Raw genomic sequence first — 288,358 nt, 5'->3', positions numbered from 1 at the left:
AGTTTTATTATACCGAGTTGCATAGCAAGGAATACACAATAGTTAAATATAGGTACATTATCACATACTTAATCACTATGATATGAATATTTAAAATCGAAGAATGCAATCAGAATTAGAAGAAAAGATACATACCGAACTCAGTAAAAACGTTTGAAAAACTTAAATCCTAGAACTGTCGAACAATGAATGACCTTTTAAATGGGTAATAGGGTTTTAAAACTTTAACTCGCAGAGTTTTAAAACTAATCAATGATTAAAGATATCCGTGTCTTTCGAGGAAACCGATCCATTGTTGAACTTGTCAGTTAATCTATCGTTTGGTGAGTAGGTTTTATCGAGATTAGTCCGATGTCGAGAAGCTTTAAGTAGTGGGCTTAGATGACAGCGGATTCTATATGTACGATAGACACTTTAAGAAAGATAGTTAATGAAAGCCTGATTTTTCTATCGGTAAAAATCTTTTTTTTAGCATTTGTTTAGCGGGTTGTGTACGGAAAATCTTTTTAGATATCTGCGGATATAGGACAATAAAAAAAATACTTACATTAATAAATTAATTTCGAGCACTGAGTACTGTGTTTTTCCGAATTTTTGATTAGGGCTACTATGTAGAATATATTTTTATTCTTTTTTTTGTCTCTCTATCTTTATCGAAGTGCGAAGATCTTTTACTTAAAAGGAGATTTCTAGTCTCTCTAGATGTAAAATTTAGTGTACAAGTAGTACAAGTTACTGAAATAAACTTTTTTTTTATCTATCTTCATAAAAAAATACTGATATTTATTACTGATACTAAGTTTAAAAAATATATCATCAGCAATTCTAAATATTATCAGCAATTAAAGCTATTTCATAGAACTTTAGCGTTATTAATGTCAACTACAATAACATGTTAAATGCAGGGTTACTATACATTTTAATTGACTCAGAAACTATCGTAGTTAGTTGTACAAATCAATAGGGGATGCTTTTAATCATTTTAAGGCGAGTCACGATCACAAAAATACTTGCACATGTATGCATGTGCAAGTGTTTTCGTGATAGCTGGGATCTGTCTGATGAATACGGTAGTTAATAAGGATAAGGAAAAATGATTAAACTTGAACTTATAAAAGGTTTATCCAAAATGTTAATGCTATGAAATATTTTTCATAAATAATGTTGAAATTAAAATAATTGCAGAATTAAACTTTATATCACACTTTGACACATTTGATCCCAACGAAAATACGATACTAGTGACGTCATTGTGTCGTACACTCAAATGCGTTTTTGACATTTTATAATATAAAGTAGCTGATTTCACTATAGGTACCTCATTGAAGTCAAATTTGAAAACTCTATTCTTCAGATAAGGTAATAGGAAACATTTGGAATTGTCAATTGACATTTTACGCTAAACAATACAAAGTTACGTGGAAAAGTAGTAGGTACCATGCTGTAAATCTTGAATACGTCACAGTATGTTGATGTAATCCCTTATAAGTTAAATATATTATGTAGAGATGTAAAGTACGTGGATTGGCATTTGTTATGCACGCCTCTGCGTTAGTCACATATTCTTAGTCTAGATTTTTCTTCGGAATAACGCCTTGATATACGTGTACCTATCTTATTAACCAATCGACTATATTTATTAGTTTTAGTTTGACCATAAACACAAAAATCACCAAAGCAAATATTAGTAGCTGAATGCTCCCAACCTCTTCGCTTTAATCTCCAAACTTCGAAGTAACTACGATATTTCTTTTTAAAATAGCATAAAACATCATCAATGCATACACCGTGGGAGGTTGTGTGCAGAACACGACCGCAGCAAAAGAACATGTAATATTTGTACTGCTTCTAGCATTTCTTTTTTATCCGCAGTCCGTATGAAGAGTTAATTAGTTTTGTCGTTCGTCTGATTACATTGAAGTCACATTGCTCCACAAGAAGAATTTATTACACATGTCGTCATGTTGTGTGGTGTAGCAAATCCTCGCACTTTGTTGGTGTTTATACTTTTATATTAAACTACTAAACTGAATAGGTTTAGTTTACATGGCATTTTCTTCGAAAACCTTTGTACGAATCCGCATTTGTTTTTTGACAGTCTTAGTAAACATGCTTCAACCAATGATCGGACTCTTTACAGATTCCTAAAAATGCATTTTTTTAGTTGACACAAAAGTGAAGTTTGCGGTAAAATTCTTCTCAACCTCATTTATTGCTCGAGGGCCACAAGTCACTTCACAAACATACAAATCACGGGGCTCCAAATGCACTCAGCACCGTCAACTATCTGTGTGCCTCACAAATATTTGTTCTCGACACCCGGCGCGGAGGTATGGCAAGGCAAACTTTCGTAGCGCTAACTGTACCGACACAACATTTTATTATACAGCTGACTATTTCAAAAATTTTCAATATAAAATCTCCAATGTTATATTCCGTGAGGGGCAACTATCTGGCTTATGGTATGCGTGGAAAAATTTACACGTCCATGTTTTATAGGAACAAAATATTGTTAGTTCGTAACAAAATAGGTCATGAATGCTTACTATAATACAGAAAATATGACGGCAGATTTGTTTTTAAGCGCTGTTTTTATAAAACGGCTTTAAGTGCTGGCATCGTCATTTTAATTGCATTACGTCTGCTTGTACTGTTCAGTATTCTTCAAAACATTTTTGACTTCTTAATAGCAGTTTACAGTTATCTCTTTTATCTCCAATCTGGAGGTAGGCTGTAGATAGACTGAAATGTAGGTTATTCCGAGTAGTCCAGATGCCGAACCAAACTTTGGGAATAAGTTCGGCTTTGTTGATAAATATAGAACCGCCTCGATCTATTATAATACAGTTTGCAGGCCCTACGACTTGGACGGCGAAAGTTCTGGGACTACACCGCCTCTGGGCAGCGTTGATACGATAAAAGTTTGGCTTGCAGATTCTCATCAAACTATCCGCTGTGTGCGAAGTAGGTGGCAGAATCGTAATCGATCGGTGGCGCGTCTTAGCGAAAAGGGTTATCGTAGCCGATGAACGAATGAACCGTCTCAGACCGTTAACGTATACGTCATTCTCTTAAGTCGATGTGAAAATTAGAAATGCATTTACAAATTAAATGAGACATAAGCTTCGTTGAAAACTCTCGCACCAAAATTTCATAGTTAGGTAATGAAAGGAGAGCTTTGCGAACGTGCAAACAACCACAAACTACGGACACAATGAACAATATTCAAAACAAAACAAGTATCTGAGGATCACACAAATATTTGTTCCGTGTGGGAACCGGACACCCGACACCTTAACAAATTGTGTCACATACATACGTAGTACCGTGGCATCGCTTGATTGTTTGATATTCAGATGGCTCGCTGTAGTTACAACTAGTTGGTCGAAGAGCGCGTTGTGAACAAGGAACCTCATACAATATTCATAGTGTTATTCTGAGATCAGTACGTAAGTGCACTGAAAATTCTGCGTAACATTATGAATATTTAAACTATTATGTTTATTATACTTCACAATTCACATATGACTGGTTTCTGCACGCGGGGTCGTCCGAAGAAAATGCTTTCTGCATATGATTTTAGAAAATAACGAAACGTAGGTAAAACATTTTGAAAATGATATTCCCCTTTCCCTTATGTAAAATAGTGTTATATAATTATGTTTGGGACACATAAATATTGGTATATGTGAGTTAGTACGGAAAATGGACACCCAATTAATTGCGCTGAAAAAAGATAATAAGTATAGTACCTACTTACATAGTCATAATAAATAAATCAATTTGATTAAAAACAGAACGAGATATCTTTTGTTTTATTTACGCCGTGGACATCATTGTCGAAATTCGAAAAGGTGTGAATTCTTCATATCTTTGTTTTTCCTTGAACAAAGCTTCGATTATGCCGCGTAGCAATTCCCAAATTTAATGTAGGTCCCAACCAAACAAAGAATTTTATTGACAGCAGCACCTCAAAAGACTATTTATTTATTTTTACACCATCGACAAGTAAAATTGTTTTATAAATTTTCGAAGCTAAAAAGCAATAAGGCTTCTTAGCTTTTCTAATGAATGTGCCTGCAACCCTATGTTAATTTATACAACACCTACATATTGCATGCTCAAACGCTTTGATCAGAAGCAAATGAGTCAAATGACGCGTTCCAATTACATTTCAATGGTTAGGTAACGTTCACGTTACAGCTGAATTATTAGCACCTCTAGGCTCTCCCGACAAAATCGAATCGATCGTACCTGACTCGATCGAATTCGATCGAGTCAGGTACGAGCTAATGTCAAATCGTACTCTCAAATATAGAACGTACGATTGAAGGCGGGCTTAAAGTGAAACAAATTAATGGTATTTTTTTTTAAAGACAGACAGACTTTCACAAACATACAAACAACGGACACAAAACACAACCAGAACCAAAACACTTATTTGTCGATGGCACAAATAATTGTTCCGTGTGGGACTCGAACCCACGACTTCCCGACGCAATGGTGTTGGCGTGGCGACATAAACCACCGCGCCACGGAGGCAGTTACTTCAGATAATTTTCATTAATAAGAAGCGTTGAATTATGCGTTATTTAAGAATTTAAAATATTTTTTTTATTAACTAGAATAAGAGTCGAATGAATTTGAATTTCGTTTTGCCGGGAGTAAGCCAGCTGGGCCAAAATAAAACTATTTTAAGTAAAGCTTACACCGCTCCGAAATCCTAGATAGCTCTTTGACTCTTCGCTAATTAAAATTCTGAAGGCAGGAAATTCATAACGTTAAATACCCGTAATAAGCACCGGTGAAAACTTTCTGCGCTAATTCAATTTTCAGCGCGACAAGCAGAGTACCTACCTACTCTCCAAATAAAAATAAAAAATACTGAACTCTGCCCGCCTGTAATTATTGTAAATGGGTTTGAAATTATATAATTTTTAAAAACCTGCTGGCATAATGAGGTTGTAGGTGTTTATAATGATTGAGTAAGTAGCTGGTAGGTACAAACTTTAAAATGAAAAAAGAAGTATTGAGAACAAAAAGGTTGACAATAAATAGTTTTGCGCTGCAGTATTTCTAATGTCAACCGAAACAATAATATTTTTCGTATAAATTTCACATTCTCATTCCCAACTATTTTATATTTTTGAAGTTCATCTCATTTAACATTTCAAGAAAATCGTTTAACTTAAAAATAAATTCATTTATAAAGCAATGCAGTTCGGCATGACTTTGTTTTCTTTTGCCTCCAGCTGGTAACAAGATCGCACACGCTTGTTCAATTAGCTCGTTTGAAATTAGAACATCGTTGTCGTCGTCGAATTTTGCAAACAGCCAATCACGTGAATTCTTGGAATTTCTCTCGCTTGCATCAGGTACAGGTTTTAAACTCGATAAAGTAAAATTTTCTAGCGCTTGTTTATACTCCGGTGCAGGTAAAGCTTTGTTAACATTCCTTGCTGAGCGTTATGCATTAACAGCTCTCCAGTTTTGGGAGCGATCAAATTCCTAAAATGTCACAGGTATGAAGAATAAAGTTGAACATTTCATGTAGGTATTTCGATGTCACCGTCCGGATTTTCAAATATCTAGTTCAGTTTTTATAACCTGCAAAATTTCGTTAGTCCGGAATTTTTCGATTCCAGCATCGGCATGTTTTCTCGGCTAAGATAGGTTTCATAAGCGTGGTATCATTAAAATTTTGTGCAAAGCTTAAATACTTAATTATCGTAAAAGTGCCTACCTGAAATTGCAACAAGTAAGTAGAGTATTTCTTTAACGACATATTACGCAGAACGCTTGTTCATATTTTCATGTACTGTTTATATATTTGAGTCTTCAATTCTCTTTATACCTTTCAGATATTCCTGTCATCTCTAATATCGAATCTAGCAGTACATAAGTCTAGACTAGAAGGTATAAAATATAAAAGGTGTCCTTAATAAATAACGAGGTTCGCATTTCAGTATTCAAAGAATAAACTCATGTGTACACAAGCACAGCTGTGCCCCGGCCCCGCGTCCTCGCAGGGAAATAAACAGACTTAACAAGTTCAACATAGGCATTAACTCAATAACTCGAACATTTCCTTTTTCTTTATAACTTGTTATATCGATGACCTGTAATAAATTGACAACAAACGAGTTTCAAACTGCCTGTTAGAACTTGTTAGTTTGCTGTTTGTGCAACTGTGAATTCAATAAACACGCTCTCGCTGATTCTTTATCAATAGAGGAATCACTACAGACTTTATGCAGTCGTAGTGCAAGCTTATTTCCTAGGAAAATCTTCTATTGTTACCTTCTTTACCGTTACTTATCTGGACTCAATATCGTCGTCTTGTGTAAGAGAAGCCGAGGAGGTATCTTATTTGCCCGTACGTCGTGGAATGTTATAGGCTATATACTGTTTACTAGAGCCATAACATTTTACTAGTGACATTATAATTAAGTAGTTACACTATGACATTATTTTACTCATTGTATTCGATTTTTACAGCTCTATACTAATTTTTATGACTGCCGATAACCGTGGTTGTATCGTTTTGTGTAGTATTGAATTACGCGGGAGATTCTTTTGAAATTGGTGCCAATAGTGTCACAATGTTTAATGGTGTGCTTATTACATCACTAGCTGACCCGGGCAACTTCGCTTGCGTCACATTAGAGAAAATTTTCCCCGTTTTTGTAACATTTTTCGTTGCTACTCTGCTCCTAATGGCCGTAGCGTGAAGTTATATAAGTAGCCTAAAACCTTCCTCGATAAATGGGCTATCTAATACTGAAAGAATTTTTCAAATCGGATCCGTAGTTCCTGAGATTAGCGCGTTCAAACAAACAAACAAACAAATAAACAAACAAACTCTTCAGCTTTATAATATTAGTATAGATAAAAAGTTACTTAAGTTAGTAAATTATTATCAAATCACAGATTTAAGAGCTATATTTTTGTCCGTAAAGTTTCGGCCTCATATTTAGGGATATTAACGGTTGCCATACCTCTACACCACACTATTGCAGTCGACTTACCACCCTAATTTCCGACTCAATAAGCTGTTGATAATTAGCGTGAGTACGCTATTACCCGGCCCCCGGTTCCGTTCACACTTCTTGGTCGAATTCCATGGGATTGTCCCGTCGCTCCCCTCGAAATATGTCCTCTGTTCTGCCATCAATTGAACTTTTATATTTCTAGTCTTTTTTTACTAACCCATTTCTGTCCCACTGCAGGACAAGAGTCTCTTCCCAAACGAGGGAGAGGGGTTAGGCCTTGAGTCCACCACGCTGGCCAAGTGTGAGATGGGGACTTTGCATGCCCTCAATAAATGTTTCTTCACGATATTTTCCTTCACCGTTAGAGCAAGTGATAATTATTTCTAATGCACACATACTTCGAAAAGTCATTCGGTGTGTTGCCTCGGATTCGAACCTGCAACCACTTGCGTGGGAGGTGCCAACTTAAACCACTCGGCTATCACAGCTTTTTTCGAAATCTACGGCAGAATATTCCCAGTTCTTTTTCAACCTTCACCTAAATATTCCAACCCGAACTCGCTGTGAAACCTGGTGTCAGTTTCAGAATATATTTGATTAGTTGATTACAATCTGGTCGAGTGTTGTCGCCTTTGTCCTAGATATTCGGAAACTGCAGCTTTACACGTGTCGCATCTGTTGCGACATAAAATGCAAAGTACATGTCACAGCCGGGGCTTTTTAAAACAATTCCTGTAATTGTTTCTACCCACGGTGATATATTGGTGTTACTTTAATTAATTGCTTTTACATGTCTATTAGTTTTTTGATTTTGCTTGAACTTTAAGTTTGAAATACCAATAGTCCTTTGCTAATTTATTCTGTTACATATGTAGGTAATAAAATACGTAATAAGCTAACACAAAAAATATACCTTCATATGAATCAATCATTATCAATCATAGTTTAAGTAAGAGATATTTTAAACAATGTAGCCGTATTTCAACCGATACAGCCTAAAACAGAAATATTATAATTCAGGTGTCCAACAAAACGTTTTTGTGCTCACTGTGGAACATAAATATAAATGGTAATGCGGCACTCGAGATAGAGATAGCGGTGTCGGAAAACCGCATGCCATTGAAGGCAATGTATCTATTTAAAGCTCACTAGTACTATTTTAGTACATTCCGGGAACTATTAAAGTATTACCACTTGTGAAAGAATGACTGTATGTAGTGAATGTAAGTACGAAATCAAATATCGTCTCAAACTGTTTCTTAATGTTTCTAAATACTGAAAAAATACAAAACATTTGTAACTTATAAATGAAATTAATATTACTTGTTGTTTATTCAATAAATTCAATGCTAATAAACAATTGCCTTCTTTCCGTCAGACTCTCCAAAAGCTAAAGAGCTAGTGAGCTATCGTGTGCTCCTCACCAATACCCAAACCGATGTAGGAAAAACGTTTTAGTGTAGAATAATAGGGATTGTATGTAAATTGGCTGAAGTATGAGAAAAGTTCTTAAATATGTGGAAGAAAAACAGCGCTGCGATCAGACCCATTCGTAAAAAAGCCTGCAAAATGGTTTACATACATAAAATAAACGTACAAACAGTACATAATAAGATATCATACAAGTTCACTCAATTAAGAACAAATACTACATAAACATTTTGTAAACCAGAAAAAAGCTCACCATAAGTTAACCACAAAAGAACAAAAGCAGTATTTCACATAAAACAAGACGAAACTCTCAAACTCTTAAAATTGATTAGGAATGTAAAGGAGTATAATAGACGGTGAAGCAATTGTTTTAACTTCCTGAATGGCACGGCAAACAGTAATAAAAGTTATACCACGACAAAGGTGCAAAAAACCGTCCCACGCTCGCTTCTGCTTTCAGCGAATACGATTTGTGTTTGTTTTGAAAACATTGCAATTTTTCAGGTGGTGTTTATCACTTTTGCTATGAAACCCTGCTTTTAACTAGGTCACTTTGCTAAATCAAAAGCATCAATTAATCATTCATCAACTTTTAAACGTTCAATTATTTGGTATATAGGTATTTACGCGACAATTTGTAATGTTACGTTAACCTATCAGCAAAGCCTCTGCGACCTGGCTTAAAAGTCCAGCGAAATTAAAATATGTGGGTTAAGTAAATAAAAAAACATGTTTTGGATTTGACAGCTCTGAAGCGATTTAATCGAATCGGCAGAATCTTTTTGTTTGCAAACTGACCGTTGAAAGAGGGAAAAATCGATTACACGGGCACGTTGAATTTTAAATAAATCAGTGTATGTGGCACACGGGTAATGAAATACAGCAATAGGCGGGACCAGCGGCGAGCAGCGGCGGGCAGCGGCGGGCCGCACGGTAAATATTAGTTACCTGTTAGTCGGATCCTACCCGTTGTCCACATACTCGTTTTACACTACATATTAGCTTAGAATACAAATTGAATTGGAGACACGTAGATATGTCTATTGCCTTTTCCGTAACCTACTTTTCGATTTATGTTTACACAAATCTACTGTTTAGAGGAAACAAGTAAAAAATAAGGTTAGTTCATTATTAATTAACTAAATACATCAGTAGTACGCAAGTATTTTGGTAAAATACAAGATTATTACACCAAATATTATCATACAAAAGAAGAAGGTACAATGAACGGCCTTGTGGGTCTTTAATCACGAACGAAAGTACGAGGAAAAACATTCTCGTGATATAGCGACATCTACTCTATACACACCAAGACATAGATTACTTTCATTCCTTTAATACCGTTCTGTAATTATTTTAACAATATCTCTCTCTTTTTACAAGAACGGGTGAATACTTAGCACGAAAACGTAATAGAATAATTAAATACTTATCGGGAACTAATTGAAGTTAGCGCGATTCATTGATTAAGCTCATTTGCTTTGTGTAAAGCATTCTTGCTCTTGAGTGGGTATCGGTTTATCGGTATTATTTTCACCGCAATTAAAAATATTTCCGAGGTGTTTATGATCTGATCAAATAAAAATCAGGTTTAAAAGGTAAAGTTAAAGTTTTAGCTCATTTATATACATCCGTTTCTAAATATCACATGTTTTTGTACAACAAATTGTAAAGAAAACATTCACCTAAAAGAATATTTGAAAAGCAATTAAATAGCGAGCTGACCGATGTTTAATCAAAAAGTGGCTTACACCAGCCAGCTTAAAAATCCCTGCAGATACTGATACTAATATATTCTATATCACGTCTTACAAAGAAATCATAGAGCCGCCGTTCTTTGTACGTTGGCCGAACAATGAATCGTTTCACAATAGAAGCAAACGTGCATATACTTGGCTCTAGGGTAGACGTAACTATGTCTGAAAGCCAGGTAGTCTATTCTGAAAATAAATCGAAAATATTTTCTGTGAGAACATTTAGTACATACCTACGGTAAAGACGCCCTACATGAAATGTATCTAGCCATTTCCTTACTCCTTCAATATCGACGCCCACCTGTTGAACATTCAATTGAATTTAATCAAAAATATAGACATTTTACATACCTAAAATACAGGTTTTCGAAGTAAATACGACCAATTAAACGATCAAATGAGTGAGTAATAAATATTGGTATTTCACGGGTCATATTTAAGATTAATTAATGTTCAAAAGTTCAACCATTGAATAATTCATCTCATTTAAATGGTGTCCATTAAAAGGATTGGATGGCGGGCAGCGCAGCGTTCAACAAACAAAGTGTATCCCCGCGTTACATGTAAATCCTATTGGATTGCTGGTTAGCCATCGTTGGAGGTTTGATTGGGGAATTGTCACGTACCGGGAATTAGTATTGACGAGTACTCGTACTATCCAGGTCAGCGTAAAGATTAAGTTCTGTGTGCTCATGCAGGAACATTTATTATCACAACGAGTTATAATTTTTATCACTTAAATAAGTTTACCACTAATATTGTTACGTTACCTTTACTCGCAGCTATCTGTCAATTTTCTAATCTGAATAGTAATCTCAGGTTAATAAAAAGTGGAGTTTAACTTAAATGGCGAAATGATTCATTGATGCTCGTAAGATTAAATTATGCTGCCAACGCCGTCGACGTCGTCCGCTAAATCTACTAAAAGTAATCAAAGTTTATTTAAATTTTAAATATTATATTTCCGAGATAGCGGTTGCGGTGACCCAAACGGTGGTAAAAATCAAAAATATAAAATCTCATATTTCTAGGATTGATTTCCAAACCAAATAAATATGTTTCAGTGGATTTCTGTTACGAAAATCCCGAGAGCCTACAGTTTTGTGACGAAAGCAGTAAATGGTAGACGATCGCCCGTATTCGGTGCGGGATATTTAGCTGACTCGTCAATACGTATGCTCGCTGGGTATTAAAAATATAATGATTTTTTTTTAATAAGAGCTTAATTATTCAAGTTCAATGGAGCGTTAATAATATGCACTATGTGACAGACAGATACGTCTCCGCTACTAACGTCACATAGGCGATAGAACATTTTCAATTAAAGTACGGGTAAGATTCGAGTTGACAAGTGTGGAGTTTTTGGAAATGAACTCTATCACCAAGTACAGAGGAATTGTAATCGCAAGGATAAGCTGAGATGGGTGCACACTTCTAAAACTGGTTCGTGTGCAAGGGAACAAGTGTCGCAGTGGTTCGCTGAAGTTATGGCCTTTTGTACATGGCGATAAGAAGTTTTGATGTGGGCGGGTTATCGATCGGCGCCGAGTGAGTGCGCGCCCACGACTCCTGCCAGTAAACAGACAGCACGCTCACAGTAGAGGCGGCGATTCGGGATGCATACGCTGGTCGTGGTGTTGGTGGCTGCGGCCGCGGCGTGCGCCATCGCACGCCCTCCTGGTGAGTTAAACATGCCTTTATATTATCAAAACTATCATAATTATCACTCTAAAAATTTTTATCATCGCTGATATGCGTTTCCCGTTACGAAACATGTGATTGCGAATTTTTTTTATGTTGTGCTTGCGTAAAATAATTAAATAAAAATAATCAGGAGTGATAAAATATTCCACTTCAAATAATATCGCCAGTTCAAACTAAGCGGTAGCTGACACCTGTTACATGTTGCGTCCCGAGCACTCACTAATATTTTATTGCAAAAAAACTATTAAACTTAAAAATACTTCTATGTATGAAAATAATAATAAACATATTAATTTATCAGAAGGAACTATAATTTTATCACAATTGATATTAGAAAATATTTATTTAGCTAAACAACCGTGACTTAGCGAACATCGAACAAAAAGTAAGTAAAGCTTGGGTATTGATAAAGTAATAAGTTTAAAGTAAGTTGAAAGTGAATGTTGATACCAGGAAGTAGTTGTAGAGCAGCTGAACTCGATTTCCCACGATCCTGATTCAATTTATTGAAAGACGACGGATAAACTGCCAGTTAAAATATTTTCTCTCACTTTTCATATTTTTACAGCAGTATTTAACTAGTTAAATTACAAACTGGCGTATATTTTTATTATCAAAAACAGTTATTTTAATGTAATATATTATTATTTTACTATAATTTAGATTATTCATATTGGGAAAATAAAGTTTAAACAAGCTTACTCGAACGAAACACTATTGCTAATGATAATAAACGCTCGTTTAACTTGTAGATAACATAATCCGTATCGTATCTTTGTTAGGTTCATATAATGAAAAACATTAACATCGTGACTCATGAAAACATGTACATATGTATGTAGCCTTCAATCATGACATGTGGGGTTTTCTATATAAAATGTATATAATAATATGTGATAATTTACCATTCTACGATTGACTTTACACAAAATAATACATGACAACCTTTACAAGGGCGTAGTGTCAATGAAACCTAAAACATTATTTAAATTATACGCAAGCGTATTTAAAACAAGCATCAATGATAATTATGCGAAGTCTAAAATCATAATTTTGTATCTCCCAGCCGTAATATTGCCTTTTCATCGTTAAACAATTAAGTTTAGTGCAATTATTTCATAATTGATGCGCCATTACGAATTGCGCAAATGAAAGCACTTTCACCTCCCAAAAAACGAAAAAATCAATGGCAAATAGAATTTTTCCCGCTGAGTGAAAGGACGACTGCTTTTACGTGTAAAGTGATTTTCACCCGCCTGCGTTAATTTCCCTCCGATAAATGATATTACAATGGATCTGACCTCCCTTAAAGCTTATATGTTGTATTTTCTTCACAAGGCCTTTTTATTATCGTGTAATATAAGATATATGAGTTCTAACACCATATCAAAATATTTGGCATTACGGCGTCGTCACTTACTTTTATTGCTGTGATACGCACATAAAATCAAATCTAGTAATCAAACAAGTGAACATTCCCTTCTAACGTGATAATATTTACTGATAAACTTCCGAAAGCTAAAGAAATGAAAAATCTTGGTGGTTTCGGCATTCGATACACATTTTAGGTATTTAGTATGAACATTGAGCAGTCTCATGCATTCATAATTCTGCTGCATCGCCGGCGGCCAGCAGCATTAGCGTACCGATCAGCTCCGTATCTTTTTATTTCTCGCTCTTAAATCTTTTTAATGGCCAAATTATCATTTGCATAAACCCAGAACCTCCGCGGAACAATATATTGTAATATATTTTGCTGTAACAGTTAAACAAATGAATAATATCGAACAAAGTTGCTAAACCACAAAGTTAGGAATCCGGTAATATCCGCTTGGCCTACGGTCAGTTTCCTTTGCAAATAATTCAAATCACACGTGTAAATTGTAACAATATTGTTGATAATAAAACAGCGATTAAAATTGCATTATATTCGCTTCATATTCTGTTAGTTACTTTAAACACCATATTGTAAATGATTGAAAGACCGCACTCCGTTTACTATCATTTTAAATTGAAATACCTTGAGATTCGACATCATATTATTATAGAAGCCTTTATAAAATGAATTTAGAAGGTATATTCTGGTATATTCTAAAATAAACAGGCCGAAATTAATATTCATTTCTGATATATCTTAAACGGCGATGCCATTTGAATATTGAGACAAGAATAGAAACACAATTTCGGTGAGTGAACGAATCTGTCGCCGAAAGTGAAATTTAAAAATAAATATGAAACATAACAAAGTAGGTCATCAGTAACAATCTATTGCACCTATAACTGAATAGTTTGAACACGTCATCGAATAAAATGACATGACAAGCCAATTTTCACCGACGTTGGAAGGCTATGTGCGGTGTAGATTAACGCATAGTTTGAATTTTCGCTTAAAACTTTTCAATTGAATCGTTTTGTAGAGCATCATAATGTCAAAAACCCTGTTACACTTAACAAAGCTATGTACCTTTTTAAAAAAGTATTACAATCACACTAGCGTTTTTTAATAGCAGTAAAAAACATATTTTTGAATAAAGTGTGGTCAAGATTCCGATTTATATTTTTCAGATTTTTGCACCAAAGTGTCTTGTTCATTTGGTAAAATAAATAGCTTTACAATAAATATCGTACAACCAATTTTAAAATTTTACATAAAAGTATTTGTGAAATTCAAAGAAAGGTGTTTACGAAACGTAATAAATTCAAAGCTAATTTTGAGAGTTTTTTTTGTATCAAATTGAACATTATATTTTTGAGCTTCGGTTAAACCGAAACATAAACATAGCGGGAACATAAAGACAATAGCATTAAAACATTACGCTATACAAATCGTCTAAAATACAATATAAACGACTAAAGTAGACCGGCCATAGTAGAAGTAAATTGGTCAATTCTTCTTTTTGATTTACCTATATTATTATCAATAGGGTCTGAGCTAAAGTTACAAAAAGACCTCTGGCTTGGCGTAAGGTTAATTACCTTGATTCATTAAAACGAAATTGCAGAGTGCAGCGCAAAATTTTAGCCAGACCTGATCTTACAGGATCAAAAATTATGTGTTGCGAGTTTAGCTGAAATTTAGAGATGAATAAAACTAACTGAACAGCCCAAATGAATCAAATTATTAGTTTAAATAGATTTTTACATCAACTTCGAAAATGACTTTAAAACTGTGTTCAAGTCTATAACGAGTCTTGGTTTTGCAATTCCATTTATTGTTTAAATTCCCACAATTTTACGCGGCATCACGCGTAACGACAAGTGCCCACCCATCCTCGTCCCTTTATTCGCTAATCGTTTTCTAGCGGATTAACAATATAAACAACAATAATACAAGCGCAACAATAAATTCATTTTAAATCATGCCTAATTAAAATCAGTTTTTCTCAAATGCCTAAGGTAGTCATAGTTTTCTCATAATTAACAGTATGCTTACTGAAAGGATAATGAGAGTTTTCTTATAAAAACTATACGAAACACTGCGCCATATATCAAGTTTTGAATGTTCTAGAGTTTTCCAAGAGTAGTACTTAAAGTCTGTTAAAGACTGCATTAGAAACTTTTCCTTAACTCGCACTTGAAGAAAATTAAAGTTGCTTCACAACTCGTTTTGCATAACTTCGTAATTTAGACCACATTAGGAGTGGTGTTCAAGATGGGGAATAAAGCGTTTATGTTTCGCAGGGCCGTCAGACACCCCAGCGCTCTCCCAGCTGCCTTACCGCTCGCCGCTTCAACCGCCGCGCCGCTTCCTCGGCAACTACCTGATGCCTCGACTTCTGCTGCCCAACTCGATATTCGAACGATTCGACGAAAACGTACGACCAGAGCCCGCACCTGTCGAACATGAATGGCTGAACAAGGTATGTGCTCACTTTTTACAACAGGTTGCCGATGGAACGTGAACAGCCCACATTTTCCACTGGAGTAATTCTTATAGTTCTATTTTCATTAAGGTTACAATTGCATCCCACATACAACGACCAACACCTACGGTGTACCGTATTTAGCAGAAACAACTAAGCTATTATTTGTCAGATGGTCGCTTTTTCAACAATATCATATTATTATTTACCTTGAGATAAGTTTTCAAGGAAACAGCTTTACTGCAGCCTTCCTAGCATAATAATATCTAGACTTAAAGGAATCTCGCTAACACGTGTAACGACTTTAAACATTTTTAATCTATTTCTTCGTAAACTACGTTTAGAAAATATTTCATTTAAGAAGGATTTCAAACATCTTTTTATAAATTTTCTAGTATAGGATAGAAGAACATTATACTGTTTTTGAGGAGACTTAATTTTTTTTAATAGAAAACCGAGTAAAGGTCTTTTAATCGCTGGAGCGCTATTACTCCGCTTCTGTTTCGGGTGCACAAATAGATAGAGGAAAGTTTTTAGTACCAATTTTCATCTGTTATGAAATGAAAACTATACTCTTAAAGCTGAACTGGACTTTTTAATTTGATAACTTTGGAATTTAAACCCAACGACATTAATCTGCTTATTAAAAGAAGTTTCCCATAATCTGACCAATCTTGTTACAAATTATTATGATCAATGACAATAGCATCTACTTACTTACATAAAATATTTAATTTTGATTTTAACCAGTAAGGTTACCAAAGTTTATAACGCTCCGCTCTACCGTTACCGCCTCTTTAATGTAGACGAGTTTGTTAACAAAATTTAATATTGTGTAGGTTTCGTGGAACAAAATATAATTCATGAAAAGTTCTTACAAATACAACCACAATCACATAATGCTTCATAAGCATCATAGTTCAAACGGGCTGCGTTACTTACAGAAAAAGATTTTACTCCACGGTTAAATGTAAAGCAGTGAAGTAGTCTTAAAGAAATAAGCAATTTATTTTCCCGGCAGCGGTAAGCTCTTCCCACCAAGAGGTACTACAATTAACATTCTAAGATTTGCTTGGTGTATTTAATAAATTCAAAATTGTATTTATAGTATTCGACACAATACACATTGTGGTTTGAAAACTAAAACGAGAGCATTTATATTGCATTGGAGCTTTAAAAATGTAACTTTTGCCGATAAAACGTATCTAAGCTGAAAAGCATCGCGGATTCAAAAGGCGCTCTTAAGCCGATCTCTACGTGCCACCTGTAAATACATTTCTCGAGAGAATTTTTATTTAAACGCCGGCGTCGTCTGAGAAGTGGAGAAGTTCAAAACTAGATACAAACACACATATTGAATGCAATATAATATCGATTTGTTAACAGAATAAACAGTCAACACTTAGTCCATTATACAATGCATAATTTCGCTTGACAAGACAAGGGTGTTCGAGGGTAGCCTATAATAATTACGGCAGCGAAAGTAACATGTATCGCAGTCCGTATGTTGCAATTATCCGATGACTAAATTATAAGTCTAAGTAGTCGGAACATCGCAAATATAAGGCAAATGATAGCGCCGTGGACTTGGAACCAATTATACACACGTGTACACGGGAACAGCGTTGTAAAACCAATCGCTTTGAATAAAATACAACAAAGATTTGTAATTTGTATAGGTAATATTATAAATATGAGACCTGCATACGTGCTGACCCATTTCTTCTGGTTTACTCTTACCAGGTGCACCGAGATAGAGCGTTAATAATTGAACGCTTAACCAGAAACTTTGTTCGAACTAGAACATTCTTGGGAAATTGATTGTATCGTATAAAAAACACCTTGAAAGAATACTAAAATAAAAACAAAGTTGTAATAGTGGTACATAAGCAGATTAAAAACAATGACCATTAGTACAATAACCCTCTTATTCATAAACACACTATAAACCTATTTTAGTTAAACAACTACTAAAATATGTTTTCTCTCTTTTATTTCGCTAAGGAGTGAAAGAAACAAAACACTTTATAAGCCTTTCATAACTTCATATATTTTTATGGATAAGAGGGTATGTATTTAAACCTCAATGATTTCGGGAATAGTATGCAATGTGGAAGTAGTAGCAGGCTGTGAGTTCCACTCGCTATAACGGACGTCCGTTTTGTGGCTGCACCATTTGTCTCTTAATCCACTATCCAAGTTTAACTTGCTGAGCATTGAGCGAAACACTAAAGTGTGCTAACCGAAACACTACTAACTAACTACTTATACACTTTTCGGGTTAAAAATAATAGACTATTGTCATCACTCTGAAAATATGTAAGAACGCTTAAGCAACTAAACTAAATTGACAATAAATCAACTTATTTATAATATTATTAACCTCAGTATTTAGTATTTTAAATGAGTTTAAATAAATAAAATGTTAAGTTGACTTTCGGACTAAATAAAAATTATAATATTTTTTGATATTATGGTAAGGTCTGCGAATAACATCTATTTTTAAGCATCAATAAAACCATCCAACCATGAAGGAAACCTCTTGACAAGATCAAAAGTGGCTATTTCCAACTAGTTGAAGAGTGACCTACAAGTTGAGCCTTGAAGTTATCGAGAACTATTAAACTTGTACCGACAACAGACAGGCTTCGTAATTGCAATGAGTCGCGACCATTGCCAATCGTTACCCACACAACAAGGCTGATCTACTAGAAAATTTATAACGGACTCGTCAACATAATTCAATTTAATGGAGTTAGCCTTACATGTTAACAATACGAAGAAAACGTTCTAATGTTTATCATTGTTACAAAACGTTTGTTAGTCGTTAGTAGGTAAATGTATAGGGTTATTTCAAGGTAAATAAACTAAGTAGATTCTAACGCCACCTCAATTCCAACACAGGAAATAGATCGTATAAACCAAATGGAAGAGGAAGAGGAATCTTTGACTCCCTTCGACGACGAGTTCTCTCGGTGGATGTCGCAGGACCCTTACATGCCACGGCCTTATGAAGGACCAGTCGCGCCTCGTGACTTGCCCAACTACATACCGGATTCTCCCGGCGCTGACTACGTGCAGCCCCTGCAGTCGCCCAGGGAGGACATTATTCCAGCAGTGATACCGAACGAAACCATGGCAGTAAAACTACCTAACCCGATTGAAGCAAGAGAGAAGAAGGAAACTTTTGCTTTGACGCCTCTTGACAAGGGTTACTATGAACCTGAAGAGAAAATTAAAACACAACGTAAGTCGCAAACATTCCAACGTTATTTTACATAACAGAGGTTCTGATCTTCCTAGTAACTTGAAGGACTTGTTTTAGAATCCGACGGTCCGCACGAGGGTGGTCAGGCTGATTCCGTAGAATTGACACCACCGCGTCGTACCCGACAAAATCCTAATTTGGGGAGGGCAAAAAACCTCATTACACAAGACCTTGACAATTTGAGGAATGGACTGTAAGTATAAGTTTCCTTATTAAGCTTTAGATGTCGTCGATATTGTGCAGAAATATTGTCATATAGGTATCATGTGAGACTACTAATAAGAGTTTTCTATTTGTGTATTAATTCATTCTTTTCTTCGTAGTTCTATTCATTTTTCAGAAAGTTTCAGACATAATTTTAGCGAACATTACACATGCGACATAAAATGCTTAGAAACAAAGTAAATCGTAGATCGATGTTAAGTATACTAAGCTTCTTAGACTGTGTAGTATACGTCATTTCCAGCTGAATGTTAGAAATGTGTTCTAGCCATACCACATTCATAAATGACCAAAGCGTAGTATGTGCTAAGTACAAAGATTCTAACATAGTATGAGGCCGGACGTGTCGGAAATATTCAACGAGCTTGGGTTTCTGAATATTTCTTATTATAATATCTTCTCTTTAGGGTATCATACAAACGACAGTTTCGCCGGTCGCTGCTTATCTTGCTGCTACAATATATCATTATATAATTCCACATAGCCAAACTTAAATGCTATTACAGAATACAAAGCAAAGCTGTAATAGCACAGAAGTCGATTGTTACGTGCCGACTTTGCTTGTACACGCTCACAATACTATGCATTACCTTTTCTTCTTTATCGAGCTTTTTCCGACGAAATACTCTGTGATACACTTTAAAGAGTAAGTACAACACTTACTCTCGCCGTAAGGTTCAGTTGATTTACATATAGATATGATAAACTAAATAATGAACACACAATTACTGGACTGTTATGTTTTAATGAGGTGCAATATACATTACATTGAATGTAGATAATAGGCCTACGCTTGTTTAAGTTAACGGTGACTACCTCCATTAATATCGGAGGTTCCATAAACGAGAGAATAATTAGTTTACAATTAATCAGAGTGTTGAAATGCCTAGACCAGTAACTACAATGTGCAAATCATTTTACACGTAGTCGAGCATAAAAAACTTAATGAAATGGAAACAACCGCGAATTTAATAATGCCACGAAAACATGAGTCATTTGCATAATTATTGTAATCTAATGTTATATGGAAATAACATATTAGTCAGGGTTACATTCCTTTGTAGCACACGTGCCAGTGACTATAGAGACAAAGCACAAGCAGACTTAAAACTATTAACATGTTAATTAATAAATCAGAATCACTAGAGGTCGAGATTTTTACGAGTTTTCAGTTAGAATTACTGAGTCTAAAGTTGGACCTAAAACTAATTTAATTACAATTTATTTAGAAACGGTATGAAAAAACAACTGAATCGGGCATATTTTCTTTTTTAACAAAGACATATAGTAGGTATTTGGTTCAACACGTATTAGCACTTTGTCGTAGACTGCGGGAGGTGTCATTATTCAACGCCTAAGGCCAGGGCCTACACAGCCATGGAAGGGTTTAAGGCCGAGAATCAACACCACTCGCCGTTATATAATATATATTGCACTTTCGTTTTTATTTATACACCATACAATAGGTGCATATATTATCGGTATATTAGGTTGAAATAAATAAAAATTCCACGGGTACTGAGTAATACTTGTGTAATAAAGGCAACTTTTGTACTAAATTCTTATCAAAGCAAAGTTAAAAGTATATTTGTCTAGGTTTATTTGTTTTATAGTGAAAGTTCTAGCTAGATGGAACTTTTTTAGTAAGTGTACTTGAGATAAGCGAGGTGATAACCCGTCGGCGTCGCGCGGGGTTCACTTGACGCCCTCTGTCCTCAGATAAATAAACGTTACGTACATAAAATATCGAACTAGAAGTCAAACAAATTAAAAAGTAAGCGCCCTGTGCACTATAGCGTGTGTACATGTCTCGCAACAAACCGTTCTCCCTTCTAGAAAACGACTTCTGAGAAAACTAAACATTATTTACTGAAACTTTCTAATACGACAGCTGTTAACTTATGAGTTCTCGTTTTATTTCAGTATTCAGTAGCAAGCGGTGGTATTTTGTTTTATAATGTTCTCGTTTAGCAATAAATTCTACATGTGTTCGTTATTATATTCTCCTGGGTCTCAAAAGCATAAGAAAGCAAGAAAAAGCCAGTTTATAAAAAATCTATCCTGCCTGTTCGACAGTTCATGAAGAAAAACCGAAAATTACGTCAATTTGAAGTCATGCATACGAACATTTATATTGTTTATATTATAATTTATCCATGATTATCCACTAATAGTATATTTTCACCACACATAATGTAGCCTGTTTTACTTTTCTTATTATATGTATTATCATACACATAAGTATTTAATGGGTAAGAACAATATCACTGAAGAACACCTCATTCCGTTTAGCGTTGTAGGTTGCGTAGAAGAATGTAAGTAAAGTTGCAGCGTTTGGGTAAAGTAGTCCGTACAGCGCGAGCGGTTGTTAGTAGCGTTAACTTTTATATAGTCCACAATGAAGTATTAATTGCAGGGCAAATAAGGACTACCGATTACCTGTCTCCTTACTGCCAACCAACCTGCGCTGGTTGAGACTAAATCACCCCACTGATGAACCTATAACGAGGTGAAACCAAATACATATAAACACTTAGACAATACCTTAGCCTCCACTCCTCAAGTCCTTAGTTGCGCATGGAAATGAAATTAATTCCGAGTGAATGAATAAACACTTTTATTGAATACAGCGTTAAAAACATTCACTTATGTGTTTTTACTTTTGAAACAACCAATTATTAGCAGTGTGTACACCTGTGCAAGAGTTATATTGCACTTGGAGATCGATCACTGTACTTAGGATCGTGTTTTGTTGTACCAAGCATTACTGCATTGCGATTGTCTTACGGGTAACGATCAACTCTAAATTGTATTAGTCGCCAAGCTGACACTGACTATTCCAAATTATTATAATTATTTTATTATTTTTTCACTGTATCACACATTTTAGTTTTAAAACCCAATTGGCATAATATTACATTTATTACAGTATACAACTTGGGGTCGTTATCTACGTACTTATTGTATTTATTTTGTCAGTGTTACAAATTAAGCCAAATTATTTCTCAGACGGAATTCTAATATGCGGAGTGTAGAAAACACTTTCAAGATTTATTTTGAAATACTTATTTTAGAAACAAATAAAACACTATTCAAGACTACTAAGAATGAACTCAATATACCTAAAATCAGAGTGCCGAAAGTCGTTTGTTCGATCATTTGAAAGAGCAGTCATAAACATCTCTGTTGCTCTTAAATGAGACAAGTAAAATATGTGTCGCAGTGAGTATGAATGGTGCACAATGTGTAATTTACAGCGGGATTGTGAGACTGGCGAGATTAAAGTGCGCTTAACGTTGAGGGAGTTCCTGTCATGCACACCGGGCCTAACAATGTAACGCATCGCTCAAACGACACTTTGAACGCTCGCCATTTACCAACATACGTATTACAATATACACCTGTTATGCAAACCTTTGGCGCACAAATTTCAAAGGTTGTTCTATTCTAAGCTCGCTCTAGTAGTGCTTAGGATAGGTTGACTTAACATCTTTTGAATTCCACGCTCCGCATATATTCTACTGAGACGTTAGGGCTCAAATAATTGGACAAATCATATTATTGCTATTGAACCGAGCATGTTGATCTACCTCAAGAGGTTTTTTTTGGTTAAATCGAACCTGCTCTACCAGCATGCCTACCTAGTTTGAGCTTGTATCAGTCACTGAGCTTAGTCACTATCGTTTCAAATACGTTTAGGCATTTGTGTTTAGAGTAGATTTGATTAGTAACGCATACAATCACTGTACACTGATCACTGTCACGTTACAAGTGCCAGTTGTAGAAGCTGTAGTTAGTATGAGGACCGCTTGTGATATATCTGACGCTGTCCAGTACCCGCGAGGCGCCCGAGGGCACGGACAAGCCGCGGCACATCCACGTGCTGGAGTCATCCAATGACCCGGCCGACTCTATCTATGGCATAGCTCTTATTGCCGCCGTCGGCACGGCACTGACCATGGCTATCTTCGGCTTTGCATTTGGATGGTATACGTAAGTGAAATGTCAAATAGTTTACTCTTCTTACTAAATTGTACAGAATGAACAACACATGTAACCATTTCACAGGCTTTCGAAAAAGGCTAAAGCTGCGGCCGATGTGGACTACCCCGCGTATGGTGTCACGGGACCAACCATAGATCCTTCTGGTGACAGGAAACTGGCTCATTCCGCTCACATGTACCACTACCAACACCAGAAACAACAAATTATTGCTATGGAAAGGTAATCATTATGACACATTGACAGCGGTTCTCAAGGGATCGGACTAAACTTTAAATATATTTTTTTGTATTCAATTATGTCTTCGTCGCGTTGTCGATATCATTTTGCTACGATTATAACGCTCTATACTAAATATTGTTAGTATTTTTACGATTATTAAAAACAAGTACACACACATATATGAGACAACTTCTTTACAGGTTCTATCCTAGAACGAATCAAATGAATGAAAAATGAAAATGAAATGAAATGAATGATAGTAAATGAAATTAAAATTTTCAGGAATGGTTTAGAGCAACGCAACGGTTCCGTGTCCGACCCTGAATCTGAGGAGGAGAACGAGGAGGGAGACTACACTGTGTACGAGTGCCCCGGATTCGCCACGGTAATTACCCTCCCGGTCATATCGCCAGTTGCCCACGCCACCGCCCACCGACAACTAGGATTTCCTTAAGACATTTTATTGTCCCTTTATTTAGAAAATGCCAACTTTACAGCTTGACAGGGTCCAACCACGATATTATTTCGATTATAATATCACTAGGTCAACGATCTATCTCAACCAATTAAATGTAAGAGTAGGGTTTACAATAGTCACGTTTAAATTTTAGGCTCGAGTCCATCCAGTGGCGACTTATAGTTATATCAATAGCGACGAACTCAATGGAGTGGACTGTGCAGACGTCCAACAAAGTTCTATAGTCGACGAGTTTTTGTGTTCACTGTTCATCTACGATCACGCTTTCTAGACGGTTATGTTTTACATCAAAATCCCGATTGGTCAAAACCTACAGCATTAGGTACTACAGAAACCGGAATAATATATTATAATATTATCCCGATTTCTTTACTGATATTTCAGATTTAGCTATTTATTTAAATTTTATTTGAAACGAAATGCCGTAATCATTCTTTTTGGTTTGATTTACGGGAATTTGATATTTTTTTCTTATACGACTTGGTAGTATTTTTATTATTACACTCACTGTCACTTTGGTGATATTGAAGATCACAATCACCATAGTCACATAATGTTGTCTTTTTAATATTTTTTAGTAAAAGACGTTAATTATTTCGCTATCAAGATGGTAAAGGTAACATCATAACTTTTAACTTTCGCGTTGCATGATTGATATGTTTACATGACATGAAGGTACAATAAATACGACACGGACGTCATGCATTATTTACCTTGTTTGCTTGACGTTTTGAATAGGTTGCACCGACCTTGGTCTCAGGCAAACAAACATAAATTATGCATGATCGCATTAATTCCCCTGCCGTATTACGTACGGTGTAAGGGTCACACATTTGACATTCGGCACTATTAGAAAAAAATGTTTCCTCCATAACATTTACAATACTTGTGTAATAATACCTGTGTCGAAAACATGTCATCTTGTTAAGCACAATGTGTTTAAAAGTTTCATTAATATTTTCAAACTTTTGGTTAAACATTAACACAAGTGTAATTTGAGACATGATGTGTATTATCGTTGCAATCATGAATGCGCATAACAAACTGGTGTGCTGTGACTAAATTTCCACCCTATTTGATTTATTTAAATTGAGCTAGTCTGCTCACGTACACATTAGAAAATAAAGTAGAGTTGTTGAGGCATGTTAATGAATCGTACGTGTATGAGCTTGACAACATCACTCGCTGAGCGCATTCATGACTTGTGTATTCGCATTTTGTTATTATAGCAAGGTGTTTTACTCAGTGCCTTTATTAAAATATTATTATGTGGGTCCACAGACGGGAGAGATGGAGGTGAAAAACCCATTGTTCTCAGAGGACCCGACCCCCGCTACTCCTGGCAAATGCGAACTGGTGAAGCCCCAGCCCAAGGATTAATTGTTAAACATCTCCGCATCAAACCGCGGCCTCAAACATTATTGGCAAACGATCTTTATAGTATTCTGGCAAATATTCACATATATCTTATGTCTGTTTACACGCACCACAATCGTAAATCAAATCGTAAATAATTCGTAGAAAATGTATACGTACTATAAGTAATAGCGGTTCAATGCGAACGTATGGTCAGAAACAATATGATATGATATCAAGAACATCGGACACTCACAACTTGGATATAGTATTATAGTAAATAAAATAATTTATTTTTCGCATTTAAAGAGATATATTTAGCTTAGTCGAGTAAAGATTATATTATTATGTAGACAGTGTATATGTAGGTACAGCAGTTACAAAATGTTATAAACTTATCAAATCTATAGTATCGCACATTCAGATGTTTAAAACATTTATCTTGTTGTTAAGACACCGAGTTTATCACAGTGGTAGACTAGCAGTTAAGTGTAACACCCCTATGCCAATATACTAATCGTATAAATGTACCTATTATACACCTAACGAATTTATTGTTTCGTAATATTATACTACGAACCTACGATACTTATTCAATAGATGCATCATACGAATACAAGGTAACCTTAACATCTAACGAGTCCACGGTATATCAAGTCCCTTTCTAAATCGACTGGCTTCTAAAAATATTAAATGATAGTAAAATTGCCCTAAAAATTTAATAATTTTCGATTGATTCGGCCTAAGCGTAAAATGTTTTATTAAATATACAAAATTAACCCCCGACATTTGCCACTAAGTAGGACTTTAGGAAGGACGTTTTTAAAGTTAACTTGTTCATTTAAAGACAAGAACTATACTTACATTATCGTACCCTAAGAAAATCTTGGAGCTTAGACTGTAAATTTATAACAACAAACTGACTTACGATTTTGAGTGGTCCATATATTGTACCTATTTATCATATGTGCTGTGTACGGCTAAACGTTTAATAATACATCAACATAACAACTTATTTATTGACGAACTAAGATCTTAAACACCGCGGTGGATACCAAACTTCTGAGTAATAATGCAGGATCTCATATAATATATTATTATCCCCGTCTGCATTGTAAATATCGTCAATGGCTTATGTATTTCGATGTTGTTTTACTAGATATTAACATAATATATTACGAGTCTTGTCTAAGAAACTATCTCTATTATATATGCATATGATTATTTGCTAATATTTCACATTTAACCAATGGCAAGTTACCTTTGAAAATAGAGACATATGTTTACCCGTACAAGTTGCATCCTTACATATCTTCTACAATATTTACCTTTGTACGATTTCCTAATGTTTATTATTACAGTATAATATAAGTATTTACTAATTATGATACTACATGTGTATTACAACGCAACAAACTCACAACACACAAACCTCACCGTAGGAGTTGATACACTGTTCCTAAGTACTATCGACTATCTACTAATAGCAAAAGAGAAATATATATTTAGTTTTCTATTATAAAGGTGTCTCATATCTATGTAATCTGTAGTAGGAATCATACTGATTCATATTTTAACAATGTCCTATTGATATGACTCAATGAACAACTGTTGCAACGTGTAACTTTTAAACAAGCAAGTAATAAAACATTGAACAGCTCTAGTGTCGGTCATGTGCATCGGTATTCTTTGTCTCATATCAATAGATCCTTTCTTGTTTTGTATTTAACTAGACGTATCGAAAATGTAATCCAAATGAACTAAGAGTTTATGATTGGGAGCATGTAAAATCAATTAGATAGGAAATTCAATTGGCTCTAATATTATTGGACTTTTTAAAATATATATTTTGTATTTCGTACATTGCATAATATATTATGTACTTTAGTCACTATTGAAAGATTTGTTTTCGAATGCGTAGGTGTACCCACCAATATTTACTATTTCAAAACTACTTATAATTTCTTCTTCTCACAAGAACCCCTTTCTGCCTAATTTTCAAAGGAACGTCTGATTTTGTCTAAGTAGTTTTGAAATTATATTTCTTGTATCGCTTGTCTATGCATCAAAAGGAACTAAATTCTTTAGAATATAGTAAAGATATATATCGTGAAAGTAAACAACTTCTGAACAATGAACGTTCATATAATCACGTAATCAAGTAGCGAATCATATTAACCATGTATTTAACAAATTATATCGATCAGGTATGACCTGAGTGTAACGAATTATTTTTCGAATGTTTTATGTACCTTAATCTTTCTGTCAATTGATATTGACTGAGGTCTCGCCGTGCCATGTATCCTAGTTGTTACATTATATACTTACATCCGACATTCCACTACATTAGTACTGTTGTCAAAAGAACAAGTCAATGTTATATCTATTAACGTAACTAAAAATTCAATTTAAATGTCTGCCTTACACCCGGCCTATGTTACCGGCCGGGACGAATAGTCTATTATGCTCGTATGGAGATGTTTCAAAAACAGAAAATATTCGACTGTAGCATCTATTTATTCAAATTAAACTTATATATAATCGTAAATGTTCCCCATTCATAAACCGAAATGACTATGCTCTATATATTTAAGTATGCCTAAATCTCTATCAAATGGAATTATATTATAAACTATCAAACATTGGTGTATCTATTTATTTGTAGTAGAATTATTTCTGAGAATATATTTAGTTATAAATGGATTAATGTGATATATTACATTACATATATGTATACAAAGCACGTCTTGTTATTCATTTAACGTCCTTTATTCCCTGTAGAACTACAAAATACTAAAGAAACACACATAAAAAACTTTTGAACATTTCAATTCAGTATTAACATACATATTTTAGTACAAAATTCTTATTTACTTCTACCATAACACAAATATAGCCTGGAAGTGAACAGTTCACTGTGTAATATTCATACAACATTAACAATATAGTCTATGGCCTTTAAAGTCCTTATACAAAAATAACACTACAGTAGTACTATGTATATTTAGGACAGACATAAAGAAAGATATCAAATACCGTTCTTGATAAATATCTTAAAAAAGTTAAACTGCATTTATCATTATTAAACACTATGTAAGTATGTGTCGTTAAAAATACAATACAGTGTAACTATTCCAAGCATACAAGACTTAATGTTACATATAAGAACACACGCCTTAAGACATCTTGTCGTAGACAGCTACGAATCCGCCTACGACGTAGCCCTACTACCGTATCGTAGAATAATCAAATCTTTGTCGTAAGATGAGACGATATTAGCAACGTTTTCAAAGGTTATCTCGTTCAGAGCAGACGAGATAAGTCCTTTAGTTCAAGCGGATTAATTATTGAAAGATGAAGACATAGTTTTGTGAATAATCTTGGTACTGGCAGCCTTCTGAAACTTCAGAATAGCTCATTTATTACAAGCATATTGCATCTACGTAAGACTTTGTACGCGGTGCAATAAGGAATTATGATAAGATAACTCCTTACCTTTTATATAAAGCAATAAGGAATTATGATGATATAAGGAGCATTTTCATTTAGCTTCATATGATTACTATGCGGGCAGGAAGATAGGTGGATTATAGTATGAAATTACTTTGTTGGACGTTTATATTAAAAATAAACTTTATAAAGATTATTTAAACTTAGGTTCTTGACAGCAAAGATTTTAACAGAGTGCATAACCCGCCATTTTGTGATAATACATAATATATGTAGTGTTTATGTATAAGTATTTAAAATTAGCAAAGGTATATATTTTTCACTGGTGTAGATGCTCTACGCGGACATTTGAAACAAACGCCTTGCCAAAATGAAAGTATGGAGTACGAGTAGTACCTACAGACAAAGGTTGGGTTGTATTCAGCCGTGGGAAAAACTTGACTGTACTTTATAATGATGATGTTATAAGTATGTACACGATAGTGCCTATTACGGATTCGATGTCCTCGTTAGTACACACGACTGATTGCATCACTGGAGCGTTTTCGTATCTTGTAGAATTCCGAGAAAAATCACGACCTCTCTTGCAGTTTACAAGGAAATATCACAAAGAATATTCAAAGGTTTCAGGCCACGCGCTTCGAGAAACGCTACAATAACTCTCTTAGTTGAAATCGCCGTGTATACATATGTGTATAGGCACATCTAGTTTGTACGATTCTCATGAACTTTATTGTTGAGCAGCAAAAGGGAGATCGAAAGTAACGATGCCGCCTTCGAAGAAAATATTTTTCTAGAAATTCTGCGTTCATTTTTGTAAGCGACTCAAAAGAGGTAAATCCTTCGAATGAAGACGAAATATCAGTAATAAAATTGAGACATCATATTTTCGGACGGTTTGGGGATTTCGCTGTTATTTTTAGCTCAAAAAGGTTATTTTAGACCTGTAAGTACTAACAACAACCTTTTAGATAACAATGCTCAATATCTCAATTATAAAGGTTACATTACGAGCGACGTAATTAGTTGAAAAAGTTTTCTAGAGTTACCTGGTTTTCTAGTCTAGCGCCCCTCATATTCCCTTCGAGCTCCTTACTCGTAAGAATGTAATTATTAGTATCGAAAGTTATTTAAACCATGACTGCTAGTTACTTTAACCGTCGTCTATTCATCCTTTGTTTAGTTCCCCTATTTAAGAAGTCTTTGTACGAGCACGTGTCAGAGTATCGTAAAGGCATTGCACATTATGCAGGTAGATTGTGTTTTTATCGCATTGGCGTTTACTCAAGGTATTTTCAACTCCAATCTTCTTTTCCGGGCGCTTTTAGCTTTGCGCGAAAAGCAACGAATTTTTACGTAAAACACGCTCTTAAATCTCATATTTTGTTTTTTGTAAATATGCTTTTGGGCGGTCGTTTGTGATTTTGTGTTCGCGATTTATGTGAAGTCGAAAATATTGAAATATTTGTTTGCTTGTATATATAAAAATATTGAAAGCTACGTTAATCGCAGCTTCATCGACATGTGTAATATTTAAAAGATTTTGAAGTAGATCCATTAATGCAAACTGCATACAACTAATACGAAAGTTAAGAACGAACAAAATGGATTGGATGAATGTGAATAGTCAAAGTCCGGATCTTGATAAATGCGTCTTGACCCAAATTTTACGTATCAGGTTTGATTCAAAGAGCGTCTATTTGTATCTAATTTATTAGGAGGAATGATTTCTACAGAGATTTCGTAGAATAAGAAGACTGAGATGAACAGTGTTTGACGTTGCCTGTATATTCGGTCACTAGCTGACCCGCGCAACTTCGCTTGCGTCACATAATTTTCCCCGTTTTTTGTAACATTTTTCGTCGCTACTCCCCTCCTATTGGTCGTAGCGTGATGATATATGGCTTATAACCTTCCTCGATAAATGGGCTATCTAACACTGAAAGAATTTTTCAAATCGGACCAGTAGATCCTGAGATTAGCGCGTTCAAACAAACAAACAAACAATCAAACAAACAAACTCTTCCGCTTTATAATATTAGTATAGATTATACCTCAGTGGTTACGCCTATTCAACCCCTTAAAAACAAATAAAAGTAAGTACTTAATTGATAGCAAACTTATATAAAGTACATCTTCTTGATCTATTTATTACCAAGAGTGGTTGACGAGGCAGGCGGCCGGTCGTAAAGACATCGGCCAAGTCTTTTTACACCATATTTTTGAGAACGAAAGTATGCTGAGCCGCGTCTACTTAACGTGGGAAACAGACATAACAAAAAAAGAAGATTTTTATGCTACTTAAAATTGTTTTATTCTACTTAAAACTTTATACACATACCTACATATATAAAAACAATACAGTTAACGATGATGCAAATATTTTATTATTTTTAAACCCTGGCTGTCCTACTAGACAAAGAATTCCTCCCAAACGAGGGAGGGGTTAAGCCTTGAGTCCACCACGGTAACCAAGTCCAAATGAAGTAAATAAATATTATCGTTATGCAAATTCGTATTTCCGTAAACAATTTACACTTGTAAGTATCGTGGTCGCCCGGGCGTTGTGAGAGCAATAATTTTATAGGAATTATGTATTGTGACTCTCGTCGTGAGCAATTAATATCATCGGGTTCGAAAGACGGGTTAATGCCCTGCGACATGATCGCCACTCAAGCTGCTTTTAACGAAGCAGACTAATAAACTATCCTCTGGTAATAACTAATTACTATGTTGTAGTAAAAAAAACTCTTAGACTACTAATAAATATTGTGTAAGCGGTGATTATATGATGTTTTGTCACTTTCAGTAAAATTGTAATTTCAATATGAGTAAAAAAAGACATTTGAACCATCAATTACTGAGCTTATAGTTCATTAGTTAAACAGTAATTTTATAGCAATATTGTTATCTTGAACAGCAGTTTTTGTAGCTAAAAGTTAAAAAGTCCTTGTTTTTCCAGCGGAGTTTTCACCTTCGAAGCTTCGACGCCAATGCTACTTGATCTATTTAGAGAGAAAAGGAAAACTTTTCTCTGATCTCAAATGGCGTAATTAAAACCTTGATCTACTTGCAATTTCTCGGAATACAGCTTAAGTACAAATTACGACGTTCTAGATCTGGCAAAAACTATTACTTTTAACTAGAAATATGAATTGATCTATAAAACAAATTGATATCGGTTTTTCCTTTTAATCGTATTGCTGTTCAGAATAATGGTAATAAGGTCCAAAGATTTCAAACTGACTGATTAACGTCATGCCAGCTTGGTGATCGTAAGCGTATGAAAACCTCTGCTCACCGGCACTGCTTTTAAATTTTACAAAGCAGTTGACAAATCCCAAATAACGACAGACAGATGATCGTTTGAAACAGCTCATCAAACATGCATTCAGCTACACCGTGTTCCCGTTTGATCAGACGTAACACGATCAAAAATGTAAAGCTGCGAATGTGCCTCATCAAATATGGAAAGTCAAAACCAGAGACGAATAAATAACAAATTTAGGAACCCAAACGAGACACAATTCACAACAGGTGTAAAAATAATGAACAGAAGTAGAATAGAAGTTAGGAACGCGGCACTCGATAAATAAACGTAGTGATTAGGTCAGATTAGGTCAGCCTCAGTTTAGACAGGGGCGTGGGAACACGACAGCCGATGTCTTGATGCAACAAGTTACCTTTTAATAATAAATGCAGTTGAAACACCGATGTCGGCTTCATGCACTTGTCACTCACACGTCCGCGGTAAATCATAGTTTATATTCTGCTTATATCCACTTTTCTATTGAATTTGCGCGGCTTTATTTTGCAAATACAATGTAATTGTTTGCAAACTGTCATTGTTTTACGTATGCCTAAAATATGCATGTATTTGTTTGTGACACATATCTAAATATTGATTCTGTTTACTATTTATAGGAATTAACGAGATAATAGTGCCGAATAGAGAATTTAAACAATGCCAGTAACAGCAATTTCTGTGTACATGTCTATTTGTTGTAAGTTCGCTATAATCATTCAGTATGGCAGCGTAATTTCTAACAAAAAGTTATTTATGAAACGAAGACAATATAGTAAAAAGTAGGTACTGTACACACACGTCAATTCGGAGACAGCCGTAGTGCAAAAAAGCTTTATGCGATCATGGCCATTTTTTTAAGATTTGGCGAATCTAGTCACCTGCGATTTTTCGGCACCTGTTAGATAAAACAGATAGTGAAAGGAAAAGGATAAAAACTTTATAATTTGCTAAAGTAGGAAGTGCAAAACATTACTTCGTATACTGTAAAGCTAAGGTAAATGACAATACGTCCACGTTCAATAAAAACGAACAAAATAACGAAATCGAATTCCTTTCAAGGAAATACAAACCGATAAATAAAAATCAACCGCCAGTTTTCTTCAACAATAAAATATTTTTAAAGCTACCTTTGTAGTCGTAGGTAAGAAGCCGCTAGTCACTTGACACACTTCGGCTTAAGCTCTTAAGACACCTGACCTGAGCAATAGTGCGTCCATTCATACAATAACACTGAAGATTTGTCGTGGGATTACAAATAGAAATTCATTTTTCATTTTATCGAGGGAATTTTATTGTTTGCTTTTGAAAACCGATAGGTCGAGTATCACTGAAGCAGCTATATGCAATTGTTTAAAATAATAAGAGAAATATACGGCAGATAAAGATTTGTTCATTTCGTGGAGCGTTTTTGTGTTCATCCTGCAATATTTTAAGTATACAGAACTTGCTTTATTACAAATCCATTTTCCAGTTATTTCTTTAAAAAACTACAATGACTGTATTGGTAACGACTTACGGCTTGTAATTATCAAAATGAATTAGTAAAATAAATTAGGTGGCAACTAATGTTAGTCGCAACTCTCAAGAATTATACATGATATTAAGTTTGTTTAGAAAATCATGACACGTTTCAAGGCACCTTTGTTTTGGGGTGAACTTTTGAAACAAGATGAGTGGGACGAGGCCTGCTTAAAAAAAGTTAATAAAAGTTCTAAGGAACAAACACATGGGTTATTACGCAACACGTCCTCTCCAATGCGTTCTCACAAAGCACATATGAAATCGAAATTGTAATTGAATCGGATGTAATCAAAACTAGGCTCACGGAATTGTTAGTTCAGAACGAAGCCTGATTGAACTCTGTCCACGCAATAGCAGTAGTCGGCGCCAAGCATAAAGACTGTTTGTTCGTTTGTTACTTGTTTACGTCACCGTTTTCCCGTCTAGCCAGTAGCCAGCATTTTTTAGTGAAGCTCGCTTGATTTTTAAAGCTTTTTCCAAACTAGTGTGAGGAAAAAGCTCTAAAAATCAAGCGATCTTTGTTACATATGTGCGCTACCCTATGTGATAGGTTTGAAAAATTTTTATGGAGTCAATGGATTGATAAAAAAGTTTTCAATAACATATTCGGGTCTGTAATGCCCGATAGGTACTTTAATAAAAACCATGAGAAGAGCTGTTAAAATACTTTTAAGTGTAGTCTACATTTGTGCCGTCATGGTTTTAACGTCGTATTCGTGTGAAAACTCTTGTTTATAGACTAGGAACAAAATAATAAATCGTCTTTAACACTTGATTCGCCTGGAAATCCGTGTCACATTGCAGAAAGTATTTAGAGTATCTTGATTACTCATTAATAAAAAAATAACAATGACTATATCCTCAACCATTGCTTTTATTTTTGGGCTATCATTTATGCAGATATCGTAACCCATTTTCAAATTCCATGAATAGTATTCCTGTATCACAAAATTTACCAGTTTCATAAAATAACGAACGGCGATTTATTGTGAATTTGACGATCATATGTCTCGTCGACGTAGAGTTCTAGTTATTTTAAACTTAACACTACATTTTCCAGCTACAACAATTGGCTCAATTATTCTACAACTAATAAATACTTTGAATTCAACGTGAAAAATATGATATGAATACCGACGAAAGGGTACACAGTAATAACATTTTTCTTTGTGTTGTTAGCAATAGTAAGAATTGTAATTTAAAGGATTATATTATTCCTCTATTCGACATTTTATAGAGAGTAAATATATTTTAACAAAATCATTATAATCAGTAAAAAACACTGAAACTGTCGAAGCGAAATATTATATTTACATATGTTTAAGATATTTAAAGACAGATTACAGCAACGACTGACGTGCTGGCCTATAGAGAATAGACCTTTCCTCACGATTTATTTTTTGGATAAGAAGCATAGTTCGTTGATCAGGTTTAAGAATGAGTCTTCGTCGGACGCATTCGCGCCAAGCCGATTATTAGTCGAAGTGGGCGCTACGCCCGAAATCGGTCGAAGAGATCGTCATGTTTTTAAAAAAAATCACGTCCACTTGGCACTTGCAAACAAAGGATTGTATTAATAACAAAGTTTATAATTATAGATCCGCCTCGGTATGGAAAGATTGTCGCTCTTAAGTCTCTCGCGCACAACAGAACAAGTTGTAATATTATTCATGAATATTGAATAAAATACCAGTCTCAAAACAATTAAAAACTATCTTAAAGGTGCCATGCTCTACAAACATTCAGGAAGTTGCGTGTCCGCTTTAAACTACAAAGATTTTCTCTTCAATAGAAAAGTTTATAACTTATAAAGTTTTATTCTTCTTCGACAGAAAATAATGTATTGGATATCGAACTGATGTTTCAAGTTGCAGTTTAAACAGACAAACAACTGTATACTGTAATGGAATAAATTGGACTCGATTAAACTTTTTTTTTCCCCTGGCCCTTTAGGCGACCTGTAAACACATGTCGCATCAAAGCTCATAGAAGGCTGTTTACTGTTTGAATTAGTAAGTAGGATCAATAGGAGTTCTTTGTAAAGTGACCATGCACTATGACTAATCTAAGCAAGCATTGTCATCGGGGTCGTGTCTTAGACGAAAGCCACTTATATTTATTTTGTTTTTATCAAATAGAATATGGTCAGTGGTCAACCTAGCGCCAAAGTCATTCATACTGCCCAGAGACTTTTGACATAATTGACAACAACAGAGACAGACTTTTAACAACTTTGCCCTCTGAAGCACAGAGACCTTTGATTCAAATACCACTAAGGGTCCACCTGTATATGGAATGGCCGCTCTAAGGTTGCTTACCACTGATAGTTTTCCGACTAGTAAGCGCAATTAGCTATGAGCGCCTTAACAAACAGTACTTTTTCTTGCCTCACAAAGGTGCAAATATCTATACAATCACATAACTTAAACTACTTGTACTACTACTGTGATACCTTGTGTTAAAGTGCATTCACTAATGTCGTCACATCAACAACCACTGGCCAGACGCCGCCACAGATAGCTTAGATCAAATATGAATGAGAGTGCAGGCTATACCCACATGTCCCCGAATCTGGTGTCAATGAACCATGTCATATTATTACAAAATGTTTTTGCAACTAGTGTCTGACCGCCACTTTGTCCTCGTGATTACTCAAGGTAAAAAGTATCCTGTATGTTAATTCAGGTTAAAACTATACCTGTGTATTTTAAATCAAAATCCGTTCAGGAGTTATGATGCTATTGAGTGAAAAAGATCTATTCAAATATCCAAAATTACGTATTTATAATATTGTTAGTAAGACAATCAGCTCTTTTAATTTCTCGGTTTCCTTAAGGCTTTTATTTTTACCCAAAAAGTCTTATCATAATTCACTCTAAAGTTCTAAATTGCTGACACGGTCCCATACATAAATGGTTTATACGAAATGCATATGTATAACAGCATTAGCAAAACCCACAGAGGATTACTTCCATGGCAGTAATTTGTATCCGTCATTTGTATATTTGTAGTGAACTCCCTCGCGACATTGCAATGACAATTTACGTTCCCGTCGTGTATTTGCGACCGAGTGTGGATGCAAATTGCAACCACACTCGATTGTCTCGCGAACTCAATCGAGGAGCAAACTCAATTGACTATGAAACAGTTAAAGTACAGTAATCGTAGCAGTTAGAACAAAATTAGAAATAGAAACCGAACCATGTGGTGACATCGCAACAGCTGAACTTGTACAACTAATAACTCAATGCAGTATTTATGTGTTTTTAGTGCTGTTTGTTATTTCATCTGCCGACGATTTCAACGTTTCTGCATGTATTTATCTTTTATTCGTTGAACAAACAGCTCTCAAATGTACAAAATAAAAATAACGCAAGCCGAAAAAAAGTAGACGTGGCTATGAATGTAATGTGTAGAGCTTTAATTTTTGCGAGCACGAGGCTCGTGTATTTATTACATATGCTTCATTACCTACTTTTGAAAATATTCTGTAAGCCATACATACCCACAGCCAGTAGCACTCACTGGTCCGTAAACGATCTGTGGGTTAAGAAACCCTGGGCGCGGTTATTCCATAGATGGGAGACCGCATAGTGGTATTTGAACTGGGCGTCTCCGTGCTTCGGAGGGCACGTTAAACGTCGGTCCCGGTTGTTATCTACTACGATAACAGTCGTTAAGCCATGTCACAAAGGCCTTCGGGCGGGTTGAACAACTTTGACACTAGGTTGACCACTAACCATACGATAAGAAGAAGAAGCCATACATGAGCGCTAGTCTAATTACTCATTTGCTCTATTCCAAAACACAAATACATGCGCTGGACAGCTCAATTATACAAGCTCATTTAGCTAACATTAATTAAAATCAGAAATCCTCACATCTGCTTCGGAGTTACATTTTGAAATAGTAATGAAACTGGCTATTGCCTGTTCACTGCACGGAGATTGGAGCCGCATTTGCATCACTAGGCAATCTGAATCGAAAAATGATGACCCACATTCGAGTTTCTTTGGAGCAAACATTATTCCACATCTTCGTACCGGAAACATGTCTCATTGATGCCCCAGTTCCATTTCAAAGAATATGATTCTATTGCTAAGTGAACAGAGACTTTAAAACAAACTAAAGTATCCAAAATACTATCTATTATTTTGTGATCGGTGCTTTATGAAATAGAACAAAGAGATGTCCTTGCGTCAGTGTTTAGATAAGTACTTAGCTTACATATCAACTGATCTGTCTGCCTTAATAAGGTCGTCGATGTTCGGGTCACCAGAAAGTCAAGGTTGACAAGTTTTCGTAGACTTGTTAATAAATCAGAAAATAATATAAACAAAGGTTAGTTACCTAAGTGACTGGAGAAAATAATGTCATTGTGGTTTATTAAATTTAGCTAGTTAAGTAATATCGCACTTTTAAATCACTGTGTTAACACTGGCTAAATAAGTTTCATTAGTTGGTAGCCTAAAAAAAGGAAGTTTAATTTCCTTTAAATACAACGGTATGAAGTATAAACATATTATTATTTTTTAAATACATGTACCCTAACATACCTTAAGTTGGTTAGACACCAAACAACATTAAAATACATCTAATATCAACACGACATATCAATATACTACACAACAATAAGTAAGTTAACGCAGGTCATGGCGGGCGAAAAAATACTGCCGAAGCATGAATTTCGTCTGCCAATTTAATACTCGGAATCGTATCATACATACAGATTACTAATCTACTTCTGTTAATGACAACTTGATTAAACTGTAAACTAATGTTTCAGATTGGTTTGAAACTCGCTCCACATTCCCAAGCAGTGCTCGTGACAGCGGGATACAAGGTACGGTCACGTGCCACACTCCGCAGCGTAATACGAGATTTGATACGTCACTACATTCATTACTAATATACTATGAATACAACATAAGGTATATCAATCTAAATACACATAACTCAAAGGTGACTGACTGTCTGACTGATATAGTGATCTATCAACGCCAAACCACTGGATGGGGCTGAAATTTTGCGTACAGATGTTATGACATAGGCTAAGCAAGGATTTTAATTCTACCCCCAGGAGTATAAAATAAAGGATGAAATTTTGTATAAAAATTCCGTCCTAAGTCCTAAACAACGGACGATGTCGCGGGAAAAAGCTAGTAATAGTATATTATAGTAAGTGAGATATATCAATTATAGTACTCGTATCAAGCAGCCCCGTATGACAAAATGTATGGATGCGAATGGAGCAAAAGAAGTTTGTAGAAATAGTAACAAGTGGCATTTTAGCCTTTGTCTATCGCCCTTGGTCGTACCTAGGAAAATAAGATTCTTGTGTGGTTTATACATGTTGCGTATTAATGAAAGCTCCAAGTGCCACACGGTATCATTTGGAATAATCATTTGACCTGGTAGAGCCGAGCTAAGGATTATTAGGGCTGGAAAAAGACACTTACTGACGTAGTTTTTTCACGGCGACGACGGGCTCGCCTATACAGTTAAAAAACAGAGATGAGTACGACATCAACGCGCGGCTAATCCGCCATCGAACTCAGGTTCTCATATGTAAAGATGCGGACGCCATTGTCACTTCTGTATTGGTCTTTTTAGGCATGATGAAAAAACACTTTAGCCGCTAATTATTTGTTGTAATTAGATGTACCTAATGCTGCTACTGCGAGCGAAATTTAGAAAAGAGGCTTTCCTACAAAAATGGTAATTAATAACTTTTGACACTGCCTCGTAATAATAAAGGAATACAGTTTCAATTTCATATTTATTTCGGTAAAACCACAATACATGAGCTACTCTTGCAAAGGGTAATTAATATAATTAATTTTGTGCAATTATATTAATATAGCCTATTAAATATCGCATTAATTAGGTCAATGTGTGGTGTTGTAACAAGAATTCGCAAAATCATAAATTAAATTTTACAAATTTTCGAATTTTGCCTACATGAATATGAAATTAATAAATGTTACGTTGCTGAAACAGTAAGCCGAAATATTATCAATTTATCAGTAGGAACAAGGAACGGCCGCTTTTCACTTTTAAAGCTAGAAAGATCGACTTAAACATTGATGGCTTTATTGAGTTTAAAGCATAAGTACAGAGTAGAATCTGGATGATACGTTTTCATTTTTTTTTTCAACCAATTTTGTTAAAGAGATCTTTGCAGAATCTTTAATAAACTTTCAAGAAAAAATATGTACGTATGTTTTTCATCTCCATGGGACAAAAGCAGGGTTTTTGTATCAGTTACACACGTCATAAACGGATTCATTTAGTTGGCTCAAACGGCACAATTATCAAAATTATCAGCAAGCACCGTACATTCTACATTTTTACGTCGGAAATAGGTTTGTATCTTGACACAATATTATTTGTTAACACGGTAGTTTTATAACTCATTACCTTACTGCCCACGATGCCGCCTGCGAGGAAACTTGGCCGGATTATAAAATATCTTATGCTACACGAACTTTTAACGATCTCATCATTAGCCTAGCCTTTCCTCCAACTACGTAGGCGTTCACCTCCTGTCTCGCTGGATCCAGCTGAATACCAGTATTTTACATGGAGCGACTGCCTGTCAGACCTCTACAACCCGGTCACCTGGACTATACCCTTTGTTGATTTTAATTTTAATGGACCTATAACTTACATGTGTAGTATATAATGTAAGGCGGTAATAAATGTATAAATAAATAAATAAAAAACTAATTCTCAAGTATTCCAACTTCAGAATACTGATAACGACTCTCAAAGATCACTAAAGCGCGGAAAAGTAACAAGCATGCAAACAAACTTTTGCAATTATAATAATAACATTAGAACGTTGATAACAAGATTATTTTCAGTTGAAGTACTAGTTAAAGTCGCATCAAGCCGTTTCACAATTCACAGTTTCGATACAAATAGTAACAATTCATCTTGTTAGTCAGGTTTCCCCTAGCGGAATAACAGCACCACAACTAGACGGATGAGTTTCAAACGACGCGAACTAATTAATAAACACTAAACCGATTAATGTGGTTAAGCTTTCGAGTAAATGCATTTGGAAATGTTTAGTATCTAAAATGTATTATGTCCAGTGTTGTACTACCTTCTGATAATGAGTTACTTTTCTGTTCAATGATCGTTTTCGTAACTAATACTATAAGGTATGAACAAAATGTTTAATATGTTACAGAATGTTCCCGTCTCAGAGCCTTTCGCAAATTTGAATGAAGGGAAATTTGGTAAATTTTATAAAAAATATACAAAAAATCACGGTAAGGATTTTTGGATTGTTACAATACATTTTCATTTTTATTTAATAACGGCTTTTAACCTAAGTCAGCCCCATAGTATCAAAACCCAAACTTCTACACAGATACAGCAAAAATGAAAAAACACATTTAGCTTACCTACTATTTGGATAAATTAAAATATTATTAAATATTCTCTTGCCTCTCTGTACTATTTCGAGTGCAGTATTAAAATATATGTTGGACATTACACATTCATAGGTCAATAGAATAGAAAAGTCAGTTTGCTAAACTATTTTAGCTACGGCGACTGCTACAACTTCTTTGGAACATGCTTCGTACTTACGCCCAGAATAGCCAACCTAATAGTAAAAGATAGTGAGAGATAATCCGTCACTAACATATGAATAATTTAACTGCCCTAATGCACTTGTTACATGATTAATGACTAATTGCAAACCAAACAATGTACTTAATACATAGTTAACGCGTATTGTCTATCAATAATCAGCAATGATCACACTTAATACAACGCATCTACTTAGCATTGTTCTGTTCAACACAATTATCTATTCTATATAATCATGTAGTGGTAATTAACTCCGCACTTCACATAATTACTATACACTTATACTATACATTTCGAGAACCACATTTCGACGACCATATTTCGACGACCACATTTCGACGACCACATTTCGACGACCACATTTCGACGACCACATTTCGACGGCCTCCGTGGTGGTTAAGGTCGCCACGGGTTCGATTACCACACGGAACAATTATTTGTGCGATCCACAAATAGTATTTTTCGGATCTGGTTGTATTCTGTGTCCGTAGTTTGTATGTTTGTAAAAGTCCCCGCGACACAATGGCAGAAATTAGGGCGGGAGTTGCCTTTAAAAAATAGAACATTTGTTTTATTATAGATTCTCTAGATAATATTTAGTCATTTAGCAGGAAACTTAACAGGAAAATCGTGTGAAAAGTATAGAAAAAACAACTTGAAACATGAAATTCGTTATAATATGTAGCCAAAGGCTAAACGTATTGATTCTGGTTGAGATCCGAGCCTTTGATCAGTAGTACAATAATAATGGTTTATTCATCTTTTTACCTAACCTTTATTGGGTAGGTTTTAACGATTTCTTGTATATGTTACTGTAAAAGCCCGAACGGTGGTAAATCCTTAGATTTTCCGGTATAACCTAAGATTTACCAACTCGCAATGGTAAAAGTCCGAACAATTCTTTTATTTCGAACTTTTACCTATATTCACTTGATGATATCGAGATGTCGCCGGAGCCCCGCTTTGCGGGGCTCCTCCTTCTGGGTGGTTGACAAAAAAAAACCACGAAGGCTAAGGTGGGAGCTTCGCTTCGCTCGCTCCCACCTTAGCCTTCTAACCTAACCTACCCATGTCGCTATGCCCAAAACTCCTTCTTTATAACTATGTCACAGTATATAATTATACCGTGAAATAGTTATAAACATAGTTATGAAGGAGGATTTTTTTATATATCGTAACATAGTTTTTAAACTCTGGCTTGTTCGGACTTTTACCATTGAGAGTTGGTAAATCTTAGGTTTTACCGGAAAATCTTAGGATTTACCACAGTTCGGGCTTTTACAGTAACATATATAATACGTAGTGGACAGATTTGTAAAGATATAACTTTATTTTTTCTAGATATATTTAAATACATAAGAGATATGGAGTAACTACATAATGGAGCGAGTCTTTCCTAATTTCCATGTTTCGATTTTTCGCCATGTCTATGTCGGTAGTGAGAGGTCATAAATTAAATCACAGAATAATTGATTATGGCCTACGAGTACTCAACTGCTTATCAAGTTGAGGGCAGTTTAATGAACAAAACAAAACGTCACTATTTTAATATGTCTAACGGGTTCTTAAAACGAGCTTCTAAGTTGGTACTATTCTAATAATACTGAACTTAGATATTCTCTTCCAGAAACAACGTAGTCCGTTCAAGATTTAGGTGCTCCAGAAATAAATATTGGTCTATATATTTCAAGTGCATCGACTCCCAAACATTAAGACTCAGGCCTTGTGGGTGTAACTTTATATATAAACTAGCGGACCCGACAGACGTTGTCCTGTCTACACGTCAAAAAAACATTGTCCAGCGGGCAAAATTGTGAATCTAAACCATTCTTAGATCCCCTTGAACACACACAAAGAATTTCATCAAAATCGGTCCAGTCGTTTCAGAGAAATTCAGTGACATACACACTTACAGAAGAATTATATATATATAAAGATTCCAGTATTTAAAAGTACTCATACAATAAGTATGTGTATCAGCTGTTTAGTTACCATAGCACAAGGCCTGTTTAGTTTGAAATCACTGACCTTCAGTGAGTCGTACATATTTTATTTAGATAACAATTGTTATTTCCGCATCTATTTCCTGTCAGTCACGTTATTTTTTACCTCTAAAATGTACATACATTATTGTATTAGGTCGGGGAAAAAGTCTTTTCGCATTATAGTATATATGAACTTGTAATAAAATCTTTTCTCTACACAAAAAAAGCTCGATATTTGGGTACCTAAAGAGCTCACTGAAAGAAACCTAATGATCCGTGTACTCATTTGTTATTCCTGAAGCCAAAGAGATTTAATTACAAGTTCATATATATTATAATGCGAAAAGACTTTTTCCCCGACTTAGTATTACAATTTAATTCCTAGCTTTAATTTCAATTGTAATAAATGTACAATTTCCTTTAGTAGAAACAATTTAAATATTCACTGTATTTAAGAAAATGTAAGCAAGATATTGTATTTAGAGCAATACTATTTACCAGCATTTAATTTCCGGGAACGTTTGAAATAATCTTCTTATCCCGGGAATCCTCGCTCCGCTATTAATAATTACTTAAATTATTTGCTAGAAATATTTACATTGCATTGTTATTACGATATTCTTGTTTAAATAACTATTACTGAAAATATGAATTATTTTGGTATCAATAAGAATATTTATTAGCTTAGCCTTTCTTCCAAGCTATTTTGGAGTCGGCTTCCAGTCTCACCGGATGCAGCTGAAATACCAGTGTTTTACATGGAGCGACTGCCTATCTGACCTCCATCATCCAGTTGCCTGGGATAACACGATACCGACTCTACGATACGACGCTAACGACTGTCAAAGATTTTCAAAAATGATAGCCGGTACCCACCATTTAACGTGCCTTCCGAAACACGGAGGAACTCGATATGTGTAAGATGTTCACCCATCCACAAATCAACCTCGGCAAGCATGGCTAAACCTCACGAGCTCCTCTTCCTTCAATAAGAATAATACTACTATTTTGAAATAGTATGAAATATTCTCTACAGCTTATAACTTATGGTGTACGTAATTCAACTTCAATCCAACTGAACTACGCAGAGTAAAGTACCTACTTACATACTGCGTTACGCTCTTTGCAATGTTACAGGAATTTTATAATTGGAAAATGTAATTAGCAGTACACGAGCCTGGTAATTACTAATAGACTCTTACGTCGTACACACGCGGCAACGCTAATTAAACCTAGGAGAAACTAGGTCCTTATCTCTTTAAATAAATTACTCTAGGGCTCTTTATGAGAATCCCAACATTTTCTAGAAAATAATTGGCTAGGCGTATTTGTACATACGTATGATCTATACTATAATATAATAAAGCTGAAGAGTTTGTTTGTTTGTTTGAACGCGCTAATCTCAGGAACTACTGGTCCGATTTGAAAAATTCTTTCACTGTTAGATAGCCCATTTATCGAGGAAGGCTATAGGCTATATAACATTACGCTACGGTCATTAGGAGCGGAGTAGCAACGAAAAATGTTACAAAAACGGGGAAAATTTTGACCCATTCTCTTAGATGACGCAAGCGAAGTTGCGCGGGTCAGCTAGTATTTTATAAATTTACTGATATTACGCAGCTATAATCTACATGAAGATTTAGGTTCCAAATAAATCCCAAATAATCGTAGAGCCAAATTATCATACCCATAACTAAAACATATTATCTAGTAACACGTATCATATGGAACTATAAAATACAAGCTGAAATCTACATATTATGAGAGTCTTTATCGTTTATTCAAAGAACGTATTATCTGTTATTGGCTATCATAATGTGCAGCTCAGCATTACAATAAGACGATCGTTGGATTAATGTGGAGCGAAGGCATCGACCTGAAATCTTCTTGAGGGGTGGGGGGGGCAGTTGGGTGCGGTTGCGGTACAGCGGGTCCTTTGTCCGACAGCTGACGATAACAGCTTGTATTGAAACTTTGGTATTGGAATTGCTATTTTATTTTAACTTTTACACGCTGATAAGCGAGCCACTAGTGAGTTAGAAGTAGCGTTGTCTGTGAATGGCCGCTTAACAGTCTCAGATAAAAACGTCTAGACTAGCAGGTAAACGGAGTCGCCGGGGAACCAAAATAACAAAGTTAGACAAACAATAACAGCAATGCGTAACGGTTCTAAAACTTTTAGAATTAATGTTGTTATATGCACGAGTCGCGATAGTTTTAAAACAATCTTATATTAAAACAATCAGCATATTGCATATGCACATAGTTCTTATCAAAAACAAAGAATTACAATTGGAAAAACGACGTATATGAGAACCTAGAACCTAAGGCTCAATCTTTAATCTTATATACATACACTAGCTGACCCGCGCAACTTCGCTTGCGTAACGTAAGAGAGAATGGGTCATAATTTTCCCCGTTATTGTAACATTTTTCGTTACTACTCCGCTCCTAATGGTTGTAGCGTGATGATATATAGCCTATAACCTTCCTCGATAAATGGGCTATCTACCAGTGAAAGAATTTTTCATATCGGACCAGTCGTTCCTGAGATTAGCGCGTTCAAACAAACAAACAAACAAACTCTTCAGCTTTATAATATTATAGTATAGATGTTATACATACTATTATTATGTTATATATGATCACGTCTGTTCATTCCGATGGTGTAGGAAAAGGCGCACGGCATACCCTCACGTTTCGCTGTTAAATTGTTCTTCTCATATAACAGGCTGTCTAACCTATTGCTATTTAACTCACGGTAGTAAAGTTCGGACTGCGGTACGAATTCCAGTAGAAATTGGAATCGAACCGGAGACTTCGTGATCGGTATTTGCTACTAAACGAATTGGATCGGCTAATGTATATGCAAAGTTTTTTGGCTAGATGTACACATCGCACTAATAATACTTTAGTGCTGTAACTCAAAATACAATTTCTTTCAGAATCGACGAGTAACTTGATATTACTCCCTCTTAAGAATACAAAAAAATTAAATGATGTTTGTGTTTTAAAATATAATACAAGATATTATTTTGTTACTAATTAATTTAAATAATCAGTATGGTTATAGTGTTAAGTCTAGTTGTAGTTGTGTCGACGTATTGTGAGTTACCGCACTAATATATTTTTAGTGCGATATGTATTAGGGAATGCAATCCCGACTCGAGATCGTCAACTCGAGATCCCTCGCGATCAGAAATATCAATCCCGCGGGATCCCGAGATTTTCGGGATCCCGTCTAGTTAGTAAAAATAATACAATTCGAACGGCTTGTTTAATGTAATATTTGTGTGATAGTGTGGTGAATGCAATAAATTATTATTTGAAAGAAAATAAAAGCCTTTATTTTTCAATATTACTAACAACGTAACATAATTAACAGGTGTAATAACATGAACATAATCAAAAAAGTAGGTGTAGCTCCAGGAGATCAAAATAAAAAGTAATCACATGGCATTTTGAAAGTAGCCTTTTAAAATACAAAGTGTATCAATAGTACGAGCTTCTAATCGGCATCTTAAGTCTATTGCAATGTAGCCAGCTGCTGAAAATGCCCTCTCCGACAATCCCGAACGGGATCTCGTCATATTATGCTTCGGGATTGATCCCGAAAAAATACACGGGATCTCGCGAGATCGGGATCCCGCGAGATCGGGATTGCATTCACTAATATGTATATGTAGTTGAGCGCTATGTTGTACCAAATATTTTACTATGGTTTGTGTAGGTTGTTACGTAGAAAGGTTTGGTTCATTTCTGAGAAAGAAATCCTCAAATGTGTAATACAAACATATACAACATTAATGATAACAAACGCCTACTCTGAAAGTTAATTGAACAAGAAATCGGTCACTAAACTCATTTCAGTTATTAGACATGTGATTCACCCGAAAATACTTTGAATTAAGTAATTAACTAATTACAGTCACGCATTCATCGAACTATAATAAAACTTATGGACGGACAGTCGTGGCGTTTCACAGGTATAACTGTGCTACACTTTTCTTTATCTAAAACTAGCTGAACCGCGCAGCTCCGCTCACACTTTCTTGTTTTTATTTAATACCGCGCATTTTCTAATTTATTCACCTTTTACACCTTATCTGGACTTCCACAAATAATTCATCAACAAAATTAGCCAAATCGGTCCAGCCGTTCTCGAGTTTTAGCGAGACTGACAACAATTAATTTTTATATATATAGATGAAAACATTTAAATTTACATACATACATAATCACGCTTGTTATACCTGAAATAGGCAGAGGTGAATGGAATATATTCACATTTCGCTATTAACAATAGTTGTTATTGAATTACAAGCCTTAAAATATTATAGGACATTAAGTGAAATCATTAAATAATAATAAACACAGGAGTCTGAATTTGCGCGTTATGCATTCAGACATAATAGTATCATGTAACCCACTAATTTATTCAGTTACGTACGCAGATCTCGTTAGGGGTCTAATTAGAAGCAGTAGGTCATCGTCATTAATTGCATCACATGGAAACAGCCTAGTGACGTCACACTATCATCACGATGATTGACCCAGATAGCTCCATGACCACATGATACCAAGCTCCGAACAATGAGATTACTGTCGCACTTGTAAGACATGTCAAAGCGCTGTTAAAGGCACTAAGACACTTGATCAAGTTACCTCAGACATCGGAGTGCGTCTCACATATTTACCTCATTTCCTCAATGTTCCGATCGTAAACTGCATCTTCGAGACACTAAGAGCACCTTGGTAATGAGATTCTCTGCAATTACGGCCTTATTAATAAACGTGCAACGCCGTCGCCTTTGTAAGAAAATATTGAGTGACTAAACATTGTTTAACTAGGTAACACCTAAGTATACCTTCACTAGATATAGGTTTTTTAAACAGCCTGTAGAAGCGAAGTATATTCAATTATTTTCTTTCTCTGCTCTTCCTAACAAGTACAGACATATAATAATGTGTTTCAAATTATACCAAAGCTAAAAGCGAATATTTCTGATATTTCTCAAGATTTCGCAGCTGAGCCATTTCGACAATGCCTCGCAAAGATGTGAAACAAGTGTTCATATTCGTGCTCGTTATTCTTGTGAAATATTGCAAATTGAACGAAATCTGGACGCGTCTGCCAATGGGAGAATTTATTAGAAATAATGGAACTACGATCATTTTTACGACATAATTCTTTAATACATATAGCATACAGCTTTTAAGTCCATTAATTATTTTCCAAGAGAGTGCTGATAGAAAACCGACGGATTAACTATTCGATAAAAACTTTCCGTAAAGAGTTTTTAAAAGTCTGTTCAAAACCACTTATAAACTATTAAAAGTCGTGGTAGTATCCGCAAATGAATAAGTAATTTGATTTGTATTTCTATAACAACTCAATTAAAAATGTAGAGTAATTAAAATTACCTCGATACGTCTTAATTATACAGACTGAGTATTTGTTGAAGGGTTGACTCATTATATAGTTATGTATCTAATTGGTCATCAATTACAGGTGCTACCGTCACTCAATTGAACGTGGAGCTGCAATTACTAGCACCATTAATTACTTACCTGTAAGCGCTGTTTCCAGTGTAATTAAAAGAAGGGAAATCTTGCTCGGTAGTATTAGTGCTGCTTTTATTTTCGAATACGTGTGATGTGGAACAGTCACTATGATGATAATGGTCACTATATCGATACCTTCAGCACATAAGGTTGTAACACCTTTTTTATTGAAAATCCATTTTTACACTTTCGTAATTACGGAAATCAGAAAAGTAAAATTACTTTTAATTAACGTTTTATAAAGGAATATATGGTTGTTTATTTTAAAAGTTACCGCGCATAGGGTGGTATTTCGAGGTTCTTACCTCTGATTTCAGGGATCTATTAAACTCATACCCGTAATTACGATAATGTAAAAAAATGATTTTTGATAAAAAAAGGTGTCACGACCTTATGCGCTGAAGGTGTATATATGTTTACTACGAGTATGTGGTTTGAAAGAGCATGTAGTAGTGATTGAAAAAGTGATGCTTATATAGATGGTTTGGTCAAGTAAAGAAAATGAATGTAGATTTATGATGTAAATGGAAACGCCGGGAGAGGGCGCCGTACAAAGATATACACATCACATAGGCGATGTCTTGAAAAAGGGTCAGGTGCTTAGTACTCGTAACCGGCGGCCCTGTATGACTAGTTGTATGGATGTGAATGAGGCAAGGAAAGTTTGTAAGGATCGTACCAACTGGCGTTCTTTGGTCTCTGTCTAAAATCGCGTGGTATTATGTACGTAGGTATGTATGATATTTAATAATATAAATATTTAAGGTATCATTACTATGGTATGCTGTATCTGAAGAGCGTGTACGCTGCAATACCTTTTACTGACGGCGATATTCATTAATATTTTAACTATGATAGTCTAAAGTTTCGATACTCCTCGGTGAATAAATGATGACTTTGATTCCCGGCAGTTATAGTCCTTATGTAGAGAGTTAAACGCGTAGGATCTAGATTATGTATTTAGAAGTATATAAGTATGTTTAACTGCACGTTTGGCGCAGTGGTTTAAGTGGTCACCTCGCCGCAATAACCATAGTGCCGCGTGTGGCGGGTTCGAATCCCACCCGAGACAAATATTTGTGTGATGAGCACGAGTACTTGTTCTGAGCCTGAATGTTAATTTATCTATATAAATAGTATTTAGAAGTGTGTATGCTGTTATGTCTTTGTCTGCATATAGTGTTCCGCACTAAGTACCTATTTTTTTGTTCTTTTATGGTGTTTGTTTTATCTTTTAACTTTTTGGTTTTATACATTTTATATCTCTTATTTACATTGTATTAGCATGTTATTAGTTCTGATTTAAATATTTTGATTGCTGTTAGAAGCACAAACATCTCCCCTCGGAGTATTACATTAAGTACATACTAGTATATCTAACCTATCTAAATAATTATTTCAAAGTGAATAATGGCTGAAGCTTTGGAAGATAAAATTATTAAAATGCTGTCGGAGAAAGCTGTTTTAGAGCAGGAAATAGAATCACTCTCTAGCAAAAAGTCTGAGAATTGTAAGGTGTCAGTTCGGTTGCCTCCATTCTGGCCGGACAAACCTGCAGTCTGGTTTGCACAAGTTGAGGCTCAATTCGAAATTGCTGGAATTGTTGGGGATAGGACTAAATATAACTATGTTGTAGGGCAAATTGACCATAAGCTGGCTGGTGAGATTGAAGATATTATCACCCAGCCACAAACTGCAGGTCAACAATACATAATATTAAAAACAGAGCTAATTAAGCGGTTGTCTATGTCAGAAGCACAAAAAGTCCGTAAACTTTTAAGTGATGAAGAGTTGGGTGATAGGAAACCTACACAATTCTTACGCCACTTACGATCGTTAGCTGGTGATTCCCTTTCAGACCAAGGCATTCTGCGGCAGTTGTGGTTGCGGCGCCTACCTCAAAATATTCAGCCAATCCTTGCATTTGACCAATTAGCAGAGCTAGCTGACAAAATATTAGAACTCTCAGCTCCAGTTAATCCTGTTTGTGCCGCAATTGCTCCGCGTGCTGACACATTATTGAATTTAATGTCAAAAGTTGAAGAACTATCTAAGCAAGTATATGCCCTGTCCACGCAAGGACGAAGCCGTCCTAGTAGTAGGTCTCCATCCAACAATAGATATTCGCGTTCTTCTTCACCAACCAGGAAAAGGTTTTGTTGGTACCACGGGCGTTTTGGAAAACGGGCTGTTAAATGCATAGCCCCATGTAATTGGACGGCGGAAAACACCAGAAGCAGTCAGTAGCGGCGGCGACTGATTGCTCTTCGATTAGCGGCCGTCTCTTCGTAACAGACAAGACATCCAAACGTCAATTCCTCATTGACACGGGTTCCGATTTATGCTGCTATCCATACAGCTGGCTTCCTCGCCGTCGAGAAGATACCGAGTATGAGCTGAGCGCCGCAAATGGAAGCAGAATAAAAACTTTTGGGACCATAACTATTTGTCTTAATTTAGGGCTGCGTCGAGATTTTGTTTGGCAGTTTGTCGTTGCTGACGTTCAAAGAGCAATAATAGGTGCTGATTTCTTGGCTCATTACCATCTTTTGCCTGATTGCCGTAACAAAAGGTTAATTGACAACACTACAAAATTATCTTCAGCGGCTACATGTACCAGTGTTGGTCAGCCCAGCGTTAAGACCATAGTCGTGAATGATTAAAATTTCGCTGCGGTGCTCGCCGAGTTCCCGGATATAACTCGACCACCCGGGCTACCTAGAGAAGTTAAGCACGACACAGTACATTTTATAAACACGTCTGAAGGACCTCCTGTATCATGCCGTCCTCGTCGTTTAGAAGTATATAAGTATGTTTAACAGTCGTCTGGTTACCATAGTACCTATAAGCTCTGCTTAGTTTGGAATCAGATGACCGTGTGTGAGTTGTCCAAAAATATTTATTTATTATTTATTTATATATACATATATGTTTTTGCCATAGTACAAGCTCTGCTTTGTTTAGTATCAAATGACCGTCAGTGAATTGTCCAATGATATATTTATTATTATTATTTATTTTTTTTTTCTTCTCTTTGTGTACTTTCATACTAAATTAGGGTACCAAAAAGGCATTTCTCTCGCATACGGCTGTGGGTCAATGGTTTGCTAAATTCTGAATTTCGAACCAATCATATAAATTCTTCTTATTAATCTTTTCTTCTCTTTAGTAAAGCCCGCTGCACACGACGCTTGTTTTGCTGCTGGATTGCTTGCGGGGCCCTCTGCTGGCTACTCTGCTGGCAGCGCTGCGAGAAAGTGACATCACTGCTGGCTCTGCAGCGTGGTTGCGTGCTGGCTGTCGATGATAGAACGTGTGCTATTTTTCGTGACGGCTTGCTTGCGTGTTCTCTTTTTTTCGTGCTCTGTTGTTGAAAAAATATGTCGCAAAGGTGGTCTCCGGAGCAAATTAATGCTTTAATTGACGCATACAAAGAAGAACCGTGTTTGTATGCAACAAATACTCCGAATTACCACAACAAGCGTCTTCGAACTGTGGCTCTTGATAGAGTGAGGAACGCAGTTTTGGGATTAAAGCCAACCGTGACGGCAAAAGAGTGCTCAACCAAGTTTCACAATTTGAGAGAGGTTAGAAACACTCGTCTCTTTAATGGGTGCGTCACTTCGATGCACGCCTAGCGACAAGCACCGTGTGAAGCCAACCTACCAAGGGAGCCATCAGCGCACCCAGCGCCACAGCCAACTTCGAACCCAGCGGCAAATTCTAGCAAGCTATCTAGCAGCAAAACTAGACTTAAGTTGTTGAACTAGAGTAAGTTATTGAAATCGATTTAATGTTAGATAGTTTATATGTAACGCGGTGACCGCTGATATTGACCTCGTCATGGTCAGTACGACATGGTCATACGACACCCAGCCATCACTACTGTGAGGCTTTGTGGTTGTCACCAGTCTGCTATTGATAGGCGTTGAACATTCGATCTATGTTTCTATTGAGGATACAAATGAATGTGTCAAAAGAGAACAAATGGCGTTGAAATAGATTTTGCGATAGTTAACAAACTGAAAACAAACCTACGGTCCTGTATGGCAAGATGTAAGGACGTAAATGAAACAAAGGAAGTTTGTAAGGATCGTACCAAGTGGTGTTCTCTGGTCTCTGCCTACCCCTATGGAAGAAGGCGTGATTTTATGTATGTATCATACATACATACGTATACCGAAATATGCGTTGAAAATTCTAATAATTCTAAAACAAGTCCGAGAGGCTACCATTATCGAGCATCAGAAAAAGACTTGTTTAGGGAATCTATCAGCGCCTCTAGCTTATTTTCAAGGAACTAATTTATAGTAAAGTTAAAATTGAATTTCACCGATTATAGAAAACGAAAGAACTTTACGCACTAATCATACAAGAATAACATTTTTTTTTACTAGCACCTTTATCGGTTAACTAAAGGAACTATGAATTTCTATTCATAATGACTTTAGAGCTAAAACGAGCTAAGTTCTTAAATGAATTTAAGACTGCTATACCCACTTAAAACTTTGTAGAATCCCACCGGGGACAAATATATCGGCTCCGACATAGTTGAAAGAGAGGCTAAGTTTTTTATAATGTATTTAGGAGTATAGTACGTCTAATTTTAAATTATCTCTGCTTATTTTGGAATCAAATAATCGTGTGATGTTGTCCAATGATATATTAGTGTGTGTGAGAAAGAGTGTTTATAATGTATAAACTGGATTCTGTTGTGGTAAGTCTATAATTTGTTAAGTTTCAAATTTGAATCTAGTAACAGCCGAGTGGTATAAGTTGACACCTCCCACGCAAGTGGTCGCAGGTTCGAACCCGAGGCAACACACCAATGACTTTTCGAAGTTATGTGTGTATTAGAAATAATTATCACATGCTCCAACGGTGAAGGAAAACATCGTGAGGAAACCTTGCGTGCCTAAAATTTGTTTAATACATTTATTGAGGACATGCAAAGTCCCCAACCCGCACTTGGCCAGCGTGGTGGACTCAAGGCCTAACCCCTCCCTCATTACGGGAGGAGACCCTTGCCCAGCAATGGGACAGTAATGGGTTAAATTTATTCATTATTTTACAAACATACTCTGAGTGTCTTGTACGAAGGGTTCATGTGTAAGTATTGAGTGCCAGTTTCGCCACTTACTGAATATAGATAGAATAAAGATGAAGTGAATAAGAAAATTATTCTAATTTTCATTTGATTAATGGACCCAATATTTGAACATAAGTGGTGAAACTGGTACAAATTATTTAAGAAAGTAACAAGAGTAAGAAAATAAAAAAAATACAATAAAACACGAGTTGAGCTAATGATTTTAATAGTGACAACGAGAATGTTGAGACAAAACTTTAATTAAATGTATCCATTCTGATATATTAATATGTAATTATTAACAGTTTATAATCGTGACAAACATTTGTAGAGTATTTTTTTTCATAACATGTGCAAATATCTATTTATCTCTGGCCTACTGCATAGACAATCATTTAATAGAATATACTTTTACGATAAAGGGAACAGATATTTCGTGTCATCACTAACAAAACTTACTTCTAGTACAAAAAATAATTTATCTATAAACAAATTATTATTTTTATACATTAACTGACAATATTTAACAAGTATTAGGTAGTAAAATAAATGCTATATTTTGTTATATAACATAGCGCTGAAATTGACTAGGCTTAGAACTGGAGTACATTCGGACAACACAAAATATTATATTAGAGATTATTTGTGCTTGATATATTTACTAACTAATAAATGGAACATTTTAGTTATTCAATAAGATTAATACTTGCATTTATAGCAAGATTATCGAACACCGATTATTTAAAAATTAAGACATTTTCTTTGATATTTTAAATATTTTGGCGCAAATACAAAAAAGTAGTTAATTTGTAACTTTAGACGTCAAATTATTAGATTCATTTAACGAACTTGAACAGGATTCGTCAATGGAACTAATTTTGTATGACTCTTTCATTACTGAGTAGACAATATCATCAAACTGATAAGGAATAAGATAAGTTATGATAAGTACATTACATAGGTATTTAGAAATTTACATAAAAGGTAACAGTAGTGCTAAAAATCATTTATTACAAAGATAAACCCTTACAAAGAAAACACGGAAAATATAAAGCAATTTAACAAATTAAAAACAAAATTGATACCAATTAATTGCGTCAATCGAGACTTTTAATTACGTTGTCAACGTGGCGCAAACAACGCTTATTACGACAAAGTCAACTTTATGTTTTTAATTTACTTTGAAACTCGCGCTGTTTACTATAAATTTATAAAATAAATACTACGCTCGGTAGCGTGGACTAGACGTGGCACAGACGCCACTCTCATAGTACAGTCAATGGAGCAAGTTTCCTGGAAATTTACACGTAGTTCGGACTACTACGGCTGCGGGGAATCCTCTCTACGTAAATATAAACCAGGTTATGACGTACAACGACACTGACCGAATAAAATTGTGATGTGGCAACTTATTTATTATTTTTCTGTGATTGTTCTCCGAAATATTTTTGAGTTTATTTAGTCTTATGTTTATTATGAGTAACAATAGGTAGGTAGTAATTAGTCACTCATTGTTTCCAGATACAACTAACTATTCAAACTGTTTACTATAATGACATGATTGGCTATCAAAATTTCAGTTATAAAAGCCGTCCAATCTTTAGAAAATAAAATCATTTACCTACCAAGGATTTTAATCAAGTGTTCGTTATATAAGCTGACTAGTTCCCAAAAAGCGTTCAGGCTAACAAAGGGGAAATAACGAAGCAAGGTACACCCGATGGCCGGTGGTAAACGAACGAGTGGATTATGCGCACGTCAGCTCCCCAATTAAAACAGTACCGGCGAAGATTACCCGAGCAAAGCCTATACAACACGATACAGTTCTCTGAATAAAACATTATGGAAATTGTGTTTGGAAAAACGTTTAAGCTTACTAGAGATAGAATATCTACCTATCTTTCAATTTGTAGATAACATTTTAGACAAACGCAATGTTCTGACACCATTCGCTAACTAAGTTGCTAGTCTAGAAGTTACATTTTATCATCCCCAAGAGTAGTAGGTACACATTGTGACAAAGTTGAAACCCGACAGCCGTACCTTACTTATGCATATTACTACCAACATTGTGAGTTTTGCTAGAAATAGAACAGACGGTAACAAAGTTACACGTGTTCTTAAAATGACAATAGCGTAGCGCGATTTACATGACGCAGTTGATGATTAGGTGACTAGAGGCTGTCTGTCTACACCTTACAACACTTGAGATTAAACGTCCATCTTGCTTCCAAACAATACGTGTTAACGAGATACTAGGCCCGTATTGTCGATAACAGAATGCTCACAGCAAGAGCAGACAAGCTCTTCACAAATAATGAACGGTTGTTCGTTTCATTCACAACCATTACGGGATGGCACTTGTAATATCATTCGGAATCTTTCGAACACCACTGTTGAATTCAAACCCTCAACTTCGATTAAATTAACTATAAGTCAATTCAATAACAAGTTATCCTTATAAGAAAATAGTTTTAAGGACATAAAATTAGCTGTTGGCAGCATTTTGGACGATTCGTTAAAATATACAGAATAATACCTAACGAGATAGAAAGCACTTTATACAATTTTCCTTAACGGAAAAATATTTTATAGTAACACGGTGTCCGAATTGAGCTCCAGCTCTTATACAAATAAAAACTAACATCTTAACTACTAACAATAGGTGTCCTAGTGTGACTCAGCAACACAGCAAACAAAAATGGCCGACTTACATCTACATCTGATACTAAAACATATCGTGTACATTACAGTTTATTATTTGTATTAGTAAAAAGTAGCGATCATCATCGTCAAAACATCGATACAATTTCTCGTAATATATGTAAGTTGGTATCAAGTTGATAATATATTATTATTACAATAAGTATACATGTTATAAGTGTTATAGAAATTGTATCAGTCACGTGGAAAAATTGTGGTATTACAACTTACTATAAAATTTTTAATTACTGGAACTTTTAAGTGTCAATAACAATGTTTAAAGTTCCCGGTCGATTGGTCTACTTTACTGTCAGTTCTGAAGTTCCGAGCAGATCGACTTTAATAGACAAAGTTATTATAGTCTTCATAACAATATAAGTCGGTTGACTACTAATTACTAGGAACATTGCAATACCACAACCTCCACATTAAGCTTGAGACACATTTAAACATAGACACACAACTTGCAGAACTTATGTGGCACACGCTTTTGAACAGTACATTTAAATACACACATATTATAAGATAGATTCATAAGTGAAATGACTTCTATGACAATATTTTGTAATAGAATAATATCAAAATCGTCAACGGCGTCTACATCACGCCTCATCTTACACACTCCAAATACAGTTCAATATACACTCTAATAAAAATGTTTATTACTCAATTACACTTCATTTACATCTAGGTATAAATATTATATATTAAAATAAGTATAGTCTAAAAACTCATAAAACGTGTTCATTCATATAACATGAATGGCGTGTCTGAGCCCGCATGAATGAGAGGCGCGATGTATTAAATGTACATTGAATATCGCCGCCGTAACAACTATTTTATCTCTACGTAACCTAGTTTCTCGCCACGTGCTCCTCGCACAAAAGATCCCTAGTTTTATATTCAAGTTTGTTAGGCGAGTGAACGACCGCACTTACACCTAACACTACACATCATCTATTCTGCAATTTATTTACACATCCGCGATTATCCAACCTGTTATGTTTGTTCCATAATATTAACCACCCTGTTAAAGTAATGTCAATCGACATATCCATACTTAGATATTTTACATATCGCGTACTATCTAGGATTGTCACCTGTACACTATACCTAACAAATGTAATCAAATATATCAGAAGTATTTCTGAGACGTACCTACTAAAACAAGGCAGCGTCACAGTTAGCTTAGGTTGCGACGAAGCTTACTATTATAATACCTAAGTAATTCTATGAAAATCAGGCATCTATTCAAATAATAGTTTCTCTACGTAATATTGTGACAATCCTAGCCACCCTCACGTCACGCGCAGTGCTCGACGCTCATTGCTCGAGTAACCGCAAGTGATGGCTCTATACCTGTCATAACCTACTGACTTCCACGTGAAATAATCTATACATGCCAACTGTCAAACACACTGATCCTACGTAATTGATTGTTGTAGTATAGTTTACAGTTTAGATAAAATATAAAATTCAAAATACAAATAAATTAACCTGGACCGAATAAATATTTAAATATTTGTTTGCTAAATATTTTATTACAAAATTCACAATAAATAAAATTTGAAACTACATACTGCAATGTAGAGTTTCACTAACAAGTTGTAGTTTCGTTCACAACAAAGAAATATGAAAGGACATGACAACAAGACTCTCGGTTATCAGAGAACTTTGTTATTTCATACAGGAGTATGTTACTTTGTTGTTTGTACCGTTGTTAACAGATAGAAAATGCATCGCAAAGTAAAATGATACTCTTGAATATCGAAAATATAGAAACAAGAATGTAGAGCTAAATTTATAAATCCTTAGCAAAAATAACAACAGTGGAAGTAGTCGTGTGTATGGCCTAAATAGAGTTTATTTGCTTATGTTACACAGCATAAAAAAGAGAAAAAAGATTTTGATGAACCACTTTTCTCTCATATTCGGAATACTCGTAATAAACAAAGTTGCTGTTTATTTTTTAAGTTTTAAACAGCGTCTGCCTTTACTATAGGATAAAAATATTCGTTTCCTTCGCCATTGTAAGCGGCTTAAATACTTTTACAACACACCAACATGCTACATATATAACCGTATTTCGATGTGACGCTCTGCTAATACGAAACCTGCAATGCGGTTTTCTGAATTTGCATTATTATACAATAACATTTGAATAGTTAAACCAATATGCTAACAGAGACAACAGATTATGGCTAAGTGTATTTATTTACTCAAGTATCATAGACTGATTATATATTATTTTCGTCTATACATTTATCAGAGCAATGAACTAACATTTCATTGAATTATAGATAACATATATCTTTATTGAAATAGGAATAATAGACACGTTTTTATTTTACGCATTAGCTACAACTTGTCCACGAAACATTTATATCTCATCTATAAATTATTGCTAGCCGGATAAAATATTTATTTAATTATCTTTACTGTATTTATAAAATTAAGATAGTATTTATTTGATAGGTAACGTCATTGGAAAACACTCCGATTACTTGAAATACTAAATTGTTGTAAAAAGTATTCATATTCTTTACTATCATTATTTAGATACAATGAATAAACTGTCTTTTATTGATTAGTTAATAATATTGAACATTTGAATATCATTGAATATACCACAATGCTAAAAGCTTCAGCTAGTCATTAAATATCTGAACCACAGAAAACCTTTACTTGAAAACTGACGCTACCCAGATTATCAAATATGTCTAACACACAAAATGTTTCATAATAAGATATGTTGATACATATATTACTGTAAATACATCATATTATAAAGATACTATTGAATTATTTCTGATAAACATAATCCATAATACTATTTCAGTTAGTAAAACATATTTACTGCCTTAACTACATCCAAAACACATGTAAGAACTAGGAATTCTTTAAATAGCATTACATCTTCATATACGAGTATATCTACAACACGGAACATCAGAGGTTTTTTATATAGTATATCTTTTAATTCTATTGTCACTACATGAACTATCACAACATATATTGTTATTCGTAGGTGTTTTTAGAATATATTGAAATACACAGTACTCTGTAAGCGATACAGCGTAAAAGGCAGTGATGGCAAGTAATAGATAGTAGCTAGAATTATAATTAAAATTATCTTTATACATTTGAAACTATAAACTGAGGAATACACTAAACACAGCCTTTAATTTGAGAACGCATAAAACATTAATCTTAGAGCGAGATGCAGAAAGTAGAGAGACGCACAACAGTTGTTGAGAAAATCGATAAGAGAGACTTACAAGACTGAAAACAGGTAGAAGCGCGAGCCTTCGTGAAACATTTTGCAAATTTTGGGAGGGTCCGCTCTACCCGTGTCGGGTCTGTAGCGGATCCTACCCGGTAAACATCGACCAATCAATCTTTCATTTGGCAATAAAGCCTGCATACTCGCCCGCAGATACTTAGTTTTATACATGAACACAAAACAGCATACCAACAACTGCTCTATTGATCCACTACGTTTTTTAATATTAATTATTTATTAACTTAGACTATCTCATTATCTACGTACATCGATATCCATAAATTTACAATCCTTAACCCGCTGAATAACTAGCTTATTGAATTAATAATATTTAGATTTTATTCAAACAAATTCATTAAGATTACCTACATTAAAAATAACTAAAGAATTTTATTATCTGTTCTATCTAATTAACTCAAGGTATTGCAATAAAGAGTGTGCGTTTAAATGTAAATAACATTTGAACTTATCGCATACCTTTTTATGCCGGTAGCGCTAATATGCTGCTGCAATATTTGTTTTATTTTACATAAAAATAATTTTAAACCTAGCAGAAAATAAATATCAGCGATGTCGAACGTATTTCTACGAAACGACAACATAATATTTCGCCAATGCTGCCAATATGGCTGCATTTGACCTATTGAAATTTGGAAAATAAAATAAATTGTAATTGGCAAAGCCGTAAGACCAAAACCAGCTTCTGTCATAGTCATCGGTTTCATTAACACCCAATTAATACCACACAAGTATATAGAAGTCTAGTATAATACGACTGATATAATTTATTGTTTCTATTTCTATGATTTAAATGGAATTCAGATTAAAAATATCGCATTGTCTATTTTCTTTGGAGGAAGCAATTATTGGATCTATAGTATATTGACTTAATTATTGAGTATATTTTAAATATAGACATATTATAGAAAATAACAACAAATGGCAGTTATTAGTTGAAGTAAGTATAAGTATAGCTTTATCGTCGACCTACTCTTAGTTGAAAATCCTGCATTGTTCTTTGTCTTTGTAAGTAGTGCATTATATTTTGCGGTAGTCGGTCGGTAACAGCTTTCGTTGAGAAGAATGGCCTAGATTGTATTGTCTGACTTCATCTCAGCGTCTCGAGCATCGAATAAAAAGGCTGAATCGGATTGTGAGATCGCTCGGTTTATCCGAACGAGTATTGGAACACAACGAAATGTCTTCGACCGACAATACCGAGGAAGAGTTCATACTATAAGTACGAAAATGTTTGAAAAAACCATTTGATACAGTTTTGAATAGAGTTTACAATAATCACAATTCGTACATGTGGTAAACATACATTTAGATAGTTAGTCTCAAAATTTAATGCGAAGACGACAAAGACATCGAGATATTTCTTAATAAAACATTCTTAGTTACGAAACGATATAAACTGTGGCACTCCTACTTAATACATATAATTTACTATACTAGAAGAATTAGTCTAAATTACATTTAAACTTAAAACTACAAAATGCTTACATCTAGTGAATAATCATCGCGAAAATGATATGAAGTTATTGCAAAGGCAAAGTTTGTGAATAATCAAACACATTATTGTCAAATTATTATTAGGAATTAGAAATAGACATACGGAAAAGTCGTCGTTTAAACTAATCTATGATAGTTACTTAATATTTCCATATTCTCAAAGGATAGCTTAAAACCGGTGATTGATTATACCTATGTGAAGCTTAAAGTACAGGAATGACATCAGCAGTGATTTTATTGTTACATATATCATCGTAGGTATTACACTTTACAACACCCTAAATTTCACATCGAATTTACAACAACAAGAAGTCAAATTCAGGTTATTCACGTCACAGAATATTGATGGAGACATGTGACATACTACAATACATAAATAATCATGACGCGCCTACCGTCGGGCCAGGTATCTAAATCCAATATATCGGCTGGCCATCAATCTAGAACGCTCAACTGACTAACAACACCAAAGGATTTACATACCCGCCAAAAGGTGAACTCAGTCATCGTTGTCCATACCAATGAGCTCGGCTTGCAAACGCCCTTTGGTACGGCAACAGGCGGTCAAACACAGAATTCTAAGCGCGAGCCGGAATTGCGGACTGAACGATATCAAGATAACAATCTTCCAAAAAGAATTTAAGATGCCTAGCCATACCACACCGAAGTGGAGCATAGGAACCTTTATTTCCTGATCGGTGAAGAATTCGTAGAGTTTGACGCACATGTAAGGAGCCCAACTGAGCCAGAACGCAGTGACGAGGATGAAGCTCATCCAGTGGCTCGGGTTGGCGAGGTTCTCCGCGAGCGCCGTCGCGTACTCCTTGTCGTGTATGGGCGCGCCGCTGTTCAACTTACGCTTCATCGAGAAGATGTAGAAGTAGTTGTACACGATGGATATAACGCTAGGTCCGAGCACGAGGATGCCGAGGGTCGCCGTGTACGCGTAAGTAGTTCCCCAGTCGAGCATACAGATGAACGTCTCCTTGTCAAAGTTGGCATCCTTTTTATATCCGAGTAGAGGAGGACAACATAGCATAGCGGCAGATATCCAAGTAAAAACCATCCAACATTGACTTCTGGTGCGCGTTTGTACCTGGTCCATGTATATGTTATTAATAACTTACAACAAACAGTTTTGCCTACCCCTATCCAAATTCACATTGCATTTTAGAGAATACTTTCTGATATTTCAATAATTTCTTAGAAGTTAATTGATAAATTCTTGAAAGATATAATAGATATTATAGTAGACTATATCTATTAAGAATGTTCATGCTCAAAGATTAACAAGGAGGAGATACGTATTTACCATCGGCTTCGTAACAAGTGTTTCATATTTGACAAAATGTTTCGGTTTTAGAAAATATCGCTATGATCGTGATATCCAATTGAGGGAAGGATACAAAATAATTACGCAAATATTAGTACATTGCAGGCTTATCAAAAGGCAAAGTCTAAAAGTGCATGCGAATTTAGTATTGTTATCATAGCAATAGAGACTATTTTCTACAAGGAAAACTCGGTTACCGATTTCGTATTTAAAATATTATAAAATTAACTTTATCATTGAAAAGATAAAACAATATTTTCGCCGTCATTTTGTCAAATATGTAAAGGAATAGGAAAATAAAGTAAAGTAAGACGTTGAGAGAAAATGCCAATTTCATCTCAACTCTTTCTACAATTATAAACAGGATCTCAACATATTTCAGAAATACAGTTGAGATAACTTAAAGAATAGTTGTTGAGTGGATTGTTGATGAATTGTTGTTCACTAGAGTAGATACTTGTAGTAACGTTTTGTTTCACAATTACTATCAAGCACCATAACAGCACATAAATATCATTTTCGCATGAGTTTAATTATTAAAACAAGAAGACCACTTTACTATTCTTCAATTAATTCCATTTAATTGCCGACTTTTATACTAATATGTTCCTAGATTCATGTGTATGTGAATTATATTATTATGTAACGATTTCAAAATCACTTTATTTAAGAACAATAAGTCAAAATCTTATTATAGTTCTTGAGTTAATACGAAATATCAACGTGATTCTGATAAATGGACTGGAATAAAATGCTTAATATGCGGCGCGTCTCTTTAATCAAGTAAATTGAATTAAATTGTGTTTATACTAATAAATTAAATGGAAAACAATGAGCTATTAATAACTCAGAAAAGGAGATTAAGTATGCATTATCTTATTAATTCCATATAAGTATAAACGTACAGTGAAATCAGTGGAAGTAATGTCAATCATTCATTTAATTCTTTGTTCCCATTCAGACTCGTTTCCAGAACCCAATTTGAGAGTTCACATTAAATCAGCACATTGGCCTGAACTTTATGTACCCAGTTAATAGTGGCTACAGCAGTAAAATAAATTTGGGTCAACGTCGACGGACTCCCACTCAAAAGTTTTATACTTGTTATTTTTCCGATGGTAAATAGCATAAATAGAGTATCAACGGATATTGAAAATTTACGAAAAATTCAAAGATAAGAATAGAAGGAAAAAGTCGCATCAATTCTATTCAGTGTAGGAAAGGTAGCTTTAACAATATATATCGCAATGAGCAATCTCTAAATGCAAATGCTTATTTATAAAATGCAAGCTGCTAACAAAAAAAATATTGAAAAAGATAACTACCGTCGCACTAACCGTCTCATATCGGAGAGGCTTTCTGACGGCAAGATAACGGTCAACCGATATCCACATGAATGTGTAGACTGAGACGGACCATAGAGTCACTTCGACATATCCTGCCAGTCGGCACATTAGGTCTCCGAACATCCATCGGCCAGTGATCGCCGGGTACACAGACAGTGGTACCACGAATAATCCACATAATAGGTCCGCCACGGCCAGGGACAGGAGGTAGTAGTTGATCACTTCGTTCGATAGCCCTGCAGAATTATAAACAAAACAATATTAGAATGTGCTACCCTTGATATAGCGCAAAAGTTTTAGAAGTACAATAAAACTTAAATATCTTTTTAATATATAATATTAATAATAATATTTCAAAAGATGAAGTAGATTATTTTTCAGAAAAGTAAAAAGCGTTTAAAATGTTCCAATGATGAGGTAAAACACATGACAAATATTCGCCAGGTGTTTAGAATGTAATAATATCAGTTAGAAGTAGTTCAATGGAAGTATACACTCGGCCACTATGATACCAGTTTGAGTGAAACCTGAATAGTTCAGTGGCTTATCCACTTCAGCGCGGATTAAATTTCCTACGGATAACTACTAAAAGCGATTACGGATCGGTTTGCTACCTTTGCTTTTAGCACAAGGTCTAGTAGTAATTAATAAAAATGCTTGAGAAAATACCCAACAATAACAAAAGTAAAGCATAGAGAACATCAGCAATGTCCTCCTAGCCGATATCCGGCTACAGCGGCCAATTGAAACCAGCAAATGGTGCAGGATAGATAACCAATACGAGCATTGAGGGGTCATGGCGGTCTACCACCTCAACTTACTAATTCAGGACAATCTCTAAAAGATTCTTTACAGTAAATCTTAGAAACAGCGTTTTGGCTTGACCCAGAATTCGAAACTCAGATCTCTGCACGGTAGTCGCATACGGTACTGTTTCGGTACCGACCGCGCTGCAGAGGCATAGCGGGCAATGTCAATAAAAGATAATGCTGTATATAAACGTACCTTTGAAATTGAGGAAAGCCGCAATGATAAGTAGATTGGAGACGACGATGGCGACTCCCATGACTGCGATGACGGCTGCTTGCGTGAGCGACTCGAAGTTGGCGAGCGGGCTGTCCGTCACGCTCACCTCCCCTGCGCTGGCCGCTCCGCCGCGAGCACTCATCATTTTAGCTGGCATACCTTCACACACAAAACACTACTCTCCATTTTACATTAAGCATATTAAAACAAATTGTTAACAGTATCATTGTATGCTAAAGATTTCCACGCATCGCGTTCGTTTCAGATCAGCAACTTCAACTAAATGTAATTGCTAATATTTGAAGAACACCACTGTGTTCACATCGTAGGAAAATCTCATAAGTATGTTGCTAATAAACAACAAGCGCTAATTAAAGCTTTCTGTATTAACTGCTTCATAAAGCTAATGATACATTTGTAAAGAATTCTGATCATCTAACGTTAATTGAATATCACAGTCGGACTTGTATCGAATGTTCCATCTCGTCCCAACACTAACAACAGATGAAAATCTATTTTAAATTCGATTTCACTAATGTCCGAATAAAATGGAGGTCAGTTCATACTCATATAAATTGGAAATAGGTTAGGTTATACCCCAATTTCAATTTAAATTTGGAGCAGAAAAGGGTATGAATCATTGGGGATAGAATTTTATACTGGTCCATAAATAAACTGTTAATTCTTAATGCCAATGCATTTGTGTTAGACATACAAATGTGACTCACCTTTAACTTTGACCGCGATTAGATTTGGGCCGGACAAAATTCAACATATTTTATATCAGATTCATCTGTTGACAAAAACAATGCATTAATAAATTAGTTTAAGTATATTAAATACATCAACACTTCGTTGCCCGGCGACAAAGTAGTCGTGACATGGTGGCATTACCGGTCATTACACTTTCTGAGAACTCCATGAGAATTCCTAATAAGTAGTTAGAAAAATGAAACGTTCGAAAACAGCTAGATTCAACCACAATGTTTTAACTTCTTCTAGCCAGTTTCACGGTTTTTGGATAAGTATCGTTTGAATTTTTACTTACGTGTCCTTGGGCATTATTTTATCTTGTCTTCATTTTGTTTATAGGCCCAATTAGTACGTGGCAATGCCAAAATTGCCACATAATGCAAAATTTAAGATACGGAATCTTACATTTTGCATTTGTGGCTAGTTTTAGCATATAGTCTTAGTTAAAAGCAGTATAGAAAGTATTTTTTTATAGATAGATGATTCTTAATCGCTCACATGGCACCCCTTCCATTACACACGGTAACTTGTTTAATAGAGCTTCATTAGATCGACGCTGCGGGAGACAACGCTCGTGTAATCCGATTTTTCTAACTGAACGAGTGTCAACGGAAAAATTCTGTCTGAAATGCTGCAGAGAATATTCAATTGACATGTCACATCGAAAAACACATAATTGGCAGTCCCATTTTTTCGATTGTTTTGATTTTTTGTCATTGTATTCGCTGTTCATTGTCCAAAACATACCTACTGTAACAATCATAAGTTAAAACTTGTGATTGGCCGTCTTCTACTGTTACTTATGCATTGGGGTGTCAAATCAGAGAGCTATGCTGCGCTGTGCTATGTTTGGTCAACTCGCTCTAATATTTTAATGAGAATACAAACAAACCATGCTGTGCTGCGTTGTGTGAGGCTAAGCTCTGTTTAAAGCCACATCGAGCACAAACATAGCACAGCGCAGCGTAGCTCGATGTTGATTTCTCACCCTTATTGTGTCAGCTGTAAGTTTTCTAAAAATGTACAAAATAAAATAATATCATGCCTGTTATGCCCGAAGGTGTATGTAACGGTGTATGCTATATCCGCATCTCGCCATTAACAATGTCAGTCCTGCCTATATAATGGGGGCGAGCCTGTTGTCATATACCGGGTACGTTTTCTAGCTACGGGCACGCCATCTAACTCCGGGCACGCCATCTTACTCCGGGCTATTGTTATTCTTATATAAATTAGAAAAAGACATATTATAATACCGTGCCCAACACGGGAATCTTATCCGGGACCTCATGATTAGCAGATGCTATCGACCACGCCACAAAAGCAGTTGTCATTGTAGTCGTTATTAACGCTCATTTTGCACTAATGTTCAAAGAGCCAATGATATTAAGTAACCAATAATACTACAAAGTGCAACGGCCTAAACTTTTAAGAAAACTTCATTTGTTGGCTGTGTCTAAACTAAGACTTAATGTATTGGATACAGTCTGGCCTATTTCGTCGGGTCGGTCGTCGACTCCACCTCTGACCCGACGAACAATCTATTTTAAAGTACTACACTTTCACTGCTACTATTGCGATTTTTCCACACAGTCTCAGTTATATTTAGACCATAGTACTCGGAGAAGTTTCGCCGGTTGTTTTAAACTTCGGCTGTCCAGAAATACGATTTGAAATGAATACCGTACTTATAGGAGAAATATAGGCTTCTCTAGTTTAATAAATGCTAATCTTCTTCTAATTACACCAACAGTAATTGATCAAGCAAACAACTTATCACGAGTGCAAAAAAAAATTGTAGCATTGAATTCCGATAAAGAAATCATAAATCAATTCTACACATGAGTCTCATAAACTTAATAATTAATTTGTTCCTACTATCATTATAGCTCATTGTAGGGAATACCTTGAATCGTTGAGGTTTTCGTATAAAATCTCCGCTGCACGCTATTCCGAGAATACAATTTAGTTCCATATTTACACGTGTCGAAGATATCCGCGCTATGTGCGAGAGGTTCAAGCGTGAAGGGTCAATGTTACGGCCACTATCTAGTTTACAATTTACTTGCTTTATGCAAAACACATTCATTCAACTAGCCAGTATTTAAATCGTTGGATAATATATTAAGATAATAACTTTTATAAGCGATAACTAAATAGTTGATTAGGATGTTGTCATTTTAATTAGGCCTCAAACTATCTGTCACTGAAAAGAATTTAACGGGTGATTCCTACCTTACACCACTTTTATTAATCAGATAGTTAGATTCCAGATTTATATTGCTTCTGCCAAAACTATCTTCATTGTAAAAAATCTCACTAGCAGCATTATTATTTTAGCAGACTCTACAACTCTTCATTGTGAAAACATACCAACGATGTATTGTATAGACACGAAGCGCCATTATCCACAAACTTGTACACAAACAAGAAACATCTAATTTAAACGTGTCGGAATACTGGAAATTCTCCACTCATGTAAAAAGAGTAACAAAACACTACAGCGACACTGTGAAAAAACCTTTTCCATTGCAATTCAAATGAACGCGTCACTGAAGAGGCAGATGAGAACCTCTACGGACTGCCTACGCCGTAGTCGAGTGCCGGGTACTACGTCGTAGATGTAAATGTAAAGTCGGGAAACTCAGTGCTACTGGCAGCTGCAACGCGCACAATGCTAATGGTCCCTTTCAAATGAATTCTTTTGTTTGCCACGGTTATTCTCAACTATTAAACAAAGAAATCTGATTTAAAATTATTTCTTGAATGGCAGTCGAGTTTCTTTTATGCCCAATATGCATTTAATAAAATACCATCTTATTTTTAAATTTTACGCGTATTAGTATGTTCATAATACTTCAGTGAATAAAGGCTTCAGTTAATAACTCAACATAAAGTATCATAAAATGCACTAAGAATTTTTGGTGAGTATTTTAAGTCTATATTTATCCTTAACTAATCTTGGTACAAAACTGCTGCAAAAATGAGATGTTCACAGAAATAACTACAAAATATCTGCTTCGAGTGTTGAGAGCTGAAATCAACACTATAAGAAATTCACATACGGGCGCAAAATCACATAAAACCCAATTTAACTTGGAAGAGATCTCAGAATCCCAATTTAACCGATTCGTTGCGGATGGCACGACAGGCGTGCCATTCAATTCTTTTATATAAGGCGTATGACACGAGAGGCGTGTCTTTTTTAAATATCATATAACTCGCTCAAATTGAGTCATCAACTTCTATGGCGGTTGGCCCGACAGGCGTGTCACGAAATATTTGTTTGCCGCCACAGCTAGAAGTTTACGAAAACGCAAGTCGCAACGAATCGGTTAAGCAAACTAATATTTTTATGAACAATAAAAAATATTTGTGGATCGCACAAATAATTGCTCCGCGTGGCAATCGAACCCACGATCTCCCTACGCAAAGGTAGCGGCATGGCGACCTAAACCACTGCGCCACGGAAGCAGTCACAATATATAATTATTACAGAATATTGAGATGAATCGCCAAACAGTACACATTAACTTAGCTAATAAGTACTAAACTTTACTACGAATATAGTATTCAGTAGTTGAACATTTACAGCTTGACCTGCATCTGTCATGAGCACCCGTATACGTAATTACAACTGTGTTAACCCAAATTCAAATACTGAATAGGTCAAACATCAATTTACTTGTAAATAACTTAATAAATCAAGGCATTATTTATCAGCAGATTTGTTGTGATTCATGCTGATTTGTAGCGAAATTTCCAAGTAATTTGACTGTACAGTACTGGTTTTGGGCGCTTTTCCCATAATGAGAGAGAGGGAAGTCCTTACGTTCATGTTTATATTTAAAAAAGGTCAGTCCCGCACTAAGAATTGCACTTGTGTCGCGAGGACTTTTTACAAACGTCCAAACAACAGACACGAAGTACAACCAGACCCGAAACAACTATTTGTGGATCGCACAAATATTTGTTCCATGTGAGAATCGAATCCACGACCTCTCAAGGCACTGGTAGTGGCGAGGTGACCACCTTAATCATTGCGCCATGGAAGCCGTCATTCACTACGATGATAAGCTGGTTAAAGATTCAGTTAGCATAGTTAGCAGTGTTCAGATTGGAGACAACGCTGTCGAAATGAAACTTTAGGACTTCACTTGCAATGAGCGGGTTGAGGGATTTGCTGACATAATGTGGATTACAGCCTTTGTGTGACAGTTATGATTATAACAAAGTCACTATCCGTAATATTTCAATGCAGCTTAATATTAGGTCGGGGAAAAAGTCTTTTCGCATTATGGTATGTATGAACTTTTTTTCGTACTACTTTTATTTGTACTTTGATTCAATAAACTATTTCAGATAAGAAACCATTTATCAATGCGTAAGGACTGTTACCCCCTCGTGGCATTTTGAACAGCTACAAACAGGTAATAGCCACTTTGAAAAGTCAGAGTTCGAACCCGCGACGCCCACGCAACAAAGTGAAAGAGCTGACCTTTGACTATGGTTTCACTGCTATCAGTTAGTAGGAAACAGACCACGCTATTTTAAGACATGGCTTTACGAATAATTTATCTAACATTTTTAAATGCAGTGATTTCTATTTTAAGCAGTCTCAATGGCAATTTTATGCCCTATGTTCTGCCTATAATCTGACCACGTCCTTCGAAACTGTAATAAAGCAGTAATCTATTACTATACATGCATTATTTTCAACACACAAGTAACATAGTATACAAGGTGTAGTGTCAGGTGCATACGCTGCTCGCTGCCCACTGCTCACCTTGGCACAGTACGTGCTCCAGTCCCGAGGTTATCAAAGTTAATAATACAACTACTCAAGTACCATCGTTATTCAATTACGCTTTTGCAAGCCAGCGTCCTCCACATCAATTGAAAAAGAATTGTACTACATTTATTTTCCCTCGAAGGTTTCTGAGACCTTTTTTATTTTATTCGCTCGTGTGTGCAACTAACAAAGCGTTCTTATTTAGAGAAATTATCTCGGCTCATTTTCTCTAAGTGGAATCCGTTCGTCTGGATGGCATTGAGCACGAGTCTCTTATTTAGTGCCAGCCAAGTACCTATCTGCTGTATTTTGTTTCCATAATATCAATATTTAGGCCTGAAATGAACTTCTGTATACCACAAGTTCAATAGATACTTAAAATACTTCCAAAATCTTTAAACTTTCTCAACCTATGATTATCATGTTATAATTTTTGGAAAGAAATATCATTTATACCGCATATAAGTAGGTATAACTTAGGCAGAAAGTATGTATCTGTCAGCATTAGTTAAAGAACCATTACCGATTTCATCAATAAATTCTACCCCTTTTTTGTCACCATTCTATTTAACTGAGTACCAAAATACTAGCGAAACACATTCCTCGATTACCCAACAGATGCTGAATGAATCATGTAATATACCGTCAACGTGGTAAGATAATATCAAAACATAAACATTACTCGGAATCAAAGATGTGAACGACTTGCGTTGGCCGCACATACAAAACAAACGTGTTCGTTTACTAATAATCGTACATTTGCGCGCCTAAGTTCATCATAAGAGGTTATTGTTGTTTATATTTGCTTTATGCAACTGTCCTCATGTTTTCTTTAAAATCTTAAAAAATGCTTCCTCTAATGCGAACTTTGTTCAACGGTATACTCAATAAACCACAGAACGCTTTGTCTACTTAACTTGAAACAACGTCACAACTGTCAAAATGCTTAATTAATTCGTATCATTTCAATTAAATAGGTACGAATCTATTAGTAATCTTACCAAGCTATTAATTTCGTAGCAATTTCGTAGAAAGCGTGCTACGCCACTAGCTACGAATCGCCGTTACCAGATCGATACTACGGGAGATCGGTATACTAGTAATTATATAGTTCACCGTTAGAGATCGAAGGTCAAGCACAAAGTGCAATACGCCTACTCAATGCCGCCGGTGCAATAGACTCACAACACGTGAAAGCTACTCGATTAATTACGCGAGTTAAACAAACACAGGACGAAGTAATTACTACAATCATTACGTTAAAATACAACAGTTTTATAACTGTGTTATGACATTTCGATGAACTTTAACACTCATAAACACCAATATTTTCTAATATTTCGACATATTTTGTATAGCTCATGTCTGTTTATAAATTTAATCTATGTCCCAACTAAAATTGGTTAGCACAAAGCCTGCCTGACTACAAAAATATTAGACGCTATAAAAAGAATGCACTTACAGTAATTGCACGTGACCTTCAAAATACAGAGAGCGCTGTCCTTCACTGAACTACAACACTATTCATGAAAACTGATGCACTGAATCAATGTATTTTGTGTGAGGTACGAGGTGAAAGTGAAGCGGGAGCAGGCAGAGAGGGAGGTATTATTGTCCGGGAGGGAAGCGCGGGGCGCGCGGCATTCAGAAGTCAAGGTCGACTCGTGGGAGCTTCGCTGGCGGCCGGGCGCTCCAAGGTCGCCTAGTACCCCTCCGCCCCTTGCCGCTCGCACAATCGATACCGAATTATAAACGCAATACACACCGCTCGCGCGTACAGACACACGTATACCGAATAATAAGCTTGAAGATATTTTGTCCCATAAACATTTACCCCACGCGTCGTTTTAAAAGACAGAATAGTAAAATTCTTAGACGAAAATAAAATGAAATATTCAAGAGTACCTACCCCATACATTGATTAAAAATACGAAGAATAGATTTAAAATACGAAGGCAACGCGATGCCTATTATTATTGAAATAAGAATTATCTTAGCTCAAATATTCAGCCATTAAGTCCATAAAATACGTACACTATGCCTCATTAACTCCCATTATGTACAAAACAATATGTCCAACATGTAAAATATAAATAACATACAATATTATTACACAAAAACAAAATGGTAATAGCAGCCACGCAAGAAAATAAAATGTAGAAACACGCAAGCGTTCCCCACAATAATATGTGAGGACAAATAGACACATACTTGTATAAATTATTATTATAATATGCACAGCATTAACAGAAGATACAAAATATACAACCACCTTAAAATTTCAACCTAGTCACATCTTGCAAGAATAAAAAAACTGAAAAAATAAATATCATAGGAAGCGACTCGCTGTAAACAGTATACTACCTGCCTACCGCCATAGAAATAAGGCGTGTTATTCTCAGAGGTGAGTATGGAATATCGTAAATTGTTAATTAATTGACCACTCTCAGTAGACGAAAATGTGTTTTTTTATAAAATATATACTTACTTTATTTATTTTTGTAATATTTTTCAACGGCATTCATGAAGGTGCGGGTCTGTGTGAGAGAGGCGCGTCGCTCGCGTCTTCACTCGGCAGGGTTGCGAACGTTCTAACTCTACGATCGTGAACGCTTATATTCAGGCGCGCTTTGGTCGCTTGTGACAACCGCGGCAACTCTCACACGACTGTTACACTGCACAGTGCGGAGTCGGCGACGGCGCGCGCACCCCCCGCGTCCATGCCGTCACATCCCCTAACCAACCTCTTTACCATCGATTCTCCGTTTAGGCACTTTTTACCCCCAAAACCAAAGCTTAGTGAACGAATTGGGGCACTTGGAATTCGGACGAACTCCTCAAAAAAAATTGTAGTTGTACGACGCCGGAATGGCGGAGCGCCGTGCCGGACAATGCGGCGTGCGTCGCACTGCAGAACCAAACTCTCGTATACTCACGCTATGTACGTAGAGGCGCCACCCGTAGTCGCATGCAGTCCATCACGCCTTAACATTTATATGTGCTACGAAATTATCACTGTTAGCTAATGAGCAAGTACTATTGAGATCATTGAGGTCAGAAAATAAAAAGAAAAACATTTATTTTATAGGAATTTTATTGAACACAAGAGCACACGAGTGCTATAAAATACACTTAAGAGTAATGTCGTACAAAGCTTAAATATAATGATATTCGTTCCTGGACTCAAAAAAAGAATTAAGTAAACATTGTAAGATCGTTGTCAGTATTCATGTAACGGCTAATTTTGGTATTTATATTATTTACGTACGTTGGCTTAAACGTAGCAATAGTTATAAAATTGCTTTAATATTCAAAATTCAAAATAATATCAACAAAAATGATAATAACTTATAATAGACCGGCTCAAGAATAATGAAATTAACTTGGTATAGACCGTCAAGCCCTAAAAACCTGCTAGAAGTTAAAGGTAATTATGAATACCAAAATTAATCGTACTTTATACAACAAACAGAAGTACATAGTGCATGTTAAGTTATGAAGTATAAAACTTTCTACGATGGGAGTAAAAACATCAAAATCCGACAAAGTGGTTTGTTCTCTATAAATTAATAAAATTCAATTCTTCATTCCACAGACTTTACTTTCGGAAAATTAAAAAAGTATTTTCGGAATCAGTCAAATATCATAGCCTCCCTATAATTAAGTATACTTAAACTATATTACAAAAGATAAGTTTACATAGCTTTGGTAATAGTAAGAAATATTTTATTCAGATTTGACATAAAATATTGGTTAGCGTTGTGCACAAGTAATTCATTACAGTAACCCATAATCAATGTTTATAATTCCATAGCATAGATACTTTTACAAAGATACACTAAGCAGAATATTTCAAATGGTTAACGTTTCTAATGACTTGAACGAAGATGTATATTGGCTACAAAGGTTTAGAATAGTGTAACAATAGATAACAGGAACTAAGCGTATAACAGTGAATAATTCAAGAGCCTGTATGACATTTAGATATCTGGTATTCGGTCATCGTGTTCACAGGGAGAGGACACGTGCCGTCTATATCAACGTATTCAGCACCGGTGAGCGCTACACAAACAAACCAACTGCGACTTGTGCTAAGAACATACATATATTATAACACGGAGAAACTTAACGACATGTCAAATACTAGCTATATGTCTGAGAATCTCTATTGCCACTACTCACAATCCACACTAGACTAACAAACTCTAGGTATACCTACCTAGAACTTCTTATCCTTCGCTGGTTCTACATAACTGTAAGTACTGGTTTTTATTGTTATTTGTCGAATAGTCTAACAAGATGTACAGTTGATAACATGACGTATGTTTGAAAAATATTAACACGACATTTATTTACGGCTAACGTTAACATGCTATGCACCACAATAGTGAATATATTTTCTAAAGGATTTGTAATATTTATTGAAATTAGGAACAAAATATTCATTTAACCGGTAAGAGATTCCGTAATGTAATGAGTATCTTTATCAACTACTACTATGAGTTCGGGGAGTTAAATAAATGAACTTTATAGAAAGTAAATGAAATTGTTGTCCGGGTATTGCGAGACTTCCGACTTATGGAATTAATTGTTCTGGGAATTGTGGCGGTGAGTCGATCCCTCAATTAGTCGGTACCTTCAAATATGCAGGTGAAATACGAGTGCTACGGTATAAGACAGGTACTAACACACATTATTTAATTAAAAGAGCACATATTATATTTCGGTAAAATAAAGAGAGTTCAAGCACAAGACTTTTTAAATAAACTATAATTACACAAGATTGTTGTTTGTCGCAAAATGTAATTTCACAGTAAACAAAATATTGTAAAATAATTTTAAAGGCACGTAATAATAACGGCAACATTCGCCAAATCTTAATAACGTAGCCTGAACACTAGGAGCGGTAACAATCAATGTTTAAAATTGGATATTTCAGATTCACGGAACTACATGTAAAAATGGAATTGCAAGAACTCGGTTACCGGTTTGAGTAATAACGCGAGTAAACAAACGAAATGATGAAGGTAATCCATATCAGTTTACGACATTCGGTCTAATGATAAATGATTGATGACTAGGTTTCGGTAGGCCTGAGTCGCATATCGCTCATTTGGAGCGACAGTGACGTATCTGTAAAAAAATGCAAAACTGATCTAAGTATACCAAATTGATCCCCATAGTCATAGACAGACTATGGGGATCATTTTGGTATACTTAGGTCAGTTTTGCATTTTTTTGCAGATACGTCACTGTCGCTCCAAATGAGCGATATATTGCTACAAATGTGAGTAAAGATTAGAAAAATATATTTAAGTACTGGAGATACAAAATGACTACCAGGTGAAATTGCTTTAAAATATATTACGAGCTAATAAAATGGACTTACGACTACAGATTGGTCAAAACATATGCCGCTAACTGAGATTCCTCTGATCAGATAGATAAGAATTTTCTTAAACATTTAAGGTTTTATATTCATACCGCGCGAAAATTTGTCACATCAAGTAAAATAGTTAAGCTTTCCTATATAACGTGAGTACAAAGATAGGCACCTTTTTAAAAATAGATTATAGAATTAGGCTCTTAGTGAGTACGCACATACGATCACTACACACCAGTGTCGTATTGAAATATGCTAAACGTTACGTAGCAAATAGGACAGAAAGCCACTGCACGTAGTGCCGCGTAGACGATTTCGTAGCAGTCGTGAACTTGTGAACATTACTATTAGTTGTAACTTTATCCACAAAACACTAACATTATTACTTTAAATAACGACCATATTAGTTTAACTTGTTATATTTATCTTTAAGTTTACATTTTGTATATTTCAACATGCAGAATAAAGTGCGCAATTTTGTGTTAAAAAGATCGCGAAACAATCAAGTTAGTATCACCCTAAATCTGATAGAGATTATATAAGAGATTTTCTGTGTACATTACATATTTGTGTTCATTAAATACTGTTTTTCAAGATACGTGCGTAAAGATATTCTAGTGTAATCGTATTTGATAATAATGGCACATTTGTTATGTACCTAATATTTAACTATTTGCAATATAATGTTGATTTTTATAATAAAATAATGTTTGTGTAAATTAATTATTTAGATATAACTGTGTTTTTAAATACATTTTTTGTAAGTTTGTAATGTACGCGAGCACCTATACATTCAAAGCATTTATATAATCGTCTCAACAAAATATTAAAGTTGTCAACTTTTGATATTAAGTGATATTTATTACTAACGTATACTTAACTATACTCCCACCCACTGTATCTAATAGAGTGTAGCTATCGTAATACACCTAATAACCTACTACATTTATAGCACCAAGCTAAAAATAACATTTCTTTGTGAATGCAGAAATCAGATGAAGTTAGCACTTTCTTATATAAGTTTTCTTTTTACAATAACAATTTTGCCAAATCATTAACTCAAGTACTAACCCGTAACTTGATCTAATCATTTTATGACATTGAAACATTTGACTACAACAGTTTTAAAAAAGTCGATGTTAATTTAGTGGCCGAATGTACCTAGAACTAGGTAAAAATTTCGAATCAATAGGTTTGAGCAACACGATTGAGTGAGCACAAGAAAATGTCAATAGTTGGTGAAACTTCAATTTACCAGCTAATGCGTACAATGCTACCTAAATGAAGTGTTGCATGCGTGTGAAGCTATATTTAATGAGCCACAGCAGCGCTGCTGTCGCTTTGTACGAACGACAAAGTTCCACGTCAGATAACTGTCCTAAATCGAGCGTGTCATCTCACAAAACAGTCATCGAAGCAAATGCACGTCAGCTCTAGCTCGAGCTCCGGCGCTGGCAAGATATAAATTATTCCTTAATACGACTATTAAAGTGGCAAGTGGCTATAAGCAACAATTTCATACTAATTTGTTCATGATATTTGTAACATTATAATTACTATTTTAAAATTGCTTGTCAGCTTAAAAGTATTAATATTTTATAGTACATTTTTAAACTTCGTCTAAAATAGATGGTCATTTTATAGAAACAAAGAAGAATAATAATCGCGAAGAAAGCAATCTAGCTACCTAAAACTGCGTCAATTTGTCAAAACATTATCAACTAATATAACGTAAAATAAAAACATATAACTTATTGATATTTTAACTTCGAAATTTCGGTGCAGGAGTTAGCGGAGTCACGCATTATGTATGTTCGCTTGACATGTCTACCATCTTGAAAACACAACATAGTATGTTGGAGGCACGAGCCTAACAACGGTACATAATACATGACCGCGTTAACTCCCGTCACGTTTATAAAATAATCATGCGACGCGAATGATTAAAAGGTACAATATAACTTATTGAATGATGATATGTTTTTTAAAACGAATCCGAGTATTCCTACAAAGTGGTCGGATAGCACAATTTGTATTTAACACACACCTACTAACATCTGATATATACTATTGCGTGTACGGATAACATCGAGATATAACAGCAAATATTTCTATTATTATATCAATAATTCCAGAGTATATACTACGTTTATTACAGAAAAACTAAACTCCTATTTAAGTTGTTCGGAATTTCAATATTCGCATTCTGACTAAATAGGGATGGATACATTTTATATTAAGTTTACGCGTACAGAGACGTTAATATCCGCGGGGTATTGAGAAAACTATATCTTGACATATAGTTAGTGATAGCTATTATCTCTTTAAAGTCCCATCGATGCTACATAAATTTATAAATCAATGCCAAAGTTCTATGGAATGCAGTGAGGCTTAATTACATACAGCCTAAAGCTATGGAACTCTACGTTTTTTAATGAGGCCTGACCTGCAACTATAACTATACGATTTATTTACGGTTGAGATAGTATTGTTGTCTACAGTAAGTGTAGCGACGTCGCGGCAAGTCGGCCCTAAGTGTAAGTTTACAAACATACTACTGTTTATGCCGATTCCTCTTTGTGTACTGCAGTGGACATACAATTTTATATACGCATAATGATTTTCTATTAAGTTACTAACAAATCAGAACACTTTCAATAACAGTTTCAAAAAATTTCATCGTTTTGCATGAATACATTCTATTTAATTTCGTGTCAAAAGTTATATAATTTATCGGCTTTGTATTAAATCTAACGACGATATTTTAAACCGGATTAATCGATAGATCGACATTGTAAAGGTCTAACACCCTATAATTGCTAGTCGTTATGATAATGACTTCGATTAGTACATTATGTCCACTACCGTACGCCTATAACGCAACATAAAAATCGTAGGCTATAACACCTAAAAGAACAAGACAACACATGACTTCATTATAAACATAAAACTAAAACTTGCTAATTAAAAATATTTGTTCATGAAAAGCGTTACTTACATAGTATTATAATGAGACGTCGACGAAATTCGCTATTTCCTGTATCTGCACGTGTTTCTTGGTACGATGGCTGCGCCGCACTGATCAGCTCACTCGAACGACATGAGATTAGCCGGCAGAGGCTTCACTATCTTATTCGTGACTTCTTCTATCACCTTTACCCACATCTTCGCCGCTGTCTCCGATACGGTCCTGCGACAAACATTATAATGAAACAAATTGTAGCAAATAATAAGCAATGCGCGTGAGTCTCTGAATTGGCGTCTGTATATTATCACCCTTAGATGGAAATAATAACAACGATTCATTGCTCTTTCAAATAAGTTAAATGTAGAGCCTTGCAATTTTTCCAGACTGAAGCTAAACCTAAAAAAGGGAATTTGGTTGCCGTTAGATATCGTCTTTTTGGTGGTAGTCCACTCACTGAATGATACATTCGCTTCCATGCAATATGCATTCCATGCATAAGAGCAAATGACACACATAAGGCAGTTCTGTGTAACATAATCAATGCACATAAGGAACAAATTATAATATGAAGTTAAATGGGATATTTGTTCTCACGGCACCTTGGTATCTATCCTTTATGTTCCACTCGTACATAGAACGTGAACTTGACATCATTATTGATAACAACGGCTATAATACATTTACTTTTTATCTGGGGGCACGGCAGTGGCCAAGTCGAGCAAAAAAAAGCGGCACGGCGGTACCATCCTTTTCTCGAAGCAATTCAGGCTATTTTCGAGCCCCTATAATTTCGTTGTGGATGAAACAAGAAGCCTGAATTTTCAGCAACTAATCAGTCATTGTAAAAACACGATATAATTAAAATTTTAGTCAATTTGAACCAGTAGTTTAAGAATGACAACTTGTGATATATTATCCGTAGCCTCGAAAGACACTGTTACCGCGAACACGTACTTTTGTAATATTAGCACACTAAATCTGAATAACTCTAAAGGTAGCCCCTCGATTATATTTATCTAAGCTCTTAATACTCACTTTCAAATAAAATTTAAAAGCATTCAATTACTTTAGCAGTTGATATTGCTTGTTATTTTTTCTTTACGTTGCCGCGTTGATTTTATAACAGTTCTGCATCTATTGGGTTAATAAAATCTGCTATCGTAGCCCAATCAATTACGTTTATTTGCGAATGTAATTGAAGCACCGGCAACCGTCAGGCGTTAATGAAAAGGTTTTACTAAAGCAAATATTTTCCAATAAATACCGGCTGGAAATGAAATCTGATTATCAGTACCGGGTATTGACACATAACACGCATAACGGTTTAAATAATTCGTGGTAAACGCATTTCAACCGTATTTATAAAATTAGGTTACAATTAAATCAGTAGCATCAATTAGCGGTTATGGCATGTTAAACTGGCTTTTATATTTTAAAATAACCTACATTCGGTGAATACTAGTTCAGAGGTAGCAAACTTAATAATAACATAATAAATTCATACGGCAACAGTCTGTGACAGCTTCATCTGCAAAGTGCCGAGGTAAACATAGACGGTGTCAACGTCAACTAATAGAGATGACCTTTGCAGTCGTCGCGTAGAACCAATGTTGCAATTCCCTAATCTGATTAAACTTGTATATAAATCTGTTGTATTTACAGACACGTACATGTGTTCATTTATAACGGATAAGGGTGAATTATTCCGTTGTTTGACGTTGTTTCCGATGAAAGGCTAATGGCAAGGGAACACTTCACTGTAACATTATTTTATACGACAAGGTTTTACCGGAACAACCAGTCTCGTTTTTAAAAGCATTTCTTGTAGCTAGAAAATATTTGTACAATAAACATTTCGAACAAGACCCAGTCAAGAACTTCGAAAACGGCAACACGGGAGGCAACACTTTGAAACCTGTTATGATAGGAACAGACTATAACAAAAGTAATAGACAAATATAAACTATAAAACGATAACTTACTTGAACTTGTATAGGGTCCCGGTGTGATGGTTCATGAGCTGGAACGCGTCCGCGCTGTCGCCGTCCACTATCTTCGCGAACCATCCCTCCAGAGACAGCATCTTGCAACGCTCATCACGGAAATCACTCCGGCTTGTCCTATCACAATATAGCCGTAATTAGTCAATGATAACATAAAAATTTGCATTGCAGCATTTGGAGATTGGAACTCGTGTTTTATATTTAAACCCTTTTTACGGCACTGGATAGATAGTCATTTAGTCACATTGCAATAAACACACATTGCGCTTTCGTTATTTCGATTCACAAAACAGGTAAGTCTCTACACCTATGTACAAATACCTAGCACGTTCCTAACCTACGAGATGCCCCAGAGATTTCCCCAACATAACTTCACATTTCACTATACCGGAAATTAAACCTGGAGTCGCGAGAACCGACACGGCGACCTCTCGGACCCTCGAGACACTTCATTTCAGTTGGTAACAAACATAAATTCCTACTACAGACTAGTCTCTAGATAAAACAAGTTCTCACGTCGTTTCATCTAGAAAGTAATTAGTCGACGAGGCTGGCCAGCTGTAATCAGCCTTGATTGCTAATAGTAGATAGCTACTGTATATCTACGCTGTACAATCTAACGAATCGATCATGTTGACTTGCGGTCGCTACAAAGTATACATACTACAGTAGTGTGTAATGTTGTGTCATTTAAGCGTAATGCTATGTATTCTTTATCTATCAGAAGGTTTTTTAATCTAAATAGAACGAAACCTCCAGGTGGTGTAAAATACTAATTTCACAAAATTAACATGTTACGTGTATGAAAACGGTTTCATAACTAATGTTTTAAACAGCTTACGAAAGTGAACTTTAACATCTAGAAATTGCGCATGAAATTTTCAACACAAGTGTAGGTAAAATGTATCCACGTGTACAAACGTTTCCTAGAAATTAACCTTTGAGTTTCAAAGTAATATCATGCACCTCGAATATCTCGGAACACAGTATCTTCCTAGTGAATTTCTGTGTAAATACCTTAACATAAAGCTTGTTATTCGCAGAAACAATACCTGTTTTTGCGTTAATATCAAATATAACACACTCTATTGGGCTTCTATTTACCGTTCATCTGTGAAATTACCTACGTCCGGCTATAATAATGAGACGACATGATACTGTGTTTATTTTAATAAAAACGCAACATGATTGCTACAGTAGTCGGATCAAAAGCCCATACAGAAAAATATTTAAAATCGATAGAAAGGACGAGTTTAAGTACTTTAAAAATGCTTTGTGGTTTAAATATTTAGTTATGTCAGACGATTTAAAGACATTATTTTACAACCGCTACTATTTCACTCCCAATCAAAGTTGAATGAAACATATTAGATATTTTTAAATGTTAGTAGCAAATAGTTTCAAAGTCTTTTCTGCGACAATAACCTCTCATAGCATTGAAGCCTCAAACTTTACTAACGGAACCAGGTTGAATAAATATAGACACAGTTGCCATCCCCGTTGGGAAGCGGAGACGACGTTATTCAAAACAATAGTGGGAATAAATATAGATAGTCGGGAATAAAGTTTTCCTGCCTAAGTTTCCGATGCCACGACCAATACTTAACCACAGTTTATAGCCCCGTTATTGACAGTCGCAAAACACAGTTCGTGCTAAAATCGAACTAGTCCTCGGTTAATGTCAAACTTTGAACTAGACCACTAACTCAGTTGGAGAGCCCGTGTGGCGTGTCCCAAACTTATTGTTTGACAACTCTAAATATTGCTGAGTAGTGAAAGTTTAACGCGATCTTTGCCCGTGTTTATGCACGTTATTTAAATGCATTAGATAGTTGTGATTCCGGGTTCTTAAAAGATCACTGTGCCAACTTTGTTGAGATATCTTTTAAACAATATTGACTTTACGTTGCTAGAAGTAAGATTTACAAAACATAAAACCTGCTTACATAAAATGCGCCCCATTTCTAGCAGAAAATGTCTCAATATTCAAAATCGAATACGAATATCAATCACATAAATCTAAGCTGTATCTTTCTATCTGACTACGTTGACTTTGAAACTCAATAGGCAGGGGACAGACATGTAAAACGGTAACACAAAGTAAAACTTACCCTTTGAAGGATTTCGAAGCGTAAAATACGAGAATATTTCCAGAAATCTGCAACCAATAGCGCTGCCATGACGAGAGTGATATTTTTCTTCCATCTTTTAGTATCGTTTTTCTTCGCACAAATCCTTGGAAATCGCAGTGAATAACTTCTGTTTTAGAGAGGTCACTAAAAAGAAAACAGTAAGTAAATGGGCGAGCAAAGAGTACGAACAAAAAATGTCTAACTTCAGCTAACCGCATAGAAGAGAGGAAGCTCGAATGGAAATAGACATCACTTCCCTCGTTCTATTATGGTGTTGATAGTCATTTCCTAGATCCGGTACAACTAGTCCCGAGCGTGAAACGAAATTAAACGATTTCCTTTTAATCTGAAGCTAGTAAGTTGCAATACCTGTGGGGCAGGGACCGTGACATTTTGCTCCCGGATACTGAGCTGGGCGACTCCAGCAACGTGTCGTCGAGCAGATTAACCGACCCAGCGGGCGTCTTGTCCTCCACTTTGTCATCATTATGACTTTTGCCGAATATACTGAAAGACAACCAACATATTGTCATCTGGACTCACCAAATACAACTCAAATTACAAAAAAACGTAATGCAACTAATTTTCAAGCGTTTTAAGTATATTTTACGTTTTTAACAAATAAAGTTCCTTGTATAAAATATGAAAGCAGTAATTATTTTCACAATTTTTTTTATTACAAGGGAAGTAATTTATTTGTTTTATTCCAGTCTTTAAATAAACATAAATACTATACGAAGGTTATATTATGGTTATACCTACTTCAGAAGGGTGGTTTTGTCCTAAGGCCATCTAAATTAGGAATGGTATTTCATCTAAAATGGGTTTTATTATTAAATTTCATTAACTAATTGAGGCAGTTCGCCAGCAAAAGATATCATATGATGCCTAAATATATATATATATATAGATATACATACAAATAGAAATAAGATATATATTATAATTAAGTATCATAAGGAAAATAAATCATGGAGAATGGGCAAGTTTCTATATAAAACAGTAAAAAATGTTAAGGTAATTTGCGATTCCTTGTGAATTTTCAAACAACAAAGTTTTAATTTAGGTTTAAGTTTGCAATGTTCAAAACTTTTTACAATAGATGTGTGTTTCAGACGGTTCATTTCACGTAAAACCTTTGAAACTTCACGCTACTTTGTTAACAAAGCAAGTATATTGTAATCTTTACTTTACTCCACGAACCATTATGAGCAAGTAAGAACATAATAAAGTATTAAACAGAGTGCTAAATATACTTTTTTTTAAAGCAAAGCAGGAACGATTTGCCAGAAACAAATGTCTTTTTTCTCCAATTCCGTATATCCTTCTTATTTAATCGTCAAATTATGTCATGTCAATGGACCAAGGCACGCCTAAATTGACTTGACCAGATATCAAAACCAAATAAACTTTTATGTAAATTAGATCATGGAGCACTATATTATAAAGAAAAATATTTATTCTTGCTCTCAGTTGAAACAATTCCATTTAAATAAGGTTGGAAAGCAAGCAAGAGTAGAAATAGATTGCCCATTCTCGAAAATAAATCTAAGTTAAAGTCTACTCCGTATTTGCATCTACAACTTCACGGAGACTAAGAATAACTACTTCTATTCAATCGACGATCGCTTCGGACGTTCCAACGAGAAACTAATTTCGTAGAGCACAATAACCTGAGCTCGATGAAGTGTATTGTGTCTGTAGATATTTTAAAAAGTAGATACTGTATAGAAAAAAAGATTGAATACAGAAGCACAAATAAATAGATTGAAATTGCTTTAGTGTTACATATAGCTAACACATGAAGTACACATAGCAAGTGAGAAGTGTCATACAACAAAATAAGCTATATCATGCAAGCTAAAATAATTATAATTACAGAATATTTCTGCCGGCATCCAACAGACATAATCATCTTTACAATAACATAATATTATCATATTCTTTAATGTCAATAAGTCTATTATATTTTATTAAGTGCTCGTCGAGTGTTTTATACGCAGCAATGTGATATTTACACATAGTTCGATGACTACTTGTGAACGGACGATTTTATCGTAAGTCTTATCTATTGATGGGTAAAATGTAGAATTTAATACACATTGACAATACCGCATAGATTAATGACATGTAGATTATTTATAAATCAACGCTTTAACATTTTAGCTATTTTATAATTAAAAAAAGCTTCTACTCTTTTGAGAAATATACAGTGCGTTACATAGGACTGATTTACGTTTACTTATAAAAACATATGTGTAACAAACTTAAGTATGTATCTGGTTTTGGTATAAAATATTAAAACAATAAAATCAAACTGTATTGAAATATTGCTCATCATTTACATTGGTTTTGGTAATGGAGACTTAATAATATAAACTCATCTGCAAAGCGATTAGAACTAGGTATCTCTTTTAACGTTTTGTTAACTCGGAAATCTGATAACTAAAGATAAATTTCGTTTTAAAATGTACGATCTGTTCCAAAGTAGTTGTAGAGTTCTTCAAAATAACGTTAGTCATCGATGGTGACGTCACGCACGGGTTATCTTGCTTACTGAAGTATGTAGTACGAAAACGATTACAATGAAATGCAACTTTATTATTATACAAAGATAATTTTCCGGGTCAAAGAGAAATAAAATTGCGATTTTAGTTACACAAATTAAATTACCAGTTAAACTGAAACATGTTTTCTGATTCTAATAACAAGGAAACGTAAAGATGCTGCCCATTTTTTCATCTCTTTATGAAATACCAGCAAGTACTAACTAGTACCAGTACCACTATTTTCTTATATGAATATTTGTTGTAATTATTTACATTTATCAAATACAAGCGAACTGACCCGACCTTGTCCGGGTTTAGTACAATTTTATCTTGTAGATTCCATTCCTCAAGGAATTTTGATCCCATCAATCCCATAAAAAACTTACCCCGAAAGTTCATATTGAAAAAAATATCAATTTAGTTCCGTTGTTCAAAAGTTATGCGCGTGCATACATTTCGTTGATAATTATTTTTATTTATATAGAGAGATTGAACCTTCGGTATATTCGTTTTGTTTTCTTGGAAGCTATGATTAAGCTTCTTTTTTCCTTTTTAATGTGAAAACAAACTGCATGTTTCGTTTTTGCTATGGTTATATACTTTTTTAATATTAATAGTCATTATGATTGCAGCGTTTCCCGTCACATGGAAACTAAGTACCTTTGTAATATAAGCGTAATTTTGTACAGAAAAATATCTTATAGTCAGATTTGTCGTCGAAAACGACACTAATACATTAGGTTGAAAATATACATTTTATTATAAAATCAGATGTTTTATTCTCTGAACACAAGTCATGTGTTCGGAGAATAAAACATTCATATACCTAACAACGTGCAGGATAGCTAATTCGTCTTGTATTTTTTACAAACCATATATTATACCTAAATATTCATTTTTGATAACTAGCTAACTAGCCTGATTTCGTCCGGGTGTAGTACAATTTTATCCCGTTGATCCCATTCCCGTGGCAATTTTGGTCCCATATAAGACCTTACCCCAACAGTTACAAACATATTAAAAGAAGAATTTATCCAATTTAGTTTAGTTGTTCAAAAGTTATGGGCGTACATATACATTTTAGTGATTCATTTTTACTTATATAGACTAGCGGACTAGCCCGACTTCGTCCGCGTATAGTACAGTTTTATGCCGTTGACACCATTCCCGTGGTAATTTTGGTCCTATCGATCCCATAAAAACCTTGTCCCGATAGTTACAAGCATATTTAAATTATCTATTATCCAGTTTCATTTAGTTGATCAGAAGTAATGTGCGCACACATATATTTATTTAGATACATAGATATTCCTATTTTCACAAAACATAGTTAACAGTTAGTTACACCTAAATAAATAATTGTTTCAAAAAATCACATTCCGTACAACAAGTGTGTATTAAGGCCGTTCCGTTGCCGATATCTCTACTAATAAAACATAACATGTTATACCATATCAAACGTCAAAATGACTTCTTAAATAAAGGTATCTGAAGTTGTAAAACTAGATTCTTAATAATAAGTTATTAAAGATCAGTTTAGCGTGCGTTTTATCCAAAACTTGTGGCGTTTACGTCTGTAACTTTGCAGGTCCGTTTAGTTCATTCCTTTCATATCCAATTAGAATAGTGCCCAAGATGCTCTCTTGTGAATATGTTAGTCTCAAAACCGAAGTGACGAGTGCAATACTAAATCTATGTAACCTAATCTTAATGCACAGTTCTCTATAGTTCTAGAACTATTCGTTTTAATACAGTGTCATCATTTAAGGGTCGACGGTAGATATTTAAAGACAAACGTAATAAATCGTTATACGTAGGTATTTAAATTATAAGGATTTATTATTTATAGGGAAAGCAAAGATTCTTTGAATTGCTTTGTCTGTAGTTCTTAAAACTGCTTTACAGAGCAACTTTATACTATTTAAAAGTAACTATGTTTGTCATAAATACCACATCAAATGGATTGGCGAAAGACAATAATTTTGAAACCTTAATTGAACAGGCATCAAAATATCGATATCATAAGGAAGCGTGTCGATTCTTAATGATTCCACACTGTATAAAACGACGTAATTGTTCCTATACATTTATTCTTAATCAGTGCTTTTTCTATGTGCTTATGGCACCTATCCTATGACCTATCCTAGTCACTGTCTATCAGCTCGATTTACTACAGATACCAAAAACTGATTTATTTATTAAAAAAAAAACATTTTAACTCGTCATTAAACTTAGGACATATTACTTAATGGTATTATAATAGATACATTATAGATACTTGGAATTCAAAAGTTGTAAAAAACATAAATGCTTTTGATAAAACATCGATATAACATTTACAATTTAATCATTTCCTTTTAAAATCTGTATAGGTACTAATTGATAGTCATAATGATAAAATAATATCTCAAATAAACACTGGCAACTTCTCTTTAGAGTAAATCACATGAACACACAGCAGCACTCCGAACAAACGTGAGCACAGGTTAGACAAATGTTGTCTTTCACACAGAAGTTGGGCTCTGATACACCGCCCAAGTAATTGGTTCAAACATTTACGTACTCTTGCAATTATTATTCCAAATATCGATAATTATATCAGTTTAACTCTGCGCGTAACTTTCTTTAATATGTAACATACGTTTAATATAAACTGAATAAAAAATAAAATAATCCTTTTAATTTTTAACGCCCGATGTCGGACTTTGAGCTAGACAAACACAAGAAAATACGAACATAAAACATGCGCTTAATTAAATTACTGGTTATTTCTACACTCATTGTAATAAAATATAAATATCATATAGGTACAATCGTTGTCTACATAACATTACAACGCAAGCCTTCGTGTCCATTAACTAGGAAAAGACTCACCCCATACCAAAATTGACCTTGTGAAAATTTCTTGGCAAGCTCGCACTACGAAACCTATGTACCGATCGCAGGAAGAAAAATACATTGTACATAATTAAAGATTTATAGAAAAACATGATTATGTCTCAGGAATTTAGTTGTCCGTCGCCTTATAATTTTGTGTTTTACATAATTTTGTGCCAATGGTATATTGATCCGGGAGAATTTTCGTAAAACATGTAAATCAGAAATAATGAATTGAAAGTGTAGAAAGTAATTATTAGAAATGAAAATGATTACTGAAAAATTTATACAATAGAAAATTCCTCGAAATTGAATCACCGAAATGGAATAATTGACAGTTGAGTGACGACGCATAAATGTTTCAGTAATGATAAGTTAAAAACAGTTCTCTACTTGGTAGCATGAGTGTTAATCTGGAATTATGAGATATCAGACGACACAAACTGGTGTTACAAGAGTGTATTACTTACTTGGATCCGAGCGAGCGGCATTTTCGGTGAGTGGGTATGAACTTGCCTTGATGGCATGTTCCCTGCAGACGAAGCGAGCCGGAGCCCAGCTTGTGGGACGGCGAGATACTCGACGTGTTAGATGCAATCTGAGTTATCACTTCCTTAACTGACTCTTTGGATCCTGTGCAACTTCCAACTGGCGATGGAGGTTCCAGTTTTAATGACAGCCTAAAAAAATTTTGCATGTTATTACATAGAAATGTAAAGTTTGTAAGCATCAAAGAGTGAAGATAGCATAGAGGTCATGATAGAACTAAATTGAAAGGATAAGTATAAAAAGTAGAAAAGTGGTTTGAATGAAATATTGTCCTGTATTGTTTTGGTCGACACCACACTTTTTCTTGTACTCTGCGTAATCCCAACCTGTGTTAGAAAGCAGTTTAATAAACTGTAGATTAGTGTAGATAAACTTATGATAAAAGCGTTAAAATTTGCTCCACTACATAATTTCAGTATCATATTGGTTTGTTTCTTTATCGTAAGGGAATCTCTTTACATCGCTCTTTAATAGGAATGTGTAATGAAGTAATAGGAAACCAAAGACGTGCTACTTGAATGTGTAATCAGTGTTATCACGTTTGTTTATCTATTTATTTTACTATTGCTCTATTCACTGCTTCTAAGCAGCACGTTAACTATATGGAGACTGTACTGATGGTATAAAAAACCTGCCAAGTGCGAGTTGGACTCGCACACGAAGAGTTCTTTACCAAAGAAACGAAATACACGTTTATTAGATTATGGGGAACTCATAATTCATAATTTGAGAAAATATTAGCTCCATAGCATTAAGGGATACCGCCTGGTGACAGACGGATAGACAGACAGTGGATGCTTAGTAATCGGGTTGCGCTTTTACCCTTTGGATACGGAATCCTTAAAAAGTAAAACGTAATCAATACTAACTTATAATGATCTTCTACGAGAAACTTCTGCAGCTCCTCGATGTACCGCACACTGTTCAGATAGTCGGCCACGTGGGGCAGCGGAGCGATGTCGTATTCAGACGTTTGGTACTTCTCCAGCGCTTTCAGGACCACGGCCATCTTCGCGATACGGTGGGGAGAGCCCGCGGGGTGTGCTATGTCTATGTACACCAGGTCCGTCAAGAAAATACCTGTTGAACAAACATAAGTTAAGTATATATTATATATCCGTTATACCCGAAAATGCAGGCAGAGCCGCATGAAATATAACCAAATCACGCCATTAAAGATGTTAATCCCCTGTAGTTGGGGGCGAGCCTATTGCCATATACACGGGCAAGAAATATTCCATGATCAATTAGAAAAAAAATAAACAATAGTACTTTCCCGACTCTCTTTTTTTACTTGGCTAATGCATCAAGCATACACCTGCAGTAACCTGCACTCAGGGTGGAGTGCAGGGTTATGTGGGACTCACCCGCCAGAAGGACGAGCATAACTTCGCCCGACCCTAGGAATCGAACCCCAAAACATAGAGTTCAACAGTCACACTATCGACCGCGCCAAAGCAGCGGCCAGAATTGTAACATTGAGACGATTAAGTAAAAATACTCTGTAATAGTTCAGAGCAGTTGAGTGTAATACTACTAGGAACATAGATTGCCTAACCAACCACCTTTATAAACGACAACAAAGTAAACAGAGCGACTATACACAAGAACATCTAGACAACTCGACATTGATAGATTGTTACCCTCTTATTCATAAACACACTATAAACCTATTTTAGTCAAAAAAACTACTATAATATGTTTTCTCTCTTTCATTTCACTAAGGAGTGAAAGAAAACTCTTTATAAGCCTTTCATAACTTCATATATTTTTATGAATAAGAGGGTTAAACTATAATTTCCATTGCCTTTACATAAACCAATAGCTGCTAAGGTGTATCAATACTCTCGAATACACTAGTTAAAGCTTACACCTAGAGAATTGCAACCGATAGTATTACAAGTACGCCTTAGAGGCTCTGGTTTACGGCTCAGTAGAGGCATTATGTTAGCTGCATCGAGCCTACCGAGAACGTTATGCACACGACACTACACAGCCATTGATTCATTACAGTTCCGTAAACAAAGGATCGTCTGGCCGGCCCGCCCCTTTCACTCAGTCATGTGTCCACTCGTCTTTATGCCTCGTTACCATCAAAACATTGTAAAAGAACCTCAACAAATGCAGGCAGTGTCAATATACTTTTCCAGATTATCATTGATGTGTTGTCTCATATAATTTACTACCTGACCGGCGCAACTTCACTTACGTTCACATAAGAGAGAATGGGTCATAATTTTCCAGATTTTTGTCACATTCTTTACTGGTATTCTGATCCTATTGGTCGTAGCGTGATGATATATAGCCTATAGCCTTCCTCAATAAATAGGCTATCCAATAGTAAAAGAATCCTTCAATTCGCACCAGTATTTTCATTAGATTAGCGCGTTCAAATAAACAAACTCTTCAGCTTTATAATATTAGTATAAATGCAACCAAAAAGTTATAGGCAGTGGCTGGTCTTCTTTCTTACTGTATGGTTAGTGGTCAAATTAGTGTAGTTATTCAAGCCGCCCGACAGTAGACGTGGCTTAACGATTGTTATAATAATAGACAGCAAGAGGGATAGACTAGTTACGTGTCTTCCGAAGCACGGAGACGCCCAGTTCAAATACCACTATGCGGTTACCCATTTCCCGTTATAAAACAGTAGAACTTCTACATAAATAAATCTGATTTGCCTATCATTATTGTTGGTTACCATGCCGCACCGTTTCATGCCGCCTTGTATGAAAATTGTAAAATGGCGTTATTTACCGCATCTGCTCATAGAGATAATCTTTACCTCCGTACCAAAAAATAAATTGAATACAAAGCACTCATCTAGCCAATGCTATAACATAATACTTGGTTTTTGCTTTATTCTTGAAAACTTGCAACGCAAGCGAAATTGCAAGCAGCAACTTATTATAAACGTACAACAATCCCAAAATCAATATTGACAGTCAAGTACATATAAGAATATAAGTTATATGTATATAAGTTATATACTACCGTCATCAGTTACTGGTAGTTCACATTTATCATAAACACAACAACACTCACCAAGATAAGGTATGCATGGCAAAGGAATACATTTTAAATATTCCCTCAGTGCAGTCCAGTTATCCTTCTCTCCAAACAGTTCCGCAAGCTTATCAAACTGTTGTTTGTCCTTTTTAGATAAGCATGCCCATGTTTTGGTCAGCCTGTATTGAATGAACAATAAGTTAATGATAGTTAATTATTACTACAGTATACATAATCATCTTTAATTATTCATTGGATGTCATAAATATACATACCTATAGATACTCGCACTGTGCAATGCCGAGATAACAGCAAAAAGTGAATGCAGATTGTTGAGTTCATGCAATTTTTTGCCCACTTTAATGAAATGCGCCAATATTTCCGCCCGCGCTTTTGGTGACTGTCCGTTCAATATCTCCTGCACTGTCCAAAAACTGACCTGAAAACAATAATATAAAATTTCAATTTGAGATTATAAAAGATAAAAATATTCAAATCTTGTTTTCTTGTGGTATGTTTGCTACTATTGAAAAATTCTAAGAAATAAAGGCCAGCTCATGATAAAAAAATGTGTTTACCACTCAGAAAACAGCTAAATCAGCTTGTATTTGCCAAGTAAATAGATTGAGAATATAATAATCATGTGAAGGCCAAATATTATAATACAGTCCTAGACCAACATACATTTGAAGTAAAACTTACTTAGCATATTTTATAAATTACAATACAAATTTGTGTGAATTGGTATTTAATAAGCTGCCCATTGGAAAAATATGTTAATTATAACACAGCAGGAAATCTCATTAGTAATTATTACGATGTGTATGAACCATAATAGCATTCCAGATTTATAAAACACACTTACTCTGTTAAATCTTTTAGTGAACGCCACAACATTAGGCGCTACTGTCAATTTATTCAGTTTGTTCCATCCACATGTAGTCAATTCCTCAGGCTTGATTGATTTGAAACAAGGTAAATCAAGAAGAGTGAGTTGATTGGCAATGTCTTCAGGAGTGATGCGGAGTGCTGAGCAAACTATATCATCCCATGATTGGTTGATTGAGGATGCTGGAGGCAGGCTGCTTGTTTTGTATTGGTACACAGGATCATGCTGTCTGCCATTCCCAGTTTCTCCATGCCTGTGTAAATTGAACAAATCATTATACAATTCAATCAATTTCATTGCAATACTTGAATACAATAAAACTGTGAATCATTAATATTGCTACTGGAATAAACTAGACAAATAGTTCTAGACTACAGTAACCTTGCAATGTTTATTGATATTGTCAGTTATTGTTACAGCTACAACACACTACTACAGAGTAATAATATGTCTATGCTGTGGCTATCATTCTCAACTATTTTTCTAGGTTTGAATTGAAACAGAGAACTAAAATGTTACTATTATACTTAATACTTATTATACTTAATACTTATTATACTTGACACTTATTAATCAAAATATTGATATCATACCCGTAATTATAGTAACATGCACAGTCATCTTTAGTAAAGGTCTTTTGACTGTTCAAAGGAATGTTAGATGCTTTTTTATTGCTTGGTTTGCATGGAGGTTTGTTCTCAAGTGGCCAGTTCTCTTCATCTTCATGCTGAAATACAGTACTAAATTATAATATAGATAACTACCTAAACTACATAAGAATACAGCAACACTATGAATTGATAGTGCACAATGACATATACAGACACAAGTACCTATATTCAATGTCTTATGTGATACCCCACAGGTAACTAGGTACTTAGTAGGCTTTATAAGACATCCAACAATATCTATCAGACAAAAAACAGTTGTAACGTAGATTGTAGAACCACTAACTAAAATTATTCTATCACGGAACTAAATGAAACAATAACAAGTGCAACTATCATTTCACTGTGATGTAGTTACAATGATAATGCAAACTTATGTACACTTTTTTATACAAATATACAAGTATAACACCAAATGTTGCTAATGAAGGCTATATGATTGATTTATTTAAAGTTAAAACATTTTAATTTTGAAATTCTATTCAAATTACTTATGATGTTATGGGAATGTAATCAAGCCGCATGCAAATATCTCATAGAAAGTCTCTATAGCCTTTTACTCAAATTGGGTTGTTACTATTAGACGCCTTGGAGAGCCAAGCTCTTTAAAGTGACTGTCATTTCTTCTATTAATAAATTAGTTTTTGACCATACCCAATAGCGGTTATTTTATGTTAGTAGCGTTTGAATAACCATACACAAGTAATTATTTATATGTATACACAAAAAATCTAGATTCCTGGAATAAGTTGGAAAACTTAAATAGGCATGTGGATAAAATATTTGCATTTTGCTTTGTTCAACAAATCGCAAGTGTAAGCCCAATGACATTAATATGATGATATTATGTTATGTATTATGAATTACAATACTACTGAAATGGTTTTTGTTACATTTGAACCAACTCTATGTACAAGAAAAGACTACTAGGTAAATAACATAAATTTATGTTCTGACATAAGCATTCCCATACATACTTGTTTCTATTTGAATAATTTATTTAGAAAATCAAATCTTTTAATTTGACAATCAATTCTAACACTGAATTGTTGTATTTATACAACAATTCCGTATAATTCTTTAGTCATTCAATCATCACATAGATTTTATGAAAATATTCAGCATATTGGTATACTTTTGTATCAAGATAGAATAGTATGTAATATAGTAAGCAGCTATTGTTTGCTCATCTATGATTGTTAGTATTTTTGTTATTGGCATAATAAATTCACATTTAAGAAGTATGAACATCGAATCGGGTAAGGTAAGCACTTAAAACCATTGTAAATTATAATAAAGTACAATGTACAATGAATACAATTGGAAATATAGCAAACACATTATTCAAGCACAGGCAAATAAATGAAGATAAATTATGGGTACTGAACATGAACATGAAATAAACATAAATAAGAAAAACTATACCTCAACTATCCTCAAGACAGCTAAACTATCACTCAAAATATCCCGCGGCATGTTGGCCTTACTACAGCAGGTACCTACTGTGATAAAAAATACTCATGACATATGTGTTAGGTTGATGAACACAACAATACAGTATTATAGACTCTGCAAGAATAAAAGTTTTCACAACAGTTACAATACATAGTAAGTACAAAATCAAAATCCGACATTATATACAGAAGTGTATTGTCCTCAAACAAATTTTAATATGATAACAAATTGCTGTTATATCACTAATTAATGGTTGTCGTTAATTATAGTACTATTCTATGGAGTTCTAGTAAACTATCTAATTAATCACTAATAAAGTAAACAATATAACTGAATACTTCAGCAAAACATAAGCATAAAATAAATTAAATTAGCGCCCCTTAATTCACTGTAACTCTGACCTTTAAATCATTGTATGTTTGCTTCCGTCTTCATACAAACAAAATTATGAGCTGTATATTTGGATATTAGAAATATCGATACTTACCATGGCATTTGCTGCTTTTCCTAATAATATTTATGAGCGAATAAATTATTAAAATTTGCACTTCAGATCTATGATGAAAAATAATTTTTTTTTTGCAAATTTAATAAAATGTTACAAGGGTCGAAAAAGGTTCACTGTCAACGACTTAGCTACATAGATATCTTGCCACATCAAAAATATGTTACTAGGCTTCCCTAGGTAGGTAGGCACTTAGGGCTTGGGCCGCCCCAGGCCCTAAGTGCCTACCTACCTCAAGTCTGAAGCGAGCGAAAAGCCTAACGAAGGCATCTAAGTACCTATATATATTATTTAAATAATATATCAAATTTGTTTCTCACTACGACTTATGAGTGACTGAGTAGAACATAGAATAACATTATTCTAATTCTATGTTTAACTCTCATCCCTATTCGCACGGTATTCCTTGCCTATTCATATTATAATTATTACTAGATTGTTCTTAGGTTTATGTAGGCGGTGTAGACAGATACACCAAGATTCACTCACACTTGCGTAATCATATGACTCAAAAGACTAGCTTTCAAAGCAAACAAGCTTTGACATAATTTGACTAATTTTGACATTTCTATTAAAAATTTTAACCTCATCTCGCCATTGCATTGAAGACATTTCAAGAAATCGAAAAATAAATTGTCTGAAGATGCCTAAACCACTGGATTTAGAATTGCGGAAAGCATTTATGGAATTGCAAGTCAAAATGGTTGAGACCAGTGAAAAAATTCAGAGTATTGATCTGGAAGTAGATATGACGAGGCGGGCTATGCAACATGTTGATGTCACCCGACGGGAGCTTCTTCTATTACCAGCTGACACAAAAACTTACGAAGCCATTGGCAGAACGTTCCTCTTAACGGATTTGGAGCAGATAAAAGAGAGTCTCTCGTATCGAGAAAGTAATCTTACGGAACGCATTTCGGAACTGACAAAAAATAAGGCTTATTTAGAGAAGAGTCTTAAGGAGAGTGAAGACAACATCAGAGAGATGGTGCAACAGAAGAAAGAAGAATCTGAAGGCAAAACTGATGGTTAATGGCAGTTGTTATAGTACATGCCGTTTAACTTTCTTCTTCATGTCTGAATCAACAAGGGAAGAGAAAACGGGGGAAGAGAAAAATGAAAGATGGAGGAGAAGAATGTCGTTTGAAAATACCTCAGGCATTCACTTTCCACTCCTCTCTTGTTCGTTCAGCTGTGCCGCTGTTTGCTAATAAATATAATTTGCAATCGCCTGACATGATTATTTTGCTCGTAAACATTATCAATATTTAACTCAATAAAATCTTCTTACCTATCACATTTTGTTTGTTGTGAAAACTTACCTTCCTAAAAACAAACTCCAATAGATCTGTCATGTCATCTTTACATACCAAACTACTCATCCTGGCTGATTGACCGACTGACTGTAAATCTATCTAAAAAATGAAAGTTTATATAGGAGTTCAAACATTTTTGAAACTAGAAGCATAAATATTCGAAGGTTTAAGTGTTTCTTTGAAAATCATTCCTTAGGAGTCTAAAATAGAGGATGCTAGTTTTTATTGGAGTTAATTTTTGAAGCTAGAAGTATAGAAGTTTATATTTAGATCTTGTTTTTAGAACATCATCCTCTAAGGAATTAAAATGGGAGATGAATGTTAATATAGCATTTTGTTCATTACCAAAGTTAAAAGGTGAAACTTTGTGGGTCTAAATATATGTTTTTAGAAAATCATTGTCTAGCAGGATTAAATAGTGGACCAAAGTCAACTTTAATTTTTCCTAATGTGTAGGTATGCAAGAGGAGCCACGCAGGTCCAATAGTATTTCTAGTGGATGAAAAGCATTGAATCAGTATTCCAACCTACTTGGAGTGATAGTGCCAAGAGAACAGAAACTGATGTTGGTGCACAGTGATGACAGGGGCCGAAACTGGTCAGTAAAGTCAGTAAAAGTCAGTATTTTCGGACCTGGTCAGTAAAAGTCAGTTTTTTCGAAAATCGGTCAGTATTGTCAGTATTTTTCCGAGTATTTCTTTTCTTGGTTTTTATTTTCTGTTGGCCTATCTTACATTCTCGATTTGCCCAGTGATGATATCAGAGGGCTGCTTTGGATGCTCTTTATTATGTAGATGATCTGCGTATATATTGAAGCATCACATGACTTCAATAGAATAGCAAATAAAATTTTAAATTTTTTTGAAATCAGTATTTTTAAAGTGATAATTCTTTAGCGGCACTTTTTTTTGGATGGGTAAAAACTTCTAAACTCGCGTCAGGACACGTGACCTGATCGAAAATTCGTAAGACGGAAAGTTTTTTAGAGTTTTTGGTGTTCATTGCAGTATGTAAATTTTGCATGAATGCGCACGACTCACTTGTAATATATACAATCTATCTATCTTTTGTATGGTTAGTGGTCAATCTAGTGTCAAAGTTGTTCAAGCCGACTGAAAGGCCTTTGACATGGCTTAATGAGTCTTATCTTAATCGACAACGTCCGGGACCGACTTTTTACGTACCCTCCGTGCACGGAGACACTCGGTTCAAATACCACTATGCGGTCACCCATCTATAGTATGACCGCGCAAACGGTTGCTTAACCCAGAGAGATCGTTTACCGACCGGTGAGCACAACTGGCTATGAGCGCATCGTAATACAATAACAATTACTAAAGAAATTACAGTAGAAAAAGCTTTTTAACACTATAAAAACGAGGTGCTGGTTGACTATGGGGAATCCGGGGATGGTGAAGACCAATAACCGAAAATAAGCTTCTTAACCGACTTCAAAAAAAGGATTTTGACTTCTCAATTCGACTGTATTTTTTGTTATTTCACACTATTCATCCGAAAAACGGTTTTGAAATGGTCAGTATTTGGTCAGTATTTTTGAATTTTTGGTCAGTAAAATCAGTATTTTCGACCTTGGAACTTGTTTCGGCCCCTGTGATGATTAGTTGTGATTGATTAGATTACTCTAAACAATGGGATGTTATTCCTAATATCCTGCAATTAATACAAAACAAGATAGAGACTTTTAGATGGCAATATAAATTTCTAGTAGTGGATTGACTGCTAATTTAGACAGTAAGTTGTATCACACATTTAGTGTAAGTTCCTATGACATAGATTGAGATTAGACTAATATTTGTCCCAAAGCGGAAAAACTGGCCTTATTATATGGAAGTGGTAAGTAACATTCTAATGATATACAGTCAAGATAGTTTCAACATTTTAAAATAATGTTATGTGAAACAATGACAATGGCTTATTGGTGGAATGTGAAAGTAGGACTAGAAACACTAGATTTCCTCAAAAGTAACCTGTACCGCACATATTGGTTTTAGTCCTTGATTGGGCTGTTACAAAACTTGTTTAGAACAGTGTTCCAGGAGTGCCATTTGGCTTTGACTATGAGTCACATCTTTGTAAATCAGGATATAAACGCTTATTTACAGGGGAATTTGAAATTCTAGGACATCACTTATTTACAAAGCCATGTCTGTTAAGGATTATGGACACATGCATTCTTTCTTCTTATGCATGGTAGACTTAACATTTTATTAAGATTTTTGATGTTTTGATAAAGTGTGGTTAACCCCTACCAAATAATTATGAAATGTAAGTCTCTCTATACAGCTGCTATGTTGGACGATGTCACTATATCAAAACCTTAGTATTTGAAGATCCAGGAACCTTTTGTAATAGAGAAAAGCCACTTTTTAAATTAAATTGGGATAAAATAAAGAATACGGTGGTAGTCTTGATCAACACGTCAATTATTTTCAAAATCTTTATTTTTATTTTTACACAAGAAGAATTGTTTTCAATTATTCTTATATGAATTTCTTAATACTATCTTCACGAATTTTAATATTAACTGAATTAATTCTTAACGAAAATACTTATAATACTAAAAACGTTGATCGTAAATAAAATAGTGAAATATTTACACAACAATCTAAATTAAGTATAACATAAAATTTAAATTTATTTAATAACAAATATTACTTGATGTGACCTTATTAAATGGTAATAATGTTCATTAAATTAAAGCTAAAGAAGCATATAAGCATTGTTATTAAAGAAGATAATTAAATAATGTTAACATTAAAATATTTATTTGAGTATAAAAAAACCTGTGTGATATTGTAATAAGACTGCTTCTTGTTAATTAATAATAGGTAAATATAATATAATTCATTAATATAATAACAATAACGTTAAAGAACAAATTGCACCATTCACTAGTATGTTAAAATCACCACACAATAATGTAGCAATAATAAGGAATGGACAATAAATGTGTACTAAATAAGCGCATCTATTTCGCACAAGGCTTTGTAATATAATATACCTTGATGAAACGGCGCCTATGCAGCTACGTGACTTACAACTCCTCAATTATTTAACAGACAAAAGAGACCAATAGTTATTAACTAAAACTATGTGTATGTTTACATTGTAAGAAGCAGTCTCTCCTTCAGTGATCACAGGCGCCGTGAATACTATCATAAAAATAAGTATATTATCAATAGTCTATCAAAGATAAACTTGTCATGATATAAAATAAACATTGCCATTATAATAATTGTAAGGTAAATAAGAAATAATTATAAAATATCTCCACAAAAATTCTACTTTAACTCTACAAACAATATAAATTACAATTTCCTATAACAATTGTCACATTTATGATTATTTATCAAGGGTCCTTCTTATAAAACTATTCTTTTGTGATGGTGTTCAGAGCCATGAGTGTCGGTTGATATCATATGGTTGCCGGACGCCGAGATTCGTCGGATAACTACCGGGATATAAACTCATGATTTGCGCACCGGTTTGACGTAATATCTGTTCTCGTTGTAAATACTGTTGATACAATTCTGACGTGGGATCTGAGCCCACAAACGGATAACCGGCTCGGACTTGCGTATGGCCAATGAACGGAAATGTACTTGGTGTATGAGCTGAATTCTGATGAGCAGGTTTAACCAACTTCTCTGCACTCACATCGACGTTGCTGCGTTGCTGGTGAGCGACAGCAGCAACCATATAATTTGCTGCCATAAGTTGGTGTTGTTGCTGAGTGTTACGAAAATCGTCCATAGAAAAGCTGCCATTATCGTACAATCCACCAGCTAGACCCATATTGGTTGAGCCACCAAAATTAAATGCGTTCCCTGTCATCATACTCGACTTTACAGATGACAAAACATCCGTATTACAAGAACTCTGATGATAGGCTTGGCTAGCAGCGATTTGCGCAGCTTGCTTCGTGGCGTCTGATGTTCGCTTTCGTTTATTTTTAGCCTTTGGATCTAACTGTGGTGTTGGTACACTGGATGTTTTATAAATACTGTTGTCTTTACTCATAGATATCGCAGGTTGCGAGTATATACTGGCAGAAGTACTAACTGGATGAACATCTGAAGAAATGCTCTTGTTAAACATTTGTGCCATTTGAAATGACTTGTCGTGATACAAGGATGAGCCGCTACTAGCAAACGTCGATAAGTATCTCTCATCATTCGTATATCGTTCTAACATTTGTGGTATATTTGGCAAGTTACGCAAACTCTCAAGTGGGAGTGCAGCAGGATTACTGTATGGAGTCTTGTAAGGATTTGATGTAACCAAGGGATGATTTTGTATGAGTTTTTCAGTTTTCTGTGATTTTGCATGCGTATCAATATTCTTGGAAATGACGTCATTATTATTATGTGAAGTCGAAGTAGTCATAATATGATCACTCTTGAGAAGTCCCCTCGGGTTAGGTATCCTTAATTCACCTGGTAAATTCTGTTGTATCTCCGGAGCTCTTTGTAATGTTGGTCTTGCAACATTAAATGAATTATACTGCTGATGCTGTACATTTTTATTATATGCCACTGCACTTGTATTAGCTGCATTTATTTCATTTTTCAATTTTTCAGCAGAGTTTGCACTGTATGCTGTGGAATAGTCAGAGGGTAATAAATCTGGTTTACGTATTTGACTCGTCATTTTCCAGTTTCCATAATCAATAGCAGCACTCGAAGGAGTTGTATTACATGCATACAATTTTTTATTGGCCAAGTCTATATCACTGATGGAAAAGTTGCTTATACTTTGACCCCCCGATATGGAATCATACTGGTTGTGATGTGCATGCACTAGATTTTGGTTCAAATTAATTTCACTGTGCAATCTCTCCTGGCTATGAGCTGGTGGTATGTTAGTTGGGTTTATAGTTTTTGCAATAGTCTTTTGCAAGGCCCCAAGGTTTATCGCAATAGCGTCCACATCGTATGTTTTATGGTGTGAGTTTGCATTTGACTTAGGTATTTCCCGTGGCAAATAATCTACTTCATGAGAATGACTGGTGATTTGATCATTGCTACTTCGGCGAGCACCGTCTGGGTCCAAATAACCCATATTGACCATATCTGTTGGTTTGTTTTCTATACTAATATTAATCTTGGTATTTTGTAAAGTCTCACTGTTGTCATACTTCAAATTATCTCTGTTTTCTGTAGCATACTCGACAGTAGTCTTGTCGCGTAAGTTATTTAGTTTGGTCATTTCCGATTTCTCACTCAATGCTAACGCTATATCGTCAACCGATGTCGGCGTTATCGATGATAATGAATGTGTCAACGACGCCATCTTCGGGTAATCATTTTTAGGAGGTACTGTAACATCTTTATTATTTTCTGGAACTTTGATAGCTGGTAACGGCGTGTGTTCAGGCTCACTATAAGTTCGTTTTTTGACCGGAAATAGTTGAGCTTTAGAATCTGCTGTTAATGGTGTAGCGTTCGTTGAAACTGTACTAGTTGGTGTTGTGGTTTGTGGAGAATGCTGCGCTTGTGAATAACTGGAAGCTGGTGTTTGTGAGTATGGTGAATACGCGGGAGAATACGGGCCCGTGTACTGAGTTTGTTGATAAGACTCTGGCGCCATTGAAGTGTAATCTTCGTGGTTACGTGTGGTCTTGTTAACAGCAGTAGCTTTTGCGGTATCGTAGTATGGGGGCGGATTTTGTGTGTACGTCGGCAATGGGCTTTTATTGTGGTCTATGAAATAATTTGGCGTGGCTGACCCTGTAACATTATTTGATGCGTATACGTGCTGAGAGTAAGGAGAATACGGGGACTGCGGCGCTTCCCGTGGACTGCAGCTTTTCTCAGGACTACTTTTAATTGATGTAGTATCCTGGTAGAACCCTGCTCGAACTGTACCGTTTATTATAGGATATGTAATCTTTTGGAAATCTTCTGTTCGTGGCGATGCTGGTGATCGTAAAAGCGGTGAAGTATGAGACATTTGATGCCTCGGTGAATCAAGGTCTTGACTGAATGATGATCTCTCCGAGACTGAACTGCCAGTACTTGTTCTTCTCTGCCTTGGAGTTGTACCAACGTTAGGTAAAGGACTGTCACCTCCATCAGGATTAGGTGTATCCGGCCCTGTCGGTGAATCATATTTAACGGTATTTTTAGGGCTACTGGGCTTGGCTTCACTATTACCAGTTTCTGTAACCTTTGTCTCAGCGTCAACTTCTTCAACTTTCTTTTTAGGGACAGCAGCTGTGGTAGAGGTAGTAGTCTTAGGAGCTCCAAATGCCTTAAACCAAGCACTTAGGTTAGGAGTAGCTTTTTCTTGATTTGGTTTAGTAGGTATCTGTGGATCAGTTTCAACTTCAGCATCTTTCTTACTAGCCTGAACTGCTACTTCTTCAGTTTTCTTCTCCGACGGTACGTCTTCGACTTTCTCCTCTTTCTTCTCAGTTATTGCTGTTTTACAAGACTCTTTTAGGTCTTCAGTTTTACCTTCATCATTATTAGTGAAATTATGATCAGTACCCAAACTAAACTCAACTGTTGGCAAAACTGACCCCAGACTCAATTTAGGGCTAGACTCCTCAGGTTTTGAGGGATCACGCGCTTTGTTTTGTGATCCTAGGCTTGAGGTTTCTTCTGCTTTTTCAGTATTTTTATTGACCATATTTGTTAATAAATTGCCCTTACTCTTCCCTGGTTGGAGTCGATCAATCGTTCTTTGAATTTCCCTCCTTTTTACCAACTTTGGTTCACGTGAGGAAGGTCGTTTACGAGAGAAATCTTTTCTAACATGTGGCTTTTCACCTTGTGAAAGATCATCGTCTAAGCGGCTATTTTCATGGTCTTCAGTGGATATGGTTTGAGCTGGACTGTCACAAGGTGAACTCGTATTGGATCCTTTAGGAGCGTCATCGAGCCACTTACTGATATCTTTGACAGCTTGTTCAAGAGCTTCAGAAGCTGATTCATTTTTGGTAGAATTCTTCTTACCACCCTTTTTAGGAGCTGATTTAGCCACAGCTTGGCTGTCCGAAGGTTCATCATCAGAGTCTTCTCTTATAGTTAAATCATTTGTGTTGCTAGATTCAGACATTTTATCTGCATTACTCTGATTTCCGGAAAATAGACTATTGAAAAGTGAACTATCTTTATACTTTTCGTTTTTAGCTTTGAGCTTTTCAATAGTTTCTCTCAACTTTTGATTCTTGTCTTTTTCAGGAATATTTAGATTTTGTTTTTGTTTGTCAACAGTTTTTTGTTTGTAATCAAAGAGTGACTCCCAAGCATCCTTAGCAGCATGACGCCGTCTTTCCTTAATTTTGTCATATTTGTCTTTAACAAAATCAGGATCGTTAAGTTGGTCTGGCAGCTCACCTTGGTCGAGCTCCGTGGGCGACGGTGTAGGCGTATGTATCGATGGTAGTGGACTCGCACTTCTGCTTCTGTTTGAACTTTCCAAAGATTCTTGAGAAACACTACGTTTGATAACTTCTGGTGGTTCTACTTCCTGATGCTTGGCTTTCTTTTTCTTCTGTTTGGACTTCTTACCCTCTTTGTCTTTGTTCTTACTGTGTTTTTGTTTTTTGCTATGTTTTGATTTTGATGATTCAGAGTGTTCGGATATGTGAGAATCTTTTCTGTGATTCTTGGAATGTTTACCATGACGATGATGCCCTTTACGTTTTTTCTTTCCCTTTTGTTTACTTTTACGAGATTCTTTAGTCTTTTTTGTTTCTGGTTCAGCCATGTCTTCCACTTCCTCCTCCTCTTCATGTTTCTCCTCAGGTACTGCATCCGATGAACTTGACTTAGGTTCACCTACAAAAACATGTTAATACTTATTAAAATTATACCATTGATCTTTAAATTACTTTGGTATTTTTTTTTTTAAATAGTGTATAACTAGACTTCTAGACTATATATGTACAGACCTGCATCAGAATGAGATTTTCGCTTTTTTCTTTTGTGATGATGGCTTGGAGATTCACTACTTTTCAGTTTATGTTTTCTAGAAGGAGTCGGTAACTGGTATTCTACAGCTATTTCTTCATCTGATGATGAAACTCGGTGTATATATCTTTCAGTCAATCTATCAAAAGCTGCTTGTAAATTATCTACCATCACAGTATACTCTGAAAAAATATTTGTATATTAGATTATATGATAAAATATTTTTGTTTCTATTCATAATTCTGTAAAAAAATATCCAACATACCATTATCCTGGCCGTTGTACAAGCGACAATTATTAACAATAAGTTTAAAATCGGCTTTGAACATTGAGAAGTCCGTATAGTAGCCAGTATCAAGGCGTTCTTCCATTTTTCGTAAATCCATTGGTCGCCTAATAACAGCATAATAATTGGGTGCGTATTCTTCTTCCACAGGATCCATGAAAGGCCAAGCATCGTCATGAGCTGTTAGTTGCTTCAGAACCTTATACATATCTGTCTGAATGTCCTCATCTGTTTGACCAAATCTGCGAAATAATAACACTGTTAAATAAAGTCCCACAAACTATGTGTAATACAATAAAGAAAGCTAATACTATATACAATATTTTGCAAAACAAAATATGCTAATAAAGGTACTTAGGAAAAGATTAATTACATTTGTGATGTCTTCAGTTTCTTTCGAGTGCTGCTGACAGGTTCGTCATTGTCTGGAATCACAATTTGGCCAGTAGCAGATGCTAGAGAGTTGTTAGTTTTTCGCCCAGTTTTTATGAGTGGTTCTGGTGGTGGTTCGCCTTTTTGAGAACCTGACGAGTTTTTTGACCGCTTTTCATGGCTCTTTGATGGTTTAGTCATTTTTTGAGGCATTTCTTCGTCTTCTTCCTCGTCTTCCTCTTCTACTTCTTTTACTTTCTCCTTTTCCCTCGGCTCCTCCTCTTTTGCACTCGTAGAATCTTCAGAAGAATCAGATGAATCAGATTTTGACCTGGAACAAAAGATTATTTTTGAGTTAGTTTCCTAATCTGTATAATTTATGCTTGATTAATTTAACTGTCATTAATACCGCCAACAATGTATAAATCTTAACTTAATATTGTATTGAGCTTCCAGGTATCTATTAATTAAGCTACCAAGTCTCGCGAAGTCAATTTACGAATCACGTACTTTTATGGTTGGGAGAGAAACCCCAGCGACGTAGCAACGAGGAATAGCGAATATTTCATAAAAAAACATTTACGTCAATAATTGTGACACCAAACTTTCATCCAAACGAAAAAATTGTAATAAATCCAATTGCGATAGAAGCGTCGCTTAACCAAAGGCCGACCATCGATATAATAAAATCACAAGAGATTGCAATTCTTTCATCAAAAGGTTGCAGGTTACATGTAGATAAAAATATACTAACATTTTCTAAGATAAAAATAAAGTCTCAATAGATTGAAGACAAAGAATGATGCTATAATGGACTGTCACTCTGTACACGGGATGTCAATTAGGATAACTAGGTCTAGCTATAACGGTAGCCTTGTGCAATCTGATATTTGCTTTGTTAGCAAAAACAATAGACTGCCTCTTAGAATTCTTTGACCTGCACTTACGGCCAGTTTATTCATCATAAGTTTTACCATTATATGGAGAGTTTCGTTTACAATAAATCTATTAGTAAAACTATGGGGACTTTTCTTCTTATTCCTTCCAAACGATAATTTTATTCGTAGATAGACACAACTTGAAGAGTACGTACTTAATGATTTTATCTTGGACAAAAAATATTTTTAAACCATAATTTTTTTGGTCTCTATGGCTTGGGCGGTAGTGTACTCGGACTACTAATCACGAAATCTTGGGTTCGGTTTCCGAGACGGGTAAAGAAACTACCGAGTCTTCCAAAAGCATTAGAATATTCTCAACCGTAGCCGATTTGGGGAACATGCCTGATTTATGGCAACAAGCTCACTCTTTACAAGGGGTCAATTCTAATGGTGAAATGTAGGTGCATTTATACACATCTCCCTACACTTTCGTATGTAACAGGCGTGATGTTAGAAAAAATTGCGCTTATTTACTCTCAATTGTAATCAGATTATGGTAACATATCAGTACGGTGGTAGCCGAGTAGCCTAAGTACTTGCCTCCCACGTAAGTGTTGAGGCTTTGAACTCAAGGCATCGCCGCCTACGACTTTCCAAAGTTACGCGTACGTAAAAAAATACTTTTTTACTTATAGAACAATAAGCACTTGTTCCAAAGGTAAAAATAATATGGAGAAGAATAAGAACAATAAATTGTTACTTCCGGAAAAATTGAGACGAAATTATTGTTGGACAAAAGATTGGGTAATCAAATACCGCCTGCCAGAGAAAAGTCAAGGCGGGACTGATGTAGCTGATGGAGGACAGGTGTTCAATACATACAGTCATATATATCGTCATTTATGCCCGAAAGCGTAGGCAAAAGTGTATGAAACACGCACTTCCCCACTAACAATATTACTATCATTGTAATATACCTAACTCCATGGTCCATATACCTAACTCCATGGTCCATATACCTAACTCCTAATCACTTCTATGGAGAATAATTAAAAGTGAAAAAGGAAAGACCAATAGCACTCTGTCCGACCTGGGGGGCTATTTGGAAGTCACTATGCTGTACATTGTTTTCTCCCTTAGAATACAGTGGTTAATACGTTACGTAAAACCAGTAATGTACTGAATCGTGATCATCAATTTGACGTTCACTGTCAACTGAGATACTTGATAAGCCCGCTGGGAATCGAATCCGGGACCCTCGGTCACGATCGGATACACAACCAACCGCTGCACAGAGGCAATAAATAAAATAGTTCAACAAGTAGGCAAGATTGCATACCTCAGAAGATTCCTCCGCCTGGCTCTGTTCTCCCGCGCGATATCTGGTGTTTCCTTTCTCTCGTTCTCTTCTTTGCCGTCATGCGTGGACTGTTTAGTTTCCTCCTCCTTCTGTTTTATCTTTTGCAACACACGACTGGATGTTCGTCGCGGCGCTAATTCTAACAACCTTAAATATAACATGAATACTTTGCATTAAAATCTAAAAAAGTATATTCACATGACACAAAATAAATAAATGAAACAAAATCGCATTTCGTTCAGAGCTATTTGCAATCGTTTAACACGCATTCACCAGCAAACAAATAAAGTCGCTTTTGTTATAATTTGACTCAACAATTTTTATATTTTTCTCAACAATTTGTTTATAGTAATATTAATTATTTTAGTACTGTATTGAGCCCACTTCAATGATCTGATGTCGCTTATGCCACCATAAGAATCATAATGATAGTCTTTCTGTTGTTATTTATTATGACTTAGAATTTAACAAAGAATTTGACTTTATTATTTTTTGATATCGCAGATGCAAGACATAATTTAAAATTAACGCTCAGCAAAGCTCATTTTATGTGTAAATAAAATTTTAATTGAGTTTGAATTGCAGTTTGAATCGAGTCCTACAACAACACCAAGTCAGATTGTGTTGCCAGTAAAAATAATTAAAGAACAATACTTTGCCTGATACGGGAATTGAACCCGAGAGCTCTAGATCTGCAGTTGCAGATTTTGGAGTACTAGATAGTCTCGGAAAAAAATTTATACGCACAGATAAAAAAAATTGACAACAGTTTATTTTTACCCCTGAAAAAAATCTTGGAAGATAATTCACGTGGGAAATAAGACAAATAGCAAAGGGCGAACACAACAGCGATCGCACAGAATAGCTAGACAGTGAGTTAATGAAGCCAATGAAATCGATTTTTGTAATGGCAAGTCTTAGCTTGATTTATTTCCGTCCGGGCGACGAAGGCTTGCTATTTATTATTGAAAGGCGATTGAGCGCAACCAAGGCGAGCTTAAATTATCACTTCGATCGACATATAAACTATTTGTCTATTGTTTATGTACATTAGGCCCAATTTTACAACCAGTAAAAATTTTAACTTAGCAGAAACAATCACAGATTTTTTTTAAATTCATTTGCACATACTTTATGTGTCTTACACACTACATCTAATGATTTAACTGCTAAAGAAAGCGCTAAAATCGAATTAGCTGATATTTTCACATTTGACTAAAATAATTTTGAAATAATTAAGATTATTATTCACACTTTCTTTTTCTCAAGTTCAATATTGTTTTATAAATTCAATAGGGAAAGCCATACAAAAGTTTGCATTAGGCCGCACAGCAACAAGTCAATACAATCTTCAGTCTATGATGTTCGAAGTAAACTTAATCCATACCACTTGTTGTGATATTTGTATTATTAATTAGGTCATATTCAGTAGGCTTGTAATCGAAATGTAACCAGAAATTATGTGTTCAAGAGTTGCCTCTGAAATTGGTGGTGTTTCTTAACAGTTCTCTCTCAATCACATGCTACATCTATTCACATCTAATTATAGAAATGAACAGATACAATGTTTATACAACTTCCAATTAATTACATCTAATTAAAACATAAGCTACAATTAGATCTAAACAGCTAACTTGAGAATGATCAATATGTAGATAAGTGCAATTTAATTGTTGCAGCATCCATACAGACTTATCATAGGTTAAATAGATTCAGTAGCTATTAAAATTTTCCTAGCGCCCTCTCCCATTTGGCTTGGTTTAAAAAGTTATCATAAACAAAACCTTCCTCAGGAATTGCTCTGTCTTTAGAAAAATTGAATTGAGTGGAAATTGCATGACAATCTATTTAGAACGTTTTGAGTTTATCTCAAAAGACAGACACAGCAAAGGGACTTTATTTTATAAAATGATGATGATGGAATGGTTAAAATTAAACATCATTGACTATAATACTGATATTGCTGTTCTGAACGCAGGAGAATGTTAACCAAATCAATGAAAATTATATTCTGATTTTTGATGTGACACTATCTTTTATGTTCAGTTTTATTATAAAAAATACCTTACCTTTTCCTCTGCAGACGTTCCTTCTCTTGAAAAAGCCTTGGTATTTCCGGTAAAAAGTTTTGTGTCAATGAGTGAAACAATTCTTTTTCAACTTTGCTGGTAGCCTTACTAAACTTCTCTGTCAGGTGGGTCCAGTCTTCTTGAGTGAAACAAACCACTTGCCACACACGCTCAGAGTCATCGTCATCAAGCCAATCATCACCATAAAACCACCCGCGTTTTCTATTTTCCTTAAACTTTTTCTTTCTGTTCTTGCCTTTCTTTTTATTTATAATATCCTCCCTATATAATCTCGTGCCATAGAAATACCAATATGCTGAGTAATTATCATCCCACCTGTAATACAATCATATAACTTTTAAATTTGCATTCATACCTTTCTATTGTTTACATCCATAAATTACTTCGGATTGAACTAAGATTATAAAATTGACAGTGACAAGCTATAACTTACCCAAGAGGTTCAACTCTCAAGCTTTCTGCTTCAAGGTTTTTGAATATCTCAAAAACATCCTCACCATCGAGACGAAAATCACACAAGGCATATAATATTTCAACCTTTGTGCGAAGCGGTAAGAACTGGAAGTCTATATCAGTATTGAAAGGATTGTATCTTCCTCTTTCTTGACATTTTTGTCTAAACAACCTCCTCAGGTACATCTGAAAACCCCAACATGATACAGGCTCTGTTGACTAACACAGTATATAATAGCATACTGTGGCTAAATCTGAATTTCATATACCTGATAATTAAAGGCTGAGATGTCATTGTTGCCCAAACATCCATTCAAAAGGCGAACTATCAATTCAGTCAGGAGAGAACTGGCCGACTCTTCCGTGCCATCTGTTAGTAGAGCTTCTTCTAGATCCTTTGAAATAATTAACAAAATCATACAATAATACGATCCCTAATTAAAACAAGGAGCAACCATTTTCTAAACTAATCTTTAGCTACTTACTTCAATGTCAAAATCCAGAAGGTTGAATGCAGATCTGAATAAAGAACAAAAATACGCGATGCTGGGCACTTCCCACCATGACTGAATATCTAGAAACCGTGAGAAATTCATTCAGACATCACCTTTAGGGATACCTTCTTCGAGAAAAACATGCAATTGATCTCCCGTTTCCACTGAAATACCAATAAAAGATGGAAACATAACCTAAAAACGGTACGCTTTCACTGTTTGTCTCTTTATTTATACAAAAACTTCATTTTTATGGAACTAGCATATTTTTGCGACGATTATTTTCCGAAACTGAACTTTAAAATTATACGGTATGTGAGAGATACGAATATGCGTTGTGTACATCGAGACACAAACGCCATAACAGTTTACAAGTCTGTTGTACAAGTGAATCACTTATACATAATAAAAAAAAATACAAAGATAAATAAGGCAGACAGTTTTATGAACAAATGGATTTACCTTCCATTTAATTATTTTTATTTACATTTAGAATGTTTTATTATAGTACGAGCCAAATAAATAGAACTAAAACGTTCGTAATTTCAACGGAAGTTTGTTCTTTTTTTACTCTATGCCTTCATTCGCTAGAATGGGATGATGAAAGCGGTCCAGTATGTTTGATGTCAACTAGAAACAGGAACACAAAGATTATCGACCAAAAGTTTACCATAAGCTTGGGTAACTTAGTACTTCATATATTTGATTGTCGTAGTTTTTAAAAATTATATCATGTTAAATTTAAAAGACCTTTTCAAAGTAATTCAATAATACCATAATCAAAAATTTTTGTGATGTCTAATAACCGTAGATATCCAATATTTGTTTAAGTGAATATTTTCATGTCATTAAATGTTTTTAATTATAATATTAATACTTCGTAGACGAAAAATATGATAATTTTAGACGTATAAAATATTCACAGAATAAGGTGGCTATAGAACACCAGTAACGAAACCAATATCAACCATCATGAAAAAATAATTTTCAGGAACAACAAATGTTTAACGGTTCGTAGACATTAGACAGGTAATAAATTTGTTATTGAAATCTTAGTTTGATTGAAATCCGAAATCAAAAATTAATTCGTTGTTTTAATAATTTATCCTGTGGAGCTGTATGGGTCAACTGGTTACCTACTTAATTATGTAACATCTGAAATTAATTACATAGTTGTCACTTAATTATTAACCAAGAATTACTATTCCTGATTTGTTTAGTTAAAATTTCTAATCCCCAACGGGCGGTTTTTATGTGTACCTATCTAATATCGCTTCCTTTTTTTCTTTGTTGGACTTACCCATAGACACAAAAATTCTATCATCATCAAAGCGTCGATCATCGATATATCTTTTTTCTCCCTCGTTTCTCTATTGGCTCTTTCTTGCTTGAGTGTCTTGAATGTGACATGGCGTCCATCAAGATATATCACGGCCTTCTGTAAAACTGTTTTTAATGACAGTGCTTTCATTTTGAATTTTATTACTGAGGCCGTAATAAATCGTACATTTGCATTGATGGTAATGCATGCAAGGAAACCTCAGCGAATAAGTGATGGGTATGATATGGTTTTGAATGCTTCGGCTTTACAGTCTTTAGATGGCGGTCGCCGATTTGAGTTTTGCTGTAATTTAGGTGAATGTATTAAATATTTTTATCTATTTTCAGGTACTTTGAGAAGCATCAGTCCCATCCGTATCAGGTAAGAGCAAATCAAAAGTTTCGATAAGAGGTAACGTACTCAACAAACATTTTCAATGATTATGGCTAAACCGTGCTTGAATCATGTAGGTACTCCTCTACGTAATAACTGTTCCCGACCATTCTTTTCCTGCTATTATCAAATACGCGTTAGCCATAAACACTGATAATTATTTCGTATTAGTTTCATATTACTTGAATTCTTTGTAAATAATTAATTTTAAATCAACTAATTCAATTATATGTACCTTGTAAAAGGTCTTTACTTTAATTGTAGAAATAAATCATAAGTTTTCTTAACATGTTTATTTAAGCAAACAAGAAACATTTTGATGTTATTCCTTCTGATGGTTGAATGTAATAACAAAATCAATATTCATATATCACTCCCATGTTCTGTTTCATTACTGAGCAATGAGCATACACAACAATGTACAATGTTGGGATTATACTTCTTTCATTAATGTTTATGACAATGTTTATATTTTCATAACATGATTGTATACGTCATCATGGTAAACAAAGGTAGAAACAGTGTATACTTGGATACAAATCCTAATCTCTCAGTATTGATTAAAATAATTTTGAGAGTTATTTTATCCTTTTTCTATGAACAGAAATACAATTCAAAGAGCGAAAGAAGAGCAACAAATGAATATGTCTCTTCTGAAAACCGATACACTCCTCTCCGATCCCCAAATGGCAATGTGTCAGCTCATGGCCATGGAACACATTCGACTCAATCCAGCCATGGGCACCACCACTACAGTCACATGGCTGATGAAAGAGGATACCCAACATCCAGAAATACCTACATTCAAAAGGGTTCTGAAAAGGAGAGAGATCGAGACTACAAATCCTCTAGAAATAAGTATACAGGTACGATATCTTTTTAATGTTTAGTATATTTTACTGCGAAGTCACTGAAAGTTACACCGATGATACTTACTACAAATTCACTTGGATTCCAATAAAGCTAATGATTGACAGCAAGAAAATGTACCATTTAAATCAAAGTTATGGGTGTATAGTGTATACCTCTTGGATTGCTTGCTACAATTCAGTTTGAATTTGGGATAATAGGTTTCTATGGCTGAGATGTAAAGCTGAGCAGTGTATATTTGGAAACTGACAACACAAAAATACAAACAAATCTTATTGTAGTGATCAAATGTTTGGGATTGATAATTGTGTTAGTTGCAGTTTTGGTTTTCCTTGTTTCTTTGTTATATTAACTGTGCCACTTAACTTTTGTTGAAATGTGTAGATTATGCTAGCTATGATATTATAGGATAATCACCTCTGTAGATTGTGTCAGGATAATGATTTTAGTGCAATATTGAATTGATTGCAATTGAATGCCCTAGTTGGTATTTCCTGGTGTATTCATTATTGAACAAAATCAACTTGATGTGAATATTTATTTAAGATGATGTGCTATATATATTTTTTTACAATAGACTGTCTTCTTCATTGTGGTTTTTATGTCTAGCTAGGCGTACATAGAGTTGTTGTTAATGGTCATTTATGATGAAATGCAATCATTACAACTAATACTAACCAAAACAATCAATACTAACAATATTTAGTTCTGGTTCATACTTACCTAGTAACTACTGCTGTGCTTGATTTATCAAAAGCAAGTGACAACTTAAAATATGGCTTGCGACAACAAAAACAATGAACAGAACAGATGTTAACAACAACTTAATACATTTTCAGATAGTGTCAGATCACCCAAGGAACGTAGCAAAGATAGTGAAAGAGAAAGGAGTAATCATGAGCGAAATGAACCAGATAAGAAAAGTAGGACTAGTGGCATGAACATTAGTGTTAGTAGGGGTAGTAAATACGACAAGAGAAGTGCGCCTTCAGCAAGCGTGTCATCTGGCCGCGAGTGGTCCGAACACATAAGTTCATCTGGGAAGAAGTATTATTATAACTGTATCAGTGAAGTGTCACAGTGGGAAAAGCCCAGGGAATGGGACTCCAGAAGAACCTCATCCAAAGATTCTACATATTCATCCCGAAGCAGTGAGTAAAACATTTATTTTCTCTTTATCACATTGTAGTATTGATTTTTTATTTCAAATTATGTTTTCAGTTATGTTTAATAGATAGTGCAATCTAAAATGTTATATTATTATGATGTATTTCACCAGTGTTTATTTATATGTTATGCTGTTGTTTTGTTTTGTTTTGTATAATTTTTGCATCAACAATAGTTCAATTACTACAAGTGTCCTTGTTGAAGTATTTTTGAAGTTATTTTGTTGCTTTAAAATGCACTATGTTAGGACAGTAGTTGTTAATAACTATTTATTTAAATATATTAAATTATCTTTATGTTGAATGTTTCTATGCACTTGCATGCATGGTATTTGATATATCATGATTAGTATTTCATAATAACAGTGCCATATTTGTGTAATTTGCTCCATAATGATAGTAATAACATATTATTTTATGGCAAAGTTAAGTGTCACCTAATTTCAGTGCTGAATTTTATAGTTTTAACTAATGGAAAATAGACAGACATAGTTTAGAGCAGAATATTATGAACCTTTACAGATGACCTTTAGACAAAGCCTCATATTAAATGTGTAAACCTATGCAATAGGGAATTATGTCATTTAAAGCATTCGGATTTAAAGTAATTTAATAGCAATCATTAAAATGAATATGAGGAGTTGGCAGACATAATTGTTTTATTATAATCAAGATAAATATTTTTATTCATGTTTGGTATCACTTCTACTTCTAATCGGTCAAACTACAATGACCCAGCATTTTATATAAATTATAATTGAAATCTAGGACACTTTTCTATGTAAACAAACACTAGTTATCACTGTGCCTAATAACTTAACATATTATTCAGAAAATATTTCGATTGGTGCATTGTTTTAAGTAAAGACTTATAATGATGCCATATTTGTCATTTGTCCTTCAGATCATTGATTGAAGAATTAAAGTGTAGTAATAATCTAATTCTTAGTGCATTAAACTCAACAGCAACCAATTACAGAAACTACATTGAAATAATGCTTTGTATCAGTAATCCAGGCTGTTAAGTAATTAGTGGCCATGTAAAACAATTTTAGGTTTATCATGGGCAATTATGTTTTAATACCAGCCATATTAAAACATAAATATTTAGGTATATTATTCTCACATTTTGATGTGACACTAGGCATTTACATTTACAGAGTATTGTGCTCAAACTGAATGGTTATAAATCTCGCAACGCACTAGGTTCCTGTCACACTCATTGTGCTATGAATTTACAAACGATATGCGTTGATATGCAGTGCACTGGCGCCGCATTTTGCATTGATATAAACAACGGAGATCGCGCTGTTATTGAACCCTTATGTCTTAGATTTCGCGACAATTGAATATTACCTTAATTTAGTTAATAAATAATGATATACTTTCTCGCAATACCGGTCTGCTAGTACCTAGTATAGGGCCTTATGTTAGAAGTCACCTTTGATAGCCCCCAATGTATAAACCTGTACATACAATGTAGCATATAATGATTGTTAGGGGTTATCTTGCCTCTTTATTTCAAATCTGCAGTCTGCATATCGAATAGTTTGTTTTGATATGTATGTATTTTACCTATTTAATGTTACAATTAATTAATTAGGGAGACCATTTCTCATAGATTTTAAATTTTTTCACTGTCTGTTAGTTACTGGAGTGGTCTTTGATGATAAAGGTACATAAATTGATCAGAATTAAAACAAACGAAAGGCAGTGAAGCATTTAAACTAACAATCTTCTAGTAATTCTAGGTTTCGATTAACCTTCGTAAAATATTCACGTTGTACGTATCGTAGTCCCCCACGTACCCACGATGTTTACGTAGGATGCACTTGTTTATCATGATAAATAATTAATCATTTCACTGCGGTTTTACGTTGCTCGAAGGGACGGTACGAACCGAATGATTTTGTATTGAAGGATTATCAGGGGTTATTATTCAAACCTCTGCAGACAAAGGTTTGCAAACAGAGCTGAGAATTTTGGTTAAACATTAACCAAAATTCTCAAATAGTTTGTCAATCGAATTGATTGCTTATTATATCGCTCACCTGAAAAAAGAGTTTGAATATTAGTAGTAGCATCACTTTAAAATCTCATTATTACTAATAACTATAAAGAAACATAATCAATGAGTGTGAATATACGCTCTAGTGTTTAACAATTCAACCTGGCTAAGCACAAGTTCTCTTGGCATTATAGAAATTCAATTACCGTGCATGCCACGGAATACTCCATAACGCTTTTAAATATGTCGTCATTTGGGTCATCTTGGCTGTTCTAAGCCTTGATTAGGTGTAGTTAGATAGTGGCTTGAGGAAAAAGTGTTGGACGTAGATCGGTACTATTAGAACTTAGCCATGTTTGTCTAGTATTTGTAATTAAATAACTGTAATATCATCACAATGGTATCCCTCGTTCAACTCTTAAGTTACTACTGTTGTTAGTAATGTTAGAGCTCGCACAATTCACTCATATTCTATTATACCGCTGTCTCTGAGAATCCGCACTTACGTATCGTCATTATTACTATAAACAAGAATATATTTACTTTTTCTACCTATAATTACTGAAAATATTCGGTCTCAATCTGATCAACACACAGATCGTTTATCTTTATGATTTACAAATGTTATAGTTTTCATCTTTATATTGGAAAAGCTTTGAATACGGAAATAATCGTTAGCATAACTGGATATTATAATAGCATCCTATTTTATAAAATAACAATCGATTCAATAGTATCTCTATGAAAGATGGTAAAAGTGCAGCAGCTCGTCGTCATAGTCAATTTAATTGGCACAGGATTAGACGGCTTTCATCTAGTTTGGCTTAGTATGTCGTTTGCAAGACCAGTTGTATAATGAAAATGATTCACAGTACTGGTGAACTGCAACATATTTTTTGTAAACTTCTAGGCTATAGGCTGCGTTACGTAGTTTGTTGATCAAAAAGAAGTTAGATAACTATAAAGTGGTCTAGATTCTACCTTGGGGTCCACAAATTGTCAATCAAATAAATTGTCGAGACAAGGTACATAGTTAAGGTAGGCAATTTTCTGCAACAGATGTTTATATGATCCACTGATCAAATCCGTTATTTTTATTAGTTTTTACTAGCTGTGATTCTAATATTTATACAGATTGTTGCGTGTTATACGATTCATAATACATATGAGAGCTGTGTGAAAAGTAACAGTTTTTTCAGTAACATCGAGAGAGCCAATAGATGACAATAGCATCGCGTTATAGTCACATTATAACACCTTAACATCCTTGCCATTGTTGTTATAAAACAGTCAAGACTATAACCCAAGTGACGCTTGTCATTTTCCCGCAATTTTACGGTTTTAGAATGCCATACTTAGAAAAAATGCTAATAGCGTACGTAACGCCGTGTAATCAATAGGAATAGTTAGTAACAGTTACACTATCTGCTCACCTACAACCACTTATACAGTATTAGATGATATTCCGGTTTTCCAAGCAATTGTACGAACATTGGGACCAAATATACGCAATTCTGTGTGACGTTAAGAATTTTTACGTTTATTTACAGTAAAATAGTATATATTACCTAATAACTAAACGGTACCTATGTTTCTAATTTGCTAGAATTTTGCACGCATGAAAAGAAAATGGTTATTAAAATATATTCTGAAGCAAAGTAACAGTCATGTTTTGATTCCGTTATCAACATAATTCAATTAAGCACTCTGTGTAAACGAATTAGTCGATTGCAGTGCGACACGATTGAAGAATTATAGTTTTTATGACTATGGATTCCCTTTGTTTCAGATCTATAGTCCAGATTATTGTAGGTGCGCCAGTGGAGACTAAAATAATTTGTCACCACGTTATATCTTGAATACATCTATAAAACAAATTCAATGAGACCGTCTAGTTAAAGGCTAGTGAAATTTTATAATTAAATCTCACGTTTCATAATACTCGCATCAATATATTTCTGAAGATCGCCTTTATCAGAGTATTTTCATTAGTTAGAATTATAGTAGTAGTAGTTCATTGATCGGTGATACTCGACATTAATGAAAATAGCAGTGAAAGGGTTGGGATGCCGATGTCTGTGATTGCATCTGTTCGAGGTCGTATAGGAGAGCTACCAAACACCGCGTTTTAGATATAATTCTACTCATCACTTTACTAACAGCTTTGAACTCAAACCTTTAAACTAAAGTAGCGTTAATTATATCAATAGTACCTAATTTATATTGGTTTTTATACAGTGCTACTAAATATCACAAGGTGATCTATTAACTCAATTACCTAAGTACATAATTGTTATTTTTGGTGAGTTTCAGTCATGACAAATATCGAGTCTTCCCTTAGGAGCCGTACTTTAATCGTATTTATTTTACGAAGCTTCTAGAAAACAGTCATTCGCGGAAAACACTCATACATTCTCGCTATACATTATGTAAGCAGAACAAGGATACAGTAGTATAATCTTAGTACAACCTAGCCTTGTCTTTCTAAGAGAAATTATTGTTGAGCTGCTAAAATACAGGAAATAAGTATTTACTCGAGTAAATATTATTATTTTGATACTATTTGATGAAGGACAATATACCCTCAATATTGTAAAAACTAATAAACATACTAACAATTCTTGATTATGTAGACTCATAGTCTACTCAATTCTGACAAAACAATAGTGACACCTGTTTGTTTTGTTGCCAACTTAAATATGTATCGATTTGATCTTTTACTCTTTCATACCCGCAATTTAAAAGCATCACATGACAAACTTGATATTTGAATTAAAACTGTAAGATAATGTTATGATCTACAGATTTGCTAAATTGACAGAAATTTCTTTATAGGTCGCTATAATTGATAACATATAGACTTAACAATAATAAAAAAGCAATGGCTTAAGGTAGTCATCGGGATACTTTCGAACGTGATTGAAAAATCGACTTTCTTTTTAAATTCTAATAATATTAATTGCAGTTTTTAGCTAAAACCTAAATTACACGTCATTATTTTACGCATACACATTAATTGGGTCCGTACATATGCGAAACTTAACTTCATCGAAACAGCATGTCTCATATATTAATGTTACTAAAGTCACGTGTTAAAATTTGTCAACTCTTGTATCATATTCGTATGCACACTTGCGACTTGCAAACTCAATTACATGCAATGAAATGTATCCGTCAAGATCCAGTCTAACCCAACGAAGAATACTGTCCACAGACATTCAACACAGATGTAATTTTATTATAAAGATATTTTGCCTTTAATCTGCTGCTTTTCAGTTTTGTACATGAACTATAAAGGATTTCATTAAGTTATTTATATGTTGAAATGTGTATAAGATAAGTTCTTGAAGACTAGCATCACCCAGATAGATTTGATGTCATAAAGTTGTAAATTCTGTAAATGATTGGAATAATGAATATCAGTTAAATGAAAAGGTTCATAAATTCTGCACTAATAATTTTACTAGTTACTATGTATTCCTATAAGAATTATTTGTATTCTGACACACAGTTATTGGCACGCCTCTTTTTTATTATGAATATATTGTCAACCATTATAAACAACCAATTGTTTCTTTTTGTTCAGGTCGAGATAAGAGGTCAAGTTCGCGATCAGGTAGACGAGAATCAGAAAAATCTAGTAAAAGAACCAATAGCGCTTCAGACAGATATTGGAATAGCGGCGGCAGAGATGAAGAAGCACATGAACGTACTAGACCAAAACATTCGGCTCCTCCACACGATGGTAAAGGTGAAGTATACAGTTATAGAATAAAACACGCCATATAAACGTTAGTGGCCTTTATTTATTCATATTTTTCTGTCCACAGATGGGCAATCATTACAGGATATGGATATCTCGCCTGATAGGAGTACGCCTCTGTCTGAAAATTCCTATGGAGCCAGAGAAGCGAATTCGTCGATTCGGCTTAATTCAGATAATAATGCAGTTCCGCCTGTTGTCGTGCTCGACAACTCAAATCAGCCGGTAAGATATTTACTAGTTAAAAACCCTTAAACACTAAATCAAAACATCACAATGTACCTGATGGTGAAATCCACATTTAAACGTTTTGTTCGATAACGTATTGTTTTTACTTGGCAATAGGTTTACATTGGGGTTATTCCACTTAACTCCAAAAAAACGTTCCACTTTAACTCCAAAACAGTTTTAATAAATATTTTAATTAAATATAATTCATTCCACTTTAACTCCAAGAAATCAGCAGAAGTAGAGTCAGCAGCATAAAATATTTAGCCATACGGATGACATGGATGCAGAGGGAGCAGTTCGAGTCGCTGCACTACGCGCAGGCATGGTCAGGCCCTGAATAATTATAATATTGAACATCCAATCTTATTACGTAGTAAACATCACTTGAAAAATCAAAAAAAAAATCTAAAATTATAAGAACATCGAAGCGAACAGCGCGTGTACTTCGACAACTTATATCTAAAAAACTTATATCTTATACATTAAAACCTGCACTATTTATTTTATGTTAACTTAGCTAAGTAAGAAATTTAATTTTTATTTAGAACTTTATTCTAATATAACAGCTTAATCCCGTCCTTGACTTTCAATCTTTTCACCAGGATAGCACTTTTGATCCTACGGTGTTCGTTTTTGAGGACGATGAACTGACTAACCTAATTATAATAACTTAAATCAAAATTACTGGTTTGTGAAAAATTACTAGGACGTTTGGTATATGGGCTTACACCAAAATATCGTCAAGATATAATTTTTGCTGCTGACTCTACAAAAACTCTTTTGGAGTTAAGTGGAATCGATGTAGGGAAATATTTCTATCTGTAAATTATTTTTTTTTATTGCTTTGGAGTCAAAGTGGAAATAATGTATGGGATGTTAAAGTTTAGAGAACAATGGATTTGGAGTTAAGTGGCATAACCCTTACATTGTTTAGTAACAGTTTGGATTTATCAATTTGGAAAACAGATAATAACTGAATTGTATTATATTACAGAGTGGGTCGTTGCTCGCAGCGGCCTTGCCGCGTATCGTAGCAATACCACCACCGGTGATTATGCCGGCAAATAACGGCTCGACGTCACCGGTGGGCGACAACGGTAGCGGCTCCGGCACACCGCACCGCGATGCCGGCCCTCCCACGCCCACACACTCGGAGAATACGGACCCGCACGCGCCGCCCTTACACCTAGATACGGCTTTACCTCGAAAAAGTAAGTTGTTTTACTAACATTGGTAACCTAGTTATCAATCATCATAATTCGGTACAATATATCAATAGTTAGAATGAAAGATGTTTTTAACGTATGATGTCAAAAATGGCTTTATATCTTTTAAGACGTCAGTGTCGACTTCAATTTACGACGATGCAGTTTTCGTACATACAAGAACCTTACTATAATTTGTTTGTTCCAGTGGAATGCCTAGGCAGTTATTCATCAGTGGTGGGCGGTACTCTTCACCATGCACCTCCAATGCTGACACCTTCGCTCGTGAATTACGTGCGGACAGACCTCACCACACACGTAACTGGTTGGCCAGCAGACATTTTAGAGAAACAGGTAACCACTATTCTGTCTATCCATTATTTTACTATGTGGCCATTGCTGTCATTTAAAATGTTTGTTAAACAAGTGGACTTTACTTCGACAGGCTAACAAGTTCACCGAAGAAGCATATCAACTAGGCTGTCTACAGTGTACGCGGGTATCCGCCGAGTTAAAGTGTTCTCGGTCGCTCGTCCGTCACACAGAAATACGAGCCACGTTACAGGAGCAAAAGTAAGTTCGCTCGCTACAATGCCAAATTTATAATTTGTATGCAATTTTGTATTGAGACACTCAAATCATAATAAAACTGGTAGCACAAGATAACACGTGTCGTGTGTGTTGTCGACAGAATTATGTACCTGCGTCAGCAGATCTCACGGCTAGAGGAGCTCAAGTCGCAGAACTCGTTCATGTCGGAGGACTAGGAGTCGTGGTGGGGGCAGACGCGAGCCCCCGTCGCCCCCACGGTACCCCAGTCCCCAATGTCGCCGCCGCGCGCTGCATTTGCCGCTCCCACGCGGGCACCTTCACATGTCAATGCTAAACATTGTTCATTCCGTTCATTTTCTATGTAATTTAGATCGAATGATTACTCTTGTGTTGTGTGATTTGATGTTAAAATTAAGCAATGTCGTGAGATTCGCCAGGATTGGTCAATTTGAATTTCATGTTATTGGATATTTCAATCGAGGTTCAGTCTTCGGCTTCAATTTAATTACTATCGAAATGTGGAATCAATATAATTATGTAATTGTAATACAAATGGAAGTATGTTTTGATGAAACTTGTTTATGTAGATAGGTTAAGTAGTTACGACTGGACAAACGGCACAGCGCGCGTCACACGCTGACATCCTAATTTAATTACACATCTTCTTTTTGATATACAAATGATTGACGATTTGAGACAAATACACTGGTCAACACACAAAATATTGAAAGCTATGTCTGATGTTAATTAACTATTTGTTTATATCTGTTGATTTTTGTTATTCTAGATGATGAAAATACCTCATAGTGATAGACACGCCTCTTGTCGCGAAGCAAATAGCATCAGAGATATACTTAAGTTATATAAATTTACAGCACAGAATAATGTTTAACATAGAGGGATCAAACCCTCGAGCTCTGTATCTCATATGAGTGTTTTTTGACCTTACACAATATCATACCAATATGTCCACATGTGTTGCATGTGCCTCATGTACACACAAAAGAAATGATTCGGTCTCAAATACACGTAAGACCTTTGGAGCGTCTAGGATGCTTACAAACATTTATTTATAACTACCTATATCAGCTAAATATCAAAATTGCTTCTTTATGGACTATTCAGCCATATCTGGCTGTGAAGACCAAAATGTTACAATATTGCTCTGAGCTATACCTATAAATTCTATTAATTATGATTTCGTTTCGATGAATTATTCCTATCACCATATTATTTTCCCATTTTTAGGTTATATGACATAGCGTTTTATAAACCAAAGATTTTTTTTAAACAATTAGTTAATTGATTGAAGATGTTCAACGAGAGATTTGTTTTACGTAACATTGTTAAATTATTATAATTTTAGTTAAATCATCAGACAAGCGGCATTTTATACAGCAATGATAAGTAGAATGTTTGACCAATATTATAAGACGGTTTTTTTCATACCGACGACATAGCATTTGAAAAAAGTTCTATTAAGCTGTTCGTGTAGAATCAATAGCTTCGCGTTAAACGGTGGCCTAATAAGTCGTCTAAACAGCGCTCCAAGGGTTAACCAGTTATTGTCATACACAAAACAACAGCCTTATACACTCTATCAATTATCTAAAGAAAACTGAATAACTGATTCAGCCTCAAATATATAAATATATAACTAGTAGATTCAATAAATAATAATCTAAATGTCTCGTTATAACTAATAATTGTCAGTGCATTTTTGATCAAGTCTTGGTGTTGTGTCCCCAAACGTTGCTATACCTCCAGATTAAGATGTGCCCCATTGTTATAGCTAGACTCGTTACATGACTTATAATTTTTGGACTTTTTAATTTAATTAAATTTCTCACTGTTGACCAGTGTTCTTCAACAATTTAATAATATATTTAAATAGTTAAAGGTCTTAATAAAATAAACTATAGTTTATTTTGTTATCTGCTGTTGATTCAATCTTAGATTATAATAATAATTTGTCAATGTAAGGGTACTACCGTGTTTTGTAATGTGTTTACTGTAAAAATTAAATTATTGAATGTCTTTCGTAGCGAATGATTTCTATAGTTGATACGCAAGTTGTTACATAAACATTACAGTTAGTAGCCAATTAGGGAATATATTATGTGTCATTCATATTGTTTGGATATGTCTACTGCTGGGAAGTGCTTAATGCTGCCAATGTTCATTTTTGACCAGACAGTGAAAAAATATGTCAAGAACCAAGTATACTTAGTAATCTAATAAATAGAAATTCAAGCCGCATTATTGACTTGATTGGACATCTTTGAAGCTTAAACTATGTTGAAGAAGATACATTGCAAGCTTTGTATTAAAGTACAACACAGTGAAGTGAGAGATAACCAATTTGTTCTCTTACATGAGTAAACATAGTGAATCATTAGTTAGGTAAAACAAACTCCGGTCTAGGTCTTTTTATTTTTCTAATATAGGGCTAATATTTTAATTGAACGCTAAAATGACACCAGCTATGTAATATAAAACAAATTAACGGAAATACTGTGATATTCATTCACTTTCACATGTAATAATAGTCGATAAAATAAATATTACATAATTATGTAAATAGGCCTGTGTGGAGCTGTAATTAGGTGCACGCTGTTTATAAATCACTTAATTTATATAATATAGGGCCTTAAAATTCAGGTCTCTAATGTATTGGCAAGAAACCGGTAGTGTCGTTCTATGGCAACCTCTTTTTTATTGTATTTTAGTGTTAACTGGGGACCTGTCGAATCGCCCGCCGTAAACTTTAGCATAGTCATATTTGTCAAGTTAATATATAACGCGACTTCATTACGTGTCGCCTCCACGCAGGACTTGCCCTTCAAATTTTACTTTTCACGTACTGTAATAATGTTGTGACGATTATTATTTTCACATTGAAATATGACAATTTAACCGGATTAAATAAATCAGTTTCTGATAATCATGTGTATCACTCTACTTTTATTGAATCAACCCTTTTACGTGTTCCCTTTACTATTAATACGGTAAATAGAAATATCCACATTAATATTATAAATGTGAAAGTAACTCCGTCTGTCTGCTATCAATCACGCCTAAACTACTGAACCAATTTGCAAGAAATTTGATATGGAGATATTTTGATACCCGAGATAAAACATAGTCTACTTTTTACCTTTTAACCTTTTTTTGTCTTTAAAATTCAGGTGGCGGACGAAGTCGAGGGTAAAAGCTAGTGTCTGTATAAATGTAGGTGATAATGTCATGTAGGTAATGTCCGGAACCTAACTATTTGAACAACAGGCATTATTCGAATTCGTAAAATGTTATTTATGTTCGCAATTCGAATTATGCCAAACACTGGCATAACCGCTAGTCAAAAATAAAACATTTTAAGACGAGGTTGTATATTAAATTAACACAAGATATTACATACAAATATACATACTATATAAATTAGCAAAGCACAATATTGTATAATGTACCAAAACAATTGAAATGTTGTAATGCGCGTAAGTAACCTAACCTTAATTAACATATTGGCTAGACCCCTCAGTCGGTGACTTGTGTTAGAAGAGCTGTGCCACGTATGATCCAGTAGCTGGCATGTTGATGCGAAGGTAAAAGCACAGGGAGTACAAAGTTAGTACTGTGGCCAGTAGTGGACAACGTGCCTGCTCTTTCTGAAGTTTTGTAGAGCGGTGCGTCATAGCGCGGGTCAGGCTTCGGTAGTGTTAACACGGGCTGGAACCATACCACTGGCAGTGGAGGGTTCATTTGTCCTGCACAGAGTGGAATTAGATTTTGATATTGTATAAAATGGAGGACAGAGAGAAAATACTTTGACCCACTGTTTTGTAGCTAAGTTTAATAAGTTTCGTCATGACAAGAATGCGTAAGGTAATAAGTGTGCTCACCGGCATAGGCATCTACAAGAAGGCCTCGTTGTATGTCCCACCGGCCCGCGTCAATAAATAAGCCGTGGATATTGACACCATCTTCAGGTAATTCTAGACTGGAAAATACGTTCACACCCTCCTGCAACATTAACAATAAGGTGTAATTTTATATAATGACTCACGACTCGTTAATGATATTGATTATTACGGATGTTTTTTTTAAATTAGCTGCTGTTTGCGTGCCCCATTACTAGGCAGAGGCCTCTCCTCTTTTATACCTAATCTCCCTGTGCACAATGCTGTGCGACTTCCCACCACGAAGGACCTGCATTGTCGTCAAAATATCGTGCCACCTGCGCCGTTGCCATTCAGAGACCAGAGAAAAATAGTAAAATTAAAAGTCACTGTACGTACCTTCTTTTTCTTATTTTGCGTATAAATATCATCCTGTGATAAAAATATTTGCTTAGGATGAAAATCAAACATGAGCGCATCGATAGGTACGCGGTATCGACGTGCATAGGATTGTAGTGAGCCTGTCAGCAAACCCTGAGGGAAGAACAGTCCCGACACCCAGCTGCTTGGCTGCGGCCCGTCCACGAGCCATTTCTGAAAACACAATATTTGTAAATAATACCTACAATTAATAAATAAGATTAAGTAGATTTTGCACCATAAATATAATACATGTTATGTACATATAATATGGACATTTTCTTTCTGTGATTATAGGGAGGCCGGGTTTTAGCAAACGGCCTTAAATAAACACTAGCATGCCTGGCTAGGCTGGCTCCAATGCACGAAGAACTTCAAATTCTTGAAGACGTAATTAATTCTATATTCTCCTTACCTCTATGAAGTCAACTCTCAATGTTAAGTCATGGATCCAACTTCCAAGTGATTTCAAAGAATTGTATCCCTTTTTATGCCACATGTTAGGCACTCTGTTGTTCATGAAAGCCGTAAACACTTCCTCAAAAGCTTCCGACATTACTACGACACCCTGAGATCGAAGATGTAGAATAAATAGTTATGTAAGAGATGTCATAAATGATTAACTGGACTACATTTAAAGATAAACTTACTTTGATGGCTTTTTGAAGTTCGTTGAGCGAGGTATGTATCAGCGTTAACAGAGTATTAAACCTATCTGTTTCGTGCAGAAGTACTGTAGTAAGCGAGTGTAGCTGGCCCATACTGTCTGGTATCATAAGATCAGGAAAGATGAGAGATTTATCGATGCCTCTAACGATCCTAGCCCGCGTCTGGTCGCAAATACGCCACACGATCTGATCCGGAGTCTCGCCACCTCCTGACCCCTCTGTTCTCGGCTGAACGTCTACTATCGTTTGAATAAGCGTATTCGTTTCTTTGTTCTAAAGCAGAAAATTAAACCAATGAATGTGTTGAATGATTATAATAAAAAAAAAACAAGTTAGGTTATCGAGAAGCAAAGTCAGCGTCGACTAACTCACCTCGAATGCAATATTAGCGTTATCATGCATTCCAAATACTTCAGGGTCTTCAATAACCGGCAAACTGTCGATATAATTTCTATAATCTTCAAGTTTGTCTGATCTCGGACAGTAATACTTGCCGGACTTTGAGTATGCATATCCCTCTTCAAGAGTGGGCGGTGCGAAGAACAGTTTTAATATAGTAGTCAAGCATCGTTGGTCCCACATGTCCGTCACACGACCACCGTATGTGATCAAACCTACGAAGGAAATGGTACTCTGGCATCACAGGCACGATTAAAGAATTACTTAACGATGAAATGAAATGAGATGGAGAGCGAGAGGGTTCGAGTCAAGGGAGACGTTTAATGATAGTAAGATTTATCCTAGGATTGGTCCGTAACAACTCTGAGTTTGGTAATACGTTTATCTAAGTATAGCACTCACTGCCTACCTGCGGGGAATGTCAGGCACCTATTTATATCAACAGACTACTTGCTTTAAAATGTCGTATCGAAATATAAATTGCATAAAGCTAGCTTACTAGTGATATACTCCAACGCGTCCCATGGTATATGACCGTCTTCACAAAACATTTGTAAATTGAGCATGGCGCACTCTCGATCACTGTTGTTAAACTCATATGTTATGTTCCACCCAAGTGGTCCGAACTTTTTCCGTTCTTGAATTATGGCGTGGAACATGCAGATGCCGAAGAGCATTGTACGCCAGTCTTGGCCCAGCACTGTAAACAAAAGAACAAAGTTAAATTTGTCTATCTGTCGTATAGTTAGTTAGTTATTTAGTGGTCAACCTAGTGTCAAAGTTGTTCAAGCCGCCCGAGGGCCTTTGACATGGCTAAACGACTGTTATCTTTCAAAGTTAAATAAAATAGAACCAGACCTAAAAGACAAAACCGTCTCTCTACGGATGTAATTATGAAAGTGCTTAAAGTTAGTAGGCATCGAACCGATTACATTTGAAACCTAATTAGAATTAATCAGTCGAATAAAATGATCCCCAAATCAAATAAAAAAACAGATGTTCAAAAGTTTGAATATTTCTGTCTCTCTGTTACCTACGTCTGAGCGGATTGCCTTCTTGTATTTATTGTCTTTCCCACGACCCGAAAATCGAACCTGAAACCTCCTTAGGTTGGATTTTCGGGTCACATTGAATGTTTTTACTTGTTCAGAATTTCATACGTGTCTGGTTTCTGCTAAGTACTTATAAGAAATAATATCTACCAAACTTATACCTATGTAGGTATTTAGTATGTAACTACTTCATACACTTCTGTCCACATTTTTGGGCTAACTACCGTAATGTTAACCAGAATAAGATAAATGTAGGTATGTAAAAAGGCGCATACCGTGATTTTCAAAAAAGTCCGGTTCCATTTCTATCAGTGCTCTTTTTACGTTTGCTTTCAAACCCTTCGGTGGTTCATTAGTGACTTTAACAGAGTTTTGCAAGACAGACACGGGAAATTTGGGTGTTGGCATCGAACTAAGGAAAAGTCTAAAGTCCTGATGTAACACCCCACCTTGTTCACTACCCATGTTGGCTACAATGAGTTCTAGACTTAACATCCATGAAGCAGCCAAGTGACAATTCTGGAAGTCAAAAAAATTAATTACCTTCACCTTAATTTTGACTAGCAATATTATTATTTTAGAAGTTTCTAAAATACTTGTAGGAATATCCAGTCGCCTTTAGGTTTCGCGCTCATTATCATCTTTTCAGCGACCGGCCCTTGCCCTTGCCCAAGAGAAATAGAATGCAATCGTTCCCGCATGTCCATTTCAGTAGCAAACTTTTGGAATGCTCCAAACGGATCCGACCCCGTGCTTAAAACAAATACGAGCGGGATCGTTGACGCTGTGTCATTGTACCTAAAAATAATGAAAGGTGGTTTAGTTCAGATACATATAATTGCCGACACCCCTTTTTACCCCCCAGGCACCGAAACTTCAGAAAGTTTTGGTTTTTGTACTTAATTGCAATTCTATTTTTAATTTACCCAACATCATGCTATTTATCTAATTATTTATTGGTATCCGGGGAATAATGCCAACGTTGGCAACCCTCTAAAAAAGCCTTCAAGTGAATGTGACACCTTGAGACCATAGGGATGGGCTTAATTTACAACCCCATACATAACGTTATAAAAGTGCCACTGATAACATTTTACGTGTTACCTCTCTACTATTATTACAAAGATGGATTACTTATAGTTACTGAAAGTAGAAACGTAATACTTGGGATTTATTCTCATTGCCAATTCTAAATCGAGAAGTTTTACTACACATGGTGTATACTAATAATTGAAGTGGTTTTTCTTCTAAACTAGAAGAATTTTTTAATGAAACTGTTTAGGGTTTTTTTTACAGTTGTTGGTATCTTTGAATAAAATCTTGTTTTTTTGCCTTATTGCATTTATAATATAATAGCGTTTAAAAGAGCGCTCAACGTTGAACCTAAAAAATATTTAGCTGTTATTTACATCTCTATGGAATCGTGAGAGGGGGAATTGCGGGTGGTGTGAGTTGTGTCAATTTGACATTTCATTTCGTTCGCTTCTACTCTATGCAAGAAGCAATAAGCTAGACAAGGAAAGCAAACTTGTTTTCCCGCGTGAAGTTAGATTCGGTGCGAGGCGGCAATATAAACGAGTTTGATGTTTGTGTAGTTGTTGCCGCTCGCCGCGCTACAGTTAGTCGTTCTGCATCTGCCGGCCGGAATAGTCGTGACTCGTAGTGACTGATAAGTGAAGTTATTATTGCTATCTGTAAACTTTAGGTGATGTGAGAGAAGCATGGCGACCGCCATGGATCCAGAATCTTACACAACAACAAAGTTCACACTGAACAACGGAACCACCATACCCGGTGTTGGCTGTAAGTATGAATACTTAAATTTTAAGAACTGTGCGTAATTTGACCTGACCTGTATTCCATAAATATTCGCTTTACAAAACATTTTCCTTCTGCTGGCGTTGTAAACATGTTAAGTTTGTTGAAGTTCTGATCAAGTCTGAGGTTATAATGAATAGTTATCGGAAGTTGTCACAACTTTGTTGTCGCGCGTGCTGTTTGTTTAAAACTAAAAATTATGATGTGTAGGCACAATTATATTTACTTTTTGTTTAATCTTACTAATGTGAGATGATTTTCGATTGAAATGCTGTAAAAGTATATTAAAATACTATAAAATAGAGAGTTTGAAGGGATCTTAAATGCTGAAGTTTACATTTTCTAAGTTTAGTTTTAAACTAACTTTTGACACAAGTTACTGAAGTTACTAGTTCTGAAACTTGTAAAAGAGGTGTAGTGTTTAGAAATACAGAATAATAAAAGAAATGATATATTATATTCTCACCACGAAAACATCGCGACTTTATTTTGCTGGCGTACATAGCTTGAAACTTTAATAATGCAAAATGCTATATTATTCAGAATTTACAGACTGATACCTTTCAACATGAACATTTTACCAATATACATAGAAATTGGAGAGTATTTTAATTTTGTAAAAGCACTTCAACATTTCAGTGTCAAATCAGTTCAGTGGTCAGTAGTTACAATAAAATGAATGTAACTAATTATAATTTATTCAGCATTAACATTAAATTTTATTTTCAGTTGGCACCTATAGAATTAGGTGTGGCGATGTTATCATGAAAGTGGTGGACGAAGCACTTGCTGCTGGGTACCGCATGTTTGGTAATTTATTTGGACAATCAACTTCACATAATATTTATACTTAATAGGAATAGGAAAAGGAATCAATTAATATCTCTTGTACAGATACTGCGGCCGTGTACCACAACGAGGGACACCTGAAAAAAGCTTTTCAAACATTATTGCCCAAGTATGGCCTAGAGCGCGAGGAGATCTTCATCACAACCAAACTATGTAAATTTCATTTCTTTACAATAATAAAATGAATTATCGTATTTTATTTATACCTTCATTTTGATTATTGTTTGGTTTACATTTGCAGCTCCGTCTGATCATGGTTCACTCGAAGTAGTAAGGAAGGCTTACAAACACTCTCTTGATAACTTGGGATTGGATTATGTTGACTTGTATTTAATCCACTTCCCTGGCACTGCTAAACTGGCATGCGATGATAAGCGAAATATTGATATTCGTAACATGACTTGGGCAAGTCTTGTAGATCTGTATGACAATGGACTTGTTAATGCCATAGGAGTGTCAAACTTCACTGTGAAGCATCTCCAGCAACTCCTTAGAAGCAACCATGGAGTAATACCTGCCGTTAACCAGGTACTTATTAGACGTTTTCTTACTCATTTTGTTACGATTTCTCATCTGAGAAATATCTACATGTTTTTCTGTTTTTTTTTTGGTTCACAGGTTGAATGGCACCCATTTTACCATCAGCAGGAGCTCCTCGATTATTGCAAAGAAAATGACATTTTGCTCCAAGCTTATTGCTCTCTGGGTGGAACATCCGCCAATAATGATTCCCTACTCAAGCATCCCTTGGTCACCAAGATTGCCAATAAGCTTGAGGTCACTAATGCTCAAGTGTTACTGCGCTGGGCATTGCAGCAGGACATTGCAGTTATACCCAAATCTACTGACCCGCGCCACATCAAGGATAACATTGCCCTGAATTTCACGATACCCAATGAGGATATGCGCATCTTGAGCGATCTGGGATCCCATAAGATCAAGTATGCGTGGGATCCTAGTGTGGTTGTCTAACGCCATGCCCACAGCACCAGGCATTAAATGCTCTCGGTGCGCCTTCAATGATCGACATGTGCTTTCATTGAAATGTCTCCTACCTATATATTTGGTATGAGACATCAAGGACTTTATCCCAGTAGTATTTTCGTTTTCCAGCACATTCCAGAATCAAATTTGATTTGCTATGTTATTTCTGAATGTTGTTATAAAATGGGGTACTCTATACTTATTGACAAATTATTATATTTATATGTATGTGATTGTATAACGTAAATATATTATATGCTTATGAAAAGCTTGAACCCATACCTGTTCTGTAAGTCTTACAATATATGTAAAATTTTGCTGTATTGTCTAGTCTCAGTGTTAAATAAATACTCAAATAAATAAAAAAAAATAGTAGATGTCTAAAAAAATTAATCAAAATTTCAAGTCAATATAAAGTAACTGACATTGGTTTATCTCTCTAATTACGACCGGATTCAAATGAGTTAGTTAGGTCAAAGTGTTATTAAAACACGTAATATTATAATATTTTAATAAGTGTGTATTACGTAGAATATTATATTCGAAATTAATGTGATGGTAAAAATAATGATTATAAAGTAGATTTTTGTGCTGTGTTGGCAATCTAGACTTAAGTTTTGATCTGCTCGTGTATGAGAGTGAGAGTGGACCACAATCGAGCTTATAAGATGTAGGCATTTGGATGTGCGTATATCTTTGTATCAGACTGAACTAAAAAATCTTATATATCGTATTATTCGGCCGTCTATATAAATCAATTACTTTTCGAGGTTAGCTCTAGATAATGCGCATGCGACTCTGCACTATTCACTATTATTATTTGGATAAACATTGATTTCAAAATAACAATATATACGTTCATGTCTGCCTTCTGGATAGTGCCACTTGATTGTGGAATCCCGAATGAAAATGGTTTGTTGCAGATGTTATTCAATGTCATTATATTAAATAGTAAGATATAATCGTAGATATGTTATAAAAGATTACATTTATCTCTGTATTCACAAAATATTCTTAATAATATATTGATTGCATTTGGGCGTTGGTATTAGTATCTATAAACTTGACATAACTTTTAGTTTGAATACTCGAAAGTTTTGATAAACTGTGTTTTCTAGCCATCTTCGTCGGTTGATTTTAAAGACAAATAAAAAATTTCTGATTCAAAATTTGAGTAAAATTATTTTGATTATCCTACTTACTCTAATTAGTAATTATTTTGTAATTGCAATTTATGTTTTTCTTTACGCGAATACGTAATCTTGCCAGCGCCCATTATTATATTATAAGACAAAGTATAATAGTACGTAGACTTCATGTACCTAAACGTTAGATTGACCTTCTTGATATACCTATATTTGTCCGACATTTTCTGATGTTCAAATTGCGAATTTAACGTGATAAATTCAAATGTTTGTGATAAATTACCTACCACTATTGTTCAAAACAATAAGTGGTAGTATCGAAAAGTAGACATTATTTTGTGAATTGTAACCGTAGCTGTGTACCTAAATGTATATGTATTAATATTCAATAAAGTCTATTTATCGATATTTACTGTTTTTACTTGCGACCATAATTCCTTCTAATCATCTCACTTCCGAACATCCCATGAGTAAACGGAACCCTTGTCTATGAAATCAGTAGATTTTCTAATACACTTAACTGACAGTCAATGTTAGCAACATAGACAGCCATGGGGCAAATAAAACTCCTGAAGTAAGCACTACAGCAAACTTGCTTTATCCTCTTAATAAGAAGTAGACGTATGTTCCGACTTGCAGATTTTCAAGCGAGAACCCATAATGTTTCTGCGATATAGTGTAAGCCACTATAACCCTCCAAACTGCTTCATCTTCAGTAGTAAGTCATTAAAATCGGGTAAGCCGATAGCCAACTTTGAAAAAGTTTGTTTCTCTGTGCATCATGTAGGTAAAAGCACTTGACAAAATAGTGATCTCCAAATATCATAAACAGACGTCAGTGACCAATTTTATTTTCATTGAGATGTAAGTAGGTACGTCCCAGTCCCACACATTTTTAGTAGTATTTTTCGAAACTTTAATTGATAATTTGCGGCAAACTAACTTCTATCCGCGACTCCGTATGCGTGGTATAGTTTTATGGGTCATTACTCATTAGGCGCAATTTCCGGGGTAGAAAATTTCGTCTAAATCGGTTTAGCGGTTTATTCATGAAAAAGAGACTGACAGACAGTTAATCTCACATTTATAATGAATATTAGTTGGGACTTCATCACTAGTAGCCTTTTGTAAATTGTTTTTTAATGGCTGACAAAGGTATTCAAAAGTATAGGTAGGTACTTGCTTATATCGTCATAACTCATATGGCAATATCTGACTGTCCTAATCAAAATGATTTAATTCATTGGATGCACAAGTCAAGATACGTAGTTTTTTGTTAATAACAATAGTTTACAACGAACGAAACATAGTTCTTCTAAATGATTAATTCATTGGATGCACAAGTCAAGATACGTAGTTTTTTGTTAATAACAATAGTTTACAACGAACGAAACATAGTTCTTCTGATAAAATCCAAACCGGTAGGTATATTAAAATTGGTAAGTTACAAAAGGTTGCTAATTTTATACTAGGTCCGCTTTATATTAAGCACCACTTATACCGGGTGCTTTGTGCTCGTGCAGCGCTAGGGTCGCAAAAAATAAAAGAAAGTGTGTAGGTAGATAAATATTCAACAAGTATACATACAGTGTGTTTAGTTGTACCGTAGGACTTTCAATGAACACTGAGCCCAAAGAATGGCTGACATATTGCGCAATAGCAAATACCAATTTTTCTTCTCTTAAGCTTTTTACAATCATTAGTTTCTCAAACGGCGTCAGTTTTGCGTTCCAATCAATTTCGGGTGGAGTAAGATTTCGTTTGTCTACGTGAATTTCCTGAAAAAAAAAGTCATTAATAAGAGTAAATCTAAGTAAATGTACAAATATTGTTACTTGCGTAAGATCTCATTCGAGAGCTAGTTTAAACTTCGATAAAGTTGTAGTAGGTACTTAGTACCTTGTTATATAGAATAGCTCTAAATAAAAAAGTACCTAACGATAAAACAGAAGAAAACCTGACAATATTAACTAAAACATACTTTTTAGCAAGTTACTCTTAAACAACATATTTTCGAAACAAGCTAAAATGCATAGGAGTTTAACTTACCACACTAAAGGACCCGAGTGTAATTGGTATTTTCCTGAGGCAATCTTTCAGCAGTCCTGCGAAGCTCGCATCCATTTCGTTCAAGTGACTAGCGGCCAGCCACATTTGGTCACTTAGCGTTTCACACTGCGGTTTCGGGGGTGGTACCTAAGACCATGAACATAATAAGTAAATGAAATTTGATACAAGTTATTTTATAGTCGCTACAATTATAAATTAGAATTGTAAGGTAAAGTGCGGTTTTGCGTTGATTCCTGTATTCTAATAACTATACCTATAATAAACATGCAAGGTGAAAGTTAAAAGTTAAAAGCCGCTCCAAGTTTATTATACTATTCGTTAAGTTTGGTCATATCGCTTTAAAGTACCTCGCTGTAAAATTACAAGGGAACTTCATCGGTAAAGCTAAAAGCCTAGATATAATTGTAAGTAGAAAAAGTTGGTAGAAGTTGTGTGAATCTTTAATAGCTATGCTCAGAGTTCTGCAATCAAGCAAGTGCAACTTTGTCCGGGTACTTGACGTAACTTCTTAAGACTTTCTTACTAGTTTCCGTACCGACGACGGCGGAGGGAGGTGTCGACAATTTGTCTGCATTTACCCATTCAAGTTTTCAATGAGCAATTGCTATTTATTTTTAGTGACAAAAATTTCGACGATTAACACAAGTAGATGTCCACATATTAAGGGGCTAATTCAGGTGCAAAAGTCACCAATACGTAAACATTTTAAGCGATTTTGAATCACAATATTATTTTTTTATATTACTAATTCACTTGCGCGATCCCGCATGGGTCAAATCTAGCATTAGGTACAAAAAATTATCATGTGAATTCTTATATCATTATTTGTAACTGTATTTAATGTATTGAGAATAGAGACTCGATTGCATTCTACCGCACAATAGCGACCGCATCTTCGTCATGTTAATTAAACTGGCCACTTGTACTGAGAAACGACGGTGGCTCTTAATTGACGACATTTCCGCCTGTCTAAGTTTCAGGTATTATTAGTCAGCTCGGGCCCAGGCTAGTGGCTAGATCAGTTTAACATAACCTGATTGTTTGTTGCAGACAATAGTATTCAATTATTCCGTGTTCCATGAGCCTCCTGTACTGTACCCTACGTATGTATTTAATATGTAAATTAATATAATTATATTTTTAACTGAGTTTGTCCCCGACTTCATTCGCGTGAAAATATGCCCTAAATATAAAGTATGCCAAACATCTGCCTACCACTAAGGGGGAAAGGCGCGATTTTAGTTTTGTATTAAGTATATTTTATTTTAGCCAGTTTATAGACTTTCTGTTCCAAATATTATCAAAACTCGTTCATAAACTACGCAACTACTCGATAAGAAGCAAACATTTACCCGGACATCAAAACTTTCATGATATTATTTTAAATTTAAAAAGGACTGCACATTATTGTGCATCTTCTATAAAATAAATACTTGTTTAAAAAATTGTAGCTCATATTATAATCGCTCAACCTCATAATGTAAGACATTTTTCAAGAGATTTTTCAGTCAACTAGTTGCCGCTGTCGGCGTGAAACTGTGAAACTACGCAATACCGCGGGGAAAACATCGTAGAGAGTGTTCGTTTACCGCGTGATTTAGAGTTTAATTAAATGCTGCGGTGACTGGTGATTCTCACAAGTTCTTTCCATGTAGGTAGCTGTTTGTTTTCCTATGTTCAACTCTATCCATGAATAGATAAAGTCATTAACGATAAATTAACGATTTACCCGTAGATTGGGACAGCACATTATCCCAAAAACTCATAAATAATATCCTGAATTCGAATATCAAACCTTTGCGTTAGAGGTCTTTAAAACACCGGAATCCTAATCCTTCTTAACAAACATTGAAAAAACCTTGTTTTTTTTTATAAAATTTATTTATGTAATACATCTCCACAGTGCACGTGTCGTATCACTTTATACTCATACATACCACCCTTTGCGGGCTCCGAGAAGGCCTAATTGATGTGGCATACATTTTGTCAACGTCAGGACCTGAGAATATTCCAAGAATTCACCGCGTAGAGCGCCGCTACGGCGTAGCAGCACAGGCGAGAAACTACGTTACGACATTTGACGGTTAAGTGCATTACGCGTGGATGTCTACGTATCACGTTGAATTTAGTAAATATATTTACAGTATAGATTTTCAATATTAATGGCCACGAATATGTTTAGTCGGTGCACTTATCAAAGATGACTTGCGCATTTTAAGAACTTTTCAAGGCGACGCGCGACGCAAAAACTTTTTAAATGTCAGTATCATGTTTAGATAAAAAAAATGAATAATGTAATATTCTCTGCTATATGTTGTTCTTTTAACTTAACGTCGTTACGTTTAATTAATTTTACAGCTTATGGCTTGTCCTGGAAAAATCCTAAAATGCACGTATCAGGACTCGCAAGCGCACCTATCGACAGTATATTATTTTTAATGTTGAAACATTTTTCACGGTATTTTTTTAGCTTTGCTTAATATGATCATAACGTGGGAACACTGGGCGAAGGCTAAAGGAAAATCGTAATCACGGCCTTTTAATTTTATGAATAGTTGTGATGGTACTAACCACTTTGGTGCCGGCTGGTCCACGTAGTACAAAGTTCCACTGATCGGATCTCACGAGACCGGCGTCTATATACACAGCCATATTCAAGAGGAAGCTGAACACCAGCTTGTGCCGCTCAAACAGCCCCCTCGAGACATTCCGGTACACATTTAGTGTGATCTCACGGCGGAGTATGTCCAAGCGAGTTTCAAGTATATCGCATTTTTCTGATTTTTCTATTACTTGGTTGAACACCTGTGTTACAAAATAATGATTTCAAACAATGTTCATGAGTCATAATAGCCCCCTCTTCACACACTATCGCGCATGAAACCATAATCGCGCGTGAAATAGCGCGCGTGTAAGGGTAAAGGAAAGAACACGCGCCGCCCGCGCTCAGCTGTCAAGCCCGCGAAGAAAATCGCGAGCGAAGACCGCGCTGCTTGCCTGCGCGTAATCCTGTACGCTCCTAAGAACGTGCGATAGAGTGTGTGTGTGTAAAGGCGGCTAATATCAAAATAATCATTTTCCGATATCAAGAAGCGATCAAAGTTTGAAGAAAGTTGCCTTAGAGCGAGTAAGGAGCGATTCGTAGTAAGCAATCCCATATTAAAATATCTTTTAAATAAGTGTTTTACTGTCATGTGGAAATCACGAACAACAATAGGATAAACAGAAAAAAGAAAGTCGCGTAGTTAATACAGATATTTTTTTCTCCGTCTGGTAGTCGAACTCACGGCACACTGTTTTGCCACGTGCGCCGTCCCTATATAATTATTGAAAATAGACAATGATTTTGAATTTAATTTAACTGCACTTGAATACATTTAGGTACAGCCTACCTACTTGTATTCAAGAGAAATAATAAAAAGTGCGTCAAAATTAATCGCCTTGCATAATTGACAAAGCACATAGAGACCAGTCAAATAGCTTTTTTAACCCAGGAAAGTAATTGAGCAGTATGACGTATACATTTCTAAATAACTGAGTATTTAATTAACACTTGCCTGATTAAAATATTTCAACGAGAACTGGTACATAGGATCAATATCGGCTAATTGTGCCACAGCAAAATACAAGACAGCACCTCTGGTGGCAACTGTTCGATACTTCTCTCGAGCCATCGAAATGCTCACCTCTGTCGCTTCTGTTTCTTCAAGCCGAGCATTTATTATTTCCGAAGTTTCCTGTTCAACGTAAATGTTTAAAATATCTATTCTTCAGTAACAGACAGTGAAATACTAGAATGAGATAGTGGAGCACATACTAATCCTCGGTGGTTAATGAGTAAGTCAATACGAATTTTATGTGACTCTTACCTTACTTTCATTAAGTGTTTCTATTAGTTCCTCGTCATCCAAAATATTGCCAGTAGAAGCATAAAGCAGGCGTAGAATTTTGTCTTCGATCTCAAGTAAAGTCCCTTTGTCAGTGTTAATGCGCACTATAAGCTCGGTACGTAATATTTCTAGATCTGGACGTTCCAGTCGTACAACATCTCTAGTAAAGAAAAGTGGAAATTTATAAGGAATATTCAATTAGAATTACTACCCCTTCCTTCGTAATTAGCATGGAACGAACAAAATGTTAAATGGATCCCCTCTTAGTTGAATCAAGTGAATTTGATTAAACCGCATAACTGGGACACAGGAAAAAGCCATTAAAAATTCGGAGTTTCAAAGTATAAAAATGTATGCTAACGCCAGTAGTTGATCCTCTAGGCCGGAGAGAGTGACAGTGAAGTTAACCAGAGTCACTTGAATACATATCTCTGGCAGATAGTGCGGGTTCGCGAGCTTTGTAGTCAGGTACAAGCGGAAATTCGTGTCATACTCTATGTCGCTGTCACCCAAGTGAATTAGAAGTCTGCCCGCCTGAAAAGTTTCGTTAATTGATTTTGAAAACAAGCATTTTTTTGCACAGCGCTAATAGTAAAGAGACAGTAATCCATACTTATTTTTATAATCTAAAGTTACCTGTAAGAAAGTTTGCTTGAGTAAAACCGGCGCCAGAGTAGCTTCAAGGGTTTCTCCGAGATCCTCAATAAGCATCGGCCAACCGAGCCGAATACAATTTTCCAAAATTCTTAGGTAGTTGGGGTCGTTCAGCTTAGTGATTAAGAGACCATTTTCTCTTTCCATGTTTTTGATCCACCTGTTAGCCTGTTGTTTGTACCGAAGTTATTTACAGTTCAAAACTAGGACAACTAAACATGAATATAAAAGGAAATATTTCGATTGAATCCGCATTCGTCGAAATATGCGTTGAATGTTTCACGATATGTTGTATCGATATGCGTGGTAAAAATTTACAGTTGAATTCTGGTTATGAATGTTAACACTGAATTGATACGTCCGTGGGCAGGTCTAGCTGGAATTGAGAATTCGCGGAAACATCCCGGTTCATTGCAATTGGGGAGTGCATTCTACCAATTTCCCTTTTGTGCGGTTTTACCTTCACTTCGTGGTTCCGTATATTCTGTATAAATATGTTTTATAGTAAACATGTTGAAATTCGACTTCTACAGCTTACTACTAACTTATAGTCATTCTCTGTGCTATAAAATTAATATAAACTATGGGGAGCAGGATTATATTGGAGAGTATTGTTCGTGATGCATGTGCTCTGGCGAAACCTGTCATCACCTGTTCTTGTGGATCAATGGTGAGCGGCCAGCGGCCGGCTCTCGTCACCAGAATGCCGTTCTCAGTCGATATAGAGTCCCGGGGCAATCCCTGAGAGTTCCATGTTCGAATCGTAAATGAGTCGGCCATGACTGAGATCAAACTGAGAACAATAGGAAAATTCATTTCAAGCATTGATGCGATAAGTTCTGTGCTGGTGCCTCGAGTGTGACTTTTCACATTAAATTAGTTTGCTTAGTTTGCTATCGTGTTCAACAAATTTTCAGGCTAACACAAAAACAAACGCGTTAGAAAGACAAATTCGTGTTAAAACTCACTCTCGTTATCACATTGTAATATGATCGTGTGTGAAACTATGAAACTAAATTCCCTGTTATTGCAATAATTTTCATTGCGGTTTAGTGTTGCAAATCAATACAAAGCTAATTTTATTAATTGAGCCAATAGTTCCTGTTTCACGTTAATCGAATTACAGTTTAGTTATGTATAATATGATATACATTTGGTGTATGTATCTGTACTTTAGTAATAGAATATAATTTGTGACAATTAAATAGTAAGTCGTGAACCAAGTAGCCTTTATTGGTCCCGGATACTCAACTATTTAAATCCAAAATGTCATGAAAATTAAATTGATTCAAGTTCAGGAGGTAACGCAACTTTAAACTTTTCTCCCCTATTTAAAAAACTTATGAAATAATTTCTACGAACATTGAAACTAGTTTTAATTTATTTCCAATCTAAAACCTCAACTGAAAAATTCACGGTTTTAGCTTCTAAGAATCCTTAGGGGATTCTATCAGTTAAAATATAGGACACCTTTGTTCCATATTTTAACCCCTGCGGGATGGTTACCTAAAGCACTTAAATACGCCATTATTTATTTCTATATTTCTAATCAAGTACTTTAGGATCTAGATCAGAAACTTCGTTTAGTATTTTCGAAGTTGGAAGCCTGAAACATTGTGTTTGGAGCTTTGATTACAAATAAATAAATCGTGTCTTGGTGTCTTTGGAAAATCAGCCCCTAAAAAGTTAAGAAACGGGATGACTGGATATAGGGAGTTCTTTCTGTTTTTGGACCTTGAAACATTTAATAGCAGTCTTTGACTAGAAATAAATGAATACATACTTCAGTGTTTTCAAAAATCATCCCTTGAGTGGTAAAAATGGGGAACGAAAGTTAATGTGAGATTTCGTTTTGTTACTAAAGAAGGCCTAATCCATCCCTCATTACGGGAGGAGACCCTTGCCCAGCAGTGGGACATTAATGGGTTAAATTTATTTATTTATTATTTTTTTTACTGAAGAAGAGTTTTTCAATTTAATAGTGAACTTCTTTTTTGACATAAAATAAAGTTTCAGAGTTTTCGGAAAATCTTCTTCTAAGGGGTCAAAATGTAAGGGATGATTGTTTTAGTAAGATTTCGTAAATTTTCGAACTTAGAAGTGTGAAACTTAGTTTGTATGTTTTGGATATCAGACGAAGTGTTTTTTAAAAACTCCCCCCCTGGGTCGTTATAAAAAGGGGCTAATAGTATGAACAGGAGTAGTTTTATTTTGGAAATAACAGCATAACACTTAATGTGAGGCTCCCAATTGGGAACATGTTTCAGCGATGGGTAAGTTTGACATAAATTTGGAAATTAATTTTTATGTCGCCTATTTTTCTAACTTCTAACCATTTGAGCTGAATGCAAATTTTAATTTATTGTAAGTACACCTCGGAAGTCGACTATAATTGCTTTAGGTTTTAAAAGTAAGTGTATCAAATATGGTTAATATTCACACTGAAAATATACTATTGACGATCCAAAAAAGATTACGATTTTCCGGATTTATGTCTATCCTTTCTATGAAGTTTCTCCAATCTATGTTGTTGTGCAAATAACTAACAATTTTTATGACACGAAGGAAAATTTCTTTATTGTAACAGAGTAAACAGAAATTGGTAATATTTTAATTTCATTATTTCATCAATTTATAGTTGTAAGATACTGCCCAGAAGAGAAGTTTTGTGAGGTTTGCTACACTCCGATACTGAACTCTAAATAAAAGCCGGTTAGTTCGCTTTAGTTGTCTAGTTTTTTGGTGGACACCAATCAAATCCTATCGACGTCTAAAATATACAGTTCAGATAGCTCTAACAGATTTTAAAAGGTCAGAGTGTGTAACTGTAATCTTATTGAGGAGTAGGGTGGCACTCTCACACATGCATATGCACCGGCCGTTCAGGGTGTTTGGGGAGACGACACCCAAAGGGTAGAGGCTTCGTCGCATAGCAACAGGCGAGCTCTTCTCGGTGCATTATTTACCTACACTCCAACTGCACGTCGCAATAACAATTCTCCTATGAAATATTACGCAAAATCTTCAAGATTATATTGGAGTGTGAAAATAATTGTTGCGAGCGATGTTCACTTGCAGCTATAGCTATTGTGAAGAAAATATCCGCTTGTAGCAATTAAAATGTTATACTAATTAGTTCGGATTGATAGATAAATTCGTATGAATAATGAACTACATTTATCTGATAAAAAATTACGTGGGTGTATTAAGTTTAACACTTAATGTATAAAGTTTGAAAGTAAAAAGTTCTTACTCGAAGGTGTCCGAGGCAGGTATTTCCAGCGTGGTACATTCGTTGACCCACTTGTCCTCCAGCTCGCGCCGGTAGTGTGCCGGGAAGGCACCGAAGTACGCGATACAACCGGATGCTATGATGATATCCCCCGTGGTACAGAAAAGTTGCCTGGTCGCCGACTGCGGATGTTAAAAAGCACTGTATCTATGTTACATTACGCAAATATATCGATACGGGAACTAGATTAGATATATTTGTAATAGTAGTACAATAGTACAGCGAATTATTATATGTGTACCATTTATTTTCTAACTACTACGTCATATAGAGAAGCAAGTTAAGATAGGTAATTTTATTACAGTTAGGTTTCATCATCAACCTCTGTCCATCTATCGCAGATGATAGAGAAAGCGCCAGGTAAAGGAAAACCTCTACCAAAGGAATGTCTTCGTTCGAGGTTAAAAGTGATTATTCTCTTTCGTACAAATAATAAGTTGTAAACAGACAAGATACAAGATCACGAGTACGATCGAGACACTTCTTAAAACAAGTCCCCTCTGACAAAAAATATGCATAAAGAGAAAAGCAGGAAACCAATACAGTTCATCAAGATCTAGAGCGGAATCGAATCTACGTTTCTATTGTAAGGCTTGCTTTGTAGCGACGATGGTTGCCGCGTCGTAACTTTTCTTTGTAACAAATCCACTACTTAAGTTACGCCTTATTGGACCTAAAGATCTTTGCAGCAAGAAGTTTTGATAAGTTATGAGTATTGTGTATGCAGGCCAATATGAAATTGAAAAGTTATTATATTGTCCGAAGTCAAACAATCAGATTTACGCTTCTCTTACTGCCAGCGTATGATGTCTACATTTCGCTTCCTCTGTGTAAGTTTATTGATTTTAGCGTGTATCTGGTGCATTGATTGCAGGCCGACCTTGGTTAACATGTTTGAATAATTAACAGATTTGTGTGTGTGACAGCTGTGTAATTACTTTACCAACACTGGTATTTTCTTTATTCGCTACCCTGACATTCTTTGATCACCTCGTGTAAAATTCAGCTTGAAGTTGAGGCCGTCTATTTATGTTTCAAGTCGATAGAGAATATCGCGGAAACTTTAGAATTCATACTATATTTTGCATCCTTTGTTTCATCGTATACATAAAACAAACTCCTTGTTACTCGTCTAATAAAGTCGACACCAATTTGTATAGGATACAAATAATGCACTGATAGTGAAAGTAATTTGGCACCGAAGAATCTTCCAAAAAAATGTCGCTCCCGTAAAGTTATCTAACTAAAAACTAAAAACAGTATTAAGTTACTAATTTTATACAAAAAACAAGGTATTTTGTATTTATATTTGCACGCCACAACAGCGCAATTTGTCACACTCAATTAGGTGATCACGAAAGTTGGATTAACTTAACGCTGCTAATGGGCTCAACTGTTGCTGTTGTAGATTTATTTTCAATTGAGTGCATTTACGCTGTTTAAGCGATGTCAATCGCATTTATAGCTTTCATCGGGACTGTATGTTAGGTTATATTAGTGTATAGAAAAAAGTGATAAAAGATAGAAGTCTTCTAGTTTACCGCGACAGAGTCCTCCCACCTCGTCTTCTCATCGGCGAGAGCCTGCGTGAGGCGGCCGGCGCGTGTTATTCTCGCTGCAGCTAAATCTACATCAGCTTGCAATTTTATACGATCTTCTTCGACCACCTAGTTGAAAAAACAAGAATATTTAAACATATTTAAAGTTAAAACTGAATTAATGTACCATCGATTTACGATAAATCAAGTAAGTACTAAGTAATGTGTACGAAGTGCGCATAATTTTATCGTATTTCGCAAATCATAGCGCTGCCTGTTTATAATAGAGTCTCCCACGAAAGTAACACGAATCTTTAGTATAGAGTTACAAAGCTTTGTATTCTTCCGAGAGCTTGCATAAATACATATGAGTATGATAAGCGAATGTAATAAAATAACATAACACAAAGTACAAATAGGTACTAAATCGGCTTAATGCGTATAGTGAAAATTACACGTGCAAATTAATTAATCCCTCGAACTGGTTCCTATTATGTCCCAAAATATATCATATTGGACAATGTGCTGGGGTTTTGCATAAAATAAAACAAGATTATAAGCAATATCATATTATCCTCTATTTACTATTTAAAACCATTTGGCGATTAAAAAGAGTGCAAGTTCTTCTCGTTGGCCTTACCTTAAAGACTATCATAAATTACAATATTTGACCTAAATGAATCAATTAGATATTGTATATAGTAAATGATTTCAAACAGCTTTTTAAAACATAATAACGAGTAAGTGAGGATTGATTGATTAAGAATGTATTTAAGTTAGATTATTAATTAAACCCAAGTTTAAAATAATTCATTTAATGCAAGTTCATGATTTTGCAAGATACAATTTACACTTTACGACGTTAACCGATAGAAATGATTTCGCCCACTACTTTTCAACGCAAAGTCGCCATTGCTTCGCTTACGATAGTACAGATGAATTGCAGCAAATCTCAAATGAAACAATAAGGATATTGAGCGTGCTCTTTTTATTGCGCGTCCGCTAGTCATACAGCTGTATAGATAGACTTTTATAACTTCTTTGTCAAGTGAAAAATGATCACTGGCAATTTTTGGATCTTCATAAGCGTCATTAAATTATTATCGAGCTTTGGTAGCTACCACCTCCTTCTTGTACTTATGTACTAAGACCAAGGTAGAATGAGATATTTATAGTAGCTACCCTTGCAACAAGCTCATTTAAAATGAATGGGCGAACAAGCTAATGCAGCTTACCTATTTCAGTGCTAATTTAAATTTGTAATTCAAAACTGGACTACGTCTCATTTCACGCCCAGTGTACTCATGACATAGAAACTATTGACGCTGAAATGCATTTTCGTGCATATTTTAGGCTCAGGTGGGATGGTAGAAACTGCAGAATACCATAGGTAGCGCTGTCAGTGTTCCAGTAAATTTATTGCTTCAGCTTCCAGTTGCTGGGTTGGTATTGATTTTCGCCCACAAGGAGTTGGTAGTGCGACTATTTATCATCTGGTTGCAAATGCGTATCGTCGTACGAAACCGAAAATTGCATCTGACTCGAGCATAATTACATAACAAACGTTCAACGTGACAAGCTTAACTTGTTAACGCCTGGCCACAAATTAATCGCGCTGGTCAGTACATAAGCGAGTTACAAACAACGCTTTTAGTCGGGTATATTGTTAAACCTTATAGTACTTTGTCACGCATTTTATTTATCGGAATGTAATAAATTGCTATTGAATTCTTTCAGCCATTTACTTTTTGAATAAATACTTTCGTACGTTAAGTGCAGATTGAGCTCGTCTTTAAACATTGATACAAAATTCTCACGAAAGATTTAAATTTAATCGGGGCTTCAGTCGTATTGTGATTTGCTTTCACGATTTATTTTCTCAATTGGCGAATATTTGACTTTCTAAAGTAAAGTGTTGTGTATAAAAGCGTGGAGTAAATTAAGCACAAGATGAGGTATTAGCCTGTATTTCTTTTGAATTTGTTTGTGGTGTTGCTATTGAAAACATTTTCCTAAGGCCGCCGTCAAACATGTTATTGCTAGAGAATATCGGAAACCTATCATCGCCAATTAATCTAGAGCTGTTCTTAGCCGAGTCGTCTCTTGTTCAGATCGAGAAGATAATGATGTATGCATCAAAGGAAGACGTTGTCGGGTACAATATGTATCTGCTGCCAATAAGCTATCATTTACATTCACATCGCCCACGCTTTTGCATATCTTGCAACTAGGTACTTAATAGATACATTATAATACATATATAATCTCTAACTCAAATGTCATCTAAACATTTGAGTTAGAGACGTTTAGTAATTAGAGCCGTGACTAGTCTATTTAACGTTTTGGGACAGTGTTGACTGTTGGCCCAAACACGAACGTTACTCAACTCAAGTAGACAACTTTAGATATCGCTGCGCATTGAAAGATCAAACTAGGCTTTAAATCGTTCTAAGATTTTGCAAATAATAAAAGTCTTTTATACGTTTTTCTGCCTAACTTTATTCAAAGCTATATAAAGTTAATTTTCTAGTGATTTGCTCTAATGACAGTGATGAATATAACTGCACTATTTTGGAGGAACAATGTGTAAAGTCGGTGCTGGCTGACCTATTAATGCAGGGTGTAAACAGCAAGACGTGCCGACTAAAGGGACGCAGACGACTGTGATGAAAGCATTCATTCAGCAAAGAGACATTTTATACATACTCTCAGTTCATCCAACATTTTTGCTAACTGTGCCTCTATAGCTTCCACCTCCTTTTGCTTCGCTCTTAGCACCGCCATGACACTTTTCAGAATACCAGCAGCTTCTTTATGCCTAAATATAAATTAGTTATTTGTTAATATCAATAAAACAAAGTCAAAACTATACATTTTCCTACAATTTTCTAATCAGACGTGACTCGGCTTGACTACTATTTTTAGTATTTGCTGGGTAAAAAAGTTATTAAATGTGAGTGAGACTTACGCCAAGATCTTAGGTTCGACAACTCTAAACACTTTTGCGTACATGTCGATAGCTTGCACCCATAAGACCATGGAACGACACACCTAGAAAAGTTATAAAAAAATGTATATTTTCTACTTAAGAAAAGGTAATTTTAATTTATTTTGTAAGGGCTCTTTCAATTTAGACGTTTCGTGTCGTACGGCTGCCGCACGTTAACCGTGCCGCTGGTTATAGCCCGCTGCCGTACCGCTGCGGTACGTTAGCCGTCCGACACCAAACGCCTAAATTGAAAGCGTATCTGACTGCCGTACGTTTGTATGTTAGTGTTGTTTTAAATTCATGTGACAGCAGTGTAGCCATGGACTCTGACGAAGAAACATTACTGTTAGTGCTCCTGTTAAAAAATATCAAACAGAAACAAAAACGCCGCGCCCGTAAAAGAACACTACCGATGTTTTCATTAACATATAATTTTGGTGATTTCCATATTCTTTATCCTAGGTTAAAACAAGACCCAAGTAAATTTTTTAATTACTTAAGAATGTCAAGAGAATGTTTCTACGAATTACTCAATAATTCAATTTCATTTATAAATTCTTCCACGTCTATATCATCCATTTTAAGCAAATAATAAACATGAAAATTCAATGAAATTAGCTGTCACGTTTAGTCACCGCACTATTCAACAGCGAAATGAACACGTGGAGCTTGCGACGTTACCGTCCTGTCGTCGTGCGTTCTCGGTACCGACACCGCACTGTTGCCGCACCGTGCGATTTGTATGAAAACAAATGACCGTCCGTGCACCGTACGACAAACGCACCGTTTCGGCACTGCTGCGGTCCGACACGATACGGCTAAATTGAAAGAGCCCTAAATTTATCAGAACAATTGAAACACACCTTCGATACTTTGACGACAGTGTCAGGATTAAAATCCTTGTGAGTGAGATATACTTTCAGTTTTTTGAGTGTAGCATCTGAAATATGATCCTTGTCGAAATCCTGTAGCTTGCCGAGGAAGTTCACATCAGCCAACACTTTCTTCGTTGAGTCCCAGTCAGGCCTGTCAAATAAAATATTGATGAACTAACTTTTATTTAAGTTGCGATACAACAAATCATTTATTTAAATCGTAACATTTCTAAACTACTGACTCAAAAGCGGCGATGTGAAAGGCAAATAAAAATAGAAGCCATTAATTCGTGATCGTATTATCCAAGGGCAATGTGGCAAGAGAATAATGCATGTGCCTTTGTTCCACACTTTTCTAAGGTTTTGTGTCAGTAAGACGGAAACATGGCTTTGATCTTAAAGCCTTAATGGGGACCTTTTCTTGTGATGAACGAACAATACACGCGCTTACTCATAAAGGTAAATAGGTGAGAATCTACGTTGATAAGGCGTCAAAGGGCTGTGAGGCGTGTAATGCACTTTCTTTCCCTTCATTCTGCTCCAGTTGCCCTTGACTAGCCTGTACCTAACGAGTCAGGACAACATGTCGAGATAATCACGCTCCACTAAATAAATATTATCGGTGAAAGCTTCAGCTTACAGCAAATAGGTAGAACACGTGCAACCCGTGTAATACAATACAATTATTTGTTTTAAACTACTGTGACGTGTGCGTTGTTTGTGAAACTTTTATTCGTATTGTTTTGATAAAATAATACAGGAAACATCAGACCAAAATATACAATGTTGTTTTTAGTTAATTCATTGTAGTATTTTATTTTATCTATTTTATACGTCATCTTTTTTTGTATAACTGTTTTGATAAACGTTTTTTAATTAAATAATATCAATAAAACACAGCCAAAACTATATATTTGTATACTATTTTCTAACTAGACGTGACTCTAGTAGTATTAAATCTGGGTAAAAAAGTATAATAATACGGGAAGAAGTTTAGGGGTGCATGTCTCAAGAAAAGATCCACACGTTGTAAGGAAAACTAAGACGAAGATGAAGTTGCTTTCTAATTTAGCAATAGGTTAATTTGTACATTTAAAAGGCCGTGTTTAATTTGATCAAAAGTAGTTTTTATCCGTCTTCGCTCTATTTACTTAGAATATTGCCTTATAAACTTAAGGAAAGATTACGCATTAGTTCTGCACGAGTTAATTAGAAAAGTATACCTAATCCATTTGGAGTACCTTCTGATTTAACAATTGACAATATAGGAATGTATAGTAAAACACGTCGGTGTATTTCATTGTGACCTTCTACCCGTACAGTTATTGTTGTATTATTATTGTGACCGTGACAGTCACAGTTAGCCTCGTACATTCTAAAGAAATCATTGGACCGATTAGAGTGCAATGGCTACTACTACAACTGTTGTAAATCAATCTCGAAGTGTGCGTTAGTTCATCTTGCTATCTGATCTCCATCGTGATGTGCATTCATTGACTTTCAGAAGGATCAACACAACTTATAACTTGTGAATGTGTTAAATCTTGGACACAAATAAATATCATACTGCCTCCGTGGCGCAGTGGTTTAGGTCACCACGCCATTGCGTTGAGAGGTCGTGGGTTCGATTTATACTCGGAACAATTATTTGTGCAATTCACAAATATAATTGTTTCCAGTCTGGTTGTAATTTGTGTCTGTTGTTTGTATGTTTGTAAAAGTCCCCGCAACACAATAGCAAGATACTCACTTAACACCGAGCAATATGCAAACCGGTTCCATGACGAACCGCACAAGGGCGGGCGGTTTCTGAAAGGCTTTCAACTCATTGATGTCTGATTTGTTGAGCGATTTGAGCGCGGTCTGCGCCGCGTCCATCGCGGGCATCGCGAGAGCCAAGTCGGCCTTCGCTTCGTCCGCTATTTGTTTTACTTCTTCAGCTTTTACCTGGCGTATTGAAGAGTATTAATATTTACCTTGTTGTACAATACGAAGAATCAATAACTCTAAAATCATAGTAATAAAAATATGTATAGTGACGGAATTTTACTCCGCACTTGGCCAGCGTGGTAGACTCAAGCCCGAAACCCACCCTCCTATGGTAACAGACCTTGCCCAGCAGTAGAGCAGTAAGCGTTCAATAAGAAATTCCTCGCGGCCGATCAACACACACTTTCAGTGTAGTATCTTCTATAGGAATACAAGGCGACCCGCGCCCGATATGCGTCCGCCTTCTGTGTGAATTTCTCTTTAGTACGTTTTTACGGGTCACGTCTAATAACCTAGCGTTAGTAGGATTAAGATCTATAACTGAAATAATAGGGTAAGTGTAATTACCTTTCCTTTGTGACGACAGCGTGGTCAAAGCTGCCTTCAATGCTTTTTCTAAGCTAAGATCACAATAGAATGGAAGTAAGGTATTCACATATTCGGTTCTCAATATTTATCGAAAAACACAACCGATTCCACTCACTTGTTCGGCTTGTACCAATCGAGTTCATCTACACATATTCGGTTTTGCCGCCCGGCTAGGCCGATTAATTCCGAACCGAATTTGTGAGTACCAAGCATAAGCGAGTACCTTAGCAGCAGCTTCGTCTTTCATGACAGTCTGCTTGACCTCGTCGGCTGCCTTCTGTTCAACTTTGAGTCTGTTGACGAGTGCGATGCCCTCGGCGGCTTTCTTAGCCAGTATCGGTTCCATGTCTCGCACTTGTTGCTCCATTGTGCCTACTACTTCGTACGTTTCGTACAGTTTCTGTGCATGCAAACATTGTTGTAAGAAACGCGACGGTTTTGATAAAGCCCTATCTTTGTAACGCAATAATCACAGCTTATTAAGTTTGTTGTGATTCTAATACTTTTAAGCTTCTAAACGAAAATATAACTAAAAACATTATCTATCAGTATATTATGAAATATCTGTTTTTGATAGCTATTATATTATAGTGCTGCTATATCTTAGACGTGTCTCAAGGACCTCCTAGTTCATGGAAAAATATTATTGCTTTCCATTATCTCAGCCTAGCCAAATCTCATCAAGAACTTATTAGCGACGATTCGATAGAAAAAGGTGATAAGTACTCTATATTTTGCTTAGTTATAAGTTATCTTCGACGATTATACTAGTATTGTTATAATCGTCAATCGCAATCATTTGAAACACCCACGCTATATGCGGATAGCATATTTCAGTGAGGGATCGATCGATTTAATGCGGGAATATTTCGGACCTGTTGCTAGCGAGATTTAAGTTCCAATCAAATTGTGCAATTTCATTTTCAGTCGTAATATGATGGAGTGGGAATCGCCTGTCCATTTTATATACTATACGTAATGAAACGGCTGCGGTCGCGCAACGCCTGAGGCTACGCTATTGACAACGAGAGATCTATATTGGAATTATAATCTTATTGTAATACTTTATACTATTAAATTTATGTAGGTGTATTTTACTGCATTTGTCAGAGGCCTAGGTTCTCAATTCGTCTGAATAGAGTTTATTCACGGATAATTTACTTACATGTAGACCACAAGATATTCTGTCTCTTCCTCTGATGATTTGCTGTTGTTTCTTATCAAGCAGCATCAAGTACAGCTTCAGCAGATCCAAGTAACTGCTGGGCGTCGTGTAGAAGTACCGTCTCATCTCCATGTACAATCGGTCTGTCATCACATCCACGTCCTATGCAAATAATTATATTTTATGCCGAACTTATAAAGATGCGCGAATGGATAGCACTTACAAATTTAAATAAGTACATACTGCAGTTCACAAATCAAGCCTAAAACCAAGTCTATAGTTTTATTTTTATTGAAACTCTAACACGCTTTTTTAATGATTAATGGGTTGTTAATGAGCTTGATTACGGAACAAAGCAAACGTCGATTTTAATCTTCATCGCATATTGCAAGGGGTTCCGGTTTCCCTCTATCAAAGCTTATCAATGTATAATGTGTCTATTCAATAAACTAATCGACTGGCCAGCCTGAGCTGTGAAGCTACATAGTAAACCACTTCACGCTACTTCCAGTAACACGTGCCCTCACTCGTCTCCTAGTTTCTGCTGTATCAAGAGGCCAATTAAGCCATTAGGTCAGCTGAACAGAGCCCTATCTCCGTGTCTATTAGTCGCATCCGGCCATCGACGGCCTAAGTGCCTTATGTAGTTGATTCAATGATACACTATCTCCACCCTATCGATTTGCCAATTACCACAGGGTGTGGTAAACGCTTTATAAAAGTTCAAACGTGCACTTAACTGAAAATTGATTTACAGTAAAGATAATAAATAACTTAAATGTTTATTTACGAAAATATGTGTCTGTTTGAAACAATTCTTTACCTGATGCATGGTAACGCATATTTGAGATATTTTTTCGATGATTTCTTGATTTCCAAGCGGCTGCAGGCATTGTTCTGCCACCGAGAGCAACGCTTCCGGCGGCCACTTTGTGAACCAGTCGATAGTGCAACAGTTTACCAAGGATGGAAACATTCTACATCGCCGTCTATAACATTTGAGCAAAATAATTAATATAGTGCTGTTAAGTGATTAATAATTACTGATTGAGGTTTTATCTATTTATTTTAATGACATAAAATTATTCAGTAAGCCAATTTATGTAAAGAATATACATTTTTCTTGGATTTCTATCGACATAACCCGATGAAACTTTTTTAAAGTCGTAAGTTACAAATTTAATCACTTTTTAATTAGTTTTTAGGTCCATCTTAGCAGTAGCTACGTTTCAATTACAATTGTTGACGTCAAACCTAATTGGCATTTAAATGAGAGATTGTCCTAAATGAAAATTATCAAGACAGTGGCTTCGATGGAATATCTACATAATTAATATATTGGCATGTATTGACGTAGAGCATTTACGTCATAACGTTGAATAGTGTATGCATTTCGGACGTAAGTCTATAGGCGAAATGCATGAGCGCAGTTTCGACTTTGCCCCTTATTCTGACCAGCTACTACTGACACCATTCGTCTAATACAGTGGTTCCCAATGGTCCACGGACCACCAGTGGGCCGTGGAAGTCAAAATATGGTCCGCAAATGATTTTCAAATTATAAATTTTCAGGATTATTATTACACGTATTACACGAATATACTAGCATAGTGGTCCCTGCTAACAAGAATAATATAAAAGTGGTCCCGGACTAAGAAAAGGTTGGGAGCCCCTGGTCTAATATATGCATAACTTTAAGAAAATCAAAATGTGTGCAATTGTTTGATAGGCTTCGATTTTTATAGATCAGTCTGTATCGGACGGAAAGCACAGACAATGCATGTCGACAACCCACCCCTCTCGGGTTGCACGGAGCTGGCATTGCTCCAAATAACGCACAACGAAAGTGCAAACGACGCGTGACCTTGTCTACCGTTTCAGTGTTGTTATGGAGCTTTACCCCAGTTTCACTTTTCTATGGCCTGACCTATAGTCCACTTTCAATAGGCGAACGAGTGACTGGATTACTTAATGCGCATCACAGATACTATTGAATAAGACAATTAAGCTACCGGATTTAATTAACTTAATATTATCTACTAGCTTTGATAGTACAACAGTAGCTCGACTACTATCGAGAATCGACAACCGGCTAGCTGTCGAAAAATTTTGTCTGACAATCAGTTCAGCGCTTCTAGCGGGCATCGTAGCGATTTTGGCAGTACATTCAAAATGTCAACGTCTCGACATTCGATGGTTACAATTGTAAAGAATCGTGCTACTCATCATCATCATCAAAAAAATATGCATGTATTTTATCTTCAAATAAAAACTTGTTTATTTATACATTTACGCACGAGCGTTGCGAAGCAAAGCAGCAAAAAGTATTGGACGACGTTGACAGCGTCGTCGACGACATTCAAATAAACTTTATAAACCCCATCTCGTTCTGATGTTCTACGTAAATCGTGAAATTTAATAATAATTATCAAATCCCCTTAAACTATTTAGGTACGCTTAACTATTATGATAAAGATACATGTATTTTTCAGTCCACTATTGTCATTTTCTGCGTACTGCATACTTTACGTACCTGAACGCTTCTCCTACGGGACTCATACAAATACACAGATGTAATTTCCCGCGCACTCTGTTTATAAAGAAGTAATAAACGGCGTCTCGGTCTGCTGGGTTGATACCATTTTTGCCAGCGTCATTACGGCACCCAGTTTGAACGTTTTCGTACGTATCTCCCTCGAATAAGTTCGGGACTTCACCTGTTGAACAAAATAAATAAATATTTTTGGACAACTCACACAATGGTCATCTGATTCCTAAGCAGACCTTGTATTATGATAACCAGACAACTTACAAACAAACTAAACTAAACTTCTTAAATGCATACTTATAAATATAAATTTACGACCAGGCTCAGGACAAATACTCGTACTCGTCATAAAAATATTTGTCCCGGGTGGGATTCGAACCCGCCACACGCGGCGCTATGGTAATTGCGGCGAGGTGACAACGTTAACCACTGCACCAAACAGTGCAGTTAACAATCGCATTAGTTTTAAAGCCAATTACTCCGTTACATAGACTTTGAATTTCAATGAACAAATGGTTATTTTCGAAAGAAAAATACAATATTTTTATGTTTATTCCGAAGCCTGACCCTAGGTTTAGTAATTTATTAAATTGCAACATTGTAGATCCTGATATTGTAAGCCGATTGAGGGAAGCTTATTATTGACTAGAGCTTTTGCATCCTTGATGCCGCTTTAACAATTTCTACAACAACTATATAAAGAGTTTCTATGTAACAGTTGTTCTTGATGGTGAAGAATAGGCAAACATTTTTCCCATAAAAATCAAGTTGTTTACAACAAAATTTCTTAGAATACTAAAATAGCACAAATGAGGTACTTAGACATAATTATGTAGAAATTAAAAGCACGTAAGACCCGTGTAAACAATCAACATTGTTCAATATCTGAGACATGTTTTCCCTATGAAACACAAGTACTTTTTCCGCGTATTGTTTTAAGCATATTATTATATTTTTATTCGATGTTTTTTCCCCAAAATATGTTTAGTGCTCATTATCGTCTTGTTGAGTCTACCTGCTCATTCCAGAACAAATAAAAAACAAAGCAGTACAGTTTTGTTTTGGAAAGTTTGAAAGGTCATCTTCTACTGATGTTAACGATGTTGATAAGTTTCCTTTATATGTTATACAAGCATGTACGAAATCTGAGATAATTGGTATAAGTAATCATATTATTTATAGTTAGTTTGTATTATCGTAATTTTATCAGTATTATAATGTAAATGAGTCTAAACAGAAACTTATCTGTTTATTCGTTATGATATCATCTTGACATAGTGGGACCACCCTCATGCACTATCCGTGGGTGTGATATGATTGAAGTGACATGTAATTTCTCAATATTAATGTGCTCAGTCTTCTCTTAAGCGTCTTTTAATACAATAAAGAGAAACTGACAGAAAAGTTTTGCACTGCGAACTAATCTTGTGTCGCGGGGACTTTTACAAACACACAAACACGGACAGAAAGTACGACCAGGAAGTCTTTGCTCAATAATACGACACATAAAAGAGTTCTACAGCTAAAAGGCTGATACGAAGCAATTTATTTGTGGACAGACTGAAAATTCTCGCGTCACAGTTTTCGTTGCCATACTCCTCTGAAACGGCTTGACCAATTCTCATGAAATTTTGTGAGCATATTGAGTAAGACTGAGAATCGGCCAACATCTATTTTTCATACGTTATAATTAAAAAAAAAATCAATACAACGTTTGCCGGGTCAGCTAGTACCCACCTATGTATATTTGTTTCACATGGGAACTGAACTCACGATAGCCGCGCGTAATATTTCATCATTATGTTTTAATCCCACTTACTTGCAAGACGAGTAAATTACTAATACCTAGACTCAAACTATTAGTATAAATGTTGCGCGACCATTGAAATTTTTCTTAAAAGAAAAATTCTAACATACTGCTTTCGCAACTTCTTCGCACACAATCGTAGTCACAACCAATTAGATTCAAAAGCTCTCATATTCTATAAATCTTCTGGTAGATGCGCGATTAGTTAATGAAAAATATGTCATATGCCTTAGGGGTGCACCGGACAAAGAGTTCATATCTGGGTTATTAAGGGCTTATGATAGTTGTGTCGATGAGTCAGCCGCACGCATCGGTTAAAACAATAAAAGTATTATACAATGTGAATTATCCCTTGAAATAATTATCATTTGTTTCAACGGTGAAGAAAAACATCGTGATGCAACTTTGTCTGCCCGAGAGTTTTTGAGAACAGTTCTTGAAGGTATGCAAAAGTCCCCCACCCGCAATTGGCCAGCGTGGTGGACTCAAGGCCTAACCCCTCCCTCATTACGGAAGGAGACCCTTGCACCCTTCCCAGCAGTGGGACATTAATGGGTTAAAATTGGAGTTGAAGTGTGTGAATTATGGGTACAGTTAGCATCTGTTGTTTAGTACTCTAGGTATTTCCACTTACCAGAATTCAACATGTTATTGATATCTTCAAGGAACTCTTCCTTGGTTATCTGTGTATCAGTGAAAAGGAACACTGTATCTTCGAAATTGACACCCGCTCGCATATACATCTTACGCAAGTCATCGTGGAATTCTGGAGTGTCGTAGTTTCTTTTTATTTCCATTCCCATGCATCTAGACAACGAAGAAAAAATATATAATCCTCCGATCAATCCTGAGTCAATCTTTTTAGTCGTTATCAATTTGCATAATAATTGATCTACGCGTCTGAGCGAAATCGTAAACTCTTTGAAGGAAATCATGAAAGGGAAATTTTATATTTTTAAATCTACAGTTTCCAATAAAACGCAGACAATAACCGCCCACGCGATTGTCTCAAGCTCAACTTGGTGCGTTGAACTTGAACCGCAATTGTATTCGGTCTTAGCGTATTTTCTATTTCTGTTGACAATTGTAAACTTCCGCTTACAACTTTTGATAAATACCGCCTCCTTAAAATAACTACATTTGCATGTTTATATCACACATCAAGTTGTTCGTAACTAACAAATATATGTAATAAACCCTAAAAGGCCTAATCCTTTCTCTACCGGGAAGAGACCCTTACCCAGGAGTGAGAAGTTAATGGGATAAATTTATTTTGTATTAATCTTATTGTAATGTATGAACATTTCAGGTGAAGACCCTCAAGCCATCGCCTTTGCATTACGTAAATATGAAGTTGGTTAGTTTACTTGCACTCGTTGACATGTCCAGCGAGGGTTGCGACGCTCCTTCGGCCTGAGCCTCCAGGGCCTACGAGGAGGCAGTGTCCTCTCTCGGCGCGCAGTACGCGGGCCAGTCGCACCACGTGCTCCACCGCATCTTGAAACAACACGAGATGCATCTCCGCCCGAGCCGTAGAGTTGTACTCCTCTAAGTACTCCTGTTAACAAAACTTCAGCTTGTCGGAAAGAACATTAGCTCGATTCTCTACCACTATCGACTACTGACAACCGACTATTTTTGCTCGAAAATCTGGTCAGCGCCTCTAGCGGGCTCCGTAGGAACTATTTTTGGAGTACATTTATAATGTCAAATTCTCGATATTCGACAGAACCGGCTGTCGAGAATTGCGCTTCTGCACAGATTAGGGATGATTGACGTAAACGAGATGAGGCTTATTGTGTAGAGAAAAGCTTTGAACAATGATGAGTTACTACTTAAGTAAGACTATTACTTAGATTTAATAATTTAAATTTGATTTTGCAAATATTTAGAAAACCTATTCACATCGCAAGCCGTGAAAAGCAATTGTTCGAACACCAAGAAATCTAAGTAAGACTTTGCGTTTCAAGGCTATTCATTTTTTATGGACATGTAGGCAATCATGTAAGGAAAGACCTGAGTTGTGCGCTGTTGTACATCATATTTAAAGCATGCGTTCCAAGAACATCAAATTGTTTTCAGCAGCAGTAATAGAACCGGATATATGACCCAATTCAGCTTGCGATTGAGCCTTCTCTTCTAAATAATATCATAGCTTTGCCCGGAAATCAAATTCAAGCCTCGAGAACTACTATCGTAAGCATAAATACAGTTTGGCAATAGCCTTTTCGTTAGTTTGTTAGTAGTTGATTATTTCGTTCTATTAATCGGTTTAAATGACTAATGTATGTGACCAGTGAACTAGAAACCATTGTTCTGTATCACTATAATCATAAAATCGTTTTTATGGCATAAAATATCTTACAACCCTGCTCTGTCTTTATCCACTTTCTTGTCGTAAATTACAAGGTGCTTGGATCTTCAATTTTTTATCGAAATGCATGAAATCAATAAACATTTTCACATGGTGGGACACTCTTTAATCAATATGCTCGTTAAAGATTCTATCGATTTGTATGAAAATAAACTGTAAAGTCATTATCGACGGAAAAGTAAAACGACTGGTGTCAGAAACATGAATAAATCAAAGCATTGCACTCGAAAAACATTTTAAATTTACCTTTTTCATTTAACAACAGAAAGGTGAAAATTTAAGCATGACGAACAAAAATAATGCCTATCTTAATGAATTAAGGTTCGAATTCGTGCTGCTATACTGTTACTCGAAACTTTAAAAGGAAACGTTGGTTTCAGTGGTTACCTTTAGTACTATCATGAGCTTGCTCATTTCAGGTATTTCAGCATAATTTCTATTCTCTTTGGGGACAGCTGAGTTGATAAAATCTCCCCACATTAATAGTGGTGGGTGTTCTATTATAGGGTCGTCGGGGACCTCTAATATAGGTGACTGGAAAAATCTCGTGCAGATGCTGCTCATCAAATGATAAAAATAACTTTTATCTTGGACGTTAATAAGTCGATCGTGGAACACTCGCAAACACTCGTGGTAGAATAATCTGAAACGGGATTCATTATTTAAACTTAATAACATACGAAGCATACCAAAATTATAACGCACGTGAATACAATTTGTTGGAAGAAGTCAAACAGATAATTAAATTTATTTACAAACTACGATAATTGAATACGAATTGAAATAACCAAATTGTAATTTTGTATATATCCATAATTGTGATAAATTCCGGATGGAAGAGTTAAAAGCAGGTCAGGGCATAATTATAACCTGAGCATAGCGTTCGGGAACTTCATGTAAGCGGCATCAGCTTGCAAGACTCCTTGCATGCACTTGGACAAGTCTCTCAGGTTAAATACATAGTGAGACTTTGCTGGTGTCGGGAGCAATTCCGCACATATTTTGAGGTAAAGTTCCACCGCCGCGTTGACAATGGGATCACTTAATACCGACACTTCAGCCACGAAGTCCTCCATGTGACCTCCCAATATAGCCTGAAATATAGTTCAAGCAGTGTGAATGGTTAATAATATAATGGTTCAACGACATGGACTTCTAGTTGAATAAACTTCATTTATCAATAAACTTTGATTTTTATCGAATCCGACATTTGAGTTTGATTAATCTGTGAGTCTAAAAAGGTATGTCTTGAAATAAATCATCTTAAATTGATCCATTTAAATTGAACATAAATAAAAGGAATAGAGTATGCTGGTTATGTAGGTATTACTAGATATTAATTATCAAAATAAATGACGTTTTAAAGCACGATCTTCAAGAAAGACATTACAGCACCATTACCTTAAAAATAACTTTCATAGCATCAGCACTAGGGGCGGATATAAAGAACATGGCGAAGTGTCGCACAAAGCGCGCAGTGAGAGGGTTGCGGCCGCCGCCGGGGGGAGCGCACGCGCAAGACAGAACCACGTCCAATATATCCTTCCAATACAACTTGTCCCGATCATACACGCCTCCGAAGTCTAAGAATTGCCTGTACAAATTACAATTCGCTATTGCTTTCATACATTTTCAAAAGGGTGAATACGCTCGAGCTTAATAGACTACAATACTGTTTCAAATTCGCAGAGTCGCTGCATTGTTAATGTACAGAGTAAATAAATACGCATCAGTAAACAGCTACTAAGCGCAAAACTGATGATCGATGCAGCAAACGCTTACTAATTGTATTATCTATTAATCATAATACTAGCTGATCCGCTCGGCTCCGATCACGTAGAGCTGTTACCGCAGTACCTGAGATTAGTGCGCTGCGTTCAAACAAACAAGCAAACAATGTCTACTGCTACTGTATTAGCACAGATTACCTTAGCAGTTCTATGGTAGGTTGCGCTCCGTATACGTCTAAGCGTGGCATGTTGACGTCATCGATGAATATTACTACTTTCTTCCCCAGGGGTGCTCCGATTGCTTTCCGAGGTCGCTTGTCTAAGCGGGTTTCAATCACTTCCTATAAGTATAAAAGTCTCTAAGACAATCCCTATTTAATTGGAAAAGGGGAAAAGCCTTGTAAAAAATTGCTCTTATATCATTTACATATTGGCTGCAGTTCAATGTTTGACTAGATCGAGAATTAAAATATGCAGATAGGTGTTTCTCAGGGTAGTCAGGTATTCTCGTTAATCGATAGGCAAGAACCACTGACATTATAAACTGAAGTCACGGTTGTGTTGCAGCTAAGAGTTGAGAGTGAAAAAAGATGATAATGATGATCTTCCTCGTATTACAGTGAAATAGTGATAATGACTTAAGTATATACTCAGTATTATCACGAAATACTATACCTGAGTTCGGCCACTGCCGGTCTGAGCCGAAAAGTTCAATATAAACGGTATATAGTACCCTGTTGCTGCCATTTTATTCAATACACCCACAGCAACGACCGTTTTACCGACACCTAAAAAAAACAATTTTGGATGAAAAAAGCAAAATTCTTTACTGCGTATTTAAAATGACACGATGTCAAAATATTGATAAAATATTTTGCCGATACTTTGCAGCAGAGCGTTATTTTAATAAAGTTACGTTGTGAACTATATTACGTAAAGTGGGATGGCCAGCCCACGTTGGCATTGAACATAGCCCGAGGCTGCATTTTGCACAGTGTTTATTCATGCGGGTTTAGTGTAAATATCCAGACAAAATCCGATGTTGACTGTTTACTTACTTTCGTAAACGTTTGCCTTCAAACGGTATTACGGTATTTTGAATATCTAACTTTAATTTTTACAGCCAACAAGCCTAGTTTTAGGCGGTATATTTTTGCTATCGGTATAGGCCGATATTGAAATGCCTAGACTAGCAAACACACAAACGGAAACATATTTTCTTAGAATTGTACAGTTACCAGCCGATTCCTGTGGTTGTGGTTGTTAATAAATCTTCCTTTCATAATGAACCTTCTAACATTCTGAAATTTTGATATCAAATGGAAATAGCAACATTTGTTGTTCACTTTACCATCCGTGTGTCAGTAATAGTAAAAATAATATTAAATTAGTTATTAAAGGTGCAGCAAAACATTTCCGAAGCGTCTGTGCAATGTTTTCTTGAATTAATTAATTAGTTATGAAAGGTGCACAAAATTTTCAAAGCACCTGTGTTATGCTTTCTTGAAAATGATCTAACTTTTAATAAAGTCGTTGCAGTTCTACTGAAGCGGGGCAGGCAAGTAATTAGGGAGGTAAGCAACAAGTGTTTCCGAGAATAGCAGAAGTTAACCGAGGCAACGGTATTCGAGTGCCTTGGATAGCTTTAAACTAGTTCGAACACTAAATATAAATAGGTACCGTAGAATTATTAATACGAATTGGACTCTGTAAAGTATTTTGTTGGTGACTGTACTGTGTTTGTGCAGCGTCATGAAACGTCAGTACAAAGACGTCCGGGTCCTACCAAGAATAATACAAGGCAGTTTTAAGATTGTCAAAGCTTTACCAGTATTCCCCGTGAACATGACAGGCTTCCCTGAGCCTAGTAGTTTCTCGAACAAATATCCGTAACGCACAGTATCAATGGTCGGTACCAACGTCTCAAAGAACGGTCTGTCTGAATCATACTCAAACTCAGGGATTATTTCGGCCCACACCTTGAGCTTTCGTTGTTTTGTGTCCATGAACATGTCGAAGAAATTGAAGCCTTGTGGGAAACTGCAAACATATTGTTTCACACATAACTGTACGAATAAAAGGTCCTATAAAATAAGTACGTTCATTTCTTGTAATTCTGACTAGACTATAGTATAACGATAGAATGCAACAGGAAGGAATGTAGAACATGACTTGTAGTTCTATGGTATTCGATCCTATATACTTATGTTATAGGATTCCGCTTTGCAGCTATTTGAATAGTTGCAGTTTGTTAAAAGTATGTTTATGCAAGTATTATTATAGATACTTACTATTCGGCCTCCTCAAAAGCCTCAAATTGTCGTTTGACGACTTCTTCGAAGCCCTTTCTGTTTTCTTCTAGAATGTTCCCGCCGATACACCAGATGTAGCAGAATATGAAACAATGTGCTATGTAAACTTTGACAGCGCTCTTTTCAGGGAACCTCTCACCAGGCTCTCCCAGTAATGCGCCGAGAAGGAAACATAGAGCTGAAACTTTGCTTATGTCCACCTGTGAAATATGATGCAATTGTAAACTCGACGATAAAGCAAGTGGACCTTAACAGTAAAATAATGACAGTTTAGTACGAGAAAAAATACGGTCTACGGCGGTCCCAAAGTTTTGTTTCAAGTGTAATCTAACCACTATGGCACACGTGTTTAGTTGACCATCGTAGTACGCTTCAGATAAAGTCAGATATGACGTTGTAATATAATACTCTAACTATCACATTATTGATAAGCGCCATGTAAGCTCTGATAAATTATACAGTGCTTCGTTACTTTCAATCAATTTACAAAATTGAAAGTAACGAAGCAGTCTATAACTGTACCTATATGAGAGAAAAAGATAAAACATTGTGTAACTAATCAAAGGTTACCTTTATTAGTAACATAGCAAAAAATTAAGTATAACTTAATAAAACAAAAATAATTAAAACGTATAAAAATAATCAAAATATATTATTTAAAACGCTCTGTAGCAGTTTAGTACGAATTTATTTAACTCAAAATCGTCACCAACTATCAAATTTTGCTAAACTACTAACGACCTATGTTGGCAACTTTTCCTGACATTTCACGTGCAGTTGGAGATACGTGCACTAGATCGCGCAATACCAACGCAGGAATCGTGAGCATTGAAGCGTGAGCGCGAGGCGGGCGACCAGCCACCCATCGGAAGTCGAATTTTTATTGCAAATCAAAGACATTCCAGAAAAATGCAAGCGTAAAGCGCTTTGACATATTTGGTGATTCAACAATCTTAGCAATGTAAAATACACTCTTTTTTTAATTTATTTGTTTCTATGTTTCAATGCTGAGCAAAAGCCTGTCTCTTAAATAGACTTAATTATCGATAAAATTGAAATATAATAATAAATAAAAAGCGAGCTGATAAATGTAGAACAATTTTAAAAAGCTTAATGTGTGTTTTCCGCGCGTCACGTAGTATAAAGCTTGAAATTAATTCAGTACCTGATTTATTCCAACCCTACATTTCGTGTTAATATAAGTAAGTCCAGAACTCAGCATTTGGAATATTTCGTACAGAAAATCAGCATTCTCTTGATTGAATAAGTTCTTTTCCACTCCCTCTTCGAGCCATGACCTTACGAATGGCAGATAGCCCATTTCATTGGGGTCTATGTAGACCATACCACAGCGCGATACTGTAGCCGGCGACGCTTGTGCCAGATCGGCTACCTAAAATGTAACAAAGGTATTGACTTTTACTATATTTATTTGAAGGTAAATCTTCCTTAATTAGAGATTTCGAGAAGAAATAATAATCATACAAATGAAGGACAATTACAAAAGTACAGGAAACGACTATTTGGGTATTACAAAAATATGTTTTTGTGTGGGACAGAACTTCCGATAAGGTAAAAACGTGTCTTAATTTGCAAAGCTTTGACATAAGCGCGTGTAATGGGTGTCGTTATAAAGATCTTGGGTTGTCACTATGCTGAAAGTGTAAAGATCAAAAATCAAATCATTAGAGTACATTTTTGACACTTGATTGATTTGAAATAATAATAGCTAGTTAGGCTTGGTACACACATATTCGGTTCGGCAGTAGACCCAATATTTATCGAACACCTTAACCGACTTGACTCACTTGTTCGGCTTGTGCCGATCGGGTTTACCTACTCCTATTCAGTTCTGCCGCCCTGCTAGGCTGATTAATTCTGAACCGATTATGTATGTAGCAAGCTTTACAATCAATGTGTAAAGCTTTATGAAAAAGAGTGTAGGACCTTAAAAGCTAAGGTTACCTCAAAGACCATGTGCACATATGGTGTCAGTTTGATTCTCTCGGAGTTAGAGAGACATAACATTTTGTTATCATCTAGTACAGTGTTCATGTTCTCAATCCACACTGCGTCCACTGGCCCGTCGCATATCAACCACTGGTGATCCGTTTTTTCACACTGTGTAATAGATATAATACAACATTATAGCATCACGTCAGTTTTTGTAATAGGAAGTGAGCCCATTGCCATGTTATACCGTTACCATAATCCGGGTTTCTTTAAACCAAAGGGCCACAAAATCAAAAATATTCAAAATCCCTTTCATTATTAAAAAAATAAATTTTATCCGGTTTACAAAACTCGCGTCATTTTTTTTATTGCTTATAGAGATAAATATGGAAATAGATAAACACAGCTGTTTTCCCGACCCGGAAATAAACATCGAGATCACAACTCACATACACTAAGGCCCAATACATAAAGTCAATTAGTATTTATGTATGTGTGGAAAATCACAACGATGTTCTGTGACATTCCATTTGAGTGAAAATACAGAGATAAATGAGAGTCTCGCGATTATTATATTCTGCTGAAACATTCATTGTAAATTATTTTTCAGATATCGCCACCGTAGCGGCTTGACGGCTTTAACAAATATATTAATCTAGGTCAAACCTTGTATATTGATAAGTTTTAAGCGGTACGTGTACTAGGTTTGGTAAAAAATAGGTCAATGAAACCGTAGAACATTATCTAAAAAAATATTCAGAATATTTCCAAAAATATTATATTCCCGGGAATCAATCCGCGCTGTATTTCACTGGGCTTTTGTCACGAGTTCATGACATACATTTCATATTGTTTTAAAACTTACTTGAACGGCTGTCCGCAAACTGAGAGGTAGAATTCCGTCGTGCCACTCAAGTGTTTGTAGATTGACTTCACCGTACAGCTCGCCAATGGAGAGACTTTTCGGATTCATTATGTAACGGTGCACTATTTGGTTTTGAGCCCCCGGCACTCCTTCTTCGCATAATCTCGTGTATGCATCCCCTAATACCTAAAATCAGTTTAATTTTGAAGGATCGCTCAATATGTTTCCGTTCGATACAAATGTGATTAACGTGGAAGTGAGAATATGCATAGTGCAAGTTTAGATGGAAAATAAAATTTCCGTAGCCCGGACAGTATCAAAAATGTTTGTACTCCTAGTGTTAACGAACGAAATCGATGTCATTTAACGAAGTAAATTAGTTAGCTAGCAAGCTCGCCTGATCGGAGATAGATAATGACATCCAATGTTCGTTCATTTAATAGCGGTCAATGTTAGAGAACAATCGAGAGTCGTTCTTCGGTGTTAGATAGGTCGAACTATTCCTTTTTGTTATACTAACAGTAAAATGTCAAGTAGGTTATTTAAGCAAATTATAAACGAAGTACTAACATGCAATACTACGGTCTTGCCTCCTCCGGTGGGTCCGACCAACATGACGCCCCAGCGCACAATCATAGTTTCATGAAGTTGAATCACTTTGCGTATCTGACAAATCTCGATTTGCAGTTTTCTTTCAAGAAGCAGAGTCTCTGTAGAAGACAACGTTCAAGAGCTCTAAGAAATGAAAATAAATTAGCCTTACACCGAGAGGTCGCCGGATTTAATGCCATCCAGACACTTTTCAATAATTGAAGTAGACGTACTCTTAAGTACAGTCTTAAGAGGGGTTAGCAGTATTGCTAGTATTGTGCAGCAAGCACTAGATAATAACAAATACAAAAAATAAACATATCTAAAGAGAAAAACTTGGACCTCTGTCCAGCAGATTGTTGAATTTTATTGCAATCGTGTATTGAGTGGCCTGTAAAGATTAAATTTGGACGTGAATTTCCAGTCGAAAGAGTTTTCTATATCTGGAAATATTGATTTGAAGTAACATTTGATGCAGCTCTCGAGTAAAGTGATTATTGCGCTAGTCTATAAAAAAGCTTATAGCTTAAGGTTTTATGAAAGTTTATTCTTATTATACGTTGACTTCAGATTTTAAAGCTTCTTGATAAACCGTTTGAAATACAGAACCTCCCGGATATTTACCTGCCGTAATCTATTTGCAATGATGATATCCAGAAAATAATCTCTATCGATCGCTCCCCAGTACCCACTACTTTAATTATCAATATTCTAATACATGATATACTAAAATAATGAGTTCTTACTTATTACATCTTCCATGAGACCATAGTCTCTCACGGGTAAGCTTACTCCGGGGAACAAGTCGGACAATATACCCGCGAAGAGAATGGCGTCAGCTGCTAAGAACTTGGGCAGATTGCTGTCGTTCAGAGCACATAATAGTGTCATCTCCTCGTGCTGATCTGGACTTGCACGTTTTAGTGCACCAGCCATCACCTGGCAATGAAGTAATGTGTTTGTTTAATACAATTTTCGAAATACCTATTGTACTATAACTCGCTTGTGGTATTCGAAATTTATTCCATGAACAAGTCTTTCTACAAGCCCTAACTCGACTATACTGAAAACTTATAAGTTCTAAGTAAAAGGGGTGCATTACCAAAGGACTCAAACATAGCCGCGGAAAGCGCTTTTGCGTTCATATTGCACTACGTCATTTATGAGTGAAGAGCATGGCACATGTCAAGCACATCAAAACGTTGCGGTGAGAGATATTAAACGATCTGAGAATTATTTACAACGTTATAAATTGAGGGGCATCGCGTGTTGTCGCGAACGTCCGGTCGGAGTGACCGAAAACAATATAAAATTCATTTCATACAGTTATATCCAGTATTTTATCTTACCAACACACTCTTCACAGCTCTCATGCCGAAATCGTAGTGGTCCTGCTTGGACAACTGTTCACTGGACAATTTGTACATTTGAACCATTTTCTTTGCTAAACCCTTTGACGATTCGAACCCTTCGGAATATAGAATGACTTCCGCAATAAGCGCTACAAAAAACAATGTAATCAAGTAAATTATAAGCCACAAATAATATCCTCTTATTCAAGTAAGTCTAAAACAACAACCATAACGTGTAACATATTTCCGATAGAAGCTTATGTATTAGAATATTGTGCTACCTAACCTTGACACTATAACTTCCATTAAGTACGCACCGTAATCCGGCACCATCATAGATATAGGTCGGAACAAAGCCTTCAGATTATCGGGCAGCTCTGTCCGCCCGGCGTACCCTGGGTTCATGGTGATGAATGCAGCGCATGATCGCACTAGTTTAATTTCACGTCCCTCAAACATAAACCTACGCAAAAAAGGCCCTGTTATTTTGTTATTTTTTAATCCATTAAAATAATGTATTTCCTTTCAACGAGTATTTGATTTCACTCCGAATGCTCGATATTAAAATTGTACAGTTTTGAACAACATCATTAAATTGTGTATGTGAGTGGTAAAACAAAAACTTAATTAATGCTGCAGTGGTTACTAGCTACATAAAAGCCATATCAGTTGCATAGAGGTCGAGTCGTTGATTCTGTTTCCACGAGGAGTAATTATTTTTGTTATCTGAAGCAAATTGTGTCGGGTTTATGTAATTTGTTTATTTCAGTTTTACACAAACACGACATAAATATAGAGCTACTCGCGTTGTTATTTTGACTTTATTGGTGATGGGTTCAAAAGAATAGATTTTTTTCTAATCTAGGGACATCTCAAGTTGCATTTATCTTACCTGTTTTGTCTCGCGACTTTAGCGTTCCTAATGGTAATGAGTTGCTGTGCTATGACAGACAACACCTCAATGTCGATTCGATTGAACTCGTCGAAGCAACACCAAGCGCCAGACGTTGCCAGGCCAGAGAAAAATCTACCCATCATCTTGTAATCAAGACCTGAGGAACATAAAATATGTTTTACTATTGACTTTTCATTATTCCTTTAGCCACACTTACACTAAGGGGCAAACGTCCCACACCATGTCGTTAGGAACATTAGGTTAAGCAAGAATTGATTGAACTTCACTTGACACCCTATGCTAAGCTCGCATTACAGACATACATATAAGTTGCGCAATGTCGCTTGAGATGTCGTGGGACATTACTATAATACATTAATCAGTTTTAGTCACTGAGAAACGAACGTCAGTATCTAACCTGGATAGACCAGTTACCTGTTAAATAACTAATCAACCGGCCCTCGTCTGACTTTCCTAAAATAGAGCACTAAAATAATAGGGAATATGCATACTCCGATTTCAAGAACATTGTGCCTATTCTCTGCGGATACGCATGAAAACAATACATCATGTCGACAGTGCGCAAATAAATCCATTGTTTTAGATTTAATCTTATCTAACAGCGAAAAAGGGAAACGGTCATGTAAAGTTTCGTAGCTTGTTAATTCTCGTAGCATAATTGCATCTAGTGGTAAGGCTGCCTAAATTGCATGAAACAATTAATTATATTAGTCAAAGTTAGTCTTCCCCGCTGTCTAAACTTTGCTTTAGGAATTGGAGCGAATTGATTAATAACTAGAGCAATAAGCGGACGTTACCTTCGGAACAATTGAAGACGACGCACTGTATAGCCAGTGCTTTGGCTAAATCTTTAGTGGTCTCAGTCTTGCCGGTACCCGCGGGTCCTGCAGGAGCTCCTCCCAAGTCGAGCTGTAGGGCTCCCATCAAACACAGGTAGCAACGATCCGTGAGCGGCGTTATTACCAGTACACCTTACAATAGATATAAAAAAATATATAAGCTTTATAAAATAAATTATTTCTGCACTTCAAGTGATGGGTTAGGGTCGCTTATCACTAAATACACTACACAATTCAGTCGATTGAAGCATAGGCAAATGCTTCAGTAGACTTACTTCCAATGCTAGAATTGATTTACAAAGTTTTCTCTTGCTAATAATCTTGCGTTTACATCAAGCAACGATAAGTCAGTATTCAAATTATAATGTACCCAAGAAATATCCTAGGGATTTTTAAAATAAGTCCTTCTATGTTATTCATAAAACTTTCTATAAGAATAATTCAAATAACAGTACCTCCGGCGCCCAAGTATTCATGTCCATAAACGTATAAAGCACTAGACATCCTCGCCACACAGTTGTCGATATCTTCCTCCCAGTAATACCGAATCATTTTCAACCATTCGAAATCCACTCTATAAAAGAGATTGTTTTGGTAAACATTGTCTGGAGCGACAGATTAAAAGTCTTTGAAGCTGTTTTACATTTTTACAACAATATGGGAGTGCACTCAAAGGGGTATCAAATACGCCTACATTTGCCAAGGATGTTTTTAGCTCTTTGTACATGAGAGCGTATACCGCATCAGACAGCGCCTTTACAATAACGCGGTTTGGAGTAGGCATTCGACAAACGTATGCAATTTAAACTTTATGAAGAGCTAGGGAAAAGGAACCACAAACTAGATAACTATCTGTTTCCGTACTGTTGTTGAAAATCCATTGTTTTGAATTCAACCTCTGTGCAAATCATAATTCCTTAAAGTCGCTGAGGGTTTTAAATGATTTGATTAAAGTAATCGTACAAATGACGGAAAGGTGTAAGAAAAGCGAGGCTACTTACGCTTTCTGCACATGTTTTTCTACCATCGAAGAGATCGTGTCTCTAGCGTGGACATCAATAGTAATGAGAGCACACAACACCTTTCTGAACAAACTTGTAATGTCTTGTCGGGTGAGTGCTGCAAGATCATTCAAATCCGCTATACACTTCTTCTCGTATTCTATTAAGCCAGTGTCAATACGGAGAGGTATTCCTAAGTCAAACAGCTCATGGACACCTTTAGCCCACATTATTTGTGATACCGTTAAGATCACCTGTTAATTGAAAAAGAAAAATAAGTAAGTCTTGATTTTAAAAATAAACTTTTCGTATTTAATATAAAATATTGTCAACGTCAGTGAAGCGCACAGATTTTAATTTGTTCCATGGGGAATATAACCCAGCCCACTCCGTCTAGTAGCGGAGCGAAGCCTGAAACCAATCTAAGATAATAAGCTTATGCAAGTTGACACTGCAATCTATACATTTCAAGTTAATATTTTTTTAAATATTAGGGACCAGCGGTCGTCCTCGTCCTTCGTCCGTGTGGATTTTAGTTTTCCCGTTTTCATTTTTTTTTTATTATTGCCTACACCTATTAGCCATAGTGTGATGTTATAAAGTCAATAGCTTTCGTCAATAAATGGACAATTCAACATGTTTTTTTTTATTCGATCCAGTAGTACCTGAGATTAGCTCGTTCATACAAACAAACTCCTCAGCTTTATATTATTAGTACAAATAAATATATTTATTTACCTGGTTGGGATGCAACTGAACCCACTCGACTCTGGGTCGAAGCATAAAATCTCTGAGAGCGCTTTTCATACATCTCTTGACAGATGCAAACATTGCCTCTTCAACTTTGCCCAACCAATCTTCAACGTTTCCACGCGCTTTTAAGCCCTGTCACATTTGTAAGTTATTTTAAACACAGAAAGCAAATGATATATAATATCCAAATGTCAGAGATTTCTTCGAGGTAGAATTTTGGGGAAATAAAATTAAACATCTTTCGGATATAGACGGCATTTATGTAGTATTCGATTGTGGAAAGTATTTGAAGGCTAGTTACAAGCTTTTCAAAAATGAATTGATATTTTTTGAAGTAACGGCTTGTTTCATAGAGGACTTAACCACAAAAAATCTCAGAAATAAAGCTTTACCTACCTTTCCCAAATTAACTCTCTCTCCTTCTGGGGAGAGCATTGCTATAATATCTGTGGTAAGGTCCTCGGGTTTAGCAGTCTTGGCCAGTTTCGCTTGAAGCGCATCTCTGGTCAAGAAAGACATTTCTTTTTCCACCAGAGTTCCCTCCTCAGTGATTTCCATTTCACTCTCGGGAAGTTTCACACCGAACTCTAACTTAGCAATGGCATCGAAACATTTGCGGAGATGTGGTTGCACAGCGTGTGGGTTTCGCGTCTGAATAGTTTCAAAACAATATATTCATTCATATTGTTCGTAATATGTTTGTTTCCAACTCTCTTATTTGAAAACTATATTTCCCGTATGCAGTCTCGAAAGAAAATTCTTTTCCTACGTAATTATTGATCTATGCTAACAATCTGAACAGTTACCTATAAGGGAACCTGTTGTACCTAGGCCGGTTTTTTAGAAATATATTTTTTATTGTGATTTGACGTGCAGCACACAAATCATATTTGCATAGTTTGAAATGTCAATTATTTGGGTACTCACCAAAAAAATATCAGAAATGTATATTTAATATTTACATAATATTTTTAAATTTAATAAAAAATGGGAATTGTGGCCAAGGTACAACATACCTTATGTACCTAGGCCAGTAGTACTTTGTACCTAGGCCACATTGAAATTTGGGGGTAATTTAAGCAAATTATCAAGTTTTGTTAACTAAAATCATTTTATTTGATTTATTACAGTACACAGTATTATTACAGTATACAGTATTTAACAAAACATTTAAAAAATTCTCAAATTATAAAAATTTTAAAATGATAAAAATTAAAATAATATTCATAGCTTTTTTTATGCTTTTCAAACAAAATATTTAAACAAAAACAACTAACTTTGGCCACCGTTTCGTTACATCACATCGCTGCGCCTGCCAAACTCCATATGTGTATTTTGATGTTAAAAAAAATGAATATTGTGTCCCAAATAAAAAAAAAAGTTTTCCAAAATCTCACAAAAGACACATGTGGGACTTGGCAGGCGCAGCGACGATATCACATAATATAATATAACAAATCAATATACCTATATAGCATAGCAAAGGAAAACAAAATATTGAAACAACTAGCTGACCCGCGCAACTTCCCTTGCGTCACATAAGAAAGAATAGGTCATAATTTTCCCCGTTTTTGTAACATTTTTTACTGGTACTCTGCTCCTATTGGTCATAGCGTGATGATATATAGCCTATAGCCTTCCTCGATAAATGGGCTATCTAAAACTGAAAGAATTTTTCAAATCGGACCAGTAGTTCCTGAGATTAGCGCGTTCAAACAAACAAACAAACTCTTCAGCTTTATAATATTAGTTTAGATAGTTTAGATTAGTATAGATTATCTTTACCTATACAATATAAATTATTATTTCTCTCTTAAATTTTAATCAGTCATTTGGACTAGCTATTATAAAAACACTATCAATAATGTAGATAATATATATTATTCAGCCTTAAGCATTTAGTAGAAATCCCAGTACTTCTGTATCTCTGGAACATAATAAATTTCTCTGTTCTTGTTAACTTTTTGCGGGGTTTTAATCTCCATTCCCAGTTTTTAAGTGATTTTTGCATCGATTTTTGAAATAATAAAGATATTTAATTAGGAATATTATTACGTAAATGTGAAATAATTTAATAAAACATTCTCCTGGCCAAAGTATAACATCCAGGTTGTACCTTGGCCAGTGGCCAAGGTACAGCTGATCGACAGTGACCGAGGTACAACACTACTCCAACTTCACTAAAACGGTGATTTTATGTAGTTTAGAATTTAAGTATCTCGTAAGTTTTTTATTGTGTTGAGACTTGTAAAATCAAAGAACCGATAGCATATAACAGTTAAGTGACTATTAGAAAACTTTTAAAACTATTAGACTTCAAAATATATTAGAAATACTTACTTTTTCACACAAAAAAGTTTCAGCGTCGATAACACCAAACACCGGCTTAATGGCGGTATGCGACTAACTGCACATTGAATAGTCTGTAGTGACGTATCGAATACCGTAAACAGTAGAATTTAGTATCGCGCGAATATTTGAAAACGAGCCCAGTGGCCTAGGTACACATAGTGCCAAGGTACAACAGGTTCCCCTACAATATTTACGTAAATTTAGAAACCCCTTAAGCTTCCTCTTTCATGTCATAAGTAGTGCAATCGCCTTAAATATTACGTAACAGGTGCCGTGATTTCAAAGATTACACAATATTGATTTTATAATATTATTGGTGTACTAGAAAAGACAACATTTTACCTGCGCCAATATCTCCAGAAGTTCATCGTTGGATAAAAAGAAGAATCTCGGGAACGCCACTCGTTTAGTCTCAAGATACGCTTCTAGACATTTCATAATCTGATCCAGCATTTCGTTGTTCCTCACAAATTCTTCGTACAACTTTGGCTGGGTCGCAGCTGGCATCGCCAAAGGTACCTAATAAATCAGTAAGCATCTTGTTTGTGTTTATTTACCGCTTAAATCGACATTATAAGGAGATAAAGTTAGTTTGTAGAGTTAATCTCCGAAACAGCGGAACCAATTTTAAATTCTATCACCAATAGACTGCTACTTTAGATTTAGTACTGTGGGAAAATTTTATCACGCGAAATAGTCTGGAGATTATTGGATATCCGCTCGTTTAAAGGCGCGACTAGACGCTAGTTCAGAATAATATCCGTTCAGCTACCTTGGCCAATTTACGCATGATATCCTTCCACGACTTGTCTACGATAGTGAACAGTCTGGTTTCATTCGGCAGCTGCCTCTGAATATCGGGAGCGCTAAATATCACCTCCAAGTAAATCCACGTTTGCTGACAGGCATACCACTCTTCCTGCGTAAAGGAAAATATAGGTGAGTGAAACCTATCAATGCTTTGATGAAAGAATAATAATTAATTATATCTTAAAGCTATATAAACGAACTACTTCAAAAGCTTTTTATTGGACATACTTGTATTTTATATTTCAAGAAAAGATATGAAAGAAATATTAAATCGGAAGTTATCTCTATGAAAAGAACCATTGAGGTAATTAATACCGATAAGTAGAAATAAAATGTGGTGAATTGGCACTTGACATTGGAAAGTAATAAGTATTGTGCTTCCAGAACCTAAACCTTCTATGGCTGATAGTTCTTTCGAGAAGAAAAATGCTGGCACTTGGCTGCTGCTATGTCAAATAGCTTTTCGAACCTACTAAAGCTAACGTCATTGTTTTAAGGCAGTATAAGTTGAAATTTCTAACCAATGTCTTGGAGAATAAGTCCAAATTCTTTGCCCATTCCTCGACCCTGCTCTTGATGGGTCCACAGCTCCTCGAGCTGAGAATAGTACTGACGTGTATGTTGCTCTCGTCTACCGATGTCTGTATCTCTTCGAGACCGCCGAGGACAAACACGTCCTTGGCGTCCTTGTGTAAAAGCACTGGGAACTCCAACGCAGCCCAGATTTCTTCCACCTATTAAATTAAGTTTAATTTAGTTTGTGCGTGAGTTATGAACGTGGCGTAAACACGTATTATTTAATCTTTATTGGATATGGATCTTTGAAAGTGAAAAAAAGTATTTGAGCTACTAAATCCAAGTTTACGCTATGTTATATCATCATATTTATACGAAGCCACATTGCACAGTTTCATAATATTGGGCTCAAAGTTACATAATAAAATCCATTCTGTATACGGCTTTGATGATGCAAGCGTTATGATCATGATAGTTAACAGTTCATGAATTCGATGAATGCACATAAATACACTAGCTAAACTTAAGCTGCGTGAAACTGAGCAAAGTTCTAGGTAGTTTCAGCTTAACCTCGCTGAGAACGTCCAAATAGCTGGTCTGTATAGTTTAGTTAGCTGGCTTAGTTAAGCCCTGCACTTCGCGGTATGTACCGAAGTATGGAAACGAGGCGTCGATCCGCGAGCTTACCAAGTTAGTTTTGTTCACGGCGGATACTATGCCTGAAGTTTACCCGCGTTATTCGATAACTAATGGTCAACTGTGGTGTAGTTGTTACGTTGCCATATATCACGTTCTCACACCACAACCGATCCAGGAATGGAGAAACTACGGTGCTTAAGACTTCCTCCCAAAAGCCTTTTAGAACATCCTCTGGACAAACTTAAACATAGCTTACACGCGACAAAATTGCTTTTCGCTTGCAATTTTCACGTCCCAAAGGCAAAACATAGATCCGCCACTGACCTTTACAGGAGATAAAATATTAAAAGCGCTCGAAGCAAACTTGGTTACCTTTTTGAGTAAACCTTCTAGCCCAGCTTCAGAACTGGCCTGACCAGCCACTTCCATTAGTTCTTCAGCGTGTTGGAAAGCATGCAAGTCTTCGAACACTCGTAGCGTCAAAGGAGTAGTAGGTGTAAATCGTGTGTGTAGAATATCTTCTATTTTAACCCAATGACGCGGTTTCAATGCTGGGTTTCGGAGATACGACATCACAGGGAGCTGTAATTAAAGCGTTAATGGAACTACCGCATATGATTATAATGTGTTGTTGATTGACAATCAGCTTTGCAAATTCACAGTATAACGCTATTCAATATTATGTGGACAAATGTGCAAAGCAGTGTTAGTGGAATATACATAAAGTTTCTTTGCATTTTCTTTGCCCTAGTAGAGTTCATCTTGTTAAAGTAAAATGTGCTTTTAAGTAGATTAACTCCTTTCATAATAAAATGTACGGAGTATTAACATGAACGGATTAGTACTTACGTGATGTTGTTCCTACATATATTCAGGTAGAAGCTTTTAAAAATAAAACAATTTTTGTGGAGCATTTAATTTATAAATAGCACGGGACGGATTATTGTTGCATTCCAATTAAGCGAAGTACCACTTCGTAATTTTCAATCTCTTGCATACGTATAATACGATGATGGAATTGAGGACTTATTTTTCACTATTATATGAAGCTGAATACACATATATAGGTTGTGACTTACTTTGTCTTTTATAATGTCAATAGTGGCTTTACACTTTGGAACGATTTTATTCGGAGGCACTCCTTTGTCCAACTGGTTGAATATCTTTCCAAAATTTATTGTAGTTGTTTGTATTTCATCAATATCCAATGTATTGAATGGAGCTTCATACCTGTATGGAACCGAAAATAACCGAAAATTGTATAGTATTTTCCATGAAAAAAATAAAACCAATACGAACGGCAAACAATAAAGCTTTCAAAAACAAGAGCGGTAGTTTTTTGTGATTAAGTTTCGCGTTCGATTAACGGGTTGGACAAATTTTACCATTGTTTTGGTATGATGATGGTAGCCTGAAGCACGCCTACTACCAAGTTTCAGGTTAACATAGGCCCTTTCTTCTCTCTTTAAAAAGTTATCTTTCTAAAGAGAGAGAATGGGGAGGAACGGGGGGTGAATCTCATTGTATTTGCTGATACATTTAGGTGACATAAGTGTCATATTATAAAATATCAATAATTAAACAATAATTAATAATAGACGGACGAACTAGACGCGGTCCTAGAATGAAGACCAGTATATAGGCCACAGAGGGCTCAGGCTACGGGAAAGGTTTTTGTGTCACAGTCATTCTTTGAGGCAGGCTTAAATAGTAAAAAAAAATTGACGGTATACTTTACCATGATGTAAACATATCGTTCCATTCCTGCGACGATTGCCACAGCAGTTGTCTGAGTTTGACGTCGTTTATAGCTTCGTCCAGGGTCTCCAATCTCGCCGGTGGCATCTGTATGTGTTTATTATGTTTTGTACAATGTCTTCGCAGAATTACGAGCGAAAGTTAACATTGTAATCGTAAATAAATACTTTGTAAAGACTATTTTCACTGTCGTTTAATTTAGGTTGATTTTCTAATGCACTTATTTAATATCACCTCATATTATACTTGGAGGCAGTCATAGCCGTAGTCAGTAAAGCCTTAATTTTACAGAAAAACCCATTTTAGGGCGGAAAAAGTCGGCCTCATTTGTTGTCAATTGATAACAGTCGTTAAATCATGTCAAATGCCTTTCGTATGACCTAAAGGCATGTACAACTTTGACACTAGATTGACTACTTACGATACAACTATAATTATACTTACATATTATTATATCTACAACATGCAATGAAGGTCTTTAAAGCGATTCATTTAAGTGACGTATTAATCTTAATACCTTGAATAATTTCTGCCACTCTTTAATTTGCTTTTCCCTCGTAGAACAAGCTTGTAGTTTCTCTTGCAGATCAGCTAACGTTTCCAACACCTTCTCGATATCTGACTTTTCATCGTACAGCCACGGTTGCTAACAAACAACACGGTACATGTGAGATTTCGGTAAGAGCCCCAATAAATACATTGATATTTACTTAACGAGGCCAAAGTGTAATTACTTTTCCTATTATATTTACCGAAGAGGCCTAGTTTCATCTATTGTAAAAGTATACCGACGGACGTAGTTGATAAACAATCATATTCCATCTGTTTGTAAATAAATAGATATAAAAAATTATAGCTTAGAATCTTCTCGATCACGTTCAGATAAGAAACAGAAAACTACATTAAAATCGATCTCTCCGATTAGTAGCTTAGTGGATTAGTAGCAACAGAATAACAGAGATAGACGCGATATACTTATAGATAATAGATGTTATAAGTTTATATCGTTTTTTATATCGTTAGAATTGTAATACAAATAATAAAATATAAGAATTGTTTAATCCTTACAGCGACTTCATCTCTCAGTTTATTAACATCCATCATCAGATCCATGATGTCCTTGCCAATCTGACTGGCGAACAATCCTGCAAGCTTGCTCCGTGTCTCAAGTCTTGCGTCTACGTTAGTTCGTAGAGTTCCTAATGCTACGCTTAATCCTGAAAAACAGAACAAATAACATTAATACAGATCTAAGTGTCTGCCTACTTTCTTTTAATGTATACTTATTTATGACATCTATCTGTTTTACTCAAAGCTAGTGGCAGAGGTGTGTATAATACACCCGCTCTTCGCTATACAAATGTTAGCCCTATGTAATAAGCCAAAAGCCACATTAATAAACTTTGGACTATCATATGGAGAGATAGAGAATATTCTAATAATAATTTTAACTGACTACCAGGTAATCGAAACCGAGACCACGTAGTAATTAGAGTAGGAGTAGGGGATATTGTAAGCTCGACACTGCCGCCCAAATCACAAAAGCAGTCTTGGAGCAACATCAAAATACTCTAGAAAGGCTCTTGCTACAACATTTCAAATAAAGGTTTGATCACGAACAGCGTCACTAGTTCATGTCAAAGGAGTAGAATTCTTTCACTACAATAAATACAAATAACTAAAAGCACTCGATGTGAAGGCGACACAGTCAAAGATAGTGAAGAAAATATTGCAGACTGACTTATAAGTTGTCGTCGCAAAGAAATAGACGTCAATTTTATGTTACAAAAATAGACTTCCAATGATTCCTTTCACTTATAAAATTGCAAGCTTATGAAGAAAACGTAACAGATTCAACCTTTATATTAGCATATTTTATTTTATAAAACGTCTTCTTTGAAAGAAGTTCTTAACCTACATTTATGCAATAACATATTTTATAATTCTATTTTATGCCTTTGTGATTTGATTGATTGTGTTTTCAACTACCAATCACGAGGCTTCGTACCTGGATCGGGCAAAGTATTATTAGGTTTTTCAACAGTATAATAGAATAGTTTTAACAATAACTTAGAGATTGGCAGTTCGATATTTGGTGATAACTCGCCACTAAATCGTGAATAGCGAAACGTATTTCACGCAACCCATCTTTGGGTAAGACAAGAATGAATTTTAAACTCTAGCAACTTGTACGCATACTATTAGAAAGCAAGGGGTCTTAAACGCGATTGAAAATTAAAGGTTTACGATATCTTATCAGTCAGCCCGTGACTACGGACGATGCAAATCGATTCAAAACGTCGGGTAAGCAAATGAGGTATCATTTAATTTTTAATCGCATGATGAAGTTATTATAAAAAAATAGCAATATATTATCATGACAAACCTAAATAATCAGTCATGTCATCAGGTGGTATAGCTATATTGAACTCTCCCATAACATCGTAGAGTTCTCTCAGATACTCCAGCCTCTCTTCAAGGAAGGCCACGCGGGACTCCAGGCCGTCCAACAAGGAGTTGAATGCGACCAGCTCGGCCGCTGTCTCTGGCTCTTTGACTATATCGTCGTTTATCAACTCAATACCTTCTACGATCTCCACTATGCAATCGTGACCGATACTGCAAGTAAGTTTTACATTGTTACCATAAAATATAACAGATAGGTAGGTATATTCCAATTGGACATTGATTTCAGCGCAGATAAACATCCGTTAGTCTGGTTTCAGTGCTAGGGGTCTTCGACAATGTTCAGGCACTTGGAGATTTCTGGTGTAGGTAGGTGTTACAGTAATTCTTTTTCGCCATTTTGGGAAGTGAATTAGGTGTGTAACTATTAAAACCGAGAGATCTGTACATAAGGTTCAAATATTATAGGCTACTTACTCAGGTGTAGTAACAGCCACGACATCAAACAGTTTTCTCGGCTGAGGCCTAAACAGTTCTTGGAAAGGCAGCAGACACAAAAATATTATACCCAAGGGTTGGTAGCTCACTACTTCTTCTATATATTCCATTTGTTTCACGAGACGATCGCATAATATCTTGAACGCGTTCGTGTCTCTCTCAGTTCTAATAGAGTTAGTGTCCATCGAACAAGCTTCGCGATAATTGTCCATGAACCCTTGCATTCGTCGCATAAACTTCCAAACGCATTCGAACCCGTGTTTTATAGCATGAGGTATGAACATAATGTCGTCCAACATACTTTTGTCTTGATTCATTAAAAAGTATAGATTAGGCGAAACTCCCGCGGACCAATCCACAGGCTTACCCATGATAGTGGGTTGCACAAATATTTGCAAAGTCTCTTCGTTAAGGAAGTTGTGAAACGTGCGCACATATTCGTCCCAGTAACTAGTTATTTTCTCCAAGTATGTTGACATAATTTTCTCACTGGGATTTAAATCAACCTCCCCATTAGGTTTAATGTATGCGTCTACTTGGAACAACGCCCACTGTAACACGTAGAAAACGTCAGTATCCATAATGAGCTTACTTAACATTCTAATGTTTATACCTACTAGGAATAAAATTCTGAATTTATAAACGAGAAATTGAATAGTTTGGCCAAATTAACGCACAATAGAAACTCTAGACAAATAATTATACAATTTCGGAGATTTCATATACAGAAGGTAAACCATGAAACACCTTGTAATTTTTTTACCTATGCGCCGATACATCGATTCAACTCAGGTAAAAAGTTTCATTATACTAATTCGATAACAATCATGTAAAACTTCAGAACTTTTTACATTTCATTATAGAAAATAATTGTTCGAACCTTGGAAACCTTGTGTTCTTTACAATGTTTACTCATAGGTGTGTGAAAATTACACAGCACGTAAGATAATATGAAACTTCGATAATGACTAGGTAGTTTATAACAGAAAGTCGATACGATCTTCCTTTAGATAGACTTTATAAATAGAGGTAAGATCGTAAGCGAATAAAAATCGCTACATACTCGTACAACATAATAGTAGGGAATAAAACAAGTAACTTTGTTTAAAATCGGATGTAATACGTGGGTCACTGCTTATATTTTTAGCCTATCTATGAAAAACGGTAAATATTTGAGTAAAAACTACTCTATCAAGTTTCAAGTATTCTTATTTATGATGTAATTTTTCGTACGATGAAAAACCACGTACGAAAAAACCCATAAAGTCGACTTTAGCTTATTTTCATATATTTATGTGCATAGATTTTAGATTAAACAATGGATTTTTCAAGTATTTGTTTGCACTAATCCACTCGAAAATCTTGACTCACAGAGATTCAGGTCAGAGTTGTTGTAGATCTTTACATATGTCAAAAAACGAAAATGCGTATCTAATTTTCACGCCGTACCGATTTCTCTAGACCCAACTGGTGTCCTTAGACGACCTTCAGAACTTTTATCGGTGAGTGAAAGGGGAACCATGGTAGATTTCTGTATAACTGGGTTTAAGATCATCAAAAGATAGAAAAAAGAAAATAAGTTAATATAGGCACTAAGTCTTCATAACACATGTTGAAAATCGTGAAAAACTACACGAAAAGTTAACGTCGTTATGCATTTTTTTATTCAAGTGACCGCACTTGAAAATTGATAATTACGCGGAAAAACTGCCGTAAAGAGTATAATACCAGCGCAGTTTTCAAAATGTTCTTATCAGAAATCAGATTCGTCAAGGCTCTGAATCTAGTATTAGCTCAATCGCTAAGTTCACGTTGTAGAAATCGTTGGTTCAATTCTAAGTGATCAATGTGATACTATTGATCGAAATATAGATCTAAAACAAACCTTTACTTACTTTTGTAATTAGGGTAAGTCATCCTTTATTAAAAAAACCTCTGCTCCTATTTGCGTGCTACAGGTTTATATAGAGATAAATAATTAAATGAGACAAGTGTATACAGACCTTGCATCTATCAATTTGTCGAGGATACGATTCAAGTACTTCATCTACTTCAAGCCTGAGCAATGTTTCTTCGTCGGGTGTAAAACCAATATGTATACGAAGCATATCCGCCATCATACCATTAGATTTCTTCGTTAATCGATATAACATGTAATTTGTCATATAATCTGATAACTTTATGAAACTGAAAATTAATATCATCAAATGTCAAATACATCTAAAAGCTTTGAAAGTGAACATCTTAGTCGGAATGTTCAAAATATAGAAGCTAACGTCATAAGGCGCTTTCACGTAAATGTGTCAATGTTCTACGAAAATACAGTAATAAGTGAAAACGTACTAATGCACACGACACATGCTTCGGGAAATAGCTACAATCTGACTGTACACTCTATACGACACAGTTTCATCCGATCGATATTGCAAGAATGGTCAAAATGTAGTTTGCTCACAAACACACGCCACTTTTAGAATTATACAACCTCATCATAGGGGTTCATCGGAGCGCGCTAAATGTAGACTAGAAAAATGCTTCAATAACGGCCGGTTTCAATAACATATCTTCGGATAGAAATAGAATTATTTGGTTACTAAACAACATAGTCTTATTTCTCTCTAATTAGGTTAATTCCTATCTGAAAATATAGTATTGAAACCGTCGCTATTGTTTAGTACCAAGCGAGTCTTTCGCAGTATTTCCTTTTATTTGCTTTCTCGGTGTAAGACATTCCTCCTGTGGGCTTGCCCCTGATGATCTGGAAGGGCGGTATGTTCCTGTCGTCGAACACAAACCCTTGCAGGTACAGAGCCGTGTGACAAGCCTGTGTGATTATATCCAACACCACTGTACGAAACTCTATCAGTTTTTCACGAATGTATTCTATACGTTTCATCTGTAAAAAGTATTACAGTATAGACGCAAATGCATATAATAATAAGGATTACGTAAAGATTTCAAAGCAAACAAATAAGCCTCTTATTAAGTCTACCTGCTCGGCCAAGCAAAAGTAGCGCAACTATTAATATTATTTTTACATAGGAGTCAATCACTAACCAAATAATGATAAAATTACTTTATGTGTATGCACAATCATTATATACCCTTTATCAGTGATAAAGAAAGTATATAGTACCTATACGTTTTTCTTAGAGTTAATGTAGCGTTTCAGTTCTACAAGAACTATAGTCATTGCCTATATCAATCATCGCAACAAAAATAAAGCATGGACATTATTATACCATCTAAAATAACCGATCTAAATTAAGAAAAGTTGTAATTCCACACCTGAACTTCAATAAAGTAAAAGAATGCCGTGTCCATATCTCTGCTCAGATCAGCAAATGTTTTCATGTACATTTCACAACACATCGACTGAATGCTTAGCAGAGCTTTGCCCAACACAGGCGTTAAAATAAAAAGATTCTTTGCAATTTTCGTGCGGAGCTTAGTGTACTTCCGGAATATGATGGATTTTCTCCAAACGTAAAATGCTTTCCAGTACCTGTACACTCTAAAGAATTTAATCTGAAACAAAAGATGCATTCGTACTATTCTCACAAACGTAATTTATGGTTAATTACTTATTAATTTATTATCCCTTACGTCAGTTAATTTGACGAAAATCGTGTACTCCTGCTCCCAAGCCGGAAGTTTAGTGAAAACCATCTCATTTGAATAGTGAGTAACCCCACAAGGACTGATTGTAAAATAATTCTTTTTGTCGATTCCTTCGTAGGGCACCACTCTGTAAAACGTTTATAATATAGATGTGTAATAATAACAAATGTGTATTATTTACAAACTACTGATGTACTTTCGGAGTTTTACATAAAAAAGCTCCGATATTAAAGCATAATATCGATCACAGTGTAATTATGTGCACAATTTGCATCAATTGTTACGCCTTCCCTCGTTCTGATGAGAAAACCACACAAAGCTGCGGTATTAATTACGTTGCTACCGAACACATTTAATACCAGATAATGATTTAATTTTATCCAGTTTACATGCAAACATTCAATTATTCCGCATACTTAACTATATTGAAAGGAGCATTGTTCATAGACTTCGACGTTACTTACTTGAGATAATAAGGTGTGAAATAAACATTCTGTGGGTGGACAGCATATATCATGTACAAGAAGCCGCAGGAGGGATTAGTTTTTACATAGTCTATAACCTCCTTTTGTGACGCCACCACTGGTTTCACTTTCAGTGGATCTATCGTAGTATATTCCTTATCGTCAGAACTGTGCCTTCCTTCATGAATTTTAAGCTTTTTCCTCTTCCTGATTTGTGCTAAATAAAATGTCATAAAATAATTAATATTTTACATTTGCAGAAACTGGGCAGATGTTTTGTGCAATGATGGGCAGGTATGCTTAATCTCGCCGATTGAAGGCCAAATATATGGACTAGGTCTTAACAAAGTGGTATGCACCCCAATTTTGTCGGAATCCGGATTAAGGTTACGTTTTGCATGTTTAATTTGATTGACCACCTGTTCCTTCCACGATTTATAAGTATAGCACAACATATTTGCAAGCAAGCGAATTAGTGATATTTCGCACAAATAATTTCATGGTATTTAGGTATTAATATGTAGCTACTGGTATTCCCAATGCATCATACCTGAATCGAACTCATCAAATCTATAGAATAGACATGCAATTCAGGCAAGCGAACCGTTAATATACTGATTAATTGTTCGATAATTACTTGTGTAATTGTCTGCTAAACACGTTGGTTATCGTGGAATAACCGCAGTAATAGTGATAATAATGTGTTGATTTACAAATAGATACATAAGTGTTATACATGCTAGTATTTAAAGGCTTTTAAGCTAGGTTTGAACATGATGAAGCTACGTAATAATAAACTGATTAGTATTTATTCGCAAGTAGGTTTATCCAACTAAACATACATTATACTACCAGACAGAGAATCCTAGTATACCAAGCGTTTCAACAGGCACATAATATTTTCTAATAAAACCTTCTGTTGTAATATCCATGCAATAGGGGCGCATTTACTAGACTTTTATATATTTTCATATTGTGCTTTGGATTTACCGTAGGTAGAGCATTTTTATTGAGGTTGCACTCTCCGCGAAAAAAAGTGTTTTAGTGGTAGAGTGGTCGGAAGTTAATTTTATCGTATTATGTGCCTTTTATGCTCTAACTGCACGGTGTAAAAATATATTTACGTCTTCAACTTTTTGTATTCGTTAATTTAGTTTTAAAATGTGCACTTACTTGTTGACTCTTCTAAAGGTTCTAATTTTTGTGGTTTTCTTTCACGTTTAAAACGTTGTTCCTGGGCTTCAGTGAAGCCAGTCTGAAAATAATATTAATCGTGAATATAGAATATTATTATATAAATATTATAATTGTTTTGTGTTTCGAAGAAATACACTTTAAACGTAATAGTGTATTTTAATAAAAATCGTTATTCCAGACTCAAACATGGATTAACTAGTAAAAAAGATTAACTGTTTTAAATTTAATACTCAATGGAATTCGATGAACTAAATAATGATAATCTGCTTGGTACACAATCAAGTACCTACGTATAATACGAATTTGCAATAAACATTTAACAGGTTTCAGATAAACTTTTAAACAGTTTTGGTTTGTTTTTTTTTATACAAAAAGCGAGTTGAGTATTATAACTGTAGATACTATAATTTTACCGTGATTTATCGACAGTGCTCATCAATTCAAAATTACGTACTAATTGAAAGAGCAGAAAATAATTCTTACCAAAGGCTCGGGTTCCTTTTTCACATATTCAATTTTTTCCAACAACTTTTTATGCGGGAAGTGAAAAGGGACCTCTCGCGGCTTTCTGAAACAGATATAAACACAATAAATTAAGTACCTATCTGCTGTCTTGAGTACACTATTGTATTGTGTGGTGATAAGTTTGAAATATCTATATTTCAAGATGCTGCAAGCGCGCTTGAGATACGTACCTACCAAGTATGGGGCGAATAAGTAATGCTTCCTACTTATAATGTGTCTTAGTATTTTAAAAGTTCCAAGTATTAGTATATAACATACATCGTACTTAAAATATGGAATTAATAGTACCAATAGCTTAAGCGAAATGTAGGATGGTGCCTGGTAAGTATTATGTGCGATTCATTTTCATAGAACTTATAGGTTACTGCGGCAGTTAAATAACTAGGTTTTTCTTACCAAATAAGAATTTCTAGAAGTCATAATAATAAGTAGGTATAATTTGTCGAGTTAGGGTACGAGGGGTAAGGAGCTTGACTCTGTCGATTTGCTCGTTTTAGTATCAACTAGCTGTCCCGCGCAACTTCGCTTGCGCCACATAAGAGAGAATGGGACATAATGTTCCCCGTTTTTGTAAAATTTTTCGTTGCTACTTCGCTCCTAATGGCCGTAGCGTGATGTTATATAGCCTAAAGCCTTCGTCGATAAATGGTCTATCTAGCACTGAAAGAATTTTTCAAATCGGCCCAGTATTTCCTGAGTTCAAACAAACTAACTCTTCAGCTTTATAATATTAGTATAGATTAGTATAGATAATTTAGACAGAGAGGATTTTAAATGATTTTGTGTAAAGGTATTTTACCTGGAGTAGTATGTTGGCACAGCTTTAACATTTCGTTGCAGGGTCTCTAAAGCCGGCAGGATAGTTGCGGGGTTTCTTATTTTGTGATTATTCCCATTCGACATTATTTTGGTCAAACGCGAAACATCTTTATAATAAAATAATAAGATTCCACTTTACACAAATGTACGACAGTACAATCGATACAATAACAATGGTAAACAGTTTTCTGATCACTATGGAAACTGATGACAGTTAAGAAAACAAAGTTTTGTTATCACAACAAAGGTGGTACTTACTTTTAAGTAAACCTTTTTTACTTTTAAGAGTTATTTACTGGTCTTGGTAGAGTTTTGAAAGGGTTAGTTATGTTTCCGTGTTAAATTATACCCGATTTTATAACTTACTTCGTAGTTTTGTCAGCTTGCAAGTCGATAGTAAATCGCGCTACAAATGCAATTTCCTATGAGTACTTACACCTCTTCTTTTAAAGAGCTATTTATCACTAATTATAAAGTTATAACGAAACTAATTCCCAGTTTAGATATGTAGGCTATGTACGAAGAAAATTATTAATATTTTACCTTACATTAATGCAAGTTTTACTTCATACCTAGACCTACTGCTTACGCCATCTAGTAAAGGTTATAGGAACGAATAATTACGGACACTGATGGATCCTGGATTTTATTATGGAGTTTTTTAGGATCCCATAATTTGAATAGTAAGTTTTTATAGTAGTTTAGGCATCACTTGGGTATCTACCGGTATTCGTCAATAATTTAATCATAAGTTTATCTAGCAAACCCGGAAAACAATATTCTGGATTTCGGACACCGAAATCCATTGGCATCGCGATATTATTATTCTAATGACTTGTTAATCAATCATCCAATCGCCCCATCTTTTCTTTCAGATCAGCTAACTCCCACAAAACCCTCATTGGTGAAAAATGCATGAAAATTCGTTTATTGCAGACTGTTTATAGCCAACAAAGCAAACTGAAAAGGCGAAGAACTGTGTTTTATTACAAGTATCAGAGCCGCAAAGTTAAAAACGTCCATCTTTAGCTTAATAAAATATTGTTTGTCTATCGTAACGTTGCGCCTATATTTTCATAAGTATTAAAAAAAACCTGCTAGACAAAGCGTTCTGCAGAAAACTCTTCACGCGAGTCTAACTCGCACTTGACCGGGTTTTTTTTACAATGAAGTTAGTGTCTTCGTCTGTTATAATTTTACATAGGTGCTTACAAGTTGTTAGATATTGGTGGTCTCTGTGTATATTCTAATCCGAAATACGAGCTTTTACTGCCTCTATGGAATACCATTGTTCTGAGCCCAATTTTTATAGACTTCTGTTGGCATTAAAGTACTAGGTACTTTAATACTTGTTCCTAAGTGCTCTATTTTTTTTTTGTAGTAAGTAATACAATTTCAAAATGAAATGTGCATTTATTTAAGAAATAAACAACCTGCTGTATTTATAGTTATACTTTTTTCTGAGTTAGGTACACAATAGGTATTATACGAATATCATATAATAAAGTTTAATGAATGCGAAGAAATTAAACTTACATAAATTGAATATAAACAACCAATTTAAATTACCCGCCAAAATCAATAGTTGATGACGTCAATTGGTGTTGTTACCATAAAGGTGCTACCATAGATTATATAGGAATGCCTTTGCATGTAAAGTAACGAATTTGTAATAAAATTTACAAACAACAATTGTGTATTTAATTATTTCTTTTAAAGTATTTAATATAAATAACAATTGAATGTTAATTTTGTTAACTTACTAGGCTTTCTACTCAAAGCCTTGGCCAATACTTACCTAGATGGAGTAAAAAAAACAAAACATATTTAGTCTATGATTTGATTGTGATTGTGTGATTGGCGCTATTTTGCGTTTTATTTTTGGATTTATTAATTAAAACACCCTAAATTGTGTTATGTGTGCGGTACTATTTGATCATAGTTTTTGTAAATTTAATTAAACTAAAAAAAAGCTTCTCGTAAGGTATGTATCAAACCAATATTTCATGCAGAAAGCAACTTTCACCTTTCGCTTCTGTCAATTCTATCGATAACTTTTGGAAAGGACAAAAAGATACCCAACGACTACCTGTTTTCGATAAAACGATAAATATTTCAGTAAATTATATTTTTGCATAATTATTAAACAGTCAGATTCCATTTAAATTCGCACTGGGCAGACCTATATCGAACGCTTTATGTTAGAATAGTTACCGAACGAAAGCCTTACTCAATATTGTACGTTGTTTTTTGTATTTTTATTATTAAAATATCAGTCATGAAATCGGGCATTAATTTCATCTTCATTTTTGGTTAAATGTAAGTCCGACCTTTCGTCTTTCTTTCATCGTTTTCTTGAGGTGTTCAAAGAAAATACGTATGTTGTGGGTACGTATGTTTTGTGTACCTATGTTTTGTTAGGTCAATGCCTAAGACATGTCATATTATTAATCTGAACAGCCAACAATTTTCTTTTTCATATGCAAATATATATTATTTATTATCAAGCCCATAAGTTTCAATCAAAAATATTTGACTGAATTCCAGATTATTCAATGGGTTCCTTTACTTAAAACCTGCCAGCAGCTTCAATAGAAGCCTTTAGCGTAAGTTGTCATTGAGGAATTGAATGGCTATGTATTACTACGCGAGTAAACTGAATGAAGCCTCATGTAGTGGCTGTAATATCAAAGTGCCCCCAGCACCTACAGAACCGGCACCTGTGCCTCCGCCACCCACTGATCTTGCTCCGCTACCTCCTGACTCGGCTCTCCTGCATGGCACGGGGCTTTCTTACTATGATGTAAGTTTAATGTAGATGTTTCAACTGCTACCTATGTTTTTTTGTGTTATTATACATTCCTACTTGATCCGTTGTCTATACAAAAATGAAAAAACTGAACCTTTCCTGCAAGAACAGACATGCAACATTTATCTTGATTTCTTGGCTACTTGATCTATGTTACCTACGTACTATTAAACCTATGCTTAGCCAATTTTATTGATACTGGCAGGATTACAATTAGGTAGTTTAATACTAACCAACCAATATCTATCTCAAAAACGGAGGGATACAGATACTAATTATTCTCCTGTGCTCTGGACAAACCCACTTGTTTTATTTACTTAACATATATTTACATAATTGTAATGTATGTATGAATTGTATAAATTATATAATTATTATAAAATATTACTTTAACATAACATGACACTGCAATTACTCTTGTAAAGGTAATCAAAGTAATTAACATTTATTCACTATGAACTAAAAACATGTATCTATAAAATAATCAGAAAATATTACAATATTTTGATGTACTACATCTATTATAAGGTAGGAAACTGATGCCTGTACAAAACAAAGATGTAATATAAACATCCAAACTTATAGTGAACAATAAATATGTGATGCCTAAATAGGCCAGTCCATTTTAGGTATGTTTCATCATAAAATAATTGTTATTGCTATTCAATACCTTACATAAGCACATTTGAATAATGTTGGTTGTACAGTCTAGTGTTACACCTATAATGCTGTTTAGAATAAAAACCACATGACATAGCTGTGGCTTTTGTTCTCATAGTATTAATCTATTATTATAAGATAATAGTCAACTGTAGAAGGTATATCAGTGTGTTACTAATAAAATGTTTCATAATAAATCTGTAAGTACATTACAAATTTTATATGCCTACATATCAAATTGAAACTATATCTACTCGCTATTATGTATCTACCATATGCTACACTCTGCGAAATTGTTGCTTCATCCTTGTTCTTGACTGCCATATTCCTTGCCTTAAAGATTACACACATGAGTCACCTAACCCTCTAAAAAGACAGGATTAACAGGATGCTTTTTTGACTTGTTTTATTTGTCAAATATTGTTATTTTAATATTTAAAATGTTTCCAGAATGATGATTATTACTCAATGGTAAGGGGGAACAAATTTATGTCAGAGACCACTTGCAAACATATTGTAATGAATGGTGGGATTAATTTTGTTTCTGCCCAGAAAGTAGATGGACCACAGGTATATTACAATCCATACTAATATTATAAATGCGAAAGTAACTCTGTCTGTCTGTCTGTCTGTCTGTCTGTCTGTCTGTCTGTCTGTCTGCTACTCAATCACGCCTAAACTACTGAACCAATTTGCATGAAATTTGGTATGGAGATATTTTGATACCCGAGAAAGGACATAGGCTACTTTTTACCCCGGGAAAATGACGCATTTCCCGGGAAAATTCAAGTAGCGAACTAAGTCGCGAATAGTCAATATTATAATGACATTGAAATAACAAAATTCCGTTGTCATGGCAACTGTTTTAATGGCGGATATGCCTTAGCGCGACTTCGTTATATTAAGAGATATAAATAATTTTGAGAATATTTTTCGTGAAAAAAAAAACATATTTTATATCATCACGCTACGACCAATAGGAGCAGAGTAACAGTAAAAAGTGTTTAAAAAACGAGGAAAATTCTGACCCATTCTCTCTTATATGACGCAAGCGAAGTTGCGCGGGTCAGCTAGTAACTTAATATTTTAGAAAATGGTTATTGCTGTGGTAAGCAATAAATTTATGCATCCTTTGTTATTTTAGTTGTCAGCAGTACTACCCGGTGGAGTTAAGAACTTAGGCTCACTACCATATGTGAACTGTCCAGAAAAACCAGATGTTGAATATAGGGATGGACAGATAGTGAGTGCGACATTAGAGGCATTGGTTGACATGCTAAGGCCTGGAGCCAGCAAAGCCTTTACATTCACATTTTTATTATGTTCACGTTTGTTTGTCAAACCACATGAATTGCTGAACAAGCTCTGCAAACGCTATTTTAAGAACTATGAAAAGATTGTGAGTACATTGAAACATATAATTTGGAAAATGTTAGAGCTTTTTATACTACTGAAATAGGTACATCTAAAAATTTGTCTTTTTGTTTGCAGGGTAAAGCAGAAGTAAAGGATTTGGTAGAAAAAGAACTAAATGATATGTTTTCTCTAGTGCGAGTTTTAAGCCAGTGGACGAGTATGTTTCCTTACGATTTCCGTGACGATCGAGTGATGGCTCTTGTTCGTAGTATAACACAAAGGTAATCATATCTTAATACTTATCGGTTTTTTTCATATTTATTTTGCACCTAGAAATTTGATTTTGTAGATGAATATGTTACTCGTTTAACCGTAATTATTTTGATTACAGGTGTGCAGCAGATCATATGGCGTCAGTGAGGGTAGAAATGTCAACAACCCTCGAAAAACTGCTCGACAAACTGACAGCCCTCGAACAGTACGAGGCAACATTAGTAGAGACGCCTCAAGTATCATCTGTTGACCAACTTGCGCAGGTACGATATAACAAACGTGCCTTTCGTAAAATCAAAGTGATTTTGTTTTAAACTATATTTTTGTTAATTACAGGGAGACATCTTAACTCTGGGACTAACTCCAGTAGAATTGGCCAATCAATTGACTATTGTAGAACTGCATAGGCTATCTTTTGTTGGGCCTGAAGAGTTCGTGCAGACGTTTGCCCCACCACAGCCTCCGCAACCGACGTCATCGTGTGGTAAAGGTTCAATCAACCTGCATCACATAGAGACAAAGAGCACGAGAAATTTGGAGGCATATGCTGACTGGTTCAACAGGCTTAGCTATTTAGTAGCCACTGACATAATAAAGGTAATTATTATTAAATTTTTCTTTATTAGCCTATAATATTTTACTTTTTTACATGTTTTCTTATCTTGTTTTTTCTTTTTCCAGGCGGTCAAAAGTAAATATCGCGCTCGAGTGATTGAGCAATGGGTAATGACAGCTAGAGAATGTTTCAATCTTGGCAACTTTAACTCGCTTATGGCTATCATAAGTGCACTGAATATGTCACCAGTGACCAGATTAAAGAAAACTGTGAGTTTAGATTATATATTTCTGTATTTAAATGATAGATAAGAAGACACATTTTAATTAAATTGTGTATGTTTCAGTGGAGCCGAACATCGGCAGTGTGCGGACAACAATTGCGGCAGTTGGAGCTTTGTGTAGAGCCTAGCGGAAACCATGCAAGGTATGTATTTAAAAACGGCAAATTTATATCTAACTTATATCTACATCTTACTTCAAAGTTATGAATAGTTTATATCTAAATTACACTGATGTATTTTTATATTTGTCTCTTTCAGATACCGCGCCGCGCTAGCAGCTGCACCCACCGAAACGGCAGTACCGCTTCTGTCCGTTACTTGCAGAGACCTACACTTCGCTAACCAAGGCTCTCCATCGAAGTAAGTACAAAGTATAATACTACTAAGACTATTGTGTAACACTGCGCGATATAGGCGACGATTTTATCACGTGTTTTATAAATTTAATTCCTCCAATTGCTTTGCGATCAATAGTATTATAGTCATGCGATCAATTAGTTCTTAGTCGAGTTAGCCATTTTCATACTATACTGTAACTTGTTATTTTGTATTGCCGCGCATGAAGCGCATATTTTATAGCCAGTTATTCCTCCATAATTTTGTATTAGGCGAGCTGTTTATGTCTGAATTGTCAGACTGCTGATGGGTGCGGCACTATACTTGAACACTGAATAATAATAATGATGATGATAAAGTATTTCTTAGTAAGAATTTGCTGATGTGTGATCATGTGTGTGCGTTTATGCAAAAAAATTAGTGGCTATATTCAATAATTCTCATAATTCATTACTGAATCTTATATATTTGTATGATAGAAGCGAAAGTAACTTTGTCAACTTGTGAAGAAATTCGAACCATCTATAATCTATATATAATTTTGCTATAATACGCTAGCGTAATACAATACAGTCATATACATGTAAAAATATATTACATACCTAGGCTTTAAAATTGCTGCTTGCGATAAATAAAACTGCAGTTATAGCAATTGAAGTACATATTTGCATTCATCAATAATGCACATTATACCTACAAATAATTAATAAACATGGTTATTTTATCCAGGTTAGCGGGTAATCGCGTGAACTTCGAGAAGTGCGCGCTGCTGAGCCGCCACGTGAGCACGCAGCTGGCGGGCCGCCGTCTGATCAGTGAGGAGAGCCCCGCCTCCTCGCACCAGGCACCACACCTGCCCGTCTGGCGGTTCCTCAATGATAGACCCACGCTCACTGAGATTGGTAAGAGGAATACACTTCTACTTATATCTACCACAATCTTCAGTAGGTAACATGCTGTGAAATTTGCCTGAAGTATACATAGAACATTACGAAAATACTGTACCGCGATTTTCTATAGTTCGGTACTATCAACTTGAAGGCAAATAGTTCTTGCGGAATACGCTATTGGTGTGTTCAGTCGTCATCAGTTTTTTAAACAAAATTTATTCACAGACTATTGTGATCGTTGTGTTTTACATATGCGTAATTGTAAAATTTTTGAATGTACTCAATTCAAGAACGTAAAGTCAACGGGCATTTTTTTTTAAATTAACAACTGATGTAGTATAACCTAGTTTTCATTCTTTACAGCTTTGGAAATGATTTCATTTGAACGGGAGCCGCCGGTGGATCATCAGGAAAAAGAACGTTTGAAGCGTTTACGTGGCGCGAGTTAAGATGCGCAATAACAGTAAGTTTGTAAAAGCACTCTTGATGCTCTCTAATCTTATAGGCGAAGCCATTTTACGGCTTCATGATGTGTTCCAAGTTCTTAACTCAATTCCATAAATTACTGTAATTTAATACTCAATCTAAATCAAACGAATCTCACTCAGTTCTAGCATTTCATAGGCGTGCACGTAGTTAGCGAAAAAGCTGATTAATTTACTTACACAACAGTAATTTATAAAATCAAAATTCGTGTTATAAATGATTATGTATTTATACTAATGTTTGGATACGAGGCTGTTGTAAAAAATGTGGACATCAGGGTCTTGTGATAGAAATGAGCTACGTACGCGTATTTCTATACGTGCATTTATATTTATTACAATAAAAAAGTATATTATAATTTAATTAACATTCCCCCGCCTCAATATAAATAAAAAAAAATATATAAATAAAAACACAAGCTACCTCCGGACTAGGTAAAATTTGTAAAGAAATTTGATTTATTCAAAACATTCACATTATTACAGGTTAGTAGTAAACGATAAAATATATTATGTATACCCTTTTAAAAATATATTTACCACAGTCGTTTTAACCACTAGACACACTTAATCAAGCTCTCAATAGTTTGACTAGCGCAGTGTGCTAGCAAACATAAACATTTGTTTAATTTCACCCATAAGTTAAAGTATGTAATAGTATGTATATTTCGCGTGCTCATGAAATGCTAGTACTGTATCGGATTATTAAACGGACCATTAACATTTCAAAGTGCTTTCGACTGGCGAGAGCGAGTTTCAAGGTATATTTCAAATCTAGTCTTCTATCGAATCTCTTTTTGAAATTTCCATCGACCTTGCCTTCGTTTCCGGCCTTGCCTCGCCAGTTGAAATCACGCTTTATAAAATTGAGAATGTCAACTTAAAGCAATATAATAACATTAAAATGTGTAGTTCAGCGTTACCTCTGAACTCAATCTAAAATGTATAATGAATACTGTCGGTATTAAGAAAACAACTGCGATGTTTAATTTTAGTAAAAGAGCAGCTCCAACAATAACCGTATTTGTCTAAATCTGAAATGAGTTTACTAAGTATGCCACGTTCATTAGACTGTTGTATTTTTATTTATTAAGTAACCGACCAACGATTATCATATCAACTACTGCTCAATGTTTTTAAAGCAATTTTGTTTTTACGGCATGCTATGTGACGATTATTCTGGTGGCCGTTTAATATTTAACCTCGATGTGTATTATGAAATATATAATCGATGTAAGAGTTTCCGTACTTAATCTTTAAATAAACTTCATAATAATGCATTTATGAGTATAATTAAACGGAGTACCGGACTCCTGAAATATATTATAAATGTAACTGTGGAATTTACTATATTATCGACTTTATATAAACAAATACCTACGTGTGATTTCAAATTATTTTCGTGTCTTGATTGTTTATTAAAGAGGCCATTAAATCCAAGTTCCTTACGCATCAGTATTTAGCTACCTGTTAAAATCTCGCCATTATAATGAATCTCGTGAAGTAATTTAAGTACTTAATATTTATTTGACTAATTGCATTCTGAAAATTGATCTCATTTGTGATTGAATTTATATTTGTGTGTGTAATTTGTGTTCAGTTATTTAACGTGTATTCAAAGTGTATATGTGTGACGGATAATATGTAAATTATGATGTAGTATTATGCATTATTGTGCAGATATCGTCGTCGCCCGCGTTCTTTATCGTCCGCTCGCGGACCGAACTGCGGACCGGCCACAAATAGATCTGTAATAAGCTATTAAGTGGCAGCGTTTAATATATCTATAACCTGTTTATTTGTGTATTTATGTTTTCAATAGAATATCTCCTTATCTGGCGTCCAACCCAAGTGAATATTTTATGTTATTGGCCATAGACAATGGCCAAAAAGTATATAACATTCATAATAAATATTTGATCAAACACATGTACATGTTACGTATATTGTTACGAAGTATTAAGGATTTTTGTGTCATATCACGTATAGCGCTAGATTTTACGCACGATAATTAGTTTAATTTATTTAAACAATAATGTGTTCATGACTATACATTTAAGTAAATTTTGTACTTATTTCGGCGTTATGCTCTTAATATATAAACAATCTACCTATTAGGTATTGTTCAGTAAGCTTGCACTGTACACTGTTTAAGTATTTTAAGTATATAATTATGTACAAATATTAGTTGCCATGTTAGAGTTAACTAAATAATGTTTCGCAGCTATTTTCTATATATTTCACTTACGTATCGACCCAGTTATGGTATTATTTTTGAGTAGAAAATGTATCAATTAATTATATATACCAGTCTCTACCTTATAAAAGATTCAAAGTATTTTATTATTTACTGTTATTGTAAAGGAATTTATCTATTACAAATATTATTACATACATTTGTAGGTATCTCTGTTACCTGAATACATTCCATTTATAGACTGAAGTTCTCGATTATAAATAAAAGATCTGTTTAAGTAATAATTTATCAGTATTGGCTTTTGCTTTAATGATTTCATTTTCGTTTCCTTGTTTATGACTTTACAGACCTTTGCCGTTTCTTGTATAATACCTTCTGTGGGTGCAATTAGTTTCGCAATCTTAATAAGTCTTTGTACATAATAAATTATATAAAACATTAATGTAATTCACGTATATCCCACCTGGTACTAAATTCCATTAGCGATTTATTTCCTATCAGTGAATACTCTTTGAGTTTAAGTTTCTCGTCTTTATCGTTTTAGATCTCTATTTTTGGGATATTTGGACTGAAAATTATTGAAATACATTTGCCCTGTGATATGGATTCTATCATAACCTGTAACTTACATTCCTTTAATTTATGTCCATGACTCACTTAATTATAATCTTCTCATACCGATTTACATGATGTATGAGTAGGTTATGGTCAGATAATACTTAATAATAATAGAAAGTGTATGTAGTTTTCAAGTTATCTGTTTAAAAATTTACTTGTTACTGTCGTATATTATTATCTATCTTAGTGCCTGTTTCACCACTTGACAAGTGATGTTGCTTACAACTTATTTATATAATAGCTTGTTAACTCTATTTAAGAGGCAATAGAAAAATACGGAGCGACATTCATTTACTGAATAACTACTTGGTTTTGGTGAAACAAGCCGTAAATGTCAGAAATTCTAAAATTATAAATTTAATCATAAGATAAAAGTATTTGAAATATAAATACGTCATCACTGTAATAAATAAATGTTTTGTTATTTATCCTACCTTACCTATATTATCCCTCTACCTCAATGCACTATTTATAAATAAAATTGTATTACAGATTTCTAAGTAAGGAACAAAACGCCAAATAAATAATGCAGTAATAGAGCGTAATATTTAATATATCACAAGATATGTTACAATTCTCTTATCGACATTTCATTATTTCACTGAAATAAGCTAAATATAACTAATTATAATGTTCACTTGATCATTACAATTTGATACATGTTTATCATTAAAAGTCCACACACAGGCACTCAGACTCGTAGAATGCTATCAACGAAGAGGTAATTACTAATCTGCTTCATATATATTGCTCTAACGACCGTAATTATAAGATAACAAATGGCAATATTAGTCACTAGATTATTTTCTACATGATGCTTATAATTGCACTACCTGTACACTATAATCTTGAACCAATTACATACTAAAACATATTAACTGTACAATTATATAGAAATTTAAATAAGAGAATAAGTACTAACAAACTTAAACTAACATCTTATTGGAGTACCATCAGGATTCTTTGGTATTTTTGGTTTGCATACCCTTTTCTTACCTTCAGCACTGCTCACCATAGTGCACGTGAATGTAAAGTATCCACAGGATGAAGACTTGGTGTAATACGTGTGTGAGTACTGCTTGCGAACGTTGTTCTCACCGTCGAGGTCACGAGTGACGGACTTCGACACAGACATGTATCTGTTATTGTCATCTGATTTAGGGTCATACAACGATCTAAGATTTTTCGGATTCACATTTCTTACGTAAGGCGGGTATTTATATTTGACCTTTCCGCTTCCCGGCGTTAGAGATACCGTTTGTGCCTGCGAGGGAGACCCCTTAGAACCGACAACGTACGTTTTATCTTTCGACGCGACAGATTTCACACTGCCTGTAAAACCCAAGGGAATGATGTAACCACCAGTTCCAGGCACACGCTCTCCGGGTTGGTAAATTCTTGATTCGTCAGGTCTTTCAGAATTTCTTTGGGTTATTTCGGCATCGTGATCGGCTAATGACCCTAATAATATATGTTGAGTATTACCACCGGCAGTCTGTCTCACCTCTAGACCTTTTCGTTTTGGACTTTGAAGAGATTGATGTGTCGTTTCTGTGTCTCTAGGAAATTCGTTATAACTTGTGTTTATGAAACCTTGTTCAGCTTCAGCTGGGTCATTTCCTTCCGGACCAAAGCCGTCGTCTACATCGTAGTCGTCTGTGGGATTATCGTCTTTGTCCGTTGAATATTCGTAGTCTCCGGGGTTATTCGGTGGGTACGTAGGTTGGAATGAACGCCTACTTTCAACTGGTGGCGCGCGTGTTGTCGCCAATGATGGCTCATTTGGTACGTGATGATCAGAATGGCTATGAACGCCGTACCCATTATCAGTATTTACAGGTTCTGCATTGTCTAATCCCGGCACGACGTCAGACTCTTTAGGGTCTTCAGTTGTTACTGGAATTTCCGGTTGTGGCAAAGGCGCATCTTCCAATTGCTCCGCGTTATCGATTGCAGGCTCATTAACATTAATGTTCGTATTATTGTCATCGTAAACATCTATCTTGTCAAAAGGTAATCTATTAGGAAATACTGCATCTTTATCTAAGCTGGCGCCAGCTTGGGCTGCTCCGTTGTATGTAATACCATATTTAAAGGTACCATGCAACTGTGACTGCGACATGCCAGTGCGGCCGTTTGATTGTGCTGACGCTACTCCACCCCCAATGAATGGAGTTTTCTGTAACTCATGTGATTTATCTCCTTCTTTGTAGGGGGTAAACCCTATTTGAGCTTGGGAAGATGTGCTACCGGGACCACGTGCCTGAGCGTCAGCCATGCCGCCCTTAACACTGCCTTGAACTTGAGAATTAGATGAATGCAAAACTCCTTCACTCTGAGAGCCAGTTAATACGGAACCAGTTTCCGAACCGAGTTGAACGTTAGCTTGTGACTTATTGTTTCGACCACTACCTTGGGCTCCGCTCGAGGCACCTTTTTTATCTCCGCTTACTTGGCTGTTGGCAGCTTTATTTTCACCCGTGATTTCGGCTTGAGCGGAAAATGATCCGCTGCCTGTGTAGGTACCAGTCACGTGAGTTTGAGCACGTCCCTTATCATTTCCACCCTTCGAGGAGGCAGATGCTACTGTTCCATTAGCGGCTTGAGATACACTCGCTTCTGCTTCAGAATCGTCACCATCCGCTATTGAGTTTGGATCAATCACGTTTTGTGGTGGGACTACAAAATAAGAAAAAACGATATTAAATTATAACATCCAGCATTTTAGGTACTTAGAGGTTTATAAAGTACACCCAGGTTTCGCCTTTTCCAAAGACGCATAGCAACCGAATCGAACCTGAGACCTCATGATCAGCAGTCGTATACTTACCTACTCTACCGCCTAGACCATAGAAGCAGGCGTAGTTAATAATTGTTCTAGCCGGTGATTTAATATGTTATTTTGGTAATTGAATTCATACTGAACAATTAAAACGATTTATTTTTTTCTCAAGGCTTAAATAATTATTTCAACAAATAATACGTTGATTAATACTTACTTTGATTGTTATCCCCCTGAAAAAAGAAAGTACAGCTTTAATTTCTGAATGTCTATTCCAACATACAATAGGTATAATATATGTTTAATTTACTATTATTTCATTGATTTAATATATTTATCAATGACGTAATAGAAATATTCGCGTGTGTTTCAATGGACAATATAACTTAACTATTGCTTTATATTCACATCAATTATCTGGGGGCACGGAAGTGCCCCCGCAAGTCGAGCAAAAAAAAAGCGGCACGGCCGTAACATCCTTTTCTCGAAGCAATTCGGGCTATTTTTGACCCCCCTATAATTTCGTTGTGGATAAAACAAGAAGCCTGGATTTTCAGCATCTAATCAGTCATTGTATAAACACGGTATATTTAAAATTTCAGTCAATTTGAACCAGTGGTTTAAGAATGACAACTTGTTGAAATTTTGAATTTTGTCACTCACTGATTCACTGACTCACTGACTCACCGATCATCAAAAGTCTAAGGTACTTCTAGCAGACTTAGAAGCTTAAAATTTAGAATACAAATAGGGTTTAGTGTCTTAATCATGGGAAAAATTTAATATTTTCTAATTTCGGTCCAGTTTTCTAAATACACCAACTGCAACAATAACTTTGTAATCCCATATAAATGTATAAGATTACAAGGTTACATTTGCAGTTAATGAATTATTATTACTGTAGAAAATAAAATAAAAATAAATAGGTGTAAATAGGTACCTACTATATGAGGCATAACGGGAGGGGGTATAGGGTGGGTAAGTGTGTTTAGCCCATGAAACTGAACAACATTCCCATAGGAAAATATGTTGAATTATGAAAAAAAAAAACGTCTTTCCATACAAATTGGACTTATGTTCGCTCTACAAAAAGAAGTGAGATGCCATCAAAAACATTCTGTAAAAAACCTCAAGTCTCGCCGTAAAAAGTTGTGAGATCTATATAATACCAAGTCGATTAATCTATTTAGTCTCTACTTAAAGGACCTTCTGTCTTAAGTTATTACGTATGTTATTATCATGCCAATTTTTAAAAAAATACCTTTAAAACAAATAGATCGACTTGGTCATCGCAAGAAAATACAAATTCTCCATTAACATTTCAGGAGAATTAACTTCTCGTCGTGCTGTGTAGTGTAATACATACTAATAATCAAATCATGCGATGGCCAGGTCGGTCTATTTGTTTTAGAGGTATTTTTTTTTAAATTGGCATGATAATAACATACGTAATAACTTAAGACAGAAGGTCCTTTAAGTAGAGACTAAATAGATTAATCGACTTGGTATTATATAGATCTCACAACTTTTTACGGCGAGACTTGAGGTTTTTTACAGAATGTTTTTGATGGCATAACTACTTTCTGCTTCAATAATACCATGTTTAGGTGCCGCGAAACAACTTGAACAAGTGCTGAATGATTATTAGGTCCGATTAGAGGAAAGTGCACTGTGCAACGGCTAGATCTTTTGTGCTTCGTCTGCCCGATTACTCGATTAACCGAGTGCTTTTAGAAATTTGTCTACGTTCTGTTTTCTTCCCACTACAACAATTTATGTTCAAGATGTTTGGCAGCCACCTATACGATACAGTAAAAACAATAATTATTTACCATTTGGTTTCCATATTGTCCTCCTGGGCCGTACTGTCCACCCGTGCCTGTGGACCCTCCAGGACCATATGGTCCACCGGTGCCTGTTGTTCCTCCGGGGCCATATTGTCCTCCCGTGCCTGTGGTCCCTCCTGGACCATATGGCCCACCGGTGCCTGTTGTTCCTCCAGGGCCATATGGCCCACCGGTGCCTGTTGTTCCTCCAGGGCCGTATTGTCCTCCCGTGCCTGTGGTCCCACCAGGACCATATGGTCCACCGGTGCCTGTTGTTCCTCCAGGACCATATGGCCCACCAGTGCCTGTTGTTCCTCCGGGGCCGTATTGTCCTCCCGTGCCTGTGGTCCCTCCAGGACCATATGGCCCACCGGTGCCTGTTGTTCCTCCAGGACCATATGGCCCACCAGTGCCTGTTGTTCCTCCGGGGCCGTATTGTCCTCCCGTGCCTGTGGTCCCACCAGGACCATATGGCCCGCCGGTGCCTGTTGTTCCTCCAGGGCCATATGGCCCACCAGTGCCTGTTGTTCCTCCGGGGCCGTATTGTCCTCCCGTGCCTGTGGTCCCACCAGGACCATATGGTCCACCGGTGCCTGTTGTTCCTCCGGGGCCGTATTGTCCTCCCGTGCCTGTTGTTCCTCCGGGGCCGTATTGTCCTCCCGTGCCTGTGGTCCCACCAGGACCATATGGTCCACCGGTGCCTGTGGTCCCTCCTGGACCATATGGTCCACCCGTGCCTGTTGTTCCTCCAGGGCCATATTGTCCTCCCGTACCCGTATTACCCCCCGGGCCGTATTGACCTCCTGTGCCTGTAGTCCCTCCAGGACCATATGGTCCACTGGTGCCTGTTGTTCCTCCAGGACCATATGGTCCAGAGGTGCCTGTTGTTCCTCCAGGACCATATGGCCCACCGGTGCCTGTGGTTCCTCCAGGACCATATGGCCCACCAGTGCCTGTCGTTCCTCCAGGCCCGTATTGACCGCCTGGACCATATTGTCCACCAGTTCCAGTAGTTCCGCCTGGGCCGTATTGACCACCTGGACCGTATTGGCCTCCTGTACCTGTAGTCCCTCCAGGCCCGTAAGGTCCACCGGTGCCTGTAGTATCTCCGGGTCCGTAGGGTCCACCGGTACCTGTACCTCCGCCAGGCCCATATTGACCTCCTGGACCATATTGTCCTCCTGTGCCTGTTGTTCCTCCAGGGCCGTATTGACCCCCTGGACCATATGGACCTCCAATGCCAGTGGATCCGCCAGGCCCGTATTGACCTCCGGGGCCATACTGTCCTCCTGTACCTGTGGTACCTCCGGGCCCGTATGGTCCACCGGTACCTGTGCCTCCGCCAGGCCCATATTGACCCCCTGGACCATATTGTCCTCCTGTGCCTGTTGTTCCTCCAGGGCCGTATTGACCCCCGGGCCCATATTGACCTCCCGGGCCGTATTGTCCACCGGTACCAGTTGTCCCTCCAGGTCCGTATTGTCCTCCTGTGCCTGTTGTACCGCCGGGTCCGTATTGCCCTCCTGGGCCAGTAGCTCCTCCAGGCCCATATTGACCTCCAGGGGCATATTGACCTCCTGGGCCATATTGACCTCCAGTGCCAGTCGTTCCCCCGGGGCCATATGGTCCTCCTGTACCTGTCGTCCCCCCGGGGCCGTATTGTGCTCCTGGTGAATATTGTCCACCAGTACCAGTGGTTCCGCCTGGTCCATATTGACCTCCTGGGCCATACTGTCCACCTGTACCTGTAGTTCCTCCCGGTCCGTATGGTCCACCGGTACCTTTTCCTCCGCCAGGCCCATATTGAGCTCCTGGGCCATATTGACCTCCCGTTCCAGTAGTCCCACCAGGGCCGTATGGTCCACCGGTACCAGTAGTCCCTCCAGGGCCGTATTGTCCTCCTGTGCCTGTTGAACCGCCGGGGCCGTATTGCCCTCCTGTGCCAGTAGTTCCTCCAGGCCCATATTGACCTCCAGGGGCATATTGCCCTCCGGTGCCAGTTCCTCCTCCAGGACTGTACGAACCAGGTATTTGAGCTCCGTTACTAGGATTAACAGCACAACAAACATAGTTACGTCCATCAGCACCTATAAAAGTTCCCGCACCTCCAGGCCACCGAGAACCTACAGGAAAGTTTCCTGGACCTACAGGTTGCAAAGGATACAAATTGTTTCCATTTCCGCCTTGCGTTCCAGGGCCAGTCCCTCTGGAACCGCCAGGGACTTGACCACCTGGTCCGTACTGGCCATACTGCCCACCTGTACCACCGGGGCCTTGGCCACCGGTCCCTCCTGGGCCATATTGCCCACCCATACCGCCAGGTCCATATTGTCCACCTGGGCCATACTGACCTCCCGTACCACCGGGTCCTTGACCACCTGCACCACCGGGTCGATATTGTCCTCCAGGTCCATACTGTCCTCCTGCACCGCCGGGTATCTGACCACCAGTACCACCAGGTCCGTATTCTCCGCCTGGGCCATACTGTCCTCCCGTACCGCCGGGTCCCTGACTACCTGTACCACCGGGTCCGTATTGTCCACCTGGACCGTATTGTCCTCCCGTACCGCCGGGTCCCTGGCCGCCTGCACCACCGGGTCCGTATTGTCCACCTGGGCCATATTGGCCTCCCGTACCACCGGGTCCTTGACCGCCTGCACCACCGGGTCCCTGGCCGCCAGTACCACCGGGTCCGTATTGTCCTCCTGGGCCATACTGGCCTCCCGTACCACCAGGTCCCTGGCCGCCAGCACCACCGGGTCCGTATTGTCCGCCTGTGCCGCCAGAACCACCGGGTCCGTATTGTCCGCCTGGGCCATATTGTCCCGTACCACCAGGTCCCTGTCCGCCTGCACTTCCGGGTCCGTGACCTCCAGCACCACCGGGTCCGTATTGTCCGCCTGTGCCGCCAGAACCACCGGGTTGGTATTGTCCGCCTGGGCCATATGGTCCCGTACCACCAGGTCCCTGACCGCCTGCACTTCCGGGTCCGTGACCTCCAGCACCACCGGGTCCGTATTGTCCGCCTGGGCCATACGGTCCTCCTGTACCACCAGGTCCTTGACCGCCTGTACCACCAGGACCATATTGTCCGCCTGTACCGCCTGCACCACCGGGTCCGTATTGTCCGCCTGGGCCATACTGTCCTCCCGTACCGCCAGGTCCCTGACCGCCAACACCACCGGGTCCCTGACCACCAGTACCACCGGGTCCGTATTGTCCTCCTGGACCATACTGTCCTCCCGTACCGCCGGGTCCCTGACCGCCTGCACCACCGGGTCCCTGACCACCAGTACCACCGGGTCCCTGACCACCAGTACCACCGGGTCCATACTGACCACCTGGGCCATACTGTCCCCCTGGGCCATACTGTCCTCCCGTACCGCCGGGTCCCTGACTGCCCGCACCACCGGGTCCCCGACCACCTGTACCACCAGGTTCATACTGTCCACCTGTACCGCCTGTACCACCAGGTCCGTATTGGCCTCCAGGTCCGTATTGTCCTCCCGTACCGCCGGGTCCCTGACCGCCCGCACCGCCGGGTCCCTGACCACCGTTACCGCCAGGTCCGTATTGTCCCCTTGTACCGCCAGGGCCGTATTGACCTCCCGGTCCTTGTCCACCGGTGCCACCGGGTCCATATTGATCGCCATCTTGATTGAATGGGTACGGTGGCCTGACACCGCCTGAAGTTCCGTCAGGATTTGTTACAAAACCAGGCTGACCGGGCGCACCGTGTCCGTTCCTGCAACAATATTTATTATTAATGTTATAATGATTTACTTACGTTTTCATTCATTAAGGCAATAAATTTGTAAATGAAAAAAAATACGCACGTCCCTCCTGGCCGACGTAAGCTTTCAGCTTCTAAGTCGGTTCGTCCCAAGCAATCATCGCAACTGGGATCGTACATGGATTGGCTCTGGGCTTGTCCCATGCCGCTGTTACCTGCTAAAATAGATATTTGATTATAATTTTCTAACTTGGAGTGCGAGAGTAGTGGTAGCCGCCGTAGTGCAGCCGAATGGTATAAGTTGGTACGTCCCATGCAAGTGGCCGACGTCGGTTTGAACCTGAGGCAACTTGCATGACTACATACATCAATGACTTTACGAAGTTATCTCTGTGTATTAGAAATCATTATCACTTGCTCTAACAGTAAAGGAAAACATCGTGACGAAACCTTGCTTGTCTAAAATTTTGTTTAATACATTTCTTGAGGACATGCCAAGTCCTCAACCCGCACTTGGCCAGCGTGGTGGACTCAAGGCCTAACCCCTCCATCGTTTGAGAAGAGCCCCGAGCAAATCCCCGTGCGTGGTTAAAAAAAACTTGAGGATAAGATTAACTCGCCGCTCCATTAGACATTACGATCAGATTTTTGCAAGTTGAATTTTTGTTAGGTTTTTGCCAAAGAATAGCTGCATACAATTCTTCTTAATCAGTAGTCATTACTGAAAAACTTTAGTGATAAAATGTAATACAACAACCTATATCATATCACATTATATTATCTTACTTAAGAGCAGTATTTAGGTATAGAATTAAATTATCAAGTAATATTTGTGCACAACCGCAAAATCGAGAAAATTATGTAGGTAATTTATTTGAAAATTACATAAACAATATTATAAGATTACATTAAGGAACATAATGTAGCGAGAATAATGGTGATTCATCACATTCACAATTATTCTAATACTTACTAACGGTAGCCCGAGATGAATCTGCCGCTGAATGCGCTTCAGCCTTTCCTTCATCTTTACTGTTGCCTCTGTCAATGGCTAAGTATTGTGACTGAGTTTGTCCCCTGAAACGGCCTCGATGGGTAAACCCTGTTGTACGTCGTACCCTATTTGGCCCATTAAATAGTCCTTTTAGAGATTTCAAATCCAAGTCATTCGTTTTCAAAATTTCAACGGTCTTGCAGAATACTCGCCGTTCCGATCCATCGTCAAATTGATTAACCTGTATTAAAACAGAACGGGTCTAAAACAAATATCTACTAAGCAATACTTTACCTTGACATAATAAATATAATTCTTTGTTCCATTTATGATAATGTTATTGTGAAACATAGGCCAAGGAAACACGGTCAACCTTGACAAAAAATAAGTTATCTTCTAATACAATAAGTGATAATTTGAATATGTTCAAGTATTGCTTGTAATTAATAGCAATCAGTATTGAACGGCTTTTTATTATTAACACAAATATAATGAGATAATAATTCAGATTGTACGTAACATATTGATTTTCGCCCGTTAGCAAATTTTATGGCAGAGCTTTGAAGCTCCGTATCAAAAGAAAATACAATATATGTATAACATCATTTTAACTTAGGTATAATATCCAGTTCCCATTATCTCAGAAGGACTTCAATCTAGTTACAAAGTTTAAGCCAATGATGGACTGCTAAGCTGACTAAATTGGCTACATATTCCAGAAATTCAGTATACCTTTAAAATGTGCCACAAGTGACAACTTTGAAATTTCGGAAAGAGAGTCATAAAAATAAATTAAACGAAGAATTCGCAAAAAGACTACATCCTATCACTACAACATTATTTACGTGACAATAAAAAGGAGACAGACTAGTTAATTAGTATGGCACAAAATAAGACAGTCATTTAGGATGGCACTGGCTAAGAAAACTGTATCCGTTCACAGGATTCCATTTGTGATCCAGCATTGGTATAGCTGATGAAATCGAGCCGCGCTGGGATAATGTGAATAGATATAATACGTGCTATCAATTTATCAAAAATGATTATTTCAATAATGCTCTCGCTTGTAGCAGCTTAGAATAAGAATCCTTAAAGAAATATTAACGAGGTTTGGTGCTCTATCATCAGATTTTATTCAAAAATAATTTACGGTCTGAATATAGGTCTCTCATCCCCGTCTTAATAAAAAAAAGCAGTGCTATCAGCTATGATAGTCGATTATACTTGTGTATAATTGGTGACTTAATTGTCATGATATGAGGTCAGTAACCAGACTCATATTAACATATCTACCCACTTATACATAAAGATATGCTTACCTACTAAATAAGTACATCGTTTAAATTTAAACTAGGTCACAAGTGGGCATCGATCATGTTCGTCGCATGCTCCGGGATCTGACATTATAGATCTGGCACGACTTCATTATAATTAGACTATAAAGTTAATTTACCTACTTACTTCTAAGTACAAGTAATTAACTATGAATGTATGGAATCAAAAGTGACGCACAGCTTTTATTTAGGTAGTGATATGGTCCCTCAATAAATGCGCATAGCAACATATGTTTACATATAAAATAAAAAATATTTTACCGCAACGTATTTGTGGTTGGCTGCATAAGGCTTCAGGTCGCTAACGAAGCACCTGAGCGCTTTCCAGCGCGGTTCGTTTCCTCCAACTGCAACATCTTCGTATTCAACCGGCCATATAAAACACCGATGGGAATTTGATTCTTTGCACACAACATATTGCTGAAAATAAATGTACATATAATTCACACTTCGTGAGGTTCACGCAAATACTTCAACGGATACTTAAGTAGTTTTGGTGTCACTATTGGTTTGAAAGATATCACCCTCACACAACGAACAAATATAAAAATCACGTTAATTATGTTCTTACTTGGTGCGGTTCAAAGGCAATCGTCAATTGGACGAGTGAGAACAGAAGAAAAGCGTATATGGTGGAGGCAGCCGCGGAAGGCGGCGCGGTGAGCAGCGCGACTCGACGCATGCCGATGCGGTGGTGCGCGCCAACGCTCTGCCGCTCCGTGAGCGTCGCAGGCGCACTGTCCGCCATCTGACCCTTGGCCTAACTCACAAACCGCACCAGATATAAGTTCACCCACCTAATTTCGGCGATAGCAAACGAATTCGCCATATCAAGTTTTGGTTTTGAGGAAGTATACTTATCTTGAGATGATAATGTGTGCCAAGCTTGTTACAACAACCTAATTACTTTAGCAGGAATTAGTTATACTTCGCTCAATTTTTCTTTGATTTCAACGAGGCCCACCAATGATTGGAGAAATATAACATTGTTATCTCATTCCTATGGGTCACAATTGGATATATTTAAAAATCTCGTCAGTTATTTGATGCCGGAGCCTAGTTCCCTCCTCATGTTTTTATGCACTTGTATCAGAAAACAACATTTCTTGGTTATACCATTCTACCGCACCTCTTTTTTTCTGTCTCTAGCTTTCTATTTAGTCCGTCCAAATATCTCCTGAATGTGGGGGAAGGTGTATTCAGTCAGTGAAATAAATCTAGTATAGTGAGCTATATTCAATTAATTCTACAATACTATTTTAGAAAAGCAAAGACACGTCTAATATTATGATAAAGGTCTTTTAATAATTTAACCAGGAAGAAGGCTGGCCTAATCTTTTTTAGACCTACTTCCTGGAAAAAAGGCGTACTTGTAAAGTAATCTTAAAGAGTAATAAGTTACCTGCATAGGTGTATTTTTGAAATACCTAGGTTTCTCTTTATGCCTCGTTATTTGCTGTAAACATGTCAGGAGCGTATGGAGTTAAATTAAAGAATAGCTAATCTGCGACAGTTACTTCGACCGCGTACAAAACCTCTTCTGGGTATAAGATATCCCATAAATTAATAAAGATGGTATACTATCTGTATACCATCAATCTCTATCAATATCTATTGAATAGTTTTATGGTGAAAGAGCTAAGAGTAACAAACACCCACGCATTAGACATTTTTTGCGAAAGTCGTAGGTTAACTGTCCCAAAGGGAATGTCTTTTGAAAGTGCATTATTTCTGTGTAATACAGTATTCAGTTAGGTAAATTCAGAATAATAGAAATGTAAATAATGTAAAAAATTGCATTTAAATGATTAAAAACGCGTACATTTTAAGACATTACGTGCAACCCTAAATGCCCGATAACTATTCATACTTGGTAATAATTATAATTTGTTATCTCAAGTTGTTAAAGACGGTTATTTGAATTCAATCTAAATCTTTTCATTCAATTCTTAACATGTACATTTTTTAATTAATATACTATAGTTTTATCATAAGCAATGACGCAATACAAAATGTATTTGAACATTGGCTCTATAAAGTGATTTTCGTGATCTTCAAACCTAAAACTAAGTACGACCTAATAACCTAAAAATATGAACCCGAAATGGTTTTGCATTCTGTTTAGTTTGCAAAACTTATTGACTCTTGACCCATAAGGCCAATTGCTAACGGAGTTAGTTTGGTTTGGATTTGCATAAATGTTCCCTATGATTCCTGAATAAATGTTATTTTTGGCTAACTACTAACCCTCTTATTCATATATGAAGTTATGAAAGGCTTATAAAGTGTTTAGTTTCTTCAACTCCTTAGCGAAATGAAAGAGAAAAAACATATTATATTAGCTTTTTAACTAAAATAGGTTTATAGTGTGTTTATGAATAAGAGGGTAAATATCTTAATATTCGGTGACTTATGGCAAGAATTTTGCGCGCTTGTGTCCAATTAGTAGCTAATATTGATCAAGTCGCACGAATGGGTACTAATAGGCCATGTATTCTAAAAGAAAACGAATGTATTTATCCGTAGTTATTGAATTCTGAATCGCAATACTCAATGTATATTCTTGTGCATTATTTATAAGTGTTTACTTGATACACACATTTTCAAGGGCTTCTTAAGTAAGTGTTATATAAAAGTTAACTCAGCTAGTCTCAGTGTTGTTAATTGGATATAAACCTACACATAAACACATACATGTCATTCATGATTTCGCGTATTGCTTGAAGTACTCAATGGGTCAATATGATAAATAAAACATTGTTTCTATTTGTTTATTTATTATAAAAACTATTAATCGTACGTAAAAAGCAGTTAATGGCTGACTTAGTAATATTACAAATAGCATCTATAATTATATTAAAAAGATGAGTAAGTTTTAAATTTCATTAGGCCTATTGTTGAGCAGTGAATGTTACTATTATTGCTTATTTTTCTCACTTTTTAAAGTCTCGTTATTTCCGAACTTACATTGGAATCCTTTTTCTTATATGAATGAGTGGGATATATGAAATGCTGTGTATAATATGCTGCCGAATGTGTATCTGCTGGGCTCTTACTGTTACTGACTCTGCGGTAATATTCAATTGACTCGACACAATCACACGCCAGTCTACTCTCCGAGCCGCTGCTCTCCAGCTGGTATTTAGGCACCATGATAAGACTCTCCGTAGACTTGGTTGGCGCGCAGTGACTGTGACTTCTGGCGTACACAGAATAATGGTGAGGGGCGCTCTGTCGGTGAGAGTGCTTCTCCTGCGAGTGGTGTTGATACTCGTGGTGACTCTGTGTGCTGCGACTGCTGTGGTTTCGTCCGTGACTCTTAGACCGATTAGATTGTTTGGTGGTAGTATCTAAGTAACCATACCCGAAACCGTACCCACCAAAGGCCTTAGTTGTAAGATTGTCCCATGACTTTGGTTTCACATGTTGATGACTACTTTGATATTGTATTTTTGGTGATGATTTGGCTTCCGACCGATCATTGTCCCAAAAGAGGGTATCACTGCTCAGAGATGTACTGTAACTGGAAGCTGAATTGTCACATGGCATGGTCGCATTGCTAGTCGCATAAGACTGCAGACTGCATTGGCTAGTTTGTGTTGACTCTGTCGTAAGATATCTGTAGCGATTTGAGCAGTGTCCCGATTGACATACTTTCTTAGTGCGCACATGTGGACCACTATCTGGTTTTTGAGTAGATTTATCAACTTGTTGGCATTTTTCTTTCCTTTTGTGTTCTTTTGAACACTCCCTCTTCCTTCGCATTTTCTTCCTGGTGTTAGGAACGCAGTGTGGATCACAGCATGGACTGGCCAAGTCGTACGCTTCGAGACTGTTAGCGTCTTGGTTGTTATAGGCTGGCATGCATGGCGCGCATCCATGACTGTGGCTGCTTCGATGCACTTTGTTGTGTTTCCCACTACTAGATTTATAATTTTCAGAAGCCCGATGACATTCATTTTGTGTTTTGACCACGTAGTGGTGACAGTCTCGTCTGTTTCTAGGAGATCCTACAGTTATAACAAAGCTACCTGTGCGTAAGTTGGGTTGAATGAGACACGCCCCGTAGCGCGGGTCCAGATACTGGTACATAAAAACATTAGGAGGAGGCGGCTTGGCTGCCGTCACGTTCTCGCTAGACAGTGTGGGTCTACAGTAAGTATTATTTATATTCTCCCCTACATTATTTTCCTCGTTGTCTGAGATTACGTCCGATGGAGATGTTTTCTTTTTTTGCGAAGGTAAACTGTGCGTTTTCCAGTTAGAGTCGAAAAGTTGTCTTTCGCGAATGGATAACTGTTCGAGTTCCCTCATTTTAGATTGCAGAGCGCGTTGTAGATTGATATATTTTAGGTGGAGCTCTACTTTGCGAACGCAATCCTCGAAAATGACCACCATGCGCATTCTGGAGTCGCAGTGGTTAATAGCGTCGACGATGGCGGCGTGGTCAGCGCGCTCCACGTCCGTGCCGTTGATAGACAGGATGACGTCACCCTCGCGCATGCCAGCTGCAGCCGCTGGCCCTTCACCCTCCACGTGGTCCACGTATGTTATCACTTCTATCTCTTGTTCCTATAAAATGATAAACATCTTTAAATTATTGTGCCATGGCTTAGGAAATCGTCTAAAAATTCGCATTAATCGATGGGGCATGTAGGTAACTTCTTATTATGACAATATATAATATTCCTAGGTAGTTCTTTCTTATAAAGGTAGGCCAGCAAGAGCGAGCGTATGTCGCATTGCTTATCCGTCTATTGTTATTGGTATTGTGCAAATAATTATATAAACAATACAATTAATATCATATTCACAATGCTCACCTTCTTATAATGTATGCCATAGCTCTGCAGTGTGAACCCGTAGCTGCCGTTTTTCTTCTCAACAATAATTGTCCGCCGCCGCCAATCCTCCTCGCTTTTACCTCCCGGTCTTTCCGACTTTATAGATTCTCTAATCTGTAATTAATAAAAAAACATCATATAAACCAATTGCCCACTTGTTACAGAAATATATCCAAATACTGAGTATTTTAAATAAATAATTATAGACCCTAGACATCCGTAAGTAATTACAATAAAGGCTACATTTTATGTCTTTAATCAATACCTTGCTGACCTAAAATCTAATCAGATTTTATTACGGCACGTCTTTTCATTGTTCAGTTTATAAACTTAACATTTCTCTTAAGACTCAAGAACAACAGCATTGTGAATGCCATGACAAAAACTCATACTAACTAATCAAAAAATATGAAGTTGTACTCACAGAATTGTCCAAAGAATCTTCCTTAGAGTCATTGCTTAGAAGTTTCTTCCCATTGCTCATATTGCTTGGACATCTTTCGTTTAACTTAGGCGAGCTCATGTTGATGGCAGTGTAGTTTCTGTCGCACGCGTGTTAGTTATATATGTGTTATAAACACAGTAGTTTATATGGCATATCTGCCATTGTGGTATTTAATTGTTCTCTTGTAGCGGCTGCCAGTGCCCGCGAGGTGCGACCAATCATTAATCCTTGCGGCGCATGCGTGACGTTGACGCGTGCGTACTTAAGTCTAGCCAACACCTTTCAACCTTGGGGGACGGGCTCCAAAGAAAAGGGGATTGATTTGAAAGTTGTCAGCACTTAACCCATATTTTTAGTTAACGCAGCAAATTTAATTATGGATTTATATTAGCGTTAGATATAGTAGTAAAAATCAAGATGCATATAAAAAAAATATTGTCCCGTTGACCAATTATTTCTGACTTGTGTCTTTATTAGGTACTTTTTTTAATACCCAAACGTAATACAACTTATTTTTTAATTGTCATATAAAGTACATTTAGAAGTAATTTTTCTGTAATTTATACACAACGATCTCCCAACGCCCGCAACTTGAAGTATCCTAGTAACTCCCACCAAAGATTCGGTTGCAAGGCGAATGAACTCAAACGACCTTTCTTCGTTATATATTTTATTAATTTAAAAACTAGCTGAACATACAAATAAGAAAATTAATGATTATTTAGTACTGAGAAAGCAAATTATACTATTTATTAGCACGATGACTTAAACTTATAATCGTGTTTTGGGATTTTGTTTCAAAATCGGGGTGAAGGCAAAATGTAAGTGATGCTTAAGTGTCTAATACGAGATAGTAAACGATGATGAGACAATTTAAATATTTCAAGGTTTAGAAACAAGCGTGTTAATTTTAGCGTAATGTACGACCGAAGTATTCGGAATAGGGACGGGTATTTGAGACAAGTTGTTATTAAGACTAAGCAGGGGTGGTATGGCAATAGACTGAACACCGGCCGTCTGGGGGATGGTCGCGGAACCCTTGCGTATTGCCACTGGCGTGTTGCCGACGCTCGACACGTCACGTCGGAACAAACTCCTGTACAAGTTGTCGAAAGACTTCTCAGAGTCATCCTCGTAACTGGAACGTACGTTTCTGGTCATCATTATGGGAGGCGACTGTTTAGAATCTGAAATATTTTAACACACGCGTTATCTTCATCTATCACTCTGCACTTAATAGTATAAAGCAAAGTCGCTTCCCGCGTCTGACTGTATGTTTAAATCTTTAAAACTACGCTGCGGTTTTTTTTACAAAACGGGTGATCCAAAAGGACAGTTAATTTGTAAAAAATGTGCAAGTATTTTTTAAAGAGCTGTTTTAACCGGACTCAGCCTGGACGGGCCGCTAGTACTGATATATAAAAGTGTAAAATTTCGAAAAATTAATGGAAAATTCACTTACTTTGTGGCAGATTAGGTGCCATGTTTGTCAAATGATTGAGCGTACTCCACGGCAGCTGGTTGGGGGCATTGCCCTGTGATGCGGAGACCGGTGCTACTCCCACCATACTCTGAGCTGTCACGTTGGTAAGCAGTGGCGCTGGAATCTGACTCAAGTCTACCTGAGACCCGTTGTTGTGATAGAACGTTAGAGCTTCTTGATTCCCTCTACAAAATTAAGAAAAGGAACTGCATTTTCTGAGGCTAAAAAAACTTCGATGAGTTAAAATAGCTTACTTGTTTTCTTTACAAGACTACATTGTCAAGAATACATTTCAAATACATATTTCTTTTGAAAATCGACACTGAATATGCCAAGATACAATCAAAATCTCAATACAAACAGAATGCTTCATAATAACATAATATGTATTAAAGGTTGATTGTATGCACTCTCTGTGGAGATCATATTACGCAAATTAGGTTCCGTGAAGCAGACACGGTAGGAGAGATACCTATATGCTTTTGTCTATCCAAAATCAAATTATCTCTGACCTTATTTACCTGGACATTGTAGATTGTTCTAGGAATACGTATAGAGAATACACTGTAGAATTGTCAAACAGTAACATGTCCGGAATACGTGAATATTAATATATAATTATTATAGGGGATATACTCGATCATGCATGATTATAAACGCAGTTTACTTGATATATTGACTAGTAGCACAATTCTTTGCAGTCGACACTGTCGAGTATTGAGACTTGAGAGTTTGATTAAAATTTACTTCCAAAATAGTTCTTACAGAGCCCGGTAGAGGCGCTAAACAGATTTTTGTGTAAACTTTCTCGGTAGCTAACCGGTTGTCGGTAGACGACAGCAATCGGGAATCGAACTACAGGTTACAGCATATAATCTAGCTATAACATACGCGGAGTACTGCCAAGATTGCGACTGGTACCTACCGAAAAGTCAAGCAAACCAGGGTAAAAATGCGTTGGCCCTTGGTTAAAATCATAAAAAACTTACACCGGGAGAGAGAGTAATATTAGCACTTATATTCAAACTAGCAGACTCTGGTAAAAAATGGAAGGAGAATTTGGCGACGACAAAGTCTGACGTCACAAGGCTCTACTTTAACTTTGAAAGCACAAAAATGCAAATTTCTTCCGGGAGTATAAACAATCAAGCTATAATTATCTATTTTTTAATACACTTACGTGGCATTAAAATTCCCCGTTTCATTATCTGTTCTGTTGGTGACGATGCCCACTTGATAAACCATAGCGTGAATAACGTACCTGAAAAACAGGAGCACGTATTAAAAACATACATATTATCGATTTCATAGTAATTGAGAACGTCGGATTTTTGAAGACTTGATAAAAGGTTATAATTTATCTGTTAAGCATTGGTAGTTGGCCGAATGCTAATTTTATAAATTACTAGCTGAAGGGTAAACGTTGTTTGCCCTATAAATAAAAAAAATGTAGGGGGTAAAACCTTTATCACTAAGGGGTATGAAAAATAGATGTTGTCCGATTCTCAGACCTAGTCAATGTGCTCACAAAATTTCATGAGAATCGGTCAAGCCGTTTCGGAGGAGTACGGTAACTAACATTGTGACATGGAAATTTTATAAGTATAGATATTATCGAATAGGCTACCACTCTCAATCATTGATCTATATCTCCTAATGCCTCTAATTTTGTAAAGAAGGGTTTCAATTTATGAGTGCGTAGCATTCGTAACCAGCAAGAGTACGAATGCTACGCACTTGACCTTCCTGAAGGATATCGCCGATTAGATCTATGAGATTATCCAATATCTACAAGAATATGCATGAATTATACTTTATCATAGAGCGCTATATAGTTACAAAAAGTTGGCTAGGAAGATTGTTTATCTAGACCTTGTAGAATGTGCTCTAGCACAATGAATAACTTCAATTCAATATTCATCTCAACTGCTGCATAAAATCTCCCCACATCTCGTTCCAACTGTAGTATAATAACGCTGTTTACACTTGCCAGCACGGTATGAATGGGGCTGGAACCATTAAATAGTTAGCCAATTGAATAAAACGTTGACACAGACCAAGTCGTTGCAAACGCAAAGATTATAAAAATAAATGCATAGGCATTAATAAATACGTCTATTTCATCATAAAATTGGTTTAAAAGTGAAGATTCTGCTAATCGCGCATCTCATAAAGTGTTCTTTAAAGATATAGATCGAGAAGATTTAATATTAACTTACATATCTTTATTTGGATCTGAAGAGTTGACCGACGTCGCAGTGTCGTTGATGACGTCCGCACAAGACGCAACCAGCAGCCATGGCGCTAGACCCAAAAGCACCACCTGATAAGGAAACACATTAAATATTTTTACTAAAACTTCGTATTTCTTAAAATTTTTGATCCAATCCGAAAGGCTTCACTAATTTGACAACATACTTTAAGTTTTACTATAATGTTATAAAAAAAAATACGAACCACTAGTGCCATATTGTCGTTTATGCTAGAATAATGTACGAGTTTTCTTAGAGCTCTCGTTAATTCCTCTTATATAGCTACCGGCCATTAGCCACCAGGTGTTAAGATATGTACTAATTATAATAACTGGTATTAACAGCCCTATGAGATTAAATGGAAATATTGATACATATTTACAATCCAACATTGTTCTGCAACCATTATTTATATTATTAAAGCCTTGATGTGCTAAACAAGAATCAGCGCGAGAAGCAATGTCTTGGAGGGTACAGGTGTATAAAACATCGCAAACTAAGAAAATAAAACTATGCTTTTTGTAGCGTATATTTATGAAATTAAAATTGAATTACTCAGATACTTTCTAAAATAAAAATAACATACCCTACTCCGTTATTAAACAAACCCAATTTGCAGAAACGCTGACGGTGTTAAGGATAACCATAAGAGAAACATAACTATATCTAAGTCTGTGTTGGTGTTGTTAGTATGTATTATAGAAGTAAAGTATCAGAAGATTAGAGTAGATTACGATCTAGTTCAAGATATGGTGACGTGCATGATCACAATGCAATGTTTGGCGTAGGTACAATAGCCGATAGATGCGTTATCTCTGCGAAAGAGTCGGTTTGGGCGACCTATCAGTGTGATGCTGTTCTGCGCCGGGGACCGAGATACACTCGCTGCCCGCTCATATCGGATACGCTCACATTCCATTCAGCGGACTTAGGCCACCGAATGCCTTGACACCATGACACTCAATAGAATTATGGTCTTCGCCGGCGTCACCACCCTGGTAAGTCTTATTAATCAATTAATATTTTCTTATGTATGACCTCAAGTTCGCATTGTATGCTAGATGTAATTGTATCTTTGAATGTGTGATGTCGTTTATATGCTGGCGCAGATTAACCTAGTAGTGTACGAAGTGAAACTACGTTAAACAAATCTTAGAAAAATATATATCTTGGTGTATTTGCAAAGCGAATTAAGATGTGTATTTCATGTCTGTTGTGTGTTTGCGTAAAGGTTCGATGAATACAGCTAAATGTTACGGCTGGCTTGTTTTATGATTTATAAAATTCAGGTTGTGATCATTATTACAGTGTGATATGGTCAAAATTTTATAATTTGTCAAAAAATATGTGGTTCCTCAAAAAATTGTATGATAGATATTTTTTCTACATATCTAATTTGTATATTTTGTAAATAATGTAAACAAAAGAACAGGTAGGTGTTAATTATTTATTTCGCAGATAAACTACGTATTATAATTAACTAAATTCTAGGAATTGATAAAATTATTTTATATAGTAGTACCTCTGATGTTTAAGATAATAATATAATCGAGTTTTATTTATTTCGCTATGTGGAATCCATTGATAACACCATACGCTTATGAACCAATAAATACCTTAGTACTAAGTCAGCCAGATAATATTCGGTCATCGTAATAGGAAATGGAACGCTTGGCAATAATTGAATCGACAGTGAAGCATGAGATGATAGTAAAGAATATCGGTATCTTTATCAGTTGGGTCTTTCTGTCACTGATAACGATATAGCGTCAAACATTTTGGACAAGCCACGTGTTAATAGGAAACCACTGTTGCTATTATGATCTACGGGCCTACGTCAATAACTAAAATACTACTCTCGGTTCAAAACTGTAGCAACACAAGCATAATATTATAATAAAGAATTAGAAAGTAAATAAACTCTCTCTAGATACCGTACAGCATGTTTACCTACTTGCGAATAAATCTAATGTGGCTCAGTATCTCAGTAATTAATATTTACTAGGTTGACTACTAACCGTGCGAAAAGGAAAGTGCCATCGCCCTTCATTTTTTTTAAATTACTAATATAGCAAAGACCAAACGAAACTTACATCTGCACCTTTTTTACGTAGGTGACGGCAGAAACAAAATATTTTTATAATTTACTCGCTGTATTTTAACGTAAAAATACTACAATCATAAATCACCTATCATCCTACGGATTCACATCTATGCAAGCGACATGGTATAACATTTATTGGAAGTCGAAGATCGTCTTGACCTATTCGCTAAGGCGATACCCTAACTTTTGTGCTACTACCGCTTCTAAAATACGATGATGTGCATAGCATTTAGTGCTCCTTATAACATATTTTGTGCTTGAATAACATATTAGATCGGAGAAAAAGTCTTTTCGCATTATAGTATGTATGGACTTGTAATAAAATCTCTTTGGTTTCAAGAATAACAAATGAGTACACGGTTCATTAGGTTTCTTTCAGTAACCTCGTGAGGTAGCCTACCCAAATATCGAACTTTTTTTTGTAGAGAAAAGATTTTATTACAAGATCATACATACTATAATGCAAAAATACTTCTAATACTTCTAAGCCTGATTTGTAAATTCCCTTTTACAGTAACATATATCAATCATATAATTAGCACCTATAGGTACTCATTGTCTAATTAAAATTGAATGAAAATCCTAGCATAGTTTAGTCTACTTTAGCTGATTAGAATAATTCAAATATCCCCGGTAGTACTATTATCTTTTGTGTGTTAATCGACAAGAATGATTAATCAGACAATTGTTTATAACAAACGTGAACTGAAACGGTGACATGAGCGGAAGAGCCTATTTTCACCTCGATTTATAAAACACTTCTGTTTCTAGTTACGTCGCGTAGTTGAGACAACTTTAAAATGACATGTATTGAAATATCGTTAGTAAAATTCCTGAAATATTATTTCATGCTATGTATAATTTATTTATTTTCACATGGTATAGATGTTACAAGTTCATAATAATGCGCATTTATATAGATCAAATAATTTCTAACATTAAATAATCGAGGGATTAATGACCATCGCATAAGATATCAGGAGTCTAATCGCTTCCGCGTTGACAATAAGTCAATAACAAACAATAAGGTTCTGTACAGGGGCAGTGTCTGTATAAATTATAAACAGTTCTATAACAAATCATTGAGTACAATGGTTCGCTTAGAACAATGTTGTTTACACGCCACATTCATGAATTAACACAATTACAATGTGAGGTAATCACTGTCGCAACGTCTTCAGTTACCGGGTACACTCGTGAGCATAGAATGACATTACACACACAAAATAGTCTTAGAATACTAAGGTTTATCTACAAAATAATATCCGCAACTGTCAAATTTCCCGAATATGCTGGTTCTTTATCTAAAATAAATATAACTTTAACTACATATCCAACTCAAAGTTCTTGGTTCACATATACTTATGCAGTTTTATTTTATTCGAATTATTCAACGGCCAACATTCAGATCAGATCTCTAGAGAAAAATTAGGACGTATTCTCGAAAGTATAGATTCTCAAAGCGGCTGATTGACCTAATGTGCAGTTTTGTGTATTTTTCCTGACAACCTAAAAGAGTGTGTCAAGGCTAAAACTGCAGCAAAAATGTTTAGCTAGCAAAACATTAACACAATGTTATGTTGAAGAAGTTGAAGTTTAAGGCACCATAGAATTCATACCGGTTTTAGACAGTCTGATTTTAACTGCCTTTCTTCGTGCTCATGACTGTATATGCCTATACATTCAATATATTCAATTCTTCCGGCACTCAACATTTTTGTTCACCGATTACCTTTGCATACCATGTATTAGTGACTAATAATATTAACAAAATAGTACGAACATAGGTATTTCATTTATCTTATCAATAACGGTCTCGTCATAATGTGACACGGAATTTCTATAGTACCTATGTAAGCACGTAATATCAACACTAATACTATGATCGGTTTACGAAATATTACTGATATCAATGAACAATGTTTCCTTGTTCTCTCATTTTGAACTAAAACTTTAGGATCGTGTATACTGGAATTTATATTTGTACTAAGACTGCTATAATATATCTATAGAGACGTTAATTAAAAAATATATATGATTTGGCACAGACGCGTCATAGCACTATAAGTAACTGAAACAAAATAAATGGTTTGCGTCTTGAATAAAATAGTAATTGAGTAAGTAGACCTACAAATTAAAGTACTAAATGAATACTTACTGAATTTTTCACACGGCTTTCAGCTGTCTGTAATATTTAGTTCTGATGTAGCCTATAGATCTAATTAATAGATGTTGACAAGAAATGCACGATGACACTGACTTTATCAGATTAAAAACCTAAAAACTTAGTTTTATGTAGGTAAGAACATAAATGTTACTATTTTCAAGGGCTACCAATGAATTATGAAATAAGTCTTGTAAGGAAGTACAAGGTATAACTTCTTACTTCGAAGTTATACCTTGCCTATATGTGATGGTATTACAAATATCCGTATTGCATTTGCGAAAGTCAAAAATCAGACCTATCAAAAAAGTAGATATGCAAAGATATATTATTCTAGATGTTGTTTTTTACTTCAGCTGCAAGCGGGAATACAGCTGGTCCTCACTGGTTGGAGTCTGGCGCAGTATTTCTGTGTCCTCGACTTCCTGAGGGGGCTACCACTGCTGATCTACATTAAAATACTCTACTTCCATAGTAAGTAACCATTTGTCTTTGATACAGAGCTTGCTACTAATTGGGCTGTTTTGGTTATTATTATAGCTAATAAACATTTATTCGTCTGACAGTGCGTTTTTAATTAGCTATGGTTTGATTGTAAAGATGATCAGAGGTGCACCCACTGAATTACAAATCGATCAATTTTACCCGGTATGTATAACCAATGGGCTACAGCTACTCTTAGATTTATCTGACGGATTGACAGCAAACATAAAATGGGAGTCAATACTGATATTAAGAGGCGAGTGAAGTAATACACTAAATATTTATTTGCAATATATTTCATTTTTGTTTAATATAATAATGTTTCAATACCATTGTTGACATTGTTATTAATTTGGAAATATTGACATTTAAAAAGAGCAAGCCGTGAGTTTCTTGCCGTTTCTTCTCACAAGCAACAGCTTTTCCGAAACGGTGATAAATAAAAAAAAATTGACGATTTCAAATACTTGTTAAAGTTTATGAAATAAAGAATATTTGACTTTGACTTTGACTTGACCAGAAACTTATTAGCAAATCACATTAAATTCATAACCCCGTAAAACTATTCAATGTAAATATTTTTTTACGGCAACTATTAAGCATTTAACAAACAAAATGGATCATAAATGTTCAGATATCTCATATCGCAGGTGGTTTGTTACAGACCCCAGTCCATGCGGAGGTCGGATCAACATCGGTGAGTCGATAGATGGCATTGTGAACGAAGCCTTCGTCCTGCTGACTAATCTGCCGCTGCCTGCGTTCAGGACCTTCATTATCAACTGCATCGGTCTCGGGCTTAGTGTACTATGGATCATTACGAGTGTTGTTATAATTTGTAAGTGTATTTTTAAATAATGATATTTTAGGCAAACTTGTTGATGTGAATAGATGAAAGAAAGTAGTTTCAGGGTAATTGAAGCTCAGGATATTTTCATGAAATTAGGCATACTACCAAGTCTATTGATGTAAATGGTTGATAAATAAATCGTTTTTAGTTCAAGCTTCATTGGAGCTAAGGATATGTTTATGAAATTTGACTTGGCTAAATCACAATAATACTTCGACTACTAGTGTATTGTTAGAAAACCATATTTACTTGACAGATTTGCAATGCATATGAATCTAAAAGATTGCTTTTTCTTTAGCTAGCTAATACTTATGTATTTAGAGGAAGTAGAACATATAAACAAATCTAAAATCGCTTTTAAAGAACACTACATGATACGACTACTTTGTGACTACTTTGAAAAGTTGTACGAATCTGAAAGATGTTTCTATACAGTTAAAACAAATACATACATAGGCAGAGACCAAAGAAAGCCCCTTAGTACGATCTTTACAAACCACCCTTCCCTTGCCTCATTCGCATTCATAAATAAAAATTCAATGAGTACGATCCTTACGAACTTCCCTTGCCATTCGCAATTCGAAATAAAAAAAAAAAAAAAAATTTCATAATTTATACTTGTCTAGTGGGTGGCGCAAGGAACAAGCAGTCGAAGAGCATGCGATGGCCATGGATCATCATCACCGTGGCCATCTGTATCCTGGACCTGGTGGCCACCGTCACGTATGCCAATGACTCATTCCACACAAGGGTAATATTACGACACTATCTTTGATTCGCTTTTATCGGTCAAAAATTATTCGAATCAGAGATTATAATCTCTGCTTCTAATATTTTTTAAAAGATACTTATTGTGCAATTAATAATGATAATTATGTAAAATTTTCTGTGATTGATATTCGTTTCTATTATTAAATTTAATGAAAAAATAACGCAACTGTCAACATTAATAGCGCTTTTAGTCCTTATAAAATTACTTAGGTTTTTATTTCAAAATCAGAGTAAATCTAGTGCCATGATGTATTTGTACCACACATTTATTGACCACGCATATTACCTCAGGTAAATACGCTGCAAAAGAAGTGTCTTGGTGATAACTACGACATTCAATAAACATACGTGAATTATAATCCGTCTTTCTGATGGCCGAATGTAATATCCATAGGAATATGTGCCAAATAACAAAGTAGTAATATTCCCCTATAAAAAATCATGATAAAGATCCCGTTGTTCCCAGACACTGAGCGATATAATGGACTTCATCGGCGGCACGGCGTCCGGCACGGCGAGCGTGTCCCTGGACACGTCGTGGGCGGCGTGGGTCATGGTTCTGGTGTACTCGCGCTTCGTCGTGCTCTTCCTCCTCAACGTGTTCCTGCTCATACTAGTCATCGTCTCTCTCAACATTAAGCCAGAAACTAAGACGGATATTGTTGTTAGTATTTGCACTTGAAAGGAGATCATCCATTTTGGGCCTTTTTTCAAAGTGCCGGCCAACAAAAAAAAGTGGCATGTATCGATAGAGCTAGCCATTTGAAGCAATAGTTAGTATGGCACGAAACCGGTAGGATCGCTTTGAACCGAGTTATACAGGTTTGAAGATTCATAATATTCAAACATTAATTCATTTCTGAAAGTGCTGTGAAACATAAAATAATGATTGATTTTGCTAGAATTAACTATCTAAAGCAAACGAACACTCTGAAGTTGATTTAAGGTCGTAAGCACACGTATCAACTCGGAAACGGGTCGTCACCGTATCAACTCGAGCTCATCAGTATTATTTGTATGTAATTCCCTACTGTAACACACTAATTATCGGAATCGTTATGTGATCGCCCCGGCTCACGACTATAGGAGTGGTTCGTATGCGCATTATGCATACACCAGCACCCACGGTGGAGTGCGGGGCTATGTGCAAATTCCGATAGATTTGTGGGTATACCTTCTAAACCGCAACATGGTTCCCTATAACAAGGGCCCTCATCACAAATCGTGCCCGAAGCACAAAATATTGTTCCACATGCCAATGAGTCGGACATAACAACCCAACGGCAACACTCTAGATGACCTCTTACCTAGACGATGGTTTGTTAGTTGCATACAACCGAGGGTGCGGCCCCTTAGGTGCGAGTTTGATTCCCCCGGCGCCTCAATGCGTCGCAACTGGACTGGTCACTGGCGACTACCGCAAGGTCAGCGCATCTTCCCTTAGCGAACCCAAGGGGCCGCACCCTCGATTGTGTGCAACTAACAAACCATCGTCTAGGTAAGAGGTCACCTAGAGTGTTGCCGTTGGGTTGTTATGTCCGACTCATCGGCATGTGGAACAATATTTTGTGCTTCGGGCACCATTTGTGATGAGGGCCCTTGTTATGAGGACACATGTTGCGGTTTAGAAGGTATGCCCGCCCTTCTATTGGAATTTGCACATAGTCCTGCACTCCACCCTGGGGTGCTGGTGTATGCATAATGCGCATACGAACCACTCCTATGGTCGTGAGCCGGGGCGATCACATAACGATTCCGATAAGTGTGTTACAGTAGGGAATTACATACAAATAATACCGATGAGCTCGAGTTGATATGGTGACGACCCGTTTCCGAGTTGATACGTGTCCTTACGACCTGAAATCAACTTCAGAGTGGTCGTTTGCTTTAAAGAGTTAATTCTAGCAAAATCAATCATTATTTTATGTTTCACAGTACTTTCAGAAATGAATTAATGTTTGAATATTATGAATCTTCAAACCTGTATAACTCGGTTCAAAGCGATCCTACCGGTTTCGTGCCATACTAACTATTGCTTCAAATGGCTAGCTCTATCGATACATGCCACTTTTTTTTGTTGGCCGGCACTTTGAAAAAAGGCCCAAAAATGTATGGAGCCTGGATGATCTCCTTTAACGTAAAACTTAGTTTTAAATAATAAAACTTACTTTTTTATATGATACAGTTATGCAAAATTTGTTAAAACTATTGAGACAAGGTTCCGCCTGTGATCCCCGATTGTTGGGAATCCGAAGCTATGAGAGGTTTTTTTGTAACAAAAGTGAAATTAAAAAAAGATATGGGAAAAATGGGCTTTAAGTCACTTCCCACTCCACGAAATCAAAGAATGGTACTCTTTACATCTTAATAATTCTGTTCACAAACTTTACCTCGTTCTAGCAAGTGGAATCACAAGAACAAGTGCAGGCTGCTCCTCAACCCGCGGTACCAGTCCAAGTATCGACTGGAGTCCAATCATCCCCCTTACCGACGCCTACCCCCCCTCTGCCCATCACTATGAGTGACAGGGACGAAGACACCAGCATCCCTAGCGAGAGCCAACGTACCACGAGAATACCTCGCGCAGGACTAAGCAAGTCGTTCCGACGGATGAAAACATTCTTGTACAGAAAGCTGTCTATGCCCGATGTTCATCGAAGGAATTCTAATCCTGAATCTGTTGAAGCTTCGCCTGATGTGTGAGTATTGTTTTACTAAAAAATTACATCCCACCAAAAACATTCTGTAAAATCTACCCAAGGCTCTACCGCGCCCCCAGATAATATCCTCATCATGGTAATATTATGGTAGATAAGATTGCAAGGCAGATGCCTTGCAAGAAAAGTGAGGTGATTGGGTTGTGTTCAATTCTATAGGCTTCTTCGGTTGAATTTTATTCATTTATCTTATCAGAACTCATTCTGATCTACCGGAACACAGAGTTATTAATTGGAAACAGTTGAATGGAGATTTGTATACGTTCGATTTAGTCATGGGTGTGTTTATTCAGGTCACCACGGGCACAACACTTGGACATAGACAAGAAGCGAACAGTGAACTTCCCGGAGAGCCTGTTGTCTCTCCCTCAGCGACTGGAGAACATAATAGCGGAACAACAGCGGCGGTTGGACGGCGCCGTCATTGACACTTCGGGTCGCAGCTCTCCGCCCCGCGTGTCGCAGTCCATGCCGCAACTTGCTACCACCTCGCAGGCAGACGGACGAGGGTCAGTCATAATACAACAAATATTTTACTGTTGATCATGGCATGGTTTCTTGTTTCACTCACTTCTATCAACCTTTTGATGTGACCTTGTCTTTTTGTGTGATAGAACTTAAAGGCTTCAGCCAAAATTAGGGAACGATGGCGGCTGAGTGAAACGGGAAAACATGTCGTGTTCTCCGTGTATCAGAGGGGCTAGGAAGAGAAAAGAAGATGTGTAACACATTTATAAAATTCTGCCAAATCGGGCCTTTCTCTTTTTGAACTAAGTATGCTTAGTGAAATAAATATAAATCGTTATCGTTTCAGTCTGAATGAGTCTTCTGTCTCGGTCCGAGACTTCTTCGGTAAGACAATTTATCTTGTAAAAGACTCATTCATGTCAGTCATTTTACCATTAAATACAGTAGACAATGTTATTTTATTTTCGGTACTCTCGCTTCTTTTAAGAATTCTTGAAGAAAAATGTATGACACTGTGATATTTGTCCTTTTCGTTTTTTAAGGTTGTAGTTCATGCGCCTGTACTGTACATTCACCGCGGCGTAAAACACGTCGTGTGACCCATCATCATGCAGTTTTTAAAACATTTTACTCATAGATTAAGGTCGGTGTCGGGATTTGCGATCATAATTTAATGGCGTTTTCACACCATGCACATTTTCAATGCGTGTCAATTCAATCCTTGCTTCGTACTTAAAAACGTCGGGTGTGAAATCGCTGTTACTATTTCCTTTTGAAGTAAAGATATATGTGTGATTGTGCAGACGGCGTGGAACAACGGCCGAGCTGCAGGGGCAGCTTCCCTGGGCGTATATACCAGCGTCCGCGCACCGCATGCGGGACCAGCTCCCTCCGGACGAAGACCTCCCCCCCGTTCCACTACCTGATTACACCGCCCTCCAATCCGTCAGAAAAGCATGTAAGACATTCATATTTACCACCTTATAGCACTTGAACTCTGTGTGTCCGAATATAGTCGTAAGCTGCTACGACGTAAAATAACCGAAGTAAGGATTTAGGAGATAAGTGCAAGAAAGTGAAACGTAACAACAGCGTTCATCCGTTACATTACCTACCCGCTTCTCCTAAATCCCGTGTTTTGATAATAATTTACTACCCCGCAGTTATTTACGGCTATATTCCGATCCACAAAGTTATTTGGCGTGTGTTGCACTTTATTTTTCTGCTTCCTTAAACACATCTACACTGATCTATCACGCTTACACAGTCGATTAAATTGTAACGGTATGCTGGCTAAAGTGCCTTTCATGTCCAAGCACTATAAATATGTACATTATATTATTTATTCATCAGTATTTCAATCGATTGTCATATTATGTCGGTCACATAAATATCACGTGTGAGACAGTTAAGTACTTACTTTGTAATAATAATATTACATAAGCAAAGATAAGACATTGGCAGGATATGGCCGAGAATTGCGACCGATGGAGAAGTTTGGAAGAGACCTTTGCCCAACAATAACACAGAATAAGTTTGAAAAAAAAATTAGGAAAAGATGATGACAGTTATCATCTTCACGCATTTGGTTTAAACTCAATGGTGGAGATTTCAGTTTCAACATGATTGATTAGCAGTCTAAAAAATACATTTTTTTATTTTTGATATAGGCATTTTATTACATAGGTACTGTGTTATTGGCGGAATTATGCATAAAACCGGGTTCGCTACACAGCTAAACAAAAAAAAACTTAATGGTGCGTGATTAATATTAAAACTTGTATTCTATAAATAGTTGTTGAAAGAAGAATCAACTGTCGCGACGCCTGGTTGACTTTCGTTTGATTGACAAATTCTTGCAAAAAAGCTAACAATCGATTAAAGTATAAGAACCAAATGGGCTGAATCTCAATGAGAGAGAAGACTTATCAGTTTTGTTCATAGTTTTATTCGTTCTAGGTTTTTTTATTGTAATATGATTATAGCAAAATGATGTGGTCATACAAAGTGCTTTTTGTATAAAGTGCAACACCGTTTACCGCAATAATGCTTGCAATGAGTCACACCAGCACATCAAAATATGACTATTACACATACTGCATTTAATTTGTGTACTTATGCTGATAATAATAGTTTTTGTTTTATCAAAATCGGATCAAAATTACCGAAGTTACAGCGTTATAAAGTTTCACTGCTTTTTTAAATTTGCGTTGCTTCGCGCGCTATGCGCTGACGTCACGACGCAACAGACACGCTTGTTCGACTGCGGGTGATGCGGAGTTTTGATTTGAAAAGTGATTTGCATTTAATATTTAAAGAGTCTGAGTATGTGTATGTGTTATAAATTTAATCATCGTGTTTTTTGTAAAATAAGATATCCTCGATCTCGATCGCCACGCACACAATCATCAACTAGACCCAGGTAAAGAATGTTGAACTCGTATACTACTAATAATATTTATGTGTGTAGTTAACAATAAAATTGAAAGTTTGTTAGAACTGGCATTACAAATAATGATTGTAACGTACCTACCAAGTGTAAATTTGGAAAACATAGTTTTAAAATAATATTATAAAAAAACAAAATTGTCACCCCTGCCTCTGACTTAAGTCAGGTTGATGGCTATCATATGAACGCATGAATCTACTCTGTAGATAGTCTTATATGATAGGGTGTGTAATGAGAACTTTTAAACTAACATTTTAATTTTGATATTATTAGATTTAATAAACATGGGTTCTTTTTTCAAAACAAAAAACCAACGCCAACTCAACCGCCGCACTCGGCTCGCCGCCTCCTGTGAGGTCATTGAACTGCTTATTAAATAGTATCAACTGTTAGGTAGAAGTTCATTGCTAGGTAGGTACGAACATGATATGGCATCTTGATCTTGAGGAAGTGTTCAAAAGGCAAAAAACTTATATTTAACATTTGCGCTTGACAGTATCAGAACCGGGCTTTAAGTTTTAGACTAGGTGTCTTTTGCAAAAATATAAAACAGTTTACATGGTACAGAAAACAATTTTCGGGGTGTTTTTTCACTGGAGTTAGTACACATAGGAACAATACAATATTTTCTAACCATTTTGTTTGTCCACTATAAGCAAAACAAATTATTTAAAGCGAAACCGCGAGAGCGCAACGAGCCTATGTAGGTATCGGCAAGTACTAACGAAATAGCAGTGTCGTGAGATGACGTCACACGGCCGTGCGGCCGCTTCGCCGGAGTTTGGCGCGAAGGCCATACTTTGACGTTTAATATCTCGGTCATTTTTGAAGATACGAAAAAAATAAAAACAGATTTTTTATCCTTGAAGTACCTAGTTTTTAAATATGCTCATAACAAAAATCATTGGTGTGACTCATTGGTTATATTACGTGGGGGAAAAAGTCTTTTCGCATTATAGTAGGTATATATGAACTTGTAATAAAATCTCTTTGGTTTCAAGAATCACAAATGGGTACACGGATCATTAGGTTTCTTTCAGTGAGCTCTTGAGGTACCCAAATTTCGAACTTTTTCGTGAGAGAAAAGATTTTATTACAAGTTCATACATACTATAATGCGAAAAGACTTTTTCCCCGACTTAGTATTATAATTATTTTATTTAATTATTATTTGCTTCAGCTGTCCATAGAGCCGCTTCCAGCTTAAGTTCGTTAACACATATTAAGCGAGATTACGCAGCTTCGCAGTCTATGCGCTGTGAGTATTACACATACAAGTAGATTTAGTTTCATCATCTGCATTTGTCCATTCTTTTGCAGGTAAGTGCCATATATCCTAGGATAATATAGTCTCACAAGTCACTAGAGAGCCTTGCAATTCACGAGTTATCTAAGTACAATACCTAATATAGTATTGAGATATTGATGTTTGTAGAAAGTAGCCGCTGGCCGTTACATAAGTTTGTAAGTGAATAACGTTCTTAATTATGAATTTAGTTTATTCCGCCTTGTATACAAGGTTTCCCACTAAGTTGTTGGACTATAGTGTATTACACTATAACGAAAATAAAGGCGATCACAAAACAACGACTGTTATCAATCGATATCGATATTATTTTCACGGAAATGTGATCATTAGTCTCTGGTATAAAAATAACAAATTTTCCTGATACGAGTAGATACTTACACACATTGGCTTGCTTCTAAAATTCGTCTCGAAAGCTGCAAGTAACGTTCTATTTTAAAGATCGTTTATTTAATTTAAATCATACAAAATATTTCTAGAACTAATTTTACAGGCATACGACAATAAGTGGTATATTCTTATGATATCGCTGAGATAACGGTTGACCCATTTCTCGTAGTGACGCGATATCTCATACGAACGTATTCTTAAATGTATAGAAATAGATACCTACATATCACAGGCATAGGCCGTGCCTACACATTGAGATATTGAGACTAATCCAAACTGCGAACTCACGACCTCTAGCCCAGAAAAAGTGCGGCCCGTTAGTGCGTCATTTAGGTCATCTGATAATACATAATACTACAATAATTACGATATAAAAATAATTATTATTTGAACATTAAACTTAATGTCTTTATTTCGTATATTTAGGTCCACGCACTTTCGTATTTTAAAAAATCTGACCAAAAATGGCACGTAAAGATCGTTAATAAGTACGGCAGCACCGAGCAAGTCTTCTTTAAATTTTCTTTAAAATCATTGATTTTCTTCAAAAGTCCATAAGTATAAATAAAATAAGTTTAGTCTTCTGCTGCCCACTGCTAGACACGAGTCTTCTAAAATGAGCTCGAGGCCAATCAGGCCTTGAATCTAACACTAAATAAGAGGTAAAGTTTCATAATAGGAGAATACAAAATTTGCTTATTTCGTTTGTTATTAATTTATGTTTTTCCTTCTTTTCAGCTCCACTGAATCAATCAGATGTTTTATACTAATTCCTATAACGTATTATTTTAGTTTTATATGACTTGCGTGTGAAACTGTGAACTGTATAAATATTAATTATTTTGTGCAATGGCACTCTGTTTGAATTCATTAGTACATTGCGTCCCAACAAAAATGCGTTGTAGTTTCGAAATTTAAGCGGCACAAAAGAGAAAAAAAAAACTACATGACACTTGTACCTACTTTTAGAATTTGTTTCGGTATTTTCTTTTGTTAATTCCAAGGTAGGCCAAGCATATTTCCAGCCTTGGTTGGATTTATGACCAAATGATCGCTTCATAAACGCGCGGACGTTAATGTGCTAATACATTTTAAACTACAAATAGTAATAAGTTATCGCCCGAGTATTATGTGCAAAATAATAATGCTTGAATTTGTTGTATGAGTGATCAGTTCTGTATATAATTGTTTTTATTATTCTTAGATTTAAGGAGTATATAGGTTATAATTATATTCTAATATTTATACGATATTAAATAGATAGACTAAGCTACCTCTTGACAACTCGAACGGCTATTGTATCATTCCCAGAATGTGTATTTATAAATCGTATTCGTTATTTATTAAGACTGTAGCTTATTAATAGAAAGGCAAGCTATGAAAAAGTTAAATTAAATGAAAACACTGGACAATATCTTTCGCGATATTGATGACGATGAAATCGATTGGTATTTTCCTTTTCACTGAAAATTATATCTTGTTCAGAAAAACCACCAAACAGCTACTTTTCATTGGGTTATAATTTTTTTTTAACAAATCCTCTATGAATTTGCGATACTATAGTATGAGAATACATCCCTTGTCGAAAACGGGGTCATCGTTATCGTAGACACACCATTGTGATATTTTTGATGTAATGTCAGTAAAACTGGTGTATTAAAAAACAATATAAATCGTAACTTACAAAATTCCAAAAGTGTCAGAGAGCTTGCCAAACTGTTGATGAGCTGTTACAAGTCTAAGCTATGTAGTTTTTTTTTCATTTTGACAATGTATTGCTAAGTGTAATGAATAGTAATAATATCTGCGCTTTGTAAAAAGAGCTGATTATTATTTAAAACTTGAATTTGATAATGTAATCAAAGTAGATTAGGAAGAGCTTGCTCATCTCACTTCTGTCGTGAGATGAGCTAAGCTAGCACTTCGCTTCGAGATAATTTATTTTTAATTGAATGTACCGTTTCTTTATGAATTTTGTAAATTATGTTTAATAAAATTTCAATATAAAACTAAGTAGTTTTATTCTACCTACTTTTTACAGCTATCTACCCGTAATATATTAGTTTGTATTGTAGTTACTGGTAAATAGTTAAGATCCTCTTGGATTAATAAAATCCTTTTAACTTCAACAGTTTATCGTCGATGGTGAAATCATTGAATCGTTTTATTTTAAAACTATGTGGTACCAATTTGCCGTTACTTACATACTTTTTAAACAATAAAATTTATAATTGCTGCACTTCAATGACTGATTACTAGCAAACTATGGATAGTATTACATAATTACGTTTGTAGTAAAACAGTGTTTATTATAGGCAATGTTTTATTGTTTAATCATATTCTGCAGCGATGATTCACTAATGATGTCATTCAAGAATCTTCAATTCTTTGCCAGTCTATGTGAATCAAGTAAATTGTTTCTAATATAGAGATCAATGATAGTGATGATAAAAATACTGTGAATTTGGTGTTGTTGACTACTGGTGCTATCTTTCTGTGGAGGAACAAGATCGTGCTGAGCTGTGAAGGTATACTGGTGATGGTGTTGACGAGTCTGAGGCGGGGCCACGATTTCAACGGCAAGATGTGCAGGATCGTTGACGTCACCATCAATAGAAACATAAATATATTCTTGACCTTGTCGTAGAGACTCATCGACTGATACCTGGTCACCCAGTAACTGGAGTGCAAAAAACTGATCACCCGCCATGCCCAGAATGTGTAAAACAGGAAATCAATGAAATCTGAAAAATTCGCAGCATCCATCATTTCCATTTTGTTTGTCCTTTATTCATGGCTTTTTAGTTTCCTCCAAGGTGTTTGATGACAAAAACATTCTTGGGTGTTACATTTAAAACATGTTTATGAGTGTTTCTGGAATCCCGGCTGTGGGGAATGACTCATTTTAAATATTTCTGCGTGCATTGTACTTTTCTCATACAAATGTTGTAAGTAATCCATTGTTTTCGTCAAAAATTTGCATTTTTTAAAGAGCGTACAACCACTACGGCATTTTTTGACATAATATGTAAGTGTTCCCGGTCTGTCACTGATAGAATCAAAGAGGTAAGATAGGTACTAGAAAAAAGTCAGACGTAGACGTGACAAAGAATAATGCGTAGTTAAACCTCTTCATAATATCGAAGTAATCGAAAAGTTATCTAGTGTAGGCATTTTCCCACGTCTGCAAATATAGATATGGTGACACATACTAAGTAGAAATTATGAACATTGATATGCGGTGAATCAGGTTTTCATTGGCATTAATACCTAAGGTTTAGGTAAATGCACCTTATTTACCTTGATTTTAAAACGAAAAATAAGTAACATAAGCCGAAATCTTCCCAAGTAATGTTGTGTGTATGATTCTAAGTTGAGTTAAGGCTATATGATCATTTACTTTTTAAGTAATGTGTAATAATTATAAATACACATCGAATATACCTAATTCTACAAAATTGTATTAAAACGTAGGTAAGATACCCGTTATTGCAGTCTTCAATAACTTTTGGATTAAGCTCGAAAATCCATTTTCATGTTCTTTTCCATGGACTAAAAGTAAAGCGAACTAATATTCTGTACGTGATTTTAAGGTAAAGTACCTACCTACAAAAATATGTTATCTGTTTTAGTTTTCGTTTGTCTTATCAATGGTGTGTCATTAATCTATCGCGCAAAACCATTGTTTCATTTGCTTTGAAACTGTTTTCTTAATCACAGTGCATTATTATATTACTAATTGAAAAATATATTATTTACTACATGTAATGCAATGCTCTAGAAAATTGTAAATAAAATCTAACATCGTACAAACATAGCTAATAGCTACTCAATAAACATTTCTCAATTAATAGACAAATGATCTAATCATAATGATCACCATCTGTTAGTTATTGTATCCAATTTCTATTGTTAGAATTGTTTTTGTTTTGTATTAACGGATGTAAACGTATGTTGGTATGAGAAAAACTATCCCTCCTGCTGAAAAACATATGACGCAGACGCAGTAGCCAGTACACCTCCGCACGTCCACTGCCCACCGACACCTTCGGCTATCGCTAAATTTATTGGAGTACTTCCAAATATACATAGATAGAGGGCATTAACAACGATAACAATTATCATGACGCGATTAACGGTTTGATATCTTGATCAGTTCCTTCATAAACGAACACTGGCACGACATAACGCGTGCTCAGTTATAATAAAGGGGGAACAACAAAATATAAAATGCATCACACGTTAGCGCAATTAAAGTATCCCCCGAACCTGGTTTTAATTGCGCTTCTCACAGGAGGATTGACCGTTGTAAGTATCTTTATTTTTTCTTTAAACTTCGATAAGTTTTATTTATTTGCAATAATAGTTTTGCTATTTTCTATCAAATCAATAAAAAAATAGGCTGTGCGAAGTTTTAATTACAAATGCATTTACCTCTTCATAAATTATTTCTGTAAAACTTGCTACCGTGTTCACATGTTGTTCTTTCACACATAAATAATGCGAATGTCTCCAATTAGCCCTGTTATTATTACCGAAGCTGTTGTTTCAGTGTCTTTCTATATTTTTTTACTTAATTTATAATAATTTTCAGACAGTGTCAATCATTTACATCCTGCTGAGCATAACTCTCATAGTGTTTCGTTTCAATTGTGAAGCGGGCGCGGCAGTCACAGGAGCTGGCTACTTTTGGACCAGCATCTTCAGAGCTTACATACTACGTAAATATATTTTAATATTATCAAATTATATAGTTGTATAGATCTGACGTGTCTGCGTAATTTAATTCAATGTGTTTATGTGACGACGAGTCCTAATTAAAGTAATATGTTTCTTGGTGATATATTTCAGATAGCGATTGCGAAAGGAGTCTATCTATAAATGTGGTCACAAATGAGTACACTGTATTCGTATTGGTAGCTGTTACATTGGCTGCCTCAGTCCTCTGTCTGGTTACTGCCATCTGTCTTATCACAAGTAACTATGTTTATTACAATTTACGATTCATTCATATCCTTGTCACGATATTCAAATTAGCACTAACAGTAGATAACGATTTTTATCGCAAGCACCATAGCTTTATTAATACTCACCTCGTACCGGATTAGTCAATACGCAATTAAATTTTTAAGCATCGCTTCCGTTGCTTTTTACCTTTACGAAGTAAAAGTTATACAAACAAAGTTTTAATGTCAATCCTTCTTACTTCTCAATTAATTATTAGTAGCGGAACAATCGATAAGCAAAATTTTAATAAGAAGATTCAGGTCGCATGTTCCAGCTAAATGCGTGTTATTAAATGAAAGTTATCTCTGACCTGTAGGCTCATTTCATTAACGAGTGACTGATATTAATTTCAACGGTCATAACTCTTTCTATGTATTAATTTTAATGTGTTGCAGTAATACAAGACGTGGAGAAGTCCCAGTATGTTGGCTTGGTGGCATATACGTACGTTGGCAGTTGCGTTATCTCGCTAGCTGTAGACCTTACAACTGCTTCGTTCTTTGGTATGGACTATGCTCATTTGTCACATCTGTTGGTAAGTCGTTATGTCCTTTTTCTATATTTATTATACTCTGTAGTCGTAATAATAACTGTCCAATTTTAGAAATCAGCTTCTTTGTAAGGATTTAGATAAATCAATTAGTAAGCAACAGGTAAGTTTGTATTACCTTCAATTATTATTTATAGCATTTACGGGAATTGGGAACGTTTCCTCACGATTTTCTCTTATTTATAGCCCTTATACTTATTTACTTAACTAATCCTTCTAATTGGTACTTATGTAGGCACCTAGTTGTAATTCGATTGTGTTTGTTTAATAGCAGTCAGAATCATCAATCTCCTGCGTGGAAGGCAATTGAATGAAATTATATTTTATTGGAGACACTAGGTTCCTTAATTCAGTCACCTTTTTATTTAATCTGAATATTTATAATTTCGTTATTATAAATACAAAAGTATACATTTATATCAATTAAATTAGTGTTAATATTACCACCATAGAGGCTGAACGGATTTAACTTGAGTGGTAGCCCCGGCAAAGGATATACCTAGCCTATTTTTTCAACTAAAGTATAAATAATACAACATGTTTGCAGGAGAAGATCGATAATGGAGTCGCAAGTGTAAGACATTATAAAGTTCGATTTGTTCTCAGGGTCTCCTTAACGCAGGCTCAGCCTCCAACTACTTGACAGAAGTAGTTAGGCAGGGAGCGTTTTGGCTCATGACATTTGCACTGAAGGGATTCTTCGTACACATCATAAACGGGGTCTTAATCACTCTGTTGCTGGTTTATGTTATTGAATACACGAAATCCGAAAAGATTGATCAGGTTAGTAACGAAGACAAAATGATTTTTTATACGCATGGAATGTGACATGTGTGTTTTTAATGATATTTTTTTTTACAGCACTCAATTCACAAGCTTGGAGCATTGAATGCTTTTGAGTAAGTATTATATTTTTTGATAAACCTTGTTCTTGCGTATAGCCTGCTAAATATATGTACTTTCCACCTTGTTTTCTTATAAAGTAGAAAATGGACAGGAACAAACTTAATTAGCGGGTAAAATAGCCATCAAATTCAAATTTAAACATCCTTTATATCAGAAACTATTTACAAGTATTTGAAATCGTCATAATATTTTGAATCTAGCATTATTCTCACTAACTTCGGTCGATCTAAAACATATGAACTGTTGTTATCAGACAGCAATCTAAACAAGAAGATGGTTGGTCCCAGCCTGAGATGTTCCTGAATTCTCCATTCGCAAGGGGGTAAGTGAGATTTCTAATAAAAAAAACCTGCTTGAATATAGTAAATGTACTACTGACCTATATTATAAATAGTTTAACACGCTAATTATACCCAGAGAAGAAATCAGAGGAGTAATAAATACTTACACCCACGTTTTACCGTAATAGATGGCGAATTCGGTGATGACCTTACCCTTCATACTGGTTAACTATTTTATTTCACACAACACCAATATCACTATGCGCTCCTGAGATTCTGATTATAATGTAGTATAATAATTAAAGTGTTTCAAAATTAACATAATTTTCAGTATAATTAGCTCGAATATAATTGGGCCACCAGTTTAGTCAACTAGGTATAATATAATAAGTCAAATTAAACTAACGGGCAATTGCAAAGAAAGTGAAGTTTGATCTGTTGTTTTGAGTGTAGATGTGTTTTTACAGGCCACAGATAAACAGCGCGTACGTGGAGGACAGCACGCCACCGCGCAGTCCCATGCGTCAGGCTCATGACCCGCCGCGGACTGAGTTCTTCCCTCCAAAGTGAGCTTACATACGTATAAAAAACCATGCTATCGCAATCATTTTTCCACGGGAGTAGGCGGAGACCTAAGAGCAACACTCTATGGTCCCTACAAATTTTATTTTGCTTCATTCACATCTAAACATCTTGTCATACAATACTGCCGCCGGTAACAACGTCACGTCATGCTCACTAGCGTAGGTATCACCAGAATTTTCTTCACCAGGAAGATGCCCCAAGTATGCAATTTTTCACTCTTAATTTTTTTCATTCTTCATTCATTAAGTCTATATCCAAATAAAATCATCGTTTCGCCATCATACCTGCTACATATGCTCACACTCTGTCGTTTTGAATCCAACTGATTAACGAATGTTGCCATAATAACATTACCCTTTTTGCTTCCCTGCTATAAGGGTTCCATAACAAAAAGCAGCGGAAGGCACTTTCCATGAGTGTAAAACGGTCTGAAGCACATTGCGACAGTCATTGTACTTATGTATGTGCCAGATTGTGCCATTAAACGGCTTTGAAACAATAGTGACCAGCTTCCACTGATGTTTCCAGGTCGCATTTGAGCAGTCCATACGTAGAAGATAGCACACCTCCCCGCAGCCCGCGCCGGCCTGATCCTCCGCGCAATGATTACTTCCCATCTTCTAAGTAAGCATTACTGTTATAACAAATCGTGATTAATATATTTGTTATGAATGACTAATATACTTACATTTAACATCTCAAGCCTTACAACTCGCATTAAAACGTATGCCTACGTCATCTCATCTATGAGTCCATAACTACAGCGTATGCCCGTAATTGCAGTAATTCTTTCGACCGCTCGGATTCATGGCAACATTCAAGTACTCCGATGCAGAGCGCACGTCCTTTCTCCTACTTGGAGGAGATAAAGCGTCACACACCTACGAAGCTGCCACCCTCTCCCGCTGTGGAGTCACCATGGCGCCGAGACCCGTGGCAGCCACAGGCACCCCCCGTCCCCGCACCCGACTACAGCCCTCCAGCACGAAGACTTAAGTCAGCCCTTAAACCAGCCTACATGTAAAACGAGAAACCATGGCCCAGTTATTTTGGCTAAATATTGCGAGCCCTTTTGCGAAATACGACCTTAATTTAAAACATTATTAACATTAACAGAATTCCAAAACTAACTTGATGCTGCCTCAAGAATTATCAAATTATTCATAAAAAATGAAATGTAGTTAGTGTTGTGTTCTCTATGTGTAGGTTATTTAGTGTCATAGCTGAACATTGCACCCATTCGGTTAATATACCTCTTGCCACTAAGAGTAACGAATGGATAATATAAATGTTAAACCTTGACAGCTTTTTAATATCCAGGTCAGCTGATTTCACCACTTGGGAAACCGCTCTGTGAGTGTGTAGGGCATTGGAATATTTTGTATTTCTGCTTACATTGTTTACAATCTGAAGTTGTTCCCATAAGAGCATTGACCACTTTAGCTTATTATTAGATACTTACTGATAGCAGCCGAGGTCGATTGATTAAAAGTTGAAATGTATCTAGTATACAAGTATCTAAACCATATTAGTTTCTTTAACACTTCCTTTGTTCTTTGTCCTAGCGTTATATTGTTTGCTGAGCTAGAGTTAGGTAGTGTATAGAACTAACTCGTTGTATTATTATTTACATTTGTTTACATCAGTTGTATTGTTATCCCTGGCCTGGCATTATTGTTGTGCAAGTTGTTTATTGTTATTTATTTCTCATTAAATGTTTTTTACAATTTCGGTGTGCTCATTTGTTTTGATTTATTCTACAGATTATGGAATTACTCCTTGTTTATGGTATTACTAAGTAGGTTACATCTGTGCATTGAATATGCGAAACGATTCACGAAACCAGGTAGTTCGCGGATGTCAGACGACTCTGCACCGCAAGTAGACTCAAAAATGCGAAAGCCCTATGCAAAATAAAGTTATGCTTTTGAATGTGTGGCAAGATGCGAGGTTAGGTAGTGAAACAATTAATTTCTGTAACATTTTAATTTATTTACAATATTTTAAGAACTATATATAAACTGTAATAATTAAAATTTATATCATCCTTTAATCATTAACAAACAGTTATTACTCTGATCAATAAAATATAAAATATGTTAAAAAGTTGGTGTTATAATGTTATTATTGTATTACTGGACTAAAGTACTGACAACGTAAAGTTTGTGGCAGATATTGAAAAGGCACAAAAATTCCTCATTATATTTGACTCCTTACGTACAATATGTACACGACTTAACACATTTTAACTGTTAGTCTTTATTTACATTTGTTTGCACATTTAATTATGTATAAAATGTAATTTACAACTTTGTGTTTTAGTAATTATTTACAAATTGTACAGGCACTGTCTCTATGGCAGTGGTTTATTTTAGTCTTACATTTGTTCCTGTGATTATTTACACACAGCACGTGACCAATTTATACTAATTCTGTCCCATTACAGTCAACCACAAGTACAGTACTTGACCCCACACTGCAACGTCCCACTCTGCACCAAACACATGTTACCACAACGACAGGGTCAGAGATAGTTCACTTGTGGCCTACTCCAACTTCACAAACGCTTTCTAATAATAGGCAACGGTCAGAAACCGTCGCGGACCTCCGTCTCGGAACTCGTGTTCTCCTTATCTTCGTTTAAAGTAGTAACTTCGGCTTTGTCTACATCATTTTTTACTACACATACGCTGGATGCGGGTTCCATTTTGTCTTCACTGCCATATTTGTTTTTCATTATTTGGACTGTCTCAGACTCATCGGTACATGTTTTGGTGGAGGTGGAGTCCTCGTTCGAGAGAGATAACTCAAACTGAGCAACCAGTTGGCTGAGTACTTTCTTAAGATGATCGAATGACTCCTTGTCAGCGGGAACCCCTTGCGGTTCTATAACAGTTTCACAATTACCCTCATCGCATGTATTTTCAAATTGCCTCTTTAAGAATTTAAGTTCACCAACAGTTACTACGAGATCAGGGTTCTGTAGAAGCGCTTCAGTTAGATAACTACCTTCGTTGGAGAATAGGAACACAGCCGGTATCTCGATGTCGTCCTTGCCGTCACCGGACATCGCGAACAAAGCGGTGGTCTCGTGGGTCGAGTCCGGCACATTGTCGAGGATAATGGCTAAATTGACGCCGGCCTTTTGCATGTTCCGTACCTTTTGTGCAAAAGTGCATTGTCCACGTTTAGCGATAGCGAATTTGCCCTCGACCTCCTTTTTATTCTCGACGGGAGTGCAGGCGTCCAGAGGTGAGACGAAGGTGACTACGTTCATGTACACGTCGTGCGCGGAGATCTCCTTGCCGAAGTGGCCGGGCCCGGCCGGGAACAGCTTGTCGTTGACCTTCACGGCGGCCGGCACCACGCCGTTCTCCATGTCGCTCAGTGAATTCCACTTGGACATCTCACGCATGAACGTGAGCCCTTCCGCCGCGTCTTTAGCTGATTTTGCCTGTTATAAGAAGTAATTTGTTACTACTTGTAGATAGATTTCAGAAAAGCTGTAGCCTCAACCAAACTAGACACAAAGTATATATACTGTAGTTACAAACTGACACTGTAGTTAGAAACAGTAAAAAAAAAGTAATCCAGAATTGGATTTCAATATTATTTTGAGATAATAAATCACAGTATGTTCAACTGCATTAGTTTACCCAAAAATGAGAGCAGTATTTCTTTACTGCAGAGAGGATATCTGCTGATTATTTTATGATACTCAAAATCAGTTCAAGCCAATAATATGTTATATTTATCTGTGAACGTCTAAACCTACGAAATATTGTACGGAAATACAACGGGATTAATATCAAGATGTTCGTTGCTGAGCTTCATGCTAGTGTAAATTTTTGGTATAAAACTGTTTATGGTTTAATAAAAAAGTTAATTAAACATGTCTTATTTTATTTGTAAAAGTATTTTATTGTCAACCACTTTAACTATTTACATAACACAAGAGAGACCTTCATTAGGCTCCTCGTAATATAAAAAACGATCCTTCAAAATGTCTTACATGTGACTCGATTAAATGTCGTATTTTGTCAAGAATATTTGACAAATACTTAACGGTGTTATGCGAAAGCCTTTATACCTCAATGATACAATTATTCTACTACGAAAGTAGAAGAACTGTTGTCATTGCAGGTAACAAACCGCACCAAGCGTATAAAATATATTATTTCGAAAACCATATAAGTTTACCGTAATAGACTTATTTACCCCGAGTTGTACAAATTGCATACACACTAGCGTCTTGGAGCCCTGCCTCACTAGGACGCCATGGCGGCGTCGCTGGCTACGCATCCAAGCAGTTAATATTGAAATGTCACCTTGCCACACCGTCGCCACGTGAATTAAGTGACACATTTCAATAGTATCTGCTTGGATACGTAGCCAGCGACGCAGTCATGGCGTCCTAGTGAGGCAGGCCTCTTACTAATAAACACCGTGCAAGCTTTGATTAGTTCCACAGTTTTTGTCTTTTTCACACATATACAGTTTTAAAATGATTAAAAGTGACAAAACCTTATATTACTAATTACAGCTTACACGTAAGGCAATAAAGGTATAAAGTTAAATCAGTGTATTTACCGTAGAGGTGGTATAAAGCAGTTGCACTCTGCCGTCTGGGAGGGTGAGTACAGAGATGCCCATGTCTGAGAGGGCATGTATTTGGCGCGGGTCGTTGAGAGGTCGCAGGCGGGCGGGAGGCCTAGCTGCGGTCGAACCTAACAGCTGACGCATCGGCTGCCGGACTTTTTCAGCTACTAGCGATGCTGTGTTCGGGCAAGTCCTGAAATAATCGAAGGTCTTTGAATAACAAATGCATAGTATATTCAACGGGTAAGGTTGAAATATTGTTATAAATTATGAAGGATGTAACAGGCTTGATTGATAAATCACTTTCTCAAAGTATGAAGGAATATTAAATACCTTTTAATCGTGAAAGTTTTTTCGATTTGCTTTAAACTAGCCACGTCAATAAGTTCCGATAGAAATTGGCCGATAGATATGGAAAAATTAATCATTTTTATTTTATAAAATGTATAGCTGGGTAGAATTCGTAGGTCAGGGTATCTTAGTGCCGACCAGTAACTATTTAAGATCATCACTTACGACTTATGGCATTAACGAGAAATTTGTAATCATTCAAAAGTATTTTTAGAACAGGATGACTGCAAACTAAGGAATATTTAAAGGAAAACTTTGTGTGTCCAAAAGTTGTTACGACTACTGGTGATGAATGGGAAAAAATATAAATGACATCACATTATTGTTAGTACCTATTGAAATAATTTGATACTATTTTCCCTGTTTATAGTAGCGGTAGTTTTGTTTCGGATTACACAAATTTATTGCTATATAGGGCCACAATAAACATATTTTGTTTGCGGTCGAAGTTGCAACCTTGCATAAGTAAATACATGTCAATAAGTTTCATATTATTATACCTAAAATATTAAGCAGTATTTTATAAACTTACTTTCTATATTTATCTTCATCTTCATCATTAATCTTTAAAGTAAAATATGTAGTATTTTTGCCATCAGTTGCCAATGAAAGCGGCAAAAAATGAGCTTCAGTCGTTAACACATAATCTTCTAATTTAACAGGCAAGTCTTTATCTTCTCCAAAAAGCATGTATAGGTATTTGAAAGTCTCTGCTAAAACGAAGGAATCCATCCTATCCTCGTGTATGCGAGTTCTGACGTCATTCACTGCGGCGTAACCGCAAGGCACCCTAGTGTATTGTTGTAATGCCTTCAGTACAGTCTTCCCAACTTGTAGGTAATGATCGTCTTCAGTCGCACGATGCAAGAAATATGTGGATTCTAGGAACTCTGGCCGTAAAGGATGTTGACCCCAATGTACCTAGAGAAAAAAAAGACATACAATTCAGAAAATCGAAGCGTCATATAAAATGATTACTTTAGTTCTAAATAAATTCGATTATCGATATAAGCGCTTGATTCTTATGACCTTGTACTGATTTAAAATACTGATAAATGAAATATGTATCATTTTATAAGTCGTCATCACAATTTATGTTCTAAAATTAACAACATCGATAAAATTGAGATTCTAACGGACCAATTAAACTATGTAGGTATAAAACACGTGCACAATTGCACAAACATGAAAAAAACTGTCGTTATAAATGTTACTGTATGATTAATTTAATCTAAGCGCATAACAATTCGAATATATTATGATTTTTTAATCTATAAACATTATTTACAACAAAGCAAAGGACAAATTTTGTAAATATCATCTACGATTTTTTTCACTCAAATGTACCTTTAGGGCAAGGCTTATTTATTTTTATCGCACCAAATCTATACTTATATGTTAAAGAATGTTACAGAGTTTCTCGTATACATACTTGGAAGTCGGAGGTGAAAGCTTCAGGGATGAAGGTATGTCGTTGCATCACTTGGTACAGCATCTCATGGGTCTCGACGGCCGGCCGCACGTCGCCCAACAACACTTGCAGTCCCGGCCAGAACGCCAGCAGCGCATCCATGAAGTTGCGAGACTGTAAGTGAGGCCTACGAAACCAAACAATACCTAAGTCTAGAACACATACAAAAGATTTTCCAGGTCCGTTGTGATCTTGGGAAACAAATGTCGATACAAATATCTAAAATTACCTACTTATTAACGACCAGTTTCGGTAAAACGGTTTCCGGGGGTAAAAAGTATCCCTATGTTTATCCAGGTTGCAAGTAATCAGTGTACCAAATTAGTAGATTTTTCGTGAAAGAGTAACCCCCGGTTTTTGAGTACATTTTGCGGTAGTTTATCTATTCAATAGCGTTTTCTTTGTGTGAGTTTTAACGCTATTGAATAGATAAACTGCCGTTGAATGTACCTCAGAAACCGGGGGTAAAAAACATACATACGTCCACACAAACTTTCACATTTAAAATATTAATAGGAAGGATTGGAGTGTTACTATATGTGTATATATTTTATCAGGCAACTGCATATATAAACTGATAAATATAGACATATTTTTCTCTATGGTGACAGAAAATCTTTAAAGGCCGAATTGCTCAAGTCACATATCAAATCGTTCCCTCATCATAATAATGATAGAAAAAGTATGTTTTGTAATGTGAACATTACATGAGTTGTTTGGTCGTTATCAGACTGCACATACCTACGCTAGAACATTACAGAACTATATACAAGGTATGCGCATTCCTTAGTTTGTTGAAAAATATGTAGAACGAGTTACGACTAAAACAATATTTTGAAATATAAGAAACTTTTTGCCCAATTAATTTGCTGCATTTGTTATCAACGATCCATGTAATCGTTGGTTCAGTAAAAAGGCGAATTCAGATTAAGATGCATTCACAGAATTGCGCTTCAAATTCTTATACATTTTCAAGGTTAAAAGTATTTTAATTAACAATTCGGCTGCGAAACGCCGTATCGAAGCGAATCGGCACATAATTAATATTAGGAAACAAGAAAAGTGCTCGTTATTCTCAATGAAAGATCGTGTGAACGACTGTATAAACAAACTATGCTCCAGTATTTATTCGTTAATATCGATTGATCCTTCACAAAAACGTGGTATACAATGGCATGTGAATCCAGCCTAACAGCTCAGTACACGTCATAGCTTTTCTTTATTGTCACAACACCTTATAGACAAATATTATGAGAGTCACGACGCCAAAGACGTGGCCTTTTGTGTCTTTGTCAATGCGTCGTGAGTTATTTCTTCCCCGAAAAGACTACTGATGAATGAATTCGGTCTTATACCCAACATGATTGTATAATAAAGTTTCTTTAGACTGCTACTTATTAACGACTATCTACCCTACTACTTGTACTAATATGGGGAAAAGGCGTGATTTTATCCTACTAATATTATAAATGCGAAAGTTTGTGAGAATGTATTTATGTATTGATCTTTGTTACTCTTTCACGCAAATACTACTGAACCGATTATAACATATGGTATATATGACATTTGGTATATAGGTAGCTGAAGACCCAGAATAACACATAGACTTACTTATACTACTTTATATCCCGGAGTTCCCGAGGGATCCGGATTTACACGGGAAGAGTTTCCACGCGGACGTAGTCGCGGGCGGCCTCTAGTGTATGTATAAAGAAGGTACTAAGGAAATACAGCGCTTGTGTTTAGTAAATAATAACGGTTAATTATTTAGAGTCAGCTCCTCGCGCGGTAGTTCCGCTGGCCTCGCAAGTCATCCGGCTAACAGCTAGCATTATGTTCGTACTGTTACTAAGACCTATGTACTACAGTCAACGTTCTTACATAAATACTATTATATGGAAGGAACGGGAACTACTACTACAGGAACTACTGGTCCGATTTAAAAAAAATCTTTCAGTGTAAGATAGCCCATTTATCGAGGAAGGCTATAGGCTATATATCATCATGCTACAACCAATAGGAGCAGAGTAACAGTAAAAAATGTTACAAAAACGACCCATTCTCTGTTATGTGACGCAAGCGAAGTTGCGCGAGTCAGCTTGTTTACTTATATATACAACAGTTCCTGATCCTAAGGGCTTACTTCAACTAATCCAGGGATTACTTAGTAACAAAGTTTTACGGTACAACGCTAATAATGTAGGTACTTTTTACACAACTATGTTGTTAACAGTTAAGAATTTCTTTTAATAAATCTGCAATAAAATTGTGACTCTAGTAATAATAATGTGTCATGATCTCCAAAGGTAATAAAGTGTTGTAAAATATCATCCATCCGGTAGTAATAATCGAAGTTGATGACAATTTCAAGCCTACTATTATTATAAATGCAAAAAAAATAAGTTGGATGTATGTTTGTTGCTGTATTATCAAAAACTTAAGGACGGAATTTAATAAAATTTGCTACATCAATAGCTTTTTAACCTGGATTAAGACAAAGGATACTTTTCACCCCGTGAAATCATTTTACGCGGACTAAGTCGCATGCAGAAGGTAGTCTTTCATAATTACATAACACAGTTCAGTGAGTCTCATTAAAAACAAACGTCACAGTTACAGTGTCACGACTTCCTCAAGTGTGCAAATATTGCACTTACTTACATACGTCTAAATATACCCCTTACATTATCCAGGTGGTAGATATGAAATAACGCCACCTAGGCGTGGTAGTGTTCATTAAAAAACCTCACGAGATAAGGGACGTTTAATGCCAATCATACTATTATTAATGCGAAAGATTTGTGAGAATGGATGTGGTATCTATCTATATTTGTTTATTCCTCTTCCACGAAAAAACTACTGGACGTATTTTAATGAAATTCGGATAACCTGAATTAACACACAGGATACTTAAATCTTTTCACGCGTAAGAAATTGCGGGCAGAAGCTAGCTGCATATAGTTAATAACATATCTCACCTGTGCATATGCACGGCCAACATAACTGGACCCCTGCTGATGTACTTCATGACCGCGTTGTAGTGTCTGTTGAACCTGGCCAGGTACTTCTCGTCTCCGAGCAGAATGTAGGCTTTCAGGCAGTATTCATAGTAGGAGTCGATGCCGGCGCCAACACCAGAGTCTTTGCGAACCCAGTCACCGGAGTGTATGTTTATGACTGTACCCATGAGATCCGACGTTCTAAACAAAGAAATACAATTTATTGTAATACATTATGAAAACCTTCACTATTAGGCTATAACTAAAGTCGGGAATGTGAAATCATACAGGGATATATTAATAAATAAATATAACACAATTCTATACTTCGCTTTTCAATTTGAAACTGTTTGATACAATACTAGCATCTTCTTCAAATATTGAATACATTCAACACAACAAACAACATTCATTTAAAGCATTTAGTAGAAAAAATAAGTATTCTTAACAGAAGTTAGGCATAGCCAATACTTATGGACAACAAAAAGAGAGATGAAGCCATTGCTTATACAAATTCACAGAAAAAATAAATACATACCTATGTCTAATTTTCCATAGCCTATCCATAGCCTTGTGTGCCTTTTGTTCATAGACAGGGTTCCCCGTGAGACGAGAGAGTGCAGCCATTTCCAGTATCATGGTGCCAGCGCAAGCTGTGCAGGTCTCACGAGACTCCGATAACCCTCGGATGCCGTGACGAAGATTTACCTGAACACAAACAAATAATTACTACTTTTTTTACTAACGATACCTATACTCATATTGAATTATCGTGATAAATACATACACGACATCAAGCCTATTATACCTGAAGATGTAGGCAGATGTATATAAAATACATCCACGTTTCGCCATTGACAAATTCAGTCTTATGTAATAGGGGGCAAAGCCAAGCCTATTGCCCTTTATCGGGTACGTTACTAAACACCGGGCAATTATTGAGATATATTGAAAAATAAATTAGGAAAGGAAAGGAACCTTATGATCAAAAGACGGATACACTACCGACCGCGCCCCAAAGACAGTCAAGTAATAATAGTTGTTTTTTCAATTTACGATAAAAGGCAAATTATGGTTGCAAAAAGTAATTTGATGTGGTAGAGGAAAATTCAACTTTTATTTATATCATCCTTATTCGTATCCAAAACAATTATAAGACGAAAAATTGTAATGTTACATTTAAGTATTATTTCTGTAGACTATTGTTATTAGTCAATGAATGTAATATTATCTGTATACTTTGCAGTTTAATCAACAACACGTTGGTTTCATAATATCATGTAGGTATTTGTCGTAGGGCATATTTGCATAAACGCAACCTACTGTAATGCGAGCAGGATAATAACAGGAGTGACTAACACCGCATAAGTAAGGCTCAATACATGTACTTAGCTATGTTTAGAATTGATAACTAATGCTTTGTTTATGAAAATTAATACATCGCTTTACACTTCCACAATGATATTCTATCTTAATCAAAATATATATGAAACTCTTCTGTTACTGATGGATGGACAACAGTCGAACTACTAAGCGTAGAAAGTTGAAATTCTAAATATTGGGTATGAAGATTCCTTAAGTGTTATTCCACCCTAAAGGGGGTGAAATTCCATACGGGCAAAGCCGCGGGCGGAATGCTCATAATATTGTAAATGCGATAATTTGTGAGGATAGATGCATGTGTGTATGTTTGTATCTCTTTCATGAACGAACTACTAAATTCGTTTACGATTCGAATTAGATTCGATACAAACACAGTTTTTTTTCACAGGGGTGATGTCGCGGTCTGTAGCTAGAAATGCATAATAAGAAAAGGATAAGTAAAGGCATACTATATTTAAGTAGGTCGGGGACGAAGTAATCACAGATGAAAATTGCATAAAGATTTTTAATCATAACATAATTGTCAATGAAAGTAAAGTTTTAAGTGTACTACAATATTAATGTGTTTTACAAATGAATAGCTATAATAATACGCAAGCAGTGTCAAAAGCAGACTTAGTAACAAATAATACGTGAACTATATAGCGATCATCCCTTATAGGTACAGGTGTTTAACAAGAAAGTCGGCAATGAGGGCGCGATCGATTGTACTAGCTCACCTCGCATTCAGCAAGGCCGTTTAAGCCAATTGACACAAAAGAACAACTACTTTTATTCAATTTTTTATTTCACAACTCGGCACGGGTTTGATTATGTTAACCGCTGTTAACGTAAACTATCACAGATTCAAAACTTGTGCATTTCAATTGAAAAAGGCGGTTACGATACCAAAGAATCTCTAATTTTTTGTATCATTCTTGCTAGGTTTCCGACGACATATTTAAACTTTACAGTAAATTATCATATATGGAAAATCTAACTTACTTTGCCATGAGGTATCCCTGTAGAAGTGTTGAAGGAAGGCAGAAGTCTTTTGCCCAGGTCTTCGGCCATCGCCAGCAATTCACCGTTGTACCACTGCAGCGCCGGCACTTCGTACTTCAACGCAGTCGCTAGAACGTGCGCTGATAACAATCCCCTACAAATTGTAACAGTTTTTATTAGAAATTCAACACATTTTTACTTTTAAATTGTTTTGGCATAAAACCTTTTGATGGAGGCTTCGCTGTCATGAGGATAAAAAATCCTAAAACAACGATCTGTAAATCACACAAATATTCGTTCCAAATAGTAGAGATTGTTTTTACAACAACCGATATACATATCTAGCTCCCATTGCGATAAACGCGACATCACAAAATGTAAAGCGAAAGTATATTTTCAGCATTTTGAGTACTTTATTGCACAGTACTTATAATGATCAATTCATACAAAATGTTTACTTTGAAGACAGCTGTTTCTTAAACTGATGTATTCGTCAAGAAGGTAGAAGTATATAAAAATCATCTGCTAATCTTTATAAGTAAGTGCATAGTTGTGTTAAAGTATATAATAGCCAATATGTTTAAATTATAACAACACATAACACGTAGTTGTATTCATTACATAAAGTAACAGTGGATATTTCATGCCATACGTAATGAGACACGTGATACTCGTATAAGTGTACGTCTTAGTAGCCACATGTCTGCGAAGAGTATCACACAGCATACAATTTTATATGAAAACGTTTTGTCTTTTACGCATAATTAGGCTCCAAAATTGTTTTTCTTTTTTAAATTGACAATTCCGGATCTAAGAAATTAAGGAGTCAATTTAGTTTTATTATTGTGTTCCACAAAAAAACATACACTTTATCATGCAATCAGCATAAACATTCCTGCTCCGACATATCTACTCTATATATCTATTTGCTTCGTGTGGGAATAGAACCTTTCTTACATAGTGGTAGCGGAGTGAGGACCGCCTTAACCACTGCGCTGTTAAAATTACAAACTGTTCACGACCTCCCTAGGAAGAAAAATGGTCTACGCAAAAGCAGTTCAATTTATCAAGTATATGAACAAAATGTTACTCACCCCAACATTCTGATATTAGTTTCAAACACCGACACGACGATGTCATGGTCAAATGTGACATCTTTTATGACCAGTTTGATGGCGTTGCTAAATTCTGAGAAGTCTCCCATGATAGCCAACGTGTCCAAACTGTCCACCAGTGTGAGAGAAAAACTGAAAAACATCAACACGTATTAACACTAACACCCTGGTCTATTTTATATCAATGACTTCATTAGAATCTAGTAGAATTCTAATTCTTCTTTCTTTCTAATTTCTTCTTCTAATTTCGGTTGTGGGAACTTTTTACATAACTTAGTGGCTATTTGTGCTTGTAAATATTTGAGCCGTGTGTCAGAGTCAGCCCAGAAGTGAGGAGAGGACAGTAATAGGAGAGTGCAGGCCATACGAATAAACGCAAAAAAGTCGTCGTATTGTTTTTAAAATAATGAGTGTTGTTGTGTTGTTGTAGTGCAATACTCAGGTCTAAATTTTACTTATGTTAAACCTCTATAATTTTTTATCTTCAATTTAACCCATTAATGTCCCACTGCTGGGCAAGGATCTCCTCCCGTAAAACCTCTTTATATTACCTTAATATTCATTGAGCTATATTAATACACGTTTATTATTACGGTGATCTCTCAAAATTGCATCTAATGTTTTCTTTGTATTAACAAATTTCACCTTGTTAGAAAATTAATAAAATCAATGTCTTTTTATCTTATAGGTTTACTACTATAAAATTATATAGCCCAAACCGCGAAATGATAGGGTAGTTGTCTAGGTTAACGAAACATTAGTACTAATCCGGAAAATTTTCATTCAATAATGTTGAAATTTAAATGATTACAGACTAAAACATTACATTAAGCGCTCATTTGATTCGAACGATATTAGGATTCTTGTGACGTCACTATGTCGTATTTCTTAAAATGCGTTTTGGCATTTCATAAAGAGTAGCTGGTTTGACTGGTAGACGACTACCCTATTATTTTTATATTACAAAAACCAAATGATGTTACCGCGTAGTTCAACACATACAAAATAAGTACGTAGCACAACACAGATATTATGCGCTGTTGTGCCAATCGCTCATTGGTCCATTTTCATTAATGACAAACATTTTCAGTTGGTTCCAAATTCTGACGTATTTCAAGCATACCCATTTACGTACATTCAGTAATACTCGATTACAATATTGCAAATCGATGACAAAAATACTGAGATGCATTCACAGTGGAAACTACATCCTTTAAGTAGTTAAAAGTAGTAAAAAATAAAATCTGTCATACTTTTACAAACAAGCCTGACAATGTGTGGCACTTGTTGGTGTTAAGTGATATCCAATAGAAATATTTATGAGTTGCAATGAACCAATTGAGCCCATCAGAATGCATTATTATTTGCCATATAGAATGAGTATAGAATCAATGCATTGTAAGATAGTACTTACTTTCCAAGGGCATCGTCCATATCACCGCGACTTGGCGTGATTCCTTTCCACCTGCCTTTGCAGCTGAGCGGCATCAGTTCATCAGCAGGATACGCATTTTCCATGTACGCGTTATATGCATGATAGAACATCTTCCGAGCTTCCTCCCTAAACAAAACAGGCAAATGATTATTACAATACAATAAAATATGAATATCAGGAAAAATGTACCATTATTCCCTGTGTTATATATTGATATGGATGTAGAAGATTAAATGGCCATAATTTTATTGACATAATAATATTTCAGGGATACAATCAGGTCCAAAGAAAGGTCCTAATCTGCACGTGGCCAGCAAGGTGGCCTCGAGGCCTATCCTTTTTCTCAATTGGCAGGAGATACTTACCCAGTGCAGTGGGATAGTAATGGGTAAAAAAAAATGTAATTTCTTCAATGGCTTTTCAAACCCGATTACAACATACTAGTATCAAATGTAGTGCCTAATATGTATTTTGTACTAATCACTTGCTTATAAATATTACATCCTACTCATTAACAATCTTGGCGAAGTTATTAATAGCTATGAAAGTCATATAATAAAAGGTAGGAGGTATTTAAGATACAGAGACATACAAATTTCAGAAATGTGGCTTGATAAATATGTGCAACTATAAATTAAGAGCAGCTGTGTAAATTGACATGACTGTCAGCACTCTCACTTCAAAGTTTGAGACATTATATTCTAAATTCTTTTAGGGTTTTTTATGTGTGTTATTGTATTTATTTACTAATCATTGACTATAAATCTGTTCAGGTTTTATTAATATTAATAATAGCATGATTAGGAGTAGAGTTTAGCATGATGATGCTCATGTGCTTTACACTAGAATATATGTAATCCGCAAACCTACCAAAATTGATTTCATTGTTTAGGCGGTGATACTAAACCATACATACAGTTGCTTGTAATATTACAATGATTAGATGACTACATATGTATATCAACATAAATGTGAAGTTGTGTGCACACTACTGGTCATTGTTAAGTCAAGGTACGGTTGCTTGCTGTGCGGTTAGACATTCTAAGTACCTGGTTATTTTTATAGATTAGTTAGTATCAATAAATTCATAATCTGTTCCTATGTAAAATATACATAACAACACACAGATAGCAAGTATATGTATATGGATTTCAAACAATCTACTGTAGCAATCATTCAATAGAGAACAAACTTCCCACTTAGCACCCTGGCTTGTTACACACATAATATTCTACAGCTACAGATCCACATCTCACAACCACAGTACAGGTACTTGCTAGATAACATACAAGTGCCCACTATAGTGCCTTCAACAACTTACTATACAAGATTTACTTCTGTGGGTAGGTACAGACATGTCTTAACATAGAGATAAGGGAGTTGCCACTGACATATTTACGTAGATTATAACTTTTTTTACAAGGATGTGGTGAGTAGAAGTTGAAGAGGGCATTACAGCCTGTGTTTTACTGATGTAAAATAATGTCCCTGACTCTAAATAGTCTTTCCTGTTACGATAAAGTTAACGCCTTACATTCACGTTCAACACCCTATTTCGCATACCACGCCTTATAACAATTTTATAGAACAGCTATAATAAAAAAGTTTTATACAAATCATTGCACTAAAGGTAATTATTATACCAATGGATAAAAGAAAATATGATATTAGCAAGCACACAAAGGGTTCGTTTTAAACAACAACCAATATCAACATAACGAAAATTTACCTTAAGCTCAGCCGCTCCGTCTTAGTCATACGAGATACAGCTTCTTCTTCTGTTCTTACGGATATTATTGCTAAAATAAAAACTAATAAAACTCGATATGCCATTATCATCGTAATCACAATATTTTCAAATGACTAGTATTCTTATCTACGAATAAAAATTAGAACAATCGCATCGAGAGCATAAGGTAAATAAGATTTTATAATAATAAAAGTATAAATTAGTAATTTGTTAAGATTTAAAAATTAAAAAATGAAAAAAAACTAATCGTCCTGATCTGAACTGCTACAAAACTTTACAGGCCTCCATGACAGTTGTCAGCAAGTTGCGGCCCACACCTACAATTTCAAATTGTAAGTATCTTTAGCATACTTGGTATTGACAAAATTATTGAATAAGATTTATAAAAATCACATTAAAACACTTAAAATTTTCTGATCTTAAATTTCTTTGCTGATATGCACAGAACAATTTTTTTATCTTATTGTACTTCTTTAAGTAATAATATATTCTGCTAAGTAAATTACAGTGAAGAACCAATGCAATTTATTGTAGCCTAAATGAGTAACGGAACGCACCCTTTTATGCAGGTTGTACAAATGAACACGTATTCGCATTCGCATGATTTTAGAGTTGGACCCTACTGTATATACATATAAAAGTAGAGTCTGCAGCAAGTGTAGGTATTCAATTAAATCAAATATTATGATGCTAACTAAAGCTAACGGGTCTGTCCTATTTAAAAAAATAATGAATCCCACACAAGTCAAGCACCTATTACCTACTTGCACACATTACCTACACACATTCCAAACTACTTATCGGAGTTAGAAAGGAGCTTAAAATTGTACAAAACCCGTTTTTATACATTAGCACGAAGGATTTTTTTTAATTCACCGTCGACATAATGTTTAGTAGGGGATGAAAGCTTGTATCGAAATAAGTAACTGAGTAACATCCGAAGCAAAAAGCGTTTAATTTTTGTTTGGGTACATACTTTTTTTCTAAATAATAATAAAAAAAAGAAAAACGTTTAGGTATTCTTTTAACTTAGGTAGGTATCTACCTACAGATTTCAAATGACAGATTTAGAACTCTTGTTTTAGATAGAAGATTTCTTGTGCTTGAAGACCACACATTTCTTTTAAATGCTTAATATACTGATTCCTATGCGCTAGTGCGTGAGTCCAAGAAAAAAATCATATTTTGCGAAAAACCGGGATAAAAATAAGGGGACAAAATTAAATGTGTATCATATAATTTTTTCGTTACTAGACCTAGAAGTATCTTTAGGTCTTTAGATAAAATTTTACCTAAACTTTAATTATACCTATCTATGTGTTTGAATGATTTTAAACAATCAAGACCTAACAGGTTAAATATACCTACCTACTAAAAGCAATACTTTCGTTGGAAATGAGATGCAAGAAGTTTTCTGTAAAAGTAAATTTATGTTTTAATGTCCATGGAAAATCTTCATCTAGATTTCCATAAAATGTTTCCTGGATGTAATTTAGGGTTTTGTCAGTAGGTTTTCCTTCACGGTTAGAACGAGTGATAAGTATTTGTCATACACACATGACGGCCAAAGTCATTGGTGTGTTGCCTCGGGTTCAAACCATTGACGACTTCCGTAACCAGCTTAGACGACTAGGCTATCAATGCTCTGGCTAACACAGCTCTTTCAAATAAGGGCAGTAAAAGTAAAAACTCTTCACTGGTACACCAGATTACTTACGATTACGATTCGTAGGAAAAGCTGTATTTTCACCATCTTGGCTTCAGAGAGATCAGCGTGGCTTTGATCGTAAAATTATGTTGACAATGCAAAAATTTAGATGTGTGAATTGTACACTGGATCACTAACCCCCGGTTTCTGAGGTACAGTTAGCGGTAGTTTATCTATTCAATATTGTCAAAACTTATATAAAAATCGCAATTGAATAGATAAACTATCGCTAAACGTAGGTACTCAGAAACCGGGGGTTAGACGTCTTTCCTCCGATTTTATCTTGGCATAGTAACGTAGTTATAAATAAATTTGAATACACTGACTACTTCTACTTTTTAATAAATTTATTGTTGATAAAATTAACTTTGATTTTTATCGCGAATTACCGGTCCAACCATTCAATCTGAATGATCTGAATAATTCGCGATTAGTAATACCTTTGATAATATATATTATGATGGGTATCGATATAGATCGGTACTTAATTTAAAACTATATGCAGTACTTGGTAGTTATCTTGGAGTTCTAAAATCTTTGAAATAGATAGAATTGAATATTCGTTGCCGAAAATTATTGAAACCTTACATAGACTTATTGAGATTCGTTATCTAAAAAATGTTTTAATTACCTACCCAACTTCTGAAGGTAAGAAAAAATAAAGTTCCTAGCTGCTACTGTAGGTCAGTGTAACTTAGTGGAGTAGAAGGTACTGAATTATCTGACTCCGTACTGCTACTATTTTTATTTGTATTAAAATCATTTAATAGTTTCACAATTATTGAATACTTAGATAATCAAATTGTTGCAGATACCTTTAGATTCATGACGGTATTAGGTACCTACCTATATAGATGTATGAGATTAGTTATTATATCCAGATATCTTTCACTATATGACAATTATTATCTTCAAATAAATTGTCAACCGGAAATGCTGGAAATGCGTAGAATGTAGGCAGTTACATAGCACATAATATTACATAAGTTATTATTTTGTCGCGAATTACCGTAACTGTGTGATCAGAACTGTATGCGTCTGAAGATTTCTTTGAATAGAGGTAGGCATGCGCTGCGATATTTAGTCTGCAGCACTTTATCCTATTTTGGTAGTAGTAGGTAAGCAGCAGTTAAGTAATAAGTAATAATGCGTCAGGAAGATGTCTCTAGCAATACCTATATTATATCCATTCGTTAAGAAGCGCACGTGTCAGAGTGTAATAATTTTGGGCATGTAGGTAGTTGTCTCAATCTGAAACAAATTTGCTTAAGTTAATAATTCTTATAGTTATCTATCACCTTGATATTGCGTTTAGTCAGTACTAGTCAGTAGGTACTTATATTTTTAATTGAGCTTGAACGAACTATGTGTGTTGTAGTTGGTTGCCACGTTGAAATAGATTTCGAATAATAAATATGGTAAAGTCGACCTCATGACTACAATATAGTCTCGTCGTGGCTTGCCACCAACTGGGTCTCATAAGCTGGGCTCTTAATTATTGCTTAAATCTCGTATGACCATGTACGAGATTTAAGCAAAAATGGCGAGATAATCTGCAGGTTTCCAGAATAATTGGTCAGAACTCAAGACTGATCTGACTGATGTTTTAGAAATGCCTTTGCCCACAAATTTTAAGTAGGTAGCCAAAGGACAAGGTAACAAAAGTTGGCGTGACACGTATTGGCGCGAACCTAAGTCGGTAGGTACCTACTTAACGTTTTAATTAAAATTGTCGACCTTTTTATTTCTCATATTCAGAAATATTTATTTATCTTCCTGTCTTGTCTTATGACAGTGGTTTTAAGTCTACTGGGAAGTTGCAATAGATTTTGTACTAGAGTACGCCACTCAGCCACTGGTAAGTGTCACGTGACTGACTCGTCTCCGCCATATTGCATTTGTACGGTGGCGAGGGATCATTTACTTTCGCACAATTTGTAATTTAGTTAATGTGTAAAATATTTCAGTGCTCAGAACTGTTTGTGTTTGTACGTTTAGGAGTGTGTTATTTGTTTTAAGTTTAGTTACAACTAATAAAAAAGTGTGCTGTGTATATAAAATTATAAAAAAATTGTTCTGGGTTCCATCATTGAAATAACCAAGTAGTGACCGAGAGTACCAGAAAAGGTTCAGCGACAGCGTTTTGCAGTTTGGGCCAGGTATTTTAAAAACAATTGTAATAACATTATTGTACTGTGTAGAAATAAATTATCAATCATGTTATTGTTGTCGTTTTGTAGGTACACCGGCATCATTTGTTTACTAAAAAGCGAAATAGTGATTGTTACTAGATTTGCGCATCGTAAATTACATTTTTCATTACTTTTCTAACAGAATTCGAAGTAAAATACAGTTAAATTGTGTTGGACATGTTATTTATTGCATTTAGAGCGAAAGTTTTCAAGTATAAACGTTGACAACTTCACTCAGAAATGGTTTTGTGTACAACAACAACATTGTACGACATAAAATTATCGGCTAATATTTTATTTCTTAGCGATATTAAGATGTGACCTTTGAAGTCTTAATGCATTATGTACACGTAGCTTTAGACAGCTATACCATGGAACCGCCATTTTGATTGCTAGCGCCTTGCCAGGGGGGAGAAGGGCGGGGAGGAGGGGAACTGCTTACTATAAAAAATGTGACGCTCTTACACTCGGTGTCTCACTCTCAAGACCATCATACAGCTTGTTATCAATTTTGATCAGCACTATCCCATGTTATTTTGACTATTCCTCACTTATTGATAACACCTCCCAGTCCAAGACAAAACACAAACATAACCTCTGAATGTTGTTTTGATTTGACAGGTGTCTTTCACATGGAATGTAGAATAATACCATCATGAATGGCGAACTAAATGGAACTATGGACTCTTCTAATTCATCACTGGAATCAGATATTGTACAGTTGAATCATGTGCCATTGCATGATAAAAAAGCCTCCTTAGACGAGGAAAGTAATTCAATCATTCAACTTGACTCATCAGAAGACTCGAGCTTTAAGAGAGATAATGATGATCTCGGTGAAAGTGATTCATCAGAGAATATTCGCTTACGCTTAGATACTGATAGTAGCAATGACTGTCCTGCAGGTGGCATTATTTTGAAACTTGAGGCTGGCATTGCAGCACAACAAATAGCTTTAGCTAACAATCCTGAAGATGTTGATTTGATGGATGAGCTTGAGCTTGAGATGAGCAAAGAAGGATTGTCTATGGACTACAATTATAGTAATGTTGAAGATTTCGCTGTCAGAGATTCAGACCAGGAAGATGAGGGACATGGACATGGACATGGCTTCCATTGTGGTCACATGAGGCAAAAAAAACCTATCAATAAAGAAAATGATAAAGATGGCACATCAAAAGAGACCAGTGTCATTCAGCCTTCTAAAGATAATGGTGTTGAAAATGAGGATTCCAGAAAAGAGACAAGTTTAGAAATCTTGGATGGTAATAGTAGTTATGGCAGTGATGTTCAAGAAGTACCAGTAGATATACCAGAACCCATAATTGTAGCTGATGATAGCAACACTGCTAATACAGATAGTACTATTGCCAACAGCAATGAATCAGAGATTGAGTCCAAAATTGGTTCTGAGACTAAGTCTGACAGCACAGAACAACAAATATTGACTGCTATCAATAACAAAGCTACTAATGGTGATGCCGAACAGGAAATCAATAAAAATACAAGCCATGATGAGCCACAAATTGTTGATATAGTAAGTTATTGCACATATATTATTGCATGTCCTAAAAAGTTACAGTAATTATTGAACATATCATATCAATATTTGATCCTCTTGCTATGTTGATATAATTTTTTTCTAATAAAATCCATTTCTACCCCACTGCTGGAAAAGGTCTCCTTCTGGCATGAGAAATGCTTTATAAGTGGAGCCATAGACATTTACACATCTCAAGTAAATTGAAACAATAATTAAACTAGGTACAAATACTATTTTGTTGATAATTTATTATATAGGCCCCCATACTTTACTGGCAGTAATATACACGGCGTAATTAATTTTAGAGACCTAATGTAGCAAGATAATCGGCGCCTTTATCCGACTATTCGGCGACTTCAATAAATATTTTATTATGTATACTATACAGTGTGTGTGTATAGCAGTGATATATGTGTCAGCCTTTTGTTATAATGTAACCAAATACAAAACTCAAGATGTAAAGTTTGTGTTGCTACACATTTTGTTCCCCACTGATTCATATCTCATACTCCATACAAGATATGAATCAATTGTTCTGAATAATATTAAGTGTCCCAAGAATACAACTGATCAGTGGACCCGCGCAACTCCTCTCGCGTAAAAGTAAACAAAAAATAAAAGTTGACTTTCAACCATATTTTTCATGTTATTCCAAAAAACACTGAAACATGCATTATTTATTTTAAACTATGGTTTTAACTTTATGGTTTGGGCTGTGCAATGATTTTATCAGTCAATCAGTCAGGGCAGGTAATTTTATATGTATAGATAATTTTTTATGGTGTAATGTTTATGTAATAAAGACTACAAAATGTATTTATTTAGGAACAATTAACAATCATGTTACAGTGGTACATAAGTCATAAAACTTGATATACTATGTGATGATATACATTTTTAATTAAATTATATGTCTAAAAGGAACCACACAGCACAAATACTTACTTTCGAAGTATCAAAGGTTTTACATAGACCATCCAGATATCCATACTCTCAGCTGACTGAATGTATAAATTTGATTTAAACATTTATAAATTTTACAGAATTCTGATAATGACCTGGACTCCGAAGAGGATTCTTCAGATGATGAGTCTGAGATTATAGCTGAAGATACAGTTAGTATCAATTCAGATAGTGATCATGCTGGCACAGAAGAGTCTTCACAGGAGAACCCAATGAAAAAGAAAATTAATGATATAATAATGTCAGAAAATGATGCACACAGTCGACATGGTGATTCCATTGGTTCTTCGAGTCCTGAAGTTCAAGAAATTGTCAGTGACAATGATGATTGTGTTGTAGCTAATGAAGAAGAAGAGGAAGAAGAACCAAAAGATAACACAAAAACTAGTGATAACAAGGTGCCTCTCCGCAGAAGCAGTAGAGCTATCAAGCGTAAAAGATATAATGATGATGTGGAAAATGGTGATAATGAATCTGATGTTGAAGAAGTATCAGATGCTCCTTTTTTTCGTAGGAACAAAACAATTGTAATCAATGACACTAAAGCTTTAGTTGAAATGGCAAGACAGTCTAAAGTCAATCAGAGCAACAGTCAAAAGAAGGAACCTACTGTTGTCATAATTGATACTAATGCTATTGGGGTTGAGAAGGCATCAGGACCCCCTAAACAAGTGAATTTACCTTCTACTGCTAGTCTTAGTTCCCAAAATTTGTATCAGAGTATTGTGGCACGTGGGACTACAGTCACTCCAATCAGTGTCAAGACAAGTGTAGGTACACAGAGCTCTAATTCACCACAGTCAAGCAGTCCACAACCCTCAATACTCCCTTCTTTAACAGATGACATGTTTGTTGTGGAAGCACCTTCTTTCATTGTACCCTATGTCTATGAGAAACCTTCTGTGAAACCTTTTAGAGAATTTGTGGATACATTGGGTAGACAAATAGAAGAACAAAAAGCCAAAGAAGATAAAGAGAAAGAACGAAAAGATAAGGAAAAGAGAGACGCAGATAAATCAGGCAAAAAGGAAGAAGCTTTAAAGGCTAAGGAAGGAAGTTCAGAAGATGCATCCAGTTCAGCTAAAGATTCCACATCAGCCAAAGCAGACACTGGTGAGGAAACAGAGGAAAAGAAGAAGAAGAAAAAAGGTAGGTCACTGCTCACATGACATAATAACATGAAATAGAGTGATGAGGTATAAAGTGTGAAAATACTAAGATAGTGATCATGACTTCGACAACTAAGTAGACTCTAGAAGACTAACTGACAATATATATTAACCCTCTCCATGCATATTTAGTTATTATGTCATACTTGTACAATGTATAATAAATAAACACACTAGAAAATTTATTGTATAATATTATATTATTTATTTTTTGCGTTTGTATTGCTGAGATTGACATTTATGTTGTTTTTAGATAAGCGAAAGCGAGGTGCGGAAGATGACGACGTTTCGTGGGATGGGGAAACGTCCACGGATTCCGAAGATGAGATATTGAGTGATGAAGAAGATAAGACTATTATTATTAAGGATAAAGTTGACGCAATTGAAGAGATGAAAGATGTTTCCGATTTAACTGCAGAAAAAGTGTGCTCTAATAAATCTGATAACTATTTTGACTGTTCCCTTGGAAAGTTTTTTATAAATATTGGTTTAAGTTTAGTGCAAGAGTATGTACAAAGTGATTTATTGAAACAGCAGAATCGTAAGTTACACAGGGAAAAGAAACAAGGACACAATACAAAAAGTACTGAAACTTCTATTGCATCACTTATGAAGAACATAGAATTTAGCAAAGAAAACAATGCACCATATGCATTTACTCAGCAAAAATGCGAATTTTGTAGTTTTAAGACGGAATCGAAGCTGGTTATGGCTCATCACTTGGAAACTCCACACATGAAAAATAATGTATATAAGTGTAACTTTTGTACATACGAAATTCGAAGTCCTCATGATATTTTGTACCACATGGAGGCTGAGCATAATATTAGGGGTAAATTGGAGCGAGCCCCAGCATATCACCAGTGCGCCAATTGTCCATTTGAAGATAACGGCAAAGGAAAATTGGCGCGTCATTTAATACCTTGTGCCAAGAAGTTCAAACCCGATTTGAATTTAGCCCCACCTCTAGAATGGGAACCCCCTGCTAAAATACCAAAGGTAAGCACATACGTCCTAAATCATTGTTTTCTAGTTGAATGTGTTAAACATGTACTGGAATTTTAAAACATGAATTATATTCCGATTGCAGATAGCAAGATCGCGTAATAATATGATGGGTTCGTACCAAAATTCATTCAATCGAGGTCAAATGGGCAACAACTTGGGGCGACCTGCGTTGAACGTGGCCAGTATGATGCCGGGGGTGAGCTCGTCGTACAGGGCCCGCGGGCGCTCGCCCATGGCGGTGCCACCACGCGCCGCGCCCGTGCACGGCGCCCCTATTCTACGAGGTGGCGTCATGGTACGACAAAATTCCCCCGTGGTCATGTCGTCCAACTATACCGTGGCGGTAATTGTCATTTTTTAAAAACAGCATTCTATTTACTTATTTCATTGTAATACTGTAAGCTTAGCTTTGTAGCTAGCTGGTATTCGCCAGCTAGTTCTGACTAGCACTGTGATTATTTTTCGCATTACCATCATAATTTAAAATGTGCTTATGTTACGATTATACTTGAATGATGTTAAACATATTTTAAAAGATATATTGCGATGATTCTGGCTAGATTGATGTAGCCAAATCTATAAAAAAAATAACAATTAATGTTTTAAATGCAAAGGTTTCTACAAACATAGAGACAGATAGGTAGAAAGCTTTCTCATTTAACTAGTTAAAATATATTTATTAAGAACAATATTGAGTATCATATATTGTTCTATTCTGTTTCAGAATAATTCTAAGAAGACTGTGCACCAACCGTCAATTTCGATCACGCCACTACCACGGCAACCACAACCGGCACAACAGCAGGCGTCTCACAATTCGAAGAGCACATTCGTCATTTGCGAAATCTGTGATGGTTATATAAAAGACCTTGAGCAGTTACGAAACCACATGCAGTGGATACACAAAGTGAAGATTCATCCTAAGATGATCTACAATAGACCACCACTTAATTGCCAAAAGTGTCAATTTAGGTAAATATGGGTCATTATACTTATACTTTTGAAGCTAGTGATTTCAAAGACAGTCAGAAGCAGTTGGTGTGCTAACTGTCTCAAATAGCAAATGGTGCACTCGATATATTCGAAGTGTGAATTTTTTCCCTATTAGTATATCTAGGTAGAGGTTTTGTTACATATTTTAGCAATGTTTGATTAATAGTTTACGTACATTAATGCTTGATTTGTGAAATATTTCAGGTTTTTCACTGACCAAGGTCTCGAGAGACATTTGCTGGGTTCGCACGGTTTGGTAACCAGTTCTATGCAAGAAGCCGCGAATAAAGGCAAAGATGCTGGCAGGTGTCCTGTGTGTGGAAGGGTATGTACTAAACCTTAGTTGCGCAATTTGTTCATCTGGGATCTAGAACCTTTTAAAACATAATGTACTGTTACTTGATAACTTTATTTTGCTACGGCTGCAAATTAAAATACAGACGCCATATATGTATCTCCACGAAGTGTTATTTGATGCAATAAGAGTACTATTATACAAACCGTTTGTTCAGCATAAACAAGAGAGCTGCCTGATATTTTGTTATGACAGACTAGATATACCTTTGCTATTTCTGCACACTTTCGATGTATGAATTAAAAAACATTATAAAATTGTCATAAAGTATTTTTTTGTTGTTTTCTCTGTTAGTCGTTTTAATGATATCCATATATTGCCCATTATTGACGATTGGGTGTTTGCGTGTTACAGGTATATCAATGGAAGCTGCTGAACCATGTGGCGCGGGATCACAACCTGACTCTGAAACCTGCTCATCTCTCGTACAAATGCACGGTGTGCACCGCCACGTTTGGAATGTACAAACAGTTTGAGAACCATGTGTACTCTGCACACAGCGTCGTGGCCAAACGCGTCATGGACAAGGGCAAATCCACTTCGTCTAACGCCAAGTCCAGTACTGATTCGCTTCTAAAGCCACTCAAAATTAATGACGAGATTACCATTATACCACAGCCTGTAAAAACCCCTGCCGCTGTGAATAAAGATGAATAAAGGTAAATATTTATGCCCTGTGAAATATGTAACATTTATTATTATAATTTGAAGTAATGTTTTAAGAGAAAAACTATTTTTTCTAGTCATAAGTCATTTACTCACTAAATTACAATCCACAAAATTATTTTTATTTCATAACGTGATGTTAATTCAATAAGTTTGTTTAAATTATAATCTGTGAACTGCTTGCGAAAAAACAGTATCGAATTTTGTCATGGTATATGAGATAACTTGAATTAATATCAGCTGAGCGAGGCGATCATATGTGCTATAAATAGCTTCGCGCAGAGTGAAAGTGTGTTCTGGCATCGACCCGCCCAATATTGACCGTGCAACATATCTGCCACGCAATACTGCGATACTAATACATAATATAATATATTATAACTTATTTTGCTGCTTGCTGTACTTTCGAATACTTTTTTAGAAACATGCTGAACTGCTGATTTGAACTAGGTTTTTTACAGTAATGATTTTCGTATTTGGTAGTCATTTGACGAAATTATATCGCAAAATATTGCAATTGGAGCTGAGGAAAAAATTATGTATTTATGTCATTGCTGGTGGTTAGGAAAAATTCTATTGCTGTCTGACATTAATTTGTTGTGATTGCACTTGCACATGGATGTGCGCATCAGTTAAATTGATTTAACACTTGCATATATTTTTGCGTAGCTCCGCTGGCGTATTACTGACATAAAAAATTTTGAAGAAGCTCTTTTATGCCCAATTTGTAAAAAGATTTTCGTTTGGAATGCATACTGAGCGCATAAAATAAAGAAAAGTTGACACTCAATTCTTAACACACATTATTTATCGTTTTAATAATTTCTCATACAAATATTATGCAGTTGATAAACTACTATGTAAGTTAAAATTGCAAAGGTGACATGTTATTATAACAATACTTTCATAATGAGATAAGCGTGAGTCATGAGTTACAGTAAATGCTGAGGTGCGAAATTATTACCAAAGTATGTACAAAACTGTCTGTTGGCTACGCTTCCGTGAATAAAGTGCTGAACCGATTTAGATGTGATATGCTATAGTGATAGATATATCTCGGTCAAAGTTACAAATTAGATAATATGTAACTTTTGCTTTAAATCCGAATATGTAGAAGAAAGGTTAAATTTAGCTTGATACACGTAAAATTACTGTTCTTATTGGAATAGAGCTGGCGGCAACTGCCTTAAAAAGTATTTGCGAGCGATCGTCATAATGTTGTAAATATTATTAATTTATTCCAGTTAATGCAGTACGCAAATTAATTTTGTTCGTTCGTCGTTATATCATATAAACCCGTGCAAATAAATAAAAAAGCCCTTTGCGACTTCATAGTTACAACTCGCCACTTAAAATCATTTTATTGAGAATGTATTATGTTCATTGTTTAACTTATTCCATTACGATTTGCTGAATACGAGCGCTACGAAATTATAACATATTTGACACTTTGTTACAGAATTTAACGTGGGCGTGATGGAGCGCCTCGTCTCCTGGCTGCGAGCTTGCCGTTACCTTCATACGAAGTCATAAGACATGTTTATAATTATGAGGCGTCTTGGAGGCCTCCAACTCCACTCCAATATTAGTGTACATTCCAATCCTGCCGAACTAGATTCTTAGAATACGTCTTTAATGTTAGACATTAAATGTTTACGTAGTAAAAGTAAATACGATTTTTGCCACAATCTGGTTTCACCCTTACCTAGTTGTAGTTGTTCATCTATAGATGTTGCAGTTCCAAAGGAAAATTATACACTGCCCAGGCTAGTTCTAGCCAGTGATATATAACTCACATTATACTTTTTGATCCTAACATCTATCTCTTTTATCAAGAAGAGTAGTGATATATTTTATGTAGTTATTGGTTATTTGTTTGTTGATATATATTAAGTGAGTAGTTCATATTCACATATTGGAATGTATACTGAACTCGTGGAGTTAAAATAAATCACGTAAATGGTAGATATACCTCAGCGAATCTTTATTATGAGATATATTGTAATATTTAGATGTAACGTCTTATTGTGAGAAGAGTTGAGTGGAATTATAACCAACTTGAGGATCTTTAGTAGTTGTACGTGTGAAGATACGTTGATTTTTTGTGTCCAATATATAACGAATACCCAAAGGGATGTCATATTTTGACAAAATACTATATATTAAGCTAAGGATTGTAAGTCACGGTTATGCTAATAGCAAACCTCAACAACATTGTAACATTGTTACCAACGTAGGACTGTCAACGTTTTGTGCGTTGTCTAAGCACAGCTTAATTTTCTACTGGTAACTTTGAATTTGTCTACCTTTTGATCTACATACTATGTAAGTAGATGATTGAAGTCTGGTCGCGAGCGACATATTGTATTAGTATGTCTTGATGAAGTGTTTAGTCGATTAGTTTTTTATGCAGAATTCGATTTTACTATTACGAGTGTGAAAAGTGGTTACAGAAAACACAATTGTGCTTTGCTAACAGTGATTCTAGAGATAGCTATATGTATCAATTGGTTAACCACGATCGAATAATTCGACACCTACTTCAAACTGATGCATAGGGCACAATCTCTCAAAACAGCTTCTTTTATTACAAAGACAGGGAATATAACTTGGAAGGAGTAAATGTTTACTAATATATTTATTAAATTAGCGAAGTAAGTCTATGTCGTGTTTACTTGTTATGCTGCGAACAGCAAACTTCTTATCAATATTTAAACATTTACTTGCATGTAAGATCAACTCTTTAAAAGTAATCAGTTGTTTTAATGCCCTTTGTTGCTATCGCGTGTTTTACTTCCAAGTTCGAAGTAAGTAAACATTGATTTTTACAATTGTGAAGTGAAGTAATAATTGATCATATCAAAATATTAGTGCTGGTGATTGAGATATAACTTTCTATACCTAGTAATAGCAATAATTGTCACATTGTGATTACTCTAAACATAATTGTGAAAAATATTTGTTTAGAAGTGCCTATTAAACGTAACTCATATGATTCATTATAATTAGGACCAAATTTAATAAAGGTAACATTTTTGTATTACAAAAACGATACGTCAAAAGCTAGATAATATTTAGTAGGTACTCAGCTGGTGCTGTGTAATCATATGACACATTTTTGTTGATTAAAGTTGGCTGAGTGGCCTTTTGCTCCATTGGGTTATTGCAAAGCAGCTCAAATTTATTTAAACTTACTCACATTACGAACGGCAATAATAGTAAACCGTTAAAAAAGCCTTAATTAAAAGGATACTCAAATAATGTGATTTTAAATAAAACACGGATTACAATAAAGTAATTACGTTTTAACTGATTTTCAATAAACGTTTTCCTTATTCTGAGACCTATCAGACGTTGAGGAGCACATAGAGGACGCGCGCGTGTTCTTCCTGCTTGTGTCGCGATCGACATTTAAATAATCGTAGTTATGTATGTACTGTTGTCGTCTATATCATTAAATAACATTTCGTGAATTTGATAGCAATCGATACCAAACTATCTGTATTGTCATTATGTATCGCTATTTTATATAAGGAGTTAGGTGTCGAATGACAATTTAAGGCATTAAATATCTCATTAGTTTTCGATAACGCCATATTTTCGGGAAATTCGTATATTTTTCAGATTTACGTTAATGAAAATTATTTACTGATAGTTTTAAAAGTGATTGATTATGTGACCTCGCATCGACGGGACACAGAGACAAACAGGGAATTTAGAAATTATGAGTCCCATTTTCCATTATTTTCCTTATTTAGTGAAGTGATGCTGTGGTGTTAGTGTAAGCGAGTGTTAGATACCTACGTATATTTATGTGGCGCTGTGTGATTATTTTAACGTTTCGATTTCTACTATTGTGACTTTATCAACATATTTTTATAGTAATAGCTGCTGTGTTATACTTTTAAGATTAGACACATAGCGTAATTAATATATATATAATTTAACTGTCAGGTTATTTACATGAAAGTGGGCTTATGTTGCGTCTGAACGAATGGGGCGTTACTACATGATTGTGTTTAGGATGGCACATTCCTAATGAATTATGAATTCTTTCATTGTAGTAATATCGGAGGTGCGCGGTAAATATTTATTATTTAAACTTAGTTTGTTTATTTAGGTTTTAGTTAAATTGAAAGTAAAGTAATAACTTAAAAGAGTTTATTTTCCTGCTATTATGTTTTTATCAACGTGTGTTTCAAACTTGCGTGAATGCGGTAAACAAAACCGAAAGGTTTTGAAGATCATAATATATAACTACAAACACGATTCAAAAGTTTTGTATAATTTTTTGTTATCTTGTGTAAATAACAGGTATCATTTAAGTACTTGTAATAAAGATACCTTACCATTATGAGTGTTTTAATTTTTAATAATACCAGTCTGCGATGATAACGACTTTTTCTTTACCCCTGACGATGCTCATCTACCGTTTCCCACCCCTGTCAAATGAATGAATCTTTTTTTACGTAAATTTTCAGCTGAAACTGAACTCAATACTTCTTGCGAACTTTCCTTATATTGTATTGGGGTCCAACGAACAGCATCGGGAGAGTTCGGGACTCCTCAACTACGTTGCCTGGTTAGATCCGTCGGAGCGTTTACACTTAAAGCCTTTGCCTTCAGATATGAATGGGCTTCCGCATACAACCTAATCGTATCATTAGTCGTCGTCGTATCTTGGCGTTTCGTATTCGTTGTATGAAACTTTAACTTGCACACGAATCGGATTTGACTAACGATTCATTTGGGTACTTGACTACTAGACAAATCAGCTACACTTTATGATATGTCAAAAATATATATTTTAGTATAGATATAAAATTCTCGCGTCACAGTTTTCGTTGCCATACTCCTCCGAAACGGCTTGACCGATTCTCATGAAATTTTGTGATCATATTGTCTAGGTCTGAGAATCGGCCAACATCTATTTTTCATACACTAAGTGACACAATTTTTTTTTATATGGCAAAGCAACGTTTGCCGTGTCAGCTAGTTTTAGTATAGAAATACGGTGTAGTGTCATCAATTTAGTTAGATGAACCTTTTACTAGTACAAGTCTAATGTTTTTTCATTTACCCAGTTAACTACATAATTTGGGGCAAGAAAGACCCGCGGGCGGTTACGGCTCGTCTCCGCTCGCCTGTCTGTAGTCGTGCTTGCGTCTCTATAATTTTACCCTTGCCGTTCTCAGCTGTTCCGCGGCTTGCTTGCAGCACGTTATTGATTTATTTTAGACAACCCACTAGCGAAATACCTATTTATTGACATATTTTATTTGATAAAAAATATCTTTTAATCCATTAACCAGCTCGCTGAAGATCGTTGTATAGCGGGATCCTATGCTATGACGTATGTTAGAAGGCGAGACGAAAGTGGTAAGTTGGCGATTCCTGTCTGAGTTGATGTGCTACTACCATCTGGCACCGAAGAGAAATCCATTTAAAATTATTTCAAGATAATGTTTGTACATAATATCGCACACCTAGATCTAAAGGGAGTTAACTCAAAAAAGCTGCTTTTTCAGAAAAGGCGAAAAACTGATTACAGTTTCCCCTAGTGCTGCAGGACATTGCTTAATTATCAATACTTTTTAAATGCAGATAGGGAAAGGATGATAAGGGAATTCCTGTCCAGAATTCTTGTCGTGATGTGAGCGCAACTAGCAATGACAATGTTTCTGCGGCGGCGAGCGGTGGCTACGTTGTTCAACAAAAGGGGCTTAGAGCGTCACCTGGCGGTGAATGATGTCAGCATCATTGAATCTGTTTTATTGGTTGGTAGGTAATGTGTTATAGAATTCGATGGTATAGATAACTCAAAATCAACATTTTTTGAGTTATAAATAATAACGAATTTTTTATTATCTGATTGACCTCAGTTATATCATAGCATAGGAGTCCTAAGGAAATTTAAACAGTTTAGTGGCAGATAGTTCGTCTGAAAAGTAAGAGTTAATATCTCCGGTCCCTAAAACCAAACCTTCGCAATACAGGTACCGATTACACAGCATTACCATTTTTCTTAGACCATTGAACCTTATTATTTTTAGAACATTTTACTAGTTATTAAGGCCTTGTCCAAGAGGGGCGACTTCGCCGTGACTCTCTCGTGTTTATCACACGCGACCGTTGCATTCAAAAGAGACGCACTTACTATTAACGCACAAGTATTTGGCGGACTTACTTCATTTAACAAATATTTCCATATTACTTCGCTCTGGAATCCTGTTAACTGTTCTGTAGTTTAGGATATAATCGCGGACTCACGAGGATGGGCTGCATATAGACTTATGGTTGAAACAGATAACCCATTTTTTTTATTTTATCAGTTCATGCAAGCAAAACAAGGATTTTCTCCACAACTTTAATTTTATAGATTTTGGCTAACGTATTCTTAAACACATCTATGTTAAATGATCATTTACAAAACATTGATACGAGTAACTGCAAGAAATACGTTGAATCATCAATCATCATCCTCTGTGTAACTTCTTATTAATGCCTAATCGCAACAATGCCTATGCATTTTTTTTTGCAAACATACAACCCGCTATTAGAATAAATCCTAACAATTTCCAGAAAATTAATCAAAAAGTTCAAAGAATTAAAGAATGTCTTGCAACTGTTGTTTATTTCGTATTTTTCGCTGTTACGGCTGAGAACTATATATCAAGATTTCGGTGGTAAATGCGGCAAGTATCTTCCTGAACAAAGTTAGCATTAATTATTGGATTTTGGTTCTGCATTCCAAGTAGCGTGAGGAAAAAGTGTTTATAGGCGACATTGTTTCCCCAGCAGTGTAAGTGGAGGGGTCGAGCACGAGCCAAGTGTCTGGTGGCAGTTCATAATAGAAACATGTGGTGGCAGGTAGTGTTCCAGGTGTCGTGCTTACTTCTTACCGAGGGCATGCATGTTGTGCATGACCCACTATTGGGGGCAACACCAGGGGTAAGTGTTATGTTTAATTACTTATAAATATTAAAAACACTTAGAACATTTCAAGATGACTGTTTGTAAACTTTATAAACTTGCTCCTTGGGTTTGGTTTTGAGATAATAAAGATCTAACAAAGTAGGGAAGTACTAAATTCGATCTGTGAGCGTAAAAAAAATAAACGTCATAAAGCGTGAAGAGTGTAATGCTCGTATAGCTGATGCATAATTCATAATCATTAAAAGTGCATAAATCGTGTATTACCACAGTTATGGATACGATGTCATTTCCACAATGAGAAATAACAATGACCATAAACGATTAAACTTGGCTGGCTTATTCTTATTAATTTTCGACATGCAAAACTTAACTTCAGTGTATTGGACAATTTATATATCAAAATAAAAATTCAAAAACTGCAGAATTCGAAATAAAAACCAAGAAGATTACTTAATTATGTTAAATGTCAGTCACTGGACAACATTATCAAAATTCTATTACCTGGCAAAACTGGTGCTGCACTATAAGCGAATTTTACATGTAGCGAAAATGGCACGCCTCAAGCGATTTACTGAATATGTATTTTATCATAAACTAATATTAGGTAAGTATGACAGGAAACCACGGAATTGGGATGTACCGTAAAAACTATGACGATTTTTTGCAGATAAGCTGCATTCAATATGATGCTCCAAAGGAGGCACGATTTGGCAGGATATTTAGAGAAGGTAATGATAACAACAATCCGATGCACGAATGTAAAATACTCTATGAAATATTCTAACCGTTTTTTAATTTTTCTTAGGCTGGCGCCCCCATGCAGCTGTCGGTAAAAAAGTAATCACTAAACGTTCATCTCCGGATATACCCTACCAGTTTACTCTCAATCTCCAACCAAATTCTCGTCGAATGGACACACTTAGTATTATTGATAATCTTATACCAAGAGGCGATTACTTGGTGAAGGAGCACGCAAAACTAGTCCATGATATAAATAGTTTGCGTCAAGTAGTTTTTGTTGAGCCTTTCACAGAGAAAAATAAGGATTACGATGATTCTATCTTTCACGAGATAATTGAAACTTCAGCGACGTCGACAGCCGGTCCTCCGTCGTCCAAACCTTTTGCTACTTCGACTCGTGCACATAGTACTTCAACGAAAGGTTCGAGCATACCGATTATTCTGCTTGGTGGTGCGAGTCAACGGCAAGTGGTAAAGAGCCAACCGATTAATTTCGCGAAGCCGACGGTTAGCCTCGTGGGAACAACGATATCGCCATTCGTTAAACACCCTTACCCTTTCGTCATGCATCGCAAACCTGTGAAAATTTGTATGACTTCTTTGCCACCAATTCCTGCAACCCATGCCCCATCAAGCAAATCTTTTTGGGAACGACTAATAGATTATTTTATTCCCAAACGTAGTTTAGGTAGATAGGTATCCAAGAATATAACTTTAGAGTGACTTATACAAATAGATTGAGTACATTAAGAATTGTTATGTAGTGATAAAATGTTTGTTAAAATAGCTTTAAGTACCTTTGTCCTAAACATTGTCAGCTTTACTATATTTTCACTAGATTATAATGTTCTATTATGAATTGTAATTAGTATGTAGAAGAATGGTGTTTACTGGGTATATGAATTAAAAGTTAAACAAACTGCACATAGTTTGTTGTCATCGATAAGAATAACAAGACGGAAGGCGTGTTTCCCAGCGTCATTAATGTTATCGTGTTCATATTACGAGACGGGTAGAACACACATACGGCTCGTGTAGTGTCGTGTGTGGTGTGTGTGTTGTGTTGCGAGTGGAGTAGATACGAGGCGAGTACGAGGTGAGTACGTGGTGAGTACGCGGTGAGTACGTGGTGAGTACGCGGTGAGTAGTGGTGGTGCGCGAGGCATGCGTGTCGTGTCGGTGTGCCGCGCTGCAGCGGTGCCGCCTGCCGACACTCGCGTGTGCGCTTTAATTACAAATGCCGATTATGTATTGTCTTCTTTTTTACACTTTTACGCGTCGGAATGGAAAAGTTGAACGTCTTATGTGTTATGACAAAATAATTGTTTTCCAATGTGCCTTATGTCATCGCTTTTTATTGTACTTTAGATTTCCATCGACTACTTTTCTTTAGCTGGTTGTGTCACAATGCTCTTCAATGTGTATTTGCTTTTAATTTTGTAGAAACTAAGACAAACTTATTTGCAAGCATTAAAATGTTACATATAAGTACACATTTTTTCCTACCATGAAATTAGTACCTACTAATTGACGGAAAAATGTAGATGACCTACTTCTTTGTTACCATATAAAATGTTGTTTTTGTGTTAATATTAAACTATTTTATACATTTATATTTTTAACTTTTTTGTTACCTTCTACAGTTTCTGGACAGGTCTACAGAAGAAAGGCGTCATGAACGGTTCATATTAAAACGACAATGTTAATATTATTTTTTTATTGAATACTTTTGTATTTCATGCAAACATAAGTATAAGTATAAGTATAGGTATAACTATTTATTGTGCCTATTAGAGCCGTGCTCTCAGCGCTCGACAAGATCATTGTTAATGTGCCTCTAGTACAAAGATCAGGGAAAGCGAGTTTTGTATTCATTCAACAAAATTCGCACAGTTTTTTACAAGTTCATATAGTTCAGAGTGAATATAAAGCTTATCTACTGTAATACGAAAAATACAGAATAATTATGATTATGTGATCAAATTAATATCTAAGCAACATGCAAAACAAAAAAAAACTTATAACATTAGGTACTTAGTTTACCTTCCTAATTAAGTACATAAGTAAGTATAATAACGCTAAGAAGCCTCACTAATATTTGATGCTAGTGAGGCCGCCTAAATTAATAACATAATAATACTAAATACGCAAGTCCAGTTGACTGAACAAGTGGTTCGCGTGTATATTAAACTAAAGAAAAACGACAAATTCATTGATCCAGCAAAGGTGTGTTGGTCTTACTTCCAGACCGGCTTATGTTAACTACTTAAAACTAAAAAAAACACCGTGTAAGTATTGTATAGATATTGTTATGTGACGCATATTTCTTAATGAAGATATCCTCCACATACATGACAAAGATGCAAAATTAATAGCTATTCCTTATTCATGTTGTATTTTAGGGTAAATAAAGTCAATCAGTTCATTTTAAGTACACATTATCCGCAGATTTGTGAATAGAACATGTGACTTTATAGGCTTGGCAACCATTGGCGGGACAGGACAGCACGCTAGAGGAGTGTTTAGTTGTGTTACATCAAATCTTCTAACGTGGTGTCGCGCCAGTGACTGCGGGCCTGACTGTCTCTAAGAGAACTCGTTACAAAGAACACAGTTTAATATTGCGGGGAAGGTTCGTAAACCCTCCCGGCATAGGGACAGTTTCAGGATATTGTAGATTAAGAAATATGTTGCACGAATATTTCTAGGTACCTATCAGATATTTATGATTCCTTAATCACTAACTGCTCTTAACCTAAACAAATACTTAAACCTAAGACACTGGCAACCCTATGTATGTAAGTATATTCTCCTCTTACAAAAATAAAACGTGCTGAAACGACATTGATAATAGTGGTTCTGAACGAAGTGAAGTGATACATTCGAGAAATATTATGTTATTGCTTCAAATATAAACTAACAACTACTTATACTAGACTGATAGCTATAATGTTACTTATTCACTGTTTCCTATTTCTTAAAACTATAAAGTTAACACTAACAACTTAAAACTAACAATTAGATTGCGTAGCCATGCAATAAAGCTAGGGGTTAAGTACAAGTATGATTTATGTACTTAATAACATCTAAACCAATCAATGGCCTTATAATTAAATCAGCTGAACATATCCGAAAAAAATAATATATATATTAGATATTTATGATCTGTTTATTTAGTGTGGGCATACGGGCGGGTTAACGATGAAGAAGACGTTTAACTCGATGAGTGTTGCGAGGATTAAATAACCTAGGTAAATAAGAGCGCAGGTGATGCCGATCCTCCAGTCCAACTGGAATTTATTCAGCAAAAGGCAGCCATATAGCGCGAACAATGTAGACAGCAACGATATTGCACTGTATGATAAACCACTCGAATTGATGGTCACCTACAATTGGGAATAAAATACTTAGTAATAATGACAGAATAACATAAGATTTTCTCTATAAAACAAACAACCTATAAAACACACAATAAGTGACCACATAATTGATTAAATTCTTTAAAGACTAAATGTTGGAAAAAATCGCAATAATTCAGCAATAAAAGTGGCTCAAAATTATAAATACATATACTAGAAATACTTTTAAATAGGTATAATACAAAAAAATTAACCAGTTGCAAAAAACGAACGTCGTTAAGTCTCAAAAAACATTTTAAAGACATTTTTACTGTCTCGAATTACATACAAATATTAGTTAGATATTTATGAAGCTTACCCAATGATTGCCTGGCACAGTGGGATACGCCAATGACTTGATCAACCAAGGAAGGCCCAAGCACAGCAGGATGTCAAATGTATTTGACCCGATAGAGTTGCTGATACCCATTGTTCCGTGGCCTAGAAATACGGATCCAATATGAAGATTTGTTCACTTACTCGCTATATAACACGCACATAATGCAACGAGGAAGACATATTTTATTTGATTGCGGCGCCTTTATTTTGAAAACAACGGAATAAAGAACGTTGTGTACTAATGTTATATTCAAATGTTAGTTTTTCAAGCTATTTGAAAGCAAACATTAAACAATAGAGAACAGAAAGTTTTTTTTAATTTTACCTAAGTATTCAGAATATTTTTGAGAACCCTTTTAATGGACGTGAATAATCTGGATACATTTTTTGGTCCAGATTATGGTGTTCAACATTTTTGGAGTACTACCATAAAAATAGGTCGTATTAGGGCAAGGTTAGGAATAGTTAGGTTTAAAAACACCAATGTCCTTAAAATAGAAATGTTTCAACAAAATGTAAAAGAATGAATAACCTAGAAGTAGTACGTACCTTGTACGGTAACTAAGACGCTTGACACAGCTTCGGGTAGACTGGTGCCTGCTGCGAGGATAGTCAGCCCGGTGATACTGTCCGGTACGTTTAGAGTGTCACCTACAAATAATAATACAATATTAATAGTCTGTAAGTTTAAACATTTTATTTGGATAGGTGTGTGTGTATAGTGTTATCAAATATTTTCTTTGATTTACTCAGTTACCTAGTGAGGGAGGCAAGACTTAACAAAATCGATTCACTAAGATTTCAGGATTGTTACTTTAGACAATTTATACATATTGTTTTTCTTGCTGAACAAGTGAACAAGGTATCCAGTTATCAAAACAATCAGGAATATTTGTAAATCACAATCGTGTTTAAATAAAATGCTATTGAGAATTTATCGAAATCATCAGGTGCACTGAGAAAATATATTATATTGGTGACAACTGACATAACTCAACAATGATAATTACCTAACACAGTGATCATCCAAGCTACAAGATATGAGACTCCGCCAATCCAGGTGATACACATGATGAAGGTGAGCGGGTACAGGTGACGGTGTCTGCGGCAGTCGGGGATGGTCATCCACAGCACCAGGCTGATGGGCCAGGTCACAACCCACATGAGCTTCTTACACATCGTAGTCTTGTCATCCGGCCATGACCATATAGAACTAACGCTTGTGTCTGAAATATCAAATGTCTAATGAAACGTGCATTTCTGTGTGTTCACTTTGTGTGTTACAATTTCATAGTGTTAGTTATTTTATTGGTTACATGGAAATTACTTTCAGAGAGCAAATGTCGAACTAGAACTTTCCGGATTGGCGATAGATAAGGATGTTGGCGAAGAAAGTTTCTATAGAGACTAAATAAACATGATGAGATGATTAGCAGTAAGTATCTCAGACTATTTTAGAAAAGTATTTATGTAATTAAATAAATACGAATTCGAAATACTCTGGGTAGCATTGGGATAAAAAAACAATCAGTATCATTACACTAGACGGGAAAATGATAAACATGGCAATTGTTTTTTCTTGGGATATCACCTGTCTTCGAGTTTCGCATCAGTGTCAGTGATGTATAAGTTATTGACTCAAGTCGTAGTAATCCGATTATTAGATTAATTTATTACCGTATCGTTAGGGTATGAAACCGTCCATCAATTAGATTAATAGTATTCAAAATTGCGGTAAAGCAGACGAATATACGATTTTTAGAGTTAGTTCCACTACACGTTTCGAAATATAAATCAGACGTGTGAAAGAAAGCCCAGATTTCACTACAGCCCATTAATATCATGATAAATTGAGTTCGAACACGACAACGTTGTAGACAAAATACAAAGGCCCTATTCTTAATCACTAAAAAGTTTACTCGTTACTCAAAGACATTCCATTGGAGTTTTATACTATTTCAATTGCAATATTCCAGAGCCACAACAAGGCACAGGGTCACCGGCAAGTGGACAAATAAGTGCAATATACGTCGTTGAAAGATTTGTTTGTACGATACATACAGTGTATTAGAATACAATAAGAATGGACACGATGTTGTTACCTGAGTCCGTGGAGTTGTGACGTTTCATTTCAATTCCTGTTTCTACGTCGTTGGCTTGCACCGAGGGGCTCATGTGGCGAGATGCGTCCAGCGGGTGGACCTTATCTAAGTTAGTAAATTATCAATATTAGCTATACCGTACTTATTTAAGTCAAAATCATAATAATTTTAGACTTATATCGCTGTTGTCTACTAGCTTTCAAAGAAAAAAATACACAAATGAAAACATAAGATGTAAGACGTTTTCTGAACCGCGTTTAAAGTACACGGACCACAATTGACCATTGTAGTGGAGTACGGTTTTATTTCCTTTATTCTCAGTTCTGCGCCAGCAATAGAGTAATAAAAGGGTAGCTGATATAATTTTATTCAATCATCGTACAAAGTAAGAACTGCATACCTTTTGCGAGCAGTGGAGTTATTTCCGTGTACGCCTTTGGCTTTTTGATGGAACAACATCCACTCCTGAAGAAGGATCCTAGGCGACCGTTGAATACCATAGCTGAAATAATAGAAACAATTTAGCGTTCCAATTCTTCCGTTAGTGTCATTTATGTTTGAACAGAACTAGGAACACTTTTTATAATGCTACAATACTAATTGCTTAACGGACCCATAAATTAAAACAGAAACGGCCGCTATTAATATATCGCTGAAGAATAGCGCGCACATAAACAACGAGGTGTATTTATTCATTGTTTACCATTACAAAGCATTGGCTATAGTTGGGTATCGTGAACTAATGAGTAGTAGTTAGTGAGGGTAATTTACCTAATATGTAGAGAGTGTACATGAGTACGAGCAGGAGTGCTTCGTGCCAGTAAATCACGTCGTCGAGTATCGTGAGTATGAGCGCCACTACCGCCACGGCGTACATCACGCAATCTCTCGACACCGACCACCAGTCCAGATCTACTACCTGTAATCACACGCGATCATCAATATCCGATTGCATACGACGAGTTCTGTGAAGAATAAAAACTAAAACTAATATATTGTTGGGGGCAGCTGAAAATCAGTGCTGTGCCTAGCACAGCGTACATTGAGCTGCAGCCCTTTGTTACATATACATAAATGTACTGACTAGATAGGTACTAAGTTAAGTTTTGTTTTGTTTAACAAAAATAAATGGTTTACAGACAAGATAGCACGAATCAGGATAAACCTAATCTGGATAAAGGTAGGCATATGTATGTTGATGGAGCCGTTACAGTTTCCCTTATGCATTTCAGGCACAGATTTGAGATGATGATAAGAAGACATATAGAGAATATCTGATAACTATTACCTTATTGAAGAGTAACAATGAAAAATAACTGACTATTTATACCTAGTAAAAAAACGACATACAGAGTATAATTTTGTAAAAAGTTTACCATAGCTCTGTAGTTATATTTAGAAGAAAACATTTTCATTCAAATAAATTACAAAACTGACCATTGTTCGGTCGGCAATATCAATAAACGATACTCTAGAAAAAAAAGACTCGTTTTTCAGAGATAAATTATGTACTGCAACAGAATACAGGACCACAGGTGTTTCATACTATTACTAAATTCGCTACGTGTCCGGAAGCTTTTAGGCTAGTCATGCGAATATACCGATAACAATAAATCATTGAAATACACTAAAAACTCTTATTAATGTTGTATTTATACCAAGTTATTACATGCAACTACACTCGCGCGGAATTCCAGTCACTTAACACGAAAACTTCAACATTGTAATAACGATTTACGTTAATGTACTATCGAACCAACTGATTCATGACCCATTTTGCCGATAATTCGCTTGACACCGTCAAAACAGTAAGAATTTCGTCTCTATCGTCAAAGTTGCACTTAGGACATTTTAAACATGGATACGACTGTGTTATGATGTATCTACGACTACATACAACTTTGACCTTTGTTATTACAGTGCGTAGATACGTTTTCGATAAATCACTCTTAATTTGAATGTAGAATGTAAATAGTCTAAACTCTTTTCACTACGAAAAAACCTATTTGTGTCAAATATCAAATAGCACGTCATTTAGAAATCTGTGAAACGATTAGGGTAACCATTACAGTCATTGCCCATCATACAGTGATTGCCAATTTTAAGGAATAATACTTTTATTTTAATTTCTAAAGTAACCAGTTCAAATTAATTGCGATATATGTCATTTTTAGAATATTGGTAACATTTTTAATTTATAGAACTCATGTCCGACGTTTGTGCGACAGGCGTGTAGTTCGAAAAGAAAAAGTAAAAGTTTGTTGCAATATTTGTTAAGGATAACACATTTGAATTAACAGTATTCGCTAGTATTTATGGTTTTTAAGTATTTTATATTGAATTAGTATAAAGTTATTGAAACAAAGGACTGATGTTCTTTTAGAAATAATATTTAAGTTGCGTTTATAATAGAGTTTATGTCAATGTTTTACTAAATAAAGACACTATTGACCAAAATTGTGTATCAATTCCTTAACCGGGTAATAACTATGCTGGTTACCCTATATTATTTAATTTTTATAGTTACATTATTTCCTATAATGGCCGAATAAACCATGCCCTGAGTGGGTATCGAACCCACTCCTGACGCGTCGCAGTCGTAACATCAACCCACTACGCCACGGAGCCTGTTGAAAACGGTAGCAAAGCATTATTGTATTGGCGCACAAAGATTTGTCGCAATAATGACAGATAACAAATTCATTACCAAGGAAACGAAAGGTTCAAGCCAATTTCGACCTACGCGTATATAGACGCGTTTTAGAAAATGAGCACATGGTGGGTCATGATTCAGTTTGTTCGATAGTACCTATAAAAATACTGACTTATGATCTATCTACACGAGCTGCTATATAGTTCCTAAAATAATAGGTATGATACTATAGAAAGAGAGTAGGTATATATTGTTTTAATTGCTAAGTAAGTTATCTTAAATATGTTTCTTGACCGATATTGACAAATTGAAAATAAATATACGAAGTGCAAGTTAGCTAGTTATTTGGTCTTGTTTCAAATTAAGAAAAGAAAATTACTATCCCATTTCATGCAACACTATTTACGATTTTCATGTATCTATATTATAAGACAGTTATGTAGAAAAATAAAAAATTAATATAGTCGGTTAATCGCTACTCATAATAAAAATAATAACTGGCCAATTGTAAGTGCATTAATTGTTGAATTTCGATTCGCTTCTCTTTCACGTGTCATCTCCGCATGCAGTTCATTAACATCTTAGAGATAAGTAGACTTAAGTAGAGCATCTCATATTTAATCACATCATTGGATAAAGTGCATGCACTAAGTAAACGCGTGTAGCACTCAGATTTATCTAACTATCGTTTATTCTTCTTTTCAATAAGTACAAATGTACACGTGTAGATTGTACTACACGTCATACATCTTGAATAGTTTAAGAGCGATAAGTAGGTATCTAAATCTCTCCAATGAGTGCCTTTCTCGACAGATAAAAATGTTTGACGTAGGCCTACACTTTAGTACTTTTCTATAAAGCCTACTATCTATTAATTAAACGGTAACTCGCGTAGTAACAAGTTCAATGGCCACATTATTTATATAGATTTATAGATACGTTTGTAGCGCTTGTAATAGTGGAGCTATTCGGTAAACTCTATAGATTTTCCTGCAAAGTATAATAAATAGCAGTTGTCGCGAATGTTTCATACTAGCTCACTTTTTCGGCGTTAATAAAACAATAGGAACGTCGTCAGGTAACAAATAATAAAATTGCAATTATTAATGTTAGCTGTCAAATGCACTGAATATAAAACAAAGAAACGTTATAATAAATTAAAATGGTTGTAAATGTTTAGAACGCGTAGAAAATGTACAGATAATGTAATCGTCGCTCGAGTGGGGTCCATATTCATATTGTGCTAAGTGTTTAAGTCGCAAATACATTGTGGCTAAGCCGCGGGCATGATCACTATGATCAGGCTCAATTGTACACTTCCACTTATTACAATAATCTAATTCATTGTACTGATATTCAAATTTATAGCGAGATAGACTACCATTTCTAACTCTTTGAAATTTGCTGTGAATAGAACATGTTTATGAGACTTTCTGGAAGATTCTGATGGTCTTTGTATTCCAAGCTATAAAAAAGACATGATATCTTTTCCTAGTGTACGTCAGTAAAATTGAATTTACATTTTTATTGAGAGCAAAATGCGATCACGTTGGAAAACGTGGACGCCGGCATTACCCTAAAGTGAAAACTATGGCGTATCATCCTCTGCTACAGACAAACCTTTGGTGTATAATAGAAACGAATACGGTACATACCTTGCCGGCAACGAGGGCACAGCAAGCAGGCACGGCAAGCACATTGAACACGGCCGAGCCCACCACGGCACCGACGCCGAGGTCGCCCTCCGTCACGAACGTGCCCACGCAGTTGATGAACAGCTCCGGGCTGGAGCTGGCTGCGGCCATGAACGTCGCCCCTGCAACGTCCATCCCCATGTCGAGGCCTACCAACAACAGAGCAATTGTCAAACACCGAACAATATTTGATTGATATGCATCGAACTAGAAATGCGTAAAGATAAAATTGCAAACAATAAATAGCTTTCTAGTAATCGTACTAAAATGTGTTCTTTACGCCACGTCTCAAAGGTGTAGATAGTTTTATGGACACTTATTTAAAGTTACTTTCAACGAGTAAATTATTATCATACTAAATGTCGGTATATCGATGCAAATCTACCCGACCAGCCAGATATAATTCAAATTTTACGTAGAAATCATTTGAATCATTATGTAAAACCGACCGCGCTCATGTATTAACGTTTACTTTTTTATAATTATCAGGTTTTTCACCTTTAATTACCGTGTCAACCGCACGCGTAGGAAGCGGCCAGACATAATACCGTTGTCGAATATAACAAGCACTTTGTTATGAGCTCTTTTTCATAATTTTTCGCGCTAAACACGCGTTAATTCGATTTTATAAGTTTACTGCCACTAAACATGTCAGAGCGATGTTTAAATAATTTATTTTCTGTATGTACTTGTAATTACTTGCTTTTTACTTAATGCTAGACTATCAAGTTGTAAATCAAATAAATATAGCAAGTAAGAAGGTTCTATAAAAACGTGGTTTACAATCGAGGGGCGTAACCGCGTGGCAAAATTTTCACCTTCGTTTATTTTAACAAATACCTCCATGCGCGTATATAGTAATGAATTCTAGTTATTTATCGCGTAATTTTCTTTAAAGTTCATACAAATAACGGACGCGATGAAGCTTGGGAAAGTTATCGGCGGATTACTAATATTAGGTCTAAGAGATTAGAACTTACGGCAAGTGCATGTGCATGCAACGTGCATTTAAACCTAAGCACATGTGCCATTAATAATACTGCTACACGATGCATAGTCGCAGATTTACTGTATCGATATTGTAAAATACTAGGAAGCGGTCGGGACAGCCATTTTCTTATAGCTGGCGACGCACGCCGTAACAATATAAAAATATGAGGGTAGTTAACTATACATACATTTCGCTTTATACTATTTTATAACTAAATCCCTTGCGTTTTCGGGACGACTGCATTGAAAATAAGAAAGATCGTGCAAAATATTTTATTACTATTAGGTTTCCATGAGTCTAGGCGGTAGTTACAAAAAAGTAAAAGTATTAGAAAGCACGTGGCGACACGTGGTCTAGAAAAAAGAGAATTTAACGCCGAAACCGCCTAAATAACCGATATAATTAAACCGCGAGTACAAACACAGAAAATACAATCGTAATTACTTCTGTAAACTACTGTATCCGTCTATTTCAAGTATACGACAACGTCGGTAATGTGCACGAGGTATCTTTGACTAATTAACAACTTTGTAGCAATCAATACTCACGTTCGCATATCATCTCGATGGCCGGCACGAAATACTGCTCGCACACACTTCCTAGCAATATAAAACAGTAGATTGCCAGTACACAGTGTATGAATATGTATCCCTGTAACAAAAAAATCGTTTTAGAAACATTCCAGCATTATGCAAAACGTCGATTGGCTTATTACTACAATTTGCAGTTAACATGAAAAACAATAATCGTAGATTGGTATTTCTGTTTCTAAATACCGAAATTCCGCATTAAAACAGTATCGCGCAGCGTTAAGCAGTAGGAAACCAGTAATTAAGAGCTTATTAAACCATGGCGGGACTTCTTTAATGGCGGCAGGGTATGGTCCGAGGGTCCGAGCACGTGGTATCGAAAGAAAAAATCGTTTTTTACAAATTATCGCGAAAAACCGTTCACTAATTAAACAACAGATGAATAGTACGACCTAATACGCATAATTAAAACAAGGAAATATTCTCACATGTTGCCTTTGAGTCCGGGTGAGGCCATCGGGTGGGAATTCCAATATCGCGGCATGTGTGCAGTTCTTGTGTGTATTTTCTACGACGCCAAGCAGCCTGCGTGATACGAATGCTGCGCCCCCATCTGTATAAAAGAAGACAAGTGTTAGAAAAAAGTCACCAAGTACCAAGATACCAGAGCAGCTTATTTGAGATCTTACCTCCTCGGAGCGCAGCATTCGTATGAACTCGATCTGCAGGATCCCCTTCACTTGAGAGCAAAAAGTATACCGAGGGTATTCCGAAGAATAGTATCACTCTTACAATAATTGCAACTCTATAACACTTTAACCGACTAGTCCTTATTAACATGTTTGCCATTTAGAATAATTACTTTATTTAAAATAAATAGTGACAGTAATGTTGACGCGCACGATCAATGTTTACAGGTGTTACAATAATAATAAATATCAAATGAAGAATTCGAATATTTTGCTGTAGACACAGCTCAATAACATTAGTACGGACGACCTAAGAAGGTGCACACAAAAAAACATAGACGTGTAGTTGCACCACTAGCCACAAACTTACTGCACACGTAGATTTGTTACGGTCCTTGATGAAAATAAATGATTTATCAATAAAATAAGATTACTACAAATAATGTACACATTCGTATCACTCTTATCAACGGTAATGTAAATAAAATAGGCTCTTTTGATCACGACACTTAATCTACGGTTAGATTATTTTATTTTTCTTCGTTCACATGTGGATTGCATCAATTGATAATTAGATAAAATTTACAAGTATCTTTACGAGAGTTTATGTAGATAATATTAATATTATTTTCCTTGTCTTCCTTTTTAGAAATAGATGGAAGAATTTCCTTTCTAAAAAAATATTTATCAATATGTTTATTTCATGAATGTTCAAAAATAAAGGATGCAATCTTGAACCATAGAACTCAATTGCAGTTCTCTATTTCGAAAACAGACATTTTCCAAATATATTCTGCTAGATAAATATAATATTATATAAAAAAACTATAAAAATATTGTTCATATAATTTCAAAAACCTTATTCGGTACCTTTATTTAAAGAATATGTTAGAAATTTTAATTATTAACAGGTATCCCTGTCCGGGGAGGGGAGAAAACTACTAACGCCTACAAATGTAAATCTACCCTCAAATACAAATCGTATGTTATATTTAAAGTTACTAAAACTAATACAAATAACTAAATCTTTGTTTAACTTATAATCTTGTAAATAAATACTAGATTTTTTATTGAAAAAGAATTAGGGTAAGATAATTTTTGTTGTAATTTTACAGCAAGTATAGCTAAAGCTGCGCATCCACAGACTAGGTGAGGATATAACTCGGTCTCATTCCTTTCAAATAGAAAAGAAGAAGACGAAGCTAATGGTAATGCAGTTACGAGTAACGCTAATGATGTTCGGCTTTAAAATTAAATAGGTTGCTGTCTGATTCCATAATTTCTAAGGACTAAATGCAAATATAATACATAATTATAAGTATTTTTATTTGTTCATTAATTGATAATAAAATTTTTAAAAAGTTGCCTTTATTTTATATTAGGTATAATTAATTTTTGTTAACTTGTTTGGTTACTGGTAAGACAGAAAGCTTATGCATCGTGGCAGGAAGTTATATAGATACATGCATTGAAAAAGATACCTACACATAATTAATAGAACTAAATAATTGCTTTGGTTTAGTTTTGTATGTTGAGTAAGATGTTTTGTCTTGCGTGAAACTATTTTCTAGATCCTGATACATACGAGTACATGTCCTACATTATTCAAAATTAAAGATAAATATCAATTAATTCTCTTCGAAGGTTACAGTAACAATAGATCAACGCGGGTCGTACTCGAATAAAAATATTCCATTAAATACTAATCTGTAGATTACACGACAGCCACTTGAGGCTTGTAAGAAACTTTCCACTGTTTGCGATGTTAAACACTGGTACACCGTGTACATTTGTACTACACGTATATCAATAACAAATAACATAGATAATATGATAGGATGACACACGAGAAACTAAATATTAGTCAATTATTGGACTTCGGAGCGGTAGCAACAAACCCTTGACTGATATTTCAAAATCAATCCACTCAATATTTCGTAAAGTAAACTTACGAATTTAAGATTTTTGCAACCAAATGACATTGATGAAAGTACGTTTGAACGTCTTTTAAACATGTGCTGTTTGTTAAGAAAAGCTCAATACTTTATGCATAATTGCATTGCGAATGTTGTTACTATATGACAATTCTACTTCATTTTGTAAATGCGAAAGTTAAGCAAAAGTTTGTGGGTGAACGGGTAGATGTATGGATGTTTGTTACTATTTCAATGGATTAAATTTAAAGTTGTTTAGAAATTTTGTATATAATCGTTGATTAGAAATCATATAACCACAAAAGATTTTTCATAATTCAGAAATAAAGTTGTAAGTAAGGTTAACTCCACTTTAACAAATTTCTTTATTCATTATGGCGCATGAAACGAATAGTACAAAATGAATACAATGGTTTTTAGGTTCCAGTGATTGATACAAGTTAAGACAGCCTAGCCTTGTTTTACTAAGGTGTCTCAGCTTCTATAGGTAATTACTGAAAAAAATCACAATAGTATATACAATAACTACTCAAGTAAGATAGTTGTATAATGTCTTCTGTGTAGGTATCTAGATTTTTTTTTAATCTTGAGCTCGTAAAGTAATTGAATCTTATTCATACACCTAAGGTGGTTTTGGAAAATGTTTTAATAAGGAAATTGTGTATTTGGACCCCATTACTTAAAAATAACAGACATTTTATTGGAAATGAAATTTGTCTAGCAAAACACCTATTAGTACAAGTATTGTTTGTTTGTGTGGCTTCTTATTTTCATGTTAGTGTTGTAAGAAACGAAACTACGATAAAAACTAAATATAGCTGTTAATTACAGCGTTACTCATGTTATCATTAGACACAATAAACAAGATCATAAACGTCAAAAGTTACTACTGGCGGTATTCAATCAAAATAGTAATGTAATCGTGAATTTTCTTTTTTATCTTCCATAATAACTATCCATCTATTTCCTTATGATATCCAGGATATTCTAAAGAATTAAAAGAACAACGTTACCTACATAACTAGTCGGGAAATCCAATCTTCATCATAACGCCATTTAGCAATGTTTTGTCGAGTTTGTAAAGTAAAACTACAGTTGAAAGTAACCTGAAGTTACTATGCTATGTATTGAAACATGCAGAAGTTATAAAATGTAATATATCTATAAACATTTTTATTTACTTCCACCATACATGTATGCTTTTTTACACTGAACATAGACATGGACGGTATTACCATAAAAGTTATTTGTTTTCATTAAGTTATTATAACCAAATCTTGGGTAAGTATTTCTTGGTGAATTCGGACGCTATCGCGTGTATCGCCATATTATCATTGCAGTCTCCCGATTCCAACAAAAAGTGCGTTTCAGGCTTGAACCAAAAAATACAAAAATAAAATCAATTTAAGAGAACTGAGTAATAAAGGATGTGTAAGTAGCATGTAAATTGTAGCACGTTGATCTATTTTTTAACTATCTTTGTTTCCTGTACTTACACCTACATACATAGGTGCAA

At 35.8% G+C, this 288,358-nt stretch overlaps 18 protein-coding genes across 29 annotated transcripts; 9 read left to right on the top strand and 9 right to left on the bottom strand.

The window, feature by feature from the left end:
- The first annotated feature begins 11,696 nt into the window (after positions 1–11,696).
- LOC142986509 (uncharacterized) lies at positions 11,697–28,028 on the top strand. Of its 2 annotated transcripts, XM_076135024.1 has the most exons (9): positions 11,697–11,857; positions 15,563–15,741; positions 18,649–18,991; positions 19,070–19,205; positions 21,651–21,743; positions 23,069–23,227; positions 23,303–23,458; positions 23,741–23,843; positions 25,218–28,028. In XM_076135024.1, the coding sequence occupies exons 1-9, from the start codon at positions 11,794–11,796 to the stop codon at positions 25,314–25,316; spliced, it is 1,332 nt and encodes a 443-aa protein (XP_075991139.1). In that variant the 5' UTR covers positions 11,697–11,793; the 3' UTR covers positions 25,317–28,028. The 2 variants fall into 2 exon arrangements, with proteins under 2 accessions (XP_075991139.1, XP_075991140.1); XM_076135025.1 differs by lacking the exon at positions 21,651–21,743 and having other exon boundaries at positions 11,720–11,857.
- Positions 28,029–54,034: 26,006 nt separating this feature from the next.
- DopEcR (G-protein coupled receptor DopEcR) lies at positions 54,035–73,434 on the bottom strand. Of its 5 annotated transcripts, none has more exons than XM_076134825.1 (5): positions 73,057–73,434; positions 65,752–65,816; positions 65,003–65,198; positions 63,989–64,233; positions 54,035–62,414 (listed from the first exon to the last, which is right to left on the bottom strand). In XM_076134825.1, exons 3-5 carry the CDS (start codon positions 65,178–65,180, stop codon positions 61,818–61,820), a joined length of 1,020 nt encoding a protein of 339 aa, XP_075990940.1. In that variant the 5' UTR covers positions 65,181–65,198; positions 65,752–65,816; positions 73,057–73,434; the 3' UTR covers positions 54,035–61,817. The 5 variants fall into 5 exon arrangements, with proteins under 5 accessions (XP_075990940.1, XP_075990939.1, XP_075990936.1 ...); XM_076134824.1 differs by having other exon boundaries at positions 63,977–64,233; positions 65,003–65,182; positions 73,057–73,428; XM_076134821.1 differs by having other exon boundaries at positions 63,977–64,233; positions 73,057–73,427.
- Positions 73,435–73,650: 216 nt separating this feature from the next.
- Positions 73,651–95,666, bottom strand: RalGPS (Ral GEF with PH domain and SH3 binding motif). Of its 2 annotated transcripts, XM_076134575.1 has the most exons (13): positions 95,538–95,666; positions 95,021–95,097; positions 93,521–93,654; positions 92,904–93,180; positions 92,314–92,477; positions 92,075–92,217; positions 89,899–90,109; positions 88,951–89,160; positions 88,478–88,531; positions 83,424–83,561; positions 83,034–83,198; positions 80,902–81,039; positions 73,651–79,141 (listed from the first exon to the last, which is right to left on the bottom strand). In XM_076134575.1, the coding sequence occupies exons 2-13, from the start codon at positions 95,069–95,071 to the stop codon at positions 79,039–79,041; spliced, it is 1,788 nt and encodes a 595-aa protein (XP_075990690.1). In that variant the 5' UTR covers positions 95,072–95,097; positions 95,538–95,666; the 3' UTR covers positions 73,651–79,038. The 2 variants fall into 2 exon arrangements, with proteins under 2 accessions (XP_075990690.1, XP_075990691.1); XM_076134576.1 differs by lacking the exon at positions 88,478–88,531.
- Positions 95,667–96,119: 453 nt separating this feature from the next.
- Positions 96,120–96,852, top strand: Pfdn1 (prefoldin subunit 1). Its single transcript, XM_076135046.1, has one exon. It carries the CDS (start codon positions 96,199–96,201, stop codon positions 96,586–96,588), a length of 390 nt encoding a protein of 129 aa, XP_075991161.1. The 5' UTR covers positions 96,120–96,198; the 3' UTR covers positions 96,589–96,852.
- Positions 96,853–99,313: 2,461 nt separating this feature from the next.
- dikar (CECR2 histone acetyl-lysine reader dikar) lies at positions 99,314–111,328 on the bottom strand. 3 transcript variants are annotated; one of them, XM_076134332.1, is made up of 10 exons: positions 111,210–111,328; positions 110,739–110,911; positions 110,523–110,648; positions 110,234–110,439; positions 109,780–110,115; positions 107,690–107,857; positions 105,471–105,800; positions 105,077–105,339; positions 104,793–104,993; positions 99,314–104,679 (listed from the first exon to the last, which is right to left on the bottom strand). In XM_076134332.1, the coding sequence occupies exons 2-10, from the start codon at positions 110,847–110,849 to the stop codon at positions 100,283–100,285; spliced, it is 6,138 nt and encodes a 2,045-aa protein (XP_075990447.1). In that variant the 5' UTR covers positions 110,850–110,911; positions 111,210–111,328; the 3' UTR covers positions 99,314–100,282. The 3 variants fall into 3 exon arrangements, with proteins under 3 accessions (XP_075990447.1, XP_075990448.1, XP_075990446.1); XM_076134333.1 differs by having other exon boundaries at positions 110,739–110,827; positions 111,210–111,323; XM_076134331.1 differs by lacking the exon at positions 111,210–111,328 and having other exon boundaries at positions 110,739–111,128.
- Positions 111,329–112,124: 796 nt separating this feature from the next.
- On the top strand, positions 112,125–125,209 carry wcy (WW domain-containing adapter protein with coiled-coil wacky). 3 transcript variants are annotated; one of them, XM_076134578.1, is made up of 10 exons: positions 112,125–112,305; positions 112,416–112,449; positions 113,066–113,327; positions 114,171–114,482; positions 120,092–120,250; positions 120,336–120,493; positions 121,494–121,710; positions 121,913–122,058; positions 122,132–122,277; positions 122,396–125,209. In XM_076134578.1, exons 1-10 carry the CDS (start codon positions 112,265–112,267, stop codon positions 122,469–122,471), a joined length of 1,551 nt encoding a protein of 516 aa, XP_075990693.1. In that variant the 5' UTR covers positions 112,125–112,264; the 3' UTR covers positions 122,472–125,209. The 3 variants fall into 3 exon arrangements, with proteins under 3 accessions (XP_075990693.1, XP_075990692.1, XP_075990694.1); XM_076134577.1 differs by having other exon boundaries at positions 120,092–120,256; XM_076134579.1 differs by having other exon boundaries at positions 112,126–112,305; positions 120,092–120,256; positions 122,150–122,277.
- A 433-nt stretch (positions 125,210–125,642) lies between these two features.
- On the bottom strand, positions 125,643–187,061 carry Dhc16F (Dynein heavy chain at 16F). The gene is made up of 67 exons (XM_076134693.1): positions 186,945–187,061; positions 186,104–186,188; positions 185,597–185,678; positions 184,424–184,640; positions 183,945–184,086; positions 183,627–183,866; positions 183,017–183,234; positions 182,342–182,525; positions 180,318–180,889; positions 179,821–180,053; positions 178,503–178,651; positions 177,952–178,080; positions 177,415–177,521; positions 176,756–176,906; positions 176,049–176,258; positions 175,043–175,255; positions 174,484–174,630; positions 174,054–174,230; positions 171,756–172,010; positions 171,345–171,491; positions 170,607–170,860; positions 170,061–170,179; positions 169,564–169,737; positions 168,743–168,902; positions 168,168–168,313; positions 167,848–167,999; positions 167,245–167,437; positions 166,478–166,617; positions 165,908–166,093; positions 165,055–165,210; positions 164,255–164,482; positions 163,069–163,289; positions 162,606–162,817; positions 161,453–161,565; positions 160,976–161,118; positions 160,449–160,641; positions 159,918–160,141; positions 159,435–159,690; positions 158,041–158,231; positions 157,308–157,480; positions 154,852–155,035; positions 153,142–153,307; positions 152,319–152,480; positions 151,377–151,553; positions 150,546–150,742; positions 148,784–148,946; positions 147,900–147,982; positions 147,638–147,749; positions 144,935–145,060; positions 143,355–143,515; positions 140,753–140,894; positions 140,084–140,269; positions 139,809–139,981; positions 139,427–139,607; positions 139,115–139,294; positions 138,129–138,362; positions 135,537–135,683; positions 135,075–135,265; positions 129,288–129,489; positions 128,967–129,210; positions 128,139–128,339; positions 127,613–127,854; positions 127,223–127,513; positions 126,988–127,140; positions 126,552–126,746; positions 126,156–126,276; positions 125,643–126,020 (listed from the first exon to the last, which is right to left on the bottom strand). Exons 1-67 carry the CDS (start codon positions 187,046–187,048, stop codon positions 125,791–125,793), a joined length of 12,240 nt encoding a protein of 4,079 aa, XP_075990808.1. The 5' UTR covers positions 187,049–187,061; the 3' UTR covers positions 125,643–125,790.
- LOC142986276 (putative oxidoreductase YtbE) lies at positions 130,199–133,895 on the top strand. Its single transcript, XM_076134692.1, has 5 exons — positions 130,199–130,494; positions 131,239–131,319; positions 131,404–131,511; positions 131,600–131,886; positions 131,977–133,895. The coding sequence occupies exons 1-5, from the start codon at positions 130,413–130,415 to the stop codon at positions 132,328–132,330; spliced, it is 912 nt and encodes a 303-aa protein (XP_075990807.1). The 5' UTR covers positions 130,199–130,412; the 3' UTR covers positions 132,331–133,895.
- Positions 187,062–188,807: 1,746 nt separating the features above from the next.
- LOC142986421 (ras-GEF domain-containing family member 1B-like) lies at positions 188,808–197,835 on the top strand. The gene is made up of 12 exons (XM_076134921.1): positions 188,808–188,948; positions 189,512–189,767; positions 190,884–191,003; positions 191,578–191,832; positions 191,925–192,070; positions 192,181–192,325; positions 192,399–192,659; positions 192,744–192,887; positions 192,965–193,044; positions 193,160–193,261; positions 193,967–194,139; positions 194,491–197,835. The coding sequence occupies exons 2-12, from the start codon at positions 189,594–189,596 to the stop codon at positions 194,574–194,576; spliced, it is 1,686 nt and encodes a 561-aa protein (XP_075991036.1). The 5' UTR covers positions 188,808–188,948; positions 189,512–189,593; the 3' UTR covers positions 194,577–197,835.
- Positions 197,836–197,962: 127 nt separating this feature from the next.
- LOC142986303 (uncharacterized) lies at positions 197,963–208,816 on the bottom strand. Its single transcript, XM_076134738.1, has 7 exons — positions 208,668–208,816; positions 208,358–208,516; positions 206,742–207,003; positions 205,872–205,986; positions 202,042–205,780; positions 200,427–200,442; positions 197,963–200,106 (listed from the first exon to the last, which is right to left on the bottom strand). Exons 1-7 carry the CDS (start codon positions 208,776–208,778, stop codon positions 198,359–198,361), a joined length of 6,150 nt encoding a protein of 2,049 aa, XP_075990853.1. The 5' UTR covers positions 208,779–208,816; the 3' UTR covers positions 197,963–198,358.
- A 2,037-nt stretch (positions 208,817–210,853) lies between these two features.
- Positions 210,854–213,505, bottom strand: ssp6 (PDZ domain-containing short spindle 6). Its single transcript, XM_076135028.1, has 3 exons — positions 213,365–213,505; positions 212,920–213,054; positions 210,854–212,668 (listed from the first exon to the last, which is right to left on the bottom strand). Exons 1-3 carry the CDS (start codon positions 213,461–213,463, stop codon positions 211,037–211,039), a joined length of 1,866 nt encoding a protein of 621 aa, XP_075991143.1. The 5' UTR covers positions 213,464–213,505; the 3' UTR covers positions 210,854–211,036.
- Positions 213,506–214,265: 760 nt separating this feature from the next.
- Positions 214,266–217,428, bottom strand: LOC142986513 (uncharacterized). Its single transcript, XM_076135029.1, has 5 exons — positions 217,326–217,428; positions 217,088–217,191; positions 216,049–216,129; positions 214,848–215,053; positions 214,266–214,572 (listed from the first exon to the last, which is right to left on the bottom strand). Exons 1-5 carry the CDS (start codon positions 217,335–217,337, stop codon positions 214,268–214,270), a joined length of 708 nt encoding a protein of 235 aa, XP_075991144.1. The 5' UTR covers positions 217,338–217,428; the 3' UTR covers positions 214,266–214,267.
- Positions 217,429–217,863: 435 nt separating this feature from the next.
- Positions 217,864–232,824, top strand: LOC142986640 (uncharacterized). Of its 2 annotated transcripts, XR_012960411.1 has the most exons (11): positions 217,864–218,118; positions 221,745–221,862; positions 222,536–222,709; positions 223,348–223,472; positions 223,959–224,156; positions 225,893–226,191; positions 226,503–226,718; positions 227,024–227,061; positions 227,481–227,635; positions 230,307–230,384; positions 231,561–232,824. XR_012960411.1 is itself a non-coding variant. In XM_076135189.1 (10 exons), exons 1-10 carry the CDS (start codon positions 218,074–218,076, stop codon positions 231,590–231,592), a joined length of 1,440 nt encoding a protein of 479 aa, XP_075991304.1. In that variant the 5' UTR covers positions 217,886–218,073; the 3' UTR covers positions 231,593–232,824. The 2 variants fall into 2 exon arrangements, 1 of the variants encoding a protein (XP_075991304.1); XM_076135189.1 differs by lacking the exon at positions 227,024–227,061 and having other exon boundaries at positions 217,886–218,118.
- Positions 232,825–234,837: 2,013 nt separating this feature from the next.
- Positions 234,838–239,878, top strand: LOC142986124 (uncharacterized). Its single transcript, XM_076134395.1, has 10 exons — positions 234,838–235,130; positions 235,417–235,543; positions 235,674–235,799; positions 236,225–236,364; positions 236,986–237,162; positions 237,241–237,278; positions 237,539–237,607; positions 238,034–238,132; positions 238,680–238,775; positions 238,935–239,878. Exons 1-10 carry the CDS (start codon positions 235,053–235,055, stop codon positions 239,173–239,175), a joined length of 1,191 nt encoding a protein of 396 aa, XP_075990510.1. The 5' UTR covers positions 234,838–235,052; the 3' UTR covers positions 239,176–239,878.
- A 243-nt stretch (positions 239,879–240,121) lies between these two features.
- Edem2 (ER degradation enhancer, mannosidase alpha-like 2) lies at positions 240,122–254,541 on the bottom strand. The gene is made up of 10 exons (XM_076134394.1): positions 254,218–254,541; positions 252,468–252,614; positions 251,033–251,185; positions 249,939–250,092; positions 248,110–248,279; positions 247,551–247,772; positions 244,534–244,699; positions 243,634–244,022; positions 242,742–242,943; positions 240,122–241,605 (listed from the first exon to the last, which is right to left on the bottom strand). The coding sequence occupies exons 1-10, from the start codon at positions 254,325–254,327 to the stop codon at positions 240,739–240,741; spliced, it is 2,580 nt and encodes an 859-aa protein (XP_075990509.1). The 5' UTR covers positions 254,328–254,541; the 3' UTR covers positions 240,122–240,738.
- A 3,291-nt stretch (positions 254,542–257,832) lies between these two features.
- Positions 257,833–269,189, top strand: LOC142986109 (uncharacterized). The gene is made up of 9 exons (XM_076134362.1): positions 257,833–258,105; positions 258,760–259,675; positions 260,725–261,793; positions 262,067–262,812; positions 262,904–263,164; positions 263,546–263,793; positions 264,019–264,139; positions 264,524–264,828; positions 266,295–269,189. Exons 2-8 carry the CDS (start codon positions 258,794–258,796, stop codon positions 264,824–264,826), a joined length of 3,630 nt encoding a protein of 1,209 aa, XP_075990477.1. The 5' UTR covers positions 257,833–258,105; positions 258,760–258,793; the 3' UTR covers positions 264,827–264,828; positions 266,295–269,189.
- A 2,449-nt stretch (positions 269,190–271,638) lies between these two features.
- Positions 271,639–274,127, top strand: LOC142986306 (uncharacterized). Its single transcript, XM_076134745.1, has 3 exons — positions 271,639–271,786; positions 272,439–272,499; positions 272,577–274,127. Exons 1-3 carry the CDS (start codon positions 271,694–271,696, stop codon positions 273,206–273,208), a joined length of 786 nt encoding a protein of 261 aa, XP_075990860.1. The 5' UTR covers positions 271,639–271,693; the 3' UTR covers positions 273,209–274,127.
- Positions 274,128–274,214: 87 nt separating this feature from the next.
- Positions 274,215–285,260, bottom strand: LOC142986305 (sodium/potassium/calcium exchanger 5-like). The gene is made up of 11 exons (XM_076134744.1): positions 284,909–285,260; positions 284,708–284,832; positions 284,238–284,340; positions 282,660–282,847; positions 279,123–279,270; positions 278,752–278,853; positions 278,352–278,456; positions 277,260–277,475; positions 276,799–276,900; positions 276,230–276,351; positions 274,215–275,898 (listed from the first exon to the last, which is right to left on the bottom strand). The coding sequence occupies exons 1-11, from the start codon at positions 285,066–285,068 to the stop codon at positions 275,686–275,688; spliced, it is 1,584 nt and encodes a 527-aa protein (XP_075990859.1). The 5' UTR covers positions 285,069–285,260; the 3' UTR covers positions 274,215–275,685.
- Between the last annotated feature and the right edge of the window lie 3,098 nt (positions 285,261–288,358).

The sequence above is a fragment of the Anticarsia gemmatalis genome, chromosome Z, assembly GCF_050436995.1.
Source record: "Anticarsia gemmatalis isolate Benzon Research Colony breed Stoneville strain chromosome Z, ilAntGemm2 primary, whole genome shotgun sequence".
In the NCBI taxonomy this organism is placed as follows: domain Eukaryota; kingdom Metazoa; phylum Arthropoda; class Insecta; order Lepidoptera; family Erebidae; genus Anticarsia; species Anticarsia gemmatalis.
The sequence above is the reverse complement of the archived record's forward strand: the minus strand, read 5'-3'. Positions and strand labels throughout refer to the sequence as shown.

Coding starts and splice junctions, on each gene's coding strand:
- LOC142986509 (XM_076135024.1), top strand. CDS start 11,794: ATGCATACGCTGGTCGTGGTGTTGGTGGCTGCGGCCGCGGCGTGCGCC. Junction 19,206..21,650: donor GACAATTTGAGGAATGGACT/GTAAGTATAAGT, acceptor TATTAATTGCAG/GGCAAATAAGGACTACCGAT. Junction 23,844..25,217: donor AGTGCCCCGGATTCGCCACG/GTAATTACCCTC, acceptor GTGGGTCCACAG/ACGGGAGAGATGGAGGTGAA.
- DopEcR (XM_076134824.1), bottom strand. CDS start 65,180: ATGCCAGCTAAAATGATGAGTGCTCGCGGCGGAGCGGCCAGCGCAGGG. Junction 64,234..65,002: donor GGCTTTCCTCAATTTCAAAG/GTACGTTTATAT, acceptor ATAATTCTGCAG/GGCTATCGAACGAAGTGATC. Junction 62,415..63,976: donor ATGAGACGGTTAGTGCGACG/GTAGTTATCTTT, acceptor TACATGGACCAG/GTACAAACGCGCACCAGAAG.
- RalGPS (XM_076134575.1), bottom strand. CDS start 95,071: ATGCCGCGGGATATTTTGAGTGATAGTTTAGCTGTCTTGAGGATAGTT. Junction 93,181..93,520: donor GCATGTTACTATAATTACGG/GTATGATATCAA, acceptor CAATTTACACAG/GCATGGAGAAACTGGGAATG. Junction 83,199..83,423: donor TCACGGTCCCTGCCCCACAG/GTATTGCAACTT, acceptor TTTTCTTTTTAG/TGACCTCTCTAAAACAGAAG.
- Pfdn1 (XM_076135046.1), top strand. CDS start 96,199: ATGCCTAAACCACTGGATTTAGAATTGCGGAAAGCATTTATGGAATTG.
- dikar (XM_076134332.1), bottom strand. CDS start 110,849: ATGAATTTCTCACGGTTTCTAGATATTCAGTCATGGTGGGAAGTGCCC. Junction 110,440..110,522: donor TCTCAGCCTTTAATTATCAG/GTATATGAAATT, acceptor TGGGGTTTTCAG/ATGTACCTGAGGAGGTTGTT. Junction 104,680..104,792: donor AAAATCTCATTCTGATGCAG/GTCTGTACATAT, acceptor ATGTTTTTGTAG/GTGAACCTAAGTCAAGTTCA.
- wcy (XM_076134577.1), top strand. CDS start 112,265: ATGGTAATGCATGCAAGGAAACCTCAGCGAATAAGTGATGG. Junction 113,328..114,170: donor CTCTAGAAATAAGTATACAG/GTACGATATCTT, acceptor ATACATTTTCAG/ATAGTGTCAGATCACCCAAG. Junction 120,494..121,493: donor TCGACAACTCAAATCAGCCG/GTAAGATATTTA, acceptor ATTATATTACAG/AGTGGGTCGTTGCTCGCAGC.
- LOC142986276 (XM_076134692.1), top strand. CDS start 130,413: ATGGCGACCGCCATGGATCCAGAATCTTACACAACAACAAAGTTCACA. Junction 131,320..131,403: donor TGCTGGGTACCGCATGTTTG/GTAATTTATTTG, acceptor TCTCTTGTACAG/ATACTGCGGCCGTGTACCAC. Junction 131,887..131,976: donor TAATACCTGCCGTTAACCAG/GTACTTATTAGA, acceptor TTTGGTTCACAG/GTTGAATGGCACCCATTTTA.
- Dhc16F (XM_076134693.1), bottom strand. CDS start 187,048: ATGTCGAATGGGAATAATCACAAAATAAGAAACCCCGCAACTATCCTG. Junction 167,438..167,847: donor GAGCTGTGAAGAGTGTGTTG/GTAAGATAAAAT, acceptor CTTCATTGCCAG/GTGATGGCTGGTGCACTAAA. Junction 164,483..165,054: donor ATGTGCACATGGTCTTTGAG/GTAACCTTAGCT, acceptor GTTACATTTTAG/GTAGCCGATCTGGCACAAGC.
- LOC142986421 (XM_076134921.1), top strand. CDS start 189,594: ATGGCTATGTATTACTACGCGAGTAAACTGAATGAAGCCTCATGTAGT. Junction 192,071..192,180: donor GTTCGTAGTATAACACAAAG/GTAATCATATCT, acceptor TTTTGATTACAG/GTGTGCAGCAGATCATATGG. Junction 193,045..193,159: donor CCTAGCGGAAACCATGCAAG/GTATGTATTTAA, acceptor TGTCTCTTTCAG/ATACCGCGCCGCGCTAGCAG.
- LOC142986303 (XM_076134738.1), bottom strand. CDS start 208,778: ATGCGTCGAGTCGCGCTGCTCACCGCGCCGCCTTCCGCGGCTGCCTCC. Junction 208,517..208,667: donor TTGCCTTTGAACCGCACCAA/GTAAGAACATAA, acceptor ATTTATTTTCAG/CAATATGTTGTGTGCAAAGA. Junction 207,004..208,357: donor CCAACCACAAATACGTTGCG/GTAAAATATTTT, acceptor GTTTTAATACAG/GTTAATCAATTTGACGATGG.
- ssp6 (XM_076135028.1), bottom strand. CDS start 213,463: ATGAGCTCGCCTAAGTTAAACGAAAGATGTCCAAGCAATATGAGCAAT. Junction 213,055..213,364: donor AAGATTCTTTGGACAATTCT/GTGAGTACAACT, acceptor TATTAATTACAG/ATTAGAGAATCTATAAAGTC. Junction 212,669..212,919: donor ATGGCATACATTATAAGAAG/GTGAGCATTGTG, acceptor ATCATTTTATAG/GAACAAGAGATAGAAGTGAT.
- LOC142986513 (XM_076135029.1), bottom strand. Junction 216,130..217,087: donor TCAGATCCAAATAAAGATAT/GTAAGTTAATAT, acceptor CCTGTTTTTCAG/GTACGTTATTCACGCTATGG. Junction 214,573..214,847: donor GGCACCTAATCTGCCACAAA/GTAAGTGAATTT, acceptor AAAATATTTCAG/ATTCTAAACAGTCGCCTCCC.
- LOC142986640 (XM_076135189.1), top strand. CDS start 218,074: ATGACACTCAATAGAATTATGGTCTTCGCCGGCGTCACCACCCTG. Junction 221,863..222,535: donor TAAAATACTCTACTTCCATA/GTAAGTAACCAT, acceptor GGTTTGTTACAG/ACCCCAGTCCATGCGGAGGT. Junction 226,719..227,480: donor TCGCAGGCAGACGGACGAGG/GTCAGTCATAAT, acceptor GTGATTGTGCAG/ACGGCGTGGAACAACGGCCG.
- LOC142986124 (XM_076134395.1), top strand. CDS start 235,053: ATGCATCACACGTTAGCGCAATTAAAGTATCCCCCGAACCTGGTTTTA. Junction 236,365..236,985: donor CTCATTTGTCACATCTGTTG/GTAAGTCGTTAT, acceptor ATTTGTTCTCAG/GGTCTCCTTAACGCAGGCTC. Junction 237,163..237,240: donor AATCCGAAAAGATTGATCAG/GTTAGTAACGAA, acceptor TTTTTTTTACAG/CACTCAATTCACAAGCTTGG.
- Edem2 (XM_076134394.1), bottom strand. CDS start 254,327: ATGATAATGGCATATCGAGTTTTATTAGTTTTTATTTTAGCAATAATA. Junction 248,280..249,938: donor CAGGGATACCTCATGGCAAA/GTAAGTTAGATT, acceptor GTTTGTGTTCAG/GTAAATCTTCGTCACGGCAT. Junction 247,773..248,109: donor CTATGGAAAATTAGACATAG/GTATGTATTTAT, acceptor TTCTTTGTTTAG/AACGTCGGATCTCATGGGTA.
- LOC142986109 (XM_076134362.1), top strand. CDS start 258,794: ATGAATGGCGAACTAAATGGAACTATGGACTCTTCTAATTCATCACTG. Junction 261,794..262,066: donor AAAGAAGAAGAAGAAAAAAG/GTAGGTCACTGC, acceptor TGTTGTTTTTAG/ATAAGCGAAAGCGAGGTGCG. Junction 264,140..264,523: donor GGTGTCCTGTGTGTGGAAGG/GTATGTACTAAA, acceptor TGCGTGTTACAG/GTATATCAATGGAAGCTGCT.
- LOC142986306 (XM_076134745.1), top strand. CDS start 271,694: ATGTGGTGGCAGGTAGTGTTCCAGGTGTCGTGCTTACTTCTTACCGAG. Junction 271,787..272,438: donor TATTGGGGGCAACACCAGGG/GTAAGTGTTATG, acceptor GATTTTTTGCAG/ATAAGCTGCATTCAATATGA. Junction 272,500..272,576: donor TGGCAGGATATTTAGAGAAG/GTAATGATAACA, acceptor AATTTTTCTTAG/GCTGGCGCCCCCATGCAGCT.
- LOC142986305 (XM_076134744.1), bottom strand. CDS start 285,068: ATGGCAAACATGTTAATAAGGACTAGTCGGTTAAAGTGTTATAGAGTT. Junction 276,901..277,259: donor TTGGATGATCACTGTGTTAG/GTAATTATCATT, acceptor TATTATTTGTAG/GTGACACTCTAAACGTACCG. Junction 275,899..276,229: donor CTGTGCCAGGCAATCATTGG/GTAAGCTTCATA, acceptor TCCCAATTGTAG/GTGACCATCAATTCGAGTGG.